Raw genomic sequence first — 243,793 nt, 5'->3', positions numbered from 1 at the left:
GTACTTTTTACTCCACTAGGCTCTATATTTATTTACAATAATTGCATTGCAGATTTTACACACAAAACATTATGATTTTATAAAAATTTATAAAATACATTTTTACAGATTATACTACCTAATAATAAAATTGTTAAAATACTACAACAATAATATGCTATTCACACTCAAAGGGTCCAATTTCGTGCATTGGGTACTTTTTGTTACTTAAGTAAATTAAGTAAACACTTTTTTTTACTTGAGTAACATAATGCAGGACCTCTATGGAGTGTGTGCTATTAATACTCTGCCACCACTCATTCTGCAGAGAAATGGCCCTTGTGAGTCACATTTGTATTGAAATAAATACATTTCTATACTGAAGAAAGGTACTTGAGTAAATGTACTTATTACTTCCCACTACTGGTTTCAAGTGAACTCAAGTGATGGTATAAAAGGCATTACAATTCCAGTTTGGATATTTATGGCTCAGTTTACTAATCCTCAACACACATGGCTGATGGTTCTGCGTCTCTTTTTCACCTGTTTCTTTCCACAATGTGTTGTTTTTGACATTTCATCATATTTTAACAGTTGCTCTTCCAACTGGCTCAACTGAACCTTCTCTATTATTCAGATCTTCCATTAGATTGATTAAGTAGATCTGGGTCACGTGTCGGAGCTGTAGCTACAAAAGAATGTGCCTGCGGGAGAATATGATATGATTCATGGTTTTGGATTGCTGTGGTTTCCATAGCACCTTTATTCAATCTCCCACAGTTCCTGAGCAAATATTTGTTTTTTTATTTTTTGTCCGTATACATACAAAACTTACACAGTGACTTTTAATGAATTCAGGCGAATACCAAAAGGGTGTAGAAAAAAACAGTATGGTGCTTTAGGAACACAAATAAACAAATAAAAAAGTAGCTGTCAGAAGCCGTTACATTATGAAAAACAAATCTCACGATTGAAAATTAACAGACCTATACACAACTTAAGTGCCCATTCTTACAGTTTGCTTTGCAGCTTGTGCTTTGGTCTAATGTCACTGGTTTGACTGTGTGTGTGAATTATTCATGAGATAAATAACAGTGGGTGAAGACCTGTCTCTAGGATAGATAACAGTACAAGGACACTTTGAGACAAGAGTTAAACTAAGCAAAAGCACACATGCTTCTTTTTCCCCTCATATACAGACTGCTTTATATAAAAAGTGCAATTGTAATGATATACATTGAGTTGTTTAAAAAGTATTATATTCTCTTTCTGTGAAGCTGTAATACATTTGTAGTGGTGTCTTTTCAGGCAAAAGTCAGTTTTAAGGGCAGGACCAGTGAAGGTAAAAGCCCTCTGTAACGATGTCTCTTACTCCTCCCGTGTTACCACTTCCCGGGGATTGGCACCCCGCATTCATACCAGCCCACGAATGGATGGGGTGTACGTCGGCCAATGACTCCATATGTAACTGGTTCCTGTCTGTATGCACGATAAAATCCTGCAAAAGAAACAAATGTTCGTGGCCATTCACAGAATTGTATCAGGAGACTTGAATACAATAAAGAGTGAGCATGACTTGATATTGTCGTCATTTATTACTTTATAACAATTCTAACATATTCAAGAGCCTCTTACATCTTGACTAAGGAGGTTTGTGATGTTCGATATTTTTACTATTTAGAGAATTGATCCTACTAACAGGTATTGCTTGTGTAGCCAAATCTGGATATATCTTATTCCTCCGTGCCACAGAGCTCCATTGTTGTCCAAAAACTATTAAAAAACACATTGTTGTACCCTGCTCCTTACAATTTACTACTACTATTAATACTCAAAAAAGCACCAAATGTGTATTAATAGGTGAATATAGTCCCCAACAAATGCATTATTTACTACAGGTTGAGTACTGTTTGCTAAAAACTACAGTGCCCAGCTATTTGAGGAAATATATTGGCTTTTTTTAAGAATGAAACTATTTGTTTGTGACACATTCTGGGAACCAATGGACTTGACAGTGGGTGCAACAAACAGGGAAAGAAGGTAAAGAACATTGCATGTCAGTTTCCAAAGAGTAATGTGTTCAGAAGGTACCATACTGAGAAATCAAATTCAGAGGGAAAAGCGTTAGCAAATTTTGTAAGTTGTGAATTTTGCCCTTTTGCTTGAATTGAAAAGGTTGCTGGCAAACAGTTGAATCTCAAGTCTTGGATGTCAAACACACCAACAAGAGAAGGTTTTCATACCACCTCCTTCCTTTATTACTAAAGTAACTTCGATAGAAAATGCCAACTTCAGTAAATAGTGTTCACTCGGGTGGATTCCTCATCTCAAGCAAGTTTTCTCTTGCTTGAGATGTAAGTATTCTCATTATCTACGGATCTGACCTGAAAACAATAATTGCTAGGAAGTTATGGCATTAATCTACGAAGTTGGTAGAGTTATGTGGTCTGCAGTAATGAAAAACATGGGAGATTTGGATAAAATGGGCAAAAACCCTGGTAGGTCCTTTAACAAGTATTCATTAAAACATTATTCTGCATCTGTATTCTGCATAGCTAAGATCAACACAGCTAGTCCACTAAGGAACCAGAGAGCATGGGAAAAATGATAATAGGATAGGTCTTAATATATCACAGCCACAAATGTGCAGTGCGTGTACAATCTGTTTTTGTTTACCTTGTGCTGAGGGCAGATTATTTGAGAGATAGGCCGGGCCTGTCCTCCCATCCCTGTAGGAGTCCACAAACTGGCAATGGTCCTCTCCCTGGCCATATGTATCTCCTATACTGTAAAATGGCTCTGTGGAGGGAGGGGAAAGTGGGTATCATTATTAAGACATTTTAAAATTATAAATGGTTGGTTATCTCCGAAAAATTCAATGTTGGCATGAAGGAACAAAGAGAAAAAGATCTTGGCTGACAGTGCTGGGAAAGGTACTGGATATAAGCGGCTTAAAATAGATGGAAAGTCATACATTACCTCTTAGACCATCTCCCATGAAGATCTTGTAACGCAGAGAGTTGCACAAAACCACGCCCACAAACTTCCTGTACCATGTCCGCTTGACGTACTGGCTGCCCTTACAGCTGCTGTGGGCAGAGTTATACTTGAAAGTAAAGGGCACCCAAATTGGTTCTCCACCTAAGGAGCAGGGAGGAAGAGGAGGATGATGAAAATGAAGCTGGACAAAATAAATAAAATCCAAGGTTATCACTCAGTATATAAACAAATTTGTTGTTACTCTTATGGTTAGATATTAAATGGTCAGGATAAGGTAGCCAGAGGGCATGCGTTTTATACAGGCAGCCAAATTCAGTTCATATCTCGTAACCTAAATGTTATGATGATTTATACTATTATTGGTTCATAAAGCACTGAATGGTTTGGTGCCAAAATAGGGGTAAGTTCACTATCCCCATAGTCAAAACTAAACATGAAGACATTTTTTTGTTTTATTTTAAGCTGATGTTTCATTTTACTCTTTTAACATTTTACTCATGTGTCTTTTGATGTTGCTTTTTTATATCTTCTCTTACTGCCTTTCCATATCTCATGTAATGCACTTTTTGATGAATGGTCTATGAAGGATTCAGGGAGGAAAGCACATGAGGTTATATAGTTACTTTAGTCTTGTTTGTGTTTTGTATGCAGTTTGAGAAATTATGTGATAATTATAAATAAAGTCCTGAAAAAAACACTGCTCATGTCTCACACCACAATATTTAAGTCAATTACCAAATCCTGTTAAAAATGACGCTTTCAGTGATAATTGATAGCAATTGGTGTGTGCCACTGTGTGCTGTCTAGAGCTATAGATTAACTGATATTGTATTTTGAGGCCAATACCAATATCGGTATTGGAGAGTTTTTAAAAATCTGATAAAGTAATAATTGATAATGATATTAATACATAACAATTTCACAGTTTCTAAACTACCTAAAACATATCTTTCTGTGCTGCAATTTCTTAATACTTAAACATAGTAAACATGGTCTGTGATAAGCTAATATTGGCTGATGTATTGTCCTGCCTGATTCATTGGCAGGCTAAAGTTTTTCAGAGTTACGTCTCTCTGCCAGTTATCTAAATGCTTTACACACAGAAGCAATCAAAGGAGTGCTATTGGCGGGAAATGGATGAGGAGTGGAAATCCAATCAGATTTACTGTATATCCTGTCATGTTTAAAAGAATGATGGCTCTCTCTTTAAAACCTCTAAATTAGAGAAGTGCAATCGGTGTATGGACTTACCAGGTGGTCTTTCAATAAGAAGGGGATCATCTGAAATAAAGAATGCGATCATTTCACAAGGGAGGAAAAGCACACAGACAGCACTGCAGGTTTAATGCATTCACCTGATTTTGACAATGAAAGACCCATAATGCACCATGCATCTGGTAGTCTGCATCTACTGGTGATTGATGATTTCATATTTGATTTGAATATCTGGCGTTGCAATAAAATGACATTTTTGTTAAGTTTTACATACTGCAGTGCAACAGAAAATCTCGACTGAGGGATGAATTGTCGTCAGTGGGGTGTCTCAAAGTTTATCTTTGCAGGTGTTGACAGAATACACACCTGATTCAGTGACATAGGTGAGCGTGTCACTGACTGGTCCCAAACCAAACACATTCTTGGCCTGCACTTTGAAGTAGTACCTGGATGAAAACAAACCAAAACATATGGGTTTAATGATAATGAAGTACCTGTAGTTAAAGTGTCATTCTGCCAGTTTTGTTGTGACTGGGTTTAGGTGAGGAAACTGTTAATGACCATAGCAGATGACTGGGCATGCTTCAGTCAGGCTGATTTAAGAGTAGTCTGTTTTATATTGGTATGAATCCAAAGTGAGCGCAGCACAATAAAATGGCTATTTGGCTCACGTTGAAGGGAGAAGGGAGGGAAGGAGTGCGGAGGAAAGGGCGGTAAGGGAAAAAGAGACATCTAGACAAGTGGAGATTAACAGATAGGAGGAAAGGATAAGAATGAAAGACAAAAAAGGACTGATGTGGAAAAAGTAAAGCACATGGATAGACGTATGCTGAAAGGGAATGGATAAATAAAAGAGAGTCCTCAAAAGACAAATTTCTCACAGAGAGCTTTACTTTTTGACATAGGTTTTCTCGACAAAGAGCAGAACAAAGTCGTGCAGTGAGCTCACTTTGTCTCCGGGTGGCAAGCTATTATAAAATCCTATCACATTAAAAACAACACCAGCCAGTGACAACTTCAAGAGTATGCAAACTTTTCCACTGTAGACAGCCGATGTGTTTGTGCAAGTGTGTGTTCCGTCATGCGACGTTGTGTGAGTATGTGTTTCCTTCCAGTCTGCAAGGTCACATAGACTAAGTTCTTGGTCTGCCAATTACTGGCCAAAAACCTTCACCACATACAGCCACGAGGCCTGGATCCAATCACCACAGCCACGTGACAACGCTGACCAGAATATTTATCGCCAGAGAGAGAGAGAGAGAAGACGCAAGAAGCAAGGCAGCTGGACAGAGATGATGTAATGAAAGAAGAAATTGGGGAAGAAATCGGAGAAGATAGAAAAAAAAGAAAATGTGACTCAGAATGTAAAAACAGAGAATAGCCCACAAGATGCTACATCAAGCCAAGTTAGCCATTTGAAACTTCATTCAGAGTCTTCTTGTCTTCTCTTCAGATGACAATCTATGCAGCAACTGCACATGCAGTAGGTCAAACTCAGCCTGGTCATATTACATGCCCCACTGTGTACGTGGTACTTCACAAAAACTAGTGAAGTCGATAATAAAAATTTTATTAAAAGTATTCCAAGGCATTAATGACACTCATATTCACTTGAAAAGAACAGGGGGGAAAAGCATGGAGGTTCCCTTTTTAAGAGAGACCTGACTACAGCAGAAGAAAGAAGTACAGAGATAAGACTAGGGCAATTATTTTCATCATTGATTAATAAGATGATTACTTTCTTGATTAAAGGATACATTTTTTTGGTCTATAAAACACCGAAGAATGGTAAATATTTTCAGTATTTCCTGGAGCCCAAGGTGACGTCATCAAATGTCTTGTTTCGTCCAACCAACAAAGAGAATCAATTTACTATGATATAAGAAATAAAAGCAGCAAATTCACATTCTCACACAAGCTCAAATGATAAAATATTAAATGTATATATAATATATAAGCATTTTTTTTTTTTTACCAATAATCAATAATCAAAATAATTGCAGATTAATGAGATCTGTTAATCTCTATAACTGGTCCAAAGTTGGATCCAATGTTCAAGTTTTAAAGACCTTTGTAATTAATTCCGTTTATTAATCTTATGAGCAGGAAACCCTGTGGAGCCAACCACATTGAGTGTACATAGGCCTACATATGTGTGTGTTTAGGACTACAGTAACTCAGTATTTCTGGCAACCAGAAGGAGCCTACAGAATGGGAAATGCCAACAGTGTCCCATAAACCATCCTATGATCAGCCGTAACCAGAAGCGACGCACTATCGTGGATACACACTGGTTGCCAGGGAGGGAAACCCTCTTTGCAGCTGTGCTGTTTGCGTTCAGCAGCAGGTGTTTGTTTTCCTACGGCCCAAGACGACACACCTATTATAACACCTCAAACTGATTTGTGCTTCCACTTGGTAAGAGGATACTTCTGTTCCTGATGAACTCTCACATCTGAAACAGTTTTTTTCCCCATCCGATAATGGTTAGATTACTTGCTATTACTAAAAAGTGCAATGCACAAATATATTTTTATGGAGTACCAGATGGGGAACAGCCACGCAGTATCTGGTGGATTATCTGGCCACACAAGTATCTGTCATCTCCATTTCATCTCATTTGTGCAACAGATCTATGGGGTTTCAGAAAAATATACACAGCCTGTGGACATACTGTATCTTAACCATGTGTAATCACAAAGACAAAAACCACATGTTTTTAAGGATAACACATTTCATACTTCCAGTAAGGACTTTGATTGCCTCATTGTTATGTGACATACAGCTTGCTAGCAGTTTCACCTTCAATTCAATTAAACAAGGATAAAACTGAAGTTATTGTTGCTGGAGCTGATTGAAAGTCAGTGCTCGACTTCAATCAGTAATGTTAAGAACCACAAATCAAGCCAGAAATCTTGGTGTGGTCATGGACCTGAATTTGAGGAGCCATATTAAGACAATTACAAAGTCAGCCTACTATCACCTGAAGAAAATATCCAGGATTAAAGGACTTATGTCTCAGCAGGACCTGGAAAAGCTTATCCATGCATTTATCTTCAGTCGACTTGACTACTGTAACAGTGTCCTTACAGGGCTCCCTAAGAAATCCATCAGACAGCTGCAGCTGATTCAGAACGCTGCTGATCAAGTCCTCACTAAGACCAAAAAGGTGGATCACATCACTCCAGTTCTGAGGTCTTTACATTGGCTTCCTGTATGTCAAAGAATTGATTTCAAAATCCTGCAGTTAGTTTACAAAGCACTAAATGGTTTAGGGCCAAAATACATTTCTGATCTTCTGCTTCGTTATGAACCATCCAGACCTCTCAGGTCGTCTGGGGCAGGTCTGCTTTCTGTCCCCAGAGTCAAATTTAAACAAGGAGAAGCAGCGTTCAGTTATTATGCTCTGTATATTTGGAACAAACTCCCATATAACTGCAGGTCTGCTGAAACAGTCAGTTCTTTTAAAATAAGACGGAAGACTTTTCTTTTTACCATTGCTTTTAATTAAATATTTAAGATTTTTCTTTTTATTGATAACTTACACTGCACTGTAACTTTTACTGTCCTGTTTTCTTTTTTCTTTGTTTTTAGCTTTTTACCATTGCTTTTAATTAAATATTTACACAGTGAGAAATGAGTAGGTAATTGAGCTGGGGGATTATGGGAGTGAGATTGAACAGAGTGAAGGAAGTGGTCTTAAATCTCGTGCCCGAGTGATTTGCAGGACCCTCTGTCCACCTGTAAATGCGCAGGTGGGTCTAGAGTATAACTGGATCAAAGTGGCCTGCTGACAGACATGTCCTGGTTTCTCTGTAGTGTCTGAGGCTTTTTGGAGTTTCAGTGGACCCAAAGATTGCTGTGGACCCAAGTACAGACTAGAGAGTAGATTAAGTGTACTTCTCTGTTTATTCTCTTTTCAAAATGATTGTAACTCAATTATTTGCTCAACCCCTCAGCCTGTTTTTATTTTCCATTTAACTCTTTTAACCCTGATTGTAACACTGTAACTTTTATTATATTTTATGTTGCTTTTAAACTTTTTTATATTTCCCTGTTGTTTTATGTTTTATGTAAAGCACTTTGAATTATCCTTGTTGTTGAAATGTGCTATACAAATAAACTTGCCTTGCCTTTGTGTATGCAATTTATTCAGCTCTCTTCTGGTGCTTCATCAAGATGTTTTTAGCAAACAACAGAAGACAATTTAAATTATCTAACTTGTATCATATATTGAATAAATGATATACAAACAGACATGTGGCATTGTGATCCCACTTTAGTCCCACAAACAACTGATCAAACGGAACATTAGCTAAGAATTTATAGCACTTTTAAACCTGCATAATTTACACAACCAACTTTTAAGTAAACGGTGCTTTATGCTGAGCAGTAAATGGAAAAAGAAATAGGTTTTAGGAACATTTCCCCATTTCTCTTGGGTCCATGTGCTAAGAGCTGTTTCCATGCATTTATTTTGAAAACCGTGCCCCGTGTCCCGTAAGACAGGTTGTGGGAACACGCTGAAATAAAGGAAACAGACCGAGGTGACCGTATCTGTGTGTAAGTGTCAGATAATGTGTGCTGTATTTACGTTCCACTGAATTTTCCAAGGTCTCGACAGAGTTTTACAGCATGTCACGTCTTGGTGTGGAATCAAATGTGTCTCTTAACCTGCCTTCTTTCAGCCAAACTGACTGGATCAGCATCCAACTCACATGCTGCTCTGATCAGTGTTGGCCTGGTTTGATGTCATAATTATAATCACAACACATTCTTGCATAAACATGGCATGAAACCAACAGACACATCAAATATGCATACATAAACTCACACGCATCCAAAATGCATATTCTGTGCATTATGCTACAACGGGATAACAATATAAACACTACCCAGCAGAAATACATACTCCCAAGCCACAGCCAAGCACCTGCAGCCGAGGCAGTAACCTGATCACAAACATTACACGCATGTCAGGGTAAGGGATCTCGCAACCAAGCAAATTTTTGTTTTTAAGTTCAGGTTGTTGTTTTCTGTGACTCCCATGTGTGAGATGATACTGTGGCTCACTGAACCTGAAGGCGCTGTGCATGTGCTCACATCAACCTCTCTTCAAGCGTGTACATTGTATGCATGCACACACAATGACATAAACACCCACCAGGTGGTTATGACTTACCTAGAATTGGGTTTGAGATTCTCCACAGGCAGGTGTGTCCCGCTGGAGGCTCTAGAGGACCATCTATTGTTGAGGACATCGTCATATGAAGCACTGTGGACCATGTAGCCTGCAGGGAACAATACAAATACAGGGCAGAGCTCATTACCATTACCTTATTAGCAAAGTTACAAATTGCCTATGTTTATACAAAGTCTGTGAAGATTCTCAATCACCCAGGTCATAATAATCCAAGGAATGTTAATTCTGTGACAAGTGGACTTGAAAATACTGGAAGCCTCTCATCCAAGAGTACTTTTACATTTTGAGACTTTGAGACATTTTCAAACTTGTCAAGAGTTAGATGCGACAATTACCTTACAGTCTCTCATGTCTGTAAGGTAGAGTGACCATATTCTGGTTTTCAAAAGAGAGGACAGTGGAGGCAGGAGGCAAACGGACACCCGCAGTGGGTGGAAGGTTGGTGCTGGGGGGGATTCAAGTAATTGGTGGCACTGTGGAAAAGTGTACTGCAGAGGCTCTATCCACCTGGAGGAGTAACTAATATAAATTAGTGTATATTATACATTAGCTAAAAACTGTAATGTTAGTATAATATTAATATATTTATAGGTTAAACTTTATTTGGCTAATGTCTGCTTACAGATTGTTTATAGTAGTGCTAACTTGTCAATAATCATAACCATTCATCCACATCAACCTTTTTGTAATGTCCCGCCCCATCCAGGCTGTGATTGGTTGGTTAATAAAAAGTGACATTGATAAGCAACTTCATGCACAAGCTTGGATAAAAAAGGACCCGATCTTCTCCCTACTCTGTCTCCGCCAGACAGAAGAATATCGGCAGCTTGTGAGACGTGCCAGTACACAAGAAAAAGTCCTACTACGTCAAAGAGTAAAATGTAGAAGTGCCGCTACTGCGTACCGGTGAGTACACTTGAAGCACTTTGGTGAGTTTGGGCATTTTTCATGCTGTGCCATGTGCCACTGTTGACAAGCATTCAGCTGGTCTGGCTCTTCGCTGTTGCTGTGGTGCTAAGGGTAATGTTGTAGATGTAGTTTAGACCAGCGAGAAGGTGGGACCTAAAGAGAAAGATCAAAGCAATGCAAAAACGCACACAATGAATGCCGACTGTAAAAAAACATTTTGGGCGATTTAGAAATCCTGGCCAGGCGCATTTTTTAGATCCCAAAAAGAGGACATGTCCAATTACTTTATGAGTAGGTGGTCTCCTGTATTCATTTCACTCTGAAGAAAAAGTGCAGCCCTGGCATTTTCAGTAACTCATGCTGACTGTCGTCCAAACTGCCTGTCTCTCTGTCTGTTTTCTTCTTCTTCTCAGTCACGCAGACTAATCCTTAGAATCCGGGAAGCGACCTCAGGTCACGCAGCTCTCCATCTTTCACTTTAAAACTATGAGCCCAGCTCAAACTACCAACTGTTTCTATTGCACTTTTGAGTTTGAGTTATGTTTTTACTGGAGCCACACCAGCACAGCTGGCTGCTGACAGGAGGGAAGGGAAATACTAGCTACTTTGTTTTTCCTCTTTTGGTTTTTTATTCCTTTTCATTATACATTGTTAAACTGATGGTTTAATGGAGTAGTATCTGCCTCTGTACTCTATCTTTTCCTGCTTTAGGTATAGATGTATGACATGTTTCCCAAGGAGTTGGCCATTTGAGCCAAATGCAACACTTATAATAATCAGTGAATAATTTTTTGCCCAAAACCTTCAAGCAAAAGGTCCTCAATACATCAGAGTGAATGGACCCAGAAGTTGGGTTCAGGTAAAAACTCATACCAATGCCCCAGTCCACTTGCTAACAGCTGTTTCCATCCACTTGTTTTGAAAGCTGTGACCCATAACTCCTACGACATGGTTGACCAAACGCGCCCTAATAACTAAAACAGCGCCTTATGATTGTATCGGCATGTGTGAACTGTACCTACATATGGAGCTGATAATGTCTGTTGTACTGTGCATATCTCTTTGCAATAAAATGGTGAAAAGGTGCAATAATGTCCACACAAATTAAAGTTGGAAAATGCATTAAAGTAATACAGAATGTGTCAAGATAGTGTGTGAGCAGAGAGGAAACACCAAGGAGAAAAAATGGAAAGAAAGAGGGTTATCTGTTTTACACATCAGAAGACGGACCAGCCCACAACATGACCTGGAGGCTTGTGTTTTCATGCCAAAGGCAACACACTGGCCAGACTGCTACCCCTGATAGTCCATCACGTCTCATACAGAAAGTTGTTATCTCCAGTCTCTTTTCTGTCCTTTTTTTTCTTCCACGTGTCACTCTTAGGTCATAGGAATTTTGGTTTTCCCTGAGAAACTCAGTAGGAGCTGAGAAGTCCTATTCCATGTGTTCAATAAAGTCTGTTTCTTCATGATTTATTCAAGATAAACTGCTGGAGTAAGTTCTTAAAATCTGAGTCAGGAGGGATGCTGGTCACATGTTAAATGCATATCCTAAACTGATAACCAACAGATGAAAGGTTGATGAAACAATATATCCTTTGTAGTGTTAGACCACACAGTGACACGTGAAAACAACAAATTACATGTTTTGTCTTTAATACATAGAACAAACATAAGTGCCATATTTTCACGTGTTTTTTATCATTTGAGATTTGACTGGCACTCTTTAAATTACATTATGTCATTGTGCCCCCTTCTTTTGCAATGGTTTAATGGCATCCGACAGGAGAATTAACGCCATCAACTGTTTATCCTGATGCGCCAAACTTGTAATATTTATTGTAGCAGTAGTGGATGATAACAAGCACAAATTTGCATTGTCTTTTAACCATTTTCTGGAAATTTGGTTAAATTAGCAAATAATGTTTTTAATTTTAGCTCAACTTTAAGTTTTGGAAAAACATTTCTTACCTGACACCATATCATCCTTCAGTGGGCGGGCCCAGTCCAGGATGATGAAAGAGTGACAGCCCTCCATGGCGACCACAGTGAGGTTATGAGGCTTGTTTTTGGGAGACTGTTTCTGATTGGCTGCCAGACTGTCCTTCTCTATCAGGTCTTCTAAGATGTCGACCTGAAGATATTCCAGAGCCTCCGTCAAGGAGCAAGGAGCACCCGGGTCCTTCCGGATGTAGTTCACATAGGGAGCTGATAGCAGGGAAAAGTGATGGAAAGGAATCAAGTTTAATTTATTTTATCTACATAATTTCTTATAAAGGCAATTTAGAATGAATTCAAATATTTATCTAACATTATTTATAAAAAAAATAATATCTTGTTCTTAATGGGCCAAACTTAACAGAATTTCAACAATACTACTGCATTTCCAGGTTTTTTATTTTATTTTAACTTTGTCAGTCCTATTCAGTCATTTTGAAATAATTTGTGGTTTGTTGGTAGAAAGTTTTTAAAGGGGAATCAGAAGGTAGCCTGGTTGCTCATATGACCATCTCCCTATCTTTCCCTGCTCTGCCTTTTTTTGTTTGTTTTCAGTGACTCTGGAAATGCCAGCTGGACCTACAGCTGTGAATAATTTAGGTATCCCACAATTTCTAGTCTGACTGGGATTTGGAGGGAACCACCGGAGCCTGGAGTCGCTCCCACCTCCCCAGATGATTGGCTCTTTGCACAGGCCAAAAGTCTAACACATGTCAGTATCTACACATCAACACACAGTCTATGAGACTTTGTGGGTTTAGGCTGTCACAAGCTCCTACTGTATGTGTACACGCAGTCATATGGCTTTTGTATTACACATTCATACACTGAAATACTTGATCTGTTGTCAAGGTTTACAGACTTGTGTGTCTGTCTATACACAGGGTGCTTGTAAGGTTGTATTTCTGTACAGCATTTGCATGTCCAGGATTTGTGCAGGCTCACAGAAGATCCAGATGTTTTGCTTTGCTCACGGGTTCATTTTTTAATGATAAAAGCACCTCCCCAAAGAGACACACTGTCTTCTTCTGCTTGTTGAAAAACCAAATCCAAAAACACTGACGAAAACTGGAACAAATGTCAGTGGGAAACAGCATCAGGAAAGTTCACATTATTTCACAACTCTAATATCAGTCTAGTAAGGCATAAATTAGCATTCTAATAGTCCAAACATCCTTGTACTCATTTTCTATTCCAATGTGACAAACTCCATCCATTTGGAACTTACTGTAAATCCGATTTGTGCAACTGCTAAGAATTATTAGTTAATATTTTTTGTCCCACGTCTGCCTTCGGCTAGATTCATTCAAATAAAATCTTTGCCTGGACAGATAAAGAGACAAAGGGGAAGTATCTGTCAGACAGTTCATGCAAAGCATGTTAGTCAACTGGCGGCTGCTGAAGTGGACCTGAAATATATTAAACTAATAAATAGGAAAGAGGACGTCTCCACATTGAGCCAACACAGCCATCCCACTTTGCTGAGGTCAGCACCCTTAACTTTTATGATTTCCACTGCTTTTCTGTTCATGCCTCTTTTTATCTCAGGAAGAGTAACAGCTTTCAGATGGCTCTATGAGAGGTGTGTGCTCACAAGGTAGTCGTTGTTTACCATGATAGATGGAGTCCAAGTAGTATTATTGTTCCACTGTTACTTCTGGAGAAGATGATACTGATAGTTCTGACATTGCACTGATACAGACACAGCCATAAATCTTCCCTTTTAAAAGTTTTTTTCACAAAGATCAATATAAACGACAGTGACAAGTTGCATTTAATCTGTCAATACGTGATAAGGAAGCCTTTACTCAAGGTTTTAATCCACATCGTCAGACTACCAGCAGGCGCACATTGAAGCTAATGCACTCACTCTGACACTGAGTCTGATTGGACATAATCATTGCGTTGCGTTATTTTGCACCAAGACAAAAAAAATCTTGTAGCTTGGGTTGGGTGTATCTTGGCTTGAGTTGAATTATGTGTAGTATCCAGTGTTTTTGGAACATCTACCCACCCTAAGGACTCACGATATCTCTGCTGAGGCTTTTTAATTGTTTTTAGGATTTGTCTCTTGGAAGTCCTCCAACTTTATGAAAGTGCAATATTAAATTGCTGCATTCTAATACTCATTGATAAACTCTGTTTATTTCTGCTATTACTTGGCTACATCATCTCAAACTTATAGAAATAGTAAAAGTAAGGTTTATTTCTAGGTTTGCAGAAAGTCTTACGTTAACAATAATAAAAATAATAAAATTTTTATATCCTGGTTTTGGGCACAAGGCCATGACATAAGTGAAATAATCCACTGTAATAAAAAAAATTTGATTTGAAAGAACTTGATCAACACAGTGGGGTTGTTTGCCTCCATGTTGTGGGTTATATTTTGATAATCACTCTGCTCTTAATATATGATCCCTTACTTGCTGTGAGTAAATATAATGCATTTGCGCCAACTACTGTATGTTAACTAGAAAAAACTTCCAACGATACACTTCTGTAAATACTTTTATCATTAAGTCTGTGGTTACCTTATTTTCACAATTGTTAGTTCAGCAGCTGAACTTGACAAAAAAGCATTAGTCATTAAAGTCATTAAACAAAGCAATATTAAAATGACCTTTGGCATTATGTATTTTGTGGAAAAATTAGAGTCAAGTAGATGCTGTTTTTATTTCTGTCAAGAGAATATTGCAGTCTGTTTGTCTTACCAGATGAGGTAATAAAATATGAGAGGCCAAGGTAAGCACATGGGGACAGTAAAAAGAAAGCAGGGGGCCAAAGTTTACTGGGATCAAGTCTAGAGAGCCTGAACACCGTGTCCTCAGTGAACTTTGTTATTATGATCCAGTTACAATTAGATGTAACCAATTTGAATAAATCGTTAGAGACACACTTATTCCCATTTTCCACCAAGTGTTGAATTAACACAATATATTCATACAGGTTTTTCACAAATCAGTGGTTGAGTGTTTTGCTGTTTGTCACTTAAGCAGTTTGCAATTTGTGATATGGATGAGAGGAAACAATTACAATACACACAACACAGTGTTTGTAGTCCTTTTTTTGCCAATAGTTACTGTAGTGACAGGGCCGTATATTTATGAGGTATTGCTGAGAAAGCCAAGATGGAGGTCCAAATGTATTACTCCTCGATGAAACAAAACAGAAATCCCATCTAGCCTATCATTATTTACGGCACCAAAAGACCTCCATCACACACTCACAAACAGGGACACACAAATAAACAACCATGTAATACTCAAGAACCAAGTATGCATGGTCAATCATGTTCTTGGACTTTCTTAGCAAGAGAATTATGCTATTTGTTATGATTTGAGGTAAGGATAATATGTGTCTTTCTCTTGCATGTACATGAAAATAAACACTGCAAGCAGGAAGAGAAGAGGACATTTGCAAGACAGCAATACAGATGAGCATACACTTGTTGATAGACACATTTAATTATGTATTTGAGTACCTGTGAAGCGCTTCTTCCCACTGAGGTCTAACTCGGATGAAGGGCCTTTATTGACGGGCCGGGTATCTGGCTCCGGAGTTGGGATCTCTGTGGTGGTGGTGGTGGTTGTGGTGGTTGTTGGTGGCAGGGTGGTCTGGACAAAAAACTCATCTGACAACAACACGTGTCAGTGAGCTTTTGATTTAAATAGATTTATATTATTTACATCCTAACTCAATAACATGCTGCTGTGTTTCATTAATCCTTTGTAATTGGCACCACGATCTGTGTATTAAGAGTGTCAAATTGATGTAACTAATTGAGGGCAGATGTGTGAGCTCACTTTGAAATTACCCCTTTTCCCCCAAACACCGCTGCATTCTTATGTAATGTTTGCTACCCAGATTTTCCATGTGAGGGGGGCTTGAAGACAACGACTATTTCACAAGTCTTCAAGGCTGACAGATGTGAAGAGATTCAGTGGGTGAAATTCAATTAGCTGCCTGCTCTTTCATGACAGTTTTTACTGTGCTGCATCAGTGGACCTTGGCATTACATCATGGTCCACACACATGCAACCAGCTTTGAGCCATGACAGGGAAATGCTAAGAAAGTACTGCGACGATCAATGTGTCTTTTTGAGGAAAACCCAAAACAGAAAGAAAACGTAAATCGTTTTTCACATGCAACAGATTCCTTGAGAGACCCAAACACATATAGTGAAATTATCAAGTCTGCAGGCTTACATCAACCCAATGCTGCAGTTTGGCTAAAGCTGGGCTTCATCTATTACATTACAAAGCAACGTTAAGAACAGCAAATATGTTGCATTAAATCATAAGACAGGGCATTCTCTTCAGCTTAGTAATGCAGTTCACATGCACTATGGGTCCAGTTTTTGGAATAAAAGTAATTAAAAACAGTCCATAATGGAAAACATCCAAAAACCCAGCAATGAACCAAGACCAAGCCAAACAGACTTACAAGAGGAGAAACAAAGTGAAAACCACAGGCAAGGCGAAGAGGAAGAGACAGGAAGAGCTAGCAAACAGATCAACTGACAGATAAACAGGCAATAAACAAACAGTGCATTACACAGTCAACAAACAATGAGGGTATAGGGCAGTTTAGTCCATCCCAGCCCAATGGCGGTAGGTCGGTCCGAAGCCAAACTCAGCCAATACCTTTCTCAAGAGCTAAAGCATCAGGCACCATGGTCACTGTAACCATGTGGTCCATTTCCATTCCTGAGGATTCCTCTGTCAGAGAAGTAGAACAAGCTGTAGCATCAATCTCACATGACCATGTAGCATACACATGTAGACATGTACACCCACGCATCCATATAGAGAAACATACTTGAACACGGGTATAAGCACTAATACATGTTCTGACACTTGAGTAACCCCTACTGGTCCCACTTTCTCTATTTAAGACTTTACAAGTGTCCTGTATGTCATCATTTTGCATAACAATATAATAAAAGTATAATTAGATGGCTTTTTGTGGGACTTCATCCGTTGTTATGAAGAAATCAATATCTTAGAAATTACACTGAAGATATAACTCGGTGGTTTAAATACACAAAGTAAAAGAAAATATTTGTACGTTCCACTCACAACACATAATCAATCTATTGTTTACTGTCTAAACAAAAATCAAATCAAATGTTCACATCCAGTTCCCCAGCGTCACTGCTTTTCTGTTTATAATTCAATGTGTTCTGACAGTGGTAGTTCTGTGCTTCTATAGTCAGATTTTCAGTTTGTGAGTGGGGGGTACTTACATACATTAGATATTATGTAAATCTACAAATCTGATCAGTTTTAATTATTTTCGAATTACAACATGTGCTATAATAACTATAATACCCACACATTGTAGGTTCATGCATGTGTGTAAGTTTGTTTCATTCATTGTCTTTGTGTGATAACGCCAATGGCAGTGTGCAACAGACAGATTGTAATGCGTTTAAACCAGAAGTACTCTGACCACAGCCAGGCCCCAGATGTGGAGATTTACATGTGGTTACTGTGGTCTTGAATAAACACACACATCTACCCCCCCCCCCCACACACACATACATACACACACACAATGACCAGATCACACAGTTATAGAGTAATAGGACTGGGTACTGACAGGAAACACTCATAGCCTTGGCCTAGATGGACTTGACAAACAGCACAAGTGAAAGATTTAGTGAAGTCACAGTTATTTAAGTTTCTAGCTCTAAAACCCTTCACTGAACTTCACTTTAGTTCTGTGGAAAAGCTATTTCCTGAGCAATATTGCAAGTTATGACACTGCAGTATTTTGTTTCATTCCTGTAGAACAAATCTCTCTTTAGATCAATATTTCAAAAGGATGCCTGCAGTGTTTTATGATTAATTTCAAGTACTTTATCTTTCTCAAAGACTCACCTTCTGGATAACAGTCTAAAATTCCTTCTGGGTCCAGCACTGGATACCCGTATTCATCTGTTTTGGAGAAGGTTCCAGGTGGGCAGGTTGGGTATGGCAGTGCGGTGGTAGACTCTTCTACGGTCCATTCAGTGGTGGTGGGTTCAGGTGTGGTGGTAGGAGCCGTGGTGGTGGTGGTGGTGGTGGTGGTGGTGGTGGTTGTGGTCCTGAGGTGAGGAAGGTCCAAGCCAAGTACAGGTTTCCCTCCAACCATGATGACCTTGTCTTTGGGGTTGACCACAGGCCGGCTATCTCGTCCATGCCCAAACAGAGCCATACCATCCTGGTTTACCAGGGGACTTCCCATGAGGTCTGGTAGTTGGTGGAATGGTTGAGCAAGAAGGAGGTTGAAACTGAACATTCATGATTTTGTCTTTAACAGTAAGCTAATAATGGCAGTGACTAAAGTATTTTTTTCATTTACATATTCAAGCTGTATACTGTATCTTTTATATTTAAATGTCATGTAAGATTGACTGAAGCATATCACCAAAAATTGTGCGTCCATCCTCTCCAAGCACCACTCTCTTGGGTTTACCCTGGGAGTCCTGGAGAACTTGTCCATCCTGGTTCAGAAGAACCCCCCGCTGCAAGTCCACCACCTGGAGAGACAAAAAGTTTTAGGTTTATATGTACCACTCAGATGTGAGAGCAGTAAGTGTGGTGGTAACTCTCTGCAAAAAAGTGTAAAGGTGTATTTGATAAAAGAAAAAAGCTTAATATATTACAGTACCACCTACAGTATCTCATACTAAATATGTCAGTAACAAAAAAAGTACTTAAAGATCTTAAAGACCATATCTACAGGATACTCTGGTACATTTTGCACCTGGTTTTAGACTTGAGTATTATTCTTCTCAATTTATAATTCTCAATGGATTACAACTATGGTTACAATCATTTCAATAAATATAGTTACCCATTTGGTTCCATCAGGTCCAGTAATAAACCTTTGACCAACGGCCTTGCTGGTTCCATCAGAGGAAGACGACTCTTTATCATTTGTTGCTGTCAGGTTGGGTCGTCCATTTTTACCTAATGATTATACGATTTAAGCAGAGCTATTTTGTTACTATATAATTCAATGATCACAGTCTCATACACCAACACTGTATCTATGATTTAGCTTCTTGCTCAAGAAAATCCTTGCACCTTTTTCAGTTATACAGTAGCTGACAGTGGCAGCAACTTTTAATCACATGCACTTTACCAATGTACTTTACCATTTCCATTGTCAGGCTTGGGGTGTCTTCCATTGGTGAATTTCCCTCTGACGATGGAATTGCGAGACTTTCCCCCCTGTCCCCGAAAGCTGTCTGTAGATGATGATGAAGATGCTGAGGACGACGATGTGGACAGGGAGTTGCCTCTAATTAATCCTCCTGTCCTTGTCACAGTTGTGCCACTTCCAACATCACGATCTGAGGTCAAAACTGGCTGGGGCACATTTGAAGAAGAAGAGCGGGCAGACGATGAGGAGGGAGAGAAGGAATCCGACGTTGAAGAATCCAGCCTTGAGGTCTTTGCTGGCTTTAGTCTGTTGGGAAGCCCAGAGCCACCAAAATGCATGTTAGTCGAAAGTGGAGGGTGTCCCCTTCCATTCGTCCCTACACCATGATGACGATGAGTGTCTCCAGATGGTGAGCCAGGTCTCCTAGAGAAAGTTTCCCTAGTATACACACTCTCACTGTCCTTACATTTCTGTGAGGTTCAAGTGAAGTTATTGTAGGATTTTTTTGGGCTGCTGTGGGGTCTGCAACTTTATCATTTTTTCCAGTTATTTCTTGACTACTCTCATCAAGATAATCCTTATTTTGATTGTTATTATTGTCAGTAGAGGTCCCTCTATAGATGGAGTCACTTGAGTCTCTGTGTCCACTAGAGGAATGAACAGAATCAGAGTTTGAAGAAGTGGCTGCTGAAGAGGAAGAGGATGAGGTAGATGGGTTTGTAGTGTCACTAGATGCTGTATTTTGATTGGTCAAAGAAGGCTTAACAGAACCCACCCCATTCTTTAGAGAGTCTTGAATGGAAGACGTTTTCAGAGCTTCACTAGTCTCCTGTATTGTGGACACTCCTGCAGCACCTGTGGCCCCTGAAACCCTTGTGTGTCTGCTGGCCACAATAGAGGATGAAATCCTGGTCATGCCACCCTCCCTGGAAGATGACCTTCTCGTTCCTAATCCAAACTTGCCTGGGTAACGGTTAACTGGCCTAGGGAATCTTTCAGCAAATGATGAGCTAATTCTGGTATGAGGAACCAAAGGTTTGTCATTACTTTCTCCTCCCTCCCCACTTCCTCTCCTCTCTCCTCCTCTGTGGGTTGCAGGTTGATGCTTGAAGTACGCTCTTCAACTTTAGTTACTGCATCTGTGTTTTTGTAATTACTCTCATCATTTCCCTCCCTCATTGTTGTGCCTCGCTCAGGTGACGTGTGTGAACTCTGTGTGTTGTGTGAATTTGCAGATCTGTGAGATCCTCTGTGTGAAGTTGACTGAGAAGAGCCTTGTGTGTCTTTGGTGGATGGGTGATCTGAGCTGCTATATGAAGTGGATGATGTGTGCCTGAGCTCCCTAAAGTTGTAGAGCCTTGAGATCTAGACTCTGATGTGGACTGCGATGTGTCAAAATTATTTGTATCTGATGTTGCTTGGCTTCGGGCTGCACTTCCTAAGGGGGACCTGGATGTTGCTGAATTGAAAGAATGTGATGTTTCATGGTTTGGAGTCCTGTCTGGTAAAGTGGACTGTGATGTTGCTGAACTACGAGTGTTTGATGTTGCTTGGTTAGGCGTTCTGTTCGGTAAGTTTAACTGTGAGGTGACTGGTTTGAAACCATTCAGCATTCGAGTTGAATTCCCTCTGAACAAAAGTGGATGTCTTCGACCATAACCATATCTAGAGACAAGCCCAGACCCGTTGGTGCGTCTGGCTGAAACTGAACCTCTACCTAGAGATGTTGCCTCTGTCTGCTGTGAATTTGTCTCTTTTAAGACTGTAGTGGAGGGTTTTTTATGTGCTCTGGGCTTGTCATAACCAATTTTGCCCTCTGGGTATGTGGAAGCTACATAGTCCTTTCTACTGCAGCTGACTCTTGAATTCGTGAGGAGGAGGATAATGAGGTTGTAGAAGGTGAGGATGATGAGGATGAAGAGGAAGTAGAGGGTAAAGAAGATGAGGAGGAATCAGAAGAAGCAGAGGAATTGGCAGAAGATGAGGATGATGAAGTAGAAGAAGATGAAGAGGTGGATGAGGAGGAGGAAGCAGCCTTGGATCCTGGTGTTTGATGGACCCTAATCTTAATGGGCCTTCTGGGAGGTCGGTTAGGACGAGTAGACGCAGGTTTAGTTGGGTAGGGTGTCAAAACTTTGAGGCTGGGGTTTCTGTAGTCAGGAGCTCTTCATCATATCCCACTTCATCCTCAGAATCAGGGGAAACATCGTTGTCTGGTTCTTTTGTCTCTAGGACAACCTTCATGGTAGTTGTCTCCTCTGCTGAAGGTGGCGTTGTGATTATTTTCTCTTTTCTTCCTTCTCATTTTCTCTATTTTTAACTCTGGATGACCCTACATTCCAGACTGAGCCCCTTACAGAGGAGAAGATGTTGTGATAGGAGCGTGTCTGGGAAAGTTGGGATTGACGCCTAGGGGGTTTGGTTGTTTCTTTTGGCCCCTCTGTTGACTGGACGTCAGATTCATCATGGTCGGTCTCCTGTTTGGAAGAAGTGTGACTAGTCCTTCCGCTGTCCTTGGTCTTTGAAACGATAAGGCAGCGCTGCTGGCTGGCAATAGACAAATTGAATTAAGGATTAATCAAATTTTCAAGCATATGCATACACATACTGTATACAATCAAATGTGCTTACATCTTGGCATGGCAACACTGAGACCTTGCTCTGTGGTCCCTGTCCCCTCCTGTTGGTGGCTCTAATCGTGAAGATGTACCGGTCTCCCGGTGTGAGGCCATCTATGGTGGCCGTGGTGGTGCTGCCACGGGACGTCACACTTTTCATTCCAAATGGCTTCATAGCAGGAGCATAAGACAGGATGTATTCTGTGTGGAGGAAGAGCATCAACAACTGTTGTGAAGAGAGGTGGTTTGATGACCAAAATGTCATAGCCAATGGCCTTGTTTACAAATTACAGTACCGATATGTCATTCAAAACCAAAAATTCCTGGCCACTAGAGAGTGCTTAGTTTTCTGCGCTACCATGAAATAAAAATGAATAAAACTTAAATTTCCCTTTTTGGTAATTACAATTTTGACCATATGAGTCAACTACAAAGAATATATATTGGTTTCTTAGCAAAAAATAATTTATTTTCATTTTACTTTAATCTGCCTGGCCTGACCTCTTATCCTCCCATTGGGTTCTTCAGGTGGATCCCATGTTGCTATCACAGCAGTTCCTTTCCCTTTTAAAGGCTTGACCTCAAAGTTCTGTGGTGGCCCAGATGGTGCTAGCAAGTGAGGAGAACACATGTGAATACAAAGATAGCAATAAAAGGAGGAGTAAAGGACAAAAACTTGCACGTAAAAACAGAGAGGACGTTTGTGCCAGGATGCTTCAACTGAGGAAAGTACTGCTGACATACATCGTCAGGAACCTCCCCTTGAGATTATGTATGGAACTGCAGATGGAAATCTGAGCTGTGAGCCAGGCAGTAAACGTTGACATCCCAATGAACCGCAGCTCAGGAGCTGCCATGACATGGTATAAAAGCTGCAATCATGACAGAGCTGCAGCCAACGCTTGAATCAAATATCAAATCAGAGTAATAGGCAGTGAATGTGATGAAGTGTGGTACGAGGAAATAAGAAGAAAAGAGCTAACAGACATGGTTATGCAAGCCTGAATTCCTTTCTGCAAGAATCCTTTCTCTTTTAATATTCTAAAGGAAAATGCAGGGCTTTGACAGTCTATAGCCATTCCTCTGAAAACACTATTCATCACATTTCCTAAGCTATTTTGCAACCTTCAAAATGGAATTCTATAAGCAGTTCTTAGCAGGCGGTGACTGTGCATACCTGACTCAGGGGTCCTCTGAAAGACGGAGACACTCCACTTCCCATGTTTTTCTCCCTGAGAGATTCTGATAGAAAACTCATACATGCTGTCAGCAGTAAGGTTGCCTATCATCACTCTCTCTCTCTCTCTCTCTCTCTGGGTGCTGTCCTTGTACTCCCAGCGTGCTGACTCGCCCTTTTCTCTGTACCTAACTGTGTAGGATCTGGGTTAAGAGAAAATGGGAATCTTTTATTCCATTTGAAAGGGTCAACATTATTTCTTACTCAATCTTCCATTATCTGTAATTCACTTTCTTTCTCTTGTTACTCTTCTCTATGTTTCATCAACAGGCACACACACTTTAACAGATCTCACCTGGACACCCCGGGAGCAATCTTCCCCATTTCAACAGCAGGGTCAACCCAGGAGATAAGGACAGACTGAGGAGACATGACCCTAACACTGATGTCCCGTGCCTCATACTCCGGTGGTTCTGGGCAACACACAAACAGAAAGACGTAGGGACAAAAATATCTAGGTCCAAACCAAGATTAACATCTCCTCTAAGATCATTGGATTTGGTTATAGGCCGGCCTCTCATTTTGGCTAACATGACAACCAAAACGTAATGCTGTTTACAATTTACATGTTTATTGATGAGCTGATTTGAGATATTTACAATGCAGAGAATTACATATATATATAATGAGTAGAGACATGCAGTGATTTTCTATAAACCTGCAGGTACCTGGTGTGGTTGGTTTGGATGCGACCGCTCTGTTGGCCGATGCGCTCCGGCCCACGGCTTTCTGTGCCTGCAGTGACACCACATGAACGGACTCAGATGCTATGAATAGAAAGGGATACCAGGCACGGCCAGGGTTTACACTATGGACACTAAAGATAGTACAGACACAATTTATACATTTAGCTCTTTTTCAGTAAAAAAATTAAATCACAAAATAGGATCTGCAAAATGTAATTTGGAGGTTGCCAGTCTTTTCACCATGAAATTTTGCTGGAACGCAAAGCCTGGCTCCTTTAATCTGGTGGTTAAGAGAGTAAAGTGTGTGTCCTCTTACTTAGTTTGTGTGCGTTTCGGTTTCTCTGATCAGATTGAGGCTTGGTGTGGTGTTGGCGTCTCCTTTCTAGTGGGGGAGCTCCTGCCAAAGCTCTCTCAGGCTGCCTTGGACCCGAGGAGGACTGAGGGGCCCTCCTATGTGTCCTGGTATTAGATACACCCAAGGGGTGAGCTGTCCTGCCCATCCTGGTGGTCCGCTGTGCAGAGGGCTGATTTCTGGCAGCAGTTTGTGGAGACCTGGCTGGACCTGCTGGTGGATGATAATGGAGGGAAAAGGTCAGAGTGCACTGGAGTTCATATTCACCTTTATGACCCTGTTGTTCATTCAGAATCTGTGCTCTGCGCTGGATTTGCCTTTAGGGCCTTGTTAAAAATAACTTCCATGTAAAAATCAATGAATATAATTGCTCCACTCAAGCCACATCCATTCAGTGATAAACACATAATTACAAGTCCCTTTCATCCAACAATGACAGTAAACATGCTTCATTGTCACAAAAGGGAAATTATCTGTAACCCCACCATGTCCACTGTCATATTCTCCAACTTCTGGTGTCCTTCTTCCTGCTGTAATCCCACCCTAGTATTGACTCTATTTCGAACAATAGCTCAGACAGCCAGACAATCCCCCTCATCTGGCTGCTGAGTGATAGCATTGGCAATATAACAAAAAACTATTTTGTCCCTCCCACTCCTTTGTCTTCTTTCTTTCCTCTCCTCCCTCTATCCTCCCTCTATCCCTCCTTTATCCATTTATCATAATCACTGTCAAATGATGAGGAACTACCCTGTTTCCCATCACCTGCATGCACAGCTGGGTGAGCACTGACAAGTCAGCTGATTTAACAAAAGTGGATTTGACTAAATTCAAAGTGGTTATAAGGATAAAAAATGTAATGTAGGGTTTCCCTTTCCAACAAACAGGTAGGGTATGCCAACTGAGAATTGCCTTCCAAGAGAGGCCACCACACCCAAAATGTTTTCTTTAGCAATGCCTTAAAAAGGGAGAGTTTTGGTGCTGATCACCTTCCACCGTGACACTGTACATGTGGTGGAAAAAAAAGATGAGGATATGAATAGGAGTATAAATGCACACACTCCCAGGAAGAAAGAAGGGGGGTTTGTGTCAGCAAGTTTTTAGGACTTCGAGCTCTCCATTCGTGTCTCTATCCTTTCCTCTATTCTTCCAGCCCAACTGAGTGGATTTGTCCCCTTTGTTTGGTAATGCAACAACTCTCTCTCTGATGTTGCTTTTCCTTTCCTGTTTTCAAATTCTTCTCTCAAATATTCTTCTGCACCTACAAGTTTCTTGGATAATCTGTTCTGTATACTCTTCTTGTCTGTCTGCCAACGCAACAGCAAACTGTTTGTACGTCTGCTAATGGTGAAATTAGTAGAAATTGTATTTTACCATTCAAATTTACCATCAAAATAAAAAATGAAAGCATAAAAATTTAACGTAACACCAGTGTTGTGTAATTACATCTCATTTACAGCAAATCATATACTGTCGGCAGTTGCTTTAGTTGTTTGCTATTTAGTACATAAGCAGACTGTATTAAGTGTGCCAGACAATTTAAGATTTGCATTGCATGCTTGCTTCTGAAACATCTTCTTAAAATTCAATGTGAATGTCACTGATTTACAATTATTTTAAAATGCCTTCTAAATATATGCTAAAACTTTAAACTCTACCTGAGAACATTGCATTTATTTGATTATCATATATTATTGTCAGTTATAGTATGTCACTGTACTGTAGGGTAAATGTATTCGAAAACACAGATTCATTTGAAAGTCTGCAATGACTTATAACCCATCAATTACATATTGATAGTGAATTTGATACAGTATCTTATGGTTTTTCTTTATTTTCTGTATATTTCAGTTTTTGACTGCTACTGAGGTAACACTTTCAAGAATAACACTAATATCCTCTGTCTCATTCCCACTGTACCAGTTGTATTGATTCTGCTCATACTTGTTGACTTAAAAAAAAAACATTTGGTTTTAATCAGCCAGCTTCTTCTTTTCCTTCTTTTCTTCTTCCTCTTTTTCTCTCTCTGGAAAACTGTCACAGTGCATAGTTTGGCCCAGGTCACCACGCCGCGAACCACTAAACTGTCGACTTTGTCTTTTCCTGGAAACTCGATGGTCTGAGGTGCTATGAGACTAGCCTCCAGACAGACATATCACTGCTACAGTACAGACCCACCTCACTGTTTTCAGACTGATGCTGAAGAAGGTCAAAACTAGCTAAAGAAAGCAAGGCTTTTATCCAGCGACTTTGACATTTTGCCACCTTCAAAAGCAAATCTTTGTAAACTTGCACTAAATTGGTATTTGGGTAATTGGGTTTGGGTATCATGGTGGAAACAAAATTAGCAAAATGACCCGAATGGCAAAGAAACAACAAGCAGTCAAAATATGAAAATACAACACTAATGCAAATGTCTTTGCCTTCCTTTATTAAGTAGCTTACCAGACTATCAGGTTCTACAGTATAAACTAAAATGTAAACTGTGCAAATTACCTGCTGTTAACTTAAAACATAACTTAAGCTAACTTCAGGTTCACAGTTGCTCCATTTGAATATCCATTTCTAATGCCAATGTCTTCATTTGTTTTTTTTTGCCTCATTCCTTGTTCCCTTTCTGGAAGTGTGTGCCTGAATGTTTGTCTCCATCTGATGAGCACTTGGCATGGCAGCCTCTGCCATCAGTGCATGAATGTGTTAGTGGGTGAATGTGACATGCAGTGTAAAGCGCTTTGAGTGGTTGGAAGAATAATCCAACTGAGCTAATTAGCTAGCCTAAATCTAAAACTTAACTTAATGTTGGAAAGCATTTGACAGTTGTCAGTAAGTTTGCTAGCTTTGTAACAGTTGCTAATGTTTAGAGGTTTTGCTTGGCTAATGAACATTAATAGCTAATAAATTGATCTTCAAAGTTGATGTGTGTTGTTGTGTACCTAAAGCCATAGACTGGACACCATTTGGTGGTGTTGGATACACTGATACATAATGTCCCATTAGCTATTAGCTAGCTAGATAACTTCAACATTTTATGGGTGGTGGCAAGTGTGTTAGCAAGCCTTCATAACATGCAATGTCTTATTTTGCCCCTTCCTTTTCACTGGGCTTTACTTTAGCATTACTTTGCCAGAAACACAGTCGTACTTGGCTCCATTCACTGAGGTTAAACTCAACAAATATGATTAGCTGTGTACAACTGAAACTCCAGAGCAGCATGGTGGTTCAGTGGTTAGCCATTTACATGGCATGTTCTTAAATGTCCAATGATACACAGAAGTAAACAGATAATGAAAATTAACCCAATATTAATTTAAAATGTCTAGTCTCAAGCTTAGGTACACTTATTTTACTGTGCTTGACTTACTGTGCTTGATAAATGCAGATAAATGTTAAAGCTGCAAATAATTTATTATTCCCATTATTGATTAATTAATCAACACAAGCTTTAGAGCTCAAAGTGCCATATCTTTAAATTGCTTGTTAATCCCTTCCAACCAACATGTCAAAATCCAAAGGTATTACATTTATTATATAAAATGTATATAGAACATATACAGAAATGTTAACAAAAAAACTCCACAATGGGGAATTTGAAAACAGCAAATTTGCGGAATGTTTGCTTGATTAATGATTTTTAATTATTAGTCAGTCAAAATTGTTGGCACTTCATTTTCTATTGTTTGACTAATCAATATTGACTGTGCATTCCTAAATATATCCACAGACAGCATGTTATTTACCCACTATATGGCAGTGAGGTTATAAGCAATTTTGTCTGCTACTGATTTCCTTTCATTTTACAGTCTATTGAAAGCAATGACAGGCAAATATGTTATAAGTAATGTGGTGTAGACCATTAAAGGCAACAAAACTCTGAAATACATTTTAAATTTGGATAACCTCCAAGAAAAACATACCTAACTAAAGAGATGGGAATCTATGAGTCAGAGACAAGTGAGTTTTTCCCACTGATCCCATCTTACATTTGACAGTTCCTTTTATATAAATATTTTATGTATATTAACGGATTGAACCATAGGTAGTTTTACATTTTATGGGTGCTGAAACACACCAATCCCATGTGTTGTTGGTAAAGATGCCTTGAGATCAGGTTTACCTGCTGATGAGTTGCTGACAGGTGCACCGCCCAACACAGCAAAGCCATCCAGGTTAACCCATTCAGGGTCTAAAAAAACATAGGATATGTGGTTAAATTATGTTGTAGTAGAATCTAGTAAGCAAGCAGTACATTTTGTTTTTATGGAGTTTATGATGTGTTTTCCCATTATCAGTGAGAAAAGTGAGCCTTTTCTTAATCTACCATTTTCCTTGACTCTCCATCTTGCTTCACATTGCTCCTAATAAGTCCTCTCTACATATTTGTTGTTTTAACAGCGACCTGGCCAGACACATTAATGATGTGGAGGCAAACTGCATGGTGTTATTTATGACAACTGATGCTGCTCTCATGCTGCTGAGGGAACAACACATGATCTGCAAGGAATTTCTGGAAAGGCAAACTGAGACGCTGCTCGGTTGCCAGAGATTTATGGCAAACTGCACCGGAGCTGGAGAGACCACAAGGCCGCCACAACACACATTGGGCGGCACACACACACACACATACACACACACACTAGCATCTATAGATGTATGTTTGAGCACACTGATAGGACAATACAAGACAATGTATGACTTCAGCACTTGGCGCCACCCTGTCTTCTACCACAATCACCACCAAACACACACATGTTGCACACGCACAGACACACAAAGTGACCACAACACAGGGGACTGGGTTATAGGAGCTGGGCTGGGTTTGGATGTGGAAAAGAAGGGTTGGCTGCAGACTTTGAGCCGCTGATGAAGTATGGCTCCATGAAGCCAAGGACAGAGGAAAATGGAATAATGACAAAAGCAGGCTAGACTGTGTCAACACTGCAAACTGTATGTGTATAGAAACATAAAGACCTGCCTTATGTTTTACAAGGCGGGATTAGGGATAACCAGAATCTGTTAAGATCTAAAAATAATGCCCTTCTTCTAAAGCCTAAAATAACCATGTCTGGTGAGCTGGGATGACGATCGGCAGTCACTCACACCACCACCGACAGTGCTCTTTCTGTCCTTGAGGCAAACCTGGATGACAGCACATCCAATGATGAACTAAACCACTGACAAAAATTAATCATCCACGCATTCACACATGTGTGTACACCTCGCCTCCTGGCGTCTCGGCTTTTTACACAGCTTTGCTCATCCCTTCCTCATTCTTGGCATTTGCCTTGAGAAAGTGCATAACTCTGGGATCTGAAAGCTCACTCTCCATATTTTAAAGCCAAACTTTCTCTCTGATCATTTATTTTCCTCTGAATTACTTTTTTTGTCCTGCAGTGCTACCAGTACTCCTCAGGTCCCTCATTAGCTCGCACCTGATTTGTTCACGTCACTCAAACATCTCACATCCTCGTCTTCCTCTCACCCTCTCTTTTTATTTTTCTTTCTGTTTCTGCCTTACCTACATCCTCCAGTAGATGAGAGCGATTCTCCTTTCCCACTTTAGTGAAGCGGTGAGACCTCGTGGGTTTGTTGGAGCTGACGACAAAGCGGTCCACAGGTCTTCCATCCAGATGGATAGAAGGCTCCCAGGTCTCCCTCAGGCCCTTGTCCACAGATGTCTGTTTCTCATTGTGTGACCGCAGGGATTTTTCTGTTGCAAAACAAATGACGTCAGGATAAACTGTCTGTATAAAGTTTAATAGTCTTATTTGTCCCTTATCATAAAGACCTGTTGCGCCTACACAATGTGACAGTATGTACTCCAACTCTTCATCTCTGTACACCATATCTTCAGTGCTACCAGTACAATTTCCTCTGTATTTATTATACTTGGCATTTAAAGTAACTCTGATTCGGATAAAGCATGAACTTGAAAAACTAGTTTGATGGTTAAATAAATAAATGAGAATTTGCTTGGATGCTAAATGTTTAGGACAATAAGTAATCTGCAGTCTCCTCCTTTACTAAATTTACTCAAAACATAACAAAGAAAACAGTCACCATCACTCAGTTTTGGATAGCAACTGCCTCTTTGCTCTTCTTTTGGTTTGGATGCTATGCAATGCAGGGGTGACACAATTAGCCAACAGGCCAACATTACATCCAGACAATAAGTAACTCAACTCTTAGTCAGACTTTAACACAATATAAAACTGTTAAGTCAACTTGTAAGAAAGAAAAAATGATGTTAAAAGACCCCAGAGGAAACAGCATAAATGGGAAATAATAAACAACCACTTGAGATAGATGACTCAATTCATCATGTGCAAAATAATGGCCTCAAGTCTGAGAGCTTGCATGGATGCTGAAACCTCAGCTGACTCAACACAAGTAAGGGGACATTTGTAAAAAGTCTGACGCCTGGAAAGATAATAAACTAAACCTACAATCAATGTACATGCATTTAATCGTTTTCCTCTCTTCAAAGTCAAACAATTGACCATTTTTAGCGAATCTACAGCTCTCTACAGTTACGTATTAACGCAACCAACAAATATGTCCTGTTTCTGTCCATCTGATGAATGGACAATTATCTGGCTCTTTAGTGGTGAAATGTTGCATTACGCCTGCCAGGTAGTGGCAAACTTGTGTGCCAGTGAGCTTTTTGTGCCGGGCGCATTGCATACAATAGCATTATCAGAGTCTTTTTTGCTGAAAACAAACCAAGCCAATAAACTGAAAGATGCTAAAACACTCCAAAGAGCTGAGAGGAAGTTCAGAGTCTGGTGATAGTTCCCTCTGTGTCATTTAATGCATTGTTAATACAAAAATATTGATAATAGTATATAGTCAGCGGCATTCAAGCATTGGCTAAATGTTGATGATATGCAGTACTTGAACAAAAGCATCGCAAGGTTTGTTAGCATGCTAGTCATTCAACACTGTCAAATATAATTGTCAGTATTGTCTGTCCATCTCATAAACAGCTGGTCCTTAAGACTGTCTGTGCTCCCCAACGGTTTACAGCAGCAGCTTCAATTTAGCATCATCACAAAATCACTTCATCGCTTTGAATTGTGGTTGTCTGCAGGTGTGTGCCCAGCTGGATCTGCACTTTCACTTTTCACATTCAGAAATGTAATTGCCACTCAGGCCTCGTGTGCTACAGTTTACAGACAGTCACAGCTCTTCGGAGGCCTACAATGTCGTCTCTGCTTAACTTGGAGTTTTAGTATGTGCTGAAAGATGGACCCATAGCCTTCAGATACGGACTCACATCACATCGTGCCAGGGTGCATAAAAGGATTGTGAGAGTGTTTTCCCAAAACAAAACACATTCTGTCCTCATTATTTCCTCATTAATGCAGGGTTACAGTGGAGTCCAGTTTATCAGATGTTTGTAGCCGACTACACTGGCACATGTCTGGACACACTTCAATCACTTCTGCACTGTTTCCAATAAGACTATGTATTACGTAGGAAGGGATCTGCTCCTCTGTCCAGACATCATCCTGTGATTTGGCCTCTTTGGAAATTTATGATCCAAGGGCAAACCAGATATTTCTGATTAAAGCAAGACTCCTTTGAGCACAGCCGATGCATGATTGCTGTCCAAGAATAAACAGTTTGGGAAGCAGTTGAGCAACTGAGCGGTTGTAACATCTTAATCTTACAGAGGGAGGCTTGGTTTCAGGGTGTTGCCATGGGAGACCAGAGCAATAATATAATATTTTCTATGTTGTGTTTGTGAATGTGAAATGGAAAGACAGGCAGATGATTAAATTGTGATTGAGTTAGACAGTGGAAAGTATTAAGTATTTGAAGAATGAGGGTAAGGCCTGAGGTTCAGTATGTCATTGTCTTTGATTGATAAAAAAAAATGATTATGTGTATATGTGTGTGTGTGTTTGAGACAGAGAGTGTGTGTTAGACAGACAGACACGTGTATGTGCATGTGTAGTTTGGTACAATAAGCATTTGCAGGAAAGCCTTGAGGTAAAGGACTCCTGTAAAAGTGTTCTAGAAAATACTTGCTCTCACTTTTACAAGAGCACCTTCTCACCTCACAGCAGACGCTGAACCCCGTTCACCCCTGATCAGTTTGCATTGACCCCTAATAACTGTCCTCTTTCACAAACTCCCATCAATAACCAGGACTGCCAGTGAATGTGTGTATGTGTATGTATGTGCATGTTTGTGTGTGTGTGTAAGGATATACTGTATGTGTGGAGGGGTTAACAAGGCAGATGAGGTGACGATAATACTGTCCAGTCTGTAAGTCATTAGAAACAAAATTGAAGTGATATACATCTGTAGGTGTTTAGATAATAAAATAATTATCTCCAGTAAGTGTATGTGCTAGAGGCAAATCATGTAGAAGTTTCCACTTTCCTATTTGTTTTTTTTAAATAATTGCAGCAAATTACCAAATGAAATCAATAAAAATTTATAAATTTATTAAATTAACAATAGTCATTCATGCAGATAGCTGTGGTTATCCTTTCCCAAATGTCTGTCTCTGGCAATTCTGATGTTCCCAAATAAGATAAAATAGAATTAAATTTCATTCATGGTGCTGACAGTGTTGGAAACATTCAACAGTAAGGTATCTTTTCCAAAAAACAATGTTAATGTGGACAATACACAGACTTCTCTGTTAACAGTTTTCATTGAAAATACTTTCTACCAAAGAAACAGTCCCATGATAACTGTTGACAGCATGTTCTGTGGATTATCACGAGTAACCAGGACACTGATTATGAAAAGGTTGTTTTTATGTTTCAAGTCCCACAAACCAAAATGTATTCACTGCCATTGTATGAATGAGGAGGCTACCATTTGGGTTAACCTTTTAAAGGAATAGTTTGAAATATTGGAAAAAAATACTTATTCACTTTCTTGCCAAGACTGATGAGAAGATTAATTCCACTCACTGTCTCTCTGTACAGTATATATGAAGCTACAGTTAGCAGCTGGTTAGCTTAGCTAAGTATAGAGAATGGAAAAGGGGGAACTATTTAACACATATATTTAGTTTGTCTAGGATTTTTTACCTTTAGACAGAGCAGGTTGGCAGTGTCCCCCTGTGTCATGGGTTTTTATTCTATAAGCTAAGCTAAGCATTCCCTGGCTGTTGTTTCATACTTGCAGTACAGAAACCTGAGTGTCAAATCTTTTATTCAAAGCGACAACTCTGGGTGAGTAACATTTATGACATATGACAGACAAACAGAAGCTGGTCAGAACAATTATAGTCTCAAAAACACATTTGTTTTTAAATGTTGGTGGTCACAAGCTCACTTTTCCAACCGGAAGACACCCAAATGATTCAAATATCTCTATCTCCCGCTGATGGAGAATCACATCTCACACTGTTAGTTTAAGGTATATCTTCATGCAACCCGCTTAGTATGCTGACTTCTAATGTGCTGTGACAGGTGTGTTCACGGCCCAGGTGGTACTTGTTTAAACAACTGGATTGGTGCCTATAGATGACATCATGACATGAGGCATGCCATCGCTGGCAGGTTTGACAAGGCAGCCAAGTTGCAGGTGGGAGCTGGGTCAAGCTGGGTCATACATAGCTAGTATCATGGAAAATATTAGAAATATTAGCTCTATGCTGCACCTTCCTCTTTGTCATATTTTCCCAAGGCAAAAAACATTCAAGTTGTGAAATTCCTGATTCTAAAAGTTTTGTCTGTCAAGGAGTGCTCCTGAAGAATTCCAGCATGTTAAGTGGAGCAGAGAAATTAAATTCCACTGGCCTGCAAGGACATGATTCCCTCTTTCCCCTCACTCTCAGACCCAATTACGCTCAACACTTTCCAGGAGTTGATGGACTGTGGTTGCATGGAAGAAGTTGACATTATGTATCATCCAAATACACAATGTTTCTGTTCTCTCTGTTTGCATTGCTCCCACCTAGGTGTCCAAACGTTCCCACAAGCCCAATTTCATCCACTGTTGGAGGAGAATTTTAGACTGACAAGATGATGACATGTGAGTGGAGAGAGTTAATGAGTAACACTCTTCTCTCCCTTAACAACTACTGTCAAAATTCCCGAGAGGATGGCATTTAACTCCAAACTGCTCCGGCGGAGCGACTCAGCGGCCCGCAGCGGTGAAATGTAGTTGTATTAAGTAGCTCCCATGTGTGAATGTATATAAGTGAATGAATGTGAAGCAGGGTGTTGCAGAAAAAGTGGTGTTATGAAAATACTTCCTAAAAGATGGAAAAGAAATCGAGACAGAGGAAAAACCCACAACAAATAGCAGCTGCCTATATTCAGAGAAAGCAATGACCTCATGCACTAACTGCTTACAATTGAGAAGGAGGCATATAGAAACTTACAATATAAGTGGACTGAGTACTTTGGAGAGAAGGGGAGAAAAAAGAGAGACCTTTAAACTCAGCCAAAAGGGTTAGCATACTTTCAAAACTCCTTGGGCTTTATGGCGCTTTTGATATTTTGGATATTTTCACTGTCTGGAGGATTTGGGCTTCTTTCCCTGAAAATTGATTTTACAAACAGTACTTAAGAAACTTTAAAAACATGTGTGCTGCGGTTTTCCCAGTCTCTATGCCTGTCAAAAACGTTAGTCCACTTGCTGACATGGATTTAAAAACAATTAATGAAAGAAAAGAAAAGAAAAGAAAAGAAATGAAAGAAATAATAAAATAATTTTGCTGGTAAAAAGCATTTTGACCCACTTTTGCATCATTTTGCTATCAAGAGTATTTCTCCCAATTCCAGTGTAATAGTTGATGAGTGACATTCGAGTATGTCAGAGTATGCCAGAGATGACATGACAGAAAGAAAACTTAAGCCCCCCACCACCACTTCTCTCATGACACTGAATTTTAGAGGCAGGTCATTTATAACCAGCACCAGCCTGATAAGTCACCCATTTGACATAATACCCTCTTCTTTTTCTTTTTTCTCTCAGCATGTATCCTGATATTTGTCATCATCTTGTAATTGTTGATCACAGTTCCTCCAGGTTGTGCCCACTGTATGAGGTAAGGACTTGTTCCATGACTGCTGCTCAGAGACCAGCATCATATTTTCCCCCATAAAGTAACAAGGGTGAAAATACTGTCAAAGTCCGTATTTGCTGTAAATGCTCACTTAAGAACTCTGTCACAGCTGCAAATGATAAATAAAACTATGCAATCTCAACACAATATTCTAATGCATTCTTTATAGCTAAACTTAATCAATTTCGTTTTAATGAAAATGACATCTGCAGAATCTGGGGATTTGGAGATGCATAAGGTTTGCGAGCACAGACATGGCTATGCACGCGCACCCTTTCCTTTCAAAATCACAGAATCAAAACTGTGAGTAAAAGGCTTACATCAATAATTAGGCCTACATTTAAATACACTAAAATTCGCAGACTCGCACGCTGCAACGGCTGTCTCATCAATCAGATTGGATCCATTAAACTACAAGACGAGAAAGCAACACACTAGTGCAGAGCGTGCACCTGCTCAGGAGAAAGTAAACAGATCTTTTACCTGCCCATCCGCATCCAGGTGCACAAAACGTAACGAATAGCGCCAAGAGCGTCCTGCTTGCGGCTAAAGCCATAGTCAGTGTGGCGCGCTACTGCTGAGGAGCAAGGCACCAGCTGGATGCAGAGGGCTGGGACACACCAGCCCTCCCCTTCCCTCTTCCGATGGGACTGCTTCACCGTGAACTTGCTACTTCTTTATGTCGGCAAAAAATAACAAATAAACTATCAAAAGCCAGTGGTCAATGTTTCAAAGGCTATCACATCCATATCCCTCTCCAATCGATTCTGATTTGACTGAAGTGATTACACACTGTGAACTGCTTAAAAGCCAAACTGTTAAACAGAGTGCTGTCTCTATATATGAAGACTTATAGGTTCTGATCATTTTTATTCAAATTCCATATTTCATTCCTTTCCAAAACAGCCTGTATGCTTCTCAGAAACGTACCTGCTGCAGGGTGTCTTCCATTTTTTTGACAGAATAATAAAATAAAATTGACAAAATGTCTCCCTCTTCAGGGAAGGACACTGACTTCATCCAGTGCTGAAGTGTGGTAGCAGGTGGAGGAAAATAAAGACTGCAGGGTGTTAGCACCGATTAGTGCCAGAAACATTCAGATCAAAGGTTTTGAACATGCTGTTCTCTTCCTGATTTTGTTTACCTTTAAAAGTGTAGGCTTTATTAAAACACTTTTTGTGTTTGTCTTTTTAAAACCAATGTAATGTAAAACCAGGTCCCGTATTTATCAAACTTCTCAGAATTACTCATAAGAACACTGCTAAGAACTGACTTAAGAGTGAAAAAATTCTTGTTTCAAAGCTGTGCTTTAAAGTTAGTTATCAGTCATCATGGTCCTAATTTGAGTGAAGTGTAGGACTAAATCTTAAGTGTCAGTCTTAGTACTGAATTACGACATTTAAATAGAGAGAAATAAGATTTCCTTATTTAAGAATATTCTCAGATATATTCACATTGAATGGTGAAATTCCTAAGAGAAGTTTATATTCAACACACATTCAACAATAAAAAATTTTCAAGAGAATACATTATTATATAGGCCTACACATTACTAAATGAAATAAATAAATTTATCTTTATATGAGCTTTATATGTGAAGCCGGCTATTTGCATGAACTGTGTTTGCTTCTGTCAGATTACGGGGCTGTTGTTGGGATGTCGATGAAACGCGTGACAATGTGCGGAGCTGTAGCCTAAGTGCTATAATCGTTTCCATGACTATTCGGCTTATTGATGGCTGTGACGGGCCTAAATCATCAGCATTGCTGCGTTTGTCCTGTGGCAAAGAAACTAAGTGTCATCACCACCTTCAGTTTAGCTGAAAACGCATTAGGCCTAGGCTATTGCTTAAAGTCTGTAATGAGATGACGTCCCTCATTACATCAATTTCCCAAAGAAGTAATTTAACCACTAGATGGAGCAACAAGCCAAGTTTTTAAATTTAGTACCTGTGTGTGCAGGAAGATTGTGAATAGAATGGAAGCTTTTGGAAAATTGTCTTGTTGGGTAATAATACATACCTAATATAGTCATATGTGTCTATTATTTGTTTGTTTTTGTATGATGTTGTGCTCCAATGAGGGAAAGAACAATACGCACATTGTGTAGATAATGAATGAGGTTCTGCTTCTGCTATAATACACATATGTGATGGTAGACTACAGTGACTTTATATCTATTATAATACTGTCAAGGTTCAACATCAAATACTGTAGAAATTTAAAGTCAACATCTCAGAAACATTGTCGTCCCCTTTTTATTGTAGTTAGTTTTCCCCATGGTTACTATCACACTGAAGTTTTTCTGCCTGAAAAACCTGAAATTTTCTGCCTCCCTTGGCTCCTCTGCAGCACTTTTCGCATGTGAGAGAGCAAATGACCAGCAGCAATCTGACAGATGGTCAATTACTGAATCCATTCAATGTATTCATATCAGAGGTTAATTCATCATTAATAGTCTCTTTCATACTGAAAGGACTGGAACTTTAAATCAGATCTGAATGAGATGACTACCCTAACAAATTGGCTTTTTTTATATAATGAATGGTATATCCATCTATCTGTCTGTATAGCCTGCTCAAGCAACATCATGTGACAAAAGATGCCTTTATTCAATTGTCTGTAGTTGTGCCAGACCAACTCCCTCTGTTGGCCAAGGCCTTTATCTACACTGGAAAAAGATTTCAATCATCACTTGTTCATGAACGAATTCATGAATGACTGTAAAGCCATGGTCTTTGTCTTTTTTTAATATTGTCTCTGCCTTTAAAACAGTAACACTCATTACTGGTGCTGATTGAGTCTGTCTCTCTCTCTCTCTCTCTCTCTCACACACACACACACACACACCCATATACTGCAGCACTTTGCAATACTGCATGAGTCAGCACAAAACATAATACAATTTTAAACTAAAAATGTCTTATCCAAGCATATAGCTGTCTTTTTTACTCGCTCCCTGCAAACCCGCAAAATGTGCACTGACACGGTCATTTGTTCACACACACACACACACACACACACACACACACACACACACGCACACACACAGGATGGGGAGAGAGGCTTCATTCAGTTTAAGTACAAGGCTGACTGTTTTGTTATACACACGCCTGAGGTTATTTATGTCCGGTCCTGCTATGATTCCCCTGAGTGAGGTGACAAGATTCTTGTGATGAAATAGGCCATCTCTGGTGATTTACTGTATCAAGTTAGACTGGATGTCCGGCTGAGTTTATATGAATAGTGTTAAAGCAATATGAGTGTTGTGTCCCAGTTCTATCAGCAGCTGCACTATTTATTTTGTCATTTGTGTGTGTGTGTGTGTGTGTGTGTGTGTGTGTGTGTGTGTGCGTGTGTGTGTGTGCGTGTGTGTGAGGCATCAAACCATGTTTAAGACACTTTTGTCTTAAACATACATGCCGTCATTTACATCTGTTGGGGCTACTGCTTTGGGTGTCTTATAAACAGAGACGATGAATTATCAAACTAGCTCTTTCATTCCGCCATTGTCTTTGTATCTTTTTCTAATTTTCTGGGAGAGTTGAGGGAAATTTTAAAAAACACCTAATTAACTGTTTTAGACTAAAAATAAGGGGGTTCAGTAAACAGGAACACCAAGCTTCGTGAAAACTCTGCAACAAAGCCTTCCTTTATGAAGATTATCATGTTCAGTTTTTGTTGAAACTGTTTTAGAGAGGGGATTAAACTATATAATAATTTTGGAGGATGTAGTTTGAGGTGCTGCTGAAATGTATTGTGTTATGCTGACAGGTGTTTCTATTATTTTGCCCACGATTATTAGATCAGTGAGGGTGAGCAAAATAATGATAAAACACCTAATTTGATTTGAGATATTTGAGCCCATTTAGACACAGTTGCTGAATATACATGCCAAAGTATTAGACTGCCTTGTCACACAGTACATTTATTTTTGTGTGAGGCAGTTTTCTGTGTTACAGTTACTGTGACAGTTCCATATCTTGGCAGGACCAATAAACTGCGTTGATAGCCTGAGTAAGTCCCTGTGCCTGCTGGGATGTTGAGGACCATGAAACATCACAGTGCTGTCAGAGGAATTCCTGCTGCCAGCTGTGCATCTGTGGTACTCCTGGAAATAATGGCATTTCTAAAGAAACCTGCAGCACAGTTTAGTTTTTTGTTTTACTTGTTAAATACAATTTTGGACGAAACACATTTGCATTTCTTATTGAGCTAAAAATCTTTAAATATGCATGTTTCAAAAAGGCTAAGCCAGGTGTTCTCAAAGATTTCAAATTAAGGATTCCCACACAAAACCTTCCTAATGTAATCGTTATTTGGGGAGGGTGTTGGTTTTTAAATGTCTTCTTATTGTGGCATCTTCTGCATACCAGTAAATTATTCTTCATTTCCCTCCAGGAGAACCCCGTCAGCACCCAACAGGTATCTGGACTCTGTTTTGACAGCTCTTTTATTACAGAGCCTCAGCCAATGTGGTTTCTGTGTTTTATTACCAGAGCAGAAAGAAGGACCATTGCCCAGCACCAGGGACCAACTGGCAAAGCTCATTTGACCCCTGACCTTATTATCCTCACCCCATAGTAAGGGAAAAGGAGTTGCCTGGCAACTGTATTTTACTCAATAGGTTATCTGTCCTAGAATAAGATTCAATCCTATATAGTAAGTTTTAGATCACTGTAGGTCAGGTTTAGTCTTTATAGAAATATTAAAGGAGACATTAAAAGATCATTAGTAAACACTGTGTTTAGTAACCTACATACAAACAGAATAATTTAAGAATTTACCATAAAAGAGCTGGATATATGTAGTAGTCTGCAGGGAAGATGAAGAATAAATATCTGCGAAGGCATGCAGTAGTAGGCTATGTTCATGACTATAGAAGATACACTGAAAAAAAGGAGGGAGGACATTTCCCTAATATCGCAAGACTGGACTGATATTCTACAATTAAAGCATCCACCATCCCCACGCTGAAGCTGAAACCCACCCCCCGCCCTTCCTGCAGGACAAGCTGTAAAACCAAGTGCCAACCCGGAGATGCGCGACAGACCCAGCAGCCACAGAGCAAGGAGCGAGAGAAAATGTTAACCGGAGCCTATAATTAATTTACTGTTTTATGTTTCTGTTACATACAAATACAAACAACTCTACATGCAGCCCGTATGGAAGATGATTTTTGTTTCCAGACACGAGGAGAGGCTCACCTAAAGATTAAATACAGATTGCACCAAACCGGTTCAAGTTTTATCTGCGTGGAGTAAAATTACTCCCCTGACCAGTGTGGACCAATGATGGCTCTAATGGTTCACCTGAAGACGGTCGCTCACCTTCGGGGGAAAGGTGACCGGATCGCCAAAGTTACATTCAGAGGTAGGACATCATTAACTGCAACGTTTCTGTGTTATAGCCTGTATGTTTGGAAACTGAATCACAACCTGTGTGGTATGTCCGTATTTAATCTATGTGAGACGACGTAACGGGAAATAATCAGCGGTCCTGGTTGCGTAAAAAGTTGGGGAAACCCCTCCTGGATCAGTGGTCACCGGAGACGCGCTGCGCTCTGATGTTCCAATGCGCTTTTTATCCAGAGGAAGGAAACTGGACTAACATTCCTCAAACAAAAGCCAGTAGGCTACAGCAATACTACAACACAATCAAGCGCATGCGAAAAAGGATACTACACAAAAATCCAACCCATTATGGAGTTTATTTCATTATTTTGCACTCCCTCATTTTAACCGTATGCTTTAATTCTTTTCACATATTTTAAAATCGGGTTGTCTACAGAAACAAACTGTATTTTAAATAGTGTGTTTACATTCCTGTTAATGATGGTTAATAATGTAACATCACAACTGTTATTTCCAGTATTTTCCAGCTGTCAGGACATGGACATCTCATAGCTTTAAAATGAATGATTAGAAAATTAACTATTAATTAAGAACAACGAAGAGAAAACAACAATGTAACTCTGTGTAGGCCTATGTGCCACATTTATGTGAATTCTCATTACGTGTGTGCTTCAGAACCTTGGACAGCGATTTGCCCACTCTCTGACAGATGACAGGTGTTCAGTCCCAGCGTATGTCTGATTAGACTCCTGCTGTCAGTAGCAGTACAATGTAGGATGTTACAAGATCACCACTCCTTTACCCTCTCTCCAGTGGTATGTGAGTGAGTGAGTGTGTGTGCACTGGAGATGGAGGATGGTTTTCAGTGTTGTGCTCTGTGCCGCAGTGAATTCACCAGGGTCTTGAAATGACATGAACCGCGTCATCCAAGTCAAGGATTAGATTTTATACTCTTCCCCTCATGGTCCAACTGTCAGCACAGTAGCTGTAGTTCATCTGGTTGTAATTTCAAATAGCCTAAGCAGCGATGTGTGTGTGTGTGTGTATTTTTTTTACCCCGATTTGTGCCCTACAGTATGTGATTCAGTGTTATTTCAAAATCTGCCCAGTTCATATATATATATATATATATATATATATATATATATATATATATATATATATATATATATATATACACACACACACACACACACACACACATATAAAATATATATAGCCTATATAGTTTTACAAACAGGGTTGCATAACGAAATTACCTTTATGCTATTCACAAATAGCAAACGTCATTTACAAAAATTATACATAGATGATGGGTGGATAAATAACAAATCATAGAAGTAAAACTATTTTGGAGTGCTGAGAATGAATTGAGGCCTGAGGGAAGAATCTGCTCTGGAGTCTGGTGGTACGGCAGCAGATTCTTCTGTATCTCTTGCCAGATGGCAGCAGGGTGAACTGTGACTGGGGTGGGTTCTGTCTTTTTGTGGCCTCACCGATATCACTGATGCTCAGTATATGGGTACCAATGATCTTTGAGCGGTTTTAATTACCCACTGCAGAGCCCTCCCATGCATTTATTGCTCCCCTGTAAAAGTTAACAAGAAGTTGAAACAAGATTTTTGCCTTCTTAAGTTTCCTTAGGAAATACAACCGGTTTTGTTTAGCTCTCTTCACCAGCGTGGCGATGTGAGATGACCATGACAGGTTCTCTGCGACGCTGATTCCCAGGAAAATGAAACTGTTCACCTGCTCCACCTCGGTTGATGTAGGCAGGGGTTTGTGTCTTGACCTCCTTTTTCCCAAAATCATCAGTTCCTTGGTTTGGCTGACGTTGAGCAGTAGTTTCTGCACTACTTGTTTATTCCCTCTAATCGTCTAATCGTTGTTTAAAATATTCTTTCTAGCTGCAGGACAGTTGACATGTGCCAACAATTTGAAAAAAAATGAAAAAGGTTTACATTTCTAAAGTGTGATATAAAGTATGACAAAATTGTTGCATCAGTGTCAAATATAGCTGAAATTCCCAAAAGTCATCCCAGTTGTAAGAGATGATTTTGGCCACTTGGGGGAAACAAGTTGTGAACACAACTTATCACCTTTTGAGTTGAAATGGCGAACATTATAAAACAGGTGCTTATTCACATCCAACAACAGTTATGGCGCAACAGGTGGTGAATGTAAGTCACATCACTCTATTTTAGCTATGATTTTGGTCTCTATCAACCACTTGAGGGAAATGTCTGTCCCGCTTTGCTAATTGCTCCACTATTTTCACCAGCTAGCTTGGTTGCTAACTTGTCTTCCGTTTGGTGCCTCTCATGTAGCGTTTTTAGCTAGCATACAAGTAGCGAACTAAGTTACCGGTTTATATAATAGGCAAATATCGTCCCATTCTCATACACACATGCACACTCTCACTATTCCTAGTTTGGGCCCCTCTGTTTGTCTCAAAGTACTGTAATGTGAACTCTCCATGTTTCATATTAGCCTTACTATGATGTCTATGTTACTTTTGGAAGGCATTATGAAAGTGCTTATTTATTTAGCAAGGTGTTTTAAGTAAAGTGTGGTGGAAAGCATATTAGATTCAATTAAAAAGTAAAAAAGAAATCATGAGTTGTCAGGTGTAAAGTGTGTGTTATACATTTAGATATTTATGGGCCATTAGATAACAGAGCAGAGAATCATAGGAAAGGTGGGCGAGAGAGAGAGAGAGCAGTGCAACACAGATATGAGCTGGGATTAAACCCATCCACTGAATCACCAAGGCACCCACTATATGATTAGCTTCATTTAAAAAAAATACTGTTTTCAGATGAGTAATTGCTCAGTAGTTTGCTACACACTTGGAACATGAATTATTTTTCAGTTAAAGGGTTAAAAGCAGGCTGATGTCTTCAATTATATTTATTAGCAATTACTTTGCCACAGATGGTGAAATCATTGTAAATAGGAACTGTTATTACCCTCTTCACATCTAGAAAATAAACGGTTTATCTGTCCTCTGCCTCCATTACTCTATCACTTATTTTTTTTCTTTCTCCAATTGCATTTAAAACCAGCCATTTACTGAAGACGTAATAGTCTGTATTTTTATTACTGTACAATTCTAAAGTTGACACATGTTGTTTGCTTTTTTTCTTGTACTGTGGTATTTGCATCCCCAGTCTCTTTAATTGCTGTGGGGTTTGAGTCATGCCTTTCCCTGTCTGTAGAGCTTCCTTGAGTGTTTTCAACTTAAACAACTTCCTGTCTGGAGAGGAAGGGGGCCTGCCAGGAAGCAGAAAGCAGGAACCCCCCACCCCCACCCCCACCCATGAGCATGTCAAACAAGGCAGGTGGGGAGATGTTATGTATGTAGGTGTCTAACAACACACATAATCCAGAATATCTTTGATATTGTGAGAAAATAAAGAAGACTGTTGAGTTTCCTGTCCAGTTATGCTAAAACTGGTTCATTATTATTTGTTACCATGGAAATTGAAAAAAGTCTTCTTCAAAGGCGAGGTATCAAAACTTAATTGATTTTGTGACAAGTCTTTGATGAATCCTTGCTGCTATCTGTAGCTCTTCGCTTTATCAAAGAACGACACCCCAGCTCTTGCTTATAGCCTGGGCCTCTGCACAGTAGCTTGCAGGATCAAACGCACTGTAGAATTAAATTAGTTAAAGCATTATTTCCGCTTCTAAGATATTCCCCTACAGCTTGCTTCTTTCAGCCCAGCTCTCTTCTTCTGTGTGTCATCTATCCACTTATCAAGCCTCTGTTTAACTTACAGACACTTGATGTCCACGCTGCTGCTTGGACAGTTTGTTCATCATCCTTTAAAACTCTAAATCTTCAATATTATCTGTGCTGGAACAGAGCTTTATGCAATTGTATGTATCCTACACACATCATTTAAATTTCTTTGCTTCCCTGTAGCACACTAAAACTAATTCCTTTACATCCTTTTCCGGAGCAGACATTTGCTGAGTGTTTAGTTTGAATTATGGTTCAAGTAGAAGCCGCCACCATTTTCCTCAGCAAGTAAATTGGTCGACAATGTGACAGTATGGAACAACAAAGATGAGATGCTCAGAGGGAGACTAAAATCCCGAACATTAACAAAATGCTTTACACTTTTGTGTTATTCTCTCAATTCTTCCGTTCTGTTGGTCCAGGTAAAACAAGAGAACCGCTAATAAGCACCTCTGTTGCCCCTTCATTTATGCTATCTTGAGTGTTCTTCAGAGTTCTCCATCCTTTCACTCATTTAATCTCAGTCTGTCTGCTCGAAATGAAAATGTACTCTCTATTCCTTTTCCTTTTCTGCACCACCGGTTGATTCTTTCAATGGCGTTCCTCCCTCTGCTCTCTATTGCTTTATTTCCCACTGTTTCCACCCAAGGCCAAGAGGTAACCTGATTAGCAGAATGTTGTGTTAGTTTGGTGTGGAGCACCTTATGTAAGTTTAGCACAATCTCCTTTTCTAAACCCACGTCTCAGTTAGATGAAAACACTGGTATGACAGCGGTGCCTCTGTTTGGGATAATGTAGGTGGAATATTGTCTCTCTCCCCCTCTTACATTTAAGTGGTGTTTATTTTCTAAAAAAATATTGCAAAGGATGTGGGTTTTATAAGATTGTAGAGAGTGGGGAGTGATGGGAAAGAGAGATGGAAACGAGACATAGATTATGAACTAGAGTCAAAATGAGCAAATTGTATTGGTAATATTATCCAGATGAGGTTGAATGAAGTGTGATAGAGTTTCAGTATTGCCTTTGTATGTTTGTGTCTTTTTCTCTTTGTAAACTCAGAGGTTGTTTACTCTGTAAATGAGCACAAAAAATTATACATCAGATCCAGGCAAGATCTTACTTATTTCATAACTAATTATTACAGCTAAACTGACAGGGTCCGTAATGACCTTTGTAAGCCACTGTGTGTGTGTGTGTGTGTGTGTGTGTGTGTGTGTACAGATATATACACTGCTCATAAAAAAAATAAATAAATAAAATAAAGGGAACACTAAAATAACACATCCTAGATCTGAATGAAGGAAATAATCTCATTAAATACTCCTTTCTTTACATAGTTGAATGTACTGACAACAAAATCCCGCAAAAATTATCAATGGAAATCAAATTTATCAACCCATGGAGGTCTGGATTTGGAGTCACACTCAAAATCAAACTGGAAAACCGCACTACAGGCCGATCCAACTTTGATGTAATGTCCTTAAAACAAGTCAAAATGAGGCTCAGTAGTGTGTGTGGCCTCCACGTGCCTGTATGACCTCCCTACAACGCCTGGGCATGCTCCTGATGAGGTGGCGGATGGTCTCCTGAGGGATCTCCTCCCAGACCTGGACTAAAGCATCCGCCAACTCCTGGACAGTCTGTGGTGCAACGTGGTGTTGGTGGATGTGCCCAATTTGGATTCAGGTCTGGGGAACAGGCGGGCCAGTCCATACCATCAATGCCTTCCTCTTGCAGGAACTGCTGACACACTCCAGCAACATGAGGTCTAGCATTGTCTTGCATTAGGAGGAACCCAGGGCCAACCGCACCAGTATATGGTCTCACAAGGGGTCTGAGGATCTCATCTTGGTACCTAATGGCAGTCAGGCTACCTCTGGCGAGCACATGGAGGGCTGTGCGGCCCCCCAAAGAAATCCCACACCATTACTGACCCACCGCCATACCGGTCATGCTGGAGGATGTTGCAGGCAGCAGAACGTTCTCCACGGCATCTCGAGACTCTGCCACGTCTGTCACGTGCTCAGTGTGAACCTGCTTTCATCTGTGCCAGTGACGAATTTGCCAATCTTGGTGTTCTCTGGCAAATGCCAAACGTCCTGCACGGTGTTGGACTGTAAGCACAACCCCCACCTGTGGACGTCGGGCCCTCATACCACCCTCATGGAGTCTGTTTCTGACCGTTTGAGCAGACACATTTGTGGCCTGCTGGAGGTCATTTTGCAGGACTCTGGCAGCGCTCCTCCTGCTCCTCCTTGCACAAAGGCGGAGGTAGCCTCCTCCACGTCTCCTGATGTACTGGCCTGTCTCCTGGTAGCGCCTCCATGCTCTGGACACTACGCCGACAGACACAGCAAACCTTCTTGCCACAGCTCGCATTGATGTGCCATCCTGGATGAGCTGCACTACCTGAGCCACTTGTGTGGGTTGTAGATTCCGTCTCATGCTACCACTAGAGTGAAAGCACCGCCAGCATTCAAAAGTGACCAAAACATCAGCCAGGAAGCATAGGAACTGAGAAGTGGTCTGTGGTCAGCACCTGCAGAACTACTCCTTTACTGGGGTGTCTTGCTAATTGCCTATAATTTCTTCCTGTCTATTCCATTTGCACAACAGCATGTGAAATTGATTGTCAATCAGTGTTGCTTCCTAAGTGGACAGTTTGATTTCACAGGAGTGTGATTGACTTGCAGTTACATTGTGTTGTTTAAGTGTTCCCTTTATTTTTTTGAGCAGTGTATATATTGGCGTGCACATCAGCTGTCCACATGCACCCAAACAAACATCACACGCACAAAGCCTCAGATACACAAAGCAAACTACCTCAACAATGCACACAGCAGTCTGGCACCATTCATGAGCATCACAAAGTGGCCAGGTGAACACAGGCTGTAGCATGCATGGGTGAGTCAGGTTGTACAGTGAAAGGCTCTCTGCCCTGCGTATAACCTTGAATACACAGTGCATCAAGAGATGATTGTTTTCACGATCATCTAAGGAGACCATGCGGAAATTCTGTATGTCCTGTTTTCTTAAATCGCACTTGTTTTATGTTATTTCAATTCTGCTGAAGTCTCTGTTTGCTTCTCCATTATTCTGTTGCATAGTGAGTCACATTGTAGCCATTTAATTGTCTGCATTTCTTTTCCGTCTCCTGTGGCTCCACACAGCCGTGTCATTTGTGTGTTTTTCAGGTACATAAGGTGTTCATTTGTCTTTTCACTGACCTTTAACGGGACAAGTGTAAACAGATTATAGACAGCAACGGGATTATTTTAATGTTGATGAATGAATCTAAATGTGAATCAATATGTTCATCTATCAAACCTGTATCTGACAGACAGTGGTGGAAGTATACACTGTATAAAAGAAGTGGATGTAGCCACCGTGATGTCAGCCATTGGTGTGTGGACTACTGTTTTGAAGCCTTGACTGGTTCCACAAAACCGCCATCTTGGTTTTGTGTAACCAGAAGTGACTGTATTTGAATGAGTGGGTGGAGCTAGCTAGCTTGGTTAGTAGGGTGCAACTGTAATTTACATCAACTGTGATATTAATTGAGATGCTTATTTTGGCTAGCAAAAAAAAACATACTTTAAACAAAGTGTACTTACTTGAAAAATTGAACAGCAGACTCCTTAGTACAATCGAATGCTGAACATGTCATTTTTAGGCCACCAAAATGTTCCAATGAACTTTCATGAACTGAAAACACACTGTGAAAGCGTCAAAGTTCTTAAACACAAACATTCACAGCACCCTAAAACAAGTTACTGGCTAATTAAATGTGCACAGTGCAGTGGATATGATTTGCCTCTATCCTGAGTGACAGGTCGCTGTGGTAGTGACTTATCAATCACAAGTTAACCACTACCATTACCATACTCTTTTCATCTAAATGGAACCATCATTTACAAAAATGATGACTTGAAACTATTGATTAGAGCTGCAACTATTTGTCAATTAATCGATTACTTACAAAAATTAATCGACAACTATTTTGCATGTGAAAAATTTTCTGGTTTCATCTTTTTAAATGTGAGGAATTGCTGCTATTCTTTGTTATTTATAAAAGTTAATGAAGAGTGTTTGGGTTTTGGGCTGCTGGTTTGACAAAAAAAAGCGATTTGAGGACGTCACTGTGGGCTTTGGAAAATTGTGATGAGCATTTTTCACAATTTCTTCACATTTCATTGACTAAACGATTAATCGATTAATCGTGAAAGTAATCGGCAGATTAGTCGATAATGAAAATAATCGTTAGTTGCAGCCCTACTAGCGAGTGAGACCATAAACTCATTAGGAAAGTGTTTACTTACAGCATGTAATCAATCAAGTGAGAAGTGAGAAGACGGGTCATTTTGTCATTGACTCCAATGCAATCTGACTTCTTTTTGTAACCAGTGGAGCCAACCCCTGCTGGCCATTGGAAAGAATGCAAGTTTTAAGGCACTTAGGCATTGGCTTTACTTTTCAGACTCTGACGTTGCCTCTTGGGTGGAAGGAGTATTCAGATCCTTTAATTAAGTAAAAGTACAGCTACAGCTACAATGCTTTTTTGTAAAATATTGGATAATTTCACAATTATTTACAAATAACACGTGACAAGGGGCCCCAGCTAGACACTGCTTTTTTGTAAGGGGTCCCAAGTCCAAAACAAGCCAATATAGTGTAATTTATAAGCTCTTTTGTAGAAATTATATTAATTGCTCATGCTGTATGTCAACTCATTCAAACCGAAATGACAGTAACTGCAATGCCATTATTGAACTGTTTATTTGTTTTTAACCTCTAAAAACCTCCTCGCCTTCCAGGTCTGTCCTTCTACAGCCGAGTGGCAGAGAACTGCGAGGAGGCAGCCCACTTTAATGAGGTCAGTGTCTTCATTTCCCTTGTCATACACTAACCCTCCTCGATAATGACTAATCAGCAATTATCTCTTAACTTAATAGAAACCACAACCTTCCTGTTTTAATTGCAGATAACAGTACACCTTTTACCATTAGCTGCAGGTTTTGTCAATGAATCTAGTGGTAAGTCAATAATTAGCAGGCATTATGTAGGTAATGGATTTTTTTCTTTTGATTTAAGTGATAACCTTAATACAACTCAAACTTAAAATCATGTATTATTAGACATAAGTGAGTACAGGAAAGATTCACATTTATACCTATCTACTATACTGTATATTGGCCCAGCTGCTGTTGACATTCAAGGAGATCTTTCTCTTATGGCATATCTACAGAGGATTAATTCCATCCACTGATCAATTTGAACCCTGACCCTATCCCAGCATGCGTTGTGTTAGAAGCAGGGTACGCCTTAGACAGGTTGCCAGTCAGACAAACATATTTTACCATCACATTTACATCTAGGAGCAATTTCAAGTTCACTTTAAAGTGCATTCCTACTTTCTGGCTTGTTACATATTGTGCACACTATGTCTTGAGTTGGCACTTAACATGGCATTGCATATATATGCCAAGGGGCGGAATTATATAATATGGACGTAATTCCTAGGAGACTGGACTACACACCGACACAAATCCACACACATGCTGTGAGGCGACAGTGGTAACCAATGATCCAGACGTGGATCACATGTTAAAAACTAATTAATGTTCTAAGCCAAAATATTACTGATCCTCGCTTGCAAATTGCTGATGTCCTGCCAAGTATCTCCTAATGGCCCTCTCCTGTTCACTGATGGCCAATCAGTGTCTGAGAGGCGAGGTAGAGACAGTGGCCTCCACCCATGTGTGACATTGAATACTTGCTCTGTTGTAATTAAACTAGACACACCACTGCTTTGGAGAGGAAGAGCTGGTCCCTGTAATAGCTCTCCTGTCAGAACCAGAAGTTCTTAGAATTGAAAACTTGAAAAAGAAAGTTTTGTGGATATGAACACTTCACAGTTTCACTTAAATGCCAGGGAATTATATTATTCTGAGCAACAGCACAGACCCGAGAAAGTCTTCAGAACTTTGAGGATTTCATTGGAGCCCCCTTGGGTCAGTCGCTCTTTTTCACTGTGGCTGCCGTGGCATTCTGGGACATGTTCCCAGTAGGATTCCTGCAGGCTCCTGCCACACTGACAAACCGGTGTTATGGGGGATTCAAATGCAAAAAATCATTTAATGCAGCAGAACGGGGAAAAGAAAGAGATGAGGGGTTAGGGATCAAGAGAAAAGTGCTGCAAGAAATCCACACAAAGTGGAAGCAAACCGGACAGAACAGGGGTAGGGGATAAAGTCAGGGAATGAAATAAGAGAAACAAAAGAATGAGAGCCTCAAACACACAGTTCCTTCCCAAGGGAGGTTTGACTACAGTTTTTTTCTCTCTGAGCTGCTTGCTTTTACAAAGAAAAACATTTTTCCCTTGATGGGCTCACAAGCAAAGTGCAGCTTCCTTTGCTGATAACCAGAGCTTTTGTTATCAGTCTAATCAGGAAAATGGCTAAATGACACATTTGGCTGCTTATATAGTCTTGCGCGCACACACACACACACACACTTACACACACATCCACACGACACATTCCCTGCAGAAATAATGTTGTTTTTGTAGAATCGCAAGTGAAATATAAGAGAGAAAAGTAGACAAACAGGAGATATATGACTATTAATAATGGCACATTATATTATTCCTGAGGGTCGACTGCAGTAACTGGTATAAAAGTGAGTGGTTGGCACTGATATGTGATGTCCTGTGACAGCTTCACCCAATGCTCTCATCTTGGTCCTGTAGTGCTGGGGAGGTCGTTAGCATCACTCAGCATCAATAAAATGTCCAGGACTCCCTTGGGACGACTTGTGCTTCCAGTAGTTCCTGAGTCGGTGTTATTTGCATGTGTCTGTGCATGTACTGTTTCTATAGCCACCCACACAAACACTTGAGCAATTCCTCATCACATCCTCCTCATCTGACATCTTCATCCTCAGCACTGGAACATTTGCATGGCTCAGTAAGCCCAGTCCAACCCCTGGAATTGCGGCCCATTAGCATAGAGTTGTGTGTCTTGTTGCTTTATGCATGGACTAGCAGGATGCGTTTGAACTATATGCAGATAGACTGGATGGAGAATCTGTATTCATTATTCATTCCATGGTGGGGCTTGGCTTTTAGCTGCAGTACACCAGGGCTTCCCCCTCACTAGTTAGACATAACTGGAGCAAAGAACTGAAAGCCCTGCAAGTATTTTATGTGGCCACAGGGTTCACTGAGTATAAGCCTCAAGATATTGCTACTGTACATGCGTATGTGTCCATGTTAATGTGCGTGCAAGAGAGAGAGGGCACATGCAAGAATTTGTGTTTGTTTAGTTTACAAAACAAGATGTCAAGAGATTTGAACTTCACAGACAAGGAAAGGGGAGTTATACAGTCATAATGAATGCAAGAATATTCCTTCTCCACTAGCTTCCAGCTGCTGTGGCCCTACAGTGCACTAAGTGCACAGTCTGACTTTTTAATGAAAGTCTTGTGATTATGTTCCACTGCATTCTGAATCCAGCTTTTTAAGGTGTCTGTCTCTACTAATTAGCCCAAGACCTGTAAATAGACTTTGGTGTGTAAAATTGTTAGAGTTCCTGTTTAATGAATTCATCTGCCAAGCTGGAAAATGTTTAAATTGACTGTGTGGCCAAAAATACACCGCCTGTACACCAAACACCACGGTCTTGCTTTAATCAACAGTAACTTGAAGCAGGAGACATGGCGTTTTACTTTATTAACATGTAACCAAATTACGATCCCTAATCTTAAACAACGTGCTTTTGTTGTTGAAACCTAACCACAAAGTACTTAGGATATGAACTCTGGATTAGGGCGTAAAAGTGAAAATAACAAGATTAAAGTTAATTGTCATGTTTAATCTTTATAAATAGTAAATAAAATGAATTAGAGATCCATCCCAGAGATGGACTTGTTAACTTTGAGTGATAAATTGAGGGTGCGGGCAGGAGTGGATACACATGTGTGGAATGGGCGGTAGAGGAACACACATGTTGCGGGAGCGGGCAGTAATGGTCACAAAATCAGCGGGAGCGGGATCAAGAAAACAAGTCTCTACATGGGAGCTCTGGTGAGACAGAAGAGGAGGGGCTGCAGTGTGGTGGCTCACTTGTTCTATTGGCTACTTCTGCACAATAGTCGGTGTTGATAGGCTATTACTTGTGACTTGTATCCAATCAGCTAGTATTGTGGGTCGGACATTGTACTCACCACTCTGTGGGCTCCAACCCTAAGCAGACAGATAGGTAGCTGCATCAGAGCTCATTTTTTTTATTAATTAATTATATCGGCTATCTGTTTTTTAGGGCTAAGACTAAGGATTTACATAGTCGAATCAGTCAAATCCTGCCTATAGACAACTGATAGTCGAATCATGTGTGTGTTTTTGTGTGCGGTGATTGCGAGCGAGGGGTAGCTCCGCTTTAATGTTGAGAAGCTGCAGAGCTGCAGTCTCTATTCATTCAACTTACACTGTAACTTTCCAGCTAATCTGAAGCTTTTTGAAGACCCTTTTCTCTCTCTCTCTCGCCTGTCATTCACCGGTCCTGTGACGAGTTTTACGTGCATTACTGCTGCCGTCAACTACATGCATGTTGCGGTTCCCCGCGGGTCTGTTTCAAGTAGCCGGTGTAACACCAAAATCTGTGACCTATCAGATTCTGTAACTACACCCAAACGACGATGTTTTCCTAACCATAACCAAGTACTTTTGGTGCCTAAACCCAACCAAGTACTTTTGGTGTCTAAGCCTAACCAAGTACTTTTGGTGCCTAAACCCAACCAAGTACTTTTGGTGCCTAAACCCAACCAAATTGCAACCACTTCACATCGTCAACAAAGCGTCTGGCGTTTAACTTGCCGTTTGGGTCATAGAATCTGATAGGTCACAAATTTTGGTGTCACACCGGCTATTTAAAAACGATAAAATATTCTTTATGTGGTTCATCAATGGTGATAAATTATCCGAAGATCTCGCGAGGTGCGAACAACTTGGCACAACACCGTGAAGCTGGGGATCGGTCTCTTCAGCAAGCGTTCCTCCACTGCCACTGCACACATACACGCTACGCTTACATATGCGCACTGACGACTCAGGGTTAGGTTTACAATTTTGGATTTATTCACAGACTTCAAAAACATTTATTGAAAGTTTTATTCTTTTTCAATTTTTATTTACAGCACATTGAACATTGAAATGTATATTGTAATAGGCTGTATATTAACTTATTGGGAGAAAACAGGTAGTTCTATGTAAAATCAGACGTTGAGCACCCCCATTTAGCCAAAATGGCATGATCCTTGTTTCTGATGCTTTGACTGTGAGATTGACAGTCGAATCAAGCTCCGCCCATCTAAGCATCGAATCTTCGAGTATTTGGGGTCATCCCTACTGTTTTTATAATGACCGATGCAGATTATTGGAAAAATGATGAATATCGGCGCCGATAATTGGCCAGACTGATTATTGGTTGACCCCTAGTGTGTAAACACAATTATTACGGGAGAAATGGATGATTTAGTAGTCATTGTGCCACTGTTCTCACAGTACTTCACCAGTGACATTCTCATCAGCCCGATCAAGGGCCTCATTACAGAAACTTCCTAAGTCTGAAATCCTATCTTATCTCAGTTTAGGATGAAATTTAGGATTTGTGGTATTACAGAAACATTTTTTCTAACTGAATTCACGAAAAAGGCCTGTCTTATCTTAAGCCGCGCAATATGCTAACGCCAAGTTAGCAATATAGTGTTAGTAATATGCTAACGCCAAAGTTAGCTAACCTTTAAAATAAACAGTAAAACAATACAACACACGGCAATACTTAGAGCTTCAGAGTTTGAAGTCGGGTCTAGTACAGCCCATGGCAATCTGAACTTGAACCGTTAAAGAGCTCGTTACGGTTGTGGAACTTTTGAAGCACTCATTTATTAATTTAACAAGCCCTGAAGTGTAAAGTATGAACATTGCGTTTTTTGCGGTGCTTACCATCCCCGTAGTAGGCTTGACAAATAGCGCGGTATTTCAGTTTAACACTTTCAGTTTCCCAGACTGTGTATTAATGGGTATGTATCAACTGCCAAGACAATTTTATAAGTTGGAAGAAAACTTCCCTAAAAGGTGGGGTTTCCTCTCCTACACTGACTTAATTAATGTCTCCAACTGATCTCGTCTTTTTTTGTCCAAGCTAGCTAGCCAGTGACAAGTAAAGTGAAACAGCCATCGTCAAGGTACAGGTGTCATGTACATTTTAACAGAGAAACAGGCCTGGCAGGACAAGTGTCGATTGAAGAATCAAGTTTACAGTTCTAGTTAGGATTTCTTAAGTTAAGATAAGATAAGAGGATAGGACAGAGCCATGAGTTTAGGAATTGCTTCTGTAATAGTAAGCTATAATTTTTCCTATTGTTGAAACTTAAAGGTCCAGTGTGTAATATTTGTAAGGATTTATTGCCAGAAATGCAATATAATATCCACAACTATGTTTTCAGTGGTGTATAAAGAACTTACATAATGAACCGTTATGTTTCTATTACCTTAGAAAGAGCCATTTATATCTACATAACCGCAGGTCCTCCCTGTAAGTGCCAGATCCGTACAGCCAGCAAGAGCCATTCTTCACATGTGCAAAATCTGTTCTGTCAGTCAAAGAAGGTTACCACAAATCTGCCTATTCAAAATGATCCAACTAAATCTTTCATATCGAGATAACAATGTTCTTATTTTCAAATCTCATTGATAACAGTTATGACTCCTCTCTGTAGCCCACTCTCCCTCTCTCTACTCCTCTCTCTACTCCCTAAAGCCCACAGAACCTGCCTGAGCTTTCCAGAACAAAAAGCAGCTACTTCAGAGTTTATCATTGACTCATGATGCCTGTACTATTTTATCTCCTAAATATTTTGGCTAGTTGAAGTAAATATATAGATATAAGATGTTGTTTGTTTTGTTTGTAGTTTATTCCACAGGAAAGCTATAGCGTATTTGTTAAGCTATAAGATGTTTCCAGTAATCAGGCAAAGGTTGCTATGGTTTAAGTCCCTAAGACAGATAGACCGGAATTTGTTGCCCATGTTTCCTGGCAATAAAATAAACAGTTGTCATTTCATGATACTTTATCATCTGTTAATTTTAATACTTAATACATTGTTAGGACTAATTAATCAATTAGAATATTTATTTAATTAGGACTAATTAAATAAATATACAGTATACTGTATAATGCTACATGATAAATAAAAGGCTTCCCAGCGATCAGTGATCGGTATAAAAAATACTGATTGGAGCACCTCTATTCTTCTGCTTGTATACTTCCGGCAGTGTAGACGGCGGTAGACGCTCATCACTACTTTGAATGTGTATGAAGAAGAGATAGAAGAAGAGGAACTAATAATAATAATATACAGTCTCTGAGTAGTCGTCTGGTTTATTAGAAGTAAGAAGAGAAGTGAAATTTTGACAAATGAAGGACTACACCTTTTATTTAGCACGAGCCCACAGTGTGTGGATCTTCTTGCTGTCGACAGAAATGTGCCGCTTATGTTCATGAGACAATCAGCTGATTAATTGCAGTGTTTCCTCTAGGACAAACAGCAAACAGAGAGCAGAGCAGCTCTCAGGCATTCCGGGTTGCTTTCAGATATGTTTCTCCTGTAGTTCAACTTTTAATATCATCACTGCTGAATCAACACACATGCAGGAGTGACTGATTGAGGTAACCTCTTTAAATGTTCATGTGGCACCTTTTTACCTCATCCATAATAAATTCAATTATTTTAATTCAGTTATAAACTCCTGGACTTTAATAGCTCCTGTGTTTCAGCAGGTTATCTTCTAATGTTCAAAGTTATGCACATTCAGACTGGTTCTCTGACATTTCCAGAATAAAGGATATTTTGAGAGGTCAAACAGGATAAATCATAATAAACTTTGAAATCAATCCGCGGTCCACCTGCGTGCCACAACGTGTGGAAGGGATCCATATCACAGATTCTGCAATCCATGGTAGTCTGGGGATTTCATTCTTGCATGTTTTACTAAGCAACTCGATGAGTATATTTTTTTAAGTAGCCCATTAAAATATTCCTGCAAATGCAGTGAAGAAGCTGATTATCTGTAATTTAGCTATTTCTACAATTTTTTTTCCTTTTTAAATCTCCATGAGGGTGTTTATGAGGTGAGGGTGTCAGTTTAAAATATCACTTTTGCTGCCCAGCTAACTTTTGTTACCTGTGCCTTTTATTATGGAGATGTAGCCAATCAAACCTCTTGCTTTGCAGTAGCACAGGCTGCCAATACAATCTGATTATTCCTGAAGCATCTAAATAATCTTCACAACGCAAAGAATTATTGTGGCAGTAACACGAGAGCAGCTCGTTGTTGAAGCAGGTAAACCTACATACAGAGGTAGCTGTGCATCATGCGTAAAACCCAACAGGACTGTTTTATCCACCATGTTCTCTCTCTCTCTCTCTCGCTCTCTCTGTGCATCTGAAAAATAAATAACAGCTTGTAGCTGCTTAGTGAAAGATCAGTTTCACCGGCGACATTCTGTTTATGGACTCACCGTCGGACATCACTATAAAACAAATAGGAACCACTGTGTATTAAAGAAAAGAAACAGGCTAATGTCCAAAGCGATGCTCTGATCAACAACTTTTAATATATCTCAATCAATGCAGTGATCGTCAACATAGATGTTATAGTGTGTAGTCTTCATTTGCTCTGCAGAGACTAAACGCTTTTAATGGAAACCTCAGCTCCTCCGGTCACCTCTGTCCTTTCTTTTCCAAAACCACTTTTTCAGACTGAAAACTAAAAAAAACTACTAAACTAAAAATTATTTAATCAGTCTGTACAGGACGGAGCTGCAGGCTACGTCAGTTTAGTCTAAGTTTGTACCTGATGTTCTCAACATTGGACAAGTAGGCAGTAGTAAAATACAGCTTCCAGTTACTTTCTATAAATTGAGCTAATGTTAAGTTACATAGCAGCTATGTAGCTTCTGTAGAAGTTTCCTGCTCAACTCAGTCTGAAGGGGAGGGGAGATGTTAGCTAACTTAGCGCTAACTGCTTCATTTTTCCAGCAGGTGGGAAACAACAGATTTTTCTTGGTCTTGAGAAGCTGACACACTATAACAGACACCGTACATTTACTGCCAGAATATCTTCCTCCGCTCGCGTTCACCGTCACTTTCTGCCGCTCGGACAATCAAACACTCGCTACGCACCTCCTGATTCAGAGTTACGCTGCTCTTAAAACCATCTGTCACGTATGTTCTGCATAGAATGAGGAGAGGAAGCGAGCCGAGTGCTGCCGTGCTCGCACAGTGTGCGAGTGAAAACATTTGTAGCTCATAGTTTAATGATCGTGGGAAATTTTAGTAGTGGCGGTCATGAATTGGCAATAAAACGGTAACGTAACTTAGAAGCTCCTATCAGACAGCTAAACTTCATATTTTACTGCCCTGGTAGAAAAACTATATAGTTGTAAAGTCATGTATTATTATTTATTCTCCAGGCTTTGGTTTTGCTTGGGCATAAATGTGTTGGTTACATTCGTGAGACAATCAGCTGATTAATGGGCAATAAAACCATAACCAAGGATTACAGCTGGAAGCTCAGATAAGCCAGCTAAACTTTTACTTCCCTAGAAAAAATATTTATTTGGATTGTAATTTTTAACTGGGTCTTGGTTTTGCTAAGTGAGCAAAAATATGTTGGTTACCTTCGTGAGACAATCCACTGACTATTATTGGGAAATAAAACGGTACAGCATGAAAGTTCAGATCAGCCAGCTAACGTTAAACTTCACAAACCCGCTATTTGCAAAATCATATGGTTTTACTGAATAATTAAGTAAAATATAATTTCTTGATATATTTATCTAAAGAAACTAAATTCTTGACTGGCTACTCTGTTTTGACCTGTGTTGGCCACTGTAGCTATCTTACCCGCTTGGATAGGGGAGGGGGGGCGTTGAGTGAGAAGTTTTTTTGCAATTCATTGTAATTCGCAACCCTCACCCCTAGATGTCACTGAAACTTACACGCTTAACCTTTAAGATAGGACAAGCAGGATTTTTCTGTAATGAGGCCCCAGGACACTGAACTCAAGGGTGTGCTGTGGCTGACCAAAGAGAGTAGGAAGAGACCACAGTGAGGTCACTTCCACAGAACTTCCCTTGGTAATCAGGTTTGGGAAGTTAGTGGGCATGAGCAAGGCGTATCTGCTATATGAGGAATATATCACTATCAGGGTGAGGTTTTTAAACTAATAAACATTATCCCCAGTAGTACAGCATTCATATCCAGTGAGCCACCCGGGAATAAAATATAACTTCATGCATTAGGGTGATCCACCTATGGAGGTCATATTTCAGATGATGCTTTACTGAACACTTGACCACCAGTAAAGAGAAGAGGAGTAGGAGGTGCCTCCAGACTAGACACAAGCTGAGCTGGAATAATGCCGGTGCTAAAAATAGTTTATGAACTTCACCAGTTTTTAAGATTCAGGGCTTCTCCAGGGAGGTGCTTTCCCATCTCTGAGTATACTGAATAAATGATGACCTGAGCAGAATATTTTTTCTTTACCCACTTTGCTTTGGAGGGAAGCTGAAAGCTGAAATTTGAGCAAATGAGCACAGTAGAATAGACAGTTGGTATACTCACAACATAGTACCTAATTTTAAAACCTTTTTGCTTACGTACTAGTGTTGTGGATTTAGAATGACAGAAGAATTAAAAAACTTTGCACAAATACATAGATGCACACAAGAGATATATATCAAAAACATAATTTCAACTGGGAATGTTGTATTTCTACTTTGATGTGTGATTCCTTAGGAGAAGGAAAATACATAAGCACCCATTTCTCTTTTGCTGTTTCTGTGTGTATCCATGTGCATCAGCTTGTAACTCCTCTGCTTTAAGCAGTCCCTCTCAAGAGTGACACAGCACCAAACACTGGAACAAGTAGACAAAGTAAAGAAATACCCAGAAAAAATATTTAAACTATAAAATATTATGTGGTACTTTACTAGCAAAATATGCTCAAAAACAGAACTCAATGTTTTACATCTGAAGCACAGTACTTAAAGTCCATAGCCACGTTGCAGCTCTATGAAGCTTTACTTAGGCACAACAGTGCTTTGAGATTAATGCTAATATCAGCATGCGAAATACTCGCAATGACCATGTTAACATGTAGATGTTTAGCTGATATAATGTTTACCATTTTCAACATCTTAATTTAGCGTGTTAGAATGCGAACATTTGCTAATTATCACTAAAATGTATTCATTTGTAGGTGTGTAGTCAATCATACACCAATGACCTGGACATTTAAATTTTGACTACATGGTGACACTAGAGGAAAAGTAATGAAATTACCAAAGTCATCAGGATTCAATCTATACAATACCACGAATGTCTGTTCAAAATTTCATGGCAGTTTGTCCAATAGTTGTCATTTCTTGTGGCCCAATTGTCCAAATAGTTGAGACCAAGGGGTGTTTGGTTTTCATGTAATGGCAAGATTATGGTGAGCAGTGGGAGAGAAATGTATGGCTGTAAGCCTATTAGGGGAACCTGTACTGTATAGATATGATAAGAAAGTGTTGCTGTATTACCAAACAGTTTGGAGGCATTTTTGTAAGAATCCTTATTATGGGGCAGCTCAGCTCTAACAATAACTGTTACTAGATGAACAGAAGGTAGAGCTTCTCCTTTTGAAAAGAAGAAGGAAAATCTATCTCAGCAGAAACGTTTTTAATTAAGGGGTGAGTGCTAGCTACCAGCACAACACTGTTTATTTTCAAGGAGTTGTGGAGCAGATTACTTGACAAATGTATTGTACATTATCTCTGCACCATCTGGTCTTCCGCAGTAGAAACTGGGGAGCTAATTGCAGTTTTATTAGAGTCCAGCTCGAAACAAAATGAGATCTGAATTAACTGGCTAAAAAGTCTTGTATGTGTCCGCCCTGCCTCTCAATTTCAGGAGAGGAGAAAGAGTTTAAATCCAAATTGAGATTGAATAATTCCAACATTTGGTTTAACTGTTTAACTGATATATAAAAGTAAATCTCACTTTTTGATTGATTTGACATTATTTAGTGCCTAGTATCAGTGCAGTGGTGAATAATAACATCGAGAACAGCACCAACAACCAGAGCTTGTACCTGCTACAATGGTTAATACATATGCATTCTGGGTGAATGAAAGATTCTGACTGGATTAATGTCAGTATGCCTACACCCATGACATTTTATTTGACATATATTGTAAATTAGACTGAGATGAATGCAGACATATTGGAGCGTGCAGATAAAGTGACATCTGAGAAACAGAGTGTGGATGGAAATGAAAACAGGGATGGACAGTCCAATTGGAAAAAGGAAATTGAGCCTGAATTTGGGGGGGATGGAGTGAGCATGCAGAGATTTCAGTGAATTGGACAAGATTGAGTTTCTCAGCAGAACCAGCTTATCAGAGATGCTGTTTCATCTAGACTGTCAGACACACATATGTGTGTATGTGTTGCAGTGGTGGAAGATTTCAGAATTTAGTTAAGTCAGTGTGCCATTACTACAATAGAAAAAAGTCCAAACATTCAAATGTCCTACATTCAAAAAGTTACTTAACTACTAAAGTAAAAAGTATGTTAAGCAAAATATGCTTAAAGTATCAAAAGTACTCATTATGCTGCAAAATTGCTCCGTTCAGTGTTTAATTACTGCATCGTGGGGGGATTACTGAATGGGCCTACTAGTCTCTGGACCAGGTTAACCACAAAGAGACAAATAAAAACTGACTACAAAGAGACACAAATGACTACATGGACAAAAAAAACCATCCACAAAATGACTACAAAGAGGCGAAAACAACCACAAAGGGAGAAAAAGAATAAGAAAAGAATTGGAAAACAAAAGGGTTATTAAATAAGCTGAAGTATGATTTTTCAGAGGATGCATGCCATTTCCACAGTGACAAGACTGTTAGGAAATTAAAACCAAATTCACATTGGACAAAAGAAAAAAGAAAATGTGATTGAAAGAAGCATTATAATGGAAGGTAATGTCAGGTTACTGTATGTAGGCGAGTGAAGTATCAGCATTTAATAATTTACTATTGCAGAGGTGGACTCTCTCTTGTACTGCACAAAACAGCAAATACAGAGAAACTCTTCCTCACAATCCCAAATATTATATAGCACATTTAGCCAGCTGGTTTAGCCTGCTGTAATGAGAAGGTGGCTTATACTGCCTCTTTCAGCAGTCTACCCTTATCTCTTTTATCCTTTTAAGAATACACCTAAGCCTGCAGAATCCAAGTGCAGAGGACCACATCATCATAAGATCACAAGAAGGCTTTAAACTCAACACAAAGGAGCAAAAAGAATGCTCTTACAGTAAATATAATGTCTTTCTCCCTACCCTTGTAGTCAGAGAGTGTGAAATATAGAACATATTGTTTATAATTAATCATAGAGGTGTTTTCATCCTCTGTGTCCATGGCAACAGTCATGAGATATCAAAGGATGGTAAGGGGGGGAAACTGAGGACGGCCCGGTCATCCATCTGCTTGCCACAATGCTACAGCGTGGGATCAGAGCAGTAATAGCTGCTCTTCAGTCGAGCATTTAGCCCCTCTGATAGGCTACTGTGGCCTGTAGGCTTCCGGTTATTGAGATCATACCCGTCACTTTTAATGAGCGGCCACACTCCACCAATTAGTGAATCATACAGTACAGAGGGTTAGAGGGGGGATCTGGGAATATGATGTGTGTTCTTCAGATAGGCTCAAAAATAGAGAGGAGGATCTAAAATAAGACCAGCGTTGTGTTGTTGTTGTTTTTTATATCACTGCAGTGGTGATTGCTTTTCAGATTACTATCGCACATTTCTTTATCCACACACTCTGATACATTTTGATACAGCGAGTGAGACTGAATGTAAGAGTAGGCGCATTGCAGCAGTTTTACGTCAGACAGAAGCACAGTGACTACTTGACAGCTTCAAGTCTGATCTGTGTAGAGCCACACACTGTACAAAACAACCCAAGAACTTCACCCTCACAGGTGTTTTCACTTATTGTGGCTGATTAGACCTTAGAGCTTTTTGACTAATGAGAGAAGTGTAATGTTTTCACCCTAAAGCTGCTGTCAGACCAAAACCTGGTGAACCTTTCACCTTGTGAAATATATTTTACGTGGGGTGGCCAAAAGCAGGGGGGACAGAAAATACAGTGGGCAGGGTGGCAAACATACACTCTGGGAGGTAGAGTGGCTTGCAGGCAAACAAAAACAGTTCATAAAGTTGTAGTATACAGCGTTTTATCACTTTGCTGTCTTCTCTCCTTGCTCTTACTACAGCCAGACAGCATCTTTCCTACTGCTTGTATTATTTTGCCATACAATTATAAATCAAGAATATAAACAGTCATTATGTTCTGAATGAGAGGTCAATCTCGCCCCTTCTCTCAAACTGGCTGGACATTGGAGAGCGATTTCAAAAAAATAAGTTATAATAATCATCCACTTATAATGATCGATTTGACCAGGACAGATGTGATCAGATGCTCCGTCAGCTTTTTCCACTTTCATCTGTAGCCTTTAGGTCATACCACTCTAAAAAAGCCTCTTTATCACTCAAAAAAAAAGTTGGATTACTCATCAGTGTCCTTATAGCCTGTTGAGAAATGTAATGTACCTCGGTTATCAGCTGACTGGCAATATACCCCATCCCACAAAGGTTTTATTGGGGTAACCATGGCAACCCTGAAACATAATGACTTTTCCTTAAATTTCATCCGCTGTGTTTCATACATGTGCCTGCAGGCATTCAGCAGGCTGCTATAGGCAATGTGCCTCTAAATGTGTGTAAATTATGCTGCCCAGAGACACCAGATTAAAAAGCATTTCGATAAATCACCGACATCACATAATCGTGTTTTCATGTCTGTTGGTCCTGTTAAATAGATCAACAGAGCAGAGTAAAGGAAACTTGGGGTGCGTCTTTACCTGGGAAGTAGAGACGCTGAAAAATTATCTTTTTCTTTTCTTTTCTCTTTCTTCTGAATAACAAAAAAAAGTATGAGATCTTTAAACTTGACTGTTAGATACCTATTTTTTTTAGAAAATAGGAAATAAGTGTATTGGAGAACTGATTTATTTGATAAATGTGACTAAGTGTTGCGGAGCACTATCTGAAATTGCTTTCTACTACTGAGAAAAAGTAGCACGTTTTTGAGTCGATATTGCAAGTGTATTGTCTGATTTCTCTTTTCCTGTAGCCAAATTCCATTTGACCGTTTAAAACTTGTGGACAGCTGAAGCACAGCAAACATTTCCACTTTCTCACCTTAATGGATTCTCTGCTCCTGTTTTATTTGTCTGCACTGTGTGGGTATTTAAACCACAGTAAGCACTTTGGCCCGTCACAGTGGCTGTGAAGGCATTAAGCAACATAAATGGCTTACTCCTTCATGTTGTGGATTCCTGTCTGTGTGTTGCTGTAGAGATAAGTAGTCTTGGATGTAAATTCAGAGAATGAGGACAAGCAAAGTGCTTAGACACATGTAATGGAGTTAACACGGCTGTGAGGGGAAGCTTAAAGTTGGTACATCTGTGTTTGTGCATGTCAAAAAGAGAAAGGAAAAGGGAAATGTGTACCTGCACCAACACATGCAGGTGTTTGTATTGGTTGCACAGGCACAGATTAAAATGAGTGGTTTTCTTACACTTGGGAAATTAATGTGGCTGCCCAGTATCCCTGGTGTTGTATAAAGAAAACATAATGACGTTTGCCGTGGTGTGTATGTACTGTATTATGTGGGCTACAGTGTGTGTCATGCTCTGGTGTGTGTATATTATGCGTCATTTTCTCCATTAGCTGTGCAAGCTGTCATTCGTGTAACATTAACACCATGCTGGGACCTTTTCCTCTCCCTCGCCTGTTCAAACACACTAGAGGAAATTTGGTCTTAAATGAGATGCGCTACAGCTGTATTAGCTATAATCTCAGCCAACTACCATCACTCTGAGGGTGTTTGCAGGCTGCATGTCGCCAGTTAAAACGCAGCTACGAAGAGGCAGATGTACTGGTGGCAGCGAGCGCAGAGTGATGGTTTAATGCAGTGCACACACAAACGGACACACACGTCCACAGATCCTTGAAGGCAGGTCTACCAGTAGCAGGTGGGAACCCCAGGATTCGGTAATGGGACAGTCCTGATGGATCACTTGCCTGACAGCCTGCAGTGTTCTCCTGAATAAGAGGCCAACATCAGCAGAGGGCAAATGAGTTTTAAATCACCTGTGTAACCCTACGCCCTCATACAGCCTATTTCCCAAGATGCTGTAGCACACAGGGCTCCGATGTGATTTACTAATATGAATCAACTCGTGAATTCATCATGTTTCCAACCTTTCTAATCAGTGTTTCTGTTTGAATACTGAGTTTTGCAGCCACAACACCGGAGAGCTGAATACATCACAATTTTCATCACAACTAATATGCATGTTAATGCTTTAATAGAGCTTGTAAATAGCTTCGAAGCTTTTAGCACATCTATCATAACATACTTTTCTCATAGATATTACCTACTTAATGTTTCAAAATGTTCTACAGCTAAATAATATTCCAAATACAGTCACTTAAAGTCTGGATCTTAATTTAACAGATTAATTATTCTGTCAGTAAAGCCAGTTCAAAACAAACCGGAGGGGAGCACTGGATATATTACCCTGCTAATTTAACTTGCAATTAGAAGTTTAAGAGTGCAAAGAGGATTGCTTATGCTTATTTTATTTTTTTTTAAACTGTGAAACATTTCCAGATATACTGAAAATGAAATTTATTTTGGTCAATTAGAGGATTACACAAACTATTTGGGAGAAAAAAAAAACAGCAAAAAATGTAAATTTCCCCCAACAAAACAATGCAGTAGCGAACAATGCAACATAAATACAATAGTATTGCCATACAATTGAACACGACTCTTATCGAACATATTTATACATTTTATATTTGTTCATTAAAGTGTGCTAAACATTTTAATTCCATACCACTGAGCAAATGTTGGATACTATCAGGTAGTAATTGTAATTGATTTAATTGATTTTTCACACCTATTTAAATACGAGGATTCTTACAGAAACAGTTTGACTAAATTAGATTTACATATCATTTGGATGTTTTAAAACATCACTCTCAAGGCTCGGATGATGTTTGGAGTTACATCACAGAATCCAAATTTAATCCCATTTTAGAGCCTCAATTGGTTGGTCGGTTTTGAGTCCGACTTGTGACTGTTTGCTGCATGTCGCCCCTTCTCTCTCTCCAGCATGTCCTGACTCTCTCCAACTGTTCTATCTCATTCTAGGCAAATGCCCAAAAATAAAATATGTTTCATCCTTTTTTAAAAGTACCTTTTATAGATTATTTGATTTTACAGCTGTGATGTGATATGTGAAGATTAATATCGGTCATTGACTTTTTAGTAGCTGTATAAAAAAAGTCACATATTATTGACTGTACTTAGCTGTACTTGATGATTTGACTGAAGAGATTACAACTCATCCACCTATTTGACTGAAATGCTGACTGCTAATAAACAGACTCAGGGTTCATAAAAATTTATAGATGACAGGCCCTTCAAGAGAGATGTACTGTATGCTTGTACCACACAGGTACACAGGTACTGAGTGTCTGATCAACCTTACAAAGCCAATTATTAAAGACATCACAGAGGAGATGGGTGGTGGAAATGATTTATTGCAAAGACGGTTATTTTTTTCCTTTTCATGTCAAAGCTACATGAAATGAGCCACCTTAAAACGGTCTGTTCAGAGCCAATTAAAGTGAAAATGCCAAATGAAGGTTATCCTTCAAAGTTGTTTTCACAACCTGGGGTTTTTTCTCAAGGATATCCAGGACATTACTATACAGCTTTGCTTGGATTTGTTTTATCTTATAGTAAAAACCTTATCAATATTCTAAGTCAGTGCTAGAGGACCTAGAGATGTTTATGGTGATAAATAAAACATTATGACGATTTTATTCCTTCCTGAACACATATCTGTAGCTGGTCTTTTAAACTCAAGGATACCTCAGAGGAACATATGTATGCTGACTTTGAATCTGTTCTGTCTCTGGGTGACTTAATGCAGCAATTTTCTGCTGTCTGTGTCCAAAACCACCCACTCCTTTACTTATTCACACTTATTCACTACATAGTTTACTCAAAATTAAGCAGTAAATTGAGATTTTGTATACTAATCATCGTCTTTTTGTTTCACTGCATCTATAAAATGCAAAGCACTGTATTGTGGGATTGTTAGCTGTAAATGTAGTACACATATAATAAATATAGAGTGATTTTTGACAGGGTGATGCTGTGGGACCCGCTCAGATGGAATTGAGCCAGCCGACAAATGAAAACAGGAAGCTTAATGTTTTGTTTAGAATTATTTAGATTTATAAGAAAGTAAAAATGTCAAATATAATATAACATAAACTAAGACACAGAACCAAAATGCAGAACTAAACCTAAGATAGAGACAGGACAAACAGAGAACACAAGAAGACCAAAAGAAAACATGGACCAACTGATATACAGACCGGGGTAGGGAACAGAGACAGAACTAACCAGGAAACAGGACAACACTCAACCAGGAACAGAACGGAAATAAGGAAAATACCAAAACACCACTAAACACTAGCTGACAGATAATAACTAGATGAATAATAATCCAGACTAAATAACAATAATAAGTAAACTCACAGTGAACTAAAGACCAAAATAACAGATATACTTAACTGACCAAAACTCACAGAGTGCAAAACTAAAACATGGCTGACAGGCAGAATGTGACAAACGGGCATTTTCACTGGTTTCTTTCATTTGATAGACTAAACAATTTTTGGATTAATCAAAAATTAAAAAGATAGATTTATTGATAATACATAAACTCTTTAGTTGCAGCCCTACTATCTTCTAAATCCATGATATTCTGTCTTTTTTTCAGACATTTCGGTGGCCCATTGCCAGCAGGCTGGATGGAAACGAGACGTTGGAGATCCAAGTGTACAATTACAGCAAAGTCTTTTCCAACAGGTAAAGTGTACCATTGCTCCCAGCTTGTCCTTAAATCACATTTGCCACACCAACAGCATTTCAGAGTAAACTGTTGGTGGTTTCAGTGCCCCTCCTGCCTTCCTGTCACAGCCTGTGACTAATTCAGACTGTCACATGGCGCAGGTTTCTCAGATCAAGGAGAAAAAGCTTGTATTCCCTGAGGGATTTTTCTAAATTGACTCAATTGTGTGTGTAACAGACTGCAAACAACAGAGCTGGTCATGAATGAGTTTCACATCAGTGGGGAAGTGGAGGTAATGAAACTGCATTAGATCCTCAGTAATGGGCACATTTGTCACTTTACAATCTCTAGACAGTCAGATCATGAAAAACACACAGAGTGCTTGAGTGCACGATGCAACTGGGATCACATGTTGAACGTGTCTTGTACTGTAATTATTTGCAGTACATGTGTTTGATATAATACTGGCTTGACAAGTGTATTGATGAGAATAGTTACAATTCATTTATTTTAATTACGAGCGATTTACAGTTCTTACATTGGTGACCAAAGTGCTCTTTAACAAAGCACTAATACCCAGACCTTCTCCAAGCGCCCTGCACAGCAGTCTAATTACTTCTAAGAAATTATTTGAGCAGATGCATTTGTGGAAACTACCTAATTGAAGATGGGGTAGGCAGTGTTGGAGAACCAGATTTTGAAAGTATCCAGCCAAAAGAATCACACCCCATCTCTTCCGGCCTCCCCCAAAAGCCACTCCCTAAAACACATTTTCATGCACAGTGAGTGCACGGGCAGAGTGCACACAGGTCGGCAAGTAGGTAGGTACGTCACAGATCTGTGGTCACAGAGACACAAATAGTTGATTCTTGAGCAGAGCATTTGATTTATTGATTAATGTTGTGATATAAAGAGAATTTCAACAACAACAAAAAAAATAACGCTTCGGAAATAAATTGCCCACCCCAGCTTTCATTAATTTCCCTCCACTCCGCATCCTCATCCTCTTTATCTTGGGTTTTTTTCCTTTGTAGCCCCTCAGGCTGATGTGTCCAGACCTGAAAAGATGCAGACTGGATGTGGCAGGAAGCCAGTCTATCTCCTGAGTCTGTAGCAAATCCAATCAAATGGTTACAGCTGCTGCGTTTAACTGGACAACTGGTTGATGTGTCCAGACTGAGGACACATTATGTCGCCTACGCAGTCATTAAAATTTAGTTTGCTCGTCTGTGTGTGTGTGGGTGGTAATGTATGTGTGCGTGTTACCACTGTCTTTATACTTTCTGTGTGACCTTATCTTGTCTGCTGTGTGTGAATGCAGTTGTGTGTGAATGTGTGCGCTGCAGGTTTCACTTACGAAGACGACTCAGAGTCAAAAGCCAATGACAGGTGTGCAGACAGATGTTGTATCAGTTCAACATCAAGTCAGCTCCTAACTGCTGTCATGTCATTGTGAGGAAGAGGAAAAGAGAAAGAACGAGAATGTCACAGCCACCCATGACGATTCACAGAAATTAATACATTTAATTTAATTTTCATCACTTTGGTTTATCTGCAAAACTAATTACATACTTTGTGTTTAGTACTAATTAGCCACTGTTAGCATGCTAACATGCTACAGTTGCTAACATGCTAATGTTTTGTGATGCTCCAACACAATCTCGTCCACAAAGCTCTGATTGGCCTAGTTGTTTTTCCATTTGTGAAAACTGCTGTCAAAAAACAACAGACCTACTTGAGTCACTGAAATCTTGGAGACATGGGCAACAGACTACAAGGTGACCTTTGATTGTCATCATTCTGCGGTGGCCAAACCCAAACATCGAGTGTTTAAGTCAGTTAAAACATATGTAAAGTACATTGCAGTTTTGAGCACAGTAAAGATGGATTCCAGTTTTCCATTGGCAACTGGAAATAGCAAGAAAAAGAAAGACAGAAAGGGAAAAACATGTATTACTATTTTTAAACCAGATGCTTTTAAACTTTTTCATCCACTCACAGCTTGCAAAGCCTTAAATGCGCTTGTGCACAAGCAGAAGACACACAAACTTTCATGCAAAGACACTTTCCCACACACATTAAGACACGCGCACACACACACACACACACACATAAACACAACCTGGCCCACATTTAAGTGGGTAAATAATTCAAGATGAGTCATAGCTTGTGTTCTTCTCACACCTGCTCCATATGTCCACAGGAAGCATCATTACCAGAGTAATTGATCTGCTTCATCACGGTCTGCACCAAGACACTGTAAGGCCAGTGTGTCGCACCATGCGATGACAGGTGCGATCACATTACCACAACACAAAGAGAAAGCAATAATGCATGATGGTCTCTGTGCTGTAGTGGCATATAGACCATGTTTTATTATTTGTTTTCCCCTGTGGCTGAGAGATGATAATCTGCACTGCACTGTGTGTGAGTTATTGAGCACTGGAGCAAAGAGGAGGTTATATGATTCAACCTGAGGTCAATGACTCCAAGTGTGTGTCCACTGAGGAATATCAGGGGGTCCTTGGAATTAGAATTTGAATTACTAATGGTATTTTTAATCCAATGTTTTACAGCAGGCTCAGTGTCTGATTAGCACTGTCACTGTATCACAAAAGCAAAAAAGTTTAACCTTGGTCAACTATAGCTGCAACACAACATCATCCGGCAAGGCACGGTGTTTATCAATCAATACGCGCAAGAGCACATTACCTGAGGATTACTTGAATGCTGTACTACAGGTAGAAGAAGAGTTAGAGTAGAATAGAAGTTTTATAAACCGCTGTGCGGGATTATGGTGTCTGATAAGCTATCAAACTCATAGATCTATTACTCTACCTGGACTTCCTGGATGTTATTTCACGTCTCACCGGTACCTGAATCACTGTAACCCCACAAACAACACTGTTGTTTAAACACAGAGTTGTTTTCGGTCTGAAGGTTGTCTGAGGATCTCAGGCTACATGTGGCTCATATGGGCATAAAAGCTCTACAGTGTAGCTAGGTGCTAGGTTATGAAATGACGTAAAAGTGAAATTATTTAAACATATAGGAATACAGATGGCTAAAATGGAGCTACCAGTGTGGTGGATAGGCTAAAATAGGGGTTATGTGTCTCTAAATTCAACTTAAGGGCCTAAATGGCTGCTGGATTTAGGACAGTCTGGGGCTTGAAAGCTTTCTGGTTAAAATACGCAAAGTAAACAATGTAATAGTCCAGGCATAATGAAATGAAAGGAAAGCCTAATTATGCTGGTACATCGCTCTCACGTAATGACAGAATATTTTTTATTAAAACATGCTGTGTGTCCCAGTTCAGCCATTAGCCCCCTGGGGATGTGGAAAAGTTTGAAATTCCCTGTTGTACATGATTGTTTTAAGAATTATAAATTAGAATGTCTTACATTGATTTACACATGTATTGTAACACTATTTATCACAAAAGGTTATATCACAGCAGCTTCTACGTACAAAGCTCAGATTGTTTACTGCAGCGGAATAAAATTTCCACTTGTGCCTTTACCAGATAAGTACAAGACTGACTGCAATAATGTCATTTGGTTGAGACATCATAGCACCTCATCATAATAATAATTCTGTGTTTTATTTATGTAATATTGTGTAATTCTTATCAGGATGGCTCCAAAGAAACAGCCCATTGTAACAGGATAAAATCTTTGACCAACAGCTATTTTTTTTTAAATAGGTCACAAAATGTTATCCAGCTGTAGTCACAATTCTCGGGTGTAATTGTAAGCAATATCAGATGAGAGGAAAATGAGGTGTTGGCGATGTAGCTCGCTGATTGTTTGCAACACCGGTCGCGCAGCCGAAGATTATTATTATCAAACAAAATGAGAATGAATTAACATCCAACTGTTAGTGGTGCTATCTGAACATCAACCCTGAATACTAAAAACTTTTGTCTGTTCTGCCCCTTGCTCTGCAGACACAAACACTGATCAATCAGAAAGAACAATATGTGTTCTAAAAATCTAGTGGTCTGTGTATAAGCCCTGTGTTCGTCTTTGAAAAATAGATGAAACTCTGCAACACTTTTGAACTATTTTCTCTGTTGTGTTGAGAGTAAGCATACAGTTTCTATATGTTAGACCTTATGATTTTTTGCCTGTTTTATCTTTAGAATGGGATTTAGTTTTATGGAAAGCAGTTTCGTCAGAAGTGAGATAAGACTGTTTACAATTCAAATGGCTGCTCTCTGCTCAAAGGAATCTTCCTTGTTCTTTCTCTTCTCCTGATTTCAGCACTAAATCAAATCATCTCATTTCCATTTATTTTATTCCCTTCTTGAGTTTCTGTTTATCTTCGTTATTTTTCTTTGTACCAACCAACTGGGCTTTTCTGACTTCAAAAGTATGCAATCCCTCCAAGCTGTACACATTGAGACTCAACAATTTATTGCTTGGTCTTAAATTGCAAGCTTATAAACAAAAACCTCATACTCTGTTGAATTTTATGTTGGCTTCCTCATGCCTGAAGCATTGTAATAAACTCTGTGATTTTGTACCTTTTGAAATGTTCTATTTCACCAGAAGCATAAACACGTTTTTGTGATTATTTAGACCCTAATCAGAATCAGAAATATTTTATTGATCCCTGAGGGAAACTTATTCATAATTGTTCACATTCAAATTAATGTAATTAAGGAATAGAAGAATAATAGAAAGATGAAGAACAATAAATAAATAAATATAAAAAATAGAAATATAAAATAAAGAAAAAATAAAAAGATAAAAAGTGTGGATATTTACAAGATTTTCATTATTAACATAATTGTAATGATAAACAGTAGATTCACTGACATTTAGCAGTGCTCGCAGCCAGGTTCTAGGGAAGGTAAAGTCGGTCAGCCCACCACTCCAGACTGAGATATCTCGACAACTGCTGGATAGATTGCCATGAAATTTTGGTACAGACATTGATGTCGCCAAGAAAAAGTACTTCTTAAACGACGCATCGATGAATCGTTTAAATAATCTATCGAAGCTTCAAATACTAAAATAATTGTTAGCTGCAGCCCTACATGTTTGTATCAGTGTGGTTCCTGCAGTCTGGGGCAGTGCTTGGCAAAGGGTTGCTGTCCTCCAGCTGAGCTACCAGCAGCTGTGGTAAATTAGTGCAACCTTAAGAACAACTCTGTTTGACTTGTAAAAATATTCTACATTTTACAGTTGTGCTCTTCTCGAATTCACCTAAGCCAGTGATTTCGTCACTGTTACAGTCGATTTACAAAAGAAACTTGAAAGAAAAAATAACATACAAATGGAAAGGGAAGGGAGCTCTGAATTATAGAGCAGATGAAAGTAAATTGTTTGCAGAACAATCAATAATGAATGGCACCTTTTGAAGTGCTACAAAGTGAGCCAGAACATGATAGGCCCTGCTCAGTTAAATTATTCAGCGCTTGTACACATGTTACAATGGCTGAAAGAAAATGACAGACCATTTGCTTTTCTAAGTAGCCCTGGACATATTGATCACCACTGTCTACAGACGGAAAGAGTGGATTATACTGCGGTGGGTTAGTATTTTCAGTGATTATGCTCAGTGTTGCAGAAGTTTCTATTGTTTCTAATCTTCAAAGAAAAAGTTTACTGCACAAAACCATTATTATCCTCACACACTTTGTTATAGAGTCATGTCAAGACTGTAAAATTGAGCATGGAGTTATTCAGTGGGGAGCCTGGCAGATAGCACCTTCACAATAAGAAGCATCTGCGGCAAGTGCCTGAGGGGAGGCACATACTTTTTTTTTGTATAACTGGGATTCAAAGTGAACTCAAGTTCTGGAAGTCCAAATTTACCTCATTATTAAGTTTTGAAGCTCAGCTGACAAATGTAGAATCACTTTTCACTGCAAGCTGAATTCATAACCACCACCTCTAGAGTACCGAAAAAAGTATAGGTGAGAACAGAGAGGAGAGAGAGAGACACTAGAAATGGATTTCCTGAAGAAAATGTGTGTGAGAGCTTGCAAGCTGCAGCTGCTTGACCAACAATGATGCTTGTGGGAATTTAGTCGAATCAACCACTTATTAAAGTAGTGATATGAGGAGCACTGCCAGAGATCAAACTGGGGATCTTATGATCTGACACAAAATCCTGATTAGGAGAACAGTACTTACTACTGAGCCGTCAGGTATTCCAAAAAAAAAACACAAGATAAGTTCACATTTTCTGGAGAAGTTTGCTTCAAAAAGAGCTTGTAACTCTATGCTTTTTGCAGGACTAATGGCAGCATGAGGATATCTGGTATTTCATGGTTACAAAGTGTTAAAATTAAGGGAGAATCTGTTGCCGAAGAAAGGGGAGGGGAAAGATTAGACCAGCAGTTATGAAGTAGAAGACCACGTGAGCAATAGTGGACACAATGTTTGAATATGGTAAGACACGAAGTTGTAAACCATGTGCATGTGTGGAAAGTTCATTCCTCGCTGACAAAGGCAGTGAATGGGAACTTGGGCAATCAGTTAGCGGCAAATATCACACACCGGTGTGAGCCAGAAAGTCTAGTGGAAGCTGGAAGTTGTGTCCAATCACAGGGGCTTGATGTGAATACAGAACCCAGGCCAGGGAACAGTGCTAACCACTGAGCCTTTCACGTATCCCATATCAACAAAGTTCACATTTTCCTGAGGACAAATTAATCAACCCAGAAGTGAAGCTTCTGGACGAAAATGTTCACGCTATCAGCTGCAGCAAGAGCAGTTAAGCATGTAAATTCCAATCCTCACAATTAGTCTGGGGAGAGGGAAAGAATAATAGCAGGTTATAAACAGCAGACTCTTTATTTGCTCACTGATAAGGACCTACTGGCTGTGTTGTTATTCTTTGGTTATATATTTAGTAAGATAGTATTTGTTAGTTTTTCATGCTGAGGTGCAAGTGTGCTTGTGTACAGTACAGGAAGTGTGTGTTTGTGTTTACTGTGCTCATTCACTCTCGCCTGACTGTCAATTTCTATACTCCTGTTGGGGAGCTCACATCGTTAGCTGCGATCCCTGCGGATCTCTTCTGTGTGTGTGTGTGTGTGTGTGTGTGCCAAGTGGTAAGCTATTGACCGTATGCCCTTGTTTTGTGATATTATCTTTCTCTCAGATCCAGCAAAGTGATTGTGTGTCTGTTCTTCTTAATGATTGTCTTGTTGTTCCTTTTTTCCCCAAGTATTTTGTATGTAGCCTATATATTATTAAGTGGAAAACACAGCTGTATTTGCAATCCATTGTACCAGGTTGTTTTTGTGTGCGTGTGTGTGTATAAATAGAGCTAAACACCATTATAGTAGAAATGGCATATGGCTGTGGTTCAGTGTGGCCTGCGCTGCATGTTCTTTGTGTGTGACTGATTGCTCTACCAACAACACACTGTTTTGGGGGAAACTCATTAAATTATTCACCAACTCTAATTTGCTAGCTGAATGGGGACTGTACTGGGCTTCTTCCCACTGTTATGTTCTATGAAGGATCCTTGGGCAGCATAGAAATGTGCCTTATGTCTAATGATCTTACATGTAATGACAACAATCAAAGAGTCATTTCCTGTTGTGTTCTTTGAGGAAATATTAAAGAGAGGGACTGGCTTTCATTTTATCTTTGTTATCTTCTGCCACAATTTTTTGATTAAGATTGTCTATTTAAGCGTCTCTTGAAGCACATATCCATTTTTCTTGAATTATGTTTTTTTGTGTGTATAATGCCACATAGAATATAGTACTGAAGTCTGTCCTGTAGTGTCAGTTGTGTTTCTGTTTCAAGTTCAGGTGATGTTCAAGCTCTCAGGTTCAGGTGATGTTCAGGTCAACTGGTCTAACTGGAGCACAGCAAAAGCGACAGTGTCCGTTGCTGTAACCATGATAATGAAGGTCCCCCTAACCTTAACAAAGTTCAATTCAATTCAATTCAATTCAATTTTATTTATATAGCGCCAAATCACAACAACAGTTATCTCACAGCGCTTTTCATAAAAGAGCAGGTCTAGACCGTACTCTGTGATGTTATTTACAGAAGCCCAACAGTTCCCACCAAGAGCAAGCACTAGGCGACAGAGGCAAGGAAAAACTTCCTTTTAAGAGGCAGAAACCTCGAGCAGAACCATGGCTCAGGGTGGGCGGCCATCTGCCTCGGGGTGAGAGAGAGAGAGAGAGAGAGAGAGAGAGAGAGAGATGTAAGGAGAGAGAGAGAGAGAGATGTAAGGAGAGAGATGTAAGGAGAGAGAGGGGAGGGAGATGTAAGGAGAGAGAGGGGAGGGAGGCAGCCTACACAATATACACACACAGTAAAGGTGATGTTGCTATAGACTAAATGAAAAATGGTACAGATATTTATAATAGTGTTAATGGTAACCATCGTAATGTTAATGATTATAATAACAATAATAACAATAAGACTAGCAACAGTAGTCGTTGCAGTAGAGGGTGTCGAGCAGGAACACAGGGGCAGCAGGTGACCCGCAGCCACAGATCCAGACTCCACAGCTCCAGAGCCAGAAAACCTGCAGGAAGTGATAGGAGAGAGGAGAGAGACAAGAAAGCACAAGACTACCAGAAAGGGGAGAAGTTGTGTTAGTAACATGCAATAATGGGATAAGGTTGCATACAGAGGGAGAGAAAGTAGAGGAGAGAGGAGCTCAGTGCATCATGGGAAATCCCCCGGCAGTCTAGGCCTATAGCAGCATAACTAAGGGATGGTTCAGGACTACCTGAGCCAGCCCTAACTATAAGCTTTATCAAAGAGGAAAGTCTTAAGCCTACTCTTAAATGTGGAGATGGTGTCTGCCTCCTGAACCCAAACTGGAACCTGGTTCCACAGGAGAGGAGCTTGATAGCTGAACGCTCTGGCTCCTAGTCTACAGTATATATTTTAACAATGATGTTCCCCTAAACCTAACCAAATTGTTTTTGTGTCTAACCCTAACAAAACCTGATAACCATACTGTTGTCGCACTGTGAAAGACATTTCTTTGTCACGTTTTTGGACGGATCAGACAGATGGTGTCGTCCTACCGACAGGGGCGTTACAGATCAGAAAACACTTTAATGTGTGTTCTAGAGGGACTGGACAAACAACATATTCTGCTGTTTAATTCGAAGGATTTATTGTTCTGTGTGGAATGTAGCGATCAGAAAGATTCCCAAGTTTAGGGCTTGCTTAGCTCGCGTCATTGGATAACTCAAGACAGTTTTACGATTGCAGAATTGGTTACGTGAATGTTGAAAATACTATGTACCTATCTATATATCAGAGATATCAGAGTTTTGTTTTCAGGCACTTCTGTATAATTGGAGCGTTCAGCGATTTTACTTATAAAATCATTAATTCAACCATGAGGTTTTACAGAAAAAAAACACTTTCAAACATGTTCGTCTTTCAGCTTAAATCTAGTTAATTTAGTCATCTAAGTTTGTAAAAATGTTTCCTTTTAATGTAAATTTAGAAAGGGGCTAAAAAAAAATTTTCTTCTAAATTTGAGAAACAAAGGATAAAAACACCATGTAATGATGAAATTTCTGTTGGTTTTCCTGCAGACTGGTGGGGACTTTCAGCATGGTACTTCAGAAGGTGGCTGAAGAAGGACACCTAGAGCTCACCGATACACTCATCGATGATAACAACACATCCATAAAGGTAAAGCTAAGCACTGCTCTCACATTGGAATGTCAACAATCTACAAGGCTTATACGTATAGATTGCTGATACATATTGAGAGCCACATAAGGAGTAATGCAAGTACTGTTTTGCAGTTTATTTGCCCCAAACAACCAAAATACCAAAATGTTAACTGTAGCTAGTTAGCTGAGTGTGTCTGTGTTACAGCTGGTCTTTTTTTATTCAAAAGGTTCAATGGTATATTAATTATAAGAGCAACATGCTTATTTTGTTTGCCTGTTGCCATTTGTTCTCTTAACCAGTGCAAAATTGAGAGCCTGGAGCAAAGGGCAATGTCTTTAAGCGTTTTCAACTTGTGCAGAGTAGGCGTGTATTTGCTTCAGTTTGCATCACCCAGAGCGAATTTGCATCCACCTCTGTCTTTGCTTTGACTTAGTATGCAATCACCTTGCCTCTAAGACTGGTTTCACATTGAGTCTAAACATGACTTCAAGCTGCACTAATCAGTACCAAGCTTTATAGCATCTTTCAGCTCATTGTTTTTGTTTTATGGCCTGAAACTTCACTGTGTGGGTTCACTCTCATTCGTTTCACCACCATCATTTTCAACTGCAGCAGGCAGCTGTTTTTGGAGAAAAAAGTTCTGATAAACACACTGTACACCACCTGTCCAGAAAAAAAATCTGACAACATTTGCTTACTAGTAGTGAATGTGGGACAAGTCCAAATGAATGCTATGTTTCTATTTATCTGCTGGATGCAAGTAGGGGTTAAGTATCTTACTCATGGATACATCGGTGTCTCACAGTGGATTTGAACCTGGGTCTCTCATACCAAAAGCATGTGTCTTATCCATTGTGCCATCACCACCCCTCATGTGTTGATGCGTTGCTGCGTTAATGCAGGTTGAACAGCTGCCATAGGTTACCTGCACATGCAAAATGAGGAATAAACACCATTTACATGAAGCCTCTTCAACCCGACTGAACCCGTCAAAACAAACTCATGCTCTATAGGCAAAGAACTATATTTAAAATTCAAGTGGAGATTCATATGTTTTCCAAAATACCAAAGATGTCAGGTTGAAATTGGGGAAATGTTGCACAAGACATCTAGCATACGTTAAATATGGGGCAGCCATAAAAAACAATGAGTTTGAACAAGGTGGTTTTTCCCCAAAAAACTGCTTACAAAATAAGTGGCTTCTCGTGAACACACAGCAAAGTATACACACACACAATTAAGATAATTTCAGCACTGTACATCCCTGCAGGAAGAAACTGGTGAAATTCAATCCAACATCACCTGTGAGCAACACTTTTGGCTACAACTGCACCGGTGTGGTTGCCATAGTGACAAATCTAACTCCTCGTGGACTACAGTGATTGTCTTGCGAGGATGTGAGAAAGAGAAAGCAACTAGAGAGAGAGAGAGAGAGAGAGAGAGAGAGAGAGATGGAGGGAGAAAGGTGAATGAGAGCCTCGTGTAGATTTTCTCCTCATCTGTCTTTGTCAGTAGAATAAATTGGCCACTCTGTAATAAAGATGAGGTCATTGTCAGGAGGATCATATTTGTCCAAACACTAGTCCCCAGAAGACACCAAAGACAAACTACAGTGTCACCATTGTTTTTGGCTTGGATTAAACTAACACTTACTGTCGATCTGAATTCCCCCAGCAAATGCCAGGGAGAAGAGAAGATTTATAGTCCTGTTAAAGTTTCAAACCGATGCTGAGAGCTTTTTCTAAACACAATTAAATGGATTGCTATAGATAAACCAAGACTGAGCCTAAATGTGTTGACTGTAATTTCACTGGACTCTTTCACTACAGGTTTGGATTGGATTATAATGTCACTGTGCCACATTGGATACGGTGGAATATTACATGTGTGTCGAGTTTAGCAATTACAATTACTTTAAAACTTTTTAAATTTTCTGATGTGCGAAAGTCGTTTTATACAATAAGAAGCAATATGCAGGGACAAAATTAGTTAAGCAGAATACCAGTAAAACATTGATAACCTAAAGGTCCATTGTGTAATATTTAGGAGGATCTACTGACAGAAATGCAATAAAATATCCATAACTATGTTTTCAGTGCTGTATAAAGACCTTACATAATGAACCGTTTCTGCAGTAGCCCAAATGGACAAATGGCGCTACAGAGTGCATTTCGTTACTACGTTGAAGAAGAACAACAAGTAAAATTAGTAGTAATAGTAGTAGAAGTCCACTGGTTTATTAGAAATAAGGAAAGAAGAGAAATTTGGACAAATTGAGAGCAGACAGAACGTGTCGGCCACCGTAACTTAAATCCTGCACTTTTGGAGTGGAAGGGGTGAGTGATGGTGCATTCATGTGGTGTCAGAATAATCAAAATCCTTTTCTCCTCCTTAAATCTTTATTGCAAAAAGAGAAATAAAGTGTACATTAGACATGTACAAGAAGTATACAGAACTTTGACTTGTGTAAAATCATGTATTGCATATACATATTTTTGCAAACATGTAATTTGTAATAGGGTTTTAACATGTAGTTAATGTAAATATAGATTGAGCTTGATGTCTGCGTGTTGTTTATACGCTCTGATAATGCTAATCCAATACATCTTTGTAGCCGCGTCCACGTTGATTCCACATTCCGACTTAAGAGCACATGAACAAACACCGAAGTTGGCAGATGCTGCATGGGAAACTCAGCCTCAGCTGTAAGTGGTGTTTGGTCATAAACTAAAGTATTGGACCAGATGATGGTGCAGGAGGGAAAGAGGGGTTACTACGATTAACGATTAATCCTTGATTCATTTAAAACCCTAAAGTCAACCTTACGGAGGCGCTAGAGGAAAGGTCAGAGGATTGCCACATTCAGTAGGTTTCTCTGGGATTTATGTACGTGATTTAAATCCATCCAATAGTTAGTGGTGTATTTCCGTCTGAACCAAAGTAGTGAGCCGACCAACAAACCAACATTGCCATCCCTAGCGGCCGCTGCTGCATGGCAAAAAATCTAAATTTTAAGAAATAGGAATACATTTTTATATGATTTGGCAAGCCTTTGCTCCTCAGGCCTTAAAGCAACTCAAAATGATCTTGACAGCTGAGGGAGCTGATATTAGTAAGGGACAATAATTGTGCCTTCAGTTTTGGCATTGTAGGAGTTTCTAGATTAGACATGTCATAAAGTCATTGGATTTGATTTGGTACAGAAATGACAGACACAAGAGAAGCAGCTGAGAGCTGAAATAATCAGATCTACTGAGAGAACAGTTTGGCACTTTCTTATTATTAAAATGTTTTTGATGCATTGAGATGAAATTGTCTTTCCTCTAAATGCTTTGAGGTTAAAGAACTGCACAGTGGCCTATGGAAGTGAAGGTTTATTAACTATCTGCTGATTAATATAAGCACATGTTCATCTGCTTTCAGACCAGCGTTACTATAGAGATCAGATACCACTCAATGGATGGGACAGTGGGAGTGTGGAGCGATGGGGAGTTCCTGGATGTTCCTGATGACCGTGACGGGATGTTTGCCTTTGAAACAGACAGCTTGCTGTCAGGACAAAGCCATGGGTCAGGGACGTCTCCGGGACGATCCTTACAGGGATCCATACCGACCTTCAGGAAGTGAGTCAAACATACAAACCTTCTCCATACGTCAATGATAACTCAATTACATTATGTTACAGTGGATCAGCCTGTTAATTTGACTATTGAATTTGACTGAATATTAATTCAATGACTCTCTACAGCAGCAAACAAGATATGTTGTTTAAAATATGTACTTTTTTTTAAAGAGATCATCAACATTACTATTGGGGCACACATGTGTGAGAAAATAACTTGAATGTATTTAAGGTGGACAGATGGATCCAGCATTCACACAGTGATGAGGCTTTATACTGTCCAGCTGATGCAGCATCTGTCACTGTTATGGAGGGGAACATGAAGAGATCCTGTGCTTAATAACAGTGGGTAGACCCACCAAAGAATGTGGTGGCCAGACACTAATGCCCACAAATCCACAGTTAAGAGCAGAGTTTTGCAAAATCATCTATGATCCGTTATAGGAATCTACAATCAAAGAATATATTCTTTAAACATGTTAGTATAAGATGCAGACGTGGCCATAGTTACAGTGTTTATGCAAACCTACAGTTAAGTAATCAGAGCAGTTGGAAGAGGGTTTTGAGTTAGATATAGTATAGTATAGTTTTAGATATTTGCAAAAACATGTTTTGACTATCTGTTCTCATGATTATCTCATAAAATAGATTTGAATTTGAGTGCATACTTAATTTAAAGGAGAACTCCACCAATTTTACACATCAAAGTCTGTTTACAGGTGTTCGGGAGAAGTACTGCATTTGTGAAGAATAGTTTTACAAAGAGATTTGTGGCTTCAGGGGAGCTGTGTGATGTTACTTGAGTCAGTGTCAGTTGGGGCTGAAGCCTTCAAGTTGAAAAAACTGGGGGTGTGAAGTTAGAAAGAAGTGATCTTACCAGACTTCTGTAGCCCGCTCCTCGTCTCTTCTTGAGGCTAGCGGCTCGAGGGTACATTAGCTGTTACTATAATAGCACACCCAAATCACCGACTGAACTGTCAGTGGTTGAGTTGCATTGTGGCTAATGTGGGCGCCAGGTTTTGACAAAGAGGGCAAATTTGTGGAATAAAAATATCTCTGGTGCTGCTGAGTCGGTTGTACAGAGATTAACATGCAGATGTGTTCGAGCATAGTTGATATCAACGTCGACATTATGAGTTCCACGATTTAATGTTCAAAAAACACCATATTTTTCTCATACTGCACATTGCTGCAGCTCCTCTTTTCACCATGCGTGTTGTACACTCCGCTCTTGAGCTACAGAGTGATGCATCTTACTTGTACAAAATCTTTGTTGGGAGTTGCACATGCAGAAGCAGAGAAGGGCAGGTCGTAAGAAACAAGGTAGTGTGATCCAAATCAAAGCCGCTTCAGACTATGACCGTAACCTTGCAGATGGCATAAGTTACTCACAAGTCCACAACCACACATCATCATTGTTCCACATCTTACCATAAACCGCTACAAAAATCACCATATTTCAACTCAATTTTACATAAAATTGGCCAAACAATTTGAACATTTGCTCAGTAGCTTTCACATCAGGTGTACCATTAGCATTATAGCTATAACTTTAGCTGTGTTAGCCAACGTTTAAAACAACTCCGCACTTGAACAGTCTGTGAAGTTACATTGCCGTGTTTATTTTAAATATAATTCACAACCAATAAAGCATACTTACAGGTTGTGATTGTGAATTTCCAGGCCCAAACAGAGTCGCATCGTCTTTTAGGACTAAACGTTGAACTGTTGCCGGTGTTCTGACGATCTATGCTGCCTTGCCGAAAAATGCTACCATAGTGCAAATCGATAGACTCGACTCTACTCGGCCCTGCTCCGTTTTCCATTACAGATAGTACCCAGAGATAGTATGTAGCTTGTCGTCATAGCGACGCCACACACAACTGCCGCAACGTAATGTTCAATGCGACACACACACCAGCGATCCACACAGCTTTCTCTTTTTTAAATTAAAACATTTCAACATTCCTCAAAATATAAAGACAGATAAGCGGTATGAAAACCTTGTCAATATTCGAAATCTACATAGCTGATATTTCACCTCAAAACTTCTCAGAAGTGGATTTAGTGATGAAATACCATATGAAAACTGTAAAATATAAAACTTTCTGTTGCTGGCCTCTGTCTGGTGCAGCAATGATGATGCAGTGAATAGTGAATATTCTCTCTGACCAATCAGCAGTCTGTCATGTTTTCACATTACATTTTAGTATCCCTCAGCTCGCTTGGAACCTCAACCGAGGTGAGGTGATATCAAAAAAAGTACCTGGAAGCAGGTACAGGTACAACATTTCTACAATGGAAAACCAACCAGCTTGGTTTGAGGGCGTGCCTGACGCTTGGCAAGCTTTATGACGCGTTTTCATTGTGACGTCACAGTGAAGGAAGGGAAACGGTTGGACTACAAATGAGCTGTTTTCAAGCAGTTCAGAGCAGAGCTTTCTGTGGGAGATGGGAACTCCCTTTGGGCTGGACTTTGGGCTTTTTCACTTTGCAAACCAGTTACATGCACAAAAAAGAGAGATAACTCAATAAAGGAGAGGGAAAAAGCATAATACCACCTCTTTAACGTCATGCCGTCTTTCAAAGAGGCAGCGTTGAAGGAATCGAAAGAGACTTTTTACTTGGAGTTGAAAATAATATGGTGGGATTTTAAAATGGATTTTAGAATTTAGAATGAAATGCATATGTAGTTTATAATAATAGAAAAAAATTCCAGTCTGCACAAGGTTATATAGATTTAGTATGAAAAACTATAAGACACTCTGGCTCTGTGGTCTTCCTCCTTGGTTAACATGTTTTTGCTGAATAGTATGTGAAGTAATCTGTGGGTGGTATTGATTTCCACAGAGACTGTAAAGCGAGACCCCTAAGTCCATTATTATACTGCATGTTGAATGGCATGTGAAGAATTGTGTATCTGTGAGGCTGAATGATGTCATGTTTGTGTTTTTGTTTGTTGATACTGAATGCCTAAGTTGTACTGTCTTGCAGCATAAAATTAAAAACTGATCAGGGTCTGTCGATGTGAGATTCCAAGCAGCCTGAGGAAAACAAGAAAAGTTGACTAATCTAAGTTTTAGAGCATCCCACGGGTGTTATATAACAGTATTTGGATTTGGTCGACTAAGAGAAAAGAAAGTTGCTGTTGAGAAATACTGTAAAGAGGTCCAATAAAAGTAGGGTGAAAGTAGTTGCCAAACTCTTGGAGCTAGAACTTATATTCAGCAAACGGTATGTCAGATTATTATTTATCCTGTACCTCTAGCACAGTCATTTACATTTCCTCACCTTTCTTCAGGTGAACAAGCGCTCCGCCCTGAGCTGTTTGATGAGGGCACCTTTCATCAAGTTCCCCTGGTTGCAAAGAGCTGTCAGTCAGACTTTGTTAAGGGCTACGGTAGGGCTTTTGTCTGAAAAAAGAAAAAAGTGAATGAGTTGCTGAGAAAATACCAATAACTTCTTGCCTAGCCAACAAATCCACCTCTAATCTGCCTCACACCAGTGTTGGCCAGACTGACAGGCTTGTGGGAAAATTTTTAATAGCCTTGCCACTTCTCATCCAAACCATTTATATCCTGAACGGCCAGCTGCTCACTTTATCTTTGGTTGAGAGGTTTCATTGTGTCCTGAATTTTGACACTCTACAGCCAGTAGTAATTGTTGTTACCCTTGTAATGAAGTGTTTATGTGCAGGAAATAATAATCGGGGATGACTCTCACGTTTCTCTAGGGCAGAGGAGGAGGAGGGAAAAGAGGAGCAGAATGTAATAAACAGATTAGCCTCAAGGTACATTTCCTACATGATTCCTGTTTGCCTGACATTCCCACCTATTGGTTAGAGGTTTTTTGCGTCTGTTTTAACTCCTCTTTCACGCAGATACATTATTTACAGAAATGCTACCTCATCAGTAATACTTTTCTAAAAGTCAAATTCATTTGACAACATCATGGAGAGGTAAGTGTCCCTCCCAGTCATTACGATAATATCAGAACTCTTTCTGAGACTTAAAACTTAATGAGAACAGGAGCTATATTGTACTTCTAAAACACTTGAGAGACATTCAAACACAAACTCCTCTATTATGGATTATTCCCATGCAGTATCACGACTGCTCTGAGTTTACTCATGAATGCAGAGTAGAAAAACAAATAGGAGAAATGTGTCTACATGGTACACCGAGCTCCACCCACTGCTGTCTATTTCTGTTATATCACCTGCAGCCTAAAGGTCATGTATGCTGCTTACAGGAGACTTTGTACTCATTGCAATTTTCAGTGAGCATCAAATTTCATTCCAACTGTACAGGATGACTGCATTAGAGTGTGGGTAGCTTGTTAAGGCATATTGGTTCCTCCTCATCCACTTAATTGAGTGAAATTGCACCTGAAGTTGACCATCCCACTCCTACCACCTCTCAGTTCTGCAGCCTCTGTCTCGCTGCACATCGTCTCTGAGCCTGCAGGATCATGGCGATGCCCATGAAGCATTTTGTGGTATCTGCTGCACCACAATGATGCAGGGGATTTGTTATTCCTAATAAATAAATCACCTCCTGCGTGGTTTTACTGCCAGTGAAGCAGATCTGCTGAATAGTGCATGCAGAGGTACACATGTGCCAGACATGAAGAGAATGGATTTAAGGCTCCAATTGTCATTTGATCTGCAGACATCAAACAATGAGATTAATTGGGGTTGCACATTGGAGTATAATCATGCTTGAACACTGTCGCAAAGGGACACAGGACTTCTTTTTCTTGTAAAAACAATTCATAAATTAATCGGCATTACCCACAGTGAAACATATTGCTGTAAGTAATCATTGTGTTTATTCACACCATTTAAATATGCATGATTAATTTGCATAACATCAGATCTGCACTCAAAGGAGACAGTTCAGCCTGAGCAAAGCTTCCATTGAAAGGATCACTTACTGAATCAAGTGTTGATTTATTTATTGTTACTTTTTGCCAGGTGTGTGATTCATTTATCCTTCAGTGTAAATTACAGATCAGGCATCACATGTTGACGATGCATCATCACACAGCGCTATGGTGCAGGACAGGTATTGTGAGGTCTTTGATCTGGGTGACTCCCTGTGGAAACATTCATTACAACCTATATGTCAGCTAATACAGAAACATGTCAGTCTTAAGCAGTACAGTATAGATATATTAATCTCTAATATAGATTATGTGGTTTCTTATTTGGATAGGATGTTGAAGGCCCCACATGCACAGGTGTCTTCACTTATGTTGCCTGATTAGACCACTTCTCAGGACTATGTGGGCTTGTCCAGACCAGCTTGATTGACAGTTGATCAGCCAAATTTGTATTCATTTTTCTCTCAGAGCATTTGATGTATTGATTGATGTCGGGATGAGGAGGATTTGAACTAATATAACAAAAAATGCTTCTGAAATAAATTCTTAGTAATCTTTCAAACAATCTGTCCTCAATTTCACACAGAGGGAGACAAAATTAGCCAGTGATTGTCTATTTTGCCATCTGAAATCGAAGTTGTTTCTGCCAGATTTTATCATCTGTAGCTAGCCAAGCTAACGTTAGTCACAGGAGTTAAAAATACTCTTGTTGGTTGACTTGTTAATGCTTCCAGCTGACTCATTTTAAAACAAGAAGCCTGTAAAAGAGATCTTAAATATGTATTTGATCGCAACATACAAGATGTTGTCCTTAAGCTGTGTGCCAGGCAAAATATCTGCATCTTCATAAGCTAATGATCCATGTACATCCATTTTTTATTCTAATATTACCGTATTTAGCTTTTTAGCTTATACTTGTCTTAAACAGTATACTTTCAATATTAACATTACAAGAGAAAAAAACTTTTAGGATGAGGACTAACCAGTATGTTTGACTTCATGCTGTCTATGTAATTATTGATGTCATATATATATATATATTTCCTGACATACATTTATTGTACACGGTTGCAAGCTGCCAGCTTTCAAATGCACAGTGAGCTATAATCAGCTAAAAAAATATATAGTTCTTTTATCTCTTCCGTCTGCTGAGACAGATCCTGAACTGAAGCAGTTGTGTTTTGATTTTTTGACATTCCTTGTTTCTTCTTGTGTAGCTGTATTCTCTCGAGGGATTGCTCTGTGTTTGTCTGCTGTTGCTGCTGTGTTTTGCTGTGGCTTGCAGTGGTACTTATACTCAGCTTGTGTGATAGTTCGATGTGTAAATTTGAGCACGAGTGTGAGCAAGTGTGTAAGACCTCATCTCTGTTATTCTTCTGTTCCAAGCGCTGATATGGGAGCAGACGATGACGACATAAAGACATGCCTCCTGGGGTACATCCCAGTTTCTGCATCACCTGTGTGTTTGTCCCAGATAGGACTTGTGAAATACAAGGCTACAGAGAGCTGATGTTCTCATTAGAGAAGATTCATAAGATTACATAAAAGGAATTGTCTTTGGAATCCTTAGACGTTATCGGGGATGTCGAGAGAAAAGGAACATTTCGTCTTTGAAAGCATGGTCTGAATGAAATGAAAGATTTTTTTCCAGCCCAGTTGATGCAACAACAGAGTAAAAAATGCAAGAGTGCTATTTGGAGTGAATATTAAAATTTTAAAAGTAATGGGTGTTCATAGAAGAAAACGGTTGTTGTGTAACATACATTCTCCATCCTTCCTCTTCATTTTCCTCACCGTGCTTATTCTTTTCTTTTTTCCTTCCTCCTCATTATGTAGAATGTTTTCGCTCACTCCCTAAATCATCTTCATCATCATCAGTGTTGTGGAAGTGTATTTATTCTACAGATAAATGTGCACATACACACACAAAATCACAAATAAACACACAATATAGCCCAAATATATTTTTTAAATGTTTTGTTTGCTGTATGTAGGCCATGAAGGCTTTTGGGGCTTTGAAGGCTTTAAACCTGCATGATCCTTTAACCATGTGACACTAATGAGTGTAAAGCTTTGAGCTTGCAAGATCACGGGCAAAGACTATCATTAACTTCACTGTAGGCAAATATAGCAGTTACACAATGGCACTCAAGAAGAGATATCAATATCACAGGGATACGTAATATTGACATTTCACTTTATCTGTGTTAGTCACATAAAAGTAGAGGGCTTACTACAGTCAAAGAAGGAAAAACATGACTTGATGCTCTGAGCAGCAGAGTAAGAAATCTGCCAAAGGAAGAAAGTACTAAGAGAGAGAGAGAGAGGGAGGACTGCAGAGCGTTCAATAAGGTTTCAGAACAGAGGGTTCTGGTTTAGTGAGAGTTTCATCTCCCAACTGTGTTATCAGGTAGGGCCGATCTTTGCCTGGCTCCAGTCCAGAGGATCCTGGAAGCACCGAAATATGTGCATCCAATCTATGTGAGAGAGAAAGAACAGTTTGTGTGTGTGTGTGTGTGTGTGTGTGTGTGTGTGTGTGTGTGTGTGTGTGTGTGTGTGTGTGTGTGTGTGTGTGTGTGTGTGTGTAGGGTATCTCATTGAGCTCCATTCAGCAGAGCCCCCAGAGCAGAACGTACAATATATGTCAATGAATTATTGATCACTGGCGGGTTCTTTTTTTTATCCAACCTTTTTATTAATTTATTTTCATCTGCATGGGAGTTTTGTAAAGCGGTTGAGGAAGGTCAGCACACTTATGACAGGAGATGCAAATGGTCAAACATTTTAACCCCTTTGAAGCTACATATTGTATGTCACATTTGGAAACAAATGTTAAATCAAATGCAAGTGCAAAGCCAGATCTCTGGAGTTAACTGCAATTTTCACACCATTCCTCTGCTCTTTATCCCACTGCTTGACATGCACATTAAAGATGAATTCATAACTGTGAGGAAAATATTTTATGCACAGTTTGAATCCCCTGTTTGACAGCTACCAGGTACTGGTGAAAAACCACAGGAATAATTCTGCTTCAGTTAGAGCATTCATCTTTGCTGCAAATTACATGTGTAACGAAGCAATCTATTCATGCTTCCATGTATCATTGATTCACGCGCCCCTGGTTTCAGCTTAAAGCACACGTGTGAGCTTCAAATCTCATGCAAGGTTTTTGTAGGTTGGGCTTATGTGCAGTGCTAAGATGTTACAGTTTACTTCACAGTCACTGACACATTCATGGTCTTCAAATCAGATCAAAGGAAAAGAAGGAAAGAGAAAATATTAGGTATAACATCCTCTTGATTTCTCAACTTCAAATTATTATTCAAGTTGTCTTTTCCCTGTATTTCCTTTTTGAAGTTTGACACGTCATGAGTTTTACTTGCTTTGACTTCTAAAGTAAACTGTGAATTTGCATATTTCCTTCACTTTAATTGGAATCCCCCCTTGTGAACGTTCTTTGCCTTCTTACTGACATCTTTGAAGGTTTCATTTTGTCATTAAATCAGTATAAAGGGATGGCTTGTTAAAAAAAAACTTTCAAGGTGCATCTCGTTTTAAATTCAGACATGGGCTCCTGCTGAAAGCTTTTGTCTCTGATGTTTGTCCTTGTATTTATTCTTAACTTGGCACAGCAAAGGGAAGGAAAAGAACGTCAAGGGAGTGAAAGACAAGTAAGTCAAAAATTGTGTGGCTCCTTTTGTTAATTTCCTAGAATTTTCAATGAGTCTTCTCTTTATTGGTTTAAAATCCCTGTTCTTGTGCAGAAGACTTGATTTCCTTTAACCTCGACTAGATTGTTTCCACAACCAAATTGTTTTAGTTAAACCACACTTAGATAGACTTTAACTATAGAAAGCCATTCATGTGAATAATTTTTCTTAAGATAATGTAGGTAATTTTGGAATAGACTGCTGCTTAACGGGATTTGGTGGCTGATGATGGGAATTTCTGTTGAAGTAATTATGATCAAATCAGAACTCTTAACAGAACTCTGGTCAAGAGAGAGCTGCAGATTGTTAATTCGGCTTGATTGATTTGAGTCTATGACAATGTTTTGCTTGAATTCTCTCGATTGACTCACTGTTAGCAATAATCTGTTCACACTGTCAAATTGTAGGTACAGTACTCAGTTTGGTTCCTTCAAGGTTAAGCAATTAGTTTAAGTTTTAGTGTCAAGTTTATAATTCTGTGTAGGTAAGGTTAGTGTTAAGTTTAAGGTAATCCCAAGTATAGTTGTACAAGATCAAATATTAGTTTGTGTGTGGCTGCAGAGGGGTAAAATAGGGTGAAATTGAAGTTCATGTCAGTTTGTCATGAACTCTGAGGCTGTCCAGACGCACTTCAACTACAATCTTCTTTGGTGTTGTATCGAGCCCAGCCTACTCCATCCTTCCCCTCTACCTCCACCTCTCTCACGGTCTCTCTCTCTCACTCTCTATCTCTTTCTCCCCCCTCCTCTCTCCTGCATCATCCACTCATCTGTCCAACTGTTATCTGCCTGGCTGTTCTGGACTATCTGCACCCAACAGGTGAAAAATATGGAAATATAGATCAAATAGAAAGAAGCTTTGGGAGGAATCTTGTGGGGTGGTTTTATGGTGATCTCACCTCTCTGTGGAGTTGAGTAGGATCAGTGGTGTCTTTCATGTGGTATGTATGAAACACATTTTTTCACACATTGTGTGTGTCTTTTGTCTCTATCTAACTGTTGAATCATGGATTGAATGAGGCAAGGAGGTGTGATGGATTTTTGGAACATCTGAACTTTCAATCATTTTCATGATCAAAAAATTGCATTTTTAATTAGTCGATTTAAGTGTCTAGTCTATAAAACGTCCAAAAATATGAAAATATGCCCATCATAATTTCCAAAGTCCAAGGAGACTTTTTAAAATGCTTGCTATTTTCTGTGGAGTGACCAGCTGATTAACTTATTAATTGTTTCAGCACCAATTAACAGATGTTACTCTATGTTCAGGTATTTTCCAAGGCGTTCTTCAAACATTTAATGCTTGCACTGATAATTCAGTAAACTTGCCATCAGCTAGAAATATACTGGTCAATATGTGCTTTATAGACATGACACTGGATTTGGATTCTGAGAATCCAAGGAGCGTTTCCTTGAGTATGAATGGCCTTGATTTGATTTGACTGGAAAAGGCTTTTTACCTTTAATTTGATACGTGATCCCTTCATCTTCCCATGCTTTTTGCTCTTGGCATGAACCAGCCATGAACCTTTCAAATGAGATGTTGACATATATTTCTTCAAAACCCTCTAGTTTTCCTTATTCCACGAAATGAGCTTGAACATTGCCTCTAGAATAATTTTGGGAAAGATCAAAGCAGAAATTGAACTCTGATACACTCGACTGAATGCCTGAGGGAACAAAAGGAAAACCTTCCTATTCATTAATTTCCTGACATGTATCCATATCCGCAGCAAATTGGACAGCCATGCTCATTTTTAATAATTAAGGCCCCTCATTTGTCGTCTCGCTGATGACATCACAAGCTCTTTGTTGTTGCTGTGATATGTGATCCAGATAACATCAATGTGGAGACACTGGATACTCTTGTTTTGGGATTGAGGGTCTGGAGAATTGGTGGTAGTGATGGGGGGAGGATTAAGTCCAATGGAATTAAATGTCTAGCCGAGTTACAAAGATGTCATGATATATGGACGTTGTGGTGTTGGGTTGCATTTTGATTATGTCCACAAGTAGGCAGGGGGTTTTCTGCTCAAGTCAAATCTTATTAATGTTCTGCAATTTCGTCTGTGGGCCTGAGTCTACTGACAGAGAGTTAATGAGACACACATGAAACTGGTTGATTTGAGGATGGATGAGCAGCGAATAACACAAGTTCAATTTCATGATATAAGTTCCCTCTCCTTTTCCATCCCATCTGGTGACTCAATCTCTACCACCAGAGCAGGGAAGGGAGTTTTCTCAGCCATGAAGCTTGGCAAGATCAAGAGCTACAGAGACGATCACAAGAAAGGAGGTAAAACAACACACATCACACAAAACAATGCCTGTTTGACTCCAAATGAACATAACTGAGTCATTATGCCCTTTTTTAATTATTAAAGGGAAAATACATGTTGAAGCCTAACTAAGTTCTAACTGATTCTACCCATGATCATAGGTAGGAAGTTCTTAGGTCATGAGTCTGAGTCACCCCTCGGCAGTCTCAAAACCTTTTTAATTGTTTGGATTTCTTTTCAAGCCTGTTTCCCCACCAAAATTGTATATCATTATGTAAATGCCTAAAAGTAGTGGAATTTATATAAATAGAATAAAACATACTGGAAATAACCTATAAAATATACACCAAGTATTAGTTTTTAATTGTTGATTTGCTTCATTTTCATTGTGCAGATGAGCCGGCGGTCCTGGATATGGAAGACCTGGACAGGAAGGCGATGCGTCTCGCAGGATCACTGGACCCAGACACCATCTCTCTGGCCTCTGTCACCGCCGTCACCACCAACGTCTCCAATAAGAGGTCTCATTTTTTGTTCATACACTGAGACATTCACTCACACACGTGGTTGAGAAGTACACACGCACATGGGCACATAGTAGGTTAAAGCACACAGCCTTAATGGTCTCAGTCAGTCAGTACTGTACATCTCAAACTGCTGATACCGCAGGATAATTTCAGGCTGTTTGCTGATACCATTTAATTGCATATATTTATAAAGAAATAAATTTATTCAACCCGGGAATATGGAAAAATGAGGGCATTCAATTTAAGATTCAATCTTAAAATTGAGTTTCTGCCCATGTGCCACCTCCATTTTTTCAGTGGAGCACAGGAGAATGCACGATGAAAAATCACTGATTGGGTTTAATTGTTTCAGGTCAAAGCCAGATATCAAGATGGAACCAAGCTCTGGACGACCAGTGGATTATCAGTGTGTGTGTGTGTGTGTGTGTGTGTGTGTGTGTGTGTGTGTGTTTCTGGGTGCTTGTCCAAGCAAAAGCATATTCCCTTATACACATTTCTGCCTGCAGATCTGTACGTACAACTGTGTGCACATTCATCAATATGCATCTTCCTACCCTTTCGCTTGAGACATTTCTTAAAATTATGATGTTTTATTGTGACTATTTGTATGTATATGTGTTGCTGATATATGATTTGAATGTGGTTTTGATGTATAATTGTAAGGATAGTTGGGAGGAGGACTAAGCCAAAGTACAGCTTTCATAGTTAGTCATTTGGGAAAATACAATTATTTGTTGTGAGTTAGATGTGAAGATTGAAACCACTCTCAAATTTGTGTGTTAAGTACAGAGCTGGAGCCTGGAGGTGATCAGCTTAGCTATCATAACGACTGGAAGCAGGTAGAAAAAGATAGCCTGTCTCTTTCGAAGTTTAAAAAATGAGCACTTCTAAAGCTCAATAATTAACGTCTTGGGTCTCGTCTGTTTAATTCATACATTGTAACTATTTCTTGAAAAACAGCAGATATGCTGCACGTAAGTGTGGTGATGAAGGTTAAACTCTTCTTTGCTAAGAAGCCACAGTCACAACTCCCCTAAAACCTTTTATATATTATACTAACTGTGTGTTAATTTGTTTTAGAAGTGCTGGTATACATATTTTTGAAAGGATGGCCATATTCCCCAATGCTTCCAGTTTTTATGCTAAGCTAAGCTAATAGTCTCATGACTCCAGCTCCATACTTTGCAAGCAATTGTTTGACATTTTGTGAAATATGCTCATTCACTTTACACATTACATGATACCACTCTCATATTTTTCTGTTAACATAAGGCTACAGCCATAATATATATAACTATATCCACAAATGAGCTTCTTTCATAGGTGTTATTTCCACTGGGGACGCTGGGGACATGTCCCCACCACTTTTTGAAATGGCTGATTTTGTCCCCACCACTTTTTTAAAGCACAATTTGTTTTTAAAAAAACATCCTGAAATATAGCTTGCAGTTAAATAACAAATGAAAATGCCTTTAGAAAGGTTTATTTGCACATTAAGAAAACATGCAATGCAAATAAAATACATAAGAAGCATTGTCCAAAAAAAACAAGCTACTGATTATAAAATGACCCAAAAACGTGCACACACCAATCAGAAACTTTAACAACTTCTTGGTAGTTTCTTTTTGGCCAATATATTATATATATTATATATTATAATATATATTATATATATATTCTATTATATTTAGATATTTTGAAAAATTACCTGCCACCTGAATTTTGTGTTTTTTTAACATAAATAAAAACATTTTCACCATAAATTGGTGCAGAAATGTTCACCAGAATACAGGAAATGAAGTGTTTAATGATCATATTTTCTTTCCATTGAGGATATCTTTAAAACACTGTTTAAGTGTCTTTTCATCTCGTTATCGTGAACCTAATATTGTGTATCATGATGTCTCGCAAGCTAAGTGTCTCTTCACAGCCCTAATCTGAGCCCCTATGTCCCCACCACTTTTCAACACAAAGTGACGTCCTTGGCTTCTTTGTTTTCTTTATATTCATGGCTGTTTGCATGCACTGATTTATTCACCACAAGATCAGCGAAAGAAAGTAACAGAATAACAGTCCTCCAATGCTAGCCCATGCCCTATATTCATGGCCTATTTTATTTAAAAAAAACATGAATGCAGTTATACAGCAGACTGTTGGTGTTTTGCAGACTCATCCTCTCTTTCTCTTTTTTGTGTTTTCCTCTGTTCTCCTTCATTATCCAACAACTAATTAAACCAGAGGGATATTACTTGGCTGTAGAAAGCTTTAGCTTGAATCTAACTTGTTCTATCAAATGCTACATGACTATAGCTTGGGGAGATGTCAGAGGAAAATCACAGGCTAAAAAGGTTTCTGGCAAGATCCCTCCATGCCTGCAATCAGAATTATTAGAGTTTGTGAAAGATCGATCTGTTTGGGGGGGGGGGGGGGTAATTACTCCTTAGTTGCATGATTTGTGATTGCTGCTGGTTAACTCACTGTTGGATGAAAAGTCAGGTTGTTTTAGCTTTCAGAGTCTCTGATGTGCTAATGTCTCCCATCAGATCAGCATCACAGTGGTCGAGGCCCGGCAGCTGATAGGCCTCAACATGGACCCCGTGGTGTGTGTGGAGATCGGAGATGAGAAGAAGTACACATCTATGAAGGAGTCCACCAACTGCCCGTATTACAATGAGGTGAACCCTTCTTAACTTTAAAAATTCACATGCACATTTTTATGTATATAAACAAACAGTTTCTCCCATAAAAACCATTACATTTTTATTATTTTCAAGGCTTTTTAATCTATTCCGTAATCTAGCCATGGTTTGAAGTTGACATAAACTGCCTTATAGTAAAAATTTGTTATTGAAGCAGGTTGAGATTAGATTCAGAAAAATGACACAGATGGGATTTGGCTGAACTGTAGTGCTAAAAATAACCTTACATACACTGGATATGTCAAGGGGAAAATGATGTCACTGCTAAAATCTGAACGGTGAACGCATAGTTTATTAGATTCTCAAAAGTAGTACTTAATTTTGTACATTAAGAAGCTATCATCAATATTTAACAACGTATCACTTGGCTACTTGTGCGTGAAGGGGTTACTCATAGTGATGAACCTACAGAAGGTTATTTCCCAACTCTCTCAACAGGCCAAGAAAATCAATTAAATCAGGTTTAAGGTAGCAAAATTCTCAGACCTGCAACAAACTTGAAACGCAAGTTCTCTAATATAAGATTGCTGGATTCACCCACACAGTAATCATACTGTGATGATTTACACAGCATGAACAGATAAACAAATACAATGCAAGAAGAAGATTTCTGTACTCTTATCTCGTAGCATAATTATCCAAGGATAATTGGTATCATATAGTATATCTGTATATCTTGTGCCACTGGCATATTAAGTGAGAGCAGGTGTTTTTTCAACATGAAGACATCAGTCAGTATATTTTCCTGTTTTCCTGCCACCAAAGAGATTTCTGGGAAAATGCACAAAGTAAAATGCAGTGTAGAGGCTGTCAGTGTTCTCTTTGATGGTCGAATGTTGTGACGATTTATTAACTTTAAAATACTTAACACACTCCTCTTCCTGAACAGTAGGACATGTTGGTTGTGCCGATGGTCATGCAGAGCTCAGCCTCCGGTTGTATCCTTAAGTGATAGTTTGTCCCCTATCGATTCTTCCTGTTTGTCTGAAAATCCCCCATGCGAGGAGAGAAAGCTTGAAGGACGTATTTGTATTCAGACCCTCCAGTTTGTTCAGAATCTGTGCTATTTCAGATAGCTTTACAGTTTTCAGGAATAATGATTTGGAATTGGCTGTAATGGGAAACCACAATCATCTGTGGTCTTTTGAGGTTCACTGATAACACTGCAAAAACTACATCATCATGACAAATATTATGTAATCTCATTTCACTTATTTCTGTTTAGGTTAAAATGACACGCAAGTCTATTTTGTTAATATATATATACAGCATATACCTTTATTATACCAGGCAAGTTAATTAAGAACATATTCTTATTTACAATAATGGCCTGACAGGAGACAAAGGCCTCCTGTAGTGAATGGATAAAGGGAAAAAATGGCATAAACAACAGACAGAAGACGCAGGACAACAACACAGTTCCAACAACAAACCTTCAAAACCGGACACAAAGAAACCAAATGAAAGAATAATAAAACACAGAACAAGAAACGTGATAACAGACTAAGACATACGATAACACCACATGAAGCAAGTCACTCATTTCACCTATTTCTTTTCTGTGTCACTCCTCTTAGTTTTTCATTTAGTAAACATATTTTACATAAAGAGCAAAATACAAAGGGATCTCATGAGACAAATCTGAGTTCTTGTGCCCCTGCCTGTTGCAGAGTTGCACATAAGCTGCAGTATAGCTGAACCAATGCACTTTAAGATACTCACAGCAAAGGTAGCTTTAAATCAGCCATTTCTTTTCAAGCCATTCATCTTTGCCTCCAAAGAACTGAAAGCTCGAGGGGCTTCTGATGTGGGTACAATATCATCTGATCTGCTGCGAGGCTGACCTAACAGTGAAAAGATCACAATCGCATTTCTGTTCATTCCCTCAGGTGAACTCTGCTTTGATATCTCTCGAACTGAATGAATACATTTTAATGGGCAAACGTTGTTTCTGCTCTCTGCAGTATTTCGTCTTTGACTTCCATGTCCCTCCTGATGTTATGTTTGACAAGATCATCAAGCTCTCAGTAAGTAGTCCATACCCTGCATGTTTTGAAGATGATATAACTCCTTAATACTTTATGGTGCAGAGAAGTGTATATACCATACCTTTTGTATGTATAGCTAAGTGTGAAGACATAAAAATAGGTTTCTGGTTATTGCATTAATTAGGTTAATTAATGATCTGAGAGAATAATTGGTTATATTTAATGTAAAATGGTGAAAAGATTATGCAGCCCCTTGTTAAACATGAATAATAATACACTATAAGTGCTTTACTAAAGGAAATAAACCAGACAAGGTAGACGAGAATAAATCCAAAGAATATGAGCAAATAGGAAGTAAAGACAATAATGTGGATAAGATTTAAAAAATCAAAACAAAGTCCATAGCCATCTGTTTTTCTGTAACACTCAGACTTTTTAATTATTTATTGCAGTTTTCTAGTTAAATTTTCAAATTTGCTCTTTATTTTAATATTTCATTCTCAATTCTCTCTGTGTAGGTCATTCACTCTAAAAATCTTCTTCGGAGTGGGACCTTGGTGGGAACCTTCAAGATGGATGTTGGGACTGTTTACTCTCAGCCTGGTAAACTACAAGCTGTAGCCCTGATATCTATCTAATAACTCATCATAACGTACACACCCAGTCCTAAATGTGTTTTGTACAACTTCATTTTGTGTCCTTTGTTCATTGTGAAGTAAAAATTATTATTAAGATTTAAGAAAAGCTATTTGTCAGCTGACTAATTGAGTGACATTTATCCCAGAACATCAGTTTTACCACAAGTGGGCCATCCTGTCTGATCCTGATGACATAACGGCGGGGTGTAAAGGATATATAAAGTGTGACATCGCTGTGGTTGGGAAGGGCGACAACATCAAGACTCCACACAAGGCCAACGAGACGGATGAAGACGACATAGAGGGGTAAAAAGTTGTTACTGATGTGTTAGTTTTAGATTTAATTCAAAACTATGTTATAATTTCAAAGATTACAAAAACATGTATATTTAAATAATAATCACACAGTATCTTTATAAAGAGTAAAGAAAGCAACTCCTAAAGTAACTCCACAATCCTGTCACTGAATGAGTTTTCGTGCTGTTGTGTGTTTCCAGGAACCTCCTGCTCCCAGAGGGCATCCCGGCAGAGAGGCAGTGGGCAAGGTTTTATGTGAAGATCTACCGCGCCGAGGGACTTCCTAAAATGAACACCAGCATCATGGCTAATGTGAAGAAGGCCTTCATCGGAGAGAACAGAGACCTGGTGGACCCCTACGTTCAAGTGCAGTTTGCTGGGCAAAAAGTAACTCCCTCCACATCCGGCAATCTCTTATTCTTTGCTAGGTTGTAGCAGCTGTTGTTACTCAACAGGGGATCATTACTGATTACACTGTGCGTTTGGTTCTCTAATAGTTAAAAAGATATCTTTATATATTGTTACACAGGAGCAGCAACATTATTTTTGACTGAAAAACGTTAAGATTTTATTCCTGTTTTAAATGTTTTATTTTTAAGTATCCAAAGTTTTTGAATAATTACCTTTATTCAAATACTTTTATTGAACTTACCATACATACAACTGAAAGTAGGCCATAGACTGTATTTCCCAGTTCCAATTACCACACACATAAACACATCGCGAGCCTACATCCGTCCCTTACACAAATATCTTAAAATAAAAGAGAAGACAGAAAAGAGAGTAAAGGGAGGGGGGGAAAGGTTTCTAGATCCAGTAGAACATTCTGGTTGAGCTGTAAGTAGTAAGTGCTTGAGATCATCCAGCCAGCGTTTATGAGATGTTGACTCAGTTGTTTTTTTTAATCTGAGGAGTCTGGGGAGCAGACTTCAAGCAGGGAGTGTAGAGAAGGCCACAACTACTTCTGGTATTAGCTGTGATCTTTTAAGTCCTCGGGTTGCTCCCAAATATGTTTGCCAGAAGGTTAAGATCAATACCTGTTCAAATACAATTGAGAGGGTTAAAAATGCCCATCCAAAAACCCTGCAGCTGTAGACAGGACCAAAATACTGAATGTGGCTGTGGGTGCCTGGATAACGCCCGCATGTTAAAGGTTAGGTTGTCATTCTTTCAGGGGAATCATAATACAATACTTGGCTACACATATACAGTATGTACAATGAAAGGGAGATTAATTGTAGTGCTCCTCCTGTTCTTTCTGGCCACAAAGCAAACAAAAACTGCTTCGATTTACACATGGACAGATTCACATTTACTCTTGAAAAAACGTTTTTTACAATCTGCTGTTGGTAAGATGGAGCCATATGAAGTAGATAAGCTCCTTTAGTGTTTATGTTATTAAAACTACTGTATCAACTACTATAACAAGGACTAGAGCCACATAACTGACCACTACAAATGTTTATGTACTTTCTACCTGGGACTTAAGTATTACTCCAATGTCTCCAAGGGGAAGACTTCAGTCCAGAAGAGCAGTTATGAACCAATTTGGAACGAGCAGGTCATCTTCACTGAGCTGTTCCCTCCACTCTGCAAACGCATGAAGGTCCAGATACGAGACTCGGATAAGGTCAACGACGTTGCCATAGGAACCCACTTCATTGACCTGCGCAAGATATCAAATGATGGTGACAAAGGTTGGTCAGATTGGTCATGTTCAGTTTGTCTTATGAACATTGATTAGCTGTCAGGTACGTTAATTAGTCAATCTTAACTAGCTAATATTTTACTGCATATAGTAATTGTAGTAAATGTAGATGTGCAGTCAATACATAGATTAGCATATATTAAACCAAAGTACAAGATCCATTATGAAGAATTTTGCCAATTTCCAGAGAAAATTCCTTGCAGAGTTCCTTTTTATAAATAGAGGGGAAAATGGTGAGCATGACCAATGAATTTTATTATGACTGATCATATAATCATGAGTACAACCTTACAAAACCTCAAACATTATCAACGTATAATACAAAGAAAACACATGTCCATTTACAAGTGATCTCTGCTAAATGAATTGGAGCAAGAGCACAGCAATGAGCTTACAAAATAGTCAATTATGTAATACGCTTTAAAGAATTAAAATGTAATGTTCAACGAGATTTGGATTTTACATCGTCTGGACAAAGATATGGAATCTAAACTCCGATAAGGATATGAAACTGTCCTTTCTGTAAGGATTGTGGTTGTCATAGGCTAATATGAATTGTTCACTTTCTGGCTTTTTGGGAACGGGTTGAAGGATGTAGATACTTTGAAATACCTTAAATAGAATAGAATATTGAAAAAGAAAAAAAAAAATCTTCTGGATTACCATGTCATCTCCTACATCTCCTCCTGAATGTCCAGGGTTCCTGCCCACACTGGGCCCAGCTTGGGCCAACATGTATGGTTCCACCCGTCAGTACACTCTGATGGACGAGCACCAGGACCTGAATGAGGGTCTTGGAGAAGGCGTGTCCTTCAGAGCCCGTCTCCTGCTCTCCATCGCTGTGGAGATCCTGGACACCACTTCACCTGAGATCATAAGCTCCACTGATGTGCAGGTGGAGAGTGTCTCCAACATCTCAGAAGTAAGAAGACCCGACTGACTTTATGTGAAGTACTCATTACTCGGACATCCCTTCACATAAAATGTCCCTCCAACTGCATTACCGAAAACAAACTTATCTTAAAGCTGTTTCCCTGACTGTGATCCATGAGAACAACATGCTGTTTGACCTCTCCTGAACTCCTGACCCACAATAAACAGTGTGATGCTCCAATCCACCATTGTATTGGCGCGTGTGTAGTTAACTGCCCATCAGGGAAATCAGAAACATTAGATGCTCTGCTTCGGTGCAAGCTTGCCAGCTATTCACATTCTTGGCTGTTGTAAATGTGTCCTCTGGGAACCGTAGTCATTCATGCCAGCATGAGTCTGTGCCAGTTGTCAAGTACTTTGTTTTGAAGGAGAGACAGATTACTAATTTAAGGAAATAATGCTAATCAAATAAAAGCCGTAAAGGGGCTCATTTATCTTCACTCTAAATATTGAACATGAGATTGGTCTGCCTCATCATTTGTCATCTATAACACAAAGTAGAATGCGTTCATCAATGCTTTTGGATCATTCACAGGAATGTCCATTCGTCAACCTAATTTCTGAGAACAGGAAAGGCCAATAACTGACTTTGGAGATGAAAAAATATTGTCTTTCATATCCGGAAGATTGCAAGCCGGCTGTGGTTCATATGGGGTTGTCATATTTGGTTAAGTTCTTGTAGAGACTAATCCTGATTGAGCTGAGAAACAGTGCCGCAATCACAGATGGTTCTGTTAACGCTGCTAGGACAGTTTATTGTCATGCATCACATAAATTTTTCAAACTAGACTTAACATAATATTCCTGTTTATTTTAGCTATTTTTGACATGTTTTCTGGGCTTGCCCTAAAGTAAAAACATTTCTGAATAAATATTAATTATTACTTAATATAATTATTTATAGATTATATCAGAAAGCAAAGTAAATCGGCTGCAACTAAATAGTGTATGTTTTTTATGGGCCCCTTTAGGGTTTTGCTTAATGTGTGGTTTATTTAAACTACCTTTGAATCATACTCATTGTACATCCCCAGACTGTGACCATTTCAGCCTGGTCACGATGGCTATGGACACTGGAGATACAGCATATCTAGACTTGCATGGTTGCTACTCTGGCAACTTTGTTTGGTTTTGTCTTGTTTTATTTATTTTTATAATACTTTATAATATAATAATGAATATTTCATATTTTAATAACAACTACATAAATGGTTAAAACTACTCAGAGAGGAGGAAGGTAGCTGTTATGTATAGTTAATGACAGAAAAGCAGTTTTTCTTCCACAGACTTTATAATAAAATGAATGCACTTCAGTCCAATAAAATGTTTAACTTTTTCTTTATTGCCATTCTCGTCACTCCATCAGAGTGCCACTGGGAAAATAGATGAGTTCTTCCTCTTTGGTTCCTTCCTGGAGGCCACCATGATTGACAGGAAGATTGGCGACAAAGCGATAAGTTTTGAAATCACAATAGGTAAATAAACTTTTTCTTGATCTTGTTAACGTTGACCTGTTTGCCCCAAGTTTACAATATAACAGAGGGATGTGACAGTGTACCAAAACAATCAATAGCTACCTTAACCAAGTACAGTCCGTAACAATGTGGGATGTTCTGCCCGCTCCCAGGAAACTATGGCAACCAGATAGATGGTGTAAGCAAGCCTTCATCAGCAAAGAAAAGGAAGAAAGATGGAGAAAATGAAGAAGAGGAGAACGAGCTCATCCAGAACTCCAGTGAGGACGAGGCAGACGAGGATGGGGACCTGGTCTCCGTCTCCTCCACTCCTATAATGAAGCCCGTCATCACCGACAGGTCAGGTGTCAAAGGTCACAGGGGCAAGGTCAAGGGGTCGAAATCAGTTTGTTAAGTACTTTATAATTATCAGAGATAGCACAGTGTATCTCAGCCAGAAGCAGACTGCTGGCAATGATTAGCTGTATTAAGAGTAGTAATTGCACAATCCTTTACACATTCAGGTTAAACTAGCATTTAGTATGTAACAATTCAGGGTTTGACTGTGTTATTTTGTTTGTTTCGTCAGGAATTACTTCCATCTTCCCTACTTCGAGAAGAAGCCATGTGTCTACATCAAAAGCTGGTGGCAGGACCAGAGAAGACGACTTTACAACTCCAACATGATGGACAAGATCGCTGACAAACTGGTCAGTGTACACCTTCCTTCACAATGTGCAAAGGTCAGCTCAGGTGGCTGGATTGGCTTAACTCTGATATTCTGTAGCAGATGATAACAAGGCTAAGAATATACAGAGCCATGCTAGTAGTTCTGTGAGGCTGTCCTCAGGCACAGCGGTGCTTTGAACTAAATGCTAATGTCAGCATGCTAACATGCAGTTTTGCATCTAGTCATAAACCAAAGTATTGGGAAAATTTTAAAAAAGCTGACCTGATAATGGTGCTAAATGAAAAGTTGGGGGATCACCACAGTTATTACAATTCATGTCGAGGGGAACATAAATGATAAATTTCATGGCAATCCATCTGACAGCTGTCAAGATATTATACTCTTAACTACAGATGTTAACCTCATGGTGGCACTAGAGGAAAAGTCAGGGAACCACCCAAGTCGGTAGGCTTCCTCCTTTGGGGACTTTGAATGTTTGTACAAAATTTCATGATAATCCATCCAATATTTTAAACTGACCAATGTTGCTATCCCCAAAACCACATCACTAGCATGGTTAATAAGATGGGAAAATAACCATTTATAAAATGAATAAACAAATCACAAAGTAGAAAAATTATGACAAATACGGGATAGGAATAATAACAATATAAATTGCATTGTTCTTATAAAAGCTATAGTATCAATTACATGGTAGTATGTGTATATAGATAAGGTACATTCGTAAAAGAGGTTTTGCATATGGTTATGAGTATTTTGAGTATATGAGTTTGTTTTTTTTTCAACAGGAAGAGGGTTTAAATGACGTTCAGGAGATCATTAAGACAGAGAAGGCTTTTCCAGAACGCAGACTCAGGGGAGTGTTGGAGGAGCTCAGCGTCGGCTGCAGGCAAGCTACATAAGAATTTGACGTGGTCTCGTATTAAAACTGGCATTGTGACTCAGCGGTCAGTAAAGATCCAGAGAGTTTCTCCTGATGCAGAAAGCTGTAAACCTGCTATAAGACCTAAGACTTCTCAAACATGCACATTAAAGCCCGCTAGCAGCCTTCTTTCAATGACAATTTAATGGTGAAAGAAACCAGCAGTGTGTTTATCGTTAATTTATCAGTATGTAAAAAGTCGAGCCACATTCATGTTTCATCCTCTGTATTTTCTGGTTATTCCCAGTCGGTTTGTGACTCTGGCTAACAAGGATGTGAACCAGGCAGGCCGAACCAAACTGGATCGAGAACGGCTGAAGTCCTGCATGAGAGAGATGGTATGATTTATGTTTCTCAGAAGGAAGGAAGTGGAGTGAGTGATAGATAGGAAGATGAAGCTGTGAAAAATGGCATCAATTTGTCTGCGGTTCTGTCAGTAATCTCAATCTCTTAATGAGTAAATAGTGTGGAGTGCTGTAAAGGCACCACCCAGAAATTGATAATAATTTTTGAAATACATTTTCACTCCTTTGACAAATTCCGTGCTATATACATTAGCATGCATTTCCAATATCTCATTCAAAGAACTGTTTCATATTCCCTCTGATTCATGTTTGTATTTGATTACAAATAGACTTTTGATTTCAATAGAAAATGAAAAAGGCAATGCAAAGTGTTGTGTAGAAAAACAAAAGCAGTGTAAGCTGGGTTTTAGTGGTGGCTGATGAATAAGGTCCAGTGTTTGAACAGGTATATGCATCAGCAGTATGTGTACTTAAAGCACACTGTAAGAAAGAAATGAAATGACTGTATTGCATACTTGCCTGTAGCTGCACCACACCACTGGGCGTGAGGGAATGTGAAAACTGCAATGGAAAGCAAAAGTATTGCAGGAGAACACAAACTTGTTTTGAAAAAAAAAACATGAGAAAGATTTATGGTGGGAAAAGTCATGTGTGTGGAGGATGTGCAGGTACTCTTTATAGTTTAAACCAAGAGTCTCTAAAACGTTTTATATATTTTAAAGAAAATCCACTTACATGCAGTTGGTTAAATTGTATATGTGTAAGGTGCAATGCCCCTCTGTTAGTATGCTTCATTATCACTTATCTCTCTTCCTGCAGGACAGCATGAGCCAGCAGGCCAAGATGATCCGGACTCAGGTGAAGAAAAACACAGTGAAAGAAAAACTCAAGCTGGTGCAGAACTTCCTGCAGAAGCTCCGTTTCCTCGCTGATGAGGTGCAGATTTAGTCCTGTGTAACTTGTTTGTGCATAAAACTATTAATGCAGAATGAATATACAGTATATAAACATTTTACAGTATATACAGTAAAAGTACATGATCAATCCTGTATATTTATCTTGTTCAGCCTCAGCACAGCATTCCAGATGTTTTTATCTGGATGATGAGCAACAACAAGCGCATCGCCTATGCCCGGATTCCTTCTAAAGACATTCTCTACTCCATAGTTGATGAGGAAACAGGAAAAGACTGCGGCAAAGTCAAAGCTGTCTTCCTCAAGGTACAATCATCTCTTCCCGCCCCTCTCTTAGTCAAACACTGTTCGCTTGTCTCATTAAAACACACTTTGCTGATTTTCAACCATCTTAAATCCAAGACCTGTAATTATTCTGTGAAGCCATGTGCTCAATTTACTGTGAAATGATCAGTTGTGGTAAATAGTCAAGATACAAGATACAGCATTATCTGTAACAGCTGCTTACAAAGAAAATCAGGTGGCAACTTAATATGTATGAATTGGGCCATGTTGCAGCGTTGTCTGCATAATGCTTGATGATTGACTCTACCAAAGAGAGGATGTAATACATACTTTCCTTTGTTTTTCTCAACAGTTTATTCTTTCTTTTTAAATCGAACTCTTCACAATTATTCAGAACCCTGCTGTTGTAATCTGTGTCCACAGCTGCCTGGTAAGAAGGGGTTTGGTCATGCAGGCTGGACAGTTCAGGCTAAGCTGGAGTTGTATCTGTGGCTTGGCCTCAACAAGCAAAGGAAGGACTTCCTCAATGGTCTCCCTAATGGTTTTGAAGAGATCAAAGCCTCTAAAATGGGCCCCGGCCTTCAGTCTGTCCCCCCCATCAGTCTCGTCTACAACAGTAAGTACACGCTAAAAATGTGAGCACATGTGGGCGGCTGAGTCCCCGCAGCATTAGGTTTTCTCTTGATTTACCATTAAGTTTGAACTCTAAAATCATTTAGAGGCTAAACACTCAAAATCAAACTCACTCAGAAGTAGACATTTGACTTCTATTGATTGCTTTTACTTTGTCGTTCACTTTTATAACTTTAGTATAAGACCGCTAACAAAGGGATTGATTGTCAAATAATATGATGTGATGTATGCACGCGTGTGTGTCCAATAGTGAAGCAGGTGTTTCAGCTGAGAGCGCACATGTACCAGGCCCGCAGTCTGTTTGCTGCTGACAGCAGTGGCCTGTCAGATCCCTTCGCTCGGGTCTTCTTCTCCACACACAGCCAGGTTACTGAGGTATGGCCATCAGGGTGTGTAGATGAATAAACTGTGTTTATTAACGGTGAGCAACTGTGTGAGTATTTGTATCACTGATGTGATGTGTGTGTAAACTGAGGTAATATGTGTGTGTGTGCTGCAGGTCCTGAGCGAGACTCTTTGCCCTACATGGGACCAGCTGCTGGTGTTTGACGATGTGGAGCTCTTTGGGGAGGCCAGTGAGCTGAGGGACGACCCACCAATCATTGTGGTTGAAATCTACGACCAGGACACTGTGGTAGGGTCTTACTCCATGTGAATGAATGGATGCATCATTGAGGGGCACATTAATAGACTGATCAATGCTCGTTACACAGGATTCAGTTTGTGCTAATAAATGTGCTTTGCTTCTCCTTCCCTCATGTTCTGCCTGTCTGTCCACCCTTGTTTCACTCCACTCTGTCCTTCACATAAACTCTGTCCGTGATCACTCTGTGCTGGCTAAACAGAGTGTGAAAGAATGTGTTGAGTTTAAAGTTCTCATAGTGACTGATGGCTGTTAGCTGATGTAGCATGAATTATTTGGTTCATCTAGCTGCAGATGAGCTCTGGAAAAGCTTTGGAAAAACTGGTTGTAGTAGGAGCAGTGGCGCAGAGTAGAAAATCTTGCTCCCAATACTCAATCATGAAACGAAGAAAGGTTTTTAAAAAATGCTAATTTATATATCTATTTAATGACTACATCTATGTTTGTTATATCACACTATGATCTTTAGTGAGGGTGTCGTTTGTATTATATACTGTAAGACATTTGCTGTTTCACATTTTTAAGACTTTCAACCACTTTGACCAATACTGACACCAAGTGGCTGCCGTGGAAACTGCACCACACACGCCCATGTCTAACTCCCTTCCCTTGTCCCCTGACTGTCCAAACTGCCTGCTGTCACAATGTATGTAGGGCAAGGCGGAGTTCATAGGCCGGACGTTTGCGAAGCCCACCATCAAGATGTGTGACGAGCACTACGGCCCCCCGAGGTTCCCACCCCAGCTGGAGTACTACCAGGTTTACAGAGGGAACTGCACTGCCGGGGAGCTGCTGGCTGCCTTTGAGCTGCTGCAGGTAACATAAATTATGCAAGAACACAGATACGTAAACACACATGAATGAATGAACGAATGCTTTTTACATGTGCACACACATGCAACTCCATAGGGTCTCCTTCTGGAGAGATTGCATGACACTTTTGTACAGTTATAGTAAAGAGGAATGAGGGATGGAAACGGAAGAATCATTAAGTAATCATATGGATCATGCACAAAAGATCATGGAAAAATAGCAAACATAGGGGTTTTCTTTCTCTTTGTACATGTCTCTTCATGTAAAACTCAAATCTTCTTCTTTGCCACCATGCATATCTTCTTTCCCTTTCCCCTTTAAATAATTATAACTCCATTTTCTCTCTTGTTTCCTCTGCCATCATCCCACCACACTTCTCTTCCATCCATGAGCATATACATTTTTTCTCCTTTCACCTGTGAAATATCCATTTTCCCTGTTTCTTACTCCTTCCTATGCCTCCTCCTGCTGCCCACAGATACCTTTCGATGAGGAGTCGATTAGGCGAGCCTTGATTGCTGTCCATAACTTTGCTGTTCCTCAAATAAAGGTGCTCTTTTCTTTCATTCTTTCTTTTCATCCTATTTTGTCTTACTCTTTGGTCATTCTGTTGTCAGTGTTTGTACTGAAAAAGCTTTTTATCTCTACCAACATGACATTAACCTCTGCCTTCTCTGAACTCACACTAAGCAAAGAAAGACTCTGTACAAATATTAGGACTGTAGGAAATAAATCTGGTATGGTGTTAATGCTGTAGTTCAATGCATAAATCACAGAAGCATTGCAACCTGTTACTCTCACGTTTAGAGTACTTCCCATGTCCCCTCTTTAATTAGATCGGTCAAGGTGGGAGGGCCGATCTTCCTCCCCTTGAAGGGCCGACAGACTCGGAGCGTGGACCCATTCTGCCTGTGCCGCTGGGCATCCGACCCATCCTGAGTCGCTACCGCATTGAGGTGACATTCTAACAACCAGCTCTGTTTTTGAGCTCTAGAGATTCCCCTACTCATGTTTTTTGTTCTCTGGTTCAGGTTTTGTTCTGGGGCTTAAGGGATCTGAAGAGAATTAACTTGGCTCAGGTGGATCGTCCCCGTGTGGACATAGAGTGTGCAGGGAGAGGTGTGCAGTCTGTCCTCATCCAGAACTACAAGAAAAACCCCAACTTCAGCACCCTGGTTAAATGGTTTGAGGTGGTAAGTGCAGCTGTCCATTTGATATTTAGACCATTTGAAATTTGGATCTTATATATTATATCCAGCCCCTTGAAATAAACATGAAACTTCACTTGAAATCGGTCTGCTTGTCTTTACTTAACTGAACTCTTTTGGATAAGTGTTACTTATTGCAAGAATAATATGTAGGCATGGTGTAAACTTCTGCCTTTGCTTCACTGCACCAACTGCATGTCTTAATTATGTCCTCAGGACCTTCCAGAGAATGAGCTTCTCCACCCTCCTCTCAACATCCGGGTGGTGGACTGCCGGGCATTTGGCCGATACATCCTGGTGGGGTCCCATGCTGTCACCAGTCTGAGACGTTTCATCTACAGCACCCCAGACAAATCCTCCAACAACTGGGCCACTGCAGGTGCTAACACTAATGTGAAGGGTTATACTGATATTATTGTGATATATTATTGTTAGCAACGAGCCTACTAACTGTGGGTGTTAGGAGCAGTAGCACTGCGTTTCTGTTTGATGATGAGACAGCATGTGCATGAGCTGTCTCTTTTCAAAAGACAGCTCATGAACATGCTATCACAAACAGTATCCCCTGATGAAGGCTCCAAGCTAAAACACATCTGCAGTTTCATCAGCCCATTAGTTTCAAATGAAATTCAAAATGATCAAGACATGAGGAGATTCTATTTCTTTTTTCACCACTGGACTGCCTCCTTTTTCCTGCTTTTGTTTTGGGGAATCAGACACATGTACAGTCGTGTTAATGTTTACCAATGTATTGCCATTAAGAAAGACAGCCTGACATTGGCATTACATTTATACATTTTACACTCAGACTTATACATATAATACATATTTCAAATGTAAACAGCAATCAATAGCAAATTCATAAACATGTAGAGGGCATTCTTTTGTTTACTTCTTTGCCAGTTCTGGTTTTCCTTTATTTCTTGAATAGACCTGTGGGTTTACACTGTACAAATAAACTTTAGACTTTGTTTTAACTTTTTCAAATTGCCCATTGGACAGGCTTCCAAGAAGGTTTAGACAATAACGGTATACTGTACTTCAGGAAGGTTTAAGACTTTAAGAATTACATTAAAATGCGACTGATCCAGTTCTCTGGTCACTAAAGAATGAATGTTCATTCTTTATTAACTTTGCTGATTTCTCTGCTTGCTCTGTGCCTTGACCTCTTTTTCCTGCCTGTCTGTTCTTGCCATCTGTTGTCTTTTCTCTCTCTTGCATGTCCTCGGCTCTCCTGTCCTCTCATGACGCCTGCCATCTTTGCCATTTTGGCCCCGCTCCAGCTAAGCTAATGAATGGCTACATGGTCCTTGCCAACGGCGGCTCCCAGCCTCGCTCCTCACCCAGCCTTTCCTCTCGCACCCTCTCTCGCCCCGCAGGTGACATCATCGTCAACATGGACACAGAGCCTCTGGTCCGAAAGATGGACACAGTCGTCAAGTTAGACGCTGTAAGCTTTTTTTGAGTATATGCACTGTAGACCATTGCCTGCTAATTCCTATTGTACAATGTGCATGTTTATGTAAATGCTGTGAATCTTATCACTGCTTTATGTTCTGTCTTTTTACCTGCCTCTGTACATGTGCCGCTCCTACCTGCATCATTCATTGTGTGTATTAATCCTTGTGTTGTTTTATGTAACGGCCCCTATCATAGACGTCTGATGCTGTTGTAAAAGTTGACATGGTAAGTAATCGTTCCTATAGAGATTTGGCAATGAAAATATGGGCTAAAGTTAAATGATTATTACATCATTATGAATAAAAACGGAGCTAATGAGAAACACTGTGCACAAGTGTCTGAACTGTTTTAACAGACTGAGGAGGAGATTGACAAAGAGAAAAAGAAGAAGAAGAAGAAAAAGAAGGGAGGGGCAGAGGAAGAGGATGAGACAGATGAGAGAGTGCTGGACTGGTGGTCCAAATATTTTGCCTCAATAGAAACGCTGAAGGAGGTTTGTCTGTTCTATTCTTGTCTACTCTATTTACATCTTCACATGTTTTTTTTTGTCTCATAAGATTTCTCTCTCACCTGAAGTCCTATTAGACTGACATAATTTTCTTGCCTGGTTTTCCAGACCCTCAGAGCCCAGGAGGTAGCACAGGCAGAGGCGGAAGAGAGAGAGGACCTGGAGATAGCTGCAGAGGCAGCAGGTATTAAACTCCACGAAATCAGCTGGACTTCCTGCCAGTGTACCTAAATATCTGCTGCTTTGATTTCCTTTTAAATGAATATGTCAATATCCACATACTTCACTGTTTTATAGTAACAGTATATGCGATCATATCAAACAACTTCGGAATTTGAAAAAATGTATTTTTACAATACACACAGATTTTAAAAAGCCACCACTCACTACTGATTTTTTTTAACCATGAGATGTTCCTGCATTTCCTTTTTGCATTGCATTATGGGAGAATAGTGTCCATCAACAGTCTGCTCAAAAATCAACCATTTTTAGTATGCATGCTTACTGCTGTACTTTATTTTGTCACTTTTTATGTCTGAAAAAACCTGCTAGAACCAGTTTATAGTGTAAAAATTACAGCTGACCGTGATGACTCAAAATGACGATGATTCATAAATGTCTGATATCTGAATTTACTGCTCACTCTATTAATTGTGCAAGCAAGCATTATTTATATAGCACTTTCCAAAACAGCTTCAAAGTTTCAAAGTGCTTCGCAGTTAATACAAAAATAATCGAACACAGCATGTAAAGAACAAATGAAATACAACAACAAAAATAGATACTAAACAATAAAAGCAATATAACAAACAAAACAAAAGTCAATAGGAAGCGCAAGCAGCGAACCTATGAGCTTTTATTATAAAGAGAGCAGTGATTTCAGACTGTAACTGATTGAGCTTTGGTCTGAGATGTGAGTTCTAGCACATCTGTCTGTCATCTGTCTCCTTCCATGGTTTAATCCTTCATCCATGCTTTGAACATGAGTCAAACATTATCACATTCATGATCATTTCCTACATGATCGCCCAGCTCTGTAGTACACATGAAAGTTTGCTGAAACGCACCGAATTAAACTACGTCTGCACTAATATGAGTATAATCCATGCAGCATAAAACTTATAAAGGTGGTACATGTAGTGTAAGAATAAATGATGTAAATTTAAACTACATTTCCAATGTTACGCAGTGGTCTCTGTTGCTAAGCTGAACTTCAGTCTTCTCACTAACTTATCTTATTTTCTGAGAATCGCAAAATGAATGCAACAATAATTTATTGATGCTACATAACACTTTTAATAACATGTAACAGGAACTTAACACCGGGGTCCTTGAACGTTTCAACTCTTTGTCACCTCTGACACTCAACATTACCGGGTGAAGTTAAGCATAGTCAGTAGTGCATTTTTTTGCCAAGGGTAACTAAACCCAACAGTGATGTCTTTAATATTTTGTGGTGTTTTTGATTCTTGGAGTGCCTTTCTAGTGTAAGAACATTTGACTACATTTCCAACATGATTTCGGGGAAACTTACAACAATAAACAGAACTGTCAGCTTTCATGTTGAACGACGCGTGTGTAGTGCTGTGTGCAACCCTGCCACCCATCTTCATGACTCCAACCCTACTTTGTCCACGTCCACTTCCACTCACCCCTCCAATCAGATATCAAACCCAATGACCTTCTTATGAAAGGCTCCAAGTCAAGGGAAAAGAGCAAAGAGAAGAAGAGCTCCAAGGACAAGAAGAAGGGTCAGGCTGTGGACGGCTCTGAGAAACGACCGGTGAAAGCAAAAGTGGACGAGCTGTTGGTGAGTATGTCGCTCCCACTAAGACACAACAATGAACTAACACACAATAATGTACATGCAGATCCAAACACTTAATGTGTTTGGTGATATGTAGGTGTACAACAAGGAGCTGGAGAGTGAGTACGGCAACTTTGAAGACTGGCTCCACACTTTCAACTTATACAGAGGGAAGGCTGGGGATGATGATGAACATGCTCTGGATGACGACAGGATTGTTGGCAGATTCAAGGTGGGAAAACACTGAGATAAAACAAGTACGTCCCAACCTACGCTGGCTGACCGAAAATAAGTCGCAGTGCAAAATCACTTCTTTTTTAAACTGTTGTTTTTCTCTGTGTCCCAGGGATCCTTGTGTATGTACAAGCTACCGCTGTCTGAGGAGATCACGAGAGAGGCAGGATTTGATCCTAACATGGGCATGTTCCAGAGCATTCCACACAACGATCCAATTAATGTCCTTGTCCGTGTCTATGTGGTTAGGGTGAGTGACCTCTTTCCCATTGAAATCCATGCTGCAGTTAAACTCTAAACACAATCAAAATAAACAGAATTAAATAAATATACTCGCTAATTTTGCTCTATTCTGTTTTCCTGTGCCGCAGGCTACAGATCTTCATCCTGCAGATATCAATGGGAAGGCCGATCCATACATTATCATCAAGCTGGGAAAGTCAGAGGTCAAGGACAAAGAGAACTACATCTCCAAACAGCTCAATCCTGTGTTTGGCAAGTAAGTTGAGAGAAAGCTTTATTTATTCATTAAGTTAATTTAGTTTTAGTTCCTTGTCATATGTTGTAGAAAAGGAGAAAGAAATTTGTCAAGTGGGGAAAAAAGTCATATTTGCATTTTATTAACTGATTAAAATTAGCAATATCTTGAATGAACCTGAATGTGTTGCCCTTCTTAACTCGTCATTCTTGTTCTCGACTTGTTCTGTTGATTCCCCACTTGTCTGTACTCAGATCATTTGAAATCGAGGCCACTTTCCCCATGGAGTCCATGCTGACGGTGTCCGTGTACGACTGGGACCTGGTCGGCACTGATGACCTGATTGGAGAGACAAAGATTGACCTGGAGAATCGTTTCTACAGCAAATACAGAGCCACCTGTGGCATTTCATCCAGCTACTCTGTGTGAGCGCCCATGTGTTTTTATCCTTTACATGTTTTAACCCAACACCTGTGTTTGCTTTATGAATTATAACTTTCTGCATGCACCACACCACTTTGTTATCTATTGATGTTAGCCATGGATACAATATTTGGCGGGACCCTATGAAGCCCAGTCAGATCCTGATGAAGCTCTGTAAGGAAGGCAAGATCGATGGACCCCATTATGGGCCGGGAGGCAAAGTCAAGGTGGCAAATCGAATCTTCCTGGGGCCTACAGAGATCGAGGATGAAAATGGTGTGGCTGTATTTTTTTTCGTATCAATCATTACTTAACCATCAAAGTAACTGTGATAACGACTGTAAAACCATATATACAGGTGATTAGTAGTCAAAGTAGAAAGTGTCAAAGTAGTGACAGTGTTGAAGTTGTGAGTACCTCTACCGCAATCTTTGTTTTGGTTTTTTGTTGCAAAGAAAAGTTAAAAAAAGCAATATCCCTCACACAATCAAACATATTTCCCATGAGATCCAGCTCAGTGCTATAATCAAGGTAGAGTAGACAGGAGTAGAACTGCACATTAAGAGGACCTTTTGGCTACATCTGGTCGTCTACTGAGGATGCCAGCACGTCTGGTGAGATGTTGATATGACATAAAGGTCATCAGATGTTGCCAATCATTTTAGCAGTAATCTCATTTGTTTACATTAAGATCGGGCTATAAATAAATATAATATATAGATAAAACTGGTACAGCTGTTTTGCATGTCCCTTCCCTTCTTTATCTCCTTTTGCTTGTGTCGATATTCCAGGTCTGAAGAAGCAGACTGAGGAGCATTTGGCCCTAACAGTGCTGAACCACTGGGAGGAGATCCCGAGGGTGGGCTGCAAGCTCGTCCCTGAACACGTGGAGACCAGACCACTGCTGAACCCCGACAAGCCCGGCATCGAACAGGTAGAGCCCACCCTTTGTCTATAGTCATGAAACAGATTGAAATCATACAGTAGTTAAGCGGTTCCTTTACCTCTGTGCATATAAAGGGCCGTATTGAGATGTGGGTGGACATGTTTCCTATGGACATGCCTGCTCCTGGACCTGCGATTGACATATCACCACGGAAACCAAAGAGGTAGGCGCAGAGCAAATAAGACAAATATCAGTCTGAATATGATGAAAAATAATTGAATCCTATGCAAATTTTATGGGGAACATTTGTTAATTACATTCAAAGTTTTTTCAACAGACTATTTATAGTTCTATCCCGAGGTTAAGTGATGGTGAGTCTGTTTGACTAGTTAGCTCTCTATGTACTGTCATATATAAGTCCAACTGTGTGTGTATGTGTTCCTTCCTCCTCCCCTTACCAGATATGAGCTCAGGGTGATTATTTGGAATACAGACGAAGTAATACTGGAGGACGATGATTACTTCACTGGGGAAAAGTCCAGTGACATATTTGTCAGGGGGTAGGTACAGAGGGACGTGGCGACCAAGCCTTGTCCCGTGGGTGTGAGCTGTGTGTGGACTTTTTTTTTGTTGCAGTTAATCATTGTTTTTTTTGTTTGTTTTGTTTCCATTTTTTTCTGTGTGCGTTTTCTTGTGTCGTTTGTCGCGTCTGTCTTTGTGTTTGTGGTGTGTCTCCTGTCTGTCTCTCTGTCGTCCTCTCTCTCTCCTCTGGGCAATGCTGTGCTGGTGTCTAGCTTTGAGCTTCGTGTTGTTATTTGGAACACTGATGACGTAATTCTAGAGGACGATGCTTTCATGACAGGAGAGAAGATGTCTGACATCTATGTCAGGGGGTAAACACAAACGACTCCATCGCATGGCTCGTACAACAACCTCCCTTACTCCTTCCTGAAGCACTGATGTCATTTCCTTCTCCCCTTTCCCACTTCCTGTCGCAACTCTCCATCCGGCACGAAATCTCGCTTGTTTTAAACTCTCCAAAAAGCACGCTGAAAATTATTGCCCACTCAAAAATGAGTTAAATCAGGATCAAACCACATAAACAACTTGAACAAAATTATAATTGTACTTATTGTATATATGCCAAAACAATCACAGCAAAAATTCACAGATACGCTGAGATTGTTGAGATTGAAAGTTCGTTCATGACCTTGGAAACAGCAGAAACCTTTTAGCTAACATGGACACGAAGTGCTCAGAGGAACATCTATATTATCATGACAATTCAAATGAGCAACTCTATCTGCTGATGAAGTATTTTTGGTGTGTTTTTGTTTTTATGCTGCCTTGCTATTAAAAGAAATTCCTCTTTTAAGACAATAAAGATCTGAACTGAGCTAAACTGTTCAGTTGTTGTAGTTTTGTCAACTTCAGATATGTTTAACAAAAAAGGAGCTTTTATCTCATGGTGTTACGTAATCAGTGGATGGAGTTTGCTCAATTTTCTTCTTTTTTTTGAAAACTACAATTTTCTTTTTTGTCAAAGTAGGATTTTGTTTTATCTTTTTTAAACTACCATTTTAATTTGGTCAAACTAGCATTTTCTTTTCATTTTTTTTGTCAAACTACTATTTCCAATGTCAAGAGTGCTTTTATACTTTAAATGTTTTGCTATATGTTTTGTTCAAAGGTTGGTGGTTTGATCCTGTATTGTAGATTTGACTGGAACTTACTTTATATAAAGAATGTAATTGTAATGTATTTTGTAATTTTTAAAATTTTTAAAAAAATGTATTTAAATGTTTGGAGCCTCTTGCATGTAAATAAGAAAAAAATATGCATGGCAATGCGACAGAGCTCCAGTGTTTTTAATTGCATTGTCATGTTGCAGCCTGGTCCCAATACTGGACCTTCTTCATGGCAAACATTTTGACTTGTTATAAGGTGCAACTAAATTAGTTTTCCAACCAATGAAATTGCCTTACACCAAACTCACAACAAATAATGTGGTGTTGTTCAGATGTGGATAAAAAATAAACAATGAACTAATATGATTACAAAATATAAGCAGTCCGAGAGCAATGCTGTAGTTTGCAGTAGTGTAGTATTGGCAAGGAAGTTGCACCAAAACAAGGAATGCGTGCCTGAATTAATTTATCTTATGAACTATAATTAAAGTGATAGAAGACGTGGCAAATATTCACAAGATGGAGGCGTAATGTTACTATACCCATGGTAGAAAAAGCACAGGTGAAACTAATAACATTAATAGTGTCTCATTCTATTAAGTGTCCCAATAAGCTATGGCAGCACAGCAAGCACAATAATACCAGTTCCTTGGAACGGACACTTAAATATAATGCAGCCATTATTTATGTTTTTAATTGTACCTGTGCTTTTTTCTACAATGAAAAAGGTCAATAATGAGTTTGAAATTTTATTCCTGTTAAAAGTTCTTAATGTCAGTGTTTTGCGGAGCCTCTTCACTCCTGCATCTCTTAACCAAAAACACTTCTCCCTCAGCCGACGAGGGTATGTCACCTCAGGAGTGCACTGTAACAAACGGGGGGCCATCCTCAAACAACCCTAAATACTTGGAGGATGTTATATGCTAGAAATCAAGACCTATATTCAGTGCTGTACAGTTAGGTGGCTTGCACAATTGTCTGCATTTTCAGTGAAGACAGGTGGAAGGGATTGTTTCAGATGGGTCCAGTGTTGTGATACAGTGATCACGTGTGATCATGCATGTTTTAGTGACATTGCGTCCGCAAGCTGAAACTTCCCAATACTTTCTCACCTTAATCCCAGCCTAAATTATGCTAGTGCATCTCAGTTACCAAAACATAGCATATTCCCTCACATTTTTTAGGATTTACTAAGACTTTCTATGCTGACATTCCCTTGTTGTCAGTGTTTTTTTTTTTTTTCATATTTTCAGTTGCGTTTTGAGAACTGAGACTGCAGCTTCCCTCCTGTTCCTCCTCACTTAGGAAGCCAGACTCACTCAACTGTTACTGAAAGAGCACAGGCTTTGACCTTGTGCTATCTGCGTCCAGACACTGAAAGATAGAAAGTTTATTTTAAGGAAAATTTCAGATAATTTTAATTTATGGTATTTTTGGCGAGCTTTGTGTATGCATGGCTTTGAAAGTAGTGTGAAGCTCCAACATCAAATCAGATTTTTATGTATCATTCAACAACATCTGGTTTGTTTTTGGGGAGCCACATTATATGTTTTGATTTTGACCTATTAACCATCATCTCTCTTGTTAGCAAACTGGTACATTTAACATGTCCTATGCTCTTGTTTAAATCAACCAAATTAATATACAGTAATTAACAGACAATTGCAATGTCCTACATGTTAGGCCTTAGAAGTGCATGACTGACAAAATTAAACAATAAAATCTATGCACTCATCCCACCAAACAATGAGCCTAAAGGTCAACCTTACTCTGATCTCGGTGGCCTTTCCCACAGATGGCTGAAAGGACAGCAGGAGGACAAGCAGGACACAGATGTGCACTATCACTCCCTGACTGGTGAGGGCAACTTTAACTGGCGCTTTGTCTTCCCCTTCGATTACCTCATGGCTGAGGAGAAGATCGTCATCTCTAAGAAAGAGTCCATGTTCTCCTGGGATGAGACTGAATATAAGATCCCTCCTCGCCTCACGCTGCAGGTCTGGGACGCCGACCACTTCTCTGCTGATGACTTTCTGGGTGAGGACTGATGGGAACTTTTCATGTGATTTACCACAAAAAAAATTATGCCAAAATATCACCATCTTTATTGTCTGACTGCTCCCAGGTGCGATTGAGTTGGACCTAAACCGGTTCCCTCGTGGCGCCAAGACCGCCAAGCAGTGTTCCCTTGACATGATCCGAAATGAGCAGGAGCTGCCCACCATTTCCATCTTCAAACAAAAAAGGGTCAAGGGCTGGTGGCCGTTTGTAGCCCGAGATGAGAACGATGAGATGGAGCTCACGGTAAGTCAGCCACAAAATACTGAGCATGAGCAAAGTCACAACTGCAGTTTGGCACCACATAGTTAGAAAGCCACCTTCAACGTAGTAAAAGCTGAAATAAAACAACAGTAAAGCAAACACTAACCCTAACATAAAAGCATGCAATACATGTAGGAAAAACTTATTACAAAGCAAATTCCAAAGGGTCCAAAGAAATTAATTTTGTCAGATTTCTCCAATTGTTGTTTGTCACGATCTTCTAACTTACACTACCCTCATTTCCATTATAGCAGTCTTCTATTTGCGGCACCATTTAAGACACTTGTAAAACACTGTTTATTACACAAATTGTATATATGTTTTGTATGTATATATGTAAATAACTGCATATATTTCTTGAGCTTATATTTTTATTTTCTTATTTGGCTCTATTTTTATTAGTGCAATTCTATTGCCTCTTTTATTATTTTTCTCTTTTCTAGTTCAATTATTTGAATATGAGTTTATACATTTTCTCTGTGTGTGTATCATGGGGGGCCACAACTACTACTAAGTGATGGTACTTCTTCAGGGCTCTAAAAATCTTTCAAATAAAAAAAAAACTGGTTTAAATGCTCCTAACTTATGTACACATTGACGCGTTAGCCTATAATGAGGAGTCACAGGTAGACAATACTTCAATGTGAGAGGTCAAAAATTATGGGAAACCACTGTATTCCTTTATACAGATAATATTAACATCCCATATGTTAAGATCAAAAGTCAGGTATCTGTATATAGATGCCTAGACTCAACGTGTCTAGCTGATTGATTAATATAAATGTTGTCGATGTGTTATTAAACATATTTTGTCATTGCAGGGTAAGGTAGAAGCTGAACTTCATCTGGTGACAGCAGAAGAGGCGGAGAAAAGTCCTGTTGGACTGGGACGAAATGAGCCGGATCCACTGGAGAAACCAAAGTAAGACATTGACATATTTATCCACAGTGTATGTAGAATCGAGCTTTCTCAGACACACTTGTTTCACAAATATAATTTCAGAATGGTTGTGTGAAGAAAGAAAAAAAGTGCAGACATGACCCTTAAATCTCCTCTTCAGGAAAATCATTCTCAGTGCAAAAAGCAGCGGATCAAATGTTGTGTTACAGATCACCACCAATCAGGCTTATATTATATAATATTTTGATTATATGATATGTGATTTGGTCTTGTTTGAACCTGTCACTGCTTTTTGCACTGTCAGAAGGCCTCTGTTACACTTTCACACACGTTTCTCCTCCTACCATCTCTTCAACTGTCTCCCTCTGTCTCTCCCCTCCCCTCTTTTCTGCGTGTGACTCCCCCTTTCTCCTTACCCTTTCTCCCCGTTTTTGCCCTCCATCTGCATTCCTTTCTTTTCTTCCCTCTCTACCTCCTTTTGCAAAGTCGCCCGGACACCAGTCTTATGTGGTTTCTGGGCCCTCTGAAGTCCATTCGTTACTTCATCTGGCACAACTACCGCTGGCTGATCCTCAAGGTCCTGGGCCTGATACTGCTGCTGCTCATGCTGGGCCTCTTCCTCTACTCAATCCCTGGCTACCTGGTCAAGAAGATACTGGGGGCCTGATGAGCTGGTAGCCTCCGCCCCCTCCTCGCTGTCTCTGCTTATTTATTTAACCCCTTTGCTTCCTGGATTCTCCTGTCGTACCTGTAGCTCCTCCTCTCCTGTCCCGCCAAAACTCAGTTTCTTTGTAGTCTCTCCCTTTGCTCTCCTCTGTTGTCTCAGCTATAGAATAGTCTCTGTTGTGTATCCTTTGCTGTATTCTTGTCTCAACCTTTTGCGCAAGCCAATATCTTTTGCCATCTTAGAAGTGACCAACTGTTTGGTATGGAAACACAAAGGGTCGTTTTTACACATTGGAGAGCCACCAAATGCCGAGTTCACGTCACATGGGATGGATGTAGATATGGGAAAGATTTCCATGCAACTTGCGAGCATTCGCATCTTTGGGCAAAACAAGATGTTTGTATATCAGTTGTGTGAGGATTAAAAATACTGTGTACTGAAAATATAACACAATACTCATAATAATATTATGTAATTATAAAATATAAGAACAAACATTGAACGACAGACTTTAGCTGACAGGCAGCCTTGTTTGTTTGATTTTTGTATGCCAGATCGGATTTATGGAAATACCCAGAAAGGTCTGAGTTTCCAAGTCATAATTACAACTTGGATGTTGACATGAACACTAATGTGACATAAACGCAGCATAAGGCGCCACTTCGAGAGGACATTTTATGTAATTCATTTCAGATGCACAGTCTAAATTTAGAATTGTGACTCTACAAAATATTGCAAAAGCAGTGTTTGTTCAGGATGTGACGGCAAGGGCCAGTGAGTGATGAGAGCAGAGCTGCCTACATTTTACATTTCAATTTTAGTTGCCATATTATCTCATATATGTACTTTTACATACATGTACATGATAAGTCAACATGCAAACAAATAATTAAGCTCTCCCATACAAAACACTTCACAAACACGAGGACACTGTGACATACTGTGAGTGGTGAAGCAAGTTTTATTTATTTATTTCAAATGCAGAGCTGTAGGTCTCATATGTAAATTGCTTTAATAATGTGCATTTTAGGGGAATAAATAATCAAAAATTAAGATGAATTTAAGTAAATATGTAATATGTTAAATATGTGGTCACTGAATACTGTTTTAATCACACAGGATTATGAATCACTATTTTACATATCATATCCTGAATGTTATTTTTTTATCTATTAACTACTAATGGGAATACTGCGTGTGACATGATGGGTGACAGGTTAAGTTGAATTAAACTAAAATACATTTAAATTGTTACTAAGATAAGATATCACTAAGCTCAATCCCCCCAGAGGTGCGATGTGCGCCTGGTTAAAGGCACCAAAATGGCCAGAAACAAACTGCCATGGAAAAACATCAGTGTTGCAGCTGTTGGTCAACCATCCATCCATCATATGTTTTTTATTGTTCATCTTTAACTTTGTGATGTGATCTATTAGTCCTCTCGAACATTATGTTGATAGAAATGTTGTGAGCATGTTGTAGTGAAAGATAATACTCATAAATGCAGCTTACTAACCGCTAATGCCAGCTTTCTCTCTCTCTCTCTCTCTCTCTCTCTCTCTCTCTTACTCGTCCCATGTTTCATCCCGTTTCTCTCTCCCCATCACTCACCCCTTCATTAACTCCCTTCTCCATCCAACTGCATGCCTTCTTCATCAAATTCGTTACTTCATCCCTCCCTCCAGTCGCCCAGACACTACCTTCCTGTGGTTCCTGAGCCCGCTGAAAGCCATCCGCTACCTGGTGTGCAACCGCTACAAGTGGCTGATCATCAAGATCGTGCTGGCCCTACTGCTGCTCATCATGCTGGGCCTCTTCCTCTACAGCATGCCGGGCTACCTTGTTAAGAAACTGCTGGGGGCCTGAGAAGCTGCTGGGCGGGGGGTGGGGGGGGGGTCAGCCAGATACATGCGACGATGGATGGATGGGAGAATGAGGGGGACACAGAGGGCAGACGCTGGCTTGCAGGCGCAAACCAGAAGGACAGCATGAGGTGTCTCCCTCAGTCTAACTCACAAGGAAGAGAAGCAGGGGGAGGAGAAGGTGCTGTGGAACTCCTCTCTTATCCATTCTGATCGTCACAAATAGCTCACCACCTTCCACCTTAGCTCTGACAGACCCACCCCTCAAAAAAGAAATGAGAAACACTAACTGTCTAATCATCTAACAAGTCTAATACTCCATCCTTGAACTGAACTAAAAAGCAATCACTTTCCCACAAAGTAACACCTTTTTCTTTTCAAGCAATGTTACATGACAGTGAATGTTTCTTAAACTGTTTATACAGCTTATTAAGCTAAAATCGGTTGTTGTGTGGTCAGACGATTGCATGGAAATTCATTTCAAGTGATGCTATAAGATATTTCATTACTGCTACAACAATTGCGGTTGATTTATATAATATGGAAGAAAAGGAACAATATTTTTGGCAAAACTTTGTTATCCACCCCCCCCCAAAGTATTTAGCATGTCTAAGCACTATATATACAATTAATAAATGAAAGCAGATATAATGACATTTTAAGTGTTTATTAATGTACAGTACTTGTCAGCTATTCTAACTTCTCCTGTGAAGACTGTGTTTTACTCTGTTTACACAGCCTCCACTTATGGGTGCCCACAAGAGGAGCTGTAGTTGAGAAATACATGAATAAACACTTAAATCTGCTTATAACTAAATTATCATTCATTCAGTGCTTATGTACTCCTCATAAATGCTGACTATGTGGGTTAAAGCAAAGTGTTACCATGTTATAAAAACTATTATAGCTCTTGCTGTCTTTGCACATTTCAAGAATAATAATGAAGAAACAAAAGATGTCTATTTTCTTAATGAAATTCAATGAGACATAGAACAAGTTGACTTCAGAATAACTTAAATAATGAATAAGCCTTCTACGGGGGTTTAGTTAAACTGCAACGCTAAATGTTTAATCCCTTGGGTCAAAGCTATCAAGTCAGACTTGAATCAAACTGTATTTGCAAGTAATTATTATGACAAACTGTTTTATCCCTTTTTTTTCTAATTAATATGTAGATGTAAAAGCGCAGCTCAGCCAATTCTCTCAGAATGCTTCGTTAGTATTCCCATATTTGTGCAAGTGTGTAAATGCTCTTCAGTTCACGGTCCTGGGTCAGAATCCCTGCTGAAAAAAACCCTCACAGGAGACAAATAATTTGCAAATATCATTAGACTAAGTCTAATTGAAAAGTTACTGTTTTCGACCAAAAAGGATTCTTTATGTCAATAAGCATGCATCATTGTGATAACTGACCACAGAGGTCATGTGTTGGCATGAATGTCTTTCCGGCTCGACACAAACCACATCAACAACCCTGTTATCTTGCACTTAGGTAGAGTAGTAAAAGAGGGTCGGGGTTGATCTCCTATAAGGTGGTTGTTTGCAGTGTCCGTTACTCCCCTTCAGATTTGCCTGTGCGTGACCTCATCTGTGTTGCAGTCTTTGTGACTATATGTTTCACCAATTACAGTTATTGTTTGCACTAAATCTGCCTGTTTTTACAATGAATTTGTGTTTGTATATCTGTGTAAATGTGTGCAATATTTATTTTCTGCCTGTTTTTGGCAATTTGAAATAAATTGAATTCTATGGACAACATGTTTGAGATCACTGAAGCGGCTATAATCAACATTTTGATATTCACAAGGGATCATGACTATTTGTATGTGAAAGGGGTCACTCAGAGTGATGAACCCACAGATGGTTACCACCTGAATCTGCAGTTCCCCTTTAGTTCTACCTACTGTAGCTTTAAAGCATTCTTTTCAGCTCATTGTTCATTTCACTCACATAGCATTGTTTTCTGTGTTAACTGAGCAAACAAGCTCTAAAAACCCCACTACACATTACCTGCTACCTCCCCAGCACCGAGTGGCAGACAAAGTTAGCGACTAGTGTGTGAATATAGTGCAGCATTTAGCAGCTAAAGAGCTCCATTTGGGCCTAACTAATTCATTGCATAAGGGATAGTCCCTGATGGTTCCTATAAAATTTTCCCAGAGAGGTGGGTGTGTGCTGCTCTTTATCAGTCTTTATCAGTGACCAAAACATTAGTTGTAGGTCTTGAAGTGACCTTTGGTACTCTTTGCATGGAAACAATGGAAATTTTATCTCTGAATCTCTCTGTGCAGTCGTCCCAGTGGCAGCATGTCGTGGCTGCTGAGCCCGATAAGGACGGTGTGTATCCTGGCCTGGAGACACTACAAGCTGCACTGTGCGGTGCTGCTGGCTGCGGCGCTGGGCCTGCTCTTCCTGGCTCTGCTCTTCTTCTCTCTGCCCTCAGAGCTCAGCCACAAGCTCTTCAACAATGCTGGATAAAACCACTGTATGTCTCTGTACTTATTATGTATTACACGTTGTATCCCACGGAAACTGTTTTTTCTTTGAGGCTGTAAATAAAAACTGCAAACCTAGTCTATTTAATACAGACTTTATTGGGCTGTGAATATAAATCATTTTACAAATACTCTGATGATTCCACATACACACATATTGTCCCAGTTCTGATGATTCCAAGTTGAGTATGGGTTACTGCATCTCCATTTCTGTGCTGACCTATCAGAGAATCAAAGATGTCAGTGATGTTAGAGAAGCACATTTAGACAACTAGACTTAGCACTACTACATCTAGCTCTATTAGATTTATATATTCAGAGAAATAATACACTAGGTCTGTGACTAACAATTGTTTAATCTGCAGATTATTTTATGGTCAATTGATTAATCTCTTTGGTCTATAAAATGTCAGAAAATAATGAAAGATGTGCATCACAGGTTTTTACTCCCAGTTGCTTGTTTTGCCAGTCTGAAACCCAAAGATATTCAATTTATTACTAAACCGTGACAAAAAAGCAGAAAATTTTCACATTAATCAATCATCTTAATTTTCTGTCAATTTACTTAATTGATTAACCAATAAAGCTTTAGAATAAATTTGTAAAATTAAACATTTTAAAGGAACTCATCCTGGCAAAACCTTTTTTTCACCTGTTCTTAAGTCATAAACACAGGAGAGAAAACAATTTAGATCAGACTTACAAAATGGATTTACCAGAACTTTTTTTTTCTCACTTGCCTCTCAGGGTAGTGACACATACAAAAAAAACTATAACAGAGACATGAACACATACCCTTGAGTTGAGGGACTGCTGCAGCAGCATCCTCAGCTCTGTGTTCTGCTGCTCCAGACTCTGAGTCTCAGGAACAAGCTCACAGATCTCCATCAGGACCGCACTGGAAACACAGAAGAAAAAAATAACACTCATTTGAGTACAGATGGTGTTGGGTTGTGTGTGTATGGTTGTTACTCACTGGTACTTCTTTAGTGTGTTCTCCGCTGCGTCCCAGAGTTTCAGTCTGTCCTCAGAGATTATATTGCCCATACTCTCCCAGTAGGCTTCATCCTCTGAAGTATCCCGAGCTTCTGAATGGTGAAAACTGGGATTTTGGCGGGTTGAGCTGTTCCTTAGAAAGTACCAGGAACACACTGGCATCACATAGTCATATAGACAATTGTATCACATCATTTCATGTTCAAATCACACAGCCTAATTAACAAGCATACTACAGCCTTTGTTTCCATGGAGATACGTACATAATAAGTGGTTTAAATGATGGTTGTCTATTTCAGTAAAAGCGTTACCTGGACCTCACAAGCTGCTCAAGGAAACTTTTTAGAGCAGGCACAACATGGATAGGATCAATGATGTCAGAGGTCAGATGACCTGTAGAGTTGGTCTCCACCTCCTCTGCCTTGTCGTTCGATTCACCCGACTCAACACAAACATCCTGCAGGCACACAAAACACTGGTAGAAGATGCAGAAATATTAACGGTCTAATTACATCATCTTGTTTTCCAAATGGAAATGGCATCCATCTACCCACTTCACTCCTCGCATCTCTTTCCCTCCTCACCTTAGTCTGCTCTCTCTGCTGATGTTTGTACTTAAATAAGAAATGGGCCAACTTGGGCACATCCTCCTCTTCAATGCCAAAAGTCTGCAAAAGGAAACAACATGTTTGGGTGTTGGGGATTCGCTGCATTCAGTCGAACAATGTGCTGATGCACTACGCTACATGAACTCACATTAAGGAGGGAGCCCAGTTTCACAACAGTCTGTTCTTCTTTCTCCAGGGGAGTCAGCAGTTTAAGGAGTTTATCGTCCATGAGGAAGCCCTGAGATAGGAAGTTGAAGATGCTTGTCACATAAATTCATAGTATTTTATTTTTGTGCCCTTGTGACTAATACTCATTAACTTCACACCCCAACATTAGCATTTTGACTAAGGAAAACTTTATTACACTGATTAAGCTAATTTATTCACCCTTACTTTGACATACATATACTGTATGTAACGCATTCACAAACACACACAAACAACTTCAGCTTGCCAGGAGAGCCTTTCAAGTAACCCACGACTCATCTGCAAGCTTCACAGCAGCAGGTTGGGGCACATTTAAAGGGCATCTAGAAAACTGCAGCTAACATTCAACCCCTAAATCAACAGGTAATTTTGTGTTATTATCCCTACACTGCAGCTCAACAATGAAACACTGTCCAGGGAAACACAAAGAGGGAACTTCATGCAAAGAGGACAAACTTCTGAAGATACCAACTAACTCTAATTAGTGTGGGTTAGACTGATTTTTCTAACTCAGACTGGTGGATGTTGTCCCCCACCTCTTCTATTGGAAGCACATCAGAAAAGGATATTTCAGTGACCAGTATGAACAGGAGGAAAGATTAAAACAAGCAGAACCAGCTTCAGTGTTTAATGGGCCCCTGACTATTGTTTTAAGACAGACTTGAACAATTGTGAACCTATCCTATAATTGTTCAAAATTTTAGAAAATATACTTTTTTATTTATTATTTTTATTATAGTTTCTTGCCGAGAGTTGGATGAGAAGAATGATGAAGCTGGAGCCAGAACACAGTTAGCTTAGCTTAGCATAAAGACTGGAAACAGGGGGAAACAGCTAGCTGGCTCTGCCCAAAGGCAACAACATCTATTAAAACTATTTAACAGACAACAGAGTTGTATTAACCTTTTCATCAAAGTCTCAGGATATAAAGTGTATCTCCCTAAATGTCTTAACTATTTCATTAATATAATATATACACTAAGATGCATATGGTCTCCTTTTAGTGTATAAAACATGAATCTTGGACTTTTTTCTCACCGCCTCATCACACAGAAGCTCCATCACTTTCTTCATTGTCTCGATTGACAGCTTCTCCTCCTCCACCTCTGCACCGCTCTCACTCTGAACTGCTGTCTCCTCCTTGTACATTTCCATGTCCATGCTCTCAGTGTCAGTCTCCAGCCTAGGGCCAACTGAGGCGTCCATCATTCTCTCATTACTTTGTAAAGCCTGCTCGGTGTGAAACAACGGGGAGACACCCTGGCGGGCAGGTCTCCAGGCCTGTTTCTGAGGCTGGATGGGACCAGAGAGCTCCATGAAGGCCATAGAAGGTCGCTCCCAGGCTAAACCAAGGTGCTGCTTGCAGATCAATGAGTCAATGACCAAAGCCCTCTCCACTAGCTGCTTCATCTCTGCTTCTATCATTAGCCACATCTCCTCAAATTTTCTGACATCTGCGACGGCAAAGTGTCTGCATGAAGTGAAGGACGAGTTAAGATGTATAGGAAGTTAACCATACAGTATGTCAGTGGTACTTTAAGGTGATAATTATGACTCACTGGATCTTCTTCTGTATTCGTTCATATTGCTGGATGTTGCGTTTGTAGTCCTCTGACAAATACCGGCTCCTCTTTGTAAACTGTTTCTCCTCACTGGTATACGTAGTCATTAGGTTTTTCATCTCTGTCTGCAGACTGAAACAAAAAGTAAATTAATTAAATATAACTCTGTGTGTGTGAGAGAGAGACAGAGAAAGAGAGAAATTGAGAAAATCTATACTACCTGATGATCCTGCTTTTCATATGGGCCAGGCTGAATTTCTGCACTGCTACCTCATCCTTTTGCTTTATTTGTTTTAGCTTCACGATCATGCTGGTGGCCTTCGTCTGTTGATGCTCTCTCTCCAGAACCTGCAGAGGCGAGACTGGGATTTAGGGCCTTCAACAATCCCCACCACCATCTACCAGTGGTGGAAAGTTACTACTGGTAAGTACATTTAATCAAGTATTGTACTTTAGTACAATTTTGACTCCAAATAAATCAATTTGATTTAATCACATTAAATCAAATACACTGAATTGTATTAAATTACAGTTTTTCTCAGTCGCTTTGCATTTCTCAGATCAGAATTGAAATTCTCAACACTAATTGTTCAACTTCCACATCATCTCGTCACTTGTGCACATCATAAAAGCACTTTCTCATTGTTTTGAACAAATTGCAAATTACTTGACAAACTTATGCAAATAATTATGTACAATTGTCTGCTGTTTCCGACATTATCATTTGCTTATGTCCTGCTGATTACAATGAATTATACCAGTCTCTGTTGAACAATCTTACCCCCCAAAACATCTAGGCATAAGTTCATTGCATTTGTCACTACATGCAAAATGGTTGAACACGTTATCAAAAATACTTTATTCATATCCTTTGCCTACAAGTATATAGCTAAATGAAATGTTTGTTTCTTAAGGACCGTGCTTTACAGTAATGTGAGCATGTGAAACAGTCTTTTCATAAGAACTTTGTTGAAGAGGATTATGAAAAATATAAAAAAGAAAAATTTTGCCTTCAGTGACAATTGAGCACACAACCTTAAACCTATAAGTCCTATGCTCTACCAAGTGAGCTAACCAATGATACAACAAACCACACTATAATTACCATTATGGTTATCTCAAAATCACGAGAAAATGATGAGTAAAAAAATATTTGATTAGGGCTTCCGTATATATATATGAATGTGCATGTCCATTAGAATTTTTTTGTAAATGTGTCCTGAATTGATGAAGATATCTGTTGTGATGTGGAAGAGAATCTGTGATACAACAGGCAACAGTCCTGTCTCTTTCTTTTCTTCTTACAATGACATGCTCTGTCAACAAATTACAGTACGAACAGTAAAAGAATAGCTGTGATTCCTGTCCCCTCTCCTGCAATGTATAACTTTGTACTGCTGAAAGTGATATATACCAAAAAAAGCGCAGCCATGTGCATTTTCAATCATTGACATCAAAATGTTAGCCAAAGCATACAGTACATCAGAAAATACTTACAGACTACACTGTTATATTGACAAGATGGCTAAACATTTTGACTTGCTTGTTCATAAACAAGACACAAGGACTTGTCGTTCTGATGGCACTGACAAGTTCAATGACATAAAGATTTGCTTCTGAGAGACAGACTAAGGATTTTGAGCAAGTTATGGGCTTTTGCAGGTAACCAACTGTGTTGTGCCGTTTATACTAGCTGTTTCGAGAAATGCACTTACTGTCTTGCAAATGTTAAGGATGATTCGAGAAATGTACCAAAGCAACTGAGAAAAACTGTAATTTAAGTTAATTTAATTTAAATGCATAAACTTGAATACATTTAATTGAATCAACTCAAAAATTAATGTTAATTAACTTAAATACATTTAATTTAATTAAAATAAATAACCTTTAATGCATCACTAATGATAATCAAATAATCTACTATACATTATTCTAACATAGACCATTCTTCATAATAAGCACTTTTACTTTTGATACTTTAAGTATATTTGTATGCTAATACTTTTGTACTTTTACTTGTTACAGAGTATTTCTACACTACTTACTTACTTTTACTTACATTTAAGATTTGAGTACTTCTGCTATTTTACAGGTTTCTAAAGCTTTTCTTTATCATTCCAATTTAAATAAACATCAAAGGAAATTGCTGGGTTTATCAGGACCACACTTTAGATAAGATAGAGCTCATAGCACAAAAGCTTAATTCAAAAGATAAGCTTTCGAGGTGCATCTTCATATTTGTGCAAACCTGCCACTTTGCATTCTGTTCTAGCTGGATGACGCTGTACTTGTCGGTAGTCTCCAACATCAGATTGTGAATTATCGCTTCATACTCCTCCACTTTCTTCTTCCTCTGCATCAGCCTCTCCAGCTAGAAATAGATTAGATTTCATTAGATACAGAGTTGAGTCTGTGAGTATGACTCTGTGTGTGTGTTGGTTTTTTATTTCAGTTATCCTGACCTCTTTATTCCAAAGTTCCTTCATGTATTGTTCCCATTCGGTCTTGTCTCTTGTGAGTAAGACTTCACTTTCCTGCTGATAAACTCTCTACCAACAACACAAGTGTAACCATTAGTAAGAATGACAACAGTGGCATAAACAACACTAAAAGTCTACATCCATGCTAGTGACTCTGTAAGTCTGTAATTAGGAAAAGCTCTGTTTTGGGCTAAATGCTAACTTTAGCATGTTAACATGCTCACAATGAAAGCGCTAACATGCTAATTTTCAGTAGGTATAGTGTTTTGCATGTTCATCATTTTAGTTCTGTGTGTTAGCGTGCTAACATTTTCTGATTAGCACTAAACACAAGTACAGATGAGTCTGAGAGTTTTACAGGTATTCGGTCATAAACCAAAATGTTGGACATTAAACTTTCGAGGTGATGATGGCACTAGATAAAATGTCAGGGAATCACCAAAGTCATTAGCATTCACTCTGGGTTCCATGAATGTCTTTACAAAATTTTATGGCAATCCTTCTAGATGTTCATAGATATTTCAGTGACAATTCATTCCATGTTGCTCACTGATGCAAAAATCCTCACCCATCTGATTCTCCTTGCAGATTGACTCTGAATGAATTATTTCAAGCTGTGTCTTGACCCAGATCTTGTCCTACCTCAATATGGGCCAGTTCTTCCCTGTAGGCCTTTGTCAGGGTTTTGATCTGGTCCTCCATCCTCTCCATCATCAGGTCCAGCTCCTCTGCCTGCTTCCTCAAGTCCTTCACATAGCGATCATCTCCAACTTTCAGCTCCTGTTCAGACAACACATGGGAAGTCATAAAATGATAGAATGATAGATAGATAGATACATAGATAGATAGATTGATTGATTGATTGATTTACCTGTTGCAGGTCATTTATGAGTTTTTTCTTGTCTTCTATGAGAGTAGCACATAACTGCTGCTGGTTGTTCAGGGCCTCCTGCAGCTCCTGAGGGATCACCTTCTGCTTAGCTATCGACCACTGTCTGGTAATCTCCTCAAATTTTTCACGGCTGGATTTTGCATCATTCTCCAGCCGCTCCAATCTGAACCCAGATGGATAAACATTGTAGCAAAAAGGAGGGAAGATGGACAAAATGGTGTGGAGGATGTAGCAAATAAAACGGCCCTTGGTAGGTTTTATTTTGCATTTAATCTATGTAGTAGGGTTGTTGGTTTTAAACAAAGCATTAGTATAGGAGATAATAGTAGAAAATTACCTAAGTCTGCGAGCTTCCTCCAACTCTGTCCTTCGTATCGACTCTCTGGCGTCAGCTGCAGTTTGGATGTTGGTCACTAATGTCGGCAAATCTCTCTGAAGGCTGATTATCCTTTGAGGAGTGATCAGCTGATTGACAGAGGACAGTTTTTATTCATGTTGTAGTACTGCTAATTAAGATAGTTTTTACCTATGTGTGAGTACAAGTCAGGAAATTGCTGTCAAGTAAAATAGTAGCTCACTATAATCACAATAATATAACCAGTGGTTATTTTTGACTTACCATTACCTATTGCCCATTTTTGGTGGTCATGGATAGAATGGGGTTTTGTCATAAACAATCCTATGTTTATTTCATGGTATTATTAAAGCATTGATATGAAACGTCAAGTCCAGACTGATTTACAAACCGTAAAATGGTTTAAAATAGAAACAAACAATGTTATTATCAGGCAAACTGTTTTAAGGTCTGGGGAAAATATTAGTATAGTAACCACTCAACTGTTTATCATTTATGTTTTGGATGTTTGATTTATAGTGAGTTTAGGCTGTTGATGATATTGTTATTTATTGTTCGCTGGTAGTATGACCTCAAGGACCACAATAGAAAGTTTTCCTTGACATCTATGTAGCTGTGTGTGATTTTATATCGCCCTTCTTGTAATGTCAAATAAACTAAACTAAAATGAGATCAATAATTTCAGATAGAATTACCATTCATCTCTGGCGAACGTGAAATAATTCGTATTATACAATTAAGATGGTGACTTTTGATTAACGAAATTAAGATTAGGGTTTAGAAACTTAGCAAACCTTTTCACCTTCCTCCACCTTCTCCTCTTGAGACTGGCTCTCCAAGGCCTCCTCCTCCTTGACTTCCACACTGGGGTCTTGCTCAGCCTCTTGTGTGGGGACCCTAAAGCTGATGATACACAGGGCAACTTTTTGAGCAATGTTGCTGGGCAGTCTTGCTAGTGGCAAGTCCGACTATGTTTTGAACAGATAGCGTAGTGGTGGGGGAAAGGGATTACGGTAGTAATCATTACTCATTACCATTGACGGCAACGTTGCCCTTCACGATTGCTCTAACAGTTGCTCTGTGTATCATCAGCTTAAGGTGTTACAGTATGTTTAGCTGTTGAAAATTAAGCATGATAAAACTGAAGTGTATTAGGCTACTAACCCATAGATAATAATCATCGCTATTATAAGTAATATGTTTGTTGTTTTTATTATTACAAATAGCCTATCAAGTTCTTGCAGTCCATGCAGCATGAAAAAGTATAAGCTTAGCTATTATTATCATACTAAGCACATTTTTCAGAGTTAGCTAGCCGAGTTACCTGCTCTTAGCCTCCTGATTTTCGGACAACACACAGGGTTCAGACGCCTCTTCTGTATCTTCAATGTCTTCCATATTTAGCATTAAGTTATGTTGTGTGAAAAGTTACTGATAGAAATTGTTAAATGCTGTTGTGATGAAGATATCAAAATGAAGCAGGTCTGGCCGCGGTCTGTTTAGGTAAACGTCGCTATGGCGACAGGGCCATCAGAGGGACTGTGCTGCTTTCAAGGGCCCTTCGTAAGCTCGAAACATGCTTTTATAAATAACAATAAAGACCAACATACAGAAGGCTATATTTAGGTTTGGCTCTTTATGTCTGGTTGTAAGTGCTGCTTTTGTCATAAACTTTTTCTACTGTCAACCTTCTCATCACTTTATTTTAGCTTTGAATCTTAAATGCAAATGTCTTATAGGCCTAATTCTAAACGTTTGAATGAAGAAAATAATAATTCTGTAGATGATCGAGATGCTGATTCACTAATACAGAGCAGGAACACAACATTGACAGGGCTTCAACCATGAGTATGAGGACTATTATAAACGTGTTTTATACAGCAAAAGCAATGTTAACACTGCAGGAGGATCAATGCAGAGAGGGTGAAACACAGATAATGTGGGATGGTTGATGAATCATACATGGCTTGTTGCTGCCATCGAGTGGCAGCATCCTGATTCCAAACCTGTATTTTTAAGTTCAGTACTTGTTTGAGACTGTCTGCACAGAACCAATATTGTCAGTTTTTTCTTTTGTTTTCTTTTCTGTATTTTTTCTTTTCTTTTTTTGTCAGTTCAATGAGAAGGTAAATCAGTTGCATCCATCATTGCCTTGTGTAATAAACTGTGGCCAAAAAAACCCTCACAAATAACGTAGCTACCGTTTTCTGGAAAGGTTTGCTTTCAATTATTGTCTGATAGGCTTCATGATGGGCACTAAGAAAATTAAGGCAAAGAAGTTACATCAACGCATAGACTTTTTACTAAGTGTTTCATATTAAATTCCAGAAGCAGCTACAAATGAGGTATGTCAGGGTAATTTTAAAAAAGTTTATGTGAGTTTCTAAAATCAGCATGATCTGTCAAAACAATGCAAAACATTTATTATTTCAAAGCGACCTTACAGTCTGCAAAAATCATGATAACATATCCCAAACACAGACAAACACTGACAGCGGTCAAAAGTCCAAACAAACAGATATATAATAGATGTGATATAATTGGTTTATACACACAGTAGTATTAATGTGACTGCAATAAAAATTTCCCAATATTGATTGCAGTGTTTACAGTGGGGAAAACTATAACTAAACAGTGAATATTGCTACATGTAAGGGTTTATATTTTCCCAAAAATAAAATCAGGCACTCTTCCTTTCACGCCAAATAAAAAGTGAAAAAAGTTTGTTATTTACTGTTATATTCAGAAGCTGACTTTGGGTGGCGCTACTGTCTCGTGATGAAAATCCTATTCATGTTCCACGAACTGAGATGCTTGAAATGTTTCATTTTTGACATGATACATGTAAATACATGCAGATTAAATACATGCACACGCACACACTCCTCACAAATGATAAATGTCTTCTCAAGCTGATGGCAAGATGGGCACTCTCGCTGTCCACACAAACGCATCCACACGTGGTTCAGATGTTCCTGCCCTAAGAAGTGCCCTCCACGCTTCCTGCCTGTTTGGCAGCTCTCATGCTCGCCCTCACCCCCCAGGGGCACCACGCCGCTCTTTTGGCCTCAAGTGGCCTCTGTTGCCACTGAGCCACAATGAATGTAAGTCAGCCAGCAATGGTTTCTGACATATGATCCAGCATCTGTGATGTCACCAACAGCTGACTTGTCATAAGACCTTTGTGAAAGGGGGGAAGCAAGGGATGAATGAGGAGAAGGCCTTATTTTCAACAGACCTTTAGCTGGAATGCTGAGTGCTTTTGCATGAAGCTGTTGAGATTACAAACTGAATGACTGCCATTAGAGAGTGATTCTATAATCTATCATAATACCATAAGCTCGGGATTGACAGACTTTGACCCCACTCGCAGGTGTATAATAAGCCCCATTCATTCTGAATATACTCTGTGAGAGAGGGTACGTGTGTGTGTGTCTGCTAATTCCTACCCCCAGGGGCATATGTTTACTCCTTGTTCAACAAAGCATCATATTCATTGCTCAGGGGTTGAGAGGTGCATAATCTAAGCCTGACCTTCAGCCAGTTAACTAACTGACAGCTTACAGTGTTGTTGGTGATGGGGGGTTGCATAACAACTTAAGTCCTGACTAACAGTTTCTTAATATTGCCATAACGAAGGAGATATTTGCTACTTTCCAACATTGGATGCACTGCGCTGACTACAGAAGAGGGTACGGTGATTGTAGAGGACAGCAATTCAGAGGCATTTAGTCTAGAAGAGGATGTGACCTTGTCCAAGAACAAAACAGTCATTTAACAAGAATTACATTTAATAAATGAAAACTGAAGGCCAGATTCAGGCACAACATGAAGAGCATCCCTTACTCTTCTATCAAATATGAAATGTACTGACCTTGTGTCAAGGTAACTTTTACAAAGTATGTTTTTGCCATCTGCTGGAGTATCTATTGCAAACAAGCACACAGATTTTTTTCCCGCATTACCCTGTTACCTCTAAGCCTTTAAACATTTAGAGAACACAGATGCAGATATGCAGAGAGAGGCTAAATCTTTTCATATGTTGGCCTGGATATTTGTTGTGGAAAATAAAATGATCTCAAGGTCGGTGCAGTGGAAGCCACTTTTCAATCTCTTACTTCTGAGGAGAGTTTGTGTCATCATTTGGGCACTCAACAATGCTCAGTTCTACTTCAGCCATGTCATGCTCCGACATTCTTGTCTGACTCCATCCTCAGCTTTAAAGTCAATTAACTAGATCATACATTACAAAAGCTGAGAGCTCAAGAGAGTTGAATGAATGGTTACACAATTTTAAGGTCTGGATGTCAAAAGGTCAGTTTCTTACTGTCCATGAGTGTGCAGAGATTTTTGTTTGTAAAAGGTTACACATAACCGATTATTTGGTATCACACACAGTGAATTTCATCAAACAACTGCTCTTTCTAAAAAGGTTTTTAAATGGTGAATAACTTGTTACCTCTACTATCTTTCTGGCAATGAATTAATAAAAAGTTATTTATTAAAACAGCTGGAATCTATTTTTAGAAACTTTTGGAATTTCAAAAATGAATCTTAATATGAAATAACTGACATTAACATTCATTTTATACATGTGTTTAAACTGTACATTCTGGTGGTCAGTATGTAATTTTTTATCTCTGGTCTTTGGTGCAAAGTCATCTTACAAAAAACTGAGATTTTCATTGTTTTCTACAAAACCTTTAACACAAACCTCAGCACATTTTTCACCACTTTAATCCAGCTGAGAAGTAGAGCAAGCAGTCGAGATCAGGATATGAGTCGGTTTACAAAATCATATTAATTTCTTCCACATAAACTGTCACACTTACAGTAGAATTATTCTCAGAGTCATTTTTTCTTATCAAAGCTCTTTGTGAGTGGATTAGGTGTACAATTATGCATGGCATTAGGCCATGGTTATGATTGGTGGACTGTATTTTCTTTTTTTTTTGCTACACTGCAGTCCGTTCAATGGGAAGGTAAATCAGCTGCCTCCATCATTGCCTTGTGTCATAAACTGTGGCCAAACAAAAAAAACACACACATAATGAAGCCGATATAAAACAATAAATGTAAATGTAAATATTGCCTTTTTTGACAGACGTGGGGCTAAAAACTAAATATCATACATTAAAATCCCCAGTATGACACAAACGTACTCTCTAGCCCCCATCTGCTCAGCTGCTCACTGTTTTGAATAAATGTGCAGTGGCCTGGTGTAAATGTGAGATTTTGAAGCAATGCATTGATTTAAATGTGTGAAATTTGTTTTATAGGATTAAATGCATCTGCATATACATGTATGTGACAGCTGCCTCTCCATTCCCAGACCTCAAAAACATTTCTTTATTAGCTCATGTTCAAGTGAGACATTTTATTATGTGGCAAAAGGTATGGGCCAGTAACTATGTCCATTTACTCAAGTACTGCACTTTACTCAAGTAGTTTGCAGGTACTTGAACTCTGCTTAATGCTAGTTAATTGTTCTATCCCGCTACATTTCAGATGGAAATATTGTACTTTTTACTCCACCACTTATTTGACAGCTATAGCTACAAGTTACTTTGCAGATTAATATCATCATAAAACATCATCATCTTATACAACATGATGCATTGTTAAAATTAAACCACCCCACAGCAACAGTGGGAAGAAAGTACTAAGTACATTTACTCAAGTACTGTACTAAGTAGTTACTTTTCAGAATATAATAGTACAGACAAACCATATAATCAGTTATTAAAATATTATGTGTTACTAAATATGTAAAGTGATTAAAATTAGCTCCACCTCAACAAGCTACAACAGTAATGTAGGTAGTTCCAATATTATGAAAATAAAACACTGATAGAGCACACAAAATGAATGTATTTGTAAGTATCAAATGTAAAAGTACTCATACTTTTACTTTTGATACTTACAAATACATTCATTTTGTTGCTAAACTTTCACTAAAGTAACATTTGAATGGGGGAATTTTACTTGCAATGAAGTATTTTTAAAGAGAGGTATTGCCAAGTAAATTTTCTAAATACTTCTTCTACCACTGCCAAAAAGGCTATATACAATACTTAAAGATCCCCTCCAGACATGTTTTAAGACATATAAAAATACTCTGCTTGAACAGTCATGTGTGGCAATAAAACATCAAATTGCCCGCTTAAGAATTCTTAAAATTGTAAAAATCCAAAAGACGAATATGCAAGGGCCCATTGTTTATGTCAAGACTGGACACAAGATGTCTTCTACTTCTCTATTTCAAGGTTCAATTAACATGCAAAATGGGCTGCACCAACAAGATAAACATTCTGCTTATATATTAATAATCTCTAATAATAATACAATACTAGCCTATAAAACATAATGCACATTGAATAGTCTCCATAACAAGTAGCCTAGACTACTTCTATTATTTTATTTTTTTTCAAGTAGCCTAAATTTTTGCTGCCAAAACTTAATCACTTCACATCTGAATTCAGGACTTTAACTTGATTTTTTTTTTTTTTTTTTAGATTGCTTTGTTAGCCTACTTTTATTTAAGTAGAATATCTGACTACTTCTTCCACCACTGACTGTAAATCACTGAATCACGGGGGGGCTACAGCTTTTGCACCGTTTCTCTCATTCACGTGGCAGCTTCCGATCCGTTTTGCGGAGTTTTTGGTGACTTTCAGCCCCGCTTAAGGACCAGGTGTGCACAACGAGGCTTAACAGGAATCAAAGCGGTCGTTCTTGCCGCACACGAGCCGCTCAACACACTTCACTGTGCGGGACCGCTGATGACAAAAGCCCGTGTTTTTAGCGGCTCTGCTGACCGCAGCCGGATCATATGACTCGGCATATCCGTAATGCTCTTAGACCTGCTGGTGGCCAGCAGTGGCTGCGCTCCACAAGACCAAAAAGCCAAAGGAGTTTAACGGATGTGTTGCTGCGATTATTCGGCCAAGTATCTTTATCCCACATTTAGATTAGCTGCTAATGACGGAGGGGGAAAAACCTCGATCGTTGCAAGAAGCACAAGGCCACATAACCTGAGAACAAGGGCCATTCCTGTGTGAAGAAATAGATTTAACCACAATGCAACATGGACTCATTATACATAATGGAACTGCAGCCACATAGTGTGGGTGGGTGCTGGACAGGTTGTTTTGGAAAGTACACTTGTTGCCAGAGATGGCAGAGTATTTAGACTCATGAAGTAGGCCTACAACCCTTTAAGTGTTGTATGCATTAACATGTGAGCAGCATTTAAAAGTTGCAGCTGGTCAATTGAACCAGTTCTCATGCTACTGGGTAGTTTAATCAAAAACATTGCATCATATTTTACAAGATTGTGGATGCAAATGTTAGTCAGAATTGTAACTAGCACTTACTAGCAGTGGAGTATAAATTTCCATCTGAAATATACTGAAGGAGAAATATAAAGTATTATAAAATGGACATTTACTTATTCATATATTCATATTAAAATTAATCACCTGACAACACTGTGGCTGTGGTTAAATTACAGCACAAGCATCTGCAGGTTCTTTCTGGCAAACAAATATTTATTTGGGCTTATGCATTCTAATTTAAGGTTTGCATTACTTAACAGCAAATGCATTTCTAATAGGCAAAATTCATCAATTCAACACTCATAAAGGAGGCTTCACCGTCATGAGCAGTCAGAAACCTTTAACAAATTAAGTTAAACATCAGTGGAAAATGGCAACAAAGCACATTAAAAGCTTTATGCAACCACAAAAAACACTGACTGGAAAACAAGCAACATCATAGTGTGGTACCTCAGAGTGCTCTTACATTATGTGTGTTATGTCTTTATTTACTCCCCACACTGATGTGCACCCCCTCTTCTTACAGCAGATACATGTCACCACTAATGGACATCAAGTGCTTCCTTTCTGCAGCTCTCTTCGGGACATACATTAGAGACAGAAAAACCCATTTCTCAACCCATAAATAGCACATACACACATTAGCTCACTTGCACACGCACATGCTGCATTCAAGCTTCTTTTCTAGTGACAGTGAACAAGCTAAAGATTGTTAATGAGCTGAAAGGAAGGAGAGTCCTCGATGTGCCTGAGCCTCCAGTGCATGCAACATGGACAACCATCTGATTAGTACTTTGGAAAGTTAGATATACTTTGATTCCAACACAGGTCTCACTTAATTGGGATCTAAAATGTCACAAAGGCTGAGAGTCAGAGTCAAACACAGTCTGTGTACAGTTTGTTAATGTTTATTTTGTTAATAAAAATATGAATATATTAATTCTGCTCATTTTTTTCATTTGTTCCAACTTAATTTTGAGAAGAAAGTTTTAAGGATATAAAAGCAAATGTTTAATGTGCCCAAAGCATTCGACTTTCAGTTTAATTTATTGAGATCCTTGAAGTCCTCTGAATACTGATTGTTATTGCAGTGTCCCGAAAGCAAACAGGGAACGCCTCTGTTGAGTCCTCTGCGTTCATGGAGGTCAGTCAAGCCTCAGGGACGAGACGGTGAGGGGGTTAAATCTTCTCCCAGGTTATAACTCTGAATAAAAGAATGCCATCCTCCATGTTCGTCACCACCCATTTCCCCTTTAGCTCAGTTTGTCCTGGATGTTCACAAGACTTGTGTAAGACTTTGCCCGCTTGGCTGAAAAGACACAAAATTCACATTTATATTATTACAAAGGATTATTTGAGGAGTTAGTTACTTTTGCTGTCCTGTTTTGAGTTATTGTAGTAATTAAAGTGCATTATTAATTTTCAGTGGGCCTCATGCAAGAACATTGTTTGTTATGCTGAGTTGCACTTTTTTCAGTCAGGTTTGTCCCAACGAGCATTTCAAGTCAAACTCTCTCATTTATATATATATATATATATATATATATATATATATATATATATATATATATATATATATATATGCCAAGTGAGAACAGAATCGCATTTGCAACGGCAACCAGGCCAAGATGACACAAATTCCTGCAGTACAACATGTAGTTACACATATACAAAATACAATAACACAAATGCAGTATAGAGTCTATAAAAAAACAAAATGCAGTAGATAGTAAACATACAGTTTGTGGAAGGTGTCACCTGTTCAAAGAGGTAGGTCAGCTGGTATTCAAAGTGGCATTATAGAAAAGTGGTGCTACAACAAAGAGCAACACTTAGCATATTTGGCTAATAACATTTTTACATATCTGTGCATATCTTATCTGTATCTTAACTGCACTAGAAGATGTGAGCCTATACAGCAGGTGATGTCACACAAGTGTAACAGAGGATGTTTGCCTAGGGATGGTTTCACAAAGATATATAAACTTGTCTGTGGTGTGAGGCCGGTCTTCATTCTACTCTTAGATTAGTCTTATGCAGGTTAGACCGTTTCACAGATAAAGAGACTTATTTTAAGCTCCTGACAGTTGAGTTAACAGCAGTACTGAGCTCTGCCACAATAAGGAGCTGCAGTAGCTCTGTTTTTTTTGTATTGTTACACTCCTACATTTTCCCAACTAACTGTTAAATCAACATTTTCTGTTCGAGCTAAGCAGTTTGATGCAGTTGCTCACGCAGCCATGTGTTTTAGTTTGATTTAAAAAAAAGTCTTTAAGTAACCCAGAATTCAAGTAAGTCCTAATTAAGATAATCAACAGCTAGCTTTGTGCAACAAATTATGACGTCTAACTGAAGTATGAATATTAGTTTGAAGTACCATCTAACTGGTACAGCTAACTTTCCACCACCACCACAGCAAATACCTTAAAAAAAAATAATAATAATAATAATAATAATTTTTCTTATCCTCCTCAGCCTTGGGAAACACCTTCTGATCCCTCAAGGCAACCACACACAAACAAAAAAAGAACTTGTCTATGATCCAGAGGTTTGCAGGAGGCAACCCCACTATGCTTTAGAACAACCTAGGACACCCACCCCTCGTTTCCCCATCCCAGCCAAACCCCAATATCACAGTCAGCCAAGCCAGCCACCCCCCCCGCCAAAAACCCTTCCACAAAGACCCCAAAACCCCGTCAAAAAATCTCTGTGTGACAATGGCCGAATTAAGCTGGTTACTCACGGTGTATGAGCTTGCGTTTCTTTTGTTCAGAGTGAAGGAAGCTGCTCAAGTAGAAGATGATGGGCAGAAAGAGCATGAAGCTGGACACAGCGATGACAGGCACCGTCTCCTCACGGGGGATGGAACAAGTGAAATTACTCCAAAGTCTGCGGGTCAAATTCATCTGAAACAAAAAGTAATAGTACAGTGTTACTATTAATTCAACCCTCTTGTATTTCTGCTCTCAAATACTGTATTAGGGTTATGCGGTGCAGGTATTCTACATCTTGTAGTTCTTACTGACAAGGCAAATACAGGATACAGGAGTGTAATGCTGCAATCACAACAAACAGCTTTCCATTAATTTTCAATTAGTTTTTTTTTTTTCAAATTTAAATTTCATGTTCAAATTTCACGTTTCTTGCAGTTCTGCTCACATTCCTGAAGTTCCGAGCTCAAGTTTCCATTTTTGTCACATAATGTCACATGTCTTTTGCCCGAACAACATGAAATCAGCAACCACTGAGACATTGTAACACCAAACAAAAGCACTGAAATTAACATTAAATTTCATATTAAAGGCTAAAATATCAATTTATGATAGCAAAAAGGGCATATAGAGAATCACACCTCCTGTCTCTACACAAAACACTGACTGGCCATTGAGAACTGCAACATTTCCACTTTCCTTCAGTTATTAATGAAATATTATTAATGTGTTTTGACAAAAAGGGGGAGAAATGTTAGGACACAAGTTATTGTTGTTTGTTTCTAAAGCTTTTAGCCACATTTTGTAGCCTTCCTCAGTTGTCTAATAATTATTATATGATATGCTATTTTCTCAATCGATTTGGCACATTTACTGAAACAAACCTACAATAGTCAAAAGTCTAGACCACGTGGTAAATTCATCACACCACTATATGTGACCTGCAAATGGTGATTACTCAATCAAAAGTATTATGTATCATGTTTCAAATGTAAATAACACCATCAATGAGTAAATCATTGTAATCAAAACAAAAGATTTATCATTGCTTAGACCAAGACAGTCAAAATGTAAAGACATCTTGTCAAATGACAGTGTACTCTGAAAGTGTGATAGTTACCCACTATGTAATACTGTCCACTTTCTAACATTGTCAGGCAGTTGAATAGTATTGATGTCAGCCATGGCATAGACTTTACTTCAAATAAAACATTTGTTTGATGTCACTGTAGACCGGCCCAGATTAGGCTGCACTCTCCGACCAGCCTCTGTCATAAACAAGCCATCGTTGATCACATTGTCTCTATTTATTGCCTGTATCTCATTTGAGATTTCTCTGTGTCTTTGCCTTTCTCTGGCTCTTCCTCGTCCTCTGTGCCCCCCTCTCCCTCTTCCTCTCACCATACCACCATGCACTCTAATGCCCCCTCCTCTTGCATGGGCAGACTTTTGCCTCTGTCTGTCTCCTGCATGCTCTATATTTCACAGTCTAAATGTGTTTGAGAACTGATTTGGATATGAGTTTCACCATCAGCTAAATTAGACAGCAGTTGCGTTTGGTCACTCTAAATTGTGAGGAAATTGAATTGTTCCCCATCTAGCCTATGTCTATCCATCTGACAACTTTTACAACAATCCCACATAATTGTTGCAAGGCTTAATGCATTTTGTGCCGCGGCCATAATAAACAACTGACCTAATGATCATATCCATATTCATATTGTTTGACAAAGTTTAAAGGGGCATTATGGAGTTTTCAGCAGCCACTAGTGGTGCAGTTCTAAGATAGCAACCAGATGTGTGCTTGTATGCGTGCTCCTGAGCTTGAACTCATGAGCGAGCATAATCCGAAACACAACCACTTTCATACAGAGATCCCACAATCATTGCGGAAACACCGGTATGCCGGCTTTGGCTTTTCTCCAGACATGTTCAGGCTCTGTTACATCTAGATCCCCGGCTCAGAGGCAGATCAACACCGGTTCCATACCTTTCATACAGCACAGTGAGCCGCATATTGGCACAATACTCCTGGAAAAAAAGGCAGTGTGACAGAGGCTATAGACAGACAGGGAGACAACTTCACACAACATGCTGGAAACTCCAAGCTGGTTACATGATACCGTTATATTTACTGTATGTAGCTGATGTTCTACATCGTTAGCTCGCCTGCTGCTTTTCAGTAACTATCTTTACCATCTGTGTATCTTTCAGTAGCAATGTGAGCACAGCTAAATGTACTGGATGATAAAGAAACGGTTAGGGAACTGGACTGAATATTATAATGAGATTGTGTCCACGCTTTATGACAGGTAGACCGCAGTAAGTAACTTTACTGTAGTGTTAGTGGATGGCTCTTCCTGTGTTGTTGTTGCCGTTTTGTTGCAGTATTGTATATTATGTGCTTCATGTTAGTTACAGTTACATAGTACCAGTGATACACAGGATAGGAATATGGGTCGCGTTACCTGATGAAGTATTGTTGAAAGCGATACAACTTTGCACTGGATAACATTAGCAACTGTTCAGCGCCAGCCAGCAAGCTAGCGTGACTCTCTCCGTGACTTTCTGATGTTGGCTGGTTTTAGCCGACATCTTCTGAATCTTGTTTGATCTGACAGGCTTCATCACATAAACCTTTATTGTTGTTTTTATCTTTACGTGGAGTTTATGTTTATCTATTCTATGTTTTGTGGTGTTAGTGGACTGGTCGTTAGCTGCGGTGTGGTTGCTCTAGTTGGAGAGAGACTCGGGAGCGAACAGAGGGCTACATCCGACCATGTGTCCTCACATTAAAAGTAAAACAGTGGCTGATGCAAGCAAAAAAGAAAACAGGTGTGTGCTTCATTTCTAAGTGAGGCTACAGCTAATTGACAATAAGTCAGTTAAAATTTTAATTATTAATAACAGATTTCATTTGAATAGTCCATATAGCACCTTTAATAGTCATTAAAGCGTTTGCGAAAATCTGTAAAAGAGGAGTTCTAGAAGTTTCTGCTCCTGACATACATACCGCATCCTCTATGTCAATGCACATAGTGGCGTTCTTCTCCATGCCGCTGTACAGCTCATTCAGTTCTTTGTATCCGTTCTTACAGTTTTTGCACAGCTCTGTATAGTTCCCCTGCTGAGAGAAATGGAGAACAGACATCATCCTTAGCTTCTCAACATAAACATAATAGATAGAAGGACCATCACCTAATTTCTGGTGTACCTGCGGATACTTCTCAAAGCAGGCGAGAGTTTGGTTGAGGGTGGTCATGTAGTACAGCGTGTCGTTGGTCAGGCTCTGGAATCCTTTAGTGATACAGTCTGGACAACAGGAAATTTAAAAAAAAATATCAGGTAGGTTTATTTATCCAGTAAACGTGGACAAATGAAATCAGATGCACAATGGCATTTTGGGAAGGTTTCCCCTTGGTAGCGTCTATAACTTTCCCCTATTTTATCTAAGATTCTAACCAGAAGGTTTCAGTTATTTTGCTTTAACGACACGAGCAATTATTACATAAGGTGCCGCTTGCTTTTCAATGTCGGCGAAAAAGGTGGGTGCAGAAACAAGCTACCGCTAAAACAATTAGGATAGCAAACTGGATATATTTGTGTTTGAGTGTTGCTGGTACAAGGCAAGTTCTTTGAATAACATCGCCTTGGGCTTTAAGAAATTTGACAGGCATATTTCACTATTTTCTGACATTTTCAAAACCTATAGACTCAGTGAATGATAATCAATTAATCTGTATGTAAAAGTATCATTATTTGCAGCAATATGGCGCTCAAATAATATCACAATATTTCTGCGATAATGATATTCCTGAAGATATGACAGGAGTATTTTGTTGTTACAGTCTTCTTGCACTTATTATGGTTTGTTGTACCAGTTCCACAGTCACTCCCCATTTTAGTCCATGGTGGAGCTGGTAGCTTGTTGTTGCGGTGTGTAATGGTATGACATCACCACGTCAACAAGAATATTGCCAATATCAAAATATGATTTTTTAATTTTTTTTAAATTATACAATATATCGTGAACAATATGACATGACATAAACCAAATACTCTTTAAAGTCACCAGTACCAAATCTTAATTCTTGCAGATGACTTACTGTCACAGTTTGCTTTGCTCCAAAGGTCCTTTAGGTTGCTGTACAGCAGATAAACCACCATGAGCCGATCACTGCGCAGAAGGCTGTCCCTGCAGCTCGCATTACCAGGACCCATCTGAGGACACACAAGCACAATTCATCATGCACCATATTACCTTTTATTTATACAGGTGTTAGTATTCCACTTTGACTAACAGAGCAACTCAAAATAAGTGTTTCTCAGCATGCTATTGATAGCAAGTAAAGCAGATGAATTCGTGTTTCCTCAAATTTGTCATCACCAGTCAGTCACATCACAAGACTCGTGACTCGTGAGACAACAGCGCAAAAGCAAGGCCCTTCCTCTTTATGCAAGCAGACGGGAGACAGTTTAATGTAAACTTAGACACAGAAATCGACTTTGTACTTGGCACCTACCTTGTCTGATATGTTCATGTAGATTTCATTAAGACTGGCATTACTGGAGAAACAGTTCTGGCAAATTTTAACAGGTCGGGCAGAAGACACCAAGCAGTTCACATGGGCGACACAACGCTGTCTAAATATGTTAAGCAGATCTCTGCAGTAGTCACTGATCTCCAGGTCTTCAGGGAAGGAAGACAGCAGATTAAGGGAGAAGATGGAATCCGCACCAGCATTAAACACAGGAGAGGTAACCGCAGCAGCAGGGCTTTGTCTCAGTTTGGCCGCTGAATCTAAAACAGTGGGGTTCACTCCGTCGCTAGACACATTGGCGAAAATATTTAGTACTAACAAAACCAAAAACGAACTGTTTTTGTAAAGAGACATGGTCGAAAACGGGGGTTTATGCATAATGCTCCTCTTCTTTCACTCAAAACAACCCATGACTTCCTGGTTTTCTCCCAATGTGATCACATGACAGCCTGTAATGATCTCGCGAGAACACGTCATTCCGGTGTAACACAAAAATGTGTGACCTATCAGATTCTGTGACTACACCCACACGACGATGTTTTCCTAACCATAACCAAGTACTTTTGGTACCTACACCCAACCAAACTGCAACCGCTTCACACCGTCAACAAAGCCTCTGGCGCTTAACTTTCCATTTGGGACACAGAATCTGATAGGTCACACATTTTGGTGTCACAGGTGTCTGATCAGTGCTACTGTAACATATCATCCATCATCTTTAATGTCACTTTTGAAGGCATGTTTTAAGTAGTCTACGGAATATAACTTATTAGTTATAGTTATTTCATACTTTAGTAGTACACTAAAGTATAACTTTTGAGGTAGCTTAACATATTCTCTGTAGGCTATTGGCTGACATTAATTTCCTCACAAAGCCTGCTATGCCAGTAGTAGATCTTATCAAGATTTTATCTTGGTATATTATTATAATATTAATTGTAGGCCTACTGTTAATAATCATAGTAATAAATAAGCTTCATTAATCCTAATATTGAAAAATGTTTCACTTCAGGATCACCTGATCAGGATCCTCCACTCACTCACTCCTCTCTATCTATCTATCTATCTATCTATCTATCTATCTATCTATCTATCTAGGCCTATCTATAACACAGGTTTATCACAGACAAGGAACAGATTGTTGGAAATTCTGTTCCAACACGCACGTGCATGTGCATGCGTGTTGTAAAGAGACAGCCGTTCCTCACGTTCTCCTCATTATTTAGGGTACGGGTTTTTGACACCATACAATTTTGCAATGTGCGCTAAGCTCGGAGCAAATAATTACGGAGTCAAGGTAAACGATTTGGGCTCCAATCCTGATTGTGATAATTGTCAAAAACCCCCTCGAATCAAGCAAGCGCAGTCAATGGTCGTTAATGTGAAATTAGTGGCTCTTGATAACTTGCAGGCCGCATCAATTCCGCAGTCATCAGAGCCTAATGAAAATAAGGGGGAGAGAATGTGCGCAGCATTAGCGCCCTATTCTGATGCACACGCACAACTCCAGTGGTAAATATGGATTCTGGCCTCTAATGCTCTTCTCACTGCACATGGCACCGGCAGCTCATTAACTCTTCTTCTCCTGACCAGAGATCACCTAATTGTTCAGATGTTCCCCATTCCTTCATTATTCGCTAGTGTGGCTCTCAGAAAGAAGACATGATTACAGCCTAAACCCCTTTAGCATGCTGCGTTTTTGTGCCACTTGGTTAAACCTTAACTGTTAAAAATGTTTCACAAATAGAGACATAAAAGCACACTTCTCTCATAATATCAACATTCTTAATAATAACAATCCATCTATCAATAACACCTATAGGCTAAGGGGCGTCTCAACCTCCAGTGATCATATTGACTAAGTTTTGGATGTCTTTCCTCTGCGGGCTAATCAGCAGAGCTCCAAGTAAAATCGGCATATCATTACTATTTGAGATGACCGTTATTGTCAGATGGCAGGCGATGCCTTCATTAGCATGTGAGACCAAGAGGACAAAAATCACAAATTAGGCCCATAAATTAGATGATGGCGGTGATAAGAGCCCTTCAGGAGCAATGGCAAGACTCAGTCCAAGAAGCTCTTCATAATTTGGCGCACAATTGGCCTATAAAGCATAACCATGCAATGGTTAGATGGTTGGTATATTGCTAATATGGGGTGAAAGGACCACAGACCGAAGCTGTAGCCCCCTATAAGGCAAAACATTACCATCCATTTGGTGCCTTTAAAGAAGAAGGATTCTACCAGTAAAATACTTCATTACAAGTAGCTATATATCCTGCATAAAAAGTCTAACTTAAGTAAATGCTATATACTTTAATAAGTAAAAGTATACACATTCTGCAGAAAAATGCTCACTGTGAGATAGGCTATATAATATGACATTATTAGATTGCAATGCATCATATTCTGACTGTCGGTGGATGTGAAGATATTCAAATACAGTTAGTTTAGTCCAGTGGTTCCCAAATTAGGAGTCGAGCCCCCTCCACAGGGACACAAAATGAATCTATTCTATTCTGGATACATTTTATTTATTTATTTTTGCTTTTCTCTTGCTTTTTTAAAATTAAATAATGCATGCTTCTCTTTTGGTGTCAAAACATCATTTATTATTATTATTAGTGAAAAGTTTAGAGGCAAAATCTCTCTGTGGTAGAAGTGCTGATAGACATCTGGAAGATTAAGGAGCCCAAATTAATTTTATGAACTGATAATGTGTTTTTAATGTAACACTTAATCTGAGAGGTATCAACTGCTGTTAGATAAATGTAGTGGAGTAAAAGTACACAATTTCCGTTTGAAATGTAGTGGGGTAAAAGTATAAAGTTGCAGAAAATGGAAATATTCAAAGCAATAAGTAGGAGGCCTACCTCAAAATTGTATTTAAGTAGGCTACACAACTTAAGTAAATATAGGCCTATGTATTACTTTCCACTAATTTGGGGTAAAAAAACAAAAAACAAAACATCACACCCCAATATTTACACCCCAGAAGGATAAAAAAAATGTGTAGGGGTTTTGCCTGAAAATGTGAGAGTTTTCAAATCATTAAAACATGATTTTACCAGCCCTGCACCTGCTGTCACCTAAACATAACATGCGTCTTTGCCTATTTTAGGGATCTGAGATTGTGATATGAGTCCCTTCCGTCCTTGTGAAGTTGTCTCTAACTGGACAATCACAAAGGGGTTAACTCAAACCGGTTCAGCCTTAAACTTGGCTCTTGGCGTGGGGAGAGAAAATAGCTGTAAAGTTATGCAGAAGTTATTCTTCATCCTTCGGGCCGTCCCTAATCCGCCAAAAACCTCATTCTTTCATCGGAGAACTGTGCCTCCATTCTTGTTCCCCCCTCTCTATACAACATAAAGTCAGACTGCATTTAATGGTTATGTCGGGATGGGAGAGGGGCTTTCTTCTTCCCCTTTTCTCCAGAATATTGCCCTTTTCGTCGTGTGAGTCTCCCAACCCGCAGGGACCCCCATATTCTTCCCTCCGCGTCTGACTCGAATCACAAACTAACCCTGATTTTCACCACTTTGCTGGGAATTGCAGTGAGTGATAATAGAGATTTCGCTTTCATTTTATACGCTTGACTTGGTTATTGTTGCTTTTCTCCTCTCCCGTGATTCTCCCCTTTTCCAGGGATTAGCCCTGACTTCGTCAGCTATACTGGCCGCCGAAGTGCCCCTGAGCCCCGGGATGACAATTGATGCAGATCAAGGCAGGCCTATTCTGTGCCTTTGAAAAGGACCGATCTCAGTTGGGTTAAAATGAGGGAGTTTTAATGGAAGAAACGGATGCTCTTCAGTTTGCTTCCCACACATTAATTGCTTTTTTAAAGAGAGTTTTGTGAAATGATATTGTTGACAAAAATGTAATATACTGAAGGATAGGCTGTTTATTTTACTTAGGCCTATTTAGACTAGTGGGCTATATAGACCACTGTAGGTACTCTGTTGTTGGTGACAATGGTTGGAGTGAGGTTAGACAAGATGATCAAGCTGCTGATGATAGTGATGTCAAGGGTGATAAGTGGACAATGATGGCAAGTATGGATGATGATGAAGAAGAAGTTTTATTATTAAGTATTATGATTAGAATGCCAATGATGGTGATAGTGACAGTGAGACTAAGTATAGAGATGCTGATGAAGATGATGATGATGACAATGATATATATGGAGGTGGTGCTGATGATGAGGATGAGGAAGATTATGGAAATGACAAAAATGCTTATCTAGCTATTATGTACAGGCAAGTAACAGAAAACAACAAATGGGCACTTTTTTATTTTTCAGTTCATTAAATAGCCTACAACTATTATAAAATATATGATACGTTCACATACATACACGCTTACGCCTACATACATGTACATGAATTAAAAGTAAAGCCTGTGCAGGAGAGGCAGCTAAACCTCTCCTAAAAACTCAAGACCACATAAACAGGGGGTGCAAACAGTGAATACATATTGTTTGGGTTGTATAAGTTACTTTATATACATACAGTATGTGGTTTATGTAGTTTATGCATATATCCATGTCTATGTACAATATACACAACCTGCTTAGATTTAACAATCAAGTTTCAGATGAAAGTGACATACTAAATGCCATGTGTTGTAAATGAATGTCTATATGTACACATGTTAGTGTGTGTGAATAATGAAGAGATGAAAATAAGAGCATTTACTCAAGCACTGTATGATTTTGAGGTACTTGTACTTCATTTGAATATTTCCATTGTATGTAGTTTTATACTTTTACTCCACTATATTTCACAGGGAAATATTGTACTTTTCTCTCAACTGTGTTAGTGCAGTTTATTACTTTTCAGTTTAAGCTAAACCACTGGTTTCCAACATTTTTGTTTGTGGTCTCTAACATATTCCCATAAATTTACTTAAGTAGGATTTTTAGTGCAAGCCTTTTACTTGTATTTTTACTTTTACTTTATTTTTAATTGTACTTTTACTTAAGTAAAACATCAGAGTAGGCCCCCTTCTTTAAATGGTTAGGGGCCTACAGTTTTGGGCTGTGGTATTTTTCCCAAATGATCAATAGGTATAGCTTCTTGTGACCAGTTTCTTCATTGCATGGTTATGCTGTAGGCCCATATCATGCCCCAAATCATGAGGAGTCTTGCCATAGCTTCTGACATTTAGCTTATTATACTATTTATATTATTTATACTTGACACCAGTAAATTATTTGAGATGTTCAGATCATTTAGATAAGCAAAAGTTCCACGTTGTAAAAATACTCCTCTGAAAGTAAACTTCCTGCATTCAAAATCTTAAGTAACTAAAGTAAAAGTATTAACAGCAAAATGTACTCATGGTGCAGTAAAATGGTCCTTGTCAGTGTAGTAATATATTGGATGCTTCTGGATGAATATTACTGCAGCATTGTGTACATTGCATTTTACTGTTGTGCTAATTTTAACTACTTTATTTGAGTAATTTAACCTACAGCAATGCATCATTTTCTATAAGATCATATGTTTTTGGCATCACTGTCTTGTGAGACTGTTTTCTGCTCTGTTATGATGCATTTTACAGCTGAATCAGGGGGGTTTAAATAGTTTATTCAGCTTAAGAAGTAGTACACTTTTCTCAACCCATAAAGGAACTCTTAATCCTTCAGCTTATCAAAGACATTCAAATTCAAAATCATCAAATCTGGTGATACATGGGATTCACTGGACAGGAAAGGAATTATAAATTGTAATCTAAAAAGCATGTAGTAACTAAAGCTGTCAGACAAATGTAGCGGGGTTAAAATGATACAGTATTTGCCTTAGATGTTGTGGAGTATACAAATAAAAAATAAAATAGAAATACTCAAGTAAAGTACAAGTGCCTCAAAAAATGTACTTAGTTACATTCCACTACTGCAACAGACTGGAACAGTCTGACTCTGCAGATCTGCTCATCAGCAGCACGTCGCATAAGAGAGGGTTTCATGTATTTGCTGTGTCTCCCCCAATCAGGCATCTCTGTGGCACTGTGAGAAGTTAATCTTTGTTGACGGTGTGTTGTGCACTCTTCCGTGGACCGGTTGGGTTGGGATCTCTCCTGCAAAGCCCGGCCTATGCTCATATAGAGGGGGATAATTACCAAACACGCAGCCGACAGCAGCGACACAAAAGCCGCTTTGACTTCCTCACTGCTGGTCGCCTCTAGGGGATGGTCCCGCTCCCTGCTCACCCTGCTCAGCCAGACCACTTCTCATCACTCCTGAGAGGCAGAGACGTCTTGTTCCATAACAAGACATGAAACTGACTTCTTTCAGCTCCAGTGAACTGGACATAAACCCCGACTGACAACCTCCAGTGCCCAAACAGAACAGGGAGAGGACGGGTGGGCCGGGACAGAGGACAAGAGAGGGGTGGGGGCGGCACAGGGCAGTCTAAATACAGTTGTTATTCACTTTAATCTTACATCTTGGGTGTGTGTGTGTGTGTGTGGTGGGGGGGGCAAAGCAAAGCAACTTTAGTGTGATTTGTCCTCTTCCAAAGGACCACCATTTGCAATTTGACTGTTTTGGACCTCAGTTCACAGATGTCAATTTTTTATGTCTCTGATGAAATGTACGATTTCTCTCTGAGCCACCTTCCCCCTCTCAGAGCTCAGCGCGTTACAGCAGTGAGAGCACAACGTGCTGTAAATGTAACAGGCCGGGACTGATTGTTTCTGACAAGCAACAAAACACATCGTCCCGCCCCTCAAATTAGTCCCCCAGGAGGGGGTGGGGTGAGGGGTTCATGTCCCAGGAGACACATGGACAGGACAGCATGCCAGCATATAACATGAGCATGCATCTAACCCAGCCCATACCGGTGGTTTTTCTTTGCTCTTTACAGATCCCAGTGATTTAATACAATATAAAAGTGGTGATTATGATACAGAGACTGTAAACAAAGCCTACTTGATTTATGTTTTCCACCTTAAATGGCTCCTTATACCGGTTTGGTTTTACATATGTGATATGAATTATTGGAATAAAGTTTTTTACACCTGCCTAAAAAGGTGGGTAAACATCATTGTATTATTTATAATTATAATATGGTGCAGCACAATGCTAAAAATCTTAACAAGTCACTTAAGTGTGGAAAGTTCAATGTGTGAGCTTGTTTTCTTCTTGAGCTCAACTTCCCATTGAGTGACCATATTTTGTGACTATCAGAGTAGAATCAGCATCATATTCTCACTTTTATCAAATTCTTTCAAATTTAAATTTTATTTTGCACTGAAAGTAAACACGTGAATTAACCTTTTCTTCAAAAAAATGACATTTTTGGGACAAAATTACTTTTGCTTAACCACCAACACAACATAAAGACCGCTAAGAAGACATTTTCACTTTAAAGCATTGGGTTTAATATTGGCTATAATATTTACTTTCCTATTTTGGAAAAAATGCATGCATGCTTAAGGCTTGACAGAAATGCTCAATGTATTTTTTACCCTATAAAACCTGTTGAAATCCACTGCTGCCCTCTGTAGACAATAGAAATGTGCATTGTGTCACCTCTGTGCTCTCTACTTAAATGTGCTTACATGTGCATGGAGAGATAAACAATACAGTACAATACTGTGTTACAGCACCACTGGTGCACACAACCCCCACAGGGTACCTTAAACAGTGACTGGAGGCTAAAGCCATTATCAATATTTTTTAAATACAAGTGTATATATAGCTTTATTAAATTACAATTTATAAAAGGTGGGGGGTGGAGCACCTGAAGCAGCACAGAATTGCTGTGGTTATTCACGTTGAAATGTGAATGTTCTTAAATGATATTGTAAGTAAGTAATGTAATTGTTGCATAGACCTATTTCTCTTATAATAAAATATTAAGTATTGATCAATTTAGAATGAAATCAGAAAGACGACAACAACAAAATCCTGAAGTGGAAAGAGACAGACTGATCGAGCTATTGGATTTAAAGTTTCATAACTGGAAATCCGAAATGGAAATCATTTTGTTTTTTCAAAAATATTAAGGCAATCAAGGTTTAACTATAGACTATTTTGGACACAACGTTAAAGCTGATAATTAATAGACACGGTTTGTAAAAGCAGAGGCACTGCACTAGAGCTCCATGCTATCCAGCTATATTATTCATTGTGGGCCAGGGATGAATAGGTAGTTAGAATGGAAAGAAAAGGCAGTTAGCTAGTCAGTTAGCATGGGGTTAGCCTTAAAGTAAGCCCTGATTTGTGAACGAGGGAGTGGGAGGAGTGGTGGAGGGCTTGGCGTTCAGGAAAGCCTCTCCTGGGCCAAAAGAAAAGGATTTGGCCCAGATGCAGGCAGCGATGTTAACTTTGAGTGGCCCCTGTGGCTCGAGCTCAGTACCCCCTCCTTCTTACTTCCCAAGCCCCCAGGTTGCCTTTGCATGACATCATCTCCAAACTATGCCCCCCATACCCATGTGAATCTGAGCTGTCACAATCGGCAGCCCCACCCCCCCACCCCCCATTAAACTGTACTGCGCTGCAAACCCATACGTTTCTCCCTCCCCTTCCCTCTCTTCTTCTACCACCAATCTCCTCCCTTCTTCTTCTTTTTTAACCCCCAGAAAGGCATTGTTTGAGTCAGGGCTTGATCAAAAAACTGTTGCCCGCCAACCACAGGGCTTTCTGTAAATTCAATAAGGCCACCTTAAAGATTTTCCTAATTAATGGATGACATCTTTGGCTGGAGGAGAGGCTAGGCATTCTGCTCCAGCTCGCTCTTTGTTCGCCTCCTAATTAACTTTCCTAGGTCACTCAGGTCCCCGCAACCTGAGAGTGAAGAGCCCCCATTGAGGAGGGAGTTGTAAACTTACTTTTTTTGCCTCGGCACTTAAAAGGGGAAAGCAACTATAGGGAACAGAAAATATCCTATTTAAGTCCTTTGTGAGTGAACTGCTTGCACATGTTCCAATAAAGGAAGTCTTCTAAATAAGCTGCCATGTTGCTCTCCGCTCCCCCCTCTTTCTCCCTTATCCCACCTCTTTCACTCCCAGCTCCACAGAAAGGTTATGAATGATAGCTCTGGGTTGAGGGGGGTAAAGGGCCAAAGGACAGCATCTGGGCATTGTGGAATTGTGAGCATCTGAAACTTTGAGGGAATTTGAGGATGGGAAAGCACTGAGCTGCTGGGTGGTGGGGTGGATGATTGCGAAAATGTGGTGAATATGAGAAAAAAAACAAGTGCCTCTTTGCCCTTATCATTGTTTGGGTGTTTCTAAAGGACCCCATGTCTCCCAACTGCTTTCATCACTCCTCATCTTTACCTTCAAATTAAAAAAAGAAAACCTACAGAAACACAACTACATAGGAAAGGCCCTCACATAACACACAGTCTGTTCCTGCCATGTCCATTTCAGAACTTAAAACTGGACCCAGATAGAGACAAAATGCATTCATATTTTATTATAAGCAGTAATCTGAATTGATTGGCTTTATTTGTTACTTAGGAGTGTAGTTTTAAACAAAGTAACTTATCCTAAGAGCAGTACACACCTACATTATTATTTTATGCATGTGAATGGTTGAAATGAAATGAGGTGGTCAATGAAATATTCTGTTTATTCTTTAAAAACATTCAGTGACAGTGTTTCAGATGTGAGGATATCTACTGTTTAGCAATGCCTCAAAGTAATCAGTAATTAGAAATCGCCCCTAGAAGGTGTGTAAGTGTGACAATGAGTCACACCAGAGAATTTTTGCAGCCACCTCTGGCTCCTTCATTCACACCTGTAACCATTCAAGGAATGAACACTGTGTCAAAGATACAGTTCACAGCAATGTAAACATATATATGTTATGCAGTTGTGTAGGGAAGGGGCATTGCAGACTAGCTCAGAATATAAATGCTATGGTATGTGGCATTGGTCCATGCTATATTGTTGTCCAAAAAAAAGTTGGATCACAAATTCTCACATGTATGATTGAAGCTAACACTTTTTCATGCGTCTATATGAGGGATTCAACCTTTTTCCTTCATTTTTTATTTTCCTATGCACTTGTCTACCACGTGTGCATTAGATAAGGCTTGGTTTAACTTTTGCACTTGTTTGACTTTGTTCTGTGGACATTAGCCTATAGACATCAGAAGCACCTGCCTATCAGATCCAAGAAGAGCTTCTTCTATTTGTCATTCCACTTTGCATGTATGCACAGTCCACCTTACATTTTGTGAAAGCTTTAGAGTACTTGACTTCACACTGAAAACATATCATAGCAAAAGTACAGCAACTTATTGTCATTGATTGTGTTAGGTTGAACTAAAATGACCACACATCCTACAGTGCCTATCAATATTGGTCACTCCGCCACAAATGCCACATGCTCATCAATATTCTCATCATGTCACCTGACACACACTCATACACTGACCTAGATCTGCTCTCCAAAGAGCCTCATCACACACATTATACCCCAGTCTGAATACAGAGAAGGGTCACATGCCCTCATTCTATCAACGAATCACCAGTCTCCTGTGTGTCTGGGTGTGTATTAAGACCTGTGAGGTGAGTGTGAGGCTCCTGATGACAGGTCCTGTGCTGCAGGGTCCCCTAGGGTTAATGACGAGTGGAAACTGTGACCTCAGACGGTGACCGCTGAACCTGACCTGTGAAGCCTGCAGGATAACATCAGGAGAAGCAAGACTGACTGCTGAACAGAGCAAGATAAACAGCAGAATGACTGTCAGAGTGAATCCAGGTGAACCGCTGCTGCTGTGGAAGGAGCTGATGACAGCCATTCTGCGGTTAATCTGTCTGACGGCCGCGACCGCCATTCACACTGCCTCTGCTTTTAAAGACTGTGTGTGTGTGTGTGTGTGTGTGTGTGTGTGCATGTGTTTGTGCATGGAACTCTCTTTTTCTGTGATATGCCACTGATGGGCAGTAAACTGTTAGGGTCTCCCTCCGCTCAGAAATGTATTTGCTTATTGTTTCTCCACTTTGATGTTTGAGCTTCACTGAGCAGAATGATGTGTGTGTAGAGTTTGACACTAAACGCTGTTTGCACATTTTTCCACTGAAAGGGGAAAAGTTCCTCTGTGAACACCTTCAATCTGAGTTTAGGTTGTGTACGTACAAGCATTACAGCTTTTCAAATTAAACACTTTGAATTGAAAAATATTTGTACATTCATAGATTCAGATTTTTTCAGTGAGAGAGAGGCAGATGTAATTTTGAAAAGTTTTAATGAGATTATTTAACTAACTTTTTTATAGGTCTTAAAAATGGCAAATTTTGCAATTTTGAATAGATGTGTATCATATAAATAATATCATCTCACTTACAAACTTTAATTCCTCATCACCTAAAGATCTAAGATCAATTAAGAAATGACAAATGATATATAAAGTTCAACAATTAAGTTATATGTAAGGTATTTAGGTTGAACACATTAGTGTAGCCAAAAGAAAATTATAAGTTGCCTGTTTCTTTAAGATATAATGCAGCTGTGCCAAAGTTTTGCAGTCACTCCAACTATAATATTCTAAGCAAGGACTCAACTGAATTCTTCTGAACATGTGTAAATCGTAGATTACGTGTCTAACATGCTTGCAAACATAGAAAAGTTTGAATAAACACAAGTGTAAACTGAAATTGCAGCTGTTAAATTAGTTTTATTGTAAACTGTTCTAACAAAGTTTAACCATGTGTGTTACAGTTTTTGACTTTTATTCAATTATAAATGATGTGAAATATAATTATCATTATTGGTGAATGACGGATGAAGGAGAGAATTAGGATATAATGGAAACAGTTATTTGCATGTTTTTCTTTTTGATTTGATTCACAAAAACACACCAATCCAAGGGATCACATGTTATAGGGACAAAGCTTAATTCCAACAAGTTCTCAAGATGTGAAAAGACAGACATGAAACATGTAACATGAAAACCAAAACAAAACCACAGCAAACTAAACCAAATCAAATAGCCACATCAATACACCTAAATACAACAAAAGCAGATCAATAGCTCAAGTAAAAATGTCATTCATAACATGTCCCCTTACTTCTTAAATAAGCTCTAACCTGAAAGTAAATTATTTTTTGTCAACTTCATATTTCATGATTTCTCAGTATGGCACCAGTATAAAATTAAATACATTTCACCCACATATCTAGTCAACATAGCCCAATCCTGGCACTTTCACACACTACATGCAGGCTGAATATCAAATGAACTGTAGATACATTGATCACATCGCGGGCTCCTTGGCTTTCACATGTTTGTCTTTGCAGTGTGAACAGACTAAGCCCTTCTACTCAGCTGTCATAATTTGTTAACGAGTCTTTTCAGGGAGGGAAAAAGAAAAAGCGAAGACAGAAAAAAAGAAAAAAAGGCTCTTCACGAGTGACTGAAAGCAGAGGTCCATCCAGAGAGGGAACCCAGGGGCGACATCAGACCGATTTCAGACCAGCCCGTGATGGCATCTCTGTATATTTTAATATTAATGACCCCGGCCGCAAAGCCGCCTCTAAGCCTCCAACAGGTGCCCCAGCCCCACTCGAGTCTGAAAAAACGGGATCATTCAACATCCCGCTATCCACCACCACCACTGGGCAATAAAGACTGCAAATGAGGAGGATGAAGGCAAAGAGGAGGAGAGAAAAAAAGACATAAAGAGTGGAAAGGGAGTTAGAGAGTCAGCCATCTTTAGCAAATAAGTTTTTGAGTCACTTTCCCCAGCTGAAACACGGGTCGATATTCCCCCCCCCCCCCCCTTGAGAAAGAGATTGACTTTTGTTTGGAGTTTGTGAGAAGTGGGAATCAGAAGCGGGACAATGGGACTCCCCACGGTGAGAGGCTGAGAGGAGCCATCTCAAATCAGTCAGCCAGAGGACTGACTAATCCGTCCATTGTCCCTCCCCAGCCACCGGCCGCACATCAACACATTCGCCCCCCATTGTCCCCCACCCTCATGCAGCGGGATTTGCTCTCCCCAACAGCCAGTTTTGTCCAAGGCAGTTCGAGCGGAAGTTTCTCACTGACAATTTGCCCCAAATAGATTTGTCAGAGCGTCCAACTGCACCACACCGACTTGTGGGTTTGTGGGTTTGGGTTCTGGGTCTAGGTTTTTTGGGGGGACTCTTCAATGGTGAGGCCTTGGCGTGTGTGTAGATGTGTAAGTGTGCACGAGTTTGCATGTGGGCATGCAGAGGTGAAGGAGATGGTGTGGTAGTCCTGAGGGATTCGGATCTCCCCTTAGGAAATCAAGCGTGTTGGGTTCACTGTAACCACTAAGAAAACCTAACACTTGTGTTTCTTGGTGAGTAAACTCCTGTATAGTCACACCCACTGGGGCCACCAGCAGTGGTGGATGTCAGATCTTTTATGTAAGTAAAAGTACTAATATCACACTGTAAAATTGTACTTGTACTCCATAACAAGTCCTGCTTTCAAAATCTTACTTGAGTAAAAATATGTAGGAAAGGTACTCAATGCAGAAAAATTTCTCCTGTGACTGTTACACTATCATACATTAATATCATTAGATTATTATCACTCATGTATAAATGTGTTAGCAGCATTGTACTGCTGTGGCTGGTTGAGAGCTGACTATAACTAATGATTATCTTCTTGATTCATTTGAAAAAGTTTTTTGTTTGTAAACATTTTGTCCAACCAACAGTCCAAACCTCAGAATTATTAAAACATAAATCTATTACAATAATTAAAAAAAGGAAAGGCAGCAAAGGTTCACATGTGAGGAACTAGAATCATGAAACGTTTGGACTTCTGCATGAACAATAACTTAAGCAGTCATAAGAGTTGCCAACAAATTTTTGGTCTATAAACTAATTGTTTCAACTCTAAATGTATATACTGTTGGGTGGTTATTTATAACAAAGTGGCATATTTTATAAGCACTTAATAGGGGTTTGTAGGTAAAACTCACCATTTGACAAATAACTACTAAAGCAATCAAATAATTTTAGTGGAGTAAAAAGTTCCTTCTGAAATGTCCTTGAATAAAAGGAGAAAGTGGCATAAAATGGAAATACTCAAGTAAAGTAACTCAAACATGTACAAAGTACTTGAGTAAAGTACTGCACTAACTCAAGTACTTGGTTACATTCCACCAGTACTAAAAGAAATACCCAGGCCATGTATTCAAAGAAGCATGTACTTGCACATGTTATCAGCTGGTCAGACTACTTCTTATGACCCAAACAACTCCCCTAACAGAATACAGATACAGTGTTTATACTTAAGGATAGTGTTGTCCTTTATGCATTGACTCACTGCCATGTAACTAGCTTAGATTGTCTTTAAATGGGTTTGTGTTAGGTGAAATAATGAGCACCTTTTTTCACTAAAACCTGAGTCCAAGATAAAATAGTAGCATAAATGTTGCAAATAAATATCTACTATTCCTTATCTAATAGGAGGAAGTTGCCCAGGACAAAACAGACTCAGTGGCATGAAGGAAAATAAAACAATTAATTAATTATTTTTCTGTCTTCAATTCAAGTCAGTTTACTTTATTTCACAAGTATAATCAACCAAGTCAAGACTGCTTTCCATGGAGTCCTGAGGACATATAATAAAACAAACTATAAGTCAGCACTTTCACCAAACTGTCGTGATTTCCTTTCAAATGAAGGGTGAGGGTTTCTCTTAATGTTTTGACTTTTTGATGTTTCCAAATAAAGTTAAATGCTTCCTAGGCCTCCTGGGAGAACAGTCACAATTGTGGATCCCGATTGGCTGAACTCACAGCCCAGTCTCATTGTCAGGATCAGAGCAATTACTGGATTAGGGGACTCTGTCAAAATCACACCCAGTTCTGAAACACTGGGTTCAGAATATAGATGGATTTATTAAAATACAGTAAGCCTATACTTTACATTTTGAATCATTAAAAAAAATTAAATATAATTTTATATAATTAAATATATATGATGACATATAAATCAAGAAGTCAGGCCGCTTTAAATTTGGAATAAGCACGTAGACAGGTGCATCTATTTAGTGACTCCTGTTGTAGAACTGTCCGTGGTGCTGAAATCCAGCTGCATATTTTCACTTATTTGGAAAGTTTTTGCATAGCCTATTTGACACTATCGGGTATTAATATGATGTAGGAGAGATGTCTCATAACAAGCCTTTTATGACATTAAAAGACATTTTCTGACTGTCTGTCCAAACAAAACAAGTAGACGGAATGAATCCCTCAGTGTTGCGTCAATCATCTCCTGCGCTAAACACCAGCAGGGTCTGTGGGCTAAGATCTAAGATCACTGACTATGATCTCTCCGGACAGTTTTGAAAAGATGCGAAGCTGTGTGGGTCGTTGGTCAGCTTGAATTCTCCCCATTATTTGCTCTCCGGAGCTTTGTGACTTCTCCCTAAAGCCAATTGGTTTACGCCTGGTCAGTTAGGGGCCTGCACAGTGATAGCAGTGTATAAAAACATGCTTAAACTGTGGCCCTCAGTCTAAGAATAGCCTAACATCAGATATATAGCCTACTTTGGAATTGTGAAAAAAAAAACAAATTAACAGGTAGGCTATGTAAATCTAGAGTCTAGGACAATAGGCTATCCTTAACAGGTGTTTTATCATTGTTCAAAAACGATAAAGGGTGTCAGGATATTCACACACAGGCATATTGTTTAGTAGTGACTTCTGTTGGACTCTCACTCGTTTCTCCTTGTTAAAGGCAATCCTATAGTATGTCAAGTATCCGCATACTGATGCTGAGCTACCCATAAAACAGATACACAATCCACTGGCCCCTTTGTTAAGGACATTTCATTGACTGTTGGAGGAGAAGAGAGTCACTAATACAAAAAAAAGTGAAAGAAGGCAACCCCGGCAACCATGATGTTGGTTATATTTGTGTAAAGGCTATCAGTGAATGACGAGGATTAGGACGAGTTAAGGAGATTATGTCACACATTCACCATTCACCCGCACGACAGCCACCCACACACATGCGCAAACACACACCACGCACACGCGCGCACTCAGAAATTACTGAAAATATTATTGATCTGTGAGAAGGGCAACGTGATTTTCAGTGGAAACGTTGATTCTGATTTGGCGGGTCCACTGTTTCATTTCGTAAATTAGGCTACACTAAAATAAGACAAGTGGTCGTTACACGTGACAGACTTTTAATACTAAAATAAATTTGGGAAGTTGGGAAAACGGTCCCCATAATAAAAGTGCATTGTAGCCTTTATAATGTGGACCATTTATGTGAGATAAAAAAAAAACACAATATGTGGCTATACACTTCTATTGAGGACCTCGGGCTTTCTGAATGTCCCTGCAGGGAAATCAAAGGAATATTATAGCGATTTATCCTCAGGCTTGTTAGTTTCCAGCTTTGGCTGTTCAGCTAAAGGGCAGGTTGAAAGACACAACAATGGCTGATTGCAATTAACTACGCCTCTCCGCCTCGCGCCTGTCCGCTTAAATCGACACTTTGTGAGTCCATATGGCCTTCAGTGTACCGTGGGAATGAACACAATTAAAAGAAAAGAAACGAAAAGAAAGAATATGGATTTCTGGAGTTACCCAGCAAGCCGTCTAAGTTAGGGTGTCAGTGAGCAGGCCCTGCAGCCCGACCCTCCGGACAACCGAGCAAGGTTTGCACCCTGGTGTCCAAAATCCGATCACTGACTGCAGGGGGCGATGGGAGGTGCGTAACCTGTTGATAACATTACACCACTTTAGCCACTTAGTTAGTAAATTAATTAACTAGCCTTATTTGAAGGCAGTGACGCATAAGGGAGAAAAATAAATACCGTATCAAATTATTATCATTATTATTACTTATTAGGCTACTGAGGTGAATTTTCTGGACAATTAAGACATGATGTTATTGTATGGTTTTATTATATTTGTCACAGTAGCCTAACTACAGGAAAGAAGACTAATGGAAGAACAATAATAAAGAGCGTGATAATGTAAGAACTACCGGGGGGAAGCAACAAGAAATACTGAAATATTTTATTTTAGATATGTTAATCTGTTCATTCATTTGTTATATTTATTTAAAGAGCTTTGTTAGCCTATATGTTTTAAGTTAAAAAGGCAGAAGGGGTGAGAGTGCGAGTCATCACTTTAAATTTTCGCCAAATACCGCTGTACCTCTTTATATTACTGTCCAGATAACGACCTCTAACCTCAGAACCTCAGACAGACCACATTAATCAATCGATGGCTAATCCTTTGAATAGACACTAGTAAACAATCCTATAAAAACACCTGCAACAGGTTGACTGGGATCAATGAGGCTCAAGATTACTTTAAAATCAGATAGCCTACTACTGTGGATGCTGCTTGCAATCTCTTTGGCATTCTTTGGTATTTCTAATCTGTGATAATATAGTAAATAGCCAACACATCATTAATACGTCTGTAAGATAATACGCACAATGTCTAACTCCGCTGTTTGACAGTTGTTCTGACTGATCAGTGTCTTCAGTGGGATTACCCTTGAAATGTGAAATGTTGCCTAAATCATTGAATCTAGAGCTAAAATTAATTGAAACGCTGCAGAAAACATGTATGCAACACGTGTTTGTTTTTTGTGCGTGTCTGCAATGCCTCTTGATCCATGAGCAAGGCACTTCACATCACTTGCACACACACACACACACACACGCTGCCTCACACGATAGTGACGTCAGGCTGGAGTTTGGAGTAGAAAGCCAAGTGGATGAAGGAAGTGGAGATCTCCACCCTCCAGCCTCCCCCTGACACTTCTCACAAATATTACCAAGGCTTATTTGAGGAGCTCGCACCAGAAAGTCACATCGTGTCGTGGTTTAACAAGCTTTCACCTGTCAGAATATTCGAAAATTGATTATTCAAATTTTTCCCCAACCGGTGTTGCGCCTTCGGATGCGCTACAGGCAGCGTTTTTATTACTCCAACTTTATGCACCGGTTGGAGGGCTGCTGTCGCCGTTAACCGGTCGCTGTCCCGGGGCTGCAGTCCAGTTCTCCGCCAGTAGCCTACAGGGACCCTGCATATCTGAGGCGAAGATTGTCTGACACAATGTACAATCGCGTGTCTTAATTTGGGGTCGTCGATCGGAGATCTACTCTCTGTCAAGTTGGGCAACTCGGGATACTGACCGGCCGATCTCTTCGCTCCAGGAAAAGCCTTGAACGAAGGTGCTGCTGTTTCACGAACTGTATTGTTTCTGTCAGCAAGAATAAGAAGAGAAAGTGGACTTTTTGTTTTTTTATTGTGAACTTTATCATAAAGTCGACTATTCATGATGAGCAAACCCGCCGGCTCAACAAGTGGTTGTCTGGATATCCTGAATGTCAAATCAAGTAAGTGCCGCCTTTCTCTTCCCAGATGCCTCTGGAGAATATTGAGCAGCCCAGTGTGTTAGAACAAGAAGTCTATAACAGGCCTTTCTCTGTCACGGAGTGTAAAAAGTTAAAGTTAGAATAAACCTGCTGTGCATTGGCGGCCCAGTTACTTAATCGACTTGATATTTCTCATGTCATCGGAGCTTCACTCCAGTAGGAGATAATTAAGTCAGTTCATTCCTGGTGTTAAACGCGACTAGTTATCCGTAAGAAATAGCTGTCGTCCGTGTCTTTTTCCGAGCCTACACACACGGTTGGATGCGTCAACTCTGTGTCCATGACTGATCAAGTAAAGCGCCCTCAGCCTGATTGGAAAGACGTCTCTTAAGAAACCTTTTTGTAAAGTTGGGAGGTAAAGAAATAATATTCTGTATGGATGCTCCGAATACGCCTCCTGCGTCCCACTTGATGCCACTTGTTGCCTGTAATTTCATTTTCAGCAATGACTTTAAAAGAGTAATAATGCTATAAACAGAGAGATATTTAATCACAGATATGATTTTAAAGTTTAAGATGCATCCTTCTCTTACATTAGGCTACTGTACTTGTTTGCTCTTTTGACAAATGAATAAACAGCGCTTATCTTCATGTCATGCGCGCGCTTCTGTAGCCTACTACTATAAAAAATACTTCATTTAGCCTAAATAATTAATAATGAATGTATTCAGTGATTAAAATTAAATTGTTGAGTATTTTTCTCGTGGTACAGAAGATCTTCTTGTAGTTTAAGGTTTTAGATTAAATTGGAATGGATGCCTTTTTTTTTCGTAACCTTTGTAATTATTCCTCTGTTATAATGAAATCATATGAAATCCCACTTGGATTTTAATATAGGCCTACAGCAGGCTATTTTTCTTTTTCAAAAGATGGGAGATTTCGGGTTACATTTACGTGTGCCTGCCTGTTTTTTTCAGTATCGTTTGACATCACCAAATAAGCTTTATTCGTGTGAAACCGTTGCTGCTGATGTTTTATCCTCAAGTAGGCCTACTCAAATGTATTTAAAATGCTGTAGATAAGCAAAACATGTAAATTAAAAATAAGCAGTGCCCACTACAACATTACAACCACTGTCATTCAAGTTCATACCCACGTTATGGGTGGTCAATGGAGACATATCCTGCACTCAGTAAAACTTAATTTCCAGTTCTTTTACCAGGTTTTCGCCTTGATGGTGATTACGTTAATAGAATATGCCATATATCTTCAAGCAATTACTGCACACAATAGAGAGGAATTGGACCCCCACAGCGGGAAGTTAAATACATTTCCACCCTTCAAAATTAAATTGTGCGTAATTTTATTTAATTGGCTCTAAGCAATCTACAGTTTGATATTTGTTTGAGCTCATCTTTTAAATATTATGAAATATTGCGCATTTTTCATTTATGTTTAATTTAAGTTTACATTTTTAGTGCGCAGATGAACTTGACCTGCTTAACGTTGGTTTATTAAATATCTGTTAATCAGAAAGCGTAGGCCTACATTTAAGATTTGTTTTTTTAGTTTAAAAATATATAGATTCTACCTGGCTTATAGACTAAACTACATATATAATCTGTTATAGCCTACTATTTTTTTTATTTCTCCCATGATGAAAAGCTGACTTTTAACAGGCCAACACTGACTTAAACTCTCACCAGGCATACATGCTACATAAAAAGTTGGCTCTCTCCATCTTATGGTAATTACACGGCTGTGGCCAACAGTTAAATAGCCTACACGGCCTTCTGATTCTTAATAATCTGGCAATTGAAGCCCTATAACTCTCTACTGAAGTCGTTGTTTTTGCTGTTGAGTGGTTATTCCCATGCTACCCTTTTTGACGGGTCACTGGTGAATCAATGAGCAGGTGGCAAAACGTCAGAGTAATTACATAGACGGCTTTTCCCTCCAGAATGAAAAAAGAAACTCCCTCGTGTGCATACAAATATACTTCTATAGGTTTGAATACAAAATCGTCACATAAAAAAAATCTAAATTTTCATCTACACCGGGGTCGATTTACATACACTTCATTTGAGTTGGTGAAACGAGTTGGTGCGTATTATTCTCATGGTGCAGTGTCACTCCCTAATCCTGGGGCCTATAGACCTGCGGGATAAAGCAGCTGTCGAGTCCCATTATGAAGGGGAGTTGGCAGCTTGTCGAGATCCAGGCAGTCAGACGAGGTTCAATGGGGGAAAATCATTAAGTTAACACTTTCCCCTAATGTCTCCATTGTGCGCCCTCAGGCCATTGTCTTAGAGAGCTCAGATATGACGCTTCCCACCGGACTTTATTCTAGAAATGTGCGCCGTGAATTCCCATGCTCAGACGAGATGCGGGGCGCTGTCCAGTGAGTGGGTATATGGGGGGGGGGGGGGGGGGGGGTCGGACAAAAAGAAGTAATTTGTAGGGCGATTTGTCCATAGATCAGCGGAGTACATTTTGGGCATTTACTGTATGTCCACAGTGCCGATTCAAGCAGCTGACCTGAAACTCACTTTACCAAATTACAAAACTAAACTGCAAAACAACAGTAAAGAAACGGTTTTCTCAAGTTTTGTGTCCTGGCAATTTATCCAGATTTTCAATGTTCACGACAATAGTAGGCCTATATGATTAAAGTCACAATTAGAGAGGACGTTTTATCCATTTAAAATTAAGCCGAACGCCTCCCAGTGCTTGATAATTAAGTGCATGTTATGTAGGGCCTAACTGAAATTTGGGCCTTTCTCAGGTCGGATTCTGGACATCCCATGCAAAGTGTGTGGCGACCGCAGCTCAGGTAAACACTATGGTGTTTACGCCTGTGACGGCTGCTCAGGATTCTTCAAGAGGAGCATCCGCAGAAACAGGACCTACGTCTGTAAATCTGGCTCTCAGGTGAGGCCTCCTCCTTATTTCTTATATATCCTCGTTTTATTCTCCTTTTCACACAGGCATGAATTTGCTTGGCAGAGGGGCAACCTCTATAAGTTACATATGAATACATTTTTGCACAAATATTTGTACCGAATTAAGCAAACTGTAATGGGATGCCTACCCATTCATAGTCACGTGTGCCTAATAATCTGTCACGTTCACTCCAATATCTTATCAACAAGCTGCAGTAACTGCGCATGTCCAAAGCAGCTTTATGCAGGAAATGCGCATTTTACGGGCAGATTCGATTTGTTTTCCCTCTCTTTCGCTGTATTAAGTCTCCCTTCATTAGCCTAATAGTGTCATGCATCCACCATTAAGTATTTGGCTAAACACCGCTCTGCTATAATATACCAGGTGTAATCCAATCTAATGTGATGGCTCTAAGGCGAGGATTTAGGCAGCAGAGGGCGGGATGGTGTATTTATCCTCTAGGATGAGGCCGCACTAGACCCGCGGGGGAGCAGGTCGATAACTACAAGATAATAGTGCGATCTTTCACCTGGTGACTGGCCTCCCACGAAGATGATAGCGGAGAGAAATTCAATTGAAGGTGTAACTCTATTTTTCTCTGTACAGGGTGGATGTCCCGTCGACAAAACTCACAGAAACCAGTGCCGAGCGTGCCGTTTGAAAAAGTGTCTGGAAGTGAACATGAATAAAGACGGTAAATGGCCTTTAATTGAGTTATCACTTTAGCTATAGACATGCCATGCGGTGGCGTTTCGATTCGAGGTGGGCTCCTCTGATGGAAAAGTATTAAGGCTGTTCATCAAGGCTCAAAAGAAGTAACAGGTTGAGAATTACATACTCTTATTGTAGAGTGGGTATTATTTATACTCTGCTAGCGCATTATTAGATTATCCTACAGCTCATTAGAGTTAATTATTTTTTCTTTCACACAAAATTTGCACTTTGAGTCCTTAATTGTAGGAACAGTTATTCAACAGCAATAAACAAATTAGATAAATAAGCCACTCACTCCTGCAGAGATCATTCCTTTACTCTGTGTCCCTGCTGTCCCGTTTCACAGCTGTTCAACACGAGAGGGGGCCCCGGACGTCCACCATCCGCAAACAAGTCGCTTTATATTTCCGGGGCCACAAAGAGGTGAACGGTTCATCAACCCATTTCCCGGGATCCTCTCTGCCCGGCCCGCCCTTTTTCACCACGGTCACGCAACTGGAGCCTCATAACCTTGACATGAGCGCGGTAGCCACCACACCGGAAAGACAGGCCATCGTGGGTCTGGCACAGCCCACCCCTAAGGTACATTTTGGGATGTCTTATAAACAACTGATTTATTATGAGTTCTTTATAAGATGTTTTTCACCTCCAAGTAAATCTCTGTACTATATATATATATATATATAATATATATATATATATATATATATATATATATATGTATGTAATATACATAAAGCATATTGTGCTTGTGTGTGTGTGGTGTGTGTGTATACACACACAATGCTTTCTTTAAAGTTTGCATCTGCTATTTATAGCATTTTATGTCATTTGTGTCATGTCATGTAGAATTATCAGAACATTCAATTCCTTAATAGTTTATTATTTGTATTATGGACTTCCCAAATGTTATTATAGGATTACAGTTTTTTCATAAGGGTTAGAAGTTGAAATTCTTGCCCCGATTTAGCAGCCTGTAAGAGCCACAAATCTGCCTATTAGATTTCCAACTGTAAATCCACCACAAACCACACTAATAATTATAAAAGCAGGTGCTGGAGCTTGGAATTTGTCCTTTGTTGTTCACCATTCTGTGAACTGTGTTTCATTATTACCACAAGCTGATACATGATGGTGATAGTGATGATGATCTCTTTCACTTCCTCCAGTATCCCCATGAAGTCAGCGGCACCCCCATGTACCTCTACGAGGTGGCGACAGAGTCTGTGTGCGAGTCTGCGGCGCGCCTCCTTTTCATGAGCATCAAGTGGGCAAAAAGTGTTCCCGCATTCTCCACGCTCCCCTTATCTGACCAGGTACTTGGTTTGAGGGAGAACTTTAGTGACGAGTTTTAAACAAAGAGTCCAAATACTGTCCTGTAGGGCCCTTTTAACTGAAAACTGTCAGAAGTTGATTTGGTCCAAAACTGACATAAACATATTTTACTTGATATAATTCCAGTTTAAAAGATGACGTTAGAAGCTATAACCTGAAAGCCTTACCAAATGAACTCCCCCGAGTGCAAACAATGTCTATCATGTTTTATGCAAAGAGTTATTATTGTACTGGTACTTAATAAGATTCAAAAAGGCTAAAAATAGAATAAATTTTTGCTTCATTGTGTACACAGTTTAACAGAAACAATTCCTCTTTGCAGCTGATTCTGTTGGAGGATGCTTGGAGGGAGTTATTTGTTCTGGGCATCGCGCAGTGGGCCATTCCTGTGGACTCCTCTACTCTTCTTGCCGTTTCTGGTATGTACAAGGCACAAGAGAGCTCATCTGAATACAGGCCACTGACAGGCCTCACAAGTGCAAGCTGCTGTAGTGTTATCCTGCATTATGACAATTTCACCTTTTTCTTCATAGGAATGAACACTGAAAACACAGAGTCTCAGCGGATGAATAAAGTCATGTCTGAGATACAAGCACTTCAGGAGGTGGTCACCAGATTCAGACAGATGCGTCTTGATGCAACAGAGTTTGCCTGTTTGAAATGCATTGTGACATTCAAAGCCGGTCAGTACCCTTTTCTCACTGGGTATTACGTTTACCGGAAAGAATTATTTGAAGCTTCTCTGCTGCTTCAACCAAAATCTGGAGAGGGAAGGGGAATAAAGCAAAAGTTATTTTAGTGCGTCATTATTTATGTATTATAACACCTTTTTCAATAGTTAAAACCCTGCCTCTGTCTTACAGTTCCCACACATGGCAACACTGAGTTAAGAAATTTCCGCAACGCCAGCGCCATCGCTGCACTACAAGACGAGGCACAGCTCACTCTCAACAGTTACATACACACCAGGTAAGATCCAACTAAATCAGTCAGTTAGTCTATCTATCTTAAGCTCATGCATCTTTACACATGCGCCGTCTCCTGCTGATAACTATTAGCAGCCAGATTCATTATAAAGTTAATGAGGCAATAAGCAACTGTAGTCTCCTATAATTGTGCACAGATGCGACAGCTGAACCTCACTTTTAATTAGCAGCTATTTGTCCCAGGTGTGCGTTAATTGGATAGGCTGCGTCAGACAGTCTGCACATAAAACCAGAGAAAGGTGTCCGTTTTTGACCTCCAGCAATGTGTTTCAGGTACCCGACTCAGCCCTGTCGCTTCGGGAAGTTGCTCCTGCTCCTGCCAGCGCTCCGCTCGGTCAACCCGTCCACCATAGAGGAGGTATTCTTCAAGAAGACCATCGGCAACGTGCCCATCACCAGGCTCCTCTCCGACATGTACAAGTCCAGCGATATATGAATTCCTGCCATCTGTCCAGGCGCACGGAAAAGACTTGAGCTGAAGACCTAGAGACTCAGACAGAATGTCAAATCACAGCAGGTGTAACCATGGGCTGAATTTCTGCTGAGTACAAAATCTCTTTAGGCCTAGGCTCCACTGAAACAAAGACTGCAAAACAGCCAGACTTCACCAAGTATCCTGTTAACAGTTGCTCTAGTTAAGGATTAGCATGTAACTTTCATTATAGAATTACCTGTAAGATACTGCAATCTCTGGTGTGGGCGCAGACAGCCTACAATGTTTAAAAATTGCCTAAAGACTCTGTAAAGCACCTGCCGAGTGTGTCTGACGAAGAAATGTTATATATTTAGAAGTTTTTTTCGAGTGTCTATGAGACCAATGAGCTTGACGACCAATTCAGTCTTTTATTGCTGTGTTCAATCCCAGTGGAGGAAACCAAAAAAAGATGATGCATGCATAATGGGGGGGATGAGAATCGCTGTCCCTCGATCTGGTGCTGAAACCAAACGCACGGGGCAATGAAGAAGAGGCGTCAACACTATGAAGAATTGGGAAGGGGGTGGGAGGGCTTTTAAAGGATATGCTTGCATTGCCTCCTGACTGTAAAACTACATTCATCTGAAGATGGCATTTGTATTTAAGTGGTTACTGTCCTGTTTGTGTCTGTGTGTCCTATATAAGGCGCGGCATTAAAAATGTTTAGGTCAACTTTGTGAAGTTAGACACTAACACTGGATAAAATAATATTCAGCACTTGGAAATGTTTTTGTGGGGCTGTGATGTTATATATTTGGAGTTATAACTATTTAGAGTTGTAACCAAGAGAATAAAAGACACAGAATTAAACGGTTTTCAAATAACCTAGTTATAAAACTAGCAGCTGCGGTTATGAAACTTGCTTATACTAAACATCATTGCAAACGCACATCTAATTTTGCTGTAAATGTAAAGTACAATTTCAAGATTTCCCAGTAACACTTTATAACAGTACAAAACACGTGCTTAAGTAATTAATAACCAATGTAAGCTTCATGATGATTTAATGTGGAAAATATCATGAACTCCTGTTCCTCACCATTAAGACATGATCCTGACTATGAGTTTGTGTTATTTGTTATGGTTTCATGGATCATTAATTTATGATTGTTCTTTTAAAATTAGTAGATATATTAATGTGTATGACACCATATTAGCTGGATCCAGTAACATAAAAAAAACTTTCAGAGCTATGCATTTGTGCAGACTCTCTGAAAGCAGAACACAGTTTTTCATAAAAATATAAAGCTGTTTTTATCAAACTGGTATGTCACATTTACAGGATTTGGGGACACACGTTTAAAACATTATAATGGCCAGACATGTTTAAGCTAACAGAATGGCCACAGGCCTATCAAATAAAGTGACTACTGAGTGTAACTAAGATACATTAAGCGTTTATCATTACTTACTCACGAAACATTACCATATCTAACAAATCGCCTGGTTGACATGTGTCCCTTTATGTAAACTCATGTTGTGATACTAATTTTGAAATGATTAGTTAATGTAAATTCATTAAAAGTACAAGTATAATAAGCTGCTGCTCTGCTTCTAGAGGGGCTGATCAGCTGCATAGATCAGAAATGCCATTTTCTAAGTAACTGGACTCAGTTCATTTGGTGTCATAAAAATTCATGTATGAACAAACTGCAAATTAACAACAATTTGTTGATGATCTATAAACCGTTAGCTAATTACATAAACCCACAGTGACTTGATCATACCGATACATTAATTCATGCATTACATGATCACAATTCATACGTTGTTTATGCATTATTAAGTATGCATTTTTTACCCTTATTATAAAGTGTTACTGATTTCCCTTTAGAAGGCACCTACTCTATTCTAAATAAAAACTCAGGACTGTTTTAATAAACTCTGTAATTAGCCAACAGCCTAATCGTATTTGTAATGAAGATGACAGAATATGTATTTATTGAACAGTAAATTTGTGATATTTGGAATGGTTGTGGGCAGCTTGCAGTAGTTGACTATCCCATGTTGAGCATTAGACAGGTCAAGAGTCCAAAATCAACAAATGTAATAATGCTCGGAGACATTTCACCTATTTTATTGGAAAATCTTCAAAATAAACAAAAATGGCACAGCAGTATACAAATCTCAAAATGCATATAGCCAGTAGAAATACTGTAGTTCCCTCTGTGTAAATTACTTTTTTCTTGCTAGAAAATCATTGTGATAACTGGGCAAGTGCTGGTTGATATTCTCTCTCACACACTCTCTCACACACACACACACACACACACACACACACACGCTTCCTTTTGAAGACAGGATCAACCAAGTGTGATTTGAAAGTCAAGGCCCATCAAATATACAGTGTGTGTGTACATATATAAGTGTATGTGTGTGTATGTGTGCTTAGTTATGGTGAGCAACATGCCAGTAAAGGATATTTATATAATGGGAAACCCTGTGGGTCTTTACAAGAGCTTTGCATACATAGAACGCTCATTCAATGTTACTATATAAATGAATATACTCAAGACATAGCTAAATGATAAATACATAATATATCCATGTTAGTGGCATTTCCAGACAAAGAGAAATTACTATAAATAACTTTCAACCACAGTTATGTGTCGAACATTCTCCAATTAGAAAGTGAAAACAAACACCGATCAGGGTCACTAATTAAACGAAAAGAAGCAGTGAACAATATTACTTTGGGTGGGAGGGGAAGTTGACATTGAAATGTTTATTGTCTGAGAGAAACCTGTAGTAGTGAAGAGAGCTTTGGGTTGTTGGGCCACGCTGGGCTGAGCAGGGCCGAGCCAGACCTGGCCAAGCAGAGCCATCCTTTTATTCAGGCTTGTCTTATTTTGGATGGGGTGTAGCTCTTGTCCACAGACTCGTCCTGTAAAAACATGTGCAGGCATCGTTCGTTCTGAGCTAGTGGGTGGCCTGCCACTCTGAAACAGACAAAAAGCAAAAGACAACGCTTGATGAAGTGGACACGAGAACACACAGAGGTTGGCAGGAGCATTGCACTTACTTTAAGAAACCTGGGAAAAGATTTAGCATTGATGACCAAATTGGAAAAATACAAACAAGTCAAGGAATCACTTGTAATGTGGTGGAAGTGAGGCAAGGGGTCATTTAACAGTTTCACCTTTTTGTGTTAACGTAAAAGTTGCCACCTCTATACGTGTTTATACAGGAGATTCAAAAAGTTACAAAAAGAAAAGGAAAGCAGTAAAAACAGAAGTGTCATTCTACAGGTTTAAGTTAAGATATTTAGTTCCTTGATGTTTGAATGGATGTCCTTTCACTGATTTGCTAACCAAAGGCTACAGAGTTAAACCACCACCCCAAACATCTCCCAATGTTTCATATCATGACAGTACAAATTCACCTAACATGTTGCTCTGATACAAGTTCTTAATTCATGCCCAGTGTCATCTGTCAATGTATCAATTACGTAAAACATGATGCTCTTTAATATTCACGCCCAAAAGATAGAAACTGTAGCCTATTGTGTAGATAATTAGCATTTATTTTGTTTATGTTTGCCTTTATTTATTAACCGACAGTATAGACATATACAGTGTGCCAACTCTATAGTTATTTATAGTATGGACTTTATACTTATCATAGCATACTGTTTTTGCAGTTCATGTACAATAAATGAACATACTTTTACAAAAGGAAATGACAATACTCAAACTGTGACTCTAATATGCCACTGCCAAATGTTTTCCCAAAAAGTTATATTTATTTTCTGGAGGCTCCAGGAGCCGTTTCACCAACATCCACAATTACCTTCAAATTTCTCAATTTCCACTGTGCGAAGCATTATTGTGGAATAGTGTCTAACAACAGCACACTCAGAAATAAAAGGGTTTATGCTATCCTGTGTTTAAAGTGCCAACTGTGAACTGCAACGTCCCATGTTACATATCATCTCTCTTCTGTTTCTATAATAAAAAAGGCACAAACTGTGAAATACATCTGTTTTCTTTTAGTATACTGACTTGTTCAGAGTATATGTTATTTAGTCACTTTTCCAGTGCGAAGACATAACATACTCAAAACCTGCTTGTATACAATATAGTATAGGGTATGGATATGGGACACATTGTTTAACAATCTCTGCAAAAAGGGATGCCTGTTTGTCATTGATGAAGAGGCTTACTGACATTTTGAAAACCTTCACCATATATACTGACTAGCAGCCCAGAGACAACTGTAGATGTCACATACAGCAATCAGCTATTTACATCAGCCACATGACTACTGTGCATTTAATATAACTCTTACACACACTGGTTTATGGATGTGGACGTGTGGCCACAAGCTTTTATTACTGTAAAGTTTTCTCTCATCTCCAAACTATAAAAAAGCAAGTGTCAATAAAAACTTGTGGAGGGGAAAGACGCATCAAGAATAAAAGATTCACAGGAGCTTCTGTAAGAGTTTCAACAACCAGTAAAGTAGTCAAAGACGACAAACTACCATTTGAAGTCACATTCAGGAGCAAGTGGGGAACTTCTGTTACACAACATAAGTTAAAGTAAATGAGGTTTACTTTTGTAACTGGGCTGTTCCCCAATATCTATATTTATATTGTGGTATGATTAACTTGAATTAATCTGTACTTTATATCACCTTCATTTCAGCTGTAGGTTATCACTACATCCACAAAATACTGTATGTTTGAAGATGTGTTTAGCTCTGTTAAAGCCACTTTGACATCAGGCTTCCCTGAATGTCCCTTCACATGACGTAAAGGAGCTTAATGAGAATGAGCCAGCGCACCTGAGACCCTAAAAGATCTAATTTTTCAAATGGTAACTTTCTCAGAACAAATCAACATGATGACATTGTACATATGCATGCATCTTAACCTCTAATGGGAAATATTTTGGACAAATTAAGCTGCCTGGGGGGGAGGCACTCAGCACGCACAGGTCAAATACCGATCACTGTGCAATCAAGCTTGCCTCCAACAAATGCTGTTTAATAGGTTTTTGGAAATGTTGACATTGAGGACAAGGTGCAGCACAAGCATGTTGCAATCTCAAGGCCTTGCCTGCTTTTTGAAGTGGGTATGTAGCCTATCTTTTTTACCTGAACCATGAATTATGTTTGACTAGCCTAATCAAAAAGTGATGTTATCTCCTCTCCTCCTTCTCACTTGTTTCACAGCAACAATCATGTTTACCATTCCGAAAGATTTCCTCTTCACAATGCACTCAATCACAGATGAAACAATGCACCCCGCCACATCGGCCAGTATTAAGTCTGAACAATGATATGATCAACAGCAGTGCTTCATTCATAGGAAGCAATGGGGGGAGAAAAATCTTAATTACCAACACATTCTCATCTTCTTTAAAAAAAAAAAAAATAATAATATATATAATATATATATATATATATATATATATATGGATTTTAATTTTCTCAACTGTCTTTGCACACTTAATATTCCAACAGGAAACATTGATGCATTTGCACATGAAACAAAGATAATGGCCAAGTCTGCAATCAAAGCAAATAATTACAATCACACTGTAACTTTTATTGTTCTGCAGCTGAAAATGGGGACATGCTGGATCAAAAATAAGCAGAGGTACACACACCATCCCACAGAACCACGCGCTGTAATTTGAGCTGCAATTATCATAAATTACACATCAACAATAAAACAAATGTGGGAAAAATTATGTTGCGCTCGAGTCCTCTCTGGTTGTTCTTGTCCTTTGCGAGGTAATTATAAAAGAGAATTAAGAGGGATAGTGTGAAAAAGACCTGTTTGTCTCTGCAGGTTCAGTTTGTTAACAATATGAAGAGAAGTGAAAAAGTTGAATCTACTTATTGCACAAAGTGTTTCATTGTTCTTAACAGTTAAAATAATTCCTTGCTAAGGTAGGAGCTGCAAACGACTGCAACTACAAACACAAAATTGTAAAGAATGAATTGTTTTCACCTCACCACGAAGTAGCGGAAGAACAGCGAAGGACGAAGAAGATGTGGAAAGGCTTACTTGTTGAGAAACTGCTCCAGACCCTGTCTCCGCTCCTCGATGAAAGAGTCATCAAATATCCCATCATCCCCTCGAAACGGAAGCTGCCGGATAAAAGCTTTTCCTGGGAGAGGTGGGACGACCACCTGAGATAAAAGAGCACCCACAGAAAGACAATATAGCAGCAGTTAAACAGGCATAAATGATTTATTAATTAAGAGAGTAAAGCATTTTTAAAATCATCTTATAGTGACTACAAAGAGCAGAATTTTTACATTGACTTCTGAGGCTAAAAGCGAGCTATGTTATGTTCCTCATTAATAGCAGGACAAAGAACACAGACCACATTTAGGTCGCATCTTCATTTACAAACTGCAAAGCTTCATAAAATATTTTAAGAACTCTCTGTTCTATACAAAAATACTGCATATGTGGTCAATGCTGTACATGCAGATTTGATACGCCAAGTACTCAAGAGCCTTTGTGTTGAGTTCACCTCAATGGCTCACCTTGCTTTCCCTCTCCAGCTCCGCTCTGAGCCACTCAAAGTCGCTGTACCGCCTCCGTACACAGGACTCCTTCAGCTTGAAGATGGGTAGGTTGGTCTGTGGACACACGGGCAGCAAACGGACACAAGTGTCACTTTTAAGTGTTGCCTTCATTTACTACTTCATTTATTGTATGTAGTGCTTCTATTTAATATTTTCCCAGTGTTTCCCATTAATTAACAAGACCTTGGTGGCCCGCCACAGCCTAATTTGCTCTGCCATAGTTTTAAAATAAACCAAAAAATATTTTTACACATCTTATAACATTTCAGACTTCTAAAGTTGTATTTTGTGGGTGCTGCTGTAAGCTTGCACGCTCACATACTTTGGCATCTGACTCAAGACAACCACTTTTATTTTGAGGTAACTAGCGTTGTGGTAACAAGTGTTGCAGTATGAGAGTCCTACCTGAAGAGAGGCTATAGAGTCTTCGTGTTATGCAATATGAGAACCATATACAACAGAATTTATCAGATTGGGTCAGACTTGATGAATATAGAGCAAGGATACACGCGACAATGCCCGGTTTTCAAGAAGAAGAAAACATTAAATTAATTTGTTGACTTTTGTTGCCATTTCATCACCATTTCTAGCTATAAAATGGTTTATGATCAAATAGTTTCCTAGAGCACAACATTGTTGACAAGAGTGCAAAGTTCTTCATAGATAGCCTCTTAATTTTGCACAAAATTAATACATTTAACTTTAAAATGTACAAAAACAAATTCTGGGGGGACCCCCGAGAGGGTCCGAGGCCCACCCACCATAGTCTCTTAAAATCCTGTGGGAAACACTGTTTTCCTTATAGATTTACTAGCCATTATTTTTTTTCTATTCATTGTTTCATCAGTAAAACATCAGAAAATGGTGTCTGCCACAATTTCCAAGAGCCCCAGTTGACGTCTTTAATAGTTTTGTCTCTAAAACCCAAATATGTTTCATTCATAATGCTTGTGTTTGAAAAACAACCAGAAAATGTTTTGGCAGTTTTGCTTGATAAATGACACAATTACACAATCAATTAGTCAACTGATTTTTTTTAACTGATTCAGCTCTAACTATATGTATATAGTGAACGGTTGCTCTCTTGCCACACTGTTTTGCAATAATTTCTTGACAAATGATGGCTCTTTAATGCAAGCGAGGCATGTAGTTAATGAGGCGTGCCAATATAATAAAATAATTGATACTTCTACTCAGAGATGAAACAACTGAACAAAATGGATCAGAAACTATTTCAGTCAAAAATGCCAAACAATTGCTTCAACCTTCTCAATGGTGAATATTTGCTGAATGTGTTTCACACACAAAATTTAAGAGATAACCTTCGACTTTAGGAAATTGTGAAGGGCATTATTTTCTGACTTTTGATAGACCAAACAGTGAATCGACTGATTGAGAAAATAATCTAACTTTTATGTCAGGCTCACAGGAACACCTTGGCCTGCATGATGCCATTTATACCAAAAGACAGGTTGTTTTGGGTAATGTAATCAGTGTAACTACCAGTAAGGTTAGTTTCTCCGGAGACTTAACTAGTAATGTCTCAGTACTGTGGCTTTAAAAACACCTTGAATGAGGTTTTAAACAGTGTCAGAATGGTTAATGTAGACCCCCACTATAGATGGTTAACAGACAACTCCCAACCAATCAGGGTTTGCACTTCCTGTGGAATTACTATAAATAGCTAAACAATTATCACTAGAAAACAGGAGGGAGCGATTAGGCCAACTTCAGGAAAAAGACAGTGAAAGGTTTTATTGTATTGGTTTTGTGCTTAGCCTTGTGTTATCTACTCTGACTTTATTAAAGGAGAAGAAAGAATGAAAAACAAAGACCCCTTCAAATTGAATCAAACTGAACAGAAAAATTGAAATTGGCCTCCAGGCAAAAAAAAGTTCACTTATGTTTTGCTCACCAAGGTCTGCTGCACTCCAAATGTTTTGCCATTTATTGTGTGTTCTTGTACACCAATGCACAGATGTGTGCGTAATTCTAAGTTGCTGTCGATGAGCACTTGAGAGAGCGAATTTCATATTAAAAAGGAGAGATGTTTTGACATTGACAAAAAGCATTGAGCAAACAGCACATTACAGCACAATGCCAAACCTCTTCACTAGTCCTGACAGCACATGGCCATCCCATGACAATGTACAAACACGAGGGAGAGTGAATGAGCATTTCATTGGTAGGCCACGTTCACAGAAGGTCAGAATGCATAGAGGAAGGAATCACAGGAACAAAGCAATTGAGCAAGTAGGTGCAGCATGAATACAGTGTGAGCAGCAGACTGATCGATGGGCAGAGGACTGTGACTGTGCGCCGTAGTGGGGATGGAGAGTTAACTAGAAGGCTGAGTAAATGGCTGAACAAAAGAGAAAAGGAGTGGGTGTACATGGTCATAAAGGAAGAGCAGGAAAACTGGAGGGTTTGGGAGCTTCATCTGGTCTGTGCAGACTAATTGAGGAGGAGGGAGAGCAGGAGTAGCCTTTTCACTCTCACGGTCTCTGCCTTTCAGTCTCTTTCCTCTTTATTTCCCTTGCTTTGCGATAAGTCAGATTTTCTGCCCTTGAGGCTCCTCTTATGGAGGTTTCAATGGGGAAAACGCAAGCGTCCGCTTCTTTCCCTCTTTGCCCCGTCCTCTCATACGTCTTCAAAATTATCGATCCTGCCCATATTTGGTGGGAAAATGAAAACTCATTTGATAAAATCTTTGACAACTGGAGCTGCCTGTTAACTGACATGACTGCGGTTTCATGTTTGACTGTAAAACAAATGTTACCTGGGGACATCATTAAAAGAGAATCTGGGCCAAAATCTAAACTCAGTTGACAGTTTGTGGCACGAAGTTTAGGATGTTCAGTTTTTGTTGGAACTGTACAGCACCACCCAAAACTACCTCCTCTAAAATGAATAAATAAAAAAAGCTGAATCAGCAGCTCTCTAAAAACAGAACATTATAGCCTTTCATGAAGGTAGGATCTGTTACAGGACTGTTTGTATGTATTATACTGCATTAGCTAGGCATACCTAATAAAACTGGCAAATGAGCGTACAATAATTTTACTTGAGTTGACAAAAATAATTGAGGATTGGCTCAGATTACAAGATAGATTACAAGATATTGGAGAGAGTCTGATCTGTGTCCTTGGTCACAAGTCATAAGACTTGCTGACTTGTTGATAATTCCTGATCTGCAGCTTGTGCTCGTTTATAAAGGGCAGGCCCAACAGACTAACTATCCTGCACATGTGAAAGCCATTGTAGCGGGAATTAAGCACTTTAAACATATGATTTAATTTGGTTTCTTTATGACATACTGTACGTTACACTCTACAGCATATTACTGTTACACGGTCCAAACCTGCAGTGATTTCCGGTTACTGACTATTCTGCATCGAGACATAATCGTGAGGTATCTAAGAATTTTTTCCCCCACCCCTAGGAAAGGCTGGTAAAAACGCAGCTAAAAGAGCCGCTGTATTGAAAGGGGCAGAGAAAACCTGAAGGTGACACAGAAAGTACTACATGCATTTGTATGTGACATATAAAGGAGGGTTGTGTCTGAGAAATACTAATACAATAAAAATGAGGTGTGGCTTGCACTGGAAAGATGTTTAATTTAACAGCTGATAAGTATCCCCTGTTACCACCTGATGTCAAAATCTGGTAAGGTTTTCAGACTATTGGTTAATTAGGCCTCTAACTTCGGTGTTAGTTGTAACATGAAAGCTGTTTTGCTCTCACCCCATGACACGAGTTTTGCCACTAGCGTTGCAGTTCTTTTTCTAAACAATTTTGTATCCATTTATTTGTGACCTTTCAAAAATATCAAAACACAGGCAGAAACCGGACTGTAGACATCCAAAATATAATTTTTAAAACTGTACAATAATAAAGTCGTTTACTATGATTAAAACCATAACATTGGTAAATACATTGGCTCTGATGATAGTTGCATTAAAAGGAGTATTTCCTTACTATGGTTATAATGAAATGGGTGTCTATAAACTCACTGCCACTCCCTCTTTCCCACTGCGTCTTTATGTGACTTACCAACCCTGAAAACGTCCCTTTCCCACTTATTTCAAGTTCTCTCCAGGTGAAGTTGTCAATGAGCCCCTCACTCCTCCCTTTTTCTCAGGTCACAGGAGAAGTGGATTATCTTAGCTTTATCACCGCAGTGCTCTAGCATTAACTCCACTCTCCCTTCACCGCGCTCTGTCCCTGCTGCGTCATGTTACTTCACAGCATGGAGCGCCGCAAAGTTAATCCCCACCACAACAGATCACAGTTACAGGTAATCTGCCACCGCCGTGACTCTAATCCCATCATGTGCACACAGAAAACACTTAAGCATGCGCAAGCACACACTGACGTGCATGAAGTATGCACAGGTGTTAAGTATAAAGATTTGACCAGTCACACAGTTAACAATGTAAATATAATACCCAAGGCATTTTAGCCTGTTTGTACACACACAGTCGAACTCGGACCCACTCATCTCTGCACAATGAAGCTAGCAGTGAGAGTGTAAGGAAAGAAAAGTCACCTGGCCTTTCAATCCTGTTGCCCTCTCAAACCCTATGATTAAGAGATTGGCCTTGCAGGACATGGGGAGGAATGAAAACAAGAGAACTGAAAAATGAGAGGTCTCACTCACTCTCTGTCTCTCACACACATACACAGAAAGAGGCGTTGCGTGAGAGCTCGACGAGTCAAAGATCAGGTTTCCCTAGCCTCTGTTCTCTTCACGGCTGGTTAGAGGTTAGGGCCTTGGTGTCTCAACTTACTGGCCCCTGCAGTGATTGGGACATGGGACCAGCCCACACCCAGCCGGGTCTTAGCATTTCATTAATTGTCAAAAAGGCACACTTTTCCTTTCTCACCTTCACTAAGGAACAGAATAAAAGATAAAGAAAGAAAGGAAGGTAAAATAAACCTAAGTTAGCAAAAACTCAAAGTCAAATAAACACACAAATAAGGAACTATGGTTGTACTAAAAGCAAGTGTAAAAGACAAAAAACACTGTTCTTTAAAAAATAAAAAAATAAAGAGCATAAAGCTAGATGTACCTCCTTCAAAGTAGACCTCCTGGCTTCACTTTCCATTATGAGTGTGCAAGGTGCAATCTACGCTCCATAGGAAGAGCATGTGATTCATAATGTGTGGGACACAATACCATAGGCTCATTGAAAACGGGTTGAAAAGAGGCAGAACCCTTAAAAACAGTGAGACAGAGAAAGAGCGAGAGAGAGGGGGGACAAAGATCACTCATCTCCTGAGAGAATAGTTCAAGGCCACCATGCATTAGCTTTTAGCAGGATGGATTAAGTCAAGTTTGAGAGTGAGCATCCTAAACCTCCCCCATGGCCCCTTCTTACCCCTCCCATATACTCTCCTTTCAGAATAATAGCATAAAAAATAGCAACATAAAACCATCTCATTGCATCATATTCCAAATTGGGGGGGGGAGACAGGGAACAAAAGCGTTGGGGCTGTAGGTCTTTTGCTCTCGCCTCTCCATGTACTCTCACACTCGTTCTCTCGCTTGCCGGCCCCTGCGGCCTGACAGCCTACCCTCTCCCCGACTCGCCTAGCTGGCAAAAAGCTGCTTTGTTGCCATAGTATCAACTCCCACTTTTGATACTGTCATTTCAAGTAGGATATGGTAGCCTTGATACAATATGTTCCCTATTTCCATTAAAATAGTTGTCGAAGAGGATGCTGTAGACTTTGGATTACACTTGACTGTGCCTGACAAGCCCCCCCCGACACACCCACTCCCCATCTCTCCCCATTTTATTAATGACCAAAGCCCCCCGCCCCAATGCCCAAATGGAAAAGAAAAAGAAAGAGAGAGAGAGAGAGAAAGAGAGAAAAAGAGGGGCTATGGGAGTAGAGAAGAGGAGGGGTGGAAGACTGAGTGAGAGTGCGCGACAGAGCTATAAGAGGCCTTTTATGTACTCCTATCCATAAACAAAGTGAGATCCCAAAGTTCGCTCCCCTGAATGTGCTCTCTGGATGAGATGGGAACCAACTAAAGACAAGAAAATTTGATAATACCCCCCCACACACACACACACACACCAACTCCAACCCCTGAGCGTCCAAACAAATACACTATGCTGCTTGAGGGGGTCCTCTCAAACCAGCAACAGCCAAAAAACATTACGGTGATATGATAGGACTCTGCAGAATAACTGTCCATTAGGAACCTGAAAAACACATGGAGAGGCAGAAAAGAAAAAACAACCAAACCTACTAGCTTCCTGTGGTCTATTAGCCATCTCAGAAACTAGCCTACGCTTAAAGCGAAGGGATTTAGATAAGAACAAAAATCCATTGTTTCAAAGTGACCCTGGACATTACGAGTCTGCTCAGGCAAAATGAGATATCCGCCTCCCTTCAGTATAAACTTAGCTTCCACCTCTTTAAAAACCTGACTGAAAGAAGTAGATCCCATTGATTTTGAACACAAAATGGAGGCCCGGCTGTCAACAAGTGACCGCGTAACCTGCCTAGCAGTCACTGTAACCAGTTGGCTTCAGAAAATGATAATCCAGTCTTCACACGACTTGTTTCACGACTTAACTTCACGAACATTCAGACACAAAGACTCAAAAAAAAAAGGGCATAAGCTGATTTTCACAGAGTCAAGACCAATTTTACAATCTTATAAAAGAATGAGAGCTTGCTCCAATACTATACAGTAAATCATATATAGATATCACAGGGACTTCAAAAACCACACTGTGAACTAGGCAACTGACTGCACACAGCTGGGAGTGAAATGGGATAAGTGGGCAATGGGGTAAAGGCTAGCAAGGGGGTAGCTTTTTGCCCTCCCATGGGTGGGGGGTGGGGGGTAAGGATGGAGAATAAATGCTTCAGCTCCCCCACACTTTGGCCAGTTTCATTCTTCTCTTCTCTCAATGAGGGGATTAGGCAGACTCTCTCAGTGTGGCCACAAGGGCTCTCTCCATTTCAGATGGATAGCGGGACAGCAATGAGAACAGGAGACAAGGGAATGAGTTCTAAAAACAAACTGTGTCGCATGGTTAGATGATAAAATTAAAGTAGATCTAAATATTATAGGTGCGATAGAAAAAAAAAAAGAGCAAAGCACATGCTATGCATTCCAGGCCGAGGCATTGTGGCCAACGCTCTTAACATGCTGGAGATGGAGTAAAATGCTTCTAAAGAAATCTGAAGAAAGGAGAAGGAGAGAAGCAAAGCAAAGTTGACACCACGTTTGTTGAGAAGTGAGGGATGCGCCACTTATTCTGTGGTATTATGCAAAGCAGGGTCACACAGGGCTATGAGGTGCACAATAATGCTGATTACACGCATATGCTAATTATTACACGCTAATCAAGTACAGTAGCCTTATATTCAACGCTAATGCCTGGAGACGGCTTCTCTTCCCTCAACCCATTTCTTTAAGGTAAAGGGAAACTATAAATACTTTAAGGGTGCTCAACAATCTAAATACTCCAGGCCACTAACTACAGGGGTGTCAGTCAAGTGAAATGACAATTTAAAAGATAAGAGATGAGGCAATCAGATGAGCCTAGTGACTGCCTGACAATTGCAGACTCTCAATACAGCCTACACATAAAAAAAATAAATAAATAAAATAAAAACATACAGTGGAGTCCTCAAAGAGCTCAATTTATGCTAAATTGTATGTGGTGACAAACGTGATGAAAAAAAAGACACAAATGACCGAATCTTTGGGGGAGGGGGGGGGGGCAAATCCTGAAAATAGTGGCATTTAAAAGACAAAGAATGCAACTTTTTCTTAGCCATTTGTGTCAGCTATGTATTGGATCAAGACTCTTACACCTGGTCATGGTGTTACTGAGCACTAACATTGACAATTCCTCTCAGTCCTATAGGCCGCTTGTTCTGGAGCTTTCACCCATTTCACACGGTCTTCATCAGCACATGGAGTTTGCTTAGTTTCCATTGAACTGTAGATATTCAAACTTTCTGTTGTTCTGAACACCTCTAGGATTTCTCATCAACGTTGGCCACATTTGAACATCTACAACCTGATGACAAATTAGCAAAACTATCTGCAGATAAAAAGTGTGTGATATGGTCGAAAGCGCCAAAAGAAGTGGGTAAGTAGACCTTGAGATCATTTTTCTCCCCCCAATAATTTAGAGTGCTCATCGTCTGCTAGTTGTTCATTCTTTGAAGTACAGAGTAGCGCTGTTAAAACATGGTCATACATATTTTTTAAAGCTGATTCGGTTCAATTTTGAAATTGTGCGTGACAGAAAAATGAACATGATACAGGATCTATGTTTGGTAATAGCTAGGATTGTCTAACCATTAATTTCCTCACAGATTGCTCAATAATGCCAAATTTTGGGATGTTATATAACCAATAGTCTAATATGTGAGATTTAATAAGCATTTAACAACCGATCATGTTTCTTTAGACCACCTAACAACTGCTTTACCAAATGATGACAGGAAAATCTGTAAGACAAAAAGCATTTGTTCTTCTCTACAAGTTCTTTAGTAGAGTTAAAGGAAGGAAGTGTGTCGGGAGAGGGGGGGGGGGACTGGTAAGGACCAGGCATCCTGTCTTCAGTTCCACAGAAGCTGACTTACTGAGTTATGTTCCCCTTTGGCCTAGTACTAGAGTATAACTTTGGATGTCTTTTGATGAATGGACAGCCAAGTCAGCACAGCTACAAACTAAAGCATTCTTAAACAAACCAACACCCCCCACTAAAGTAAGATTATAATGATGTGTGTATGGAAAGAAAGGCCTACCATCATGTTGAATAGGTCATTAATAACCCTAAGTGTGACCAATCTTATCTGTTCTTTGCCGTCAGAAAATGGGGTGTGGCTGGAGTTCAGCTCTAAATTGTTCAGGCAGGCTTTAACTTTTTGGAGGAGTTATTGGATCATGTTTTATTCAGCTTACTACACAGGTTCTAGAACTCCAATTTATTTGTAGACGTATAACTTATGTTAACTGGTAAAACAGCTCCTCTGTCACGCCACAGTTTGGGGGGGGGGGGCACTTGAGGCTAATGTAAACAAATTCCCTTCTAAGGCAGAGCAATAACGTTAGCAATTATTGTAAGAGCAAACATTAGCCAATAGGTTCGCTGTACTTGTTAACATTGTCAAAATCTCTCGACGACTTAACGATAAGTATCGTCTGGTCAAATAACTTAAGCGTTAACGGTTAACATTAACTTTAAAGTTAAACAGCTAACCAGTTTTAGCTAGTTTTGACGAGTGTTACTAGCCTGCTTGCTATCGTTGGCTAAATCGTTTCGAAAATAACATTTTGCTCTTTTTAGATAATCATACACACATTTAACGTTAAATATTGTCTTGTTTGACTGTAGCAATACTGATGTCAATGACTCATAGCTTTCCTTGACTACAGGAAAGACGTTTTTTTAGCTTAGGTAGCTAGCTTAAAAGCTAACGTCATTAGCACTTGTTACAGCAGGCTCACCTTCAGTCTGACTTCATACGTGGTAAATCTGCCTCTGCCGACCCCGATAGTCTCAGGGTTGCTCACATCAATCTCTAGAAAATTACTTGGGGGTCCGTAAGCGTCATTTAAGTTTTGAGGCTTGGAGAAGAGCCTTCTTGTATCAGCTATGGTATCAGCCATTTCTCTCCTGTCCTTCTAGCAGCTTGTAATAGTGTTAAGCTAGCCAGAATACAAACATGTACGTTCCTTTACTAACCTTCAAAATAAAACATTTGGTAATTATTGTGTCCGCGTGTTAAACGATATAGTGAAAAGTGACACTGCTTTGGAGGCGTTTCTGTAATAAATACTATTTCATATTTATAGTCATACTTTTCCACGCAACGTTATCATTTATACACCTAAAAAGTCTAATTGGAACTTTTATGTTGAAGGCCAATCACCCAAGTTCCGGTGTTGCTCTGTCTCTGACTATCGCTAGCTTCAAAGGCCAGCAGGCTACACTTCCGATCAGCTGAGGTTCAGCTGATGCTGCTGCTCGGCCACCTGCTGCTTGGTTTGTTTACAACCCGCCAGCGGGCACATTGGTCCTAATCACGTTTTTGGACGATATACACTACATAATTTGATAATCATTGTATTTGTATGATCCGGATCAATTGTACTTCGCAATGTAACGTAGGTCTAACTGTTGCTCAAATGTAAAAAACAAAAACGCAGGTGTTCCGACGTTCAGTGTGACTATATATATTATCTAAATAAAAAAAAGAATATTAGGTATTAAAAACAAGCGGATTATTTCATCTTATTGATTAACAACGATATAATTTAATCCTATAAACATCGGGGATCTAGGCTATATGGGTCTAAAATTTGCAACAGTTTCCGTTGTTTACAAGCAAATCAAGAAATTGGTTATATTTGATGACATACAATCAGGACTTACCACAGTTAAAACCTTTCCATTCTTGTGTTATTCGGTGAATTTGTGTCAAATGACTCAATAAAGTTTTCGCGTTTTGAAACATCATGGCGGCTTACACGGTACCTGCAGCTGCGAGGTCAATTCAATGTTTGCTAAATAACACTGTTCTGACATTAACGAAAATTCGCCGTCTGTCAGCCGGTGGTAAGTGGTTTTTCCGTCATGTTGAATGTGGATTGTTTTCAGGTTGAGCTAAGATTAGTGTGTTACAACTTGTCTTCTTAGGTAAATGTTTGGTAACTGCTGGCTGCACCGATAACCTCTGGATTACACTAACTGTAGTGCCTTCTCTTTCCAGTCACGGTTTTATTGCATCTAATAGAATGAAGATATTTTTGTAACAGTTCGGTAACGATTAACAAAGATTACTTTTGCTGTATTACTTCAAGGTTACATTAGTTGGAGGGCATGCAGTTCATCTGCATCATCCTGCTCCTTTGAGTCTCTAGCACCAGATGTTTGTGCCTTCAGTGAAACGGTTGCACACTATGATCGCCTCGTTCAGTGTGGCTCCCTGAGGAAAGATGCTCATCAGAGGGGTGTTTTTCAGCAGCTGTCTCAGCTGCAGCACACACTCAAGAACTACAGTAACAGCATCTACTTGAACCCATCTCCATCGAGGCTTAAGTCAAAAGATGACTGCAGTCAGCTTCCAAAAGATACAGACTCCCACATCACAACCGCTGAAAACAAAGGTGGTGGATCCGCTGCTAAGGTAAAGAATTATGTTGACACAATGTGCCCTAAACAATAAATGATAGATAATCAAATCATCAACTCTTCAATAGCAAAATATGTTCACACAGATTAATAATCTCCCACTGAATATAATTGAAGTAGCCTAGTTATCCTCGTGATTTTGATTATTTCTTATTGATATGACATGTAGGCTAATTAGTCTCACCACACCACAGACCTAACCAAAATGACATAATGCAACAAATGCGTCTGAGTCACTGCCAGCAAGGAGCAGAATGAAACATGTGCATAAACAAAACACTTTGAACACATCTCCAATTCTCACTGAGAAACAAGCTTATACTGACTGCCAGCTAGATCACTTCTCTCTGACTTGTTAAGTTGATCTGCTGTGTGTTACTAACACGCAACATAAAGTTGTCAGTCTGAATACAAGTAACCCAAAGCAGACCGGAGACAGAGTGGAATCTAAATGTATTATAACAATGTTAATTTGTAGCAGAGTGGGTGGCAGATGACAGGGGCTGGGGTTAGGATTGAATCCTGGGTCTAAACAGTGCGGGCTGGGTATGGCAGACGGGAGAGTTAGGTTGGTGAATCAGGGGGCTTCTCAAGGCTCTTATTTGTCGTTTCCTCGCTCCTCGATCGAACCGGAAGTTGTTCCGCTCCGCCATCTTGCAGGCCGTCCCAAAGCTCTTATTTGCGCTCCAAGGAGCGAGGATAGGTGCGATCTCTGAGGACCTATGAGCGAGGGTACACCAGAGCATCCTTCGCGAAAGTCTTTTACTGACCGACACGCCCCCTTTTTCGGTAGCTGTTATATTGATTGGACGCTGCAGCTGATCGGACTGATAACATTAAACTCAAGTGTATCGCTGCAAAGTCTTATGAGTTCTTTTATGATTCACTGTCTTGTTAAAATCTGTCTTCATTGTAGGTCTGAACAACAAAAGCCCCACACGCAACTTTATTTAGCCTATTTATTAGAAAGTTTTCTTTTTACATCAACTTTTATAATGGAGACAATTAAAGTCAGACAGTTTTACATCATTTATCGTCATTTCTATTCAGTGAGGCTGGTCATTCCTGTGTTTAGTCCAAATATAATAAAACATAGTAGGCCTAAACACGTAAGAAGTCGGTCAAGTCACTAAACTGCACCAAAGTAGGCTATCTAATGAAGCGAGCAAAGCATCTGATTAAAGCAGCCGGCAGCTCCGCGAGTAAAATCATCTGATGAATGAAAGCGCTGCTGCGCTAAAAAATCGTTGGATTGATATGATGGAACGCAGTGATGATCGGTGACGAGTGATGGGACATGCAAATAAAATGTATGTAGTAGTGTTAAAGGATAGGCTCTCTGAGTAAGACATACAGTAGCCTAAATAATTTTTCATGTGCAGATGTTTGTTAAACAGGTAACAGAAGGAGGAAAGGTGGGCTGCGGTCGAAAAGTCAAGATTCCTTTCCTAAAATTCCTAACCTCCTTTCTTTGACCTCGACGGAAAACGTCATGAGGTTAAGGAAAGATGTAAAGGAGAATTCATAAAGAGGACCGCGGGGCTCAGAGAATCCGACTGCCCTTTTCTGAGAGAGAGAGCGAGAGACTGTCATCAAATACTATTTTACCCACTTTAAATAGTAACAAAATCAATCGAAAATCACGTGGCAAGCCGCCACAAATAAATCGTGTGTGGGAAACGCCTTCTGTCGAGGTTATCCAGCTTGATCTTTGCCTTTATTAAGGTGAGGGTGTCAGCATCTGTGACTGAAGTAGAATTAATTTGCTGAAGGCTGCAGATAACGTAAGGCTACACGCTGCAACATTATCCTCACTTTGATCACTTACAAGACTAGTAACAGCTGGCATGGGTCTCAGTTATTGTTGACAGTTTAAGATGCATGTTAGCAAGTTATGGCATAAGAGAGAAAAGGCATAATAGCCAATGGTAACTTACATGGTGATCAACCTTTATCCGTCATGGTTGGTTGGTTTTTATTGTAGAAAACACTTAATGGCTTACTTCAACAACCGAAACATAAAACGGTGTTGAAACAGTATTAGATTAGCAAAAAAAGCCAGAAGAAGTCTTAAAGAAAGTGTGCATCGGTATTGCAAGGGTCTTGCTAAATGTGGTTGAGGGATTTTATCGTTTGAGAACGTGCGCCGCTTTAAATGTTGCCGCCGCAAGGAATTGTGGGACGGCATTCTCTCCTTTCCTTTCATAAGGATGGTCCGGTGTACCCTATGCTAAAGGAGATATGAAAGGAAGCACTGAGGCACCTTTCCAGCTTTTATCATAACTGCCACTGAAATAGGCCTACTTCCGGTTCACTTCACTCAGTTAGGAACCTTCCTAAGCAAAAAAGACTTTTCGAACGCAGCCGACGTCTCATGTCTCTAGAAACATATTTCCTTGCTCCTTCTCTCCTGGCTTGGTTTCTTTGCGTCTCTCCATGCATCCCCGGTGGGCGGGACTAAGACGCAGGTGAGGGAAACGTGGATGCTATTAAGAGACTTGAGAAACACCCTCAGAAAGTGCTCCTGTGGATTGTTGACTGGCAGAGTGAGCTGGGTATTTCAGGGGTTGGCGCAAGCGTTCTGGTGATGAGTTCCTGTAGACAAGGAGATTCCTATTAACGGTGCAGACAGGTAAACATGCCGAGAACAAGAGCAAAAAGAGATTCTAAATACTGGTAGGTTGTTAGATTTACGGTGAGCATACTAAATGACAAAATAATTCAGCACGGACTGGAAGGCTGGTCTGGGTTCAAGTACGCTGAGGTGATTGGTGAGGTAAGGAACAGGTGTGTGAGAGTACCAACCAGGGAAGTCGAAGGCCACGCCCACAAACTCCATGCTGATCATGACAAAGGGAAATGCAACACAGACAGACAGACAAAAAACTAAATACACCAAGCAAACAACAATCATCCCAAAAGGCAAACTAAATCAAAACACTCTTATAGCCTACCCCTGGCCTGTAGGTAAGGGAGTTCATCCTACTCAGGGTTATCAACCAACCTCAGCGTTGACAATCTCTGACTGCCTACACTGGTGTTAAACGGCACTACGACGGTGAATAAGATGTTGGTTAGTTGAGTCGGTGTTAACCCCCTGTTTAACTTAACTGGAGTCGGTGCGCGTTCACATAAAAGGGACGTGTTCGGCCGTGCAGGCAGAGTTTTTCGCAACGGCGCATGCTCCGTATTTTCCCCAGAAGAATGCACGTTGATTTAGTCAAGAAATGAGGAGTTTAAAGACGCATTACCGGCCTAATCTAACACTGTGGAGGCCGACAAAGCCAGGGAGGCTGTTTGGCATCGCACATAATTTAGAATTTATATTCACAGTGTCCTTATTGTAGGCTAATTCTTTATTATGTATTTTATGGACTCTTCATAATGTAAATAAATGTGTAATATCATTAAGATGTAGAGATACACCAGCACATTATGTTCATTGTAATAAAAATTATTGGAGCAAGGGGAGAGGGGGAAAGAGTTTTTAGATTACTCTGATAAATTTACAAGAAACTAATAATCACAAATCTAAAAGTTAAAAACTTGAATAGCCTATATTCTCTGACATTCTAGGCTTATTCATACATTTATGAGAGAAACTCAAAATAGTGGGGGGGGTTTTCAAGGAACCCCATGCTTCACTTAGCAAGGCTGCAACATCACACACGTCTGCCATGTAGCCTATTGCGTGCGGTGGAAAATTATATTAGACTTTGCAATTGGATTTAGCAGTGAGGAAATGTGAGTTTAGCTCAAAATCACTATATTAAAACTCACTTTCACTCTATAACATGTTATATTGTGACAATAAACCTACCTACCTATTATCATGCACCTTAAAGACTTTGCTGTGGATTGGGCGTATTCAGAAGAAAACACCAGAGTGACTTAGATTTTTTGTGACTTTAATTTCAGGGAATTTCCGATTTTTATTCTTGAAAATTCAACACTTTCATCTAGGATTTTTCTTTTCGCTTTATTAACCCCCACCTGCCTCCATATTGTTTTGGACACGTAGAATAGCCTAGTCAATCTTAATATGTGAATACACTTTGGAGAATTCAATTATAGCCTACAGATGAAACTGTCCTGTTTATTAATTAATATCTCCTCCCTGAAATCACAGAGGCTGCAGGGCTGTATGAACGTAATGCTGTTGTGTTAAGAATAACTTAATTTCAGCTGCAACCGCAGTGGAACAAGTCAGGATGAAATCTGAAAATATGTGGTCAAGTGGTAGCGTATTAATATCCTACTTCTCATCATTAATAGTGAGTACAGATATGGTGTGTAGTCTACGTATAACCTTGAGTTAACCACAAACAAAACCTGCTAGGAGCAGTTTAGAGATGCAGCATAAATTGCCATGGCAACAGACCTCGGTTAACACCTATCCACCTTTAGTAGTATGGGTTAATTGGGAAGTTATACCCAACATCACAAAGTTACTCCTGAAGTTCTTCTTAACCTTTATTGAACTAGGAAAGTCACATTGAGGTTAAAACCCCTTTTGCAAGTGAGACCTAGTCAAGACAGGGACAGATAGCAGGATCAAACAGATAACCAAGCAACAATAAGAAACTAATCACAAGAACATCATTAGGTACAACAGAAAACACAGCAAAACAAAAACAACAGCATTAGAGCATAGATTTAATGAGGAGTTAAGTGGTAATAGAATTGGCAAAGCAGTTGCAGTTGGCAATGACCACCTCCTTTATTCTATGTTTAAAATCATTTAGAGAGATGAGGGATTGAAGTTTGAGCTTGGTCTGCACATCATTCCAAGTCCTGGGGCCATAGTAGAACAGGCTTAGCTTTCCAGCCTCTGTTCTGATAGCAGGCACTTTGAACTGTAGCCAGTTATGTGACCTGAGATTATGACGGTTTTGAAAAGTTAAAAATGTCTATTTTAAATAATTTGGAAGTTTACCTAAAATTCTTATAAATTAGAATATAACAATGTTCAAGCCTGCACAAGTGAAGAGATGACCATCCTACCAATCTGTACAGTATACAATGATGTGTCCTAAAACTAGGGTTAATGACATATCTGAGAGCTGAGTGATAAAGGGGGTCAAGTTTGGACAAGGTGGACAGAGAGGCAAACCTGTAGATAGTATCCCCATTATCAATCTGTGACAGAAAAAGGCCAGCAACAAAGCGTTTTCGTGAAGCCGTGGAGAAACAAGACTTTAGCCTGTACAGAAAACCCAATGTGAATTTTAATTTCCTTGCAAGATAATCAACATGGTATTTAAAATTTAGGTAAGTTACCTGGATAAGCCAGTTACCTCGCTTCGTAGTACAGGCCACTGGAGTGCGGTTGTGCAGGTGTCACATTAGGGGGCCGTGACAAACTCCCCTTTTTACTGCTCAGTAATAGTCCATGTAAGAGAGGGATTCTTTGCATGTTCACTTTGCAGACTACACCCATGAATACAACACTATAAGGCCTATATAGGCTAATCAAGACTACTTCTTTGATGAAACAATGCAAATTTCACTCACTAGCTTTTTGTGGAGGCTAACACAATATTTATGTGTTCTGATTTATTTGTGCATGCTTACACTTTAATGTAGTTATAAAAAGGCTATGTTGCATTTTTTTTTTATATTTGGGGGATTTGGGATGCAATTCTGAATAATTCTGAATCACAGCTTGTACACTTATATTTTCTTTAGAATTCTGACGCTCAAATATAATGTTGCAGAGTGAAAATAGCGCACTAGGTAGAAAATAGTGAGTGACTTAGGACACCCTTTACAATTTACATGGCAGCATGGATTTGTTTAAAGCCTTTTCCAGTGTGGCATCTGGACTCTCATTCTGTTATAAAGCCCCATTGACGTCTAACATATGGAGGGACTTCACAGAGTCCACTGTACTGTACTCCAGTTGTCTCACTGATGGTGGCCATGGCGCTCAGGTCAAAGGGAGGGTAGGGGTCTGGGAAGTGTATTGTGCATTTGAGTTTTGGAACGGCGTAATGTAGGAGGCTGTTGTTGTTTTTAGGTCAGGGGAGCTGACTGTCTCGTATGTGGTGGTGGGAGTTTTTTTTGTTGGTTGGCTGGCACAGACACATAGGGTTAGGCAGAGATTTTGGAAGGCAGCAGGGCAGACCTCCCGCTGGGCCCGTCCCGGCACCCCTCTCACTCTCACCGTCCCCATGCAGTAATGAGGGGATCCCCATTGTCTGGGCCATTCTTGTCCTTTTTGCTTTTGATTCGGGACTCTGACAAATACTTTGGTGTTAAGCTATCAACACCACCGCCCCCTCTTCTTTTGCACCTTATTTCTTGCTCTGTCCCTCACACACACATACACACCGACTGGTGTACTTATGCAATTATTTTGGTTTAAATCAGGTCATACCACTGTCCTTTCGGTGTCTGTTCTCTCTGTGAAGTGCCGCCATTGTCCTCACTAACTGACCAAGTCTGTGGGGAGAGTACACTTGACTTAATATTGACCAAATGTGGCGTGGTTTTGCGGATGGTCGGCTAACAATGGGCCATTGTTTGGAGAGAGCCACCCTCTTCAAGTCAGACCTGCATCCTGTACGTTGTAGCTCTCCAGCAGGACAGTTGTACCTGACTCCCACAATTACTCCATTAACCTTGTTAGTGAGAAACATGACATCTCTGGCTGCTGATAAACATGTTCAAAAGCAGTTTTCCTTAACTCCTTTCAAAGCCAAAGTGGACATGTCCTGCGTATGAACTTTCCACTCATATGCCAGTCTATATCCTCCACTGGGAGGTGAGACAAGGCCACAGAGCTCAGATAGACATAGTGTCTGAGGGACAGCCTTGTCCTTCTCCACTCTGCCGTAGCAGAATGGCTTTCAGCCACCACTGACAATACCCCAACATGCCAGAGGGCAGCTTGGGAAGTCAGGGAGAAGTCACACACTGTTATGCCAGAGCAGACAGGAAAGGCTTGTTGCTCTTCCAGTCTTTCACTCCAGCACAGGACAAGCGGGGATGGAGGGATGAAGGGGGTAGAGGGGAGGAGCGTGAAGAGGGCAGAGAGAGAGGATGGGCAACAAGTTTGTTTTTTCATTTAGTTTTCAATTGGCCATTGTCTGTGTTTACCAGAGTCAAGTGCTCCTTGTGCAGTGGACACCAAGTGCAGTGGACACTGAGTACCGTCTCCATGAAATAGTTGCTAAATTAAATTTAAAGAGGACAAACCTTTCTATTTAGTGCTGAGTACGTTCCGAATCTATTTCCTGTTGCCCAGTTACAGAGATGGACAATCCTCCAGTTGTTAAACCTTATATAAAAACATGTATCGTTGTTGCTCTATAGACAAATATGTGCCAAGTTATCATTACATGTCACGATTAAACTGGTGATATATGCGTTTACATGGCTTGGGCCCTCTTTAGAGATATTTGGCTTTACTCTATATTCTCAGCTTGGTCACACAGAAGACGTTTTTTTGAAGCAAAGACCTTTTGATGATAGGAGGCAGGCAGCACAATGACTTCCAGCAGCACCTCAATGCAACAGTACCGTATCACAATTAGCAGCGCTAAACAGGCTGTGCAGACAAGTCCACTCCATCTCGTATGGAGCCTCATCCAGTCCTCTCCGTTTTGTCTGACAAATCCCCCCATTGTTCCTCTGATGATGCTTTTCTTTCGTGGGAACCCTGGCTTGTCTTGTTGATTAGATCCCCTTTGTCTTCCTCCCCTGCAGTGGGCTAGTCTGGAGAATGTGAAACCTCACACTGTAGTGGTGGCTTAATGCCTCACCATACATTGTTTATTAAACGATGATTCAGTCTTATATGGTAATGAATATAATGAAGTTTATTTAGGTCACCAGATATAGTTTTGTTCTTTTAATAAGGAATTCATCTGTACATTAATTTTGAACAACCCAATTGATTTATGGTTAACGATTGTACATTATTATTTATGATGACAAGCAGATGTTAAAAGATTGAAGATAAAACAAACACACCGCAGTCATTTCCTCATTTGTACTCCTTTATCCCCAAAGGAGGACACTGCTCCAACTCCACCACTACCACCCAAAGGCTTCTATATCTATGGAGATGTTGGTAAGATCACATATAGAAAATGTCTTTATATCATAGAAATAAATATCACTAAGGCATTTAATATGGCACTAAAGATGTATGAGATCTGGACAGAAGTGAGAATAATTGCTTTTTCTTTATTCTCTCTACCTGTCAGGCACAGGGAAGACCATGCTCATGGATATGTTTTACTCCCGTGTGGAAAACACTCGTAAAAAGAGAGTCCACTTTAATGGCTTCATGGTGGACATACACAAAAGTTAGTATTATCCTCCCACTCCACGGCATTAACTGTTGAAGTTTTCTGACTCATGCGCTGGAGATCCTATATTTAGCACTCTGTTTGTCCTGAAGCCCTCCTGCTAATTGTCTACCATTATGCGCACAGGTGAAATTACCGCTTTATTCATTCAGTATTGTCGTTGAGTTTGGGTTGCCGATGCAGGTGTGCTTAAAGACGTGCCTGACGTTTGTGTACTGCTTAAAGGGATCCATCGGAGGAAACAAAGCCTGCCAAAGCGAAGGCTAGGGAAAATGTTCACCTATGACCCCATATCACCGGTTGCCATGGAGCTCAGCGATGAAACGTGCCTCCTGTGTTTTGACGAGTTTCAGGTGAGTGTGTTACAGGCTGCGTGTGTGTTTCTGTTCTTAAAACAAGTAGCAAACTAGACAGTGAGAAATCTCAACACTGTTGTGTGTTTTGATACTCCATATATCAAGTGCATTTACTTAAAACAGTGGTTCTAGTACTTAACAATAGGTGATACTGGTAAAAAAAAAATACTGCTAATACAACTCTATAAAATGATGGCATGCTGATGCTTATGTATGTTATTGTTAAGAATACCTGTTGGCTGGGAGGATTAAATAAATACCAACAAAGTCCTTAAAATGTGCCAACGGTTTAAAGTAAAGCATCTTATTGGGTATATTTGTGTATATAGTAAAAATAATATTTGTTCTGTTTAAGGCATTTTAAAGGTTTAAACAAGTTCACAAAATGAAAGAAAATCCCAAACAACCAAGGTGCTGTACAATGTTCATATTTAATATGTCAAATACTGTTCCAGATAAAATAGTCAGTCTGGCCTACAGTCAATCGTCTGATAGCAGACGTTTGACAAGAGGTGGTTGTGTTGTATATATACATGCTGAAGTAATTGTTTGTATATTATTCTGACACATGCTACATATATTTTATCTGTGTAGCACTTTGTATATTCTGAGTTCAGTGTTGAGTTTTCAATCTGTGATCACTGTTAGTGTTCAGTCACAGCCACTGGAAGCCTCTGATCTTGATGGCCCCACAAAAACAGGACTGGGGACACCTAGTGGCCTTTTTGAATACAACATAATTGTAAAATGACTTCCAGTGGCATTGAAACATTCTCTCTCCTTCAGTGTGTAGTAAATTTACTAGTGCAGTAGTAGTAAAATTGTGTGATCTTATATCACATGTATCATGGTATAGCATTACATTATCATTACATTGACACTGCAGCATTCAGTTGAGTCATGTTGCTCCTGTTGCTTGTTTGTGCAACTAAACTACTACAACCAAGTCATCCTTAGTTTATGCACACTGGATTTTCAACTAAAAGGCACCTTAGAGGCGGCTGTGGCTCCAGAGGTAGAGCGGGTTGCCTACTAATAGGAAGGTTGGTGTTTCAACCCCCGGCTCCTGTCTGCATGTGGAACCCCAAATTTCTGATTGTGAGTGTGTGAATGATTAGTTTCTTTGCGATGAGCACTTTGCATGGTAGGGTCTGTTATCAGTATATGAATGTGTGTCTGAATGGGTGAATATGACATGTAGTGTTAGCTTTGAGAGGTCGGAAGACTAGAAAGGCGCTATACAAGTACAGTCCATTTACCTTCAGCCATTAGTGCTGCAGAACTTCTCATTATTTTACCCTATCCTCAAAGGAGAGAGCCACTACTGAATCTTTGTCTGTAAGGTAGTTAGTCATTCACTGCAGTAGAGAAAGACGTGTGCTTTTGTCTTTATCATTAGCCAGCCAAACATCTGTTAGCAGCACAATGTTGTTCCTCTTACTGATATCATTACAGTTAATGCCAGCAGGTCAAAGGTCACAGAAGGTGCGCTTGCTCCCTCTAATCACTCTCTATGCATCTGCGAGGATCAAGAGCTGCTCCTTTCATCCGGCCGTCTTTCACATTTTAAACTGCGGCGCTGTTTGTGCATTCTCATTGATTTGTTTTGTTTGCTGTTTCCAGCTTTGCTGTTTTCACTTGTCGACTGTTGCTACCGTTGAATGGAGGGGAAACAAGCAGACATGTGCGTGTTGTTTGTGATGCATAAACAAGAGGTTGCGAGGTTTGGGAGAGTTGGGGATTGGGGGGGTCTATACCAATCAGCATCCTCCTCCACTCAGCCATGCAAATGAGGCTCTGGGTATCAGTCGCACTCTGCTGCTTCCTTAAGTGAGTGGAGCTAGAAAGCGACTGGCGGCGGCGGGTCAGATGGATCTTATCCTCTTAAATGCTAATGACATTTCTCCATTCTCTTCATTAGCGTCGTGCCATTATCAGTAATTTGTAGCCCCCCTCCCTCCTTTTATGGCCCCCACCCACAGCCCCTAATGAATACTCGCCATTGAGAGGTCTGAGATGGAAAGATGGGAAGAGAGTGAGAAAGGAAGAAGAAGAGTGAGAAGAAAACGCGTGCGCGCCATTGTCTCAGGGCCTCAGTCACCGTGCAGCCTCTGAAATTGCTCATAGGTTGTGTACATAAAGAGGTGTAACATCAAAAGAGGTTTAATTTGGCACCCGTGTGCCTCGCTGTAAACTGACAGCCGCTTGAGTAATTGGATGCTCATTTAAATATCAGCATTGGCTGACGGAGATTGCACCATTATTTTTGTGTTCCACAAGTGCTACATCAGTCCCCTCCACCTTTCTCATTCTGTGGGTACCCATTCTCTTTCCCTCTCCCTCTACTCATTCAGCAATCAATATTGCCCCTCATACTATGCCCATGTTGAGGGCACATGAATAAACAAATCCAGGTTGTATAAAAGGTCATTTTTAAATGATTCTTTTGAAATGAAAATAAAATCCTGCGGTCGGAGGAAATGGGGGCCCCTTCAGAGAGACACAGAGCCTTGGCTTTCTGTTGATTCTCATTACACGCACACAATCACTCACACACACACACTAATTTGATGCCCCTAGCCACCTCTCCTTAGTGAAATCAAGGCTTTAACACAAATGTTAATCAAGCATTGGCAAGGGCAGTGGGGCTAATATGCAAAAAGCAGAAGACCCTCCAGAGTATGAAAGAAGGCATATGCTGTGGGTATGGCCATTAGAAGTGCCTGTTATATACAGGAAAGTAGGTAAGAGGGGAGTAAGAGGAGAAGGCGGGACAGAAGTCTTCCTTTTATTCAAGACATCCTAGTTCTTAAAAAGGTTTCATTCCAAAATGTGACATGCCCTCTCTTTAAGATTATAGTAAAGTAACTTGAAATGTAACTCTCAGTTTACCTAAAATGTGGATGTGTACTGAGAAGTAATATGTTTCTCGCCAAAAATGGATTCTTTATTTACAGCAGTATCACTATATTTTTGTTGATTTGTAGGTTATATGGGCAGAAAACTTGTCAATGACAGTTGGCACGAGACTGGCGACTTTGAGCAACAACAGACGCTTGAAATAAATCAGTTTTGGGTTTTTTTTTTACAATATGCTCATATTAGTCATCATGTTTAATCGCTCGTGTAATATACATGCTGCTTTGGCTACAGTGCATCACAGGGCAACATGATTTCTCACTTTGTGGATGAACAACAGAGGTGAAACAGGGAGAGAGATGAGAGAATAAGAACAAAAGTGAGAGCACTGGATTACTAATAGAAAGGTCAAAGCTCTTTATTTAACGGCCAGCGACTCATAAACGTCCTTGCTTCAGTGTTGTCATCGACCTTTGTTTATTGTGGACATGGAAATGATGTAGATGAAAAAGGCAGCAAGCAGTTTAATTGGATTTATGTATTATAACCTTGAATTGCCTTGTGTCTAGTTCATACAACACACGCGCGCACCTTTTTATATGCCTTTATTTGGCCATCTTGGGTAGAAGCTTTGTCTGCCATCGTGAGCCCAGCCTGGATTCACATTGCTCCATTTTCATTATTCTTTTCTTCCTCTTGTTTTCACGCCTGCGTTCAGTCATTCTCACGTCTGCTCAGTTGATTAGCTCGGGCCGCTGCCTTGCCTCAGCTACTTGTCCCCAGCAGAAAGCTGCTTCGTGACCATTTGCAGTCAGTTCAAGTGGTGTAGGTGTGTTTATGTGTATGTGCGCGTGGATGGAGTGTGTATGGCCATGACCAGACACAAAGGATTCAATGAGCACACCTGAATGACACTAATCAACATGGAGTGTTGACGGCATGGTTTGACCTCAGACACGCGCGCACACACACAGAGTGTGGCAAGGAAAGCTGAATTATACAGTACATGAATGTCTCCTTCTTCTTCTCTGGTTCTGTTCTGTCAGGTCACCGACATTGCTGATGCCATGATCCTGAAGCAGCTGTTTGAGACGCTGTTCAAGGCCGGAGTAGTGGTGGTGGCCACCTCCAACAGACCACCTGATGGTATGAAGACCAGTGCTCTTTGTATTAATTATATTGCTGTTACTAAACACACAGTTGAGTGAATAGGTAGAATGATTTAGTACAAGTTTATAGCCTCCGGACTAACACTCTAGCACTCTTTTCTGTTCTCAGAATTTCCCACGACCTACAAAGTGGATGTAAAGCAATAAGTCTGAGGTAAATGAATGCTCAGAAACCATTAACTCATTAAATTTTAAAGGTTTAGTATTAAAAGTGAAGTCACACTGCAGGTTCATAGTATAGTCTCTTGCTCAACAGACTTTTTTACTCAAATGGCAAAGAAATCATACATAACAAGTGAGTGTAAAGAGTTAAAGGGAATTATAGTAACAGAAACATTATAACTACCACAACATTAATAGTAGCAAAGACAAATAATAAATTCTACTAATATTGCAGGAATGTATTAACATTTCTTACTGTGGACTTTACAAACAAATAGGGTATTTTTGAACCACATCATGCTCCTTAGGGATTAAATTAAAACACTGCCAAATAAGTCACTTTACTCCAACTTTATAAGAAGTTGAAAGAAAGAGAATATGGAAGGGGGAAAGGTTATTGGAACAGCTGGAAACATCCCCTTTGCTTAGTGTGCATGCTCTGAAGTTAGACCTATTCACACCTGGAAGATATCTAATGTACCCACGGCTACATTCAGTTATACTGAATGTGAAAAAATCAAGGGCCTTGCACAAGAGAACTTTACTGATTCCTTTTTTTTGCCATCAGGATGATCTTAATTTAGCTCCATCACATTTTCCTGGTGCTGCTAAAAGGCAGTGATTGATGAGTTGTTGAAAGCACATAATGCTACCAACAACTTTACTATTAACTGCTCCTCAAAATTAAACACATCACTTTTCTTCTCTCCAAATATTTTTGAATAGCTACCCTTAATCAGGGTGGTATCTGAAGTTGTTTCCAGTTTCTTGATTTCCAGTACATCAGTTAATTACGTGACTTATAAATCATAGTAATTTGGGGAGTTGTTTGAGGAATAGGGCACGGTATGTTGAAGTTGATGACTGTTTACTGAAGCTAACAATGGTCTGCACCTCGCTGTGAGTGCACGGTCACAGTGAGTCAGCTTTTACCACTTCTTGCTAACAGTACAATATTTTCAAAAAATGCCTTAGACCTGAACATCCATTTAACCAGTCAGTAAACGGTTCACCATCTGCCTGTAGCTAAAATGACACGTAATAATGTTTGCTTCTTCTCCTCCCTTTGAACCAGCAAATGTCACTTTACATACATCTACATTATTCGCTTAATACTTTTATCTGAAAGTGCTTGGCTCAATCAACAACCAATTCAGCTTTACCACACCTTTGCAGCAATTAACCAGAGGAAAAGGCGAGGAACATTTGATACAGCTCTCACTGACATGATACAACCTTTTAAACAGGCTTTGATGTTGCATTTAGTGCCAGCGGAGAAAGAATGAGCAAGGCGTTGATCAAGGCGGAGATAAATGCATGATGTGTTATCTGAGGTCTTTTTTTTCTTTGGGAAGATGTTGATGTCTCGAAAGTCTCGAGTGGATACGAAGTGGATGGCAGCAAGATGGCTCTCTTAGACAAAGATGCCCGTCTCTGATATTTACTAGCTATTAAGAACAAAGCACTAAACCAGGAAAACTTGATAGAGAGCCTACTTGGTATTAATTACATGGTTAATGGAACACTGAAAGCCATAAGAGACAACTGGACATGAAAGGCGTACATTTTCTGTCTTTATTGATGTGGAGATGCCAGTATCAAAAAGCCCTAGATGTGTTTGGAGGGGGAGTTTAGCGATAGGTCTTTTCTAGAACGGCTAAAGTAGCATTTTGTTGTTCTTAAACACTGATGGAGTTTAATGAGATTGAGGAGTGTTAGCGGTATAAATGGTGTCTTTTTGTGGTGGTAAACCCTCAATACACTGGATCTCACATGCAGTTTACATTACTAAATTTTAAGTCTTTGTGAGCTTATTTTGATTACCATAATTCAGTAATATGTTTCCTTCACAGTGGCATCAATTACATCTACCTATAGCAATCAACAGCTCAACATCATAGGAAATTGTTTGTTTTCCTGCTGACAGTTAGGTGAGCAGATTTATACATAAATATGAAACTATCAATATCAGCTGGTAAGCTTAGCTTAGCACAATGACTGGTAACAGTGAAAGTGCTACCCTGGCTCTTCAAAGGTAAAAAAAAAAATTGACAGTGCAGTTTTACATGAGGTTATTTGGCTGACTTTTTTCAGGAATTCACTGCTTCCAGTCAAGAAATAACTGGATTTATTTAAATTAAACACACAAGGTTTAACATGTTAATTAGTGAATTTTAAAGGTGCTGGTAGGCTTTGTCGGCCAGCCTAGTGATTTTCACCTTTTTCCAGTGTTTGTGCTAAGCTAATTGGCTCCTGTTTCCAGCTTCATATTTACAGCACAGATATTAGAGAGGTATCGATCTCATGAAAACCCTATTCCTTTGCTTTAACCTTGGCAATAGTCCATTACAGTATAGGAGTTATCAAGCGGGTATTGGGTCCTACTGTAGTAAGCTTAAGCCCAAACATCAACAACGACCACTTGTTTGCATTTGCAGCTGGAGGGGGCTTAAGCCTTGATGCGTGTGTGCCTTTGTCCATGTTTGTGTGTGAATCCCTATCTGTTTTATCTGTCTATCACGGATGCTACTTCAGATGTAATTTGTTCCAGCCGAGCTAATTGAAACCTCTATTCAGCGAGCTGCTGTGGACATTGTCCACACTGAAAAGGCGACAGTCCTTTTTCTCACCACCATTGTTTGGGAATGTAATGAATTTTATGTTGCTGCCGCTGCCGGTAGAGAAATCCATTTTTCTCTCCTGGTCCCAGTCCTTTTGTCATGCCTCCCCACCCATCCTTCAGTTCATCAATAGCCACTTTATCTGCCAATCTGCGGCTGGGGAATGACATTATTAGGAGGCTAAACAGCAGCTCTAATACAGGCCCTCCCCTCCTCTTTCAGATCTGTACAAAAACGGACTTCAGAGGGACACCTTCCTACCTTTCATCGACGTGCTGAAGGTAGAGACAAAGTCACCCCTCTCTCTTGTATTGTTAATTTATTCATTTGTTTATCACACACACATAAACACACATACACGCCCTTGCATGTGCGCCTCGGTCCCTCTGTGTCTGTCTTTTTGCAAGTTGCTCTTTAGTGGTTTGATGTATCCTGCTTCCTGGATGCCACACACAGTGTCACAAAGCTGTCTTTGATCATACCAGGGCACGGTGAAAGACTTGCAGAGAGAGCGAGGGAAAGGTAGGGAGAGATGGAAAAGAGCAGGAGTGAGTACAGGTAATGTGAATGAGAGATGGGAGAATGAGCTGGGGGACTGACCCAGACTGCTTGCATTTCAAAAGTGGGGGGTGGGGGCAGAGGAGCGATGTGGTGGTTAGCATTTCCAGCGAAAAATCTACTTTGCAATTTAAGCAGGTAGCGCCATTATCCTGCCTGCATCTCAGATGATCATTGATGTGTTTGGAGTGATCATGATAATAAATAATTGCATAATAATTTGTTTGTCATGCATTTTGCAACAGAGAAGGCCGGCATTCTTGCATCTTTTATTGGTATTTAGTCTAAATAGTAAAGGTAAGCAATATCCAACTGCCACAAATGAACTGCATTTTCTTGACCATTTGTAAGACAAAATGACGGGCAAACAACAAACACAGAGACAGGTTTTAATTTTACACTTCTTTCCACATCTCAAACATGTAAACACACACACACAGTCATGAGTAGGTGGATATGAAGTACAATAACCCAAATGGGATATACAACACTTTCTGTGACTATAAATTGTGTGACTTGCATGTATCAGTTGATTATGAAGAAGTAAATATTGATATGGCATTGTTTAGTTAACGGAGCCATATAACATTTTCTTGGCTTCCTACTTCCGAGTGATTCCCAAATGTTTTCTCATTTAGCACCATTGCCAAAATGTGCTGAATAAATATTTGTTAAATATATATCTAGATAGATATATGCACAGACTCACAGATTCAGTTGTTTACAAGAATCAGCACATAAATTGGCTTAGCATCACATAAGTAACTTTATAGCTCCCCTGAAGAGCAGAGCATCACAAAGTGTACATCTGTTAAAAACACTATGTTAGGATTATTGGTTTCAGTTATGAAAAATAACTCAGTTTCCGGTACATTTTCACTTTCTCATAACCCTTTCCCAACTAAATCTAAGGTAAAATATGAGGTAATATACTGTATGATATGAGCTGATATCACTATTGGCCTATAAAACAAGAAATTCCCCATGCACGGCAACACCAGTGCTGGTAGATTGCAGGATTTAGCAAAAATAAGCCACCGCAGACTGAGATGACTTTACTTACAGGTATGCTAAGGTGTCTAGGTCAAATGACCAGTAATCCCAATCTACATTTTTTATTGCTTTTTTATAGGGCTGGGCAAGTTGATGCGTTGTTATCGCATTAACGCATTAATTAATGCCGACAATCATTTTATTTTGAAAGTCCGTTTCTCACTGGTTCTGAATACACATACAGTCAAACCATGGGTCACAGGAGGGGTGGGATGTTGATCAGCCAGCAAATCACCCAAACGAGCAGTATAGAGGGAATGCCTCGGCAGACTATGTTGGATGCAGCATGTGGGAGAAGTAGATAAACAAAAGCAAGACAAGCGATAAAATGCCATAGCGAAGTGGATAGCTACAGACGGCGTGCTGATTAGTAAAACTCACAAACAGCGAGGATCAGTCTCTCTTCCAATGATTTGTACAGCGTCACGTACAAAAAGTTCAAGACAATTCAACTTAGGCGGCGGACGTGTGCATGAGGCGAGACAGTTTCACCGGAACATGCCTGTTTGTCCTACGCCTTGTGCTTGACCACGTCACCTCACTCTAAGAGGGACACTTGCTACTGAACATAGACTGTTTATGCTGCTCCCTGATAAAAACAAAGATGTTTCTGCTGATACCTGAAAACAGATTTACATAATGTTAGCCTGTTATGATTTTATGATCGTGGCTCTTTAACAACCTAGATAAAAGGTAATGCCCTGGCAGTGGAAAATAATTTTGGTTTTATATTTGATTTGATTACATTAATGTTTAAATTGAGATTTACAAGAAATATTTTACTGCTGCTGTGTAAAGTGAACACTGCAAGTGTTGTTTAAATCATGTTATTGCACTTTTGTGTGTATATAGCAGTACATTTAAATTAAAAGTGCGCAATACACTACTTTAAAATTCATTATTCAATTTTGCGCATAACAATGCATTTACAATTACATTTTTTTATCGTTTTATTGTGTTATATATGCGGAAAAACATACATGAGTTACAAGAATGGCATTTCACAGAAATCACTAAGAAGACTAATATGAAGCTCACTGACAAGGAACTATTAGTTTTTCTCCCTTGCTTAAACACTATAACCAGGCTATTGAACTAAAATAACTCTATTTTTGAAAAATGGAGCTTGTGCCTGGATAGCCTGTGTCCTCTATCCACCAAGCCTGCCCGCCCGAACCAGTCCCACCCATGGCTAACTGATACCATCAGTGGGCTCCGTACTGATCTCAGAGTCGCTGAAAGAAAATGGCGAAAAACCAAAGACCCTGCCGACCTTAAGGGCTACCAACTGCTCCTATCCTCCTTCTCAACAAGCATCAGTGTTGCCAAAACTGTGTTCTATAATGACAGAATAAGCAGTGACACTGACTCAAGGAAATTATTTTCCACTTTTAGAACGCTACTAAATCCTTCTCCACCCAAAAACTTGTCTGCTGATACCTTTGCTGCCTTCTTCACAGGCAAAGTGGGGCTATAACTAGCCAATTCTCTAAATCTCTCAAAAACAACCATTCTATTCCCGCCCTGGTCAGCTACCACTGTGTGAGCACAGCACAGGAAAACCAAAATCATGTAGCAGTCCTTATACATGTCTCTCTCCATCTCCCTCGGGAAATGGTGCAAAAGGCTCAACACCAAGGCTAACATGTAGCAGTCCTACTACAATGGACAATGGCACTACACCTGATCCATAGCCGTCCCACTACATGCCCACTGGTCCCGATTCCTACGAATCGAATAAAGCCATATCTCCTACTGTGGCCCGGAAATCACTCATGTGATAAATACTTCTCTGGCTTCAGGAACCTTCCCGACCACTTTCAAAAGGGCTCGGGTTACACTCTTGCTTAAAAAGCCCTCACTCGACCCAACTCAAGTTGAGAACTATCGGCCAGTTTCTCTTCTACCATTTTTATCCAAAACTATTGAATGGGCAGTCTTCAGACTGGTCTCAGAATTCCTCTCACGGAATGACCTCCTAGATCCATATCAGTCTGGTTTTAAGAGTGGCCACTCTACTTAAATGGCTCTTTTGTCTGTAACAGAAGCCCTAAGGTCAGCTAAAGCTGCAGCTCAATCCTCGGTTCTTATCCTGCTTGACCTATCAGCTGCCTTTGACACAATCACATGATCCTACTATCCGCACTCTCAGCAATGGGCATCTCGGGTAAAGCACTTCTGTGGTTAGAATCCTACCTCTCGGGGTGTTCCTACAATGTTTTGTGGCAAGGACAATTATCCTCCTCCCACTGCCTCTCCACAGGGGTACCCCAAGGCTCAGTGCTAGGGCCCCTTCTCTTCTCAATTAACACCACCTCACTGGGGCCGATCATTTGCTCGCATGGCTTCGCTTACCACTGCTACACAGACGATACGCCAGACGACCCCACCGTCTCGGCACAGATCACAGACTGTCTATCAGACATATCTGCATGGATGAAGGCTTGCCACCTTCAACTAAACCTCTCTAAGACTGAACTCTTGGTCATCCCAGCCAAGCAATCTATCCACCATAACATCAATCTACAAATTGGCTCCTCAACCATCACTCCAACCAGGGTGGTGATAAACTTGGGTGTCATGATTGATGACCAGCTGTCCTTTTCACACCATGTTGCTGCTGTCTCTTGGTCGTGCCGCTTTGCTCTATACAACATCAGGCCCTACCTTACTCAGTATGTCACCCAGCTTCTGGTACAGGCCATGGTTACCTCTCGCCTCGACTATTGCAATGCCCTTCTAGCGGGTCTTGTAGCTTGTGTGGGGAAACCCCTACAAATGGTTCAGAACGCAGCAGCGCGTCTGGTTTTTGATCAGCCCAAAAGGACTCATGTCACTCCATTACCGTGTGACCTCCACTGGCTACCCATGGCCTCCAGAATCAGATTCAAGTCACTAATGCTTGCATACAGAGTGACTACTGGGTCTGCACCCATCTACCTAAGCTCCATAATACAAGTTTACATTCCTTCTCGGCCACTACGCTCCTCCAACGAACGCCACCTGGCTTTGCCATCCCTTCACACAATGCATTCCCAGTCCCGGCTGTTCGCATCTGTGACACCACGATGGTTGAACGAGCTACCACACGCCATCAGAGCAGGGGCGTCCCTCTCTAACATCAAGCAGCTCTTGAAAACTCATCTCTTCTGAGAACACTTCCTCTTGGAACACCTCTAACTCCTACATCTAACATGCAATTCCTGTGCTCTTCTTCTTCTATCCCCTTACAATTATCTTGTATTGATTGCACTTTTTGTTAACTCTAAATTCTTTCCCTAGGTATTTATCCCATTGATGCGATATGTGGCATAAGCACTTACTAGTATTTATTGCTGCTTTTATTAATATGTATTGTCAGTTGTAGATATCATGCTGTATTTTACGCTCTGTTAATGATTGTATGGTGTTCCTCAAATGTAAGTCGCTTTGAATAAAAGCGTCTGCGAAATGAGTAAATGTAAAAAGCACAGCCATTTCCCTAAACCCTACACACAATTCCCTTCATTTCTCATTGCTTACACCATGTGGTCATTGAGAAAGCACTGACATTCAATAATGTTCAGTCAATCAGCACAGGTTGAGCTCAATTATCTCATAATTGAAAACACACCAATCAGAAGCTTCAATAGAAAGATAAAAGAGCCAGAGTCAGTTCATTCAGGTTTGGAACAATGAATCGAGGAGGAGGAGGAGGAGGAGGAGGATCAGGATCAGGATCAGGATCAGGATCAGGATCTGTCCCAGACCAAACACAGGATACTGGGCAGAATAATTTGTTGTTTGGTGTGTTGAACTGTACAGTGCACTATATGCAGATGTTTACATTTGTTATTCCTTTTGTTGTGTTCAGCATGTGAAAAATGCAATTACAATTATAACCAGTTTTTGTAGTATTGATGTGTGTGTTTCTGTTTCTTTGAGGGCTTGTGTGTCATATCTGAGGGCAAAGTGTGGTTTTTCAGCAAGATTGAATGGTTTTGAGTGGAGAGCTTCATTTTGACCTGAAAATAGGATGAGATATTATGGAGTTGTGTTTAGAGTTTCAAGAAAAAGAGGCCCGTCCTTCCCATTCAGTGGTAGAGGGACAGAGGTAGGACCTATAGGATATCTGTCCTAAGGGACTTAATAGTTCCTTGTCAGTTAGCTTAACATTAGGCTTACCTAGACACTACCTATTTAGCACACCTGTGAGTGCTCCTGCAATTTCAGTGAGTGAACCTGAAGAAGCCATAGGCGAAATGCGTTGTTCACAATAAATTGCAGTAAAGTCATGTCAGTGTGCCATGACTTGTTTTTGGTTTTTTTCAGCATTATTAGCCTATTTGGCCTTAAAACAACATTGTTGTTCAGGCTCTAGATATGATAATTAGTATGTTGTTGTAATATTATTATGATCCCATTACATTTACCTGTACCGAAATAATAAACACATAGTGGGAAATGCCAACACAGAGCCACATGGTTGATCTGCAGCACCCAGGACACAGACAGTTTCAGGGTCATCAGAGCTCTACTGTATCATCAAACACACACATGCAAATGTAAACGCACTACAACCAGGGAAGCTTTGGAGTCACCCTTCTCCCCACCCACTCTCCCAGCAGCACCCTTGCCCTCTCTAATCCACCCTCATCAAGGTCCTGAATGCCTGTTGTCCTTCTCTGCCCCACACTACCTCCTCTCTTTCAGGGTTCCATGTTCCCCTTTGTGAGACCATCTGGTTTTCAGGGTCGGGGGTTTTTGGGGGTGCAAGGCGTTCTCTATACCGGCCTGTTCTGTAAAGTTAAAGCGTGTTTTAGCGGGGTCACACTGCTAACTAGCTGACCCTTAATAGATTGAATTAATGCTTGCAGGGACCCTGATGCAGCTCACTCTGTATGTTCATGCCTGAGTGTGTTTCTATAGCCAGCGAGAGAGTGAATGTTAACAAGTAAAAATAGCCTCTGACCTCTCCTCCCTATCACCTGAGCTGGAGTGGTAGAGGTTAATCCACTGCCTCTGTCCGCCTGGGTTGACATCTTTATTTAACTATTGACTTCTGATTAGTTGGGACCCCGTTTTTCCTGAGCACCACTTCTAAATCATCCAGTTTCCTAATCTTAAAATTAAGAAATCATTATATCAAGTACAAACTTTTAAGTAAATACACTTGCCAGATATGGAAAGCATACACTACAACTAAAAGTCCCTGACTGCTTTTCACTTTTTAGTTTAGTTTTTTTTTTTACACAGTCATTTGTAATTTCTTGTCCTTTTTAGCGTCTCTGTGGACTCCATCAGGGAATCTATTCAGTTGTTTAGGCTTCTTTTTCTTTGTAGCCATGGCAAAGCTCAGAGTTCTGTAAAATACAGGGTTTAAGGGCTTTTTTTTAATGGACACTGCCAGTATTGTAACTAAGACACTCTTTCTCTCTCACAAACTGTCCTCCCTCTCCACTCCACTTTTCATGGCCCATCCTGTCTCAACTCCTCCATACCCGCTCTTTATTCTATTACTATCCTGTTCTGCTTGCTGGCTTTACTCACCCAAGGTCAGGTCTCTGTGTTTTGGTAGCAGAATAGTGACTTTATTTTCCCTGCGCTTGTTCGATTGCAGTTGCGCACAATGCTGCTGAGGGGGGGAAACATGACAACAACCCTGAGGCAACTTTGAGTATCTCTGGATTTCCTGCTGTTTTTAACCCTTCTTTTGATCCGCTCTCCTTCTCTTTTTTTTCTGTGTCATTGTTAAAAATGTGCTGTGCAGTTGGTGATGAGAGAAAAATAAATATATAAATAAAAACAGGATGCTAGAGAAAGACAAATTGAGGAATGAGAGGGATGTGGTCCTCCAGTGAAGGCCTTGGTGAGAAGGACTGCCTGTGAAGAGCCGGCAGCCTGCCAGTTCAAATCAATTGGATGTTGATGTCTGATGACTATCATTGTCTTCCAGAGCATTTATTGGCAGGGCAGTGCTACTCACTGTATGCCTCGAGGGCATACCTCACTTCTTTCATGTCAGTGTCTCACTTCTACAAAACTGAACAATTAATAGAGTTAATAAAGGTTGGAAAAAAAAAATCGATTTTGCTCCTTTTGAACATGAGGAATGAATTCTGGCTCTGTAATTTCTAATTGATCCAGTCACCTTGGCTTGTTATTTCCTGCTGCTAACTGATGATATCTAGTGTTTTAACATAAGTGTGTGCACGTGTTAGATCTGTTTGATCAAGCATACATTTGCGCAGGTGCATTATACTGTACTGTATGTATTCATTTGTAAAGCAGGCCACCTGCAATCTGAGACAACACTTAATTCTGAAATGTCGCTCTCACTTCTAACTTCACTAACATTTATATTTAATGCCTCATTTTCTCTACTTGTTGTGCTCGCCGCCTCTGTTATGCTCTTTATCAACCCACTCGGCTCTTGATGTTCTGCCTTGTTTTCACAGTTGTAACATCCCAATGCTTGAAAGACAACTGGTTTTGCGATGTTGCACATTGAAATATATTCTCAGACAGTCCTTTTATGAAGATATGAGCGGTTACTAACTTGTTTACTTGAACACAGACATGTTTTTATACCTCAGTAATACATTGTTGATGCTGTCAGTGTTCACAGAAGGCAATACATAACACATCAGGGCCAAAATAAATTACATTAGATACAATGGATACAATGACAGAATAAAACAAAAACAAAGAAATTGTAAAGAAAATGGCATTAGAAACCAGATTTATAGTGTAAATCTTGAAACTCGTCCCAAATTGTTTTGGGTCGGATGCCAAGTAATACCTGTAATACCACAAAAAATCACATTTTTTGTATAAAGCCTGTGTTGGCTGCTGAGGGAGCTGATAAATTGCCTCAAGTGATGTCACCAAAGTCAGCGCTGGTAGGGGCTGAAGACTACATGTTGGAAAATGAAAATAGTCTCGGCATGTGGAGTTAGAAAAAAGGGAGCTTAACAGATCTCTGTAGTCTGTTCCTCATCTGTGCTTGAGGCTACAGCTCGAGGCTACAATATCCGCTACTAGCCTAACACACCAGAATCTCCGACCCAAATGTCGCAGGTCGAGATTGCATTGTGGGTAATGTAGGCACCCAGTTTTGACAAGAAGAATGTGTGGAAGATATCTCTGTTTCTGCTGCATCCAGTTCTGTCCTTTTTTCTTTTCTTTTTTTTTTTTTTACTGTCCATCGTGAGTCCAACAGTGTTATAGGAGTGTGATGCAAAATCATTTGAGAACTTTGAGTTTGAGTTGATATTATACCATAAGATCAGAAAGGTATTTGGTCCTAAATCATTTTATGATTTATTAAGTATTAGCCATATTAAAATCTATTCTCTTATAATTGTGAAGCCAGTACAGAGCTTTGTCTGCTGAAGTGATATGCTCAGCTGCATGGAGTCCAATTCATATCTCTGTGTTGCTACCAACATGGGTAGCCTCTGTTGGCCAGGTGCAGGAACCACAGATGTACCACCGAGTTTTGGAGCGGTTCGGTTTTAGGCCTCAACAGAGCTCGAGAGGGGTTGAGGGTGGGGGGTCCAGTGGGGTCCTGGATCACGAAAGGTGGGGCCTCCAACTCAAAAGATGTTTCCCCAAGAGGAGCAGCCGAGGCAGGGGGAGGTTGTGAGAACGACCTCTCAGAACAAACCATCGCTGGCCCAAGGTGGTCACACTTTAAGGGAATAGATCATTAGGTGTAATTAGGGTGTTCACATTGTCATGTACCCCCCCGACTGCCCAAGAATGAATAAAATCACCAGATACACCCCCCTACTCACACTCTCTCTCTCACACACACACACACACACACACACACACACACACACACACACACACACACACACACACACACACACACACACACACACACACACTGAAGCTCCCCAGTTAGTGAAAACACTTTGATGTCAGAAGAGTCGTCCAGAACTTGCCAGCATAAAGGCAGTGTTTTAAGCTCTCTCTCTTTTCTCCCCCATCTCTCTCTCTCGACCCCTCTATCCCTCCCTCCCTCTTTTCTTCTTTCCCTCCACACAAGGCTGTAAGACACACACGGTTGAATGAACGACAACCTTTCCCCTCCTCCCCTCCCCTCCCTCTCTCCCCCTCTCTCCCCCCTTCGTCTCTTTTTCAGCCTTCCCACCCCCGCATTTCTTTGAGGCCTGGTCAATTCTCCGGGCCAAACAAAAAAAGCATCAAATGTTTTCTGCTGCTGGGTAATGAGGGAGTGGACCTCATCAGGGCCCAATAGTCAGCTATCCTTGCCTTTTGTTACAGCTCAATGGCACCGCGCTCTTTGAAAAACTCAAAAGCAACTTTTTGAGGAGTAAAGGATAGAGAAAGATATGGCGTAGAGGGAGCGGGAGCAGAGGCAGCCACCAAAAAAAAAAAGCCACTCTGTTTTTATGCTAAACGGCTGTCCAGAGAGAGCAGTGGACAGCTTGGACAATGACATGATTGGAGCTACATGTGTTTGGATGACTTTCTTCTAAAGAAACTCTGATTCTCATGTCTGTCATCTCTCTCTTCTGTCTCTCCCCTCCCCTCTTATTTCTGTCAGCTCGTGAATGCGTCCCTGCAAGTAGTAAAACTCTTAATTTGCAGTGGAGCTGCTTCCATGCTGCTTTTCTGTGAGTCCGCTGCATATGGGGCTTGTTTTTACAAGAAGATAAAACTGTGGCATTACTCATGACCATAATGAAATAATAATTATTTTCCATATCAAATTAATCTGTCAGTTATTTTTCTAATTACTGTGAGTGTTGTGTTTTAAAATTTCAGAAAATAATGGTAAATGTTGCTCACTATTTTCCAGAACCCAAAGTGACATCTTCATCAGATCAAAACCCAAATATGTTCAATTTACAATCATATAAAACAGAGAAAAGCAGCAAATTCTCTCATTTGAGAACCGGAAATCAGTGACATTTCCGTGAGGCCGGGACACTTTTTTGGCACTTTTACTTCATAAATGACAGAACATTAATTACAACAATTTTCATAATCGACTGGTCAAATGACTTCACAAAGTTAAACAGTCTCTCTGACTGCTGTTTTTGAGCCGCGATTGAAATAGAGAGGAAAAAAAGTGACATTGGTGCGTATTTGAACATTGACATATAAAAAGAAATACCTTGTGCAAAGTAATTTTGCCTTACTAAAATCCCAGTGTTTTGGTATTAGTTATTTGGGCAGAGTGACCTCAAGGTTTACAAATACATCTATGATTTAACATCAGTCTACTTCATGAAAAGGATCCCTGATATTTTGTCCATTAAGCATACGTGCAAGTGTAGACTTTAGGCATTATAGAATAAACAGCATGGCACTGAGAACTAATAGAGTGACTTTTACACCAGGCTGGGTCTAGGTCTTTAACTTAATATTATCTTCATTATTTATTCATCTGTTCCTTAATGTAATGATTAATTGATCACTTGATTAGCCCAGAAAATGTATGAAAATACAAAAAAAATTACTGCAAAAGATTTGATCAATTTACAAGGATATAAAACAGGAAAACTCAGCATATTCTCACATTTGAAAAGCTGGACCCAGCAAATGTCATTTTTGCTCAAAACTCTATTGATCATCAAAATTGTTGGCCAACTAATAGAGCGATCAGGCAATTGATCTAACAGTACACTTGGGGGAAAAAACAGTGCAGTGGAATGGCAAGATACAGAATAAGCTAAAGGCACAGTTGGTGATGAGACTGTATGTTGCAAAGTAGACTAACTAGGATAGGAGTCTGTGAGAGTATCCTGATGGTGGAGGGGGGGGGCAAGACCACAATGTGTAGGCGGATGAAATCTTGGAGGAGTGAGAACTTGACAATCCTCTCAAGATGGATAATCAAGTAATGACCCGCAAGGCCTCAGCCTCATCTGATTATAAATAACCAATGGAATCATCATCATCACTGATTGTGTTTCCATTCCTCCTTCTTTCCCCTCTCTTATTTGTACCTCGCTTCTCCGTCAAGAAACGCATCTGCTGCCGTTGCCGTAGGTAGCGACAGTTCATAAAGGGAGGGAGTAGAAGATGGCAGGAGAAAAAGACAAACTGAGATTCTAATGATGTGGCGGCGATAGTGACAAGTTGTTTTTTTTTCTTTTTTTTTCTTCCATTTTGGAGGGACTATTTACCCGTTGGTGGGGTCACCATAGGTTGATGAAATGACACCTCCCTTTTGTGCGTGGGGGAGGGCGAGTTTGTCAGGTTGTTATTAAGCCTGATTCAGCCAATTGGCTCAGAGTAGGAACCCCGTTTGTGTGAGCGGACATGGAGATAAAAAGTTGACAGCGGAGAAGAATAGAGTATTTCCGTCCCCTTGCTTTGTGATGATTACTAATTATCCTGCAGCTTAAGGAGGCCAGTGGCAGGAATTCACTGATTTCATAATTTACTGGAGCTGTCGTCGAATACTCAGTCAGTCGGTGATGGCTTGGATGGGATGATATGCAATTCCTTTCTTTTCTTTGATAGAATGGTGGAGATGATGATTATAGTTTGTGCTGTACTCCCTGACATGAATCCTGTTGACGTTTTACACTATCTGTAAAAGTTTGAACTCCGCATCACATGTTCACCCCTGCTGTAACACACTTGAATCGCTGCAGGAACAATAGATCAGCCCAATAAAGCATGAAGAAGTGACACAAAATCCCATAGGAGAGCAAGATGTCTCCTGCCTTCTGTGTTGCGCTTTAACTCAATCCTTATTTGCTCTTTGTCCATTTAATTATTTATACTAAGATTGAAGCAGTGACATAAAGCTCTTATTGCCCTCTTTTCACATGGCAGATGAGCAGTAGAAACACAAGAATTTAATTCACAACAACAACAAACATAGACTTCTCAGCACCATCTCAGTTATCTCAAAGATTTCCACAACATGAATCTACTCCAGAAAGATAACATCTAATGAGATTACTAAGGTTTATTCAGTTTATTTTGTGCACATTTTGATTATTTCCTTTCCATATTTTCAATACTTCCCTGGTAACTTCCATGTGACACAACCAACATTGATATGACACTCCGATGTGGCTAAAAAGTACATTTAGATTTTTTTGACAACACAAGAATCTAATTTAGGATATTTCTGGTGATATTCTATGTTTTTCTTATTGTGCACTCATCCATTTAGAAACAGTATTTCTAGAGTGAGACTACAATATTTTAGATGTATATTAATATAAGAAATTGTACTAAAAATAAAAAAATGCTTTAGTAGAATCAAACCTTAAAGCTAAAGTTGGTGGCTGAAATGAAATGGCAACAGCAAAACGGCAAACCATAATCCACTGAAAAATCTCTGAAACAACCTTATTATCTTTTAGGTCAAAACCATAGACTGTATATAAAGGTCAAAACCTATGTAGTGAGTGACTATGACTGATACACCAATAAGTCTGTGTATAACACCCAATTTGGGGAAAATTAAGACAAATTACTATTAAAATTTTAAAAACACATCAATGAGGCACACTGTTGCATTGGGTGAGATGTTCCTTCATTACCATGAACACTCAACCTGTTGTTTATCTGAGTCAATCCACATACTCCATCCTGCTGCTGTAAATACTCACTTGTGAAATCAATCTGCCGCTGAAGACCCTCACAAAGTCCCTCACAGAGGCACTATTTACACATGTTTGAGTAATGTTTAGTAAAAACTATAGTGCCCAGCTGTTTAGGAAAAAATTCATCCTTTTTTTGATAAGTCTATGAATACATGACCTGTTTGTCAAGGTGCACATCTTTAGTAAGAACCAATGGGTATAGGGCACAGAAAAGGTAGGGAAGTTGAGAAGTATTGAGAGATGGACTGCTGCAATGTTGCTTTTGGTCTTTTCATGGGATTTGTTTAAAAGTATTGGGTGTAGGAAAATAAGTGGTATAAAAACAATCTTGTCACAGAGGATGAATACGCTGTAGCAGAAACAATATATTTTAGAAACAGCAACCTATTAAAAAATGAGACAAAATATGTATATCAAAAATCAAAATTTCAATCTAAATTGAAATTTAGATTTTCTACCATATTACAATACATATTAAAAATAATAATATTGTCACTTTGACAGACTTTTCATTTGTCCCTCTGTGTGTTTTGTACCTGTGCAGGAGTACTGCCACACCATCTGCTTAGACTCTGGGACTGACTACAGGAGGCTGGACAAGGCTGCAGCGGGGAAACTCTACTACCTGTAAGACACATACACTCAGCTCAGAGGTTATGCAGAGGTCTGGTAAAAAGTCCACATTAACCTGCATCCACAACATACACACAAGCATTCACATACACACACAAAGGAAATGTTTGCGCACATTATTGAGTTCGTTTTTTTTTTTTTTTTTTTTTTAAGTACAGCAAGAGAAGGCAAATAGATGGATAAATGGAAAGAAGCAGACTTGGAGTCTCATAAAGACCTTCATTACCTTGAGAGATCCATGAAAAGAGTGAAAGAGGAATCAATAGAATATGAGAAAATGGTAGAGCTTTAAAAGCTAGTTTTCTATTTTCCTCATTACATGTACGCTGTGAGGAACACACACACACACAGACAAACAAGGTATGAATGACACTGCTACTCATCGCTGTACTGGAGCTTTCAAGTGCTTTCGTCTTTTCACTGTATGTAAATAGAGCGCATCACACCCTTTTACCTGGAGTTAAAACACAAGCACGCATACAGACACACACACACACACTTTACTATCCCATTTTGACATGCATTCACAGGCTAATGCTTGTGTTTAGAGCCTAACATCCTGTTCTTCACTGATGGAGTGAAAAGCTAAGCAACCCCCCCCCCCCCCCCCCCCCCCCCCCCCCATCCCGTGCACTCCTTGCTGCCACCGTTTGATGTGGCCACTTCACCATTATTAATTTCATATCCTATTTTTTCTGTTTTGATGCCCGTGTGTGTGTGTGTGTGTGTGTGTGTGTCTTGTTAGCACAGGGGACCCTTGTGCGGAGGCCTTCTTGGATGCACTGTTTGAGGAGCTGGCCTTAAGACAAAAGAGCGGTAAGGAAGTTATCCCCAGCTTTTGTGGGGATTTTTCCACTGGTCAATTTACAGAAAGAAACAACAAAATATCAAATATCGTCAGACTTCCCTACCCTTTCCCTACCCTTAAGAAATAGAGAAAAATAAATTGGTTTTCTGCAAAAATCTGACAGGCTTGATTGTGCATTATTCTAGGTCACACATCATTTAGCTTCAAAGCTAAGAAAAGTTAATGTTTGATTTTAAAAATGGTTGCAGGTTTACTTGTAGTTTAGAAATGGACTGTTTTCTTATATAAATATAAATCTAAAAACACTGTATTTTATTAGCATTTGTAGACAAAGAATAAAAATCTAAATTTTGAAACTGTTGATGATGTATGTCACTATAGGCATTTTTATATTTTTAACTTCCTGCTCTCTACTTTGTAAGAATTTGACTTCTGCAGTCTGAGAACTTTAACTTTCATTCCTTCACAGATTTGTTTTGAATATAATGGTTTAACTGTAAAAGTAATGGTAAAAACGATATATAATAGTTAGTTATATATATATATTGTGTGTGTGTGTGTGTGTTTCCATAGTTACAGGCCCTCGGTTGCTCACAGTGCTGGGCAGAGACGTGACTCTGGAAAAGACCTGTGGCTCCATCGCCGACTGTACTTTTGATGAGCTGTGTGGCAGAGTGAGTGTTTTATCTTGTTTCGTCTTAAGACAGTTTTCTCTACAAATGATCTCTACAAAAAAGAAAAAGACAGCGGGGGGGTGACTTCTGGCCAGACTCAAACCACAGATATTCCAGTTACACAGTATGTACTTTAGACCACCTGAGCACTGCAACGCTCCCAATCTCTGTTTGACTTGCACACACAGTACACTTTCACACACAAAATCCACTCACTAATCAAAACTGCTCAAATTCAAAGCACTTCTCTTGTCTCTTTATTGCCCTCCTCTGTGTACATATTGTCCCAAGCCTTTGCTCTCAAACTGATTCACCTTCCCTCCATCTCAGTCCTATTTTCTGCCCAATGTCAAAAAGCAAGTCTATTGACAATTTTGTGAATAGTTGAACTTGTTTTGCCTCAAATAAAGGGTGTGTGTGTGTGTGTGTGTGTGTGTGTGTGTGTGTGTGTGTGTGTGTGTGTGCGCGCACGGTGAGCTTTTTGCAGGCATCTGAGCTTCAAGGCTTCTTGTTCTATCTGACATACGTTGGTATGTCCACATTAATTTAGAGAGCAATCATCCTGAATGGAAAAGAGCCAAGGACTGGGGCTAAAATGACATCAGCCTGACCCAAACATACAGGCAACATTCACAGTGCGTGTGTCTGTGTGTATTTACAAAGCAGCTGTGCGCATGTGCAACACTGAAAATGTTTACTCTCTGCTCCGTGCAAGTCTGACTGTTCCGGGTTGTAACCTGTTCAGTTGTTTTCCAGGCTCTGGGTGCCAGTGACTACCTGGAAATGGCTCGGCTCTTCGATACAGTATTCATTCGCCGTGTCCCCATGCTGACACTGACCCTAAAGGACCAGGCCAGGCGTTTCACCACCCTCATAGACAACTTCTACGACAACAAGGTATCTGTTTGACAGACTAGAGTTGGGCTTGCTACTGAAAAATGGTCAAAAAGAAATTCATCATCTCACAAGCGCGACATGCTTAAAAGTTTGAAAGCTGTGTTATAGCAACTTTCTGTGCTTTATTATTTAGTGTGCATGCACAGCACACACAGCAACTTAAAGAATGATGGTTCATTTTATTGCAAGTGAGTCTAAATTCAAGATGGGATATGATATTTACATAAGTTTTATGACCATTAACCATAACGTCCCCACTTTGCATCAAGCTGGGGGCTTTTATTTCGTCTCGGCATAAAATGCCCCAAAAAATAATAAAAAGTAAAGTGCTTCATGGCAGAAATGACTACTGGTGGCCGAAATATTACCACTGAAACTGAAATAGTAAATCGCTGCAGTATTTGCTGCTGCAAAAAGTATTTCTGTATTAAATATTAATGTAGTACGTTACTACAGCATTGCACTGCATTCAGTACAAGTTGAAAGCCAACTTCATATTAGCTCACATCCTCTGAACTTTTATCAATAAATTCCTCTTAGTGTCAAAGAGGAAATTTGATTTTAGGAAAATGAAAGTTAACATGCTCTTAAATCTTCTCACTGATTCTTCATGTTCAGGCTATAAAACACCTCAAATTGACCAGAAACATATTATAAGTACAGTACAGGAGGCAATGAATGAATTAATGGTTAACCGCTCTCATGTAATATTGATCACAGGAAGCAGACACTTAATCATTTATAATATTGGAAGTAACCTCCATAAATAAACTGGACATTCCCGTGTCTGATCCCTCTTTTCTTCCTGTCCTTTTCCCAGGTTAGAGTGGTGCTGCTTGCAGCGGCTCCTATAGACCAGCTGTTTGTCCACACCGGAGGGGAAGATGAGAGGGACCGACAACTGCTGGATGACCTGGGCCTCAGCGGGGTAAAATCACATCTGCTATGACAGAATATGACGAGTTAAAACAGCAGGAAAACCATCATCTCCTACAAGCAATGAATGGGCACTTTGTGTTCCCAGAATCCTAAAATTGATTTTCTCTTTATGTGACAGTTCAGTTCACCTCATAGTAGGCTGCACTTTAATTAAGATAAAAACACATCAATGGGTTGTTTATTAGTTAGATTACACACTTATAAAAGGGGCTTACAAAATTACAGTAACATTGACATGAGTCTGCAGCAGCATATGATGCAAACAATTTGATTATATATTTACAGTTTTAAATTTAAGCTAACTAATTACAGTCTAAATCCAACTGAAATGTAATTTGTCAATATGTCATTAGCTTTTCTTGGCTTAATAACAAACTGCTTAACAGTGTACATCATTGTAGGTGTAAGGGAGGTTTTTCTTCATAGAAATTTTTTCAGTTTTATATTTTTCACAAAAGTTTTGCTAAGCGCAAAAACAAGGAATATCATGTTCACACTGACATAGTTACACACACATTGATCGTACAGGTCCAGGAATCAAACAGACATCCTCCTGGTCTTAATCCTGTTTCTCTAACCTTTCTTCTCCAACCCAAATGAGTTTCAATTTAAATTGGATTTGGGTGTGTCAGCTGCTAACGCCACACTATTGGCTCCCTTCTTCAGGAGGCGGCAGAGCACCTGACTCTGTTCACAGCCGAGGAGGAGATCTTTGCCTTCAAGAGGACCATCTCCAGACTGATGGAGATGCAAACGGAGTCATACTGGATTGAGGGAGACCGCAGTCACAGCAAGAAACACATGAACAGCTAACATCCACTGCTGACTGCCTGATAAGCATATACCTCCGGACAACATAGTACCTCACTAATAACTAACACTGCATACGAGAAGTTCCTAATTAGCAGAAATAGAAAAGATCTATTTTGGGCAACCAAAGCGATTTATGTTTGGCAGTTAGCTCCGACTTTCTTTCATCTTGTGCATGCATGTTAAGCCGTTTTACTTATTAGTCCTCTGTGAGGTGTGGTCTCTCCCCCTTGTGGACTTTTTATTTTAAAGAATATAAAAACATATGTAAACCGCAAGGCAAACAAGTGCTCACTTCACAGAGAAAAAAGGGGCCAAGTGTCCCTCAGAGTAGTTGGCTACTGCCCTCTAGTGGGTGAATGTGAAAAGGGTCAAACATTCTCTAGACCCTCCTGTTTTTAAGGAACAATATCAGTCTCTGGATGGTTTAAAAATGGTATGCATGATGTTAATCCATGTATTTAATGAATAAGACTAGAATTTACTAGTAAAATGTTGAGGCATCTTCATGTTAACATCAGTGGTTAGATTGGCCAGTATGTATTCCAGATCTAGATTCTTAATCAAGGAGTCGACTGGTCTTTATTTTGGCCAAGATGGTTTGATTACAGTTTCTATTTCTAACACTTTGTTATGACCTAGAAGGGAAATTTGTGTTGTATTATTGCAGGCAATGACCTGTGCACCTGCAAACTGCATTTCAATATAATAAAATTGTTAAGACAAAGAACTGTGAAGAGGGTTTGCACCCTGGAATCCAGACTTTTGAAGAAGTAGTGGCATGAGTGTGTAGCTAAGAGCAACAGTCAAATTTGCATTGTGCATTTTTTAAATGCACAAAAGAAAGGCACAAAAAAAGTAGAAGAGGCCCTTCCTTGACTTCCAAAATGACCACAACATTAAAGTTGTAATATATTTTAAAGGATAATGGATTATGTCATTTTTGGTAGAAAAACTATAAACACATTTCTAGATTTTCATCTATATTTTAGTTAAAATTAAAAGACAGATATTTTTACTCCGTGGTGTTCTTCCTGTGTGCCGGTAGGTGGCAGCAGAGGGCAACCAATCGTTCCAAGCTTTGTTATTGCATCCATGTAAGGATGAGGTCATTCTGGTGCACCACTCCAGCCTGGACCAGCCCGCCCTAACATCTACAGTCTGAACAGAGAGCAGCACATACAGTATCCAAACCAAGAGTGTTATATAAGATACTATGTTTGTACCAAGCAGCAAGTGTCCAAGCACCCAGTATCATCCCACAAAACCCCAGAGTAAATGTTTAATCTCATTAGATTCAAGTGACAGTAAGTGGTTCTGTGTGTGTGGGGGGGGGATTCATGCACATGACATGTGTCATTAAAAAGTGGTTGAGTCGGCAGCAAGGACCCAAGTCTATCCCACCATAACTCTCAAAGTAAAAATCAATCACGCCCTATGCTGAGGCCCCTAATCCAATCAGAGCATTATTCTGTTTGGGGGAAACATCAGACACAAACAGAGATGGCCGCCATTGTTTTAATTGGATGATTCATGCTGGCTTAGAGGGGTGGTCATAGTCTCCATCCTCTCTGGACCACAGTCTTAATACCCCATGCTGAGAGATGAAAGATGGAAAACAGTTCTTGTGTCTCTTTGTTATTTTGAGAGAGCACAGTTGACAAAACTAGTATGTTAAATACTTTAACGGAGCTTAGATATTGTTCTGAAACAGTTTTTCAATCAGGTTTTCAGGCCACTGAATTATGTTATGTGGCTCCAACCTGGAAGAGGTTATGAAGTGGTGGGTTGAATGTGCCCTAAAGGAAAGGGGTAATAATACCAGTGGTTTGGGGGTTGTGTGTTTGTGTTTTCTTGCTTGTGTGCAAGAATGTGCCCTTGTGCAACACTATTACGGCCCTCAAAGGGGCATCTAGGGAGAAGCTGGTGTATTTTGGTGCCGAATAAATTGGCCAAATGCCAAAGAAATTGCAGCAGTGTATTGAAGGGACATGTCTGACACTTACTCTGTTCCACATGACATACATCATATGTAACATATTTTATGCACTATGAAATGAAATTCAATGCAAATATTCTAAAGGGTCAGTATGATATAAGGTAATTTACAGAGAAATATCTCAGTCTCATACAGTTGGCTACATTCAACAGCTCTCTCTGTACATCTAGTGAGCAGTTAACTATAGTTCTCTGGAGGAGCCAAACTGCTGCATCAGGTATTCTCTTTGATGTGAAGGGAACAAAAACCTTCACACAATGTGTGTACGTGTATACCGACTATCTCCTGTAATCCCGTACAGTACAGACTCCAGACTGCTGCTGCTGTGTGTGTGTGTGTGTGTGTGTGTGTGTGTGTGTGTGTGTGTACGCGCACGCGCTGTACAAATCTGCCTGGTGAAATGTGTGTCAGTGAGCACAGTCTGTGCATTCCTGCACAGAAACCGCGAGCACGCGCAGCTGGACGCTCACCTTGCCGGGCAGGCAGCCCTCGGTGAAACAAAGAAGATGTGGAGGAGGAGAGAAGGCCAGAGCATCACTTACAGGATGGAGAAAACATCTAGGATTGCTCCCCTTTAATAAACGGAATGACGTCATCCTGAACGAGGTGAAACGGGAAAGGGGCGTGGCCTGAGCGCCGTGGCAGAAGTGATTGACAACCAGGTTCGCTGATTAAAGGCACAATCAGCCATTGCAATGAGGCAACAAGAATAAAACAAATATGTTGTTAAAGCGAAAATCAGAAGAGATATCATGTTTCAAATGTTTTTATTGTGAAGCACCGTCATCATGTCAGTAACATGTAACAATGACATAAGAAAATATATAGGCTAGGCCTATTATGGACTGACATTGAATGTATGTTTAATCTCTTGTGGCATGTAATCTTAATATTATGGCTACTGAAACTTGAATTACTGAGGATGCACAATTGATTATATCTTCAAAAAATCTGCATTATTTTAGATAATTTTTAAGCAAATATGTCCTCTGTTCACTTGTTGCTGCCTCTGGAAATGTGATGGACATTTTATAGACCAAACAATCAATTGATTAGTTAAAAAAAATAACTGACCGATTAATTGATAATGAAAATAATTTTTAGTTGCAGTCCTCAGTAAGTTGTAAGTACAAACCTGTAGCACACCTATAGGCCTAGTGGCAGTATCCTGCAAACTAAAGTTGGACATGTAAACATCCATTTTACCAGCACAGATCGGTTGTGACAGTGAAAATCTTTCTAAAATGAATACATTGCTTCACTTTAATAGGTCCGTTTTTCTTCTGCTGCTGTGTCCCTCTATTCCTGTGCCTATAATCAACATGTCAGGACGTGTCCCAGCCTCCACCTGCGCACAGACAGCTCCGTCCTGTTGGACTGCAGTGTCTCTTTAAAAGGCGATCCCATGCACAGGATCCAGGGGGCTGGCCCTTGATCGACTTGCATGCGCGTGTCAGTGTGTGTAGGGTACTTTGTGTATGTGTGTGAGCGCATGTGTGCAGCGCTGCGTGGAGAGCAAATCGAGATACAGTAGTAACCCAGAGTGAGGTGGCAGTCTTATTCCACATCGACAGTGACTTGCCCCGCATGCATCCGATCTGTCTGTATATCGCAGAGCGCACTTGAGGAGTGAAAGAGGGGAGAGTCAAGATGGCATCTGGAATTGGCCGTGGACAATCCTGGATCTAATCTCTTCTCTTTTTTTGGTACCACGGAGTGCAAGTGACTGGCCGTGCAAGGTATTTCATTTAAAGTGTTCAGAGCGGATTTATTTCCCAGAGAAATGAGGTTTGAGCCCTTTCTCCTCTGCCATTGATCTCCAGTGGGTGGATTCAGAGCCTTGCGCCAGGACGGGGTTTTGTGTAGAGCGCCTATTCATGCAAGTGGTGTTTTATAATGAAGTGAAGCTCAGAGAGGCGCATAACGTTAGCTTCATTGAAATTGTTTTTAAATTAAGAGGTAGGCTAGTTTATTGTGGCTTCGTTGACAGAAATAGGTTAAATGTGCACACTGCTGTATTGTGACTTTCAGTTTGTATTTTACTTGGCTCTAACAGAATGTGTTTGGTTTATTTTTTCTTTCTGCGTGTCCTCAACAGGCGTTAATAACTAAGTTGCTCTTGGCCCTGTTGGGACTTCGCTGGTGTGGAATAGCAACAAAGGACGGGAGCGCGCATTCATGGGACGCGAGTTTGACAGCTCTTCATTTCTTGTCTTGTAACTTTATTACCTCACAGCGGGGGCGAGATTGTGACTGGAGCAGGAGATAATGGCTGAGGCTCCGTTCTCCGACCCACTCCCTGACTTAGACGTGGTCATCGACCCGGACTTTAAACCCCAGAAGCGGCCCAGATCTTGCACCTGGCCGCTGCCACGACCAGACTCGAACGCGGTGAAACCGGAGATCAATGACACAGACATTATACCCGAGGAAGAGGATGAGGAGGAGGACAATGCTACCGGTGTCAATGGCTCTGGTTTAGCGACAGAGGACCAGAGTAGCAACAGCCCCATAGCCGATGGAGCGCTCTCCTCCCCCGGCCAGGAGAGCGGAAGCTCCCCGCTCTCCACGCACTCCCCGACGGCCGCCTCTGGCGCGCTGACCCCTAGCAGCTTGGCTGCCCAGCAGACCCCGAGGAAAGCATCATCTCGTCGTAACGCCTGGGGCAATCTCTCCTACGCCGACCTGATAACCAAAGCCATTGAGAGCGCGCCGGACAAGAGACTGACACTGTCCCAAATTTATGACTGGATGGTTAGATCCATCCCCTACTTCAAAGACAAAGGCGACAGTAACAGCTCTGCAGGATGGAAGGTAAGAGTCGTCCCGCTCACCCACACAGCCCCCCTCCTTCCTCCATCAAAACAAAAACAAAAAGCATGTGGCTTGTAAACCCACTGACGTACACACACAGACAGACACAAGCGCACAATTATGCCAGCGCAGTCTGTTTTTACAAGCGTCTATTTGGAAAGGCTGGCACTCATTATGCCTCTCATTATCATTCTAATGGAAATTACAGATCGGTCAGAAAACGTCAGGCGAATGAGAAAAAATCACATCGGGCAGGCATTTAAGATCATTAATCTCTTTAAGTAGCGTGGGGTTTGGTGACTACACGTAATTACCTTATAAATTGACCAAAACGTGATGTCTTCCACTTATTCACAGACATTTACTAGACAAATAAGGTTGGGGAGTTTTGATTGAAATTGCATCAGATGTCCTTTGTCTTTTTGATGACTTATGTGCATAATATTCATCTGAGGTCACAGTTAGTCACAGTCACATGGCTGGAATAAGAGCTACCACAAACGTTGTAACCGGTTTGTCTGGAGACACAGTAACCTATTTTGAGTGACGCAATCCCGTATAAGACGATTTAAGATTTAACAATAATGCGGTGAGGAAAAGTGTGAAGGCAAAACCTCCACTGTGAAAACATCTACTGTATGCACTTAGTCATCTAGTCTTTCTGTGGCTGTGAGGTTATGGTTTTTATCAGTTATTTGCGTTTATATTTATAGGCTATAGGCATATGCTACCGTTACCACAGTGCATTGCCCTGTTTGCCTTTTGTTATGTAAACCTTGGCAGGGATCTGTCAACCTCTTGGGTCAGATATGCAACTGCCAAGGTTGCTTATCCTGCCATCGGGGGAATTATATAACTGCTGCGTTGCCATGAGTTTGAGTGAGCTGTTAAGTGTAAAAGTTTTTGTTTTTTAAGGCTGTGACCTGGTCACCCACAGGACATATGGGACCCGCAAAAGAGACAGGGAAGGAGGTAGGCGCAGAAGGTCAGAGAGCAGAGATTAACACTCATCAGTGGCCGTAGGAACAGTCCCATTGGGCGTGGAGCCTAGGCCCTATAGGCCGTATTTTGTCAGGGCTTCTCAAGTTTTGCTTTGTGATATGCTTCAGTAAACAGCAAAGCTGTGTGTGTAGCCCCTCCAAGTCAAGGCCAGGTTCACCATCACCATGCAGAGCTGTTACTCCTGGAATTTCGGGCATGAGGGCCAGGCTGTCGGCGGTTTTGTGTTACTCATGGTCTGTCAATAAATCTTGGCTGCAGCTCACAGGCAATGACCTCTTTTAGTTTTCTTATAAGGGACTCTTTTCATTACAGACTCTAGTTGTGTCTTCTCAAACACAGAGTTGTGGCAACCGACAGTATCACAAATGAAATGAGTTTAGATGACTCACATTCACAGGGACTTTATTTTAGGATGATGCACTTACTCTGCAGCTCCAAACTGACAAGCAGGGTCTTAAGCATTAAGTCCCCGAGCATGCCATAAGCTGCAGGTTTTAGTGAAAAGCCTGTGAAACCAAAGATGACCTGCAGGGCCAGGTGTTCAGAGGACTACTTCTCTATGGGGACTTTTTCACAGCCCCCTAGCTCTCAGGCCCCATCCACACTACTTCGTTTTAGTATACAAATGGAGAATTAAAACGAATACGATCTCCGTCCACACCAGCGTTTTGGAGTTGATCTCCGTCTACATTAAAACGACTGAAAACTCACATCTATTGCCCGTTCAGGTACACTGGGCATGCGCGTGCCGTAAACCACTGTAAACATGAAGGCTTACACCTGCACGGTAGAAGAATTTGGCGAAAGAAAAAATAAATACAGAAGAGGAAAGTTGTTGTTTTTTTTGCATGCACCAATAAAGAGCTGGGACTGTTACTAAATTAACACAGGAGTGTGGCGGCGGAAAACAGACTGGGAGTCTTTGCAAAGTAAATACGGCGACATGCACAGTACAAGTGTAGGCAGATGAGTGTTATTTGCATGGTACATAATAGTTTAATAAAAATATGATGTCAACAGCAGCATTGTGTTTGGATGGCGCCTTAGTCCACACGACTGCGTTTTCGAATTAAAACTGAGACCTTTTGCTACGTTTGCACCTCCCGTCCACACTACAACGATGAAAACGAAGACCTAAAACGGAGTTTGGAAACGCTGCCACCCCTGTTTTGCGTTTCAAACTCCGCAGGGCGTTTTAGTGAAGACGGGCCAAAACAGAGGACTTTAGAAATGATGATGCAGCCGCTCACGCTCGGCTCTCTGATTGGGTCTTGCAAAGCAGAAACACAATGCTGCTGACAGGGTTTTTGACATCATTTTTTTTTTTTTTTTTATATTCTGTACCGTGCAAATAACACTCATCTGCCTACACTTGTACTGTGCATGTCGCCGTTTACTTTGCAACAACTCCCAGTCTGTTATCTGCTGCCACACTCTCCTGTTACATTCAGTAACAGTCCCAGCTCTTATTGATCCATGCAACAACAACAAAAAAAAACTGGTCTGATGCTTAGTCTGTATTTATTTATTCTTTCGCCAAATCTTCTGTAACTACGGAATAGACCATCTGCTTCATGTTTACACCGGCACGCGCATGCCCAGTGCACCTGAACGGGTCCTAGCTGTGTGTTTTCAGTCATTTTAATGTAGACGGAGATAATCTCCAAAACGCAGCGGAAATGCCGATGTGGACGGAGATCGGATTCGTTTTAATTCTCCGTTTGTAAACAAAAACGGAGTAGTGTGGATGGGGCCTTAGGTTCCACACAGAGCCAGGTGTGAACACCTACAGTTTCATGCCGTCAGTGCAACTTTGATGAGGAGATTTTCTGAGCAAATCCTAACAATTCTCATGGGTGTCTCTCCCACATTCCCACTTATGTCATTTTATTTCATATCTTTGTCAGTTAACCATTAGCCCTCATAAAAGTAGGTTAAGCATAACACTAGGACATCTTTCATCTTAACCTTAGATTGTCTTTAACCAGGAAAGCCACTGCACAAGCTTTTTATACTAACAAAATGTTTGGTCACAAAAACAAATGGCACATTTATCCAAATAATATACTTAATAATAATAATTAGCCAGAGATGCTATATCACACAGCTATAGCAATATATTTATTGATTGTGGCCATTGTTTAGGCTGTCATTTACTTATTAAATTGACCAATTTGGATATGGTGGTTTATGACCTGATCTAAAAACTTTCCCTCCACATTTTCCAAAGGATACCCAACCACCAGGCATTTTAGTGATACACTATAAAATAAGTCAGTCATGATAAACAAAATCAAAACAAAATCATTCTTGGGTGCTTTTAGTACAACACATCATACAAACATAGCCTGTGTTAGAGTTTTCCAGCAGGACCTCTGGCCATGAGAGGCAGGTCTTGTTCAGAGTTGCTGAAATGTGTGCTAAGAGAAGCTTTGGTATGGCTGAGGAGTGACAGGCTGCATCTCAAAATAGCACCTGTCAACACGCCTGTAACAGTCTGAACGTGTGTGTGTGTTTGTGTCTTTCACCTGTGCGTCTTTGCATAATCGAAAGATTACGTGCAAGTAAACTGTGTGTGTGTGTGTGTGTGTGTGTGTGTATTCCTGGCTGCAGTGAACCTTGTGCTCTAGTGTTACTTAACCCTGCTGTAACAGGCTCCCTGCCCATCACAGGCCAAGACCCAGTTATGTCACAAAGCCACACACAGGTCTTATATTCTCATTTAAGGTTTAGAGGTTTTAACAGTCACACATACTTATATTCACAGTACATACAGTTCTTTCTACTTAAAATAAAGTTGACAACTTGAGTTCTCCTGTGTTTTTAAACCTGCTATACATTCCCATACAGACAGACGTGCTCAGACATGTCCTTGGTCATGTTCAGGCGTATCACAGGGGTTCATGACTGTGAGTGTCTACTGCAATTTAATTTATACAGGGTTCTGAAATTAGTTTAACTCATTAGAATTCATTCACGAGATTACTTTAATCTCTTCAACCTCTAAAACCCCTAGGGTTGCAACGAGTGGTGATTACTACGAGGAGTTTGTTGACATTAGTCTTAATGTTCTTGTTTCACTGATGGCTATCTGCAGGTGCTTCAGGTTTGGCTCAAACCACAAGTGCTAAACACATCTTTTCTCATTTGATCTGTTTCTTTACAGAGGTTCATCCATGCCACAACCTTCACACACTCAGATACATACTACCGCGCTTCGCTCCACACATTCCCCATCTGACTTTGTCTGAAGGTGTATGGAAAACAGGCCCTCATAAGTCCGCCGGGCATGTTGATTATCATTTTAATGTCCTAGCATGCTGAAAGTGTTGATTCTTTGGGGCTGAAATGATTTATTATTCATATTAGAGCAGGATCGGGTTGACAAAAGGGAAGGGCCTGCCAAAGAAATACAACATTAATCCTTTCATTGGCTGTCCGTCAATGCAGAATGTGCACAGTAAGATCCCAGAGTCAGCCATGAATATCCCTGCAAGACATGGCTAGTAGTGGCGGGAATTTAAACTTGTAAGCATTAGCATCTACATGTTGGCTAGTAAGAAAATTAATATAATACTGAAGCGAAATACTTCTAAAAGCAGAAGGTGTGTGTGTGTGTGTGTGGGGGGGGGGGGGGTACACAATCTTTGGGATTCTGGCACCGTACCAAGCTGAAGGAAATGAAGCAAGAAGGCAATGAAAACGGTGAGTGGAGGGGGGTGGGGGGCATTAAGACAGTAGAAGGAGGAGAAGGGAGGGAGAGCTCAGGGAGTAAATTAACAAGATTTGCTCCAAATTGGTGTATTACAACTGCCCTGTGGCTGTGATTCCCTATGGAGAGGGCGGTGGGTGTGTGAGGCTAAGGGGCAGATGGGTTATGGGAACCCACCAGCTCCAGACTCTCCTCCAAGTCTGAATAATGTCACCCTGAGCAGTCAACCTCTGCGTGCATGGAGAAAAACCCCCAGGCTCCGTTCTAGTTCCATTTCCAGTCAATGGAGGAGTTCCACTACATCAAAATTTTACATCCGAAAATGACCTTATTTGGATGAAAAGTATGCAGGCACCTGAGCATTACACCCATATGTGATGTGTTGAACATCTCATTCCAAAACCTTTTAAACATCTGCCACTATAGCTGGCTCCCCTCTTCTTTAAAGGCTTTTCACAAGATTTGGAGAACATAGCTTGAGGGATTTGCTCCCATTCAGACCCAATAGCATTAGTGAGGTCAGCCATGGTACTGGGTAATGACGCCTGACTTGCAGTCGGGTTGTTTGCTGATCCCAAAGGTGTTGGATGGGGCTCTGTACAGGTCATTCATCTCCACACCAAATGTAGAAAAACATTTCTGCATACATTTTGGCAAATCCACTTATTTGCTTTATTGCCAAGAGTAAGTTGAGAAGATCAGTACCACACTCACATGTCTGTACGATGAATATGAAGCTTCTATGAGCAGCCAGTTAATCTAACTTGCACTAGCACAAAGACTTAAAACAGGAAGAAACAGCTAGCCAGTATCTTTAAACCTCACTAAATAATGCACCATATTTCGTTTCTTTAGTCTGCACAACAACAGAAGTGTAAAATTGATGTGTTGGTTATTTAGTATGACAGAGCAATTTTAGTAATGGTGTGCAAAAATGAGTGGTGGAGGAGACCTAGCATGTACAGAGAGTGGATAAGAGTTCAGACAGATGTGCTTTAAAGGCAGTGAGTGGGATGAGGGTCTCTGGCTTGAGGGTTTTTTGTCCAGTCGTTGGCAGCGGAGAACTGGAAGGAGTGGCGACCGAAGGTGGTATGGGCTTTTGGGGTGACCAGAGAGAATCTCTGTCTCTTTTTCACAGTCTCACTGTCTGTTCATGTTTGTGTGTGAAAATGGAGGCATAATTTGTCAAATTTCGTAATTAGTCCAGTCCTTAAAATTTGCAGACATACCGTAATCTAGTTGACCAATCTGTTTTGAAGTCTCCTTAGTGATTGTGTATGCATTTGTATCTGCCAGAAGGAAAGAAAGAAAAGCAGATTTTTGTCTCACTGGTTTTCCCATTATTTTCTGCATCCTCACCATCTCAACCAAGTCACACTCGGCACGATCTGTTCTCCTCAAAGACACTTCTCAATTATTCAATGCGCTCGGGATGAATTCAGATCACTGTATTAATTTTTAAGAGCCTGTTCTTGGCTAAAGGCTAACCCTCTTTCAGAGTTTCTCTCTCTCTCTCTTTCATCGCTCTAACTCCTCTCATACACTCCAGTCTCTTTCTCCCATGCCATCCCTCATTATTTTCCTGCCAGCTCCCTCATTTGTCTGGATGTAAAACACTGTGGTGAGCAAAAACAAGCCATCCCCCTACAGCTCGCCGCTGCTCCTCTGAAGCACAGCGCTTGAAATCTGTTGTGGGCTCTAATGAATGGAGATAAATCTTGGGCCTCTGCTCTTGTTACACTCCATACTCCCTTGATTCCTTCTTGCATTTTGGTGGCCATCATGGTAACACTCCAGCATTTTTGAGACACTTAAGACACGATGGCTACTCTGTTGTTGTTGCTGTGAAAATTTGCAGATAGTAAAAGAAATTAAAAGTCTTAAAACCTTGATGTGGGCCAGCTGGGCTAAGCTGTTTGCAGAAATTCTAGAGTTTGAGTCAGATTTTAGACATGACTTAGAATTGCTCTACATGGTGATGATAGTTAAGGGCAGACAGGGCCTGGGATTTGTACGTTGTGTGTTCTGTGTGTGTCTGAATGTGTTGAACAGAATTACGCACACAGCAAAAGAGAAACCAGCTGCCTGCACATGCCCAGTCCTTGATAGCATCTAGAGCTTCTCACACACTGATCACTTGCTGAAGGTCAGGGCTGGATTTAAACTGTCATTTTGTGTCATGTACAGTAAGAGTAAGTTCTTGCATGACAAACTTAGAGAATTTAAGGGAATAGTTAGAACAATTGGGAAATCTGCTTCTTTGCTTTCTTGCCGAGAGTTACATGAAAAGATTGAAACCATTCCCATATCCCTACGGTCAACATGAGGCCACAGACAGCAGCTGGTTAGCTTAGCTTAGTACAAAAACTGGAAAAGACTTTCCAGTTTTTTTTATTTATTTATTTCTTTTTAATTCAAACTGTGTTAGTAAGAAAGGGATCCTGCATGGAAAATATTACATTGTCTAATATTCAGTTTATTAGTAATAGTGAGTCTGACTTGTTATATGCTTATTTCTGCAGCCTGCGTGATAACAAATCGTAGGTGGAATTTTCCCGGAAGATCAACTCAACCACGTTCATTACTTTACAAAACTAGAGCTTGAAGCACTATTATGTTTCAGTTTCATCTTTCCAGGCCTGTTGAACATTCCTGATCCTGCTATCAAAGCACCCTCAGACTGCAAAACAATTTCTCAGCGGTTTATAAGACATCAGATTACACTGATATTTTCCAACTGTTGGTGCATGAAAGTAGTGTTCCAGCTGGATAACCGTAGCAAAGTGCAAAGCTGAAGTTGCAAGTATTCATCAAGAGCTAGTGAATGGAAACACTGGCAGGTAGGCAAGAAATACATTTTAATTAAAAAATCCCCTAGAAATACAAATGAGAAAGTGGGTATAAAATGAAGTCAAAATCTCTATTTAACATCTAGGACAAACACACAACATACTAGCTCAGTATGGTAGAGCAGAAGACTATAGCGGTGTGTCTAGTGGTTAGACACTTGTCCCTAACTGGAGCACCGTGGTTAAACCTGCTTAAAGTGTCCTTGAAAAGAAGTCTTCCCAGCTCCTGTATTTGACCCTGTCCTTTGACCTCTCCGAAGAAAGGTTAAGCAAAGAACTATTGTCTTCAGCAGGATCAATAAATGGGAGCAGAAATATTTTAGTTATGTCAGAGAGAATAAGAAAAACCAGTCTGACTGGAAAATCGTGCTATAGACATTTCACTCTAAGACAAACTGTCTCTCTGCCACTGGAAACATAAATAAAATATCTAGGAAACCAACATTTACACATCACCCTCAGCCCAGTTTGCTCTGTCTAAAGAAGATATATCTGCAAATACACCTATGCAAAACAAAAGTGCTTATGGGCAGTAAAAACATAACTGTTACACTTTTGCACACAGTGTTTGCAGAAGTGTATTTTTGTATGAGGTATATGTTGTCCCAAACAAAAGCCAGTATGTATTAAACAATCATCTGTGGCCATTTTTCAGATGCTTACAGAGATATTTAAGTGAAAGTGAATTTGCTGAGGATTACATTGATGCATCAGTACTATTGTATGTAAGTTTATGAGTTACGAGCAGCTTTAACTGTGAAGGGACTGAAGAGTGGCCAGCATGAGGTCTGTAGCTTGTTGGATAGTCAGTGCTCAAATAGCCCTGAGCATCACACTGAGCTTCAGGGCAGGGGCGTAGGACTTCAGTACTGGACTGAGTATGCAGGGCCCTCATGTGAGGATGGTCCGCAAAGATACTAGAATGAATAGCTGTGGATGCAGAGAAGGGCCCATAGAGAATGCCTATATACATGGTTAAAAATTTGGGCTAGCACCCTGCTCCAGGGACTACTTTTTTGGACCTGTCACCCAGCAACTGGTTGAGACTCCAGGAAATTACTGGTCCCATCCAAGAAACAGTCCGGCACATAACCCCCTTAAAATGGCAATTTTTTTACCTGCCAGCTAGCTAGCCCCAGCTATATATTTACCAAACAGACATGAGATGTGTCTTCTCATTTAAACTTCAACAAGAAAGCGAATAAGCGTATTAAATAAATTCTAATTTGTTTGTCTGATGGAGCAATGACAGAAGAGACATAATTGTCACCACTTCAACGGTGTCATCTACATTTTCCTCTTCTTGTTTGTCTCCTTTCTCGTCCTCCTGTTGTTATCCAATTCATTTATGTATTGATACAGCAAGCAAAATAGAGGGCTTGAATATAGAGGAAATAAAGGATCTATTATAAAGGAAATATTATGTTTATATCATACAGGAAATGGTCAGTGGAGCAAAGGAAGTCTCACAGGGCAGAAAAGAAGAGTTTTTAGGTGAATACAGTTAACGACTATCCAAAAGACTGCTGTCCCCCCAACTGCTGTTTGTGTGTGTGCTTCTTTTTACATACAGTCTATGGTGTGTTCATACGTTTGCATACATACATAAAGGGTGGATACTTGTGTCAACAGAGCGAGGGGTAGGGGGTGTTGTTACTTGTTTGTCTCCATAGTAACTGATAACTTGTCAAGCAGGTGGGGGAACAACTTACAGTTTGGGTGACAGCTGATAACAGAGTGACCCACTGAACGCATCTCCCCTCCCCCTTTGCTTAAGCACACATACACGTTCAGACTGTACATACCTCCCATTCTGGCCTTGCTTCTCAGTTTCTCTGATAACCACATTGCTGAAGTGGGCCCCCTGCCTCTCGGTCGCCTCCTCCTCTGTAATCGACTCCCTCCACCACCACACACACCATCTTACCATACACACACCCTCTGTCTGTCTGTCTGTCTGTGTGTGTGTGTGTGTGTGTGTGTGTGTGTGTGTGTTACTCAAGCAATGTTCTTGCGTATTTTTCGTAAACAGAGAAGCAGGTGAAGGTCGGAGTATCTCCTTCTCTGTCCCCCATCATCATCCAAACTCTGTCATCAGTCATCTGCATGTAGCTGATTTGAAGTGATCATCTCTGAATTTGGCTCGCCAATATGACTCTTGGCTTTTAAAGTTTAATTTGTTTTCTTCTGAGCCTGTCTCTTTCAATTACACCACTCCACCTATCTGGCAACATTGAGCCTGCAAAGGACGGGGTGAGCTACTGTTCCTGATTAAGATTTAATCGACTACAATAAAGCTTTCTGTGTCAGAGGAGGGAGACAGGAGAAGAAAGAAGGTGGCGAATGGGGGGGAAAGTGATGTGCTGCTGACATATCATGGAGGAAGAATCACTTTCACACCGCTTTCTGTGTTGCTTTCACTTAGTTTTAAAACCAAGATTATCTACTTTCACAACTGTCAATAGTTCAGGTACTTTCCTTATAAAAGCCACTGTAGGGAACACTAGCAACTCTGGAAATCTTGTTTGTAGATGAAATCAAATAATCAGATTCCCAAGATATTCGACAATACCATATCTCCAAAAAGTTTTATCTATAGCAGAAATTAGTATTATCCCTGTATAGATGTACAAAAATCGTTACATTTTGTGCGATTAATTTACCATTTTTACTCATTTTAAAGTAGTGATACACTTCATTACTACAAATATAATATCTGATTTTGCTATCCTCTCCTGCCATATATAACACAATCATAAACGCAAATCATGTTGGTTAAATGTAGAGATAAAGACAGGGAACATGGGGTGACTGCAACCACTAGGCCATTAGGATGGCCCGAAATCCTAAAAGCTTTTAAAGCTGCTGCTCTAAATCCCGAAAACTCTTGTACCACGCAGGAAGTAGTTCATTTCAGCTTTAGCTTCATTTCTTGATGCGTCCGGCAAAGTCAGCTGATGTAGTAAAGACCGAGAAAGTAAGTATGTAGAGGAGGTGGGTTGGATGGATAGGACAAACAAACACAAGCCTTTAACTTTATTTTGGTAGCGTATTTACTGTTACTAACTTGACCGTGGAGCCCTGCAAATCCAGAAATTATGTTAGAGGGGTACCTACAACATCATATTTTGAAGCAGAGGGCCACTGACCAAGCGGTCAGTGTGTTTTTGTGTTTTTGCATGAAGTTGGGAGTGAGAGCATGTTGCGTAGTCAGTGTGCAGTTTTGCATTCTCTTTAGGCTCTGTGTTACGGGGAAAGCTCTCTGACCACAGAGACGGCACTCCCAGATTTGATAAGCAAAGACTGAGAGTGCCATCAAGCAGCCAGCCTGCCAGCCACCTGTTCAACCCAGAGTCTTTCTATCTGGACACACAGGATTCTCTTGTCTCTGTGAAATCCTATAGGTCAGAGTCACACATGCAAAGCGTGTCAGTTTCTGGTATGAATTACACAACTCGAGATGTGTTGCTGTATACATGCTGGGCTCCAATGTTCCACATCCTCCATGGATCATTAAAACAAGGGAATGATGTTTTTAGTTCTTTCTGGACATCTGATAATAATTCCCATAATTTGTGTGTGTGTGTGTGTGTGTGTGTGTGTGGAGGCGGGATACTGTTGGATGAAGGAGAGCCATTGTTGAGCAGGCTTTAGCCACTGTACACTGAAACAGAAGGACAAGGCTGATGGCAGCAGCTGAAGTTCAAACAGTGTGTGTGTGTTTGTGTTCGTGTATGCATCTGAACATTAAAAGGTTTTAGACGGATATAAAAGACAAAATCCCCTTTGTTTGTCTTGTGTAATTTCTGTTTTACACATGTATCAAATGTGAAAAATGTCAAAGGTTTTAGTGCTTTCTTCGCCTGCTTGCACAAGAGGCTAACAGCAAGAGTAGAGAGAAAACATGCAAGGGATAGAATTTCAATTACACTATTTTTCTGTCTCAAGTTGCTCTTTAAAAGCTGGAATCCATCTGCTCTGGGGAGCTGTAAGTTAAAAACTCTGAAATCTATTGCATCCACTCAGCATCTCTCTCATGTCATACACTTTTCTTACTTTTCACTCATCCTGTATAAGATCTCAACATCTAATTGATAGCTGGTACAACTTTTTTGTACATTCATGGTACAGACGAATCCTAATGATTTTGGTGATACCCTGATTTCTCCTCCAGCGCCACCATGAGGTTCACATTTGTGCTTTTGAGTAATATGTCTCAAAAACTATGTGATGGATTGCCATGAATCATGTCAGGTCTTAAATAACTTTGGTGATCCATTAACATTTCATCTACGACCATCACCAGGTCTAAATTCCAACATTAGCGTTTAGCTCATGTCTAGAACTAGCTGATGCCTTAAGTCATCCCTCAGATTCGTGGATGCCTCATAAGTATTCCAGCCTATGGCCTTCTGATTACAAAGTAGATACCAGATTGCAGTCACCTCTCTTAACTGATAACGTTCCTGTCACCGTAACCATATCTTCAACTTATGAATAGATGAGGCAATAAATTACCTAGTATCTGTACACAAACTTGCAGTTTTTATGCCTCTTGTCATCTTGGGATGGAAAAACTAGGCCAAGTCACAACCCAGACTAGGAGGTCACTGTGGATCTGAGGAGCTGGGCCTCCTTTCTTTTCATTTCTCCCCTCCTCACTTCTTATCTGTTATCGTTTATGAGGCCTAGGTAAACCTTTGTGTTTGCACACCTGGGTTTTATAAGAGAGAGTGGGAGAACGTGGGGGGGTTGATAAGGGTCAGTAGATATGCCGGCAGAGCACAGCAACATCAGGTACAGGTCGATCTAATAAGCATGCACCTATTTGTTTGCTGACAGTGCACAAACTAACTTGACCTTTAGCCAAATAATTTTTGGATAACTGTGTTTTATTGGGAAAAAAATTGAGAGCTGAAGAGCTGAGAGGAGAATCTGGCAAATGAATTCAGCTCTTTTAAGGCTGAGATTGAGACTGTGGAATTAGTGAAATCTGACTCCAGGGTCGTGGCCAGGGGCATATCTACCTGAAGCTGACGAAGGGAAAGGTCAGAACTTGACCGCTGGCCCAGTGACCCAGAAAGAAAGGTTTCTGTAGGACCTCTCACCCACAAACCTACAGTCTCAGTTTGACTTCGGGCAGCTGGTGAGCTGAAAGCAACGAGCCTCTTTTATCTTCTCCCTCATATTCTGCTGTGTTGAAATTCAACATGAGAGTGTTTCATTCGATGTCCGGCTCTAAAGCATAGATGGTACACAAAGGATATGCAACTAAGGTTACCATGTCAAATCCTTGGACCAACTGCGCATATATGAGAAAAACTCACCAGCTACTTTGGACATTGATCCTTGGTCAAGGCACTGAATTGTGTAAAGATTTTTGCCTTTATGTTCTTTGAGAGCTTGAATTAACCCCTAAAGCTGATGATACACGGGCAACTTTTTGAGCAATGTTGCTGGGCAATCTTGCTAGCGGCTAGTCCGACTATGTTTTGAATGGATGGTGGCGGTGCGGTGCGGGGCGGGTGGCGGAGGAAGGGGATTACGGTAGTAATCTTTACTCATTACCATTGACCACAATGTTGCCCTGCACGATTGCTCTAAAAGTTGCTCCGTGTATCATCAGCTTAACCCTAACCTCAGAGTGACCGACAGGTTCCTGGATGTTAAACTGTGATTTTGCAATTGCAAATGCATAGGGTTTTTAGTGCACAAGTTTCTCTGCAAAGGTTAAAAAGACATACATTACTTTCTCAGAAATAATTTCTGAAAAGTTTTCATTCATTGCACCAGGAAAGCTAAATATGCACTCCTTAGCCAATAACATTGGCAGCAATATGCTGTATGAATAATTAGAGTGCTCTGCTGTAACCATTAGTAAATGCATGTTGTAGCAGACTCTCTTTGCTTGTCTTTGTTCCTCTGTCCTGCTCCATCTCCGTGACCACGTGCCATGCTTTTTTTCATCTGATGCGGGTAGCTGGGCAGGGAAGAAATGCCCAGTAGTGAGTGTGTGTGTGTGTGTGTGTGTGTGTGTGTTTGTCTGGGTCTGTGCGTTTCATTGCTTATGGGGGCATGAAATCGCTCCAAAGCCCCAAGGCACATTGGGCACTGCTCTACCCAGACACAGAGACTTTCTCTCTGTTTTACTCTGAGCCCTTCCTTCATCTTCACCCTGTGTGGTGGTGTGTTTGTAGGCATTATGGTGCATGCATGTGTGATTCCTCTCAACTTGTAGCTCATCCCTCTGTTCCCACGGTGACCTTCATCCCAACCAGCCTGTCCATCAATCACCTTAGTCCCTCTGTGCTGCTGAGGAAAGTAACCGATACGCAGAGAAACTGACCTCAAGACCTGGAGGGTCTCAGAATGGCTCCACGGTACATTTGGAGGGAAACAAGCATGCACCGGTATACATATGTAACATGCATATACACTCACATCAAACTGGAGTAATACAAACTGTAAACAGCACCCAGTCAAGGAGACATTCTCTAGTGCACATTTCTAATTTCCATGTTCTGCTGCAGGCATTTGAGTGTGAAGGGGCCCTGATATAGTGAAGGCTTTGTGTTCACTATGACTCTATAGGCACGCGTGTCTTAATACTATATACAGAGGGGGCTGGGCAAATGCAGGGAAAGTCCTGGCCTCAGCTGTTGTTGTACATATCCCCCCAGAGAGACACTTGCTTTCCCTGCACAGCTAACTTTCTCCTCTGCTTTCCTTTCTGGAGGAAGCCTTCAGGCCACCATGACGTGTTTGGACTCACAGCAATGGAGTTGAGTCGCCTTCTCCTTCACTTCCCCTATCTCCCTCCATTTCTTCTGTCTTTCCCACAGCATATTGTTGGTGGGGGGAAGGGTACGTACAGTGTTGGAGTTCATGTGATCTGGCTGGAAAGACAAGCCAGCAGACAGTTTGTGCAGTCTCACCCTGTAACAAAGTTACTATCTATGTAAAAGATTGCACACTATAGGCAACTGTAACCGAAGATGATCAAAGGGAAAAAAGAAATCCTCCCAGAAAAACGTTAACAGTTTATAACAACTGTTGGTGATATACCTTACATCTCTGTTAGCATTTCTTCTTTTAGTGATGTTTGTTTTTCTTTGTCCTGCTGAAAACAGGACAGTGTTTTGGAGGCAGAAAACATTTGAATGATCTTAAATATGCATTAAAAGGTATACATTTTTCGGCTGGCCCCTCAAAATTAAAGCATCAGTGCTTCGTGATATTTAGTTGTATGTTGAACAATCATACAGAGGGAGATCTTTAATGGAAGAAGCAAAGATACTAGCTCTTCCAAGAAACTCAGTGGAACAGAAGACAACTTGCATTTTGAACAAAGGTCACCTTCTCTCAACTCTTTTTGCTTCACTATCAATTTTACACCAATCTCCACATCTGCAGCTCAAAGAGACAAGTTCAGGCTCCCTTTTGTTTTGAGTTAAGAAAAATAGCAGGTTGAGTAAAAAGTGGCAGCAAAGCAAAAAGCTGATGGATTGATTCTGAGGATTTAAATACAGATACTGCTGACTGTAAAGCCTAACCCAACACTAACCTACATACAATTAACTTTGCACTGAGAATGCTACTGAAGTGCTGAGTACATTATAGCCCAACCAATACTAGATTTCTGAGGACTATCTATTTATATTTGGGAGTTTAAAAATTGATAACGATATGTGTCGGCCAACACATAACACAAACAACCGTTATACAGATCCCTTGTTGTTGTTTTTTTTTATTGTGACCAATACAAATAGGCAAGTGAGGCATTTTACAGTTGGACAAACTTCAACCATAAACCTTGTTTGGCATTTCTGTACTGCAATTGCTTGTTACTTATCAGTCAACGTATACAGTGACACCGATATATCTGCAATAAGCTGATATTGGCAATTATATTGGCCTGGTTGATCTGTCTACGCTCTAGAGTGCATCATGAGGAGCTGCCACTCTAATAAGCAGGGTGCATTATTTTGCCCCAATACATTCTTAGCATAAACTGCAGGGGTATGCTGAAATAGAAGAAGAAGGCTGCCATATAGAAAGGGGTGATATAATAATTTTGTTTTTGGAGATAACCGTGCACACTTTTGGACAGTATCACAGGGGGACAGGGGGAGGGAGTTGCAAATGTAGTTCGGTAATCCAACAACCATTCATTTAAAACGTACTAACACCTTCACACTCTACGAGCACTATAACATGCCCTAGTATGATCCCACCTTTTTGTTTCACCGTGAAAGAGTTCCATGATGGTGCAGCGTTCAGACTGGGGGGTTCCACTAGCCCTCCACCCATCTCACTTTCACAACCTCACTCTGATAGACCTTAGTAGCTTGAGTGCTACTAGTTTTATTTTTAAAGTAAAGTAGACTGGTCAATATTGGTCAGGAATCCATTTTACATATGAGCACTTGAGTCAACTTGTGCATTATTCATGAAGACCCATCACCCCTGATAGGCTCATCTGTCCACTGAAAAAGAGGGAAGGGGATGAGGGGTGCCATGTATGGACCACTGTGTGAGCCAGACCTGTGCTGACCACTATCCTCTAGGATGGATTATCGCTATGCAGTGACATCACTGTGTGGTTGAAAGGCTTTTAGACTGATTAATGTACAGTGTGAGTTTGCATGTGAATATATGTGACTGCCTATATGTAGGTGTGTGTGTGTGTGTGTGTGTGTGTGTGTGTGTAAATGTGTTTGTCTCTGCACACCCAATGAACCAAATCCCATATTATCCCTGGGCACCATATTATAGCTTTTTGCCTTCACTCTCCTTCCCATAATTCATCATATCCAGAGTGTTGGCTCTGTTGTGGGAGCTGTATAAACCTCCATCTCTTTAAATATGGGTTAGTGTGCCTTACGCTGCCTCTCTGCACCTCCCCGCTGCCCCCTCTTTTTCCTTCAGTTTGCCTTTCGTAGTTTTTTTATTGACTTGCTTTTCAAGCGTCTTTTTCCTTCCTTCCCGTTTTTTGCCACCACAGCAAAAACGATGGCACATAGAATAGAGTAGAAATGCATTATCTATGTGGGACTTGAATATAAACACTTATGTAAGGTTTTCTGTTCGAGCCTGCAGGTAGCTGGCTGCGGGTTGAACTTTCCATTTTGCATGTTGCCAGAGATGCCCTCATCCTCTCTGTGGTGGCATCATGCTGTCAAAGGTGTGTAAGTGTTTGTGTGCATGTTTGTGTGTATTTGTGTATAAGGGACGTGCATGTGTAGAAAGAGTACACTGTGTTTAGTTTGGTGTGGGTGCGCTAGAGTTTTCTCAGTGTCTGTGTCTTCAGGCTGTGTTTAGATGAGCTCAGTGTATCTCTTATGAGTCTCAGTCATAGACCTACAGTAAATCGTGTACACTTTTATTGTTTCATCTGGCACAAAGTACACATTTTTTCTTACTTTTACAAGAATAGCATAACAGAACATCTAATGCAGTAACATAGCCCATCTTTATCATGGCATTTTCAGGTTTTTGCAGCTAATGCAGTCATAAGGAAGATAACTGCTAAAAATCAGCACACGTCTATTCACTGGTGTTGAATTAAAACTACAAAGCCTCAAAAAAGTCGTCTGTTGAGGAATTTTCAAGGGGTCATGAAACCAAGTTCAAGTACATTAAAACATGAAAATCACCAAAACATTGAGTCACAAGGTGTTTGGGATACAGCAACAATAA

At 40.0% G+C, this 243,793-nt stretch overlaps 8 protein-coding genes across 20 annotated transcripts in view; 4 read left to right on the top strand and 4 right to left on the bottom strand.

Moving 5' to 3' along the window:
* Nucleotides 1-722: 722 nt before the first annotated feature.
* Nucleotides 723-36,133, bottom strand: fndc1 (fibronectin type III domain containing 1). The gene is given in 28 exon segments (XM_038727331.1): nt 723-1,477; nt 2,656-2,778; nt 2,959-3,120; nt 4,231-4,260; nt 4,561-4,640; nt 9,377-9,485; nt 12,278-12,514; nt 15,786-15,935; nt 16,949-17,023; nt 18,188-18,538; nt 18,717-18,828; nt 19,146-19,261; nt 19,450-19,924; nt 19,927-20,508; nt 20,511-20,789; nt 20,792-21,309; nt 21,312-21,599; nt 21,602-21,751; nt 21,754-22,000; nt 22,089-22,276; nt 22,577-22,684; nt 23,253-23,455; nt 23,608-23,725; nt 23,981-24,079; nt 24,315-24,563; nt 28,465-28,533; nt 29,866-30,057; nt 35,872-36,133. Coding segments are annotated over 28 exon segments (5,499 nt in total). The 5' UTR covers nt 35,945-36,133; the 3' UTR covers nt 723-1,361.
* Nucleotides 36,134-40,446: 4,313 nt separating this feature from the next.
* otofa (otoferlin a) lies at nt 40,447-124,200 on the top strand. 11 transcript variants are annotated; one of them, XM_038727245.1, is made up of 48 exons: nt 40,447-40,760; nt 49,301-49,359; nt 67,530-67,618; nt 77,146-77,245; nt 80,654-80,853; nt 91,668-91,741; nt 92,119-92,245; nt 92,604-92,653; nt 94,790-94,926; nt 96,915-96,977; nt 97,457-97,541; nt 97,723-97,882; nt 98,074-98,260; nt 99,384-99,570; nt 100,280-100,503; nt 101,881-101,989; nt 102,142-102,328; nt 102,558-102,678; nt 103,448-103,548; nt 103,829-103,919; nt 104,706-104,822; nt 104,954-105,106; nt 105,509-105,701; nt 105,969-106,093; nt 106,218-106,352; nt 107,016-107,177; nt 107,653-107,724; nt 108,011-108,130; nt 108,206-108,367; nt 108,599-108,761; nt 109,666-109,832; nt 110,039-110,068; nt 110,199-110,336; nt 110,460-110,535; nt 112,016-112,161; nt 112,256-112,390; nt 112,505-112,642; nt 112,764-112,891; nt 113,125-113,295; nt 113,409-113,569; nt 114,085-114,227; nt 114,314-114,402; nt 114,974-115,072; nt 117,663-117,904; nt 117,993-118,171; nt 119,011-119,111; nt 119,577-119,764; nt 121,443-121,569. In XM_038727245.1, exons 1-47 carry the CDS (start codon nt 40,679-40,681, stop codon nt 119,755-119,757), a joined length of 6,159 nt encoding a protein of 2,052 aa, XP_038583173.1. In that variant the 5' UTR covers nt 40,447-40,678; the 3' UTR covers nt 119,758-119,764; nt 121,443-121,569. The 11 variants fall into 11 exon arrangements, with proteins under 11 accessions (XP_038583173.1, XP_038583176.1, XP_038583170.1 ...); XM_038727248.1 differs by lacking the exons at nt 119,577-119,764; nt 121,443-121,569 and adding an exon at nt 123,911-124,200 and having other exon boundaries at nt 112,046-112,161; XM_038727242.1 differs by lacking the exons at nt 119,577-119,764; nt 121,443-121,569 and adding an exon at nt 123,911-124,200.
* On the bottom strand, nt 124,194-132,727 carry drc1 (dynein regulatory complex subunit 1 homolog (Chlamydomonas)). 2 transcript variants are annotated; one of them, XM_038727253.1, is made up of 16 exons: nt 132,539-132,727; nt 132,009-132,117; nt 131,197-131,324; nt 130,839-131,022; nt 130,610-130,747; nt 129,950-130,036; nt 129,736-129,858; nt 127,708-127,835; nt 127,485-127,619; nt 126,964-127,396; nt 125,867-125,956; nt 125,695-125,778; nt 125,422-125,585; nt 125,091-125,243; nt 124,910-125,012; nt 124,194-124,334 (listed from the first exon to the last, which is right to left on the bottom strand). In XM_038727253.1, the coding sequence occupies exons 1-16, from the start codon at nt 132,619-132,621 to the stop codon at nt 124,308-124,310; spliced, it is 2,169 nt and encodes a 722-aa protein (XP_038583181.1). In that variant the 5' UTR covers nt 132,622-132,727; the 3' UTR covers nt 124,194-124,307. The 2 variants fall into 2 exon arrangements, with proteins under 2 accessions (XP_038583181.1, XP_038583182.1); XM_038727254.1 differs by having other exon boundaries at nt 125,422-125,567.
* Nucleotides 132,728-139,443: 6,716 nt separating this feature from the next.
* On the bottom strand, nt 139,444-146,359 carry ostm1 (osteoclastogenesis associated transmembrane protein 1). 2 transcript variants are annotated; one of them, XM_038727049.1, is made up of 6 exons: nt 145,786-146,359; nt 145,369-145,483; nt 144,477-144,574; nt 144,276-144,386; nt 141,295-141,457; nt 139,444-139,860 (listed from the first exon to the last, which is right to left on the bottom strand). In XM_038727049.1, the coding sequence occupies exons 1-6, from the start codon at nt 146,179-146,181 to the stop codon at nt 139,805-139,807; spliced, it is 939 nt and encodes a 312-aa protein (XP_038582977.1). In that variant the 5' UTR covers nt 146,182-146,359; the 3' UTR covers nt 139,444-139,804. The 2 variants fall into 2 exon arrangements, with proteins under 2 accessions (XP_038582977.1, XP_038582976.1); XM_038727048.1 differs by having other exon boundaries at nt 144,276-144,389; nt 145,786-146,354.
* A 17,218-nt stretch (nt 146,360-163,577) lies between these two features.
* nr2e1 (nuclear receptor subfamily 2, group E, member 1) lies at nt 163,578-171,387 on the top strand. Its single transcript, XM_038727155.1, has 9 exons — nt 163,578-164,118; nt 166,883-167,028; nt 167,647-167,734; nt 168,101-168,336; nt 168,924-169,070; nt 169,412-169,508; nt 169,623-169,772; nt 169,953-170,058; nt 170,349-171,387. Exons 1-9 carry the CDS (start codon nt 164,058-164,060, stop codon nt 170,509-170,511), a joined length of 1,194 nt encoding a protein of 397 aa, XP_038583083.1. The 5' UTR covers nt 163,578-164,057; the 3' UTR covers nt 170,512-171,387.
* Nucleotides 171,388-172,611: 1,224 nt separating this feature from the next.
* Nucleotides 172,612-186,785, bottom strand: snx3 (sorting nexin 3). The gene is made up of 4 exons (XM_038727156.1): nt 186,590-186,785; nt 177,055-177,150; nt 176,567-176,691; nt 172,612-173,489 (listed from the first exon to the last, which is right to left on the bottom strand). The coding sequence occupies exons 1-4, from the start codon at nt 186,749-186,751 to the stop codon at nt 173,384-173,386; spliced, it is 489 nt and encodes a 162-aa protein (XP_038583084.1). The 5' UTR covers nt 186,752-186,785; the 3' UTR covers nt 172,612-173,383.
* A 299-nt stretch (nt 186,786-187,084) lies between these two features.
* Nucleotides 187,085-222,643, top strand: afg1lb (AFG1 like ATPase b). The gene is made up of 13 exons (XM_038727153.1): nt 187,085-187,127; nt 187,946-188,271; nt 196,293-196,353; nt 196,490-196,591; nt 196,820-196,947; nt 200,856-200,955; nt 203,984-204,042; nt 217,502-217,584; nt 218,336-218,406; nt 218,972-219,072; nt 219,829-219,969; nt 220,790-220,897; nt 221,575-222,643. Exons 1-13 carry the CDS (start codon nt 187,100-187,102, stop codon nt 221,719-221,721), a joined length of 1,455 nt encoding a protein of 484 aa, XP_038583081.1. The 5' UTR covers nt 187,085-187,099; the 3' UTR covers nt 221,722-222,643.
* Nucleotides 222,644-225,177: 2,534 nt separating this feature from the next.
* foxo3b (forkhead box O3b) overlaps nt 225,178-243,793 on the top strand; it is a 47,146-nt gene continuing 28,530 nt past the window's right edge. Inside the window, exons 1-2 of the mRNA XM_038727152.1 lie at nt 225,178-225,456; nt 225,816-226,531. Coding sequence (XP_038583080.1) covers nt 225,986-226,531 — 546 coding nt within the window. The 5' untranslated portion in view covers nt 225,178-225,456; nt 225,816-225,985. The remainder of the gene's footprint in view (nt 225,457-225,815; nt 226,532-243,793) is intronic.

This window comes from Micropterus salmoides, unplaced genomic scaffold, assembly GCF_014851395.1.
Source record: "Micropterus salmoides isolate LMB-PRFRI ecotype aquatic unplaced genomic scaffold, ASM1485139v1 Ms_hic_scaffold_18, whole genome shotgun sequence".
NCBI lineage: Eukaryota > Metazoa > Chordata > Actinopteri > Centrarchiformes > Centrarchidae > Micropterus > Micropterus salmoides.
The sequence above is the reverse complement of the archived record's forward strand: the minus strand, read 5'-3'. Positions and strand labels throughout refer to the sequence as shown.

Bases quoted from the DNA above. Each gene is read 5' to 3' on its own strand.
- otofa (XM_038727242.1), top strand. From the start codon at position 40,679: ATGATGGCTCTAATGGTTCACCTGAAGACGGTCGCTCACCTTCGGGGG. The intron at 94,927-96,914 runs GTGAACCCTTCT...TGCTCTCTGCAG, and splicing joins ACTGCCCGTATTACAATGAG to TATTTCGTCTTTGACTTCCA. The intron at 97,542-97,722 runs GTAAACTACAAG...CATTTATCCCAG, and splicing joins GACTGTTTACTCTCAGCCTG to AACATCAGTTTTACCACAAG.
- drc1 (XM_038727253.1), bottom strand. From the start codon at position 132,621: ATGCTAAATATGGAAGACATTGAAGATACAGAAGAGGCGTCTGAACCC. The intron at 127,836-129,735 runs GTTTGCACAAAT...TCGCCTCTGCAG, and splicing joins AACAGAATGCAAAGTGGCAG to GTTCTGGAGAGAGAGCATCA. The intron at 125,013-125,090 runs GTGAGTAACAAC...CTGTGTTTCCAG, and splicing joins AACACACTAAAGAAGTACCA to TGCGGTCCTGATGGAGATCT.
- ostm1 (XM_038727048.1), bottom strand. From the start codon at position 146,181: ATGCATAAACCCCCGTTTTCGACCATGTCTCTTTACAAAAACAGTTCG. The intron at 141,458-144,275 runs GTATGTATGTCA...TTTTTGTTTCAG, and splicing joins GCATTGACATAGAGGATGCG to ATGAATTTGACCCGCAGACT. The intron at 139,861-141,294 runs GTGAGTAACCAG...GTGTCTTTTCAG, and splicing joins GAAACGCAAGCTCATACACC to CCAAGCGGGCAAAGTCTTAC.
- nr2e1 (XM_038727155.1), top strand. From the start codon at position 164,058: ATGATGAGCAAACCCGCCGGCTCAACAAGTGGTTGTCTGGATATCCTG. The intron at 167,029-167,646 runs GTGAGGCCTCCT...TTCTCTGTACAG, and splicing joins TCTGTAAATCTGGCTCTCAG to GGTGGATGTCCCGTCGACAA. The intron at 169,773-169,952 runs GTCAGTACCCTT...TCTGTCTTACAG, and splicing joins CATTGTGACATTCAAAGCCG to TTCCCACACATGGCAACACT.
- snx3 (XM_038727156.1), bottom strand. From the start codon at position 186,751: ATGGCTGATACCATAGCTGATACAAGAAGGCTCTTCTCCAAGCCTCAA. The intron at 177,151-186,589 runs GTGAGCCTGCTG...GTGTGTCCACAG, and splicing joins CGTATGAAGTCAGACTGAAG to ACCAACCTACCCATCTTCAA. The intron at 173,490-176,566 runs GTAAGCCTTTCC...TGTCTGTTTCAG, and splicing joins CTGGAGCAGTTTCTCAACAA to AGTGGCAGGCCACCCACTAG.
- afg1lb (XM_038727153.1), top strand. From the start codon at position 187,100: ATGCTGCTGCTCGGCCACCTGCTGCTTG. The intron at 188,272-196,292 runs GTAAAGAATTAT...TTATCCCCAAAG, and splicing joins GTGGTGGATCCGCTGCTAAG to GAGGACACTGCTCCAACTCC. The intron at 219,073-219,828 runs GTGAGTGTTTTA...GTTGTTTTCCAG, and splicing joins TTGATGAGCTGTGTGGCAGA to GCTCTGGGTGCCAGTGACTA.